The sequence below is a fragment of the Dendrobates tinctorius genome, unplaced genomic scaffold (genome assembly GCF_039654945.1).
Source record: "Dendrobates tinctorius isolate UK_male_01 unplaced genomic scaffold, ASM3965494v1 ptg000139l, whole genome shotgun sequence".
Lineage (NCBI taxonomy): Eukaryota > Metazoa > Chordata > Amphibia > Anura > Dendrobatidae > Dendrobates > Dendrobates tinctorius.
This window is the reverse complement of record NW_027361807.1, coordinates 11,470,090-11,676,605: the sequence shown is the minus strand read 5'-3', so window position 1 is coordinate 11,676,605 and position 206,516 is coordinate 11,470,090. Positions and strand designations below refer to the sequence as shown.

The 206,516-nt window shown below is 44.3% G+C and overlaps 1 protein-coding gene across 1 annotated transcript; it reads right to left on the bottom strand.

The window, feature by feature from the left end:
- Positions 1–5,674: 5,674 nt before the first annotated feature.
- Positions 5,675–130,970, bottom strand: LOC141048955 (sodium-coupled monocarboxylate transporter 1-like). Its single transcript, XM_073545024.1, has 15 exons — positions 130,552–130,970; positions 126,665–126,730; positions 125,995–126,046; positions 124,797–124,864; positions 118,878–119,032; positions 111,745–111,885; positions 110,648–110,777; positions 102,824–102,912; positions 93,362–93,471; positions 85,132–85,199; positions 42,826–42,912; positions 42,441–42,649; positions 42,162–42,265; positions 17,204–17,286; positions 5,675–12,956 (listed from the first exon to the last, which is right to left on the bottom strand). Exons 1-15 carry the CDS (start codon positions 130,900–130,902, stop codon positions 12,855–12,857), a joined length of 1,815 nt encoding a protein of 604 aa, XP_073401125.1. The 5' UTR covers positions 130,903–130,970; the 3' UTR covers positions 5,675–12,854.
- Between the last annotated feature and the right edge of the window lie 75,546 nt (positions 130,971–206,516).

The window sequence follows — 206,516 nt, the reverse complement described above, 5'->3', positions numbered from 1 at the left end:
AGAGACTCATTGCCAGAGAAAGTAAAAATAATCCCAAAATATTCTTTAACTACATAAATAGTAAGAAACTAAAAAATGATAGTGTTGGCCCCCTTAAAAATAGTCTGGGTGAAATGGTGGATGAGGATGAGGAAAAAGCCAATATGCTAAATGACTTTTTTTCAACAGTGTTTACACAAGAAAATCCCATGACGGATAACATGATCAGGGATAAAAATTCTCTGTTAAATGTCACGTGCTTAACCCAGCAGGAAGTACGGCGGCGTCTAGAAATCACTAAAATTGACAAATCCCCAGGCCCGGATGGGATACACCCCCGAGTACTGCAGGAATTAAGCACAGTCATAGATAGACCATTATTTTTAATCTTTAAAGATTCCATAATAACAGGGTCTGTACCACAGGACTGGCGTATAGCAAATGTGGTGCCAATATTCAAAAAGGGGACAAAAACTGAACTTGGAAATTATAGGCCAGTAAGTTTAACCTCAACTGTGGGTAAAATCCTGGAGGGTTTTCTAAGAGATACTATACTGGAGTATCTGGAGAAGAATAACCTCATGACCCAATATCAACATGAGTTTACAAGGGACCGTTCCTGTCAGACTAATCTGATAAGCTTTTATGAAGAGGTAAGTTCCAGACTGGACCAAGGGAATGCAGTAGACGTGGTGTACATGGACTTTTCAAAAGCTTTTGATACGGTGCCACACAAAAGGTTGATACATAAAATGAGAACAATGGGGATAGGGGAAAATATGTGTAGGTGGGTTAAGAGCTGGCTCAGGGATAGGAAACAAAGGGTGGTTATAAATGGAGCACACTCAGACTGGGTCACGGTTAGCAGTGGGGTACCACAGGGGTCAGTTTTGGGCCCGCTTCTTTTTAACATATTTATTAATGACCTTGTAGGGGGCATAGAGAGTGGAATTTCAATATTTGCAGATGACACTAAACTCTGCAGGGTAATCAATACAGAGGAGGACAATTTTATATTACAGGAGGATTTATGTAAACTAGAAACTTGGGCTGATAATTGGCAAATGAGCTTTAATGGGGATAAATGTAAGGTCATGCACTTGGGTAGAACGAACAAGATGTATAATTATGTGCTTAATTGTAAAACACTGGGCAAAACAGTCACTGAAAAAGACCTGGGTGTATGGGTGGAAGACAAACTCACATTTAGCGGCCAGTGTCAGGCAGCTGCTGCAAATGCAAATAAAATAATGGGATACATTAAAAGAGGCATAGATGCTCATGAGGAGAACATAATTTTACCTCTATATAAGTCACTAGTGCGACCACACTTAGAATACTGTGTACAGTTCTGGTCTCCGGTGTATAAGAAAGACATAGCTGAACTGGAGCGGGTGCAGAGAAGAGCGACCAAGGTTATTAGGGAACTAGGGGGTCTGCAATACCAAGACAGGTTATTACATTTGAGGTTATTTAGTTTGGAGAATCGAAGGCTTAGGGGTGATCTTATTACAATGTATAAATATATGCGGGGACAATACCAAGAGCTTTCTAATGATCTTTTTACTCTTAGACCTGTGACGGGGACAAGGGGGCATCCTCTACGTCTGGAGGAAAGAAGGTTTAAGCATACTCACAGACGCCGATTCTTTACTGTAAGAGCAGTGAGACTATGGAACTCTCTGCCATATGATGTTGTAATGAGTGATTCCCTACTAAAATTTAAGAAGGGACTGGATGCCTTTCTTGAAAAGTATAATATTACAGGGTATATACACTAGTTTCCTTAATATTGCGTTGATCCAGGGAGCAAGTCTGATTGCCGTATGTGGAGTCAGGAAGGAATTTTTTTCCCCAATGTGAAGCTTACTGTTTGCCACATGGGTTTTTTTTGCCTTCCTCTGGATCAACATGTTAGGGCAAGTTAGGATAGGATATGGGTTGAACTAGATGGACTTAAATTCTCCCTTCAACCTTAATAACTATGTTACTATGTAGAAGTGTAGCATGGGAGATGCGCAGGGCTGAGGCTGGTCAGATCCAGCAATTCTGCCTGCTACAGAACGGCACGAGCATGCTCTAAATCATAGAGTTTGCTAGTGACCAGTCATTCTGATACTGCATGGTAACGTAGACAACAACCTTTACACTATAGATTCATAATTCCATCCATTCTTGAGAATGGAATAGATTTTTAATAGAAGAGAAATAAAAATACATTTGTTAACGTTGTTTATTTTTAGAAGCATTTTACAATTTTACTTATTTAAGCACTTGTGACAAACCCTTTAAAGAGAGTCTGTCAGAAGGATTTCATCCCCCAAACTAAATCCAGCAATGCCTTTTTATGACAAACCCGTTCCTCCGTTACTGAGAAATCAGCTTTTGACATGATATGCAAATAAAACAGTAGATCTGAAACCTCTGTCACTCCAGCTCTATTCCCAGCCCAGCGCTATCTCCTCCTTCTTTTTCCTTTGCCTGAATCACCCAGAAAAGAAGCTGTCAGTTAATCAGGGCGAGTCAGCTCTAGATGGGGAATAGGGCTAGTGTTCCACAGGCTTTAGATTTACAAACAGATCTTCAGCTTGATTAACATAAACATATCAATTAAAACACTGATTTCTCAGTAACTAAAGGCCCCGTCACACTAAACGATGTCCCAGCGATCCCACCAACGATCCGACATGATGGGATCGCTGGGACATCGTTAGGCTGATCGCTGGTGAGCTGTTACATAGACAGCCCCAGCGATCAGGACCAGCGGCGCTGGACGCTGGTTTCTAATGTAAACGTCGGGTATCCAGGAGCCGCGCGACTCCTGGATACCCGCTGTTTACCTTGGAAACCGGCGTACATGCTGGTTTCCAAGGTAAACATCGGGTATCTAGGAGCCGTGCGACTCCTGGGTAGGCCTGTTTCACACTTCCATTTTTGACCATCAGTCAAAATCCGCCGGTTTTTGAAAAAAACGGATCCGCCATTTTTTTTGGCGGATCCGTTTTTTCCCCCATTGAGTTGCATTACTGGCGGATCTTGACGGATGGCCATCCGTTGTATCCGTTTTTTTGCGGATCCGCCAAAAAAAATTTCAGCCGCCGACATGCCTGGACGGACCCTGCAACGTTTTTTTTTGCTGCAGGATCCGCAGTTTACATTGCGCATGCTCAGAGAAAGGAAGTCAGCTGGGAATTTAACCCTGAAATCCTTTCTGGCGGACGAAAAAAATTCTCTCTCTCTCCTTCCCGGGCAGCGGTTCCTTTAAAATTCTTCATTCGGCGGATCCGTCAAAAAAACGGATCCGGTGGCATCCGTTCACATCAGTTAGGAACAGATCCGCTTTCCGCCTTTTTGGCTTATTTTGACTGACACAAAAAACTGAATTGTGAAACAGGCTATACCCGACGTTTACCATGGAAACCAGCGTGTACGCCAGTTTCCAAGGAAAACAGCGGGTATCCAGGAGCCGCGGCTCCTGGATACCCGACGTTTACATTAGCAACCAGCGTCCAGCGTCGCTGATCGCTGGTCTCTCGCTGCCACACGCAGCGATGCACGCTGGGCAGCGGGAGACCAGCGATCGAAAAACGGCCCAGGCTGCACGAGCACGATCAGCGATAACCGGCAGGGGGGCCGGTCGCCGATCCTCGTCACACACAGCAATCTCGTTGGCGAGATCACTGATGTGTCACAAAATCAGCGATCTCGCTAGCGAGATCGCTTAGTGTCACAGGGCCTTAAGAGGAATGGACTGGCAATGTGAAGGTGTTGCTGGTCTTGTTTTTGCAAGAGCTACACAAACATGTAAACAGTTTGAGCAGTGAAATCATGTTGATTGATTTCCGTGCAATTTACAGAATCACTACGGTATAAAATATTGTACAAAAATTGACGTAAAAGAAATGTATGTAAGAATATTTTTGCTTTTCTATATCTTTAAATATTTTTGTTCTTTTTATTTTAATTTAAAACAGGTTTACAAATTGCAACTATAGATTGTGTGATGTAATAACTGAAAACGCCATCTAAATCTATTTCTGAAATATGACAAATTTGTAAAACAAGCTAGAACAAGTTGTACTTCTGTTATTACGTCAGCAGGTGGCACAGTCAGACTAGAGCACCCAACTTGCTTTCATTTCTTCATGCACGCATAAATATCACTGAACACTTAGGATATGTGCACATGTTGAATACTTTCCGCAGATTTTTCTTAACCAAAAACTAGTGCGTTGGCAGTAGAAATATTGCATGAAATACACATCCATTTTTACCTGCGTTTTTTTTCCCATTTATTTGACTAGGTGAAAAATATTACAAAAATGATGAAAGAATTGACATGTTGCACGGCTAACTCCAAGCCTGGAATCCCAGAGGGTAAGAAAATTTGCATAAGTTAGAGAAAGACTATGTTATGGGAGCACACTGCTCATCTGCCTTCTAACTTCCTGTGGAGCATCGTGTTCCTGAAGGTTGATCAGTTGGGCTGACAGCATAGCAGAAACACTGTCCAGAGCTGTGGAGCATGGCAGAAGCGCAGAGACACTGAACCTGAAATCCTGCCAGCCTTATACGGACTGTCCACTAGTAGGACAACCCCTTCTTTATCAATATGTTTGGTCCCAATAAAACGTATACTCACCTTCTGTGCAGGTGTCATTACATATACAATTGTTATGTCACATGAGCCCAGCGCCCAATTAGCACTGGTGTCACTGTCCCCACCTTCATACAGTTAAGTAGCTAACAGGAAGTGAGAGCTGCCGCTGCTGCTCACTTTCTGTTAATTACTTGACCATCTGAAGTCACTGGGCTCTTATTTCATAACAACCACACATGATCACCGGGAACGTGAGTGCCAACACCGCTCGAACGGGAGGTTAGTATAGGATTTTCTATTTTATCGAGGGACAAACATTTAGGTCAAGAAGGTGTTGTCCTAGTAGTGAACAAACCCTTTAATTAAAGCGGCAATTGCAAGTTGTTTAGCAAACAGTTTGCAAGCAAGTGCTCCTTGCCTAGGAAACCGGCCACCTCGGAGATGACTGGTAAGCTAGGCAGCATATTGTACACTACTGAATTAAAATCCATCCATTTGTGAGAAAAGAGAGGACTTTTAATTAGAATGAAATTGCAATCTTGCTTGTTTTTACAAGGTCTTTTCAGTTTTTCTTTTTTAATAAGATGACAGAGTGTGAGACTGAGGCACTAAGGCCCCACCATTAACACTGACTCTGGAGGGCCCACTGTTCAGTTACATGGAAATATTACTTTACCCTCAATGAAAAATGGAATTTTGCTTTTATATAAAGATACACTCATTACTTTGGTAAATGAATGATAATATGTAGCCTTTGTCTGTACAAAGTGAAGCAAGTGTATTGTTCCAATTACTACCTCATATAAGATGAAGAGGGCCCACTCCTGCATAATGGCCCACCGGGGGAGTCATCTTTTCCCCATGGGCCAAACCAAAACTGGATAGAACCCATTTCACATTATGACATTATCCATATTATTGCATTAAGTATTTCTGTTTATTTTGCCAGCCTCATTAATTCATTACAAGAGCAGACAATGGTACAATATCATCAGAGGAGTAAAGCTCACTGTTCTGTCATCACTAAATGAAGCAGAAATCATGCTATACAGGCAGCTAAACTGCTATACCGGGGTCCAAAAAGGAGACTGTAGGTTGAGTCTGTGCTTTTATTGAACTTGCTATATTGGCGCGGTGAAACTATAATACAAACATAATATATACAATCAGTACAGGGGTATAACAGAAATACATATTATACATAGTACACTGTGAATGAACATCTGCACACTAATAGCTGACCAGGGTGCAAGACTGATTAAACCAGGCTAAATAAGACAGAAATTAGCTACAGAAAGCATGAGTACATACCGGCGATGCAATCGCAAGGGGAGAGGAAAGATGAGATGCTTCCTGGATGCAGGCTGAAGGAAAATGGAGGAAAGTGGAGGGAAGCTACCATAATGCTTTGCAAAAGCTACCATAATGCATTGCAAAAGGAGGGAAGAGATTCAGACATTGGAATGGAAAACAGAAAACGATGAATATAAGACTGCGAATATGACACTGGTCACTAGAGGGAGCCAAAACACTGCAAACAGAGTCTATGAAAAAATGTAGATGTCTCTATATTCTACCAGTAAATTACTGCAAATATTAGCAAACAGATAATCAGAGATTACAAATTAGATGTCGGAGACAGAACACTCCCCGTCTGGCATCAACGGATGTCACTATCCTTTTTTCTGAAGACAACAATAGGACCAGTTCAGTTACCGATCTGAAGAATGTCTTAAGTTCATTTCCTTTGGCCATTCTTAGTTCAACTTTACGAACATTATCATCCTTGCTCAGGAATGTTGCGGTAACTAGACCAAGTGGCCACTGGTTCCGGTGGACTTGGCAGTCTTTCATAAGGACGAGGTCACCAATGCCCAGATTAGGCCTAGTAGATTGCCACTTCATCCGTGGCTGCAGGGTAGACAAATACTGTTTGCGCCACCTATACCAGAATGTGTTTGCAAGACTTTGTATCTGTCTCCATTGGCGCTTGTAGAGATCCTTAGCGTTGAATCCTCCTGGAGGGGCACTGGACAGTCTCGTTTTCTGGGTAAGGAGAATAGCTGGAGTCAATAAAAAGGGTTCCTCGGGGTCATTAGGGACTGGAACCAAGGGTCTTGTGTTGATTATAGCTGCGGCTTCTACCATGAAGGTGATTAGGCTTTCGTGGGCAAGCCTCGCTGCTCCTTCTTGAAGAAGAGTGGAGTCAAGAATTCTCCATACTAGACCAATCATTCTTTCCCAAGATCCACCCATGTGTGAAGAGTGAGGTGGGTTGGTTGAACAACCATGTGCAAATTTGGTCACTGAGGAACCTCTCGAGAATCTTATAGTCTAGATTTGAAGGTATTCCTAATTCTTTTGCTGCACCAAAGAAGTTAGTACCTCTGTCTGAACGTATATACTTGATAGGACCACGGATGGCAATAAAACGTCTTAAAGCATTGATGAAGCTTGAAGTGTCAAGTGGCTCAGTGAGCTCTATGTGGACAGCTCTGATTGACATACAGGTAACATGACAGTCCAACGTTTACTATTGGCTTGACCGCCCTTTGTATGTCGTGTAACAACTGACAAGGGCCCAAACACATCGAGACTAACGCTGGTAAAAAGAGGGTCTGGGCTAAGTCTATCTCCTGGTAGATCAGCCATCTTTTGGGTTTGAGTAGAACCATGAAGCTTACGGCAGGTAATGCAGTTCTGATGGCTCCTTCTGTAAATAGTCTTCCTTGGTGCTTGACCAGATTGTGGTAGTGATGTATGATTAAGTAGGCAACATGACATTTTCCAGGAAGTATAAGGCTACTTTCACACATCAGGTTTTCGGCGTCAGGCGCGATCCGGCGTCGTGCCGGAATGCCGGATCCGGCAAATGTTTTGTAAAACCTGATGTGCCGGATCCGGTTTTCTGCCGGATCCGTCTTGTTCTTGACCGACAAAACCGGATCCGTCTCATCCGGTTCATCCGTTTTTCTATCCGTTTTTCGACGGATTACGCCGGATCTGGTTTTTAAAATTGACCCTTGTGGCCTTCCGAACGGGATTGGCTACTGGAAAACTATATATAGCATGTTCCTACAGCCCTTCTTTGACAGGTTGTAGTGGGCAGAGCTACTGAGCATGCTCAGACCAAAAAAAACGGATCCGGCCACCGGATCCGGCTTTCGCCGGATCAGGCGCATTGCGGCGCTCATAGGCTTTCATTGTGTGAAAAAGACGGACGCGCCGGATCCGGCGTGTCCGGCTTTTTCGCCGGAGACAAAAAACGTTACAGTAGCCGTTTTTTCCAGACGCCGGATCGCGACACATTGCCGGATCCGGCGAAAACCGGATGAAACGCATGGCCATCCGGCGCGATCCGGCGCAAATGCAAGTCAATGGGGGGGAAACCGGATTCGGCATTGCATTTCGCCGGATCCGGTTTCTGTCAAAAGCGCCGGATCGCGCCTGACGGCGAAAACCTGATGTGTGAAAGAGGCCTAAGAGGGAATTTCTCCTCAAACTCCATTTTAGCTTCTTTAAGTCGACCTCCTACTCTCATCAGGCTGTTGTTGTCAATGAATGGGTCGAGTTTTCTCAATGCGCTGCTCACTGGTATTGGAGCTTTGATAGTAAGACATTGGATTTCCACAAAGTAGGTTTCTTTTTAAAAAGTGAAGATGAAGTGGTGTCTGGAAAATTCTAAGTCGGCGGTAACATAGGTATTTTTACAAAGATGCTGACCTTTACATTTTTCTGTGTCACAAGCTCTGGTGGTCCTGAAGGAGTGAGCTATATGAGTCAGGCAGGTAATGGCTCGAATAAGTGACTTCCAACTTGAAAATTTGTCGAATCTGTGAGATCCAAGCTGGAGAGTAGAGGTCGTTGTATGAAGTGTAGACACCTGAGAGCGGATTTCAGCATCTGAGTCCTCTCCTAATAGTTCAAAGGTGTCTGGACAACATTCCTCAGTGTACAATAGTTTTGGTCCTGAGAGCCATGTTGTGCTTCCTAGTCGACTTGCGTCAACTGCTCTAGTTGCGTGATCTGCAGGATTTTGGTCTGTGAGTATGTAATGCCACTGTTGTGGATGAACTGATCTCCTAATCCGTAGCACTCTGTTGACATAAACGTAGAATCATCTAGTTTCATTATAGATATATCCCTGGACTACTTTGCTGTCTGAGTAGAACTTGGCTTTTGTCAGGTTGATATCCATCTCGGATGCGATGAAATCTGCTAACTCAACTGCTAAGACTGCAGCACAAAGCTCGAACCTGGGTATAGTGTGCTCTGGTTGTGGAGCATGTTTCGCCTAACAAACCCAATGTGGCTCTGACATTTGGAGTCTACAGTTTTGAGATAGGCAACAGCGGCAATTGCTTTGACAAAAGCATCTGCAAATACGTACAGTTTTTGGCTTTGTATTTCTATAGACAGCACAGGGGTGTATGTTCTTGGCACGTTCAGGTTGCAGAGGACTGCTAAAGAGTTCTTCCATCCTTCCCACTGGATTCTCTTATCAAGTGGCAGAGGTGCATCCCAGTCAGATTTTTCTTTAGTTAATTCTCTCAGTAAGGCTTTGCCTTGTATAGTAACAGGAGCTGCGAAAACCAAGGGATCGTACAAACTGTTGATGGTAGACAGGACACCTCTATGTGTGAAAGGCTTTTCTTCCTGGCTGACCTGAAAGGTGAAAGTGTCTGACTGTAGATTCCAGAGAAGCCCGAGGCTGCGTTGCATTGGTGTGGGGTCTGACCCCAAGTCCAGGTCTCTGAGACCGTTACATAAGTCTTGTGAAGGGAATGCTTCCATGAGTTCTTGGCTGTTTGAGGATATTTTGTGAAGCCTGAGGTTCGAGCAAGCAAGCATCTCTTGGGCTCTCCTGAGAAGACTGATGGCAGTCTCATTTGAAGGCATGGCTTTCAGACAGTCGTCAACATAAAAGTCTTTTTCTATGAATTGTCTGACATCTGATCGATATTCTGTTTCTCCTTCTTGAAATGACCTTTTGAAATGGTGACTGCAGGTGACTGCAGGTGAAGGACTGTTGCCAAAGATGTGCACTCTCATGCGATACTCTGTGACTTCTTTAGTAGAATCATTGTCTCTGTACCAGAAGAATCTTAGGAAGTTCCTGTCTCTCTCTCACAAGGAAACAATAGAACATTTGCTGGATATCAGCGATGAAGGCAATAGAATCCTTACGGAAACACATAGGTACTCCCAGCAGTTTGTTATTGAGGTCTGGTTCTGTCAGTAGAACATCATTCAGGTAGATATCATCAAACTTAGCACTGGAGTCAAACACCACTGTAATCTGGCCCGGTTTCTTAGGGTGGTATACTCCAAACATGGGTAGGAACCAGCATTCTTCAGAGTCTTTGAGAGTGGGAGCTACCTCTGCATGGCGGTTTTCAAAAATCTTTGACATGAAGGAGAAAAAGTGATCTTTCATCTCTGGTTTCTTTTGCAGATTATGTTTGAGAGAGGAGAAACGTTTTAATGCCTGATTCCTGCTGTTTGGCATAAGTGGTCTGTGGGTTCTGAAGGGAAAAGGTGCGACCCAGCTGTTGGTCTCATCTTTAACAAGTCCCTTGTCCATTACCTCTAAGAACAACTTGTCCTCTACTGACATTGCCACTTGGTTGTCTTGCTTAGTTCTCTGGAAGACTGTGCAACCCAACTGATCATCATAGCTTCCTGACACTATACTGCTGACCTTTGTTAGATATTTTAGGAAAGTCGTCGATTCTTTTGAACAAGGCTCTCTCTATTACCTCTGCTGAGCCGTAACACTCATCCAGCCTCTTCCAGATCTCTTTGAGGGCAGTCTCAGGGCAGTTTATATTAATGTCTCTGATCCTTACTGTGTGTTTGACTGACTCTTCTCCCAGGTATTTTGACTAAGAGGTCTATCTCTTCCCTGTTTTGTAACCCAAGTCTCTAGTGACATTTTGGAAGGAAGCTTTCCAAGCTCTGTAACCTTCAGCTTGGTCAGTGAATTTCATGAGTCCCTTGGCAACCATTTCACGTCGTGTGAAGAACTTAGCAAATTCTGTTGTGAACCGGTTGTCAGCAGAGTATACTGGTGATGGGCCACCCTGATAGTGATGTGAGGTGCGTTCGTACCTGTTGGTATCTTCACGGTGGCGCCAGCCGGTGTCATATTGCTTCGGTCTGACCTGCGATGTGTCAGCAAGGTGATTCACATTGATTGCCTGGTGAGGGGCAAGGTAGTCATTAGCAGAGTTGTTTTGCTCCATGCTTCCCTGGAGCTGAGCCTCATGATGACTCTTGCTCGCTTCACTGGAGATGTCGTGTTCTTGTTCCGATGCAGATTCAGGGTTGTAGTTTGGATCAGGAAGTTCATTAACATACCAAGTTGTCCATTGTGGTGAATCTTGCAGTGGAAACTCCAGACTTGACATACTGCTTCGGCTATGAAGCTCAGGGTTTTGCGCAGCTTCTAGCGATTCTGCTTCGGCTAGGGCTGCAGCAGCTTCTCTTTTTGCTGCTAGGCTCTCTATGGCGGCATCCACGCGTGCCTTCTCTAACTGTGTCTTTCTCTCTTGCTCATCTCTTTCTAAGCATAACCTCTCTTGCTCATCTCTCTCTAAGCATAACCTTCTCTCTTGGTCATCTCTTTCTGAGCGTAACATTCTCTCTTGATCTTCTCTCTCTATGCGTGACCTTCTCTATTGGTCTTCTCTCTCTATGCATGACCTTCTCTCTTGGTCTGCTAGGCCTGCTTTCTCTAATTTAAGTTCCATCTCTTCTACAGCAAAGCTTGCTCACATTTTGGTGGCTTCAGTATTTGCACGGGCAATGGCGTCCGTGCTGCTGATGGATATAGTCTTTGAGGAGATGGAAGTAACAGATTTTGTCCAGTGTGATTTGTGGGACATGGTGTCTTGGGAGAATGCTTTGGCTGTGCAGAGATTGCTGTAACTGTATTAAGTCTCTGTGTAGCCGGTGACTTGAATCTCATTAGGTAGATGGCTGCAGTTTCACAAGTTCCTGCAAGCTGGTTGGCCGCCGTTTCACTGTTCTGTCTTCACTAAATGAAGCAGAATTCATGTAGCTATACAGGCAGCTAAACCGCTATACCGGGGTCCAAAAAGGAGACTGTAGGTTGAGTCTGTGCTTTTATTGAACTTGATATATTGGCGCGGTGAAACTATAATACAAACATAATATATATACAATCAGTACAGGGTTATAACAGAAATACATATTATACATAGTACATTGTGAATGAACATCTGCACACTAGTAGCTGACCAGGGCGCAGGACTGATTAAGCCAGACAAAATAAGACAGAAAATAGCTGCAGAAAGCATGAGTACATCCGGCAATGCAATCGCAAGGGGAGAGGAAAAGATGATGCTTCCTGGATGCAGGCTGAAGGAAAATGGAGGAAAGTGGAGGGAAGCTACTATAATGCTTTGCAAAAGCTACCATAATGCATTGAAAAGCTACCATAATGCATTGCAAAAGGAGGGAAGAGTTTCAGACATTGGAATGGAAAACAGAAAACGCAATGAAGATAAGACTGCGAATATGACACTGGTCACTAGAGGGAGCCAAAACACTGCAAACAAATAGAGTCTATGAAAAAATGTAGATTTCTCTATATTCTACCAGTAAATCACTGCAAATATTAACAAACAGATGATCAGAGATTACAAATTCGATGTCGGAGATAGAACACTCACATTACCAAACCTCTGCTGCTCCTGTACCCACATTTACATAGTGTTAGTGTGTTTGTGGAGTAGGGAGGATATTTCAGTGAAGTGTCATCAAGGGAGTGGCAGATCTTAGGTAATTTGACTATTACTTTTAATAATAATCTTTATTTTTATATAGCGCTAACATATTCCGCAGCGCTTTACAGTTTGCACACATTTTCATCACTGTGCCCGATGGTGCTCACAATCTAAATTCCCTATCTGTATGTCTTTGGAGTGTGGGAGGAAACCGGAGTGCCGGAGGAAACACATGCAAACTCCTTGCAACGCTAACCACTGAGCCACCGTGCTGCCCACGGTATATCTGAAGATCAACTCCTATCAGATATCATGAGCCTGGGAAATCACTAAGAAGTTGTTTATGATTGATTACATACATATACAAGACTCAACTTGTCCAAGTTCACAAGCACCAAAAGTACAAAAAAAATGTTCAATGTTACATAACAAGTTCTAGGAATGTGTCCAGAGGATTAACCTATATGTGCATTCAGTGAGTAATACAATATGCAGAAATATGGCCGTCCTCCAGATTTTGGTCCTCAAGTCATTTGAGATAGCGTGATATCGTCCTGCTGGAAAGTAGGATTATCATGTCCTTCTCTGGGGTTGGGTTTCCAGGACAAATCTTTAATTTTGTCACCCTATACAATAAGGAAACAAATATGGTTATACATGATGACTATATATAATTACATTTAATTCAGACGGAACCTGAAAACCCACATCTTCAGGAAAGCCTACAGCCTGCAGTGATCCCTGCTGCCTCCTCACCACTACTGGAGCTACCGCCTCACCATCACTGGAACCGCTGTAACCCTCCAACCTACTGTCTCCTTCCCCACCATCCTGTAGCATGTAAGCCCGAAAGGGCAGGGTCCTCTCTCCCCTCTATATCAGTCTGTGATTGTTAATTTGTTTGCTGTAAGTGATATCTGTAATCTGTATGTAACCCCTTCTCATGTACAGCACCATGGAACCAATGGTGCTATATAAATAAATAATAATAATAATAATAATAATAATTTAATACAATTTAATGGTTTCTAAGGATGAGTTAATCAGAAAATTTGTGTGTGAGATCACCATAGATCCATTTTAAACCACTTATCAATTTTGTTTACGTAATAGTCCTACCAAGATTAGATTCATATCTATGAAGTGGCCCATCTTACCTGGTATTAACAACTCTGGCATTTGCCTGTAACATCAGTGATTAGAGATAGCCCAGATTGCTGCTGTTTAACCATTTAAATGTCATTCAATAACTAACATTCAAATGGTATTGCTAATATTGTATATGCCTCCCCGTGATTGCAGGGCACCGTTGTATTGCCATGGTAGCTGAGGACCTGCTGAAGGGCTACAGGAACACCGTCATCTTAGTTTTCTTATGCAGCCCACAGGATGGGGCTTGGCTTAGTATCAGAGCATAATTTTCTTAATATACAGTGGGTACAGATAGTATTCAGATTCCTTTAAATTTTTCACTTTTTGTTTCATTGCAGCCATTTGGAAAATACAAAAAAACTTCATTTTTTTTCTCATTAATGTACACTCTGCATGCCATCTTGACTGAAAAGAAACAGAAATGTAGAAATATTTGCAAAATTATCAAAAAAGAAAAACTGAAATATCACATGGTCATAAGTATTCAGACCCTTTGCTCAATATTGAGTAGAAGCACCTTTTTGAGATAGTACAGCCATGAGTCTCCTTGAGAATGATGGCACAAGTTTTTCACACCTGGATTAGGGGATCCTCTGCCATTCTTCCTTGCAGATCCTCTCCAGTTCCGTCAGGTTGGATGGTGAACATTGGTGGACAGCCATTTTCAGGTCTCTCCAGAGATACTCAATTGCGTTGAAGTTAGAGCTCTGGCTGGGCAAGTCAAGAATGGTCACAGAGTTGTTCTGAAGCCACTCCTTTGTTATTTTAGCTGTGTGTTTAGGGTCATTGTCTTGTTGGAAGGTGAACCTTCGGCCAAGTCTGAGGTCCAGAGCACTCTGGAAGAGGTTTTCATCAGGATATCTCTGTACTTGGCCGCATTCATGTTTCCTTCAATTGCAACCAGTTGTCCTGTCCCTGCAGCTGAATAACACCCCCATAGCATGATGCTGCCACCACCATGTTTCACTGTTGGGATTGTATTGGGCAGGTGATGAGCAGTGCCTGGTTTTCTCCACACATACCGCTTAGAATTATCACCAAAATGTTCTATCTTCATCTCATCAGACCAGAGAATCTTATTTCTCATAGTCTGGGAGTCCTTCATGTATTTTTTTTAGCAAACTCTACGTGGGCTTTCACATGTCTGGCACTGAGGAGAGGTTTCTGTTGGGCCACTCTGCCATAAAGGCCTGACTGGTGGAGGGCTGCAGTGATAGTTGACTTTGTGGAACTTTCTCCCATCTCCCTACTGCATCTGTGGAGCTCAGCCACAGTGATCTTGGGGTTCTTCTTTACCTCTCTCACCAAGGCTCTTCTCCCACGATTGTTCAGTTTGGCTGGACGGCCAGGTCTAGAAAGACTTCTGGTGGTCCTAAACTTCTTCCATCTAAGGATTATGGAGGCCACTGTGCACTTAGGAACCTTGAGTACTGCAGAAATTTTTTTGTAACCTAGACTAGAAGTATGCCTTGCCATAATTCTGTCTCAGCTCCTTGGCCAGTTCCTTTGACCTCATCATTCTCATTTGGTCTGACATGCACTGTGAGCTGTGAGGTCTTATATAGACAGGTGTGTGCCTTTACAAATCAAGTCCTATAAGTTTAATTAAACACAGCTGGACTCCAATGAAGGTGTAGAACCATCTCAAGGAGGATCACAAGCAAATCGACTGGATGTGACTTAAATATGAGTGTCTGAGCACTTACGACCATGTGATATTTGAGTTTTTCTTTTTTAATAAATTTGCTTGAGGGGTCTAGTTTCCAAAATGGTGTAACTTGTGGGTGGGTTTCCACTGTTTAGGCTCATCAAGGACTCTCCAAATTTGACATGACGTCCGCTAATGATTCCAGGAAATTTTACATTCAAAAAGTCAAATGACGCTCTTTCCCTTCTGAGCTCTGGCGTGCGGCCAAACAGTAGTTTTCTCCTTCATATGGGGTATTGTTGTACTCAGGAGAAATTGCACTATAAATTGTATGGTGCAATTTCTCCTGTTACCCTTATGAAAATGCAAAATTTGGGGCTAAAATAAAATTTTTGTGAGGAAAATGTGATATTTTTAGGGCTCAACGTTATAAACTTCTGTAAAGCACCTAAGGGCTCAATGTGCTCACCACACATCTAGATCAGTTCCCTGAGGGGTCTAGTTTCCAAAGTGGTGTCACTTGTGGGGGATTTTCACATGAGAAGATCTCCAAACGTGATTTGGCGTCTGCCAATTGTTCTAGCAAATTTTGCATTCAAAAAGGCAAATGGCGCTCCTTCCCTTACGAACTCTACTGTGCGCCCAAACAGTGGTTTTCTCCCTCATATGGGGTATCGTCATGCTCAGGAGAAATTGCACAACAAATTTTGGAGTCCATTTTGTTCTGTTATCCTTGTCAAAATAAAAAAATTGGATCTGAAGTATATTTTTGTGAAAAAAAGTTAAATGTCCATTTTTTTTCCACATTCTAAAAATTCCCATGAAGCACCTGAAGGGTTAATAAACTTCTTGAGTATGGTTTTGAGCGCCTTGAGGGGTGCAGTTTTTAGAATGGTGTTACTTTTGGGTATCTTCTATCATATAGACCCCTCACATGCTTCAAATGTGATGTGGTCCCTAAAAAAATGGTTTTGTAAATTTTGTTGTAAAAATGCTAAATTGCTGGTCAACTTTTAACCCTTATAACTTCCTAACAAAAAAAAATTTTGGTTCCAAAATTGTGCTGATGCGAAGTAGACATGTGGGAAATGTTACTTATTAAGTATTTTGTGTGATTTAAGGGCGTGAAAATTCAAACTTAGAAAATTGTGAAATATTAGCCAAATTTCCGTTTTTTTCACAAATAAACGCAAGTCATTTCAAAGAAATTTTACCACTATCATGAAGAATAGTATGTCTCGAAAAAAATTTCTGAGAATCACCAGGATCTGTTGAAGCGTTTTGGAGTTATTACCTCATAAAGTGACAGTGGTCAGAATTGCAAAAATTGGTCATTAACATGCAAACCACCTTCAGGGGTAAAGGGATTAAAATAGTTGTCCACTACTAGGACAACCCCTTCTTAAACTAATTATTTGGCCCCGATAATATAATAAAGTCTACGCTCTCCTCCTGTGCCGACTCTGTTCCCACGGTGTCAGCACTTGCTTTCACCAGGGCTGTGATGCAGTTGTTGTAACACGTGGCAAATCAGTGCTGGCATCACTGTCTCCGCCTTCGTACAAACTGAACATGAAGAGGAAGCCAGGGCTGCAGCTGATCCCAGATTTCCTCTTCATGTTCAGTTTGTCAGAAGGTGGAGACAGTGACGCCTCACTGTCACGTGTCATTCCACCACATCACACCCTTGCAACTGCGAGTGCAGACACCGCTGGAATGGAGTCGGCATGACAGTTAAGTAAAAGCTTTATTATTTTATCGGGGCCAAACATTTAGTTTTGAAGGGGTTGTCTTAGTAGTGGACAAGCCCTTTAAGTAATATATAAAAATTGTTTAAACTACTAGGGATATACTTGGGGAATTAGAATGTCAAATCTTATTTAAAAAAAATGGAGATGATTCATTGTCATATTTATTGGAGTGATTTGAAAGTGTTGATATTACTTTAAAACATTTAAGAAATATCTGTTTTCAAGTCTTTTGGGGACTGTATACTCACTTGTTACAGCAAGTATTAAATTATGTACAGTATCTACTGTACATAGACTGTAAAATGCGTGAATTTCTACTTACCCTGTCGGTCTTGCATAACATGCCAAGTACACTATCTTTTATTCCATAGAGACAGTCACGGTTTATATTCTGTTTCCATCCCCCTATAACATATATGCAGAGATTTTAGGGAGGTGGACAACAATATTGCAAAGGTCCATTCATCAAAAGCCTCTGGTATCAACCATTACCTTATATTTAATCTCTGTATTTTAAGTTATACTACTAACCCCTTTGAATCATATGTAACATGATCACTTCTGTCATCGTTGTGTCCCTTATGCTCAATGTGGGTAAATATTGTGCAAGACATTGATGCAAGTAGTAGAGTCTTGGCAAGAAGTTAAGAAAACTTGGTCAGAACTTTGTGGTGTCAACTAACGATAATAAAATGCTTACCAAACTAATATTTATTGGTAATGGAATTGTTGACACATTGCGACAGCCTGCTCTAATTAATCAGATTTCCGGCTAATTCCTTGCTTTACTATATTACTTATTCCCAAAGTAGGAGGAATTAAATCATTTGAGAGTTCTCTTCTTTTATTAAGTAATTCAGAGAGTGTAATTGGTGCCAATTAGAATAAAAAAGACTAAAAAATGATTAAGGCTGGAGACACTAGCGATTTAAAAATCAGTCCGATTTTGATGCATGAGAGTAGGACAAGTGTAATGCAATTGCCACGTGAGTGTCATGCGTTTTTTATGTGAGTACAATACGATTTTTCACATCTAGCATCCAATTTACATCAGAATGCAGTGCTATTGCTATCTGATTGCAATGTGATTTTAACAAGAGCAATACATGTACACAGCGTCGGACTGGAACACCTTGGGCCCACCAGAGAAAATCATTCTTGGGGCCCACTATGTAGCTGCATAGAGTTAAATACCAGACCACCAATTATGCGGTAAAACACGCTAATATCCGGGTATAATATAAGGTTGTACATGTCTTAATTATGTAGCAGGAGTTGGGGTAGCCCCCTCATAGAATATAAAGCAGCCCCCTCACATAGTATAATGCAGCCATCTCATAGAATATAATGCAGCCATCTCATAGAATATAATACTGCCCCCCTCATAGGGTATAATACTGCCCCCCTCATAGGAAATAATGCACCCCCTCATAGGGTATAATGCACCCCCTCATAGGGTATAATGCACCCCCTCATAGGGTATAATACTGCCCCCCTCATAGGGTATAATACTGCCCCCCTCATAGGGAATAATGCACCCCCTCATAGGGAATAATGCACCCCCTCATAGGGTATAATGCTGCCCCCTCATAGGGTATAATACTGCCCCCCTCATAGGGAATAATGCACCCCCTCATAGGGTATAATGCTGCCTCCTCATAGGGTATAATACTGCCCCCCTCATAGGGAATAATGCATCCCCTCAAAGGGAATAATGCTGCCCCCTCATAGGGTATAATACTGCCCCCCTCATAGGGTATAATGCACCCCCTCATAGGGTATAATGCACCCCCTCATAGGGAATAATGCTGCCCTCCTCATAGGGTATAATGCTGCCCCCTCATAGGGTATAATACTGCCCCCCTCATAGGGAATAATGCACCCCCTCATAGGGTATAATGCTGCCTCCTCATAGGGTATAATACTGCCCCCCTCATAGGGTATAACGCTGCCCCCTCATAGGGTATAATGCTGCCCCCTCATAGGTTATAATACTGCCCCCCTCATAGGGAATAATGCTGCCCCCCTCATAGGGTATAATACTGCCTCCTCATAGGGTATAATACTGCCCCCCTCATAGGGAATAATGCATCCCCTCATAGGGTATAATGCACCCCCTCATAGGGTATAATACTGCCCCCCTCATAGGGTATAATACTGCCCCCCTCATAGGGAATAATGCACCACCTCATAGGGTATAATGCTGCCTCCTCATAGGGTATAATACTGCCCCCCTCATAGGGAATAATGCATCCCCTCATAGGGAATAATGCTGCCCCCTCATAGGGTATAATGCTGCCCCCCTCATAGGGTATAATACTGCCCCCCCTCATAGGGTATAATACTGCCCCCCCTCATAGGGTATAATACTGCCCCCCTCATAGGGAATAATGCATCCCCTCATAGGGAATAATGCTGCCCTCCTCATAGGGTATAATGCTGCCTCCTCATAGGGTATAATGCTGCCTCCTCATAGAGTATAATGCTGCCCCCTCATAGGGAATAATGCACCCCCTCATAGGGTATAATGCTATATAGATATATAGATATAGAGTTAGATAGAAATAGATTGAAAGATAGATGTAGAAATAGATAGATATAGAGATAGATAGTAGATAATGGATAGAAAGTAGATAATGGATAGATATAGTTAGAAAGATTCATAGAGATAGAGATAGATATAAAGATAGATATAGAAAGAAATATAGATAGATAGATCGATAGGTAGATAGATATAGAGATAGATAGAAAATAGATAATGGATGGATGGATAGATAGATAGATAGATAGATAGATAGATAGATAGCTATAGATAGAAAGATATAGAGATAGATAGATATATAGATAGAGAAAGATAATAGATAGAGATAGATAATAGATAGAGATATACAGATATAATAATAATAATAATATAGACATATATAGATAGATATAGAGATAAATATATATAGATAGATGGCTATAAATAAAAATAGATATAGAGATATATAGAGATAGATATAGAGATAGATAGATATAGAGACAGATAGATATAGAAAGATAGATATAGAGATAGATATAGAGATAATAGCTAGATATAGAGATAGATAGATATAGAGTTAGAAAGATAGATATAGAGAGATATAGAGATAGCTAGATAGATGGATAGATAGATATAGATAATAGAGATAATAGATAGATATAGATATAGAGATAGATGGATAGATCAATAGATAGATAGATAAAGAGAGAGAGATAGAGATTGATACATAATGAGATATAGAGATAGATATAGAGATATAGTGTTAGATAGAAAGATAGATATAGAGATAGATATGGATATAGAGATAGATAGATATAGAGATAGATAGATATAGAGATAATATATAGATAGATATAGAGATAATATATAGATAGCTATAGAGAGAGAGATATAGAGATAGATATAGAGAGAAACAGATATATATATAGAGATAGATATAGAGATAGATAGGTAGATAGATATAGAGATAATAGATATAGATATAGATAGATATAAAGAGAGATAGAGAGAGCGGTAGATAGAGAGATAGATACAGAGATCGATAAATAGAGAGATAGAGATAGATAGATAAAGATAGATAATAAATATAGAGATAACAGATAGATATAGAGATAGAGTAAGATAGAAAGATATAGAGATAGGTAGATATAGATAATAGAGATAGCTAGATAGACATAATAGATAGATATAGATAGAAAGATAGATATAGAGATAGATGTAGAGATAGAAAGATAGATATAGAGATAGATATAGATAATAGATAGAGATAAATAGATAGATAGAGATAGAAAGATAGATATACAGAGAGATCGATATAGAGATAAATAGATAGATAGATATAGAGAGAGATATAGAGAGAAATAGATATAGATATAGAGATAATAGATATATATAGAGATAGATAGATATAGATATAGAGAGATAGATACAGAGAAAAGATATAGAGATAAATAGATAAAGATAGATAGATATAGAGATAGAAAGATAGATATAGAGATAGAGAGATAGATAGAGATATATAGATAGATAGCTATAGAGATATAGAGATAGATATAGAGAGAAATAGAGATAGATATAGAGATAGATAGAGATAGATATATAGATATAGATATAAAGATAGATATAGAGATAGAGCGATAGATAGCGAGAGATATAGATATAGAGATAGATAGATACAGAGAAAAGATATAGAGATAGATAACGGATAGATAAATAGATAGGTATAGAGATAGATAGATATAGATATTAGATAGAGATATATATAGATAAAGATAGATATAGATGGTAGCTAGATAGATAATAAATATAGAGATAATAGATATAGAGATAGATAGAGTAAGATAGATAGATATAGAGATAGATAGATAGACATAATAGATAGATATAGAGATATATATAGAAAGATATAGAGATAGATAGATATAGAGATAGATGTAGAGATAGAAAGATAGATATAAAGATAGAGCGATAGAGATAGATATAGATAATAGATAGAGATAGATATAGAGAGATAGATATAGATAATAGATAGAGATAGAAAGATAGATATAAGAGAGATAGAGAGAGAGATATATTGAGAAATAGAGATCGATAGAGAGAGACAGATAGAGAGAGCGAGAGATATAAAAAAAAAAACAAAACAATACTCACCTCTCCTCCTCGCTCCCACGCTGATCCCGGCTTCAGTGTCAGGAGCTGCCCCCTCTGCCAGACACACAGCGGGTGCGCGATGTAGTGACGTCATCGCGCACTGGCTGTGAGCCAGGAGCAGAGAGGACTGAGGGCGGCGCCGGCCCTGATGCAGAGCGGCTTACTGGGCTGGGGGCGGGGCCTCTGGGGGTGGAGACCTGAAATGATATTCACTGCTTCGCAGTGAATATTCATTTCTCTTTAGCAGCGGGGACAGGGGCTCCTGCCTCCTGACACCCGCTGCTGCTCTGCTGGCAGGGGCCCCCATAGCAGCTGCATGGTGTGCGACACACCACTGGCTGGGGGCCCCTGGAGCAGCGGGGGCCCTAGGCAACTGCTGGCCCTGTATGCCTGCAGGTGCCAGGGCCCACCAGATGCCAGGGCCCACCGGAGAATCCTCCGGTTCCCCGGTGGGCCAGTCCGACGCTGCATGTACATACAGCAATTCTCTGTCATTTACACATCATTTTCAAACTAAATATTCTTCAAAACATATATATATATATTTATACACACACACACAGAGGCGTTCAGGGGGGGGCGAAACTTCTGAGTGTGCCCCTAACCAGTTAACCTTGATTACAACTGGGTGACGCACAATAATAGTGGAGGAGAACCTCAGCAGATGATCGTGCTGTTGCTGAATATAATTTCTAAATAAAGACCAATATTGATATTACCACCATATGGTGAGTGGTAGATATCAGTCCTAGAGAATATACTGTATAAGAGATCACAGTACAGTTACAGATGACGTTCTTTCTGATGGAATCGTTCACTTTTCCTGTCTTTTCCATCTGACCCAGACCGACATGACAACTTCTTCCAGCCAGGACTCGTCTTCAGAGATTACAACAAAGACACATTTCACTTCTCATATTTTCAGCACTGTCACCAATGGGACTGTTCCCAACCTGCACAAACTCCTTATCCTGCTGATACCCCAATACTGAGTCGCTGCTGCCGTATGTGTCCCTATTACTGCACCTATTGTGTGACTCTGTGTGACCTCTAAATTCTAAAGCAACCCTCTAGAAAATAGTAATGCCGGGTGCCAGTGCCCTAGAAAACAGTGCCCACATTTTGTCCCATAGAAAGTAATATTGCCATTTTTGCCCCTTTGACAGTCACGGTAACCTGTGTTTCCCTATAACAATAAGTGCCCACTTTACATTTAATAATGTCCTGAGTCTCCTCCCTGTACAGCTCCCCTATACACTGTATGATGCTCCCCTATACACAGTATGATGCTCTCTTATACACAGTATGATCCCCCCTCACTGTATATATACTGACCGCTTAGTATTCCCCAAATTGTTTGATAGCTCCAACACTAATCTCCACACTGTATGATGGCCCCCTAGATAGCCTCCATATAGTATAATGCACCAGACAAGTCTTACTATAGTCCTCAATATAGTATAATGCACTCCCCATAGGCAAACTATAGTATAATGCACTCCCCATAGGCAGACCTTATAGAATAATGCAGTCTTTTATATAGTGCACCCCACAGGCAGCCTCTATAGTGTAATGCAGCCCCATAGGGAGCCTCTATAGTATAATGCAGCCCCATAAAAAAATAAATCCAATACTCACCTTTCCTCCTGGTTCCTTCACTGCTGTGAGCTCCCGCACACCTCCTTACTGCAGGCTCTGAGTAGTGACGTCCTCGTGACCCCCTGTCAGTGTCGGCGTTAGTGACAGCAGAAGCTGATGAGGGGGGGACGATGGGAGAGAGCGCGTAATGCTCCTTCTCTCATCAAAAACATACAAAACACAAGCCGCGGAGACACCATCACATGTTTCTCAACGCAAGCAATGACTAGCCAGGTCTTTCCCCGGGAAGGAACAACCACGGGAAGGGCAGTCTCCAATGAAGGAAACCACCTATGCCAAAACATGGTATCCATCCACAGACAGCTGTTTCGGGGTATTGCCCCTCATCAGTGTGGAGTAGGAAACTGGCTAGTAGGAGCAATGCCTAGTAAAAGACTGTGAAAAATGAGGATGAATGAACTCATGGAGATCAACATCCAACACTGCGGAGACACCATCACATGTTTCTCTCACTGCGTTGAGAAACGTGATGGTGTCTCCGCAGTGTTGGATGTTGATCTCCATGAGTTCATTCATCCTCATTTTTCACCTTCTCTCATCAATGCGGTCAGTTGAATCGGCATCCAGCCGATACAGTTGATCTTGCAATGACGGGTGGGGGGCCCACTTCTGGCACAGGGCCCAACGCCTGCTCAGGGGCCCCATAGCGGCCGGGTGGCAGAGCAGGGAGATCGATTCTGCCTGATCTGCCGCAGAATGTAACACTATCGGTGTGCTGCGGGTGGGTCCCCTCAGAGCGCTGGTCCGGGGGTGACCTCCTTCTCCCCTGTAGCTCACCACATTGTAGGATTCACTCCAACAATAAGTTACCTGCATTACTGATACTAATATATTATATCACACTAGTAACATGTCCATGACACTAACAATCACTGTATAGAAAAACACTATTCCATAGCTATTTGCCATCAAGCACTAACTGCTGCTGTGGCACTTCAAGACTTAAGTTCCCAGTAGGAGCACTCTGGGAGTAGCAAACACCAAATAATGCGGTAAAGGGGATTGCTGACTAAAAAGGTGCCGTCTTTTTAACATATTTATTAATGACCTTGTAGGGGGCATAGAGAGTAGACTTTCAATATTTGCAGATGACACTAAACTCTGCAGGGTAATCAATACAGAGGAGGACAATTTTATATTACAGGAGGATTTATGTAAACTAGAAGCTTGGGCTGATAAATGGCAAATGAGCTTTAATGGGGATAAATGTAAGGTCATGCACTTGGGTAGAACGAACAAGATGTATAATTATGCGCTTAATTGTAAAACACTGGACAAAACAGTCACTGAAAAAGACCTGGGTGTATGGGTGGACGACAAACTCACATTTAGTGGCCAGTGTCAGGCAGCTGCTGCAAAGGCAAATAAAATAATGGGATACATTAAAAGAGGCATAGATGCTCATGAGGAGAACATAATTTTACCTCTATATAAGTCACTAGTGCGACCACACTTAGAATACTGTGTACAGTTCTGGTCTCCGGTGTATAAGAAAGACATAGCTGAACTGGAGCGGGTGCAGAGAAGAGCGACCAAGGTTATTAGGGAACTGGGAGGTCTGCAACACCAAGACAGGTTATTACACTTGGGGTTATTTAGTTTGGAAAATCGAAGGCTTAGGGGTGATCTTATTACAATGTATAAATATATGCGGGGACAATACAAAGACCTTTCTAATGATCTTTTTACGCTTAGACCTGTGACGGGGACAAGGGGGCATCCTCTACGTCTGGAGGAAAGAAGGTTTAAGCATACTCACAGACGCAGATTCTTTACTGTAAGAGCAGTGAGACTATGGAACGCTCTGCCATATGATGTTGTAATGAGTGATTCCCTACTAAAATTTAAGAAGGGACTGGATGCCTTTCTTGAAAAGTATAATATTACAGGGTATATACACTAGTTTCCTTAATAATGCGTTGATCCAGGGAGCTAGTCTGATTGCCGTATGTGGAGTCGGGAAGGAATGTGAAGCTTACTGGTTGCCACATGGGGTTTTTTTTGCCTTCCTCGGGATCAACATATTAGGGCAAGTTAGGATAGGATATGGGTTGAACTAGATGGACTTAAAGTCTCCCTTCAACCTTAATAACTATGTTACTATGTTCTAGGAAAAATATCCAACAATAATAGAGAAAACCATGAGGCACTAACTTCATGCAAGAAGTGACAGTTTATTAGATTGTTTGCATATATTTGGCTTCATATATCAAAAAATACGCTTGGCACATCTCTTTGAAACGCTGGCGATGCATGGACAGACCCTGGTGACTAAGGCTGGGTTCATATTGCTGGGTTCATATTGCGTCTCGGCAGTCCGTTAGACGGACAGAGTTACACCACGGTATAACGCGGTGTAACGCAGTCCGTTAGCGCTGCCATTGCCCTCCATTGTTGGGCGCATCGCAACACATGCCGTAGAGCGGCACGCGTTCGCAAATGTGTCGTCATTCACTGACAGAGCCTCGGATGTGGGCTGCAGCATCTGAGGCTCCGTCACCGCTAGCGCAGATGAAGCATCTGCGCTAGCGGTATAGCATAACGCATATCATTTGTTGAATGGGCTGTGTTAACGCAATGTGAACCTGGCCTTAGTTTTTTCACCCTCCATACGTTTCACATTAAGATAAACCGTGAACAAGGCTAATAAAGCCGAAACGTCGTTTTTTTCGTTACATGAGCCAACTGTATTTTTTTTATATATGAAGCCGAATATATGTGAACAATCTAATAAACTGTCACTTCTTGCATGAAGTTAGTGCCTCATGGTTTTCTCTATTATAGTAGCAAACACCAGTTAGGGTATGTGCACACGTTGTGGATTCTGCTGCGGTGTACAGTACCATTAAAGTCTATGAGAAATGAAAAATGCAGTGCACATGCTGCGGATTTTTCCATGCGGATTTTCTGCGGATTTAAATCCGCTGCATGTCAATTCTTTGTGCGGATCCGCGTTTTGACACCTGCTCCATTATAGGAATCCGCAGGTGTCAAAACGCAGGGGAAATCCGCAGGTAAAACGCAGGTCATTTGACCTGTGGATTTAGCTAAATCCGCAGGGTAAGCCGCAATGTGTGCACATACCCCAAACCTCCAGCACTCGCTGTCAGCCTGGTAAAGGGTAGGTTAATACAGTAATTACACACCAGCACAAACAGCCAAGATAAGGTGATCAATACATTGGTCAGTCAAAGAAAAAAGAAACATCCGGCACTGTCCCTGAGAAAGAAATACCCGCAAAGTCACTTATAACCGCGATCAGTGTGACACCTGTAACCCTTGCTGAACGGGTGCTCTATCCATGTGAAGAAAAAACATGAATTATCGTAGTAGAAAAAGACAGCAGGATGGCACTCACCGTTCTCTTGAAATGATTCACTTTATTTCATGTTAATAAAGCATTGACGTTGGCACGGGAGAAATGCAAAAAGACGGACGACAGCCGTTTCGTGCACAATGCAATTCAACAGGTCCCATGCTCAGGCTCAAGGAAACACTAATTTATACCACATGTGTGAACAAAAGAAACTCCACCCTTTACCTGAACGTGTCTTAAAAAAAAAACCAAAATAAAAAAATTAAAACAAGCATAATTTACATACACCATATGCAATAAAACGTAGCAATCATAACCGCTTCAGAGAAATACGGACATATCCACTTTTTCATTTAGACCCAACCCACGGAGCCCCTATCCCAGTACATAGACTGGCTTCTGCGTCCTCTCCTCAAGGAGATTCCTTCGTACATAAAAGATTCGAAAGATTTTGTGACAGTTCTAAAAGAAATTGATTGGCAGGATAATCTCCAGACGACATCCATAGATGTGGAAAATCTATACACTAGAATTCCACATGAGGGTGGAGTAGACGCAATTAGACAAGTGCTTTTGAGTTCTGATAGAGATCTGGGAACCATCAATTTCATCATGGATGGTCTTGATTTTATTCTTACGCATAACGCGTTCCAATTTGACAATGTCTGGTATAGGCAAACGGAGGGTACAGCGATGGGTACGCCCGTCGCGTGCACCCTCGCTAACCTGTTTTTGGCAGTTTTGGAGGAGAAAGTAGTTTATGCGGTCACCAATCCCTTTTTGAAGTATATAAAATTATTTATTCGCTATGTGGATGACATTTTCATTGTGTGGGACGGGTCAAAAGAGGATTTCAATTCATTTGTGGAGTTTCTTAATTAACATAATAATATGAATATGAAGTTTACTTCGCAATTTGGAGGCTCAGAAATAGATTTTTTGGATGTCAGATTAAAGTTAACCAATGGAGTTTTGTATACAGAAATTTTTCGTAAATCTTCATCCACAAACTCCCTCTTACATTATAATAGTGCACACCCCCATTATGTAAAGAATTCCTTGCCTTATGGCCAATATTTGAGATTAAAGAAATTTAATAGTCATAATGAAGGTTTTCAGAGACAAGCGAATGAATTGCGTAGCAGATTCAAAAAAAGAGGATATCCTGATTCTGTTCTAGATTCCGCCTTACAGAGGGTTAATAGTGAACCAGTTATTAACGGGCAGATCAAAAAAGGAAAAGATAAACGGTTTGTTTTTAGTTTTACATATAATTCTATGGATAGACACATTAGAACAGTCATCAGACAGAATTGGCACCTACTCGAAAGTGACAGAGACCTCACGGATGTGGTCAGTAGGGGTCCTTTATTTGCGAGTAAAAGAAGTACTAACCTTCGAGATTTATTAGTCAAGAACAGATTTCAAAACAAACGAAATAATTGGTTGGAATCTAGTGCCCCAAAGGGAATTATATATGTAAAACCTGTTCTTGGTGTCCATTTAAATTAAGTGGCAAAACTGTAAAAATGGGACCTATAGTTCACGAAGTCACGGAATTCATTACTTGCAGGACCTCCTTTGTAGTGTATGCATTGTTTTGCCCATGTGGTTTTTTTCTACATTGGGAAAACGATCCGGCCTCTCTGTGTAAGATTCAGGGAACATTTCAATTCCATCAGCACAGGAAAGGGTGTCCCTAGACTTATAGAACACATGAGGAAGGTACAAGGGGGAATGCGGAAGCATTACGGTTTACTGGCATTGAAAGGGTGTCTGCACCGCAGTATGGAGGGAGTCATAAAAAACATCTTTTACAAATAGAGGCTAAATGGATCCTCCATACAAAAGCCACAGGTCCTTTGGGTCTAAATGAAAAAGTGGATATGTCCGTATTTCTCTGAAGCGGTTATGATTGCTAGTTTTATTGCATATGGTGTATGTAAATTATGCTTGTTTTAATTTTTTTATTTTGGGTTTTCTTTTAAGACACGTTCAGGTAAAGGGTGGAGTTTCTTTTGTTCACACATGTGGTATAAATTAGTGTTTCCTTGAGCCTGAGCATGGGACCTGTTGAAGTGCATTGTGCACGAAACGGCTGTCGTCCGTCTTTTTGCATTTCTCCCGTGCCATTGCCTGTGCTTTATTAACATGAAATAAAGTGAATCATTTCAAGAGAACAGAGAGTGCCATCCTGCTGTCTTTTTCTACTATGATCAATACATTGGTTTAACCCTCCCTCTGCCTGCCAGGGAGGATGCGCCGCTTTCTCTGCACAGCTCAATGACTGCAGCCAGCAGTGCGATCTCTAGTTTGCACTTTTCCTGGTTTTCTCTCAGTCCTAAAGTGCAGTAAATTCCCAGGCCAAGACAATGCATCGCCATATAGTGCATCAGTGACGGCTGCAAAGTGCCTGGAAACTACGTAACATGTAAGGAGAGCATCATGCAATGAACATTACACCCCAATAGCAGTAAGTTGCATGTATATCTTCAAAGCAACAGATTAGACATATCAAACAGTAAATAACATGTGCTAAGATACTCATCAGTCCCCATGCTGTGTGCAGTGTCCACTTGTCCTGGCTGTTGCTCCTCGGCTGTCAGGCTCCTCTCAGGCAGAAGCAATCAAGTGCAGACACAGTCAGAGTCAGAGTCCCCCTGTGTCCCCCTCTCCTCCACAGACTGCAGAAGAGCGGTCACATGGCTCACTCCCTGCTGCAGAATGTAATTGTATTGGCGCGATCTGCATGCTGATATAGTTACATAGCGTAGCTCCGAGTGGGCCCCCTCAGAGCACGGGGTCCAGGGCCACCGCCCCCTCTGCCCCCCTGGTAGCTACGCTACTGTATATATGTATATACATATACTGCTCAAAAAATAAAAGGAATACTTTAACAACCAAATGTAACTCCAAGTCAGTCACACTTCTGTGAAATCAACACTGATTGTGATTCAAATTCACCTGCTGTTGTGCCAATGGAATAAACAACAGGTAGAAATGATAGGAAGGTCACTAACATCCATGTGTCTGCTCAGTAAGAGTGCCTAGTGTTCCCTTTATTTTTTTGGGCAGTGTATATATATAAATATATATACAGCTCTGGCAAAAATTAAGAGACCACCACATCAAAACCCTGTTATGGGCAGCCCATTATAATTCATCTGCCAGGTTCTATAAAATCACAGCAGGAGCCGACAGGATAGAAGAGATGGATTACGTACAGTAAATACAAATGGAACAGATAGATATATAGATGCCAGTGACAAATACAATTAGTACAGAGTGTGTGCAAACTACAGAACATGTACTTAATTAACCAAACATATTGATCCTATAGTCACTAGAATACTCACACGATCAAGAAGTGTCTACTCAAAAAAAAGATAAAATGACAATTTTATTATGATGACTCAAGTTAAAACACAAAACATATGAATGAATAAATGTCGGTGCCTCAAACCAAACAGCATAAACATGGAGAGGTCAGCAAAAGCGGAACACACAAAAATGCCCAGAAAAATATCAATCAGATACCAAGGAAGAAGCTCTTGCGAAATGCGCATTGGGGTTTGGATGGTCAGCGTGTCACTGGACACGGCATACATGTGGGGAACACGAGCTCAGGTAATATGTATTGATTATGTACTATTTATTTGCCTGATCATGTGAAGTCTTATTGGAAACATGGTTCCTGGAAATGGAGCATACTATGATCTGCATTTATGATTGGATTCATACTTTTGGTATAATCTGTGTTTCCCTGTGTTGATTGGCACGAACGCTGCGCTTTTACTATGCACATGCACTCTAACTATATATGAATTGCATTTAGGACAGGAAATGTATTCCTGCCCAATATATGTGCTTGCCTAGTACCATATCACAGTGTATCCACAGTAGTTAGAATTACACAGTGATTAGAATCATATAATCTGTTTGAGTATTATAGTGCAGTAATAATTTTCCCTGGTGCCTGATTGATATTTTTCTGGGCATTTTTGTGTGTTCCGCTTTTGCTGAACTCTCCATGTTTATGCTGTTTGATTTGAGGCAACAACATTTATTCATTCATATGTTTTGTGTTTTAACTTGAGTCATCTTAATAAAATTGTCATTTTATCTTTTTTTGAGTAAACACTTCTTGATCGTGTGAGTAGTCTAGTGACTATAGGATCAATATGTTTGGCTATTATGTGGAGTGTAGCCCATCCTGTGCATAGGGAAATGGGTATGGGCAGTGTGTTTATCATGTATTTAATTAATAAAGGATTATTTTTTGGAAAAATATGGAGTGGGCTCCCGCGCAATTTTCATAACCAGCAGAGGGAAAGCCAAAGGCTGGGGGCAGATGTTTATAGCTTGGGAAAGGGGTAATACCCATGGGGCTTCCCAGGCTATTAATATAAGCTCAAAACTGCATACTTAACTTTTACTGGCTATTAAAATGGTGGACCCTAAAAAACAAATGACGTAGGGTCCCCCTATAATTGATAACCAGCAAAGCCTATGCAGACAGCTGTGGGCTGATATTAATAGCCTAGGAAGGAGCCATGGATACTGGCTCCCCCAGGCTAAAAACATCAGCTCTCAACCACCCCAGAAGAGGCGCATCTCTAAGATCTGCCAATTCTGGAACTTAACTTTGCTCTTCCCACTTTCCCTGTAGCAGTGGCAAGTGGGGTAATAGTTGGTGTGGTTCATATCACCGTCAGGTGACATCAAGCCCCGAGGTTAGTAATGGAGAGTTGTCAATAAGACGCCTTCATTACAAACCCCATAGTGACATTTTAAGAAAACACAGACACCCACAATAAAGTCCATTATTGGAAACAATGACACAGACTCCTTTAATATTCTTAATTAAACCATACTTATAACCTCGCCTAATTCCTGAGAAGCCCTTGATCTCCTGTAGTAAAAGCAAAATAAAAAAACAACAATATACCATACCTGTACATCGATCTATCTCACGTCATAATCTATGTCTGGGGGATAAACAGTTTTCAACCTGGACAGTGCCAAGATGCATCTGTCCTGGCTGAAAACCACTAGTGAATGAGATGCTGTGAGCGTAGCCTCAGTGACTAGCTGTGATGTCACTGAGGCTGCATTCCCAGCCGGCCTGAACTGTGGTGACCTCTGGACCGTGGGAAAATGCCAGTGATGAGGTGACCGCAGTTCAAGTTCATTATCTTCACAGCAGATCACTGTGCAAAATTGTCACTGTGATCTGCTGTGAAGACAAATCTTATTTTTTTCACAAAAATAATCTTTTCGCCCCCATTTTTTTATTTTCCCAAGGGTAACAGGAGAAATTGGACCCCAAAAGTTGTTGTGCAATTTGTCCTGAGTATGCTGATACCCATATGTGGGGGTAAACCACTGTTTAGGTGCATGGCAGAGCTCGGAAGGGAAGGAGCACGGTTTGACTTTTTCAACGAAGAATTGGCTGGAATTGAGATCAGACGCATGTTGCATTTGGAGAGCACCTGATGTGCCTAAACAGTGGAAACCCCCCAATTCTAACTCCAACCCTAACCCCAACACACCCCTAACCCTAATCCCAACCTTAACCCTAACCACAAGCCTAACCCTAATACACCACTAGCCATAATCCCAACCCAAACCCTAATCCCAACCCTAACCCTAATCCTAACTTTAGCCCCAACCCTAACCCTAATTTTAGTCCCAACCCTAACGTTAGCCCTAACCCTAACTTTAGCCCCAACCCTAACCCTAACTTTAACCCCAACCCTAACCCTATCTATAGCCCCAACTGTTGTGAGTTCATTTTCCCCTTCACTACTGAGGCCCGATGAACTCCCTCTTCTGGTAAAGAAAGGTAGTGAGCCTGATTATCAAACATCTGAGGCCAATGATGATGACTGGCTGAGTGGAGTTACTGACTGGATATAAGGCCGCCGACGCCCTTCTGCCCTGCGGGTGATTTCTCTGTGGGATCCTTGGAGACCAGTCTGAATTCCTGCTCATCTAAAGCTAAGTTTTCTGCTCTGCCTTTTGCATATTTGCTTTGCCTTTGTTTTGCTTTGTTTTTCTGGATTTCTGCCATTCCCTGCTGGGGTGAGCTGAATTCCTTTAGCTCTGTCTTCAGAAAGTACCTGAGTGCTGATATAGCTTTTGAAGCCTAGCTGCTTCAGGGTCTTTTTTCCATATCAGCTTGTTGGCTTATGTCTTTTATAGGGTTTTTGCAGATTGCAGACAGCAACCTTCCTTTCCTGTCCTGTTTAGTTAGTTTTGGGCCCCATCGTTTGCTCAGCCTATCTTTCTGTCTGTGTGAGTGTTTTTTCATCTTGCTTCACCGTCATTATATGTTGGGGGCTGCCTTTTGCTTTGGGGTCTGCTCTGGGGCAGTTTAGATTTCCTTTTCCATCTTTAGGCTATCTAGCTCTCCGGCTGTGATCGAGGGGTCTAGGGCTCCGTAGGAACCCCCACGGCTACTGCTAGTTGTGTTGATAGGTTCAGAGGTCTGCAATCTGATAGTTGCCAACTTCTCTGGTTTTCTGGACGTAGCTTCTATTTTTGTGTCTGCCTCCTATGGTGACTCATTCATAACAGAATCACCCGCCATACCGCAGATCCTAGGGTACTCAGTAGCAGGAAAGAATTGTAAAAAAAAAAAAAAAAGTGTATATTTTTTCCTCTATATCTCTGAGGCCGTAGGGGGAATTTTTTTTTCTCTCAATGGAGATAAAGCAATTGTCTGATTGTGTGGAGCAGCTCGCTGCAGAAGTGCGGGGAATTTCCGCCTACCTTGCTCATTCACATGCTGCTGAACCAAAGATTCCTACACCTGATGTATTTTTTGGGGATCGGTCTAAATTTTTGAATTTCAAAAATAATTGTAAATTATTTTTTGCCTTGAAGCCTAACTCATCAGGGAGCTCCGCGCAGCAGGTTAAAATTGTCATCTCTTTGCTGCGTGGCGATCCCCAGGATTGGGCGTTTTCTTTGAAACCAGATGATCCTATTCTGACTAATGTGAATGCATTTTTTCAAGCCTTAGGGTTGTTGTATGACGAACCTAATGCCATTGATCAGGCTGAAAAGACCCTGCTGGCATTGAACCAGGGTCAAGATTCTGCAGAATTGTACTGTCAAAAATTCCGAAAGTGGGCGGTACTTACTACCTGGAATGATAATGCCTTGGCTGCTCTCTTTCGGAAGGGTTTTTCAGAAGCCGTAAAAGATACTATGGTGGGATTTCCTGTTCCCTCTGGTCTTGACGATTCTATGTCATTAGCCATTCAGGTTGATCGGCGTTTGCGCGAACGCAAAACTGCACGAGAGGTGTTGCCACCTGTTGAACAAATGTCTGAACCTATGCAATGTGATAGAGTTTTGTCCAGAGAGCAGCGTCAGGAGTTCAGAAGGCGTAATAAGTTGTGTTTTTTCTGTGGAGATGCCTCACATATTATTTCTGCCTGTCCTAAACGAGAGAAACGCTTTGCACACACGTTTTCTGTTGGTGGTGTTCAACCTAAGTTTCTTCTGGCTATTACTCTGATCTGCTCCCTGTCCACATTTTCCGCCAAGGCTTTTGTGGATTCGGGAGCAGCCCTAAACCTAATGGACTTGGATTTTGCTAAACGTTGTGGATTTCCGATGACACCTCTGCAGACGCCTATCCCTTTGAGGGGGATTGATGCTACTCCTTTGGCGAAAAATAAACCTCAGTTTTGGACCCAGGTGGTAATGCGGGTTGCCCCAGACCATCAAGAAAATTGCAGATTTTTGGTGTTGCATAATCTGCATGATACCATTGTTCTGGGGTTTCCCTGGTTACAAATTCATAATCCAGTTTCGGATTGGAAATCTGTGTCTGTGGTGAGCTGGGGTTGTCGGTGTGCCTTTAGTGAGGCTCCGGTGTTTTCCACCTCTCCTCAGTCGCATGATGTTCCTGATTATTTGGCGGACTTTTATGATGTATTTAGTGAGAATGAGTCTGCGTCTCTGCCTCCTCATAGGAGTTATGACTGTGCAATTGAACTGAGCCCGGGGTGTAAATTTCCCAAGGGTCGGCTCTTCAATTTATCTGTACCCGAGCACGAAGCTATGCGATCCTATATTAAGGAGGCGTTGGAGAAGGGTCACATTAGACCATCCTCGTCACCCTTAGGTGCCGTTTTTTTTTTGTAGCCAAAAAGGATGGTTCATTAAGGCCTTGTATTGACTATCGTGCCCTCAACAAAATTACTGTTAAATATCAGTATCCGTTACCCCTGATTTCGGATCTATTTTCTAGAGTTAAAGGTGCTTGCTGGTTTACCAAGCTTGACCTCAGGGGGGCGTATAATCTTATTCGCATTAAGCATGGGGATGAGTGGAAGACGGCGTTTAATACTCCGGAGGGACATTTTGAGTACCTGGTGATGCCTTTTGGGCTCACTAATGCCCCTTCTGTCTTCCAGTGCTTCATGAACGATATTTTCCGAGATTTTGTGGATAAATTTTTGATTATCTATCTGGATGATATTTTGATCTTCTCCAAGGATTGGGATTCTCATGTGGAACATGTTCGGACTGTGTTCCGGATCTTGAGGGAGAATTCCCTGTATGTCAAAGGATCGAAATGCCTTTTTGGAGTACAGAGGATTTCTTTTTTGGGATTTATTTTGTCTCCGTCAACTATTGAAATGGACCCGGCCAAGGTACAGGCCATTTATGATTGGGTTCAGCCCACTTCTTTGAAGGCCCTCCAGAAGTTTTTGGGTTTTGCTAATTTTTATCGGAAATTTATAGCAAAATTTTCTAGTATTGCCAAACCATTGACTGATTTGACTAAGAAGGGTGCTGATGTGTTAAATTGGTCTCCGGAGGCTGTTTCTTCCTTTCAGGAGTTGAAGCGAAGATTCACCTCCGCCCCGGTTTTGCGGCAACCTGATGTCTCACTTCCGTTCCAGGTAGAGGTGGATGCTTCTGAGATTGGTGCAGGAGCTGTTTTGTCCCAAAAGGATCCTGTAACATCTAAAATGAATCCCTGTGCCTTCTTTTCCCGAAAGTTCTCTCCATCTGAACGTAACTATGATGTGGGGAATCGAGAACTGTTGGCCATGAAATGGGCATTTGAGGAGTGGAGACATTGGTTGGAGGGAGCTAAACATCAAGTCATGGTCCTCACTGAACACAAGAATTTGATTTACCTAGAGTCGGCTAAGTGCTTGAACCCTAGACAGGCTAGGTGGGCCTTGTTTTTTACACGTTTTGATTTTGTGGTTTCTTTTCTTCCTGGAACTAAGAATATCAAGGCAAACGCCCTCTCTAGGAGCTTCTTTGCTGATTCTCCTGTGGTGACCAAGCCTGCTACCATCTTAGGCGAAGGGGTAGTTCTTTCTGCCATCTCGCCCGATTTGAGACGTGCTCTGGAGGAGTTCCAGGAGGACAAACCTGAGCATTGTCCCAGTGGAAAGTTGTATGTTCCTGACCAGTGGAAGAAGAGAGTGATGTCTGAAGTTCATTGCTCTGCTTTGGCTGGTCATCCAAGTATTTTTGGTACTAGAGATCTGGTGAGTCGGTCTTTTTGGTGGCCCTCCTTGTCTCGTGATGTCAGGAATTTTGTGCAGTCCTGTGGGACTTGCTCCCGATCTAAATCGTGTTCTCGCTCTAGTGGGTTGTTGATGCCTTTGCCTGTCCCCAAGAGGCCATGGACCCATAATTCAATAGATTTCATCTCTGATATGCCTGTCTCTCAAAGGATGACTGCTATTTAGGTGATTTGTGATAGGTTCTCTAAGATGGTTCATCTTGTACCACTCCCTAAGTTGCCGTCCAACTCTGAGTTGGTGCCCCTGTTTTTGCAACAGGTGGTTCGCTTGCACGGGATTCCTGAGAACATTGTATCTGACAGAGGAGCTCAGTTTGCGTCTAGATTTTGCAGAACTTTCTGTTCCAAGCTGGGAATTCAGTTGTCCTTCTCCTCTGCTTTTCACCCTCAGACCAATGGGCAGACAGAGAGAACAAACCAGACCTTGGAGTCATATTTGATATGTTTTATTTCCGCTGATCAGGATGATTGGGTTTCATTTTTGCCCTTGGCCGAATTTGCTTTAAATAATAGAGCTAGTTCTGCCACTTTGATGTCACCTTTTTTTTGTAACTTTGGGTTTCATCCTCGATTTTCTTCAGGGCAGGTGGAGCCCTCTGCCTGCCCAGGTGTTGACACTGTGGTGGAGAGAATGCACCAGATCTGGGACCAAGTGGTGGATAAGTTATCTCTCTCCCAGGAAAAGGCCCAGAGGTTTTCCAACCGACATAGGACCATCGGTCCCCAGTTTAAGGTTGGTGATATGGTGTGGTTATCATCAAAAAATATTGCTATGAAGGTGGCTTCTCCTAAGTTTAAGCCTAGATTTATTGGACCTTACAAGATTTTGGAGATTATTAATCCGGTCTCTTTTCATTTGGCTCTTCCTGTTACTTTTAAAATCCATAATGTGTTCCATAAGTCTTTGTTGAAGAGGTTTGTTGAACCTGTTGTTCCGGGGGTGGCACCTCCAGACCCTGTATTGGTCGAAGGTAACATGGAATATGAGGTAGAGAAAATACTGGATTCCCATCTGGCTAGACGGAGACTCCAGTATTTGGTTAAGTGGAAGGGTTATGGTCAGGAGGATAATTCCTGGGTCTCTGCCTCTGATATTCATGCCAAAAGATTGGTGCGTGCCTTTCATCGGGCTCGCCCTGATCGCCCTGGTGGCGTGGTTGAGGGTTCGGTGACCCCTCCTCAAGGGGGAGGTACTGTTGTGAGTTCATTTTCCCCTTCACTACTGAGGCCCGATGAACTCCCTCTTCTGGTAAAGAAAGGTAGTGAGCCTGATTATCAAACATCTGAGGCCAATGATGATGACTGGCTGAGTGGAGTTACTGACTGGATATAAGGCCGCCGACGCCCTTCTGCCCTGCGGGTGATTTCTCTGTGGGATCCTTGGAGACCAGTCTGAATTCCTGCTCATCTAAAGCTAAGTTTTCTGCTCTGCCTTTTGCATTTTTGCTTTGCCTTTGTTTTGCTTTGTTTTTCTGGATTTCTGCCATTCCCTGCTGGGGTGAGCTGAATTCCTTTAGCTCTGTCTTCAGAAAGTACCTGAGTGCTGATATAGCTTTTGAAGCCTAGCTGCTTCAGGGTCTTTTTTCCATATCAGCTTGTTGGCTTATGTCTTTTATAGGGTTTTTGCAGATTGCAGACAGCAACCTTCCTTTCCTGTCCTGTTTAGTTAGTTTTGGGCCCCATCGTTTGCTCAGCCTATCTTTCTGTCTGTGTGAGTGTTTTTTCATCTTGCTTCACCGTCATTATATGTTGGGGGCTGCCTTTTGCTTTGGGGTCTGCTCTGGGGCAGTTTAGATTTCCTTTTCTGTCTTTAGGCTATCTAGCTCTCCGGCTGTGATCGAGGGGTCTAGGGCTCCGTAGGAACCCCCCACGGCTACTGCTAGTTGTGTTGATAGGTTCAGGGGTCTGAAATCTGATAGTTGCCAACTTCTCTGGTTTTCTGGACGTAGCTTCTATTTTTGTGTCTGCCTCCTACGGTGACTCATTCATAACACCCAACCCTAACCCTAATCCTAACACTAATGGGAAAATGGAAATAAATACTTTTTTTAAATTATTTTTCCTTAACTAAGGAGGTGATAAAGGGGGTTTGATTTACTATTTATAGCGGGTTTTTATGCTTGGCAGCTGTCACACACTAAAAGATGCTTTTTATTGCAAAAAATAGTTTTTGCGTCACCACATTTTGAGAGGTATCATTTTTCTTTATTTTGGCCCACAGAGTCATATGAGGTCTTGTTTTTTGCGGGACGAGTTGACATTTTTATTGGTATTTTCAGGCACATGACATTTTTTTAGCACTTTTTATTCTGATTTTTGAGATGCAGAATGAACTGCAATTCATGAATTTCTTTTAGGGGGGTGTTTATACCGTTCCGCGTGTGGTAAAATTGATAAAGCAGTTTTATTTTTTGGGTCAGTATGATGACAGCAATACCACATTTATATCAATTTTTTATGTTTTGGCGCTTTTATACAATAAAAACTATTTTATAGAAAAAATAATTATTTTTGTATCGCTTTATTCAGAGTGCTATAATTTTTTTATTTTTCCGGTGATGGAACTATGTGGCAGCTTCTTTATTTATATCTGTCTTTTTGATTGCGTGTTATTCCACTCTTTGTTCGGCAATATGATGATAAAACATTATTTTTTGCCTTGTTTTTTTTTTAATGGTGTTCACTAAGGGGTTAACTAGTGGGACAGTTTTATAGGTCGGGTGATTATGGACGTGGTGATATTAAATATGTGTACTTTTATTGTTTAGATTTTTTTATTCAAATATTGATATAATGATGGAATAAATATACATAGTAACATAATTGTTTAGGTTGAAGGGAGACTTTAAGTCCAGCTAGTTCAACCCATATCCTATCCTAACTTGCCCTAACATGTTGATCCAGAGGAAGGCAAAAAAAAACCCATGTGGCAAACAGTAAGCTTCACATTGGGGAAAAAATTTCCTTCCCGACTCCACATACGGCAATCAGACTAGCTCCCTGGATCAACGCAATATTAAGGAAACTAGTGTATATACCCTGTAATATTATACTTTTCAAGAAAGGCATCCAGTCCCTTCTTAAATTTTAGTAGGGAATCACTCATTACAACATCATATGGCAGAGAGTTCCATAGTCTCACTGCTCTTACAGTAAAGAATCCGCGTCTGTGATTATGCTTAAACCTTCTCTCCTCCAGACGTAGAGGATGCCCCCTTGTCCCCGTCACAGGTCTAAGAGTAAAAAGATTTTTTAAGTATAATTTTTTATTACATTTTTACAATGATTTAAAAAGCATTTTTTTATTTCATTCTTTTACATTTTGTCCCACTATGGGACACTCATTTTTGCAGGCTTATTGCTTATATGGCATGCAGATCTGCATGCCATATAAGCTGTCAGCGCTGCAGCTTCTATGCACTAACCTCAGAGACTTCCTGACATGCACTGCGCATGGCAGGAAGTCTCTGAGCTCTAGTAACCCGATGTCGTCATGACGACATCGGGTTACCATGGGAGCGATTGGGACCCATGTCACAGCTGACAGCCCCTCTGCCTGCTCCCGGAATGCTGCGGTCATGTTTGGCTGATCGGGTATGACGTACTATCCCATCCATGGGCATTAATGCCCAGGGCACATGGACGGGATAGTACGTCATATGTCAGAAAGGGGTTAAGGGCATAAAAATTTGAGTTTGAAAATTTCGAGATTTTTGCCATATTTCCATTTTTTACACAAATAAACATATATATCGAAGAAATTTTACCACTATTATAAGAACATGCCTCCATCACACCTATCTTCAAAAAGCCCTCTCTTGATCCATCCTCTGTATCTAGCTATCGCCCTATATCACTTCTCCCCTATGCCTCCAAGCTACTGGAACAACACGTCTACCTTAAACTGTCCTCCCATCTCTCTTCTTGCTCCCTCTTCGACCGCTTACAATCTGGCTTCCGGTCACACCACTCCACTGAAACTGCCCTTACTAAGGTCACCAATGACCTGTTAACCGCCAAGAGCAAGCGACACTACTCTGTCCTCCTCCTCCTGGACCTGTCGGCTGCCTTTGACACAGTGGACCATTCCCTATTATTACAGACCCTCTCATCCCTTGGCATCACAGACTTGGCTATATCCTGGATCTCATCATACCTAACAGACCGGACATTCAGCGTCTCCCACTCACACACCACCTCCTCACTTCGCCCCCTATCTGTCGGAGTCCCCCATGTTCAGTCCTAGGACCCCTGCTCTTCTCCATTTACACCTTTGGCCTGGGACAGCTCATAGAATCTCATGGATTTCAGTATCATCTCTATGCTGATGACACACAGATCTACATCTCTGGACCAGATATCACCTCCCTACTAACCAGAATCCCTCAATGTCTGTCCACTATTTCATCCTTCTTCTCTGCTAGATTTCTGAAACTTAACGTGGACAAAACAGAATTCATCATCTTTCTCCCATCTCACGTGACCCCCCCAACAAACCTATCCCAGTCCCCACCCCCACCCACTCCCACCCCCCGACCCCACTCTCCCCAGTCTCACAAGCTCACTGCCTCGGGGTAATCCATGACGCTGATCTCTCCTTCAAACCACATATCCAAGCCCTTTCCACTTCCTGCCGACTTCAACTCAAAAATATTTCACGAATCCGTTCATTCCTCAACCAAAAATCTGCAAAAACCCTAGTCCATGCCCTCATAATCTCTCGCCTTGACTACTGCAACCTCCTGCTCTGTGGCCTCCCCTCGAACACTCTCGTACCCCTCCAATCTATTCTAAACTCTGCTGACCGACTAGTCCACCTGTCCCCCCGCTATTCCCCAGCTTCTCCCCTCTGTCAATCCCTTCACTGGCTCCCCATTGCCCAGAGACTCCAGTACATAACCCTAACCATGACATACAAAGCCACCCACAACCTGAGTCCTCCGTACATCTGTGACCTCGTCTCCCGGTACTTTCCTGCACGCAACTTCCGATCCTCACAAGATCTCCTTCTCTACTCCCCTCTTATCTCCTCTTCCCACAATCGCATACAAGATTTCTCTCGCGCATCACCCCTGCTCTGGAACTCTCTACCACAACATATCAGACTCTCACCTACCATCGAAACCTTCAAAAAGAGCCCGAAGACCCACCTCTTCCGACAAGCCTATAACTTGCAGTAACCACCGATCGACCAAACCGCTGCATCACCAGCTCTACCCTCGCCTACTGTATTTTTACCCATCCCTTGTAGATTGTGAGCCTTCGCGGGCAGGGTCCTCTCTCCTCCTGTACCAGTTATGACTTGTATTGTTTAGCATTATTGTACTTGTTTTTATGTATAACCCTCCTTACATGTAAAGCGCCATGGAATAAATGGCGCTATAACAATAAATAATAATAATGTACAATATGTCACAAAAAACATTCTCAGAATCAGTGGGATCCGTTGAAGTGTTCCAGAGTTATTACCTCATAAAGGGACAGTGGTCAGAATTGTAACAATTGGCCTGGTCATTAACGTGCAAACCAATTAGGGGTGTAAAGGGGTTAATTTGTACTGTAAGTACACTTTTAGCTATCCTGTGTGTACATGAGCAGTATCAATATTTCTGGCCATCAAATGACTTGTGTGCAGCCTTCTAAAGCAGTTTTCTCCATGCACTAGAAGCCAGCTTCAAACCCTTTCTCCATAGAGTTTTATACAGCAGTTATAATTTGATTCATCACTGCAGACAGATTTGTAGACAGATTTCAGCAGTTTTTGAGAGTGAATGATAAGAATTATTACAGTCACAAAAGATTTAGAAAATCTGCTGTGCGAACAAACTACTTACAAATAAGATGCAGTAGATAGTTTCACCTGGAGAGAAATGCTTAGAGAAATCTCTGGTAGCCACTTATCTCTACCTACCCATTTGAAAATTGTATATTTGGGGCACTGAGAATAATCCAATACTTGACATTTATAGTATACATGTAGCAAGCTTTAACCTGTTGTAGGATCACATACTTGTTTTATTTTGTATCCAGCATCATAATATTACCAATACTACCAATTTAATTCATACCTGACAAAAGACTAACAATTATACCAACAAATACAGTCACAAGGGTCCCCAAAATGCTGAAGTATAAATACGATAACGAATACCAATAGTCAGCAAGCACTGGCCTAAAAAGAAAAAGAAAGAACAGAGGAAATTAACATTATACTGTATACTGTATAATCATTTTCAGTGGTGGTCGTACCACTAATAAAATCATTCTGATTCATTAGAAGCAAAGTCATTGATAATTATAAAAATCAAAGCAAATTCAAGAATCTACGAGTTCTATATCTGTCTCACCTCTCACTGGCTTGATCTTGTGCTGCTGAGACAACCATTGTTACTGGCATTTCCGTAATAGTCGTAATGTTCAAGATATCAGTGAAATTACAAAAGGCAGTGGACAATGGTAGAGGTCTACTTCTTTCAGGCAGTGGGGGGTAGATCTGAGCCCCTATTCCAGCCCATAAAGACATAGAGAACCCAAAAAGCAGCCCCACAATGGCTCCCTGTACATGAAAATTTTGTATTAAATTAGTGTGACAGGTCTATGTGAATAGTAAGCTCTTCCTTCTCACCTTTTCTTAGCTACTGGAGAAGTAAAGCAGATCTATAAACTTGAGTCGAATAACATTTGCTACTCTTGAAAATTTAGAAAACAGAATTTTCTTTAAAGAATACTCACCAATGGATTGCAGAAAGGTACAAACATTCCTAAGGAAAATAATCCAAGAAGAGGGCCTCCAACCATAGCAAATATAGACAATGCCGCCTGTTACAAAGAAAACACACTATTATTCTAATTGCACAGATTATTACTGTAATATTACCTTGCTGTGGTTTTAAGATCTGCTTATCCTAATAACTGAATGGATTTCAATATTTCAATTTTATGTAATAAAGTAATCATCAACACTACCTTCATGACGACATCAGACGAGATACGGACAGTCCTAATAACAGGCTTGTAGTGTTTGGCTGATAGTGCTCAAGTATTAAAGTATAGTGAATAAGCCCAATGTTTAAACTGAACAGACACAGCAGTCACCAGATGGATCTTTAGGGAGTAAAATCACTTTATTATGTGCACATACAAGAATAGGTAAAAGAAAATATGGAACAGATAGCCTACCGGTGTTTCACTCCATCAGCGCTTTCTCAAGGCATGACTTTGTGAGGATATGGACTGTCTTACCCCATCCCTACTCTGTGTGCATTAGTGTAATGTGAGTAATTTAATGTGTATGTATATAATCACTATGTAATATGTTAAGGTAATGTGTAGAATAGTGGGTCAAATGCAGAAACCCCATGATAGTGTATAAAGATAAGTGTTTTATAGATAAAAGGAAACAAGGATTATTAGTAATATACTGTAGAGATAGGAAATAGATAAGGAATAGTTAATGTTAGGTGAAGGCCCACAGATAGGAGGGGAATAGTGTTAATAAAAGGAGAGATACTCCCTGGTTATGTGTGGTTAGTAGTGGAAAATTTAAGCAAGTTCTTCATGGAGTTCAAGTGCAGTGGTCTGCTAGGGCCAACATAGGCCTATCACTCAGGGCAGTGGATTGTCATAAAACTTCTCCATGCAGATCCATTTGTTGGGCCCGGGACCTCGAGATTGGCACCAGGGCCATAGGCACATCTCACTTGCAGGCCTGCGGGAGAAGGTGGACACGGATCCTCAAAGTCAGAGGATTATGGAATCTGGATGCACTGCCATCGGTAGAGAGGGAACCCTAGAGGTAGTGGAGACAACAGGAAAAGGGATGCTCTATCGGGAATGAGTGCTAGGGCTGAACTTATGTCCGGTACCTGAGGAAAAGACTGTAACCTGTTGTGCTATATCACACATTCTCCACGGTAAGGACTCTGAACTGTTCAGAAAAAAGTTTGACTGTTTGTAAAGCACTTGGTGTCACCTGAGTTGTGTGCAGCGGTTCCTGAAGATGGAAGCCTGGAGTCAGTAGAGGCCTATAGCCCACTAGTGAATGTGAAGCACCGCACACGTAACAGCACACTGGAATGGGACACAGTTCTCTTGTAGGGTGCCAGAGCGTGCAGGAGCTACAGCTCAGCCACGTCTACCCCACTCAGTCATCTTACAACTGGATAGCATATACACCAGATAATCAAGGCTTGATCAATATATTTTCCAAAATATAATATATTTAATAAATATTTTATAAATTAGTAATGATATTATTAATATACTTTTCCTCCCATCCTGCAAAAAGCAGATTGGCAAGTAGGTGCTACTGGAGTGTCCATTGGAACACCAGTGCTTTGGGCATACCAGTGGCCACCAAACTGAAAGACGTTATTGAACAAAACAAAATTCAGCGTTTCGCATATAAACTCAAAGTATGTATTCTCCTACAGTCTGTGCTCCTCAGGAAAGCGCTGATTGCATGAAACGGCTGTAGGAGATCTGCTCTATACCTCTTTTCACCAGTACAGGCATTGAATAAAGTGACTTTTTTCTGATGAGTGTCGTATCCATCTATTCATTATGTTGAACATTTCAATATTATCATCCTGCTGCAGTGCACACTGTGAAGTCCTCAATATTCATAAACTTTGACCCCTCCAACAATCCTACTGCCACTAGCTAAAAGGTTATTTCTATTTACAGTATTAATTTATTGATTTATTGTGCTTGGCATTATAATCTAATTATTTCAAACATTGTTATTGGATTTTAGTAAATAATAAGGGTTGGGAAAAGGGGAGGGAAAGAAGGGAAAGAAAGGGAATTAACAAAGGGAAAAGGGTGGGAAAGAGGATTAAGGGAATAAAAAGTAGAGAACTCAAGTCTTTTTAACAATGCCTTACAAGTACATGAATATACATAAGTAATGTATCAAAACCCATACAATGTACATATATATGAATCCAAGTTAGCGAATTCAAACCGCACCAAGTATAATTAAGTGTTACAGAATTTAGTGTTCCAAACCTTCCATTTGTTGGAATATCTGATTAATCCATGATTAACGGTTGCAAATCTCTTTTCTATGGAACTATGCTGATGAAGTCTGTCCAAAATTTCACAAAATAATGGTGGGTCAGATTTTTTCCACAAGTAAGCAATTGCATTCTTTACTACTAGAAAGATATGCATGATAACAAATTTAACTGACGGGTCAACAAGTTCCAAGTCTAGAGACAGCAAAGCTCTTTGCGGAGTGATTTTGAAATTTTGGAAATAGGAATTGATATGCAGTGACACTCTGTTCCAAAGATCTTTAATCTTCGGGCAGCCCCAGAACAGGTGAAAAAGGTTTCCTTGTTGACCACAGTTCCTCCAACAAAGGGGAGAATGCTCCTGGTTTATATGCGATAATCTAATAGGGGTGAAATACCACCTGGTTAGAATCTTGAAATATGATTCATGAAGAGTCATTGAAATATTAGACTGGTAGGTGTATTTGATGGCACTATCCCATTGCTTGTCTTCTATGGCCACATTCAATTCAGACTCCTGCCTCCTCATGTATGCATTTTTGGAGCTAACCACATCACCATTGAAGTAGTTATATACATTTTTTAAATTCCAAATATTTTGTTATTAGCGTTGCACAGCAATGATACCAATATCTCCAGGTTAATGTTATTGATTTTTTTAAGTTTCTGAATGTACTCCTTTAGGATTAAAAAGGGCACTAATTCGGAAGATGTCAAGTTATATTTAGATTTAACATTACTAAAGGTGAGAAATCCGTCTCCCTCGTAGAGGCTTCCAACTCTTTTAATATCTGAACTAAGCCAAGACTCCGACAGAGGAATGTTGTATACAGAGACAAGTAGTTGTAAAGGGAATTTCCTGAATTGGACCCGATTGTTGTACATTTTTGAAGGCTTTAAGAATATTCTCCATGCAAGTATGATTGGCTTAAAAATTGGGTGGGATGAGATCAGCCTCGGGTAATGGAATATAAAATTAAAGAAATGCTCTTTTGCTGATACATGTCTACCCACATTATCTTCCAAGTCAGTCCAGTCAGGTTGAATCTTGTCACAAAACCAGAACCAGCTTTGTTTGATCAAGAGCGCCTGATAGTACACATGTATATTTGGCAAACCTGAGCCTCCATTACGTTTGTTTTTATACAGAAAGTCTCTCGAGATTCTAGCCTTTTTCCCTCCCCTAATAAAAGAATTAATCAAATTTTGAATCTTATTGATGAATTTATGAGGGATAGTCAAAGGCAAAGCCCTAAAGAAGTAGAGAATCTTCGGCAAAGTAATAGTTTTAATAGTCAATATTCTTCCAAATAAAGAAAGAGCTAGTCGAGCATGGAAAGAAGTGTCGAGAGAGACAATCCTGAGGATCTCATTCAAGTTTGTTTTAATAATATTCGGTAGATTACTAGTTATAGTTATCCCCAGGTATTTTACCCCTTTTTCCTCCCAGGTGAACTCATTCTCCTTCCTAAGCTCTTCAATTTCCAGGTTGTCCAAATTAAAAGTCAGATAATTAGATTTATTTTTGTTGACCTTAAAATAGGAGGCCCTAGTAAAGAGCTCCAATTCCAAAGTCAATGCAGTGATGGATTTTCTAGGATCGAGTAGAGTCAAAAACAGGTCATCTGCAAATAGACCAATTTTATACTCGCGATGTTGGGTTCTAAAACCCTGAATATCAGTATTAGATCTGATTCTCTCAGCAAGGGGTTCAATGGCCAGGACGAACAGAAGAGGTGACAAAGGGCAGCCCTGCCTTGTGCCGTTGGAAATGGTAAATTTAACAGACAGGAAATTATTGGCGTATATTCTTGCACTGGGCGCCGAATAAAGTGCAAAAATTGAAGACAGAAACCTATGGTCGAAACCGAATTTTTCAAGGGTGGCTTTGAGATATGACCAATTCAGCCTGTCAAATGCTTTTTCGGCGTCCAGTGTTAAAAAAAAAATGCTTGAGAGCCAGATAACTCAATTTTATTTATCAGATTTATCACTCTCCTTGTCCCGTCCGAAGCCTGACGCCCCTTTATGAAGCCGATCTGATCATCTGAAAGTAGAGATGGTAAGATATTCTTTAAACGGTCTGCTAAAATTTTAGAGTAAATTTTGACATCGCTATTGATCAATGATATTGGCCTATAACTCCGAAACCTCTCAGGATCCCCCCCCCCTTGGGAATCATGATAATTGTCGCTTCCAACATTTCTTTTGGGAACGAGCCCCGAGAGGATGCAGCTTCAAAGACCGACACCAAATGGAGAGCGAGAAGACCTGAAAATGACCTAAATATTCATTAGAAAAACCATCTGGTCCTGGAGCTTTCTGGGTCCTGAGTCTGTTAATGGTGTCAATCACTTCTTTTTCATTAAAAGAGCCATTACCAAAGTCAAGATCTGCCGAAGATATCTTGGGCAAATTAATGCTAGAAAGAAAAGCATTAATAGATCCTGTGTCCACACTGGGAGTACTAGGGTCTTCCTTTAAGTTGTACAAATTATGAAAGAACTCTGCAAAGGAGTTGACTATATCCTTAGGGTGTATTAGGGTTTTACCTGCAGGTGTAATAATTTTGTTAATTCTCCTATTGATTCTCTCCTTCTTTAATCTAGCCATCATGAATTTAGTAGGTCTATTAAAGGATGTGTAAAACTTGAATTTAGAGGCCCTATTCATAGCGTCGTACTCCAGTGTAATTTCAGACCTCAGTTTTTGCCTAAGTCCCAAAATCTCCGCTTAGATAGTGGAGGAAGGAGTTTGTAAACTGATCTGTTGTTGTTCTTTCTTACTGATTTGGGCCTGAAGATTAATGATATTTTCTCTACTTTTCTTCTTATATACGGACGCAATCTGAATAAGGCCGCCTCTGATAACTGCCTTAGGTGCGTTCCATAAAGTGAAAGCGTCTATTTCGGGGGAAGCATTCTCTCTAAAATAATTAGTAATTAGGTCCTCAATTTCCTGCCTGTATTTTGAAGTCTTAAGTAAAGTTGGATTATATTTCCAAAGGTATGTATTTTCAGAAATCGGGCCTAAAGAGAAATCTGCCAAAACAGGGCAATGATCTGATGTCAAAAAAGCTCATTTTGCTTTAGCCATTTATTCAGCACTGGAGCTTTGTAACGGACTGTAGAGGATGAGTCAATTGTACTGTCAGGAATTATGTTAAAATCACCCAACAAAATGACGTCTCCTGATTTAACCTCATTAACTTTTTTTAGTAACTTATTCAGAATGGAGATGTGGTTTTTGTTTGGAGCATAAATGTTCACTAATGTGCAAGGTGAATTATTTAATACACAGATGAGAATATGAAATCTGCCCAATGGGTCTGCTACCTCATTGACAAATTGAAATGGGACAGCGCCACCGATCATTGTAATCACTCCTGCCTTCTTTGATGGAGAAATTGCTTTAAACAAGTGTGGAAAAGATTTGTGTTTAAAAGTCAGTTGGTTATCCTTCGCCAGCTTGACTTCTTGCAGACATATCAATTCAGCATGTGTACCGGAAATTTCTTTCAGTAAAGCATATCTTTTATTGGGACTGTTAAGACCCCTAACATTGTATGATAGAATATTCATTAAGTACAATGAAAGGGAAAGAAAACAAGTAAAAAAAGTAATCAAGTAGTCAAGCAACAATTGGCCTAACAAGGCCTATTAAACAAAAGTGAAGACTGTAAGAGTCCTCCTGGCGGACTTCCAAAATTGGAGTCTCACCTATTTGCGGGGTAAAAAAATTAAAAAATTGTGGCAAAGTTCCCCCACGGATCCCCACTAGTTTAAGTATGTAAGCAAACATACATAGATTATAAACAATTGTTTCAATCTCTGTCCTTAATCTCAGGTTCCTCTAGAAGGAATTTTAGAAATCTGGAACCTTCCTGAGCTGTATTAATTACGTGGTTTCTATTAGTGTACCAAACTAACAGCTTTGTTGGAAAACCCCAATGGTGAGGCACTTTAAGGTCTCTTAGTTTGGCAGTAACATCTCTAAAAGCTCTCCTGGCATCCATCGTCTCCTTCGAAAAATCCAAGAAGATTTTGATGTCTCTGTAAGGTTCTGGAAAAGAGCCTTTTTCGATGATATTTTGTACAATCCTCTCTTTGGCATCAAAAAAGTGAATGCGTAGTATTGTGTCCCTAGGTTTATCTTTAGATAAACCCTTGGGACGAGGAAGACGATGAATCCTATCAATATTTAACTCCAAATTTGAAAGTGACGGTACTGCCTTTTTAAACATATCTTTTGCGTATCCAGAAAGTTAATTCTGGGATACATTTTCAGGGATCCCCCTAATCTTCAGGTTATTTCTCCTGTTGCGGTCCTCTAAATCGGTTAACTTTGATTTAAGAGTGCTGATTTCTGCCTGTAGTAACGAGTTTTGTTTAGAAAGAAATCCTGTATCTTTTTCCATTGCCTCTACCCTATTCTCAACTTTATCAAGTCTCCTGTTTATTGCATCACACGTATCTTTAAAGGTACTGTCACACTTAGCGATGTACCAGCGATCCTGACCAGCGATATGACGCGGTCAGGATCGCTGGTACATCGCTAAGTGGTCACTAGTGAGCTGCCACACAGGCAGATCTCACCAGCGACATCGCAGGGGACGGGGGTCGCTACTTACCTGTCACACTAGGCGATCCTGACGTCCTCCCGCCCGGCTCCACGCTCGTCGCTCGTCTCTCCACAGGAAGCGCTGCAGGAAGCTGACGACGAGAAACGGTCCAGGACGTTCTCGCGCGATCAGCGATAACCAGCAGGGGAGCGGGTTGTAGGTAAGCATCACACACAGCGATATCGCTAGCAATATCGCTTTAACGTCACAAGTTATAGCGATATTGCTAGTGATATCGCTTAGTGTGACAGTACCTTAAGGGTTTTGTTCTGTGCCTCGAAACCTAATCTGATGGAATCGTTGAAAGCTTTAAAAAGGTTGGCCATAAAACCCTCCGTGGTCTGCTTAGAGGAACCCACAAATTCCTCATAATTAATAGCAGGGTGTGGAGTTACTGTTGGAAGAGAGAGTTTTGTATGTATTCTTTTAGCTCTCTGCCTATCTGGACTTACATTAGGGGAATAGTCATCAGAAGGGCAGTCCGAGTCTTCTGCGGTCGAATGTGTCCTATTATCTCCATTTTCCGCCCCCCCCCCCCTTAGCTGATTTTGTTGTGTCCATTTCTTCAGTCACAGCGAAATTTTCCCCAAGAGCTGTGCTGGGGGTCTCCCTCCCTCCCTCTTACCACCAGCTAACTGAGATGAGGAGGGGGTCACCCTGGAAATGGCCCCCCCTTTAGCAACATTGCTATAAGTTGTGGAGAGGGATTTTTTTGCAGGGTCACTTTCGGGAGGGTCTTTCTTTAAAGGGGACCTTGACTTCACTGAACTTACCAAATTAGCAACATCCCCCCCCCCCCAAGATTTTGAGCTGTATTGGGATGTGTCTACCCTTCTGTGATTTATAGCTTGATTTCCCTTCTGTGGACATGATTTAACTTTTGTGAGGTATAAAAGATGCCAGCAAACAAAATCTATGTGAAATGCAGAATATAGCCACTCCTCTGAGAAGGAAGAGGTATATAAACTAATACTAGTAACAAATTACACACACTATTTATAACTGTAGTAATATTGCACCCTGGACCCCTATCAGTTCAGCAGGTTTTGTAAAAATAAGACAGGTTCAACAGAAATATCTAGTTGTCAGGTTGACACATGTTTTGAAGACCAAGTTCAATAAAAAAGTTGCATAATTAGAAAGGAGTCACATCTCCCAGGAAGCATTGTACAAGGGAAATTTTCAAGTTTTAAAGTGTTGCTTATGAATGTAGTTTGTAAATACAGCAGCACCGCACTTAACAAACCAATCTCTTGAAGACTGTAAGTGATAGCCGTCAGTCACCACCTATGTCCCTTTGTATTATAAACTGCAGCACTAGTAACAACGTGTCTGACCCACCAGAGATTCCCTTAAACTGGGTACCCTGCTACAACACAGGAACAATGCAGGTGCTTCTGATGTGGCTGGGGATGTATAATCTCAGACAGTTCCGGGTAACCCCCCGTCACTCTCCAGATGTATGTCAGCCCTCACTATTCTGCTCTGTAAGATGAGCGCAGTCTCAGTAGTACAGGAGCAGGTAGGAGCAGGCACGGCACCAGGGGTTTCCCTCAGACTGACTTCACAGCTGAGGCTGGGTGGCAATAGAAAGCAGAGATAGGCCGGGACTACTTTCAACAATCAGCTGGTATGTACGTCTCTCCAGCCCACTCTCAGTCCACGTCAGCACCGGATGTCACGCTTCCTCATGCAGACCGCAGGTTAAACAATGCAGGAGCCGGTGTAGCTCCCCAGAGAGTTCCTCCCAGACCAAGTCACAGCAATCTTAAGGTGTCAATCAGCTGTAGCAGGGAAGCTAGTGAGGGGCTACGAGAGCAGCGTGGTCAACTTTTGCCAGTCAGCTAACATACACTTCACTTCAGCCTGCTCTCAGAGCTAGACAACGCACAGTGTCACTGTTCATAAAGCGGGCCACATCAAGTACAGTATAGTGACCAGCTCATCTCCCTTGGGGACTCCCTCAAGCCGGAACCTAGCAGTCTCAGAACAACTGTCCTCCAGGCTCACGTCTCAGGGGCAAAGCAGTCAGGATATCGGCGATGCTGGAGTCTCCATGGTGCCCAGTTACTCTCCTGAGACCAGGGCCACCACTGTAATAGTATAACAGTGCAAAGCAGGGTGGACGGCTGGAACTTCTTTTCCCAAACAGCTGATTGAAGTGTAGCTATGACCTTCTCTGCACCGCCAGCCCCTGCCAGCAAATCTTCAGTGTGTCTCACCTCCAAGCAGCAGCACAGGCGCCAAATCAATCTGGGGGGGGCACTTCTTGGTAATCCAGAGGTATTTCAAAGTGGTCTTCTAGGTAAAAATCCTGTATCAGGCTCTCAAGCCAGGGCAGTGAGAGGACAAAGAAAGCAAGAGATCCCTCCACCTCCTCTCCACTCCTTCCCAAGTCACAGCATGTAAAAGGCTGAAAAAATGGGTTTCCCTCACCCAAAATGAGCAATCCTGGTGTCAAAATGTTGAGACCAGCTTCAGAAAGGTGATCCAATAAGATTTGGACAGGAACAAAATTCCTCTAATAAGCTTAGTGTCGCTTTGTGTGGATACATGCAGGAGCTCTGAGCTCTTGCTGCTCACATGGGCAGAGCTCAAGCCACACCCCCTATTATAATCTAATTATAACCTAATCTAAGGTCCTTGCCCCTAGTCTTATACTAAGGCTGGTTTCACACTTGCGTTTTTTTTGCGCTGTTTTTTAGCGCAAAAAAAGCATGCGTTTTTTCCCCTATCTTTTACATGGGTGCGCATAGGTGCGCATACACATGCGTTTGTATGCGCATTCATTTTTTTGTAGTGTGCGCTCGGGCGCACAAGATGCATCCTGTGGCATTTTTTGTGCGTCTGACATGCCCCCCCCAAAAAACGCATGCGCACGCAATGCGTTTTTTACAGCAAAACACCCATTATAGTCTATGGGTGCGCATTGTAATGCGCATGTATGCGCAAAAAAATGCATGCTTTTTTTTAAAAAATGCAGACAAACTCATGATGCGTTTTTTCATGCTTTTGTGTGCGCAAAAAACGCACCGCAAAAAAACCCTAGTGTGAAAGTAGCCTTAGCTGTCGGCCACTTCATCTTTTATCGGCACTGCTCCGGACCTGCAGCATCATCTTGTGACTGTGACTCCTGACTGGCCAAAAGTCGGAAGTAATAGTCACAAGTTCTCAATGCAATTGCATAGGAGACAGAACAAGGCTTTCATTGACTAGCATTGAAAAGTGGCCCCTGGCTCGTTCCAGCCAACACTTGAGCTATCCGCAGGTCACAAACTGCAGAAGACCGACGGGAGACAGCAGCTGGTAAGTATAAGGTAAGGGGCAAGGAACTTAAATTAGAAGCACCACTCCAGCGCTGCAATTAAAAAAACAGTGCCATGATGCTTTAATCAGCAGCTAAATGATGAAAGGAGCCACAGCTTATAAGCATAAGGACTCTAGCTAATAAACAGTGATTTTATGAAAAAGGCGACAATAAAAGTAAGTGCCCGAGCACAGGAAGCAGGGCAGATTACTTGTAAAGGCAAGCTGTCATAAAAAATGACCAATGCAATATCTGTTTATACATACCTCCCAACTTTTGAAGAAGGGAGAGAGGGACAAAGGCTGCTAATTTTAGGCCACGCCCCTGACCACAACCATTTCACAACTAGTCACACCCATGTCCATGCCCTGTCACACCCATTTAGCACTGCTGATCACACTGACTGCTATTAGGGGCATAGTGGCTGGCATTATGGGCACAGTAGCTAGTACTGTGGGCACACTGACTGGTACTAAGGAAAAGAAAGAAAGAAAACAGAGAGAAAAAAGAAAATAGACAGAAAGAAAGAAAAAAGGAGAGCAAGAGAGAAAAAAAGAATAGAGAGAGAACAGGGAAAGAAAGAAAGAACAGAGAGCGAAAGAAAGAACAGAGAGAGAGAAAGAAAGGGGAAAGAAAGAAAGAACAGAGAAAAATAAAGAGGGGAAATAAAGAAAGAACAGAGAAAAAGAAAGAAAGAGAAAGAAAGAAAAAGAAAGAAAGAACACAGAGAAAAAAAGCGGGGACAGAAAAAAAGAACAGAGAGAGAAAGAAAGAGGGGAAAGAAAAAAGAAAGAACAGAGAGAGAGAACAGAGAGAGAAAGAGAGAGAAAGAAAGAGGGGACAGAAAAAAAGAACAGAGGGAGAGCGAAAGAAAGAGGGGAAAGAAAGAATGAATAGATAGAGAGAGAAAGAGAAAGAAAGAGAACAGAGAGAAAAAGAAAGAGGGGAAAGAAAGAACAGAGTGATAGAGAGAAAGAAAGAGGGGAAGAAAGAACAGAGAGAAAGAAAGAGAGAAAGAAAGATAGAAAGATAGAAAGAAAGAGAAAAAAATGAAAGAAAGAACAGAGAAAGAAAGAGGGGAAAGAAAGAACAGAGAGATAGAGAGAAAGAAAGAACAGAGAGAGACAGAGAAAGAACAGAGAGAAAGAAAGAAGTAAAGAAAGAAAGAACAGAAAGAAAGAGAGGCTAGACAGAAAGAAAGAACGAAAGAGAGGAAAGAAAGAACAGAGAGAGAGAAAGAAAAAAAGAAAGATTAGAGAGAAAAAGAACAGAGAGAGAAAGAAAAAGAGAGGGAAAGACAGAACAGAGAATGAGAAAGAAACATAGAGAAAGAAAGAACAGAGAAAGAAAGAAACAGAGAGAGAGAAAGAAAGAAAGATTCTATATGGATACTATAGCAGCCCAGCTCCCAATGTAGGTCGGTGCAGGACATATCATGATCCGCTCACATGGTTGGCATCCCTGATTCCAAGGCGATCATGCTGTCCACGCTGTCGAAGGAGGACATGGTGATGGATCTGAAGCATTCCTGGTTCCGTCACAATCTCCTCATGAAATTACCTAATTTCCGGTCAGCTTCCAGCACATCACTTCCGGTGGAACGTCATGTGCGAGTTTTAAAGTGCTCCTTGGGGCTCCGCCTTGTACTTCTGTGTCCGTGGGAAACGCCCACTTTGTATGCCTCATACACACTTGGCTCCACTCTGTACATCCAGTACACATATGGCTCCACTCCGTACATACAAGGCTCTGCATACCCCATGCACACGCGGCTCTGCTCCGTACACCAAATACACACACGACTCCACTCAGTACACCTCGTACACGCACGTCTCCGCTCCGTACACCTCGTACACGCGCGGCTCCGCTCCGTACACACACGACTCTGCTCTGTACGCCCCGTACACACGCGGCTCCGCTCCGTACGCCCCATACACGCGCTGCTCCACTCTGTACACCTTGTACACATGCGGCTCCGCTCTGTACACCTTGTACACATGCGGCTCCACTCCGTACACCTCGTACACATGTGGCGCTGCTCCCCACACCTTGTACACACGTGACTCCGTACACCTTGTAAACACGCAGCTCCGCTCTGTACACCTCGTACACACGGGGCTCCGCTCCGTACACATCGTACACACGCGGCTCCGCTCTGTACACCTTGTACACACATGGCTCCGCTCCGTACACCTCATAGACACAGGGCTCTGCTCCGTACATCTCGTACACGCGCGGCTCCGCTCCGTACACCTCGTACACGCGCGGCTTTGCTCCGTACACCTCGTACACGCGCGGCTCCGCTCCGTACACCTCGTACACGTGCGGCTCCGCTCCGTACACCTCGTACACGCGCGGCTCCGCTCTGTACACCTCGTACACGCGCGGCTCTGCTCTGTACACCTCGTACACACGGGGCTCCGCTCCGTACACCTCGTACACACGCGGCTCCGCTCCGTACACCTTGTACACACATGGCTCTACTCCGTACACCTCATAGATACAGGGCTCCGCTCCGTACATCTCGTACACGCGCGGCTCCGCTCCGTACACCTCGTACACGCGCGGCTCCGCTCCGTACACCTCGTACACGCGCGGATCCGCTCCGTACACCTCGTACACGCGCGGCTCTGCTCTGTACACCTCGTACACGCGCGGCTCCTCTCCGTACACCTCGTACACGCGCGGCTCCGCTCTGTACACCTCGTACACGCGCGGCTCCGCTCCGTACACCTCGTACACGCGCGGCTCCGCTCCGTACACCTCGTACACGCGCGGCTCCGCTCTGTACACCTCTCCTGACCCCACACAGAAACTTTACCTCATCCAGCACCATGACAACCAGCACAGCAGAGTCCTGCAGAGTGCAGACAGACTGACTCCTCCCCTCTCGCAGGTCCTGTGCGCACAGAACACACACAGCCCAGCCACATAGACATGGAGGGCCTTGATCATGTGACCCCTGACTCCTCCCCTCTCACAGGTCCTCTGCGCACAGAACACATACAGCCCAGCCACATAATTGCAGGCTGCGGTGCGTCTATCTGGGACGGCGAGCATGGTGTCGGTGGATGGGGGGGCGTGGCATGGCGGCTCAGTGCAATGCAGGAAAAATAGTGTCCCGGGCGGGACATGGGAGGGGGGTGTCTAAAACGGGACTGTCCCGCGGGAATTGGGACGCTTGGGAGCTATGGTTTATATATATATTTGTTTATGCTTTTCTACTTATACACAAGAAAATCACTTCTTAAAATATCTTATTTTTGTGAGGACATGTTCTTTCTATAATGAGCTGGAGTTTATATTGGTACCATTTTGCAATGAAATTTAATCATTTTAATTACTTTTTATTTCATTTTTTTACAATGCAGGATGAACAAGAACAGCAATACTATGATAGTTTTTCATATTTTTTAACATTCACTCTGCAGAATAATTATTAAAATAGTTGTAAAGTGTGAGTCTCTACAGATACAGCGATACCAAATATTTGTTGATTTTTTATTGGGAGAATAGAGATTTCTTTTTTACTTCTTAAATTTAAACTTTAAAAAGAGGACCTGTCACAGGGTCAGAAGTGGCCAATGAAAAAATGTTCTCATTATAAGAAAGTGGGTCTCCCATAGTGTTTGCCTATGCATTGAATGCAAGGGCTGCCTTGCCCCAAAGTTACACGCACCCCAATAATCCTTGGAACAGATGTCCTGGATGGCGATATGAAGCTAAAGTTCCCATTATATTTCATTTGGTACTGCCATACTGTTAGCCTATGCACCAAATGCAAAGCCTGCCTTGCCACAAAGTTACACGTACCCCAATAAGCCCTTGAATCCACGTACTAGATGACCACGGGAAAACCAAGTTCACATCATTCTTTTGGTCCAGCCATTCTGTTAACCTATGCATTGAATGCAAGGCTGACTTGCCACAAACTTACTTGCACCCCAATAACCCTTGGAACAGACATCCTGGATGGCCACATGAAACAAAAGTTCCCATTATTTTTCATTTGGTGCTGCCATACTGTTAGCCTATGCATTGAATGCAAGGCCCAACATGCCACAAAGGTACATGCACCCCTATAAGCCTTTGAATCCACGGACTGGATGGACACAGGAAAACCAAGTTCACATTATTCTTTTGGTTCAGCCATACTGTTAACCTATGCATTGAATGCAAGGTCCGCCCTGCTCCAAAGTTACATGCACCCCAATAAGCCTTTGAATCCACAGACTGGATGGGCACAGGGAAACCAAGTTCACATTATTCATTTGGTACTGCCATACTGTTAGCCTATGCATTGAATGCAAGGCCAGCCTTGCCACAAAGTTACACGCACCCCAATAAGCCTTTGAATCCACGTACTGGATGGCCACAGGAAAACCAAGTTCCCATTATTCTTTTGGTCCAGCCATACTGTTAAACTATGCATTGAATGCAAGGCCCGCCTTGCCACAAAGTTACACACACCCCAATAAGCCTTTAAATCCACGGACTGGATGGACACCGGAAAACCAAGTTCACATTATTCATTTGGTACTGCCATACTTTTAGCCTATGCATTGAATGCAAGGCCCGCCCTGCACCAAAGATACATGCATCACAATAACCCTTGGAACAGATGTAGAGGTGGGCCTCCTGAAAACAATGTTCACATTATTAGGAAGTGGGTCTCCCATAGTGTTTGTTTGCCCATTCATTGAATGCAAGGCCTGCCAAAAATTAGAAGGCACGTGTAGGAAGGCCTCTTAAAGTTTTTTTCCCATTATAAAGGGGCGGGTCTCCTTTACTTGAAATGCCCATACACTAAGTGTATGGGCTGATAAACATTTCCCCCTGGAGGGTACATATTTTAAAAAAAATTTTGACGAGCATCTTAAAGACCCTTTCAACAAACTAGAGTGGCTGTAGCAGCACTGAATACTATCACACTTGTGTTCTGGTGCTGGTGGTCTGGTGAATGATGAGAATTAGGAGGAGGATGACACCAAATAGCCAAGATCAGGAAGCGTATACCCATGTGTGGGTGTCAAGAGGTGCATGGGAATACACCTCCCAAAAAAAGAAACTGTATTGGAGGTTATGTTTCGCTATTATCATTCAGTGGTGTAGAGAAGTCTGGCCCAATCCAGCCCTTGTTCATTTTTATAAGAGTCAGCCTGTCTGCATTTTCAGTTGACAGGCGAATGCGCTTAGCAGTTATAATTCCACCAGGGGCACTAAAAACCCACTATGACAAAACGCCAGCAGAAGGGCCGGCCAGGACCTCCAAGGCGAAGAGAGCCAGTTCATGCCATGTGTCCAGCTTGGATACCCAATAATTAAAAGGCACAGAGGAATCACGGAGGACGTTGGTACGGTCAGCAAAGTACTCCCTCAGCATCTTCCAAAACATTCCATTCCTTGTGACATTACCCTGCGCTTCTGGGCAAGGGCGATGGGAGGGTCTGAGAAAACTCTCCCAGAACTTGGCCAGTATTCCCCTGCCTCTGTTGGATTGGAGTTGTCTCTCTTGCCTGTACTGCTTGGTTGTCCAATGAACTGTGACGTCTTCCGCCTGCATTTTCAGGTGGGATTTTTTTTTTAATAATTCTGCAACAAGGGCCCTCTTGTATTGCACAATTTTAATAGACCTGTCTGCCTCTGGAAGAAGAGATTGAAAGTTATCCTTGTAGGGTGGGTCTAGAAGTGTCACCAACCAGAAATGAGTGTCACCGTAAATCTTCATAATGCGAGGGTCTCGGGAAAGGCAGCGCAAAATAAAGTCAGCCATGCATGCCAGACTGCTAACAGGCAAGCCTTCCGTGTCCTCACCAACAGGACAACTGACCATGATGTCCTCCTCCTCCTCCCTGTCCTCAGGCCATCCACGCTGAACAGACGGTATGACAGTTGTGCTTGTAGTACCGTCTATAGCGCATAAAAATAGCTCCTGTTCTTCCTCCTCCTTCTCTTCCTCATTGTCAACCAATACATGTTGGGATGACATGAGGCTGGGTTGTGTGTAATTACCCTGTGTGCTTCACTGCTCCATGTCCTCATGCTCCGCCTGCAATACATCCTCTTTCATTGTGAGCAGAGAGCTTTTCAGAATGCAGAGAAGCAGGATTGTGATGCTAATTATGGCGTCATCGCCACTCACCATCTTGGTGGCTTCCTCAAAGTTTTGGAGGATGGCACATATGTCTGACATCCTTGTTCACTCCTGAGGTCTTATGTGTTGAGTCTGACCTGAATAACAATGGCATTGTTGATGCTGGTGGTCAACAACTACCCTCTTCTCCTCAGAAAACCATTCCAACATATGCAGTGTAGAGTTCCAACCCGTGGGGACATCACACACCAGTCGGTGTGAAGCACGGCAAGAGCGGCGGAAGCAGGAGCTGACTTTCGAAAATGGGCACACAGGCGGCGTACTTTCATAAGCAGATCCAGCAGCTCTGGGTAGCTTTTGAGAAAACGTTCAACGAAGTTATGCACAGGGGTCAGGCATGGTACGTGTGTGAGCTTGCCTCAGAGCTGCGACCAGGTTCCGGCCACGACCAGGCCTGGCTGGAGGGTCAGCATTGTCAGCCACACATCTTCCTGCTCTTTCAGAGCTGTCCACAACTCTTCAGCATTGTGCGGTTTGTCACCTAAGCATATTAGCTTCAGTACAGCCTGTTGATGCTTGGCTGAGGCAGTGCTGCAATGCTTTCAGCTTGTGACTGATGTGCTCATTTCGGAGATCGAGGCTATAGAAGAGGAGGAGGTGCAGAAGCTGTAGACTGTGGGGACAACCCTGATTGACGCAAGGCCCTCAACTCTCGGCGTCGAGAGGACGTATTCCATTCCAAGGTCCGTCTGGGTCCTGGCTTCCACTATGTTAACCCAGTGTGCCATCAGCGAGATGTAGCATCCTTGCCCACAAGCACATGTGCACGTGTCCGTGGTTAGGTGGACTTTCCCAGTAACAGCATTGTTCAGGGCACAGGTAATGTTGAGGGACACGTGCTTGTGTAATGCCGGGACGGCACACCGTGAGAAAAAGTGGCGGCTGGAGACAGATAACCTTGGGACGGCCGCCGCCGCCATCAGGTTGCGGAAAGCTTCCATCTCCACAAGCCTAAAAGGCAACATTTCGACCACAAGCAGATGTGAAATGTGTGAATTTAGTACTGTGGCCTGTGGGGCGCTGACTGCGTATTTACGCTTGCATTCGAATGACAGGGATATGGACAACTGAAGGCTGTGACAAATACGTGGACGTGCTTGATGATGGTGGTAGTTGAGAGTGGGCAACGAGAGGTGCAGGGCAGGAGGCATGTTCGCATGCACCGTGGACAGGGGATTTGCTTGCACGCACAACAGTGGAAGAAACAGTGTTTTCACCCACATCCAATGTTCCTGGAGCATGGGGTTTAGCCCCAAAAGTTGGGTGCTTTGCTGCCATGTGCCTGATAATGCTGATGGTGGTCAGGCTGCTAGTTTTGCTACCCCTGCTGATGCGGGCATGGCAGGTGGTGCAAATGGCCTGTTTGGGGTTATCAGCAGAGTCTTTTGAAAAACAACCAGTGTTGTGAGTTCATTTTCCCCTTCACCGTCGATGTCTGATGAACTCCCTCTTCTGGTGAAGGAAGGTAGTGAGGCTGATTACCAAACACCTGATCTTGTAGATGATGACTGGGTAACAGGAACTTCTGACTGGATATAAGGCAGCCGACGCCCTTCTGAGTCGCTGGTGATTTCTCTGCTGGATTCTTGGAGACCAGTCTGATTCCTGCTTCCCAAAGATAAGTTTTTGCGCTGCTATTGAACTTATTAGTTTTGTTTTGTTTACCTTGTTTTTTGGAGTTCAGCCATCCCCGGTCGGGGGGGGTGCTGAGTTCCATTTTTGTCTCTGATCAGTTTTTTCTCTTTGCTCTGTCTTCAGAATTTACCTGAGTGCTGATATAGTCATTTTGAAGTCCTAGCGACTTCAGGGCCTGTTTTTCCTATCAGTCGGTTGGGACATTTTTTGGTAGGGTTTTTTACGGATTGCAGACAGCAGCTTTTCTATCCTGTCCTTTTTAGTTAGCTTGGGCCCCATCATTTGCTCAACCTATCTTTCTATCTGTGTTAGTGTTTTCATCTTGCTTCACCGTCATTATATGTTGGGGGCTGCCTATTGCTTTGGGGTCTGTTCTGGGGCAGTTTAGATTTCCCCTTTCTTTCTTTAGGCCTATTTAGTTCTCCGGCTGTGATCGAGGGGTCTAGGGCATCGTAGGAACCCCCCACGGCTACTGTTAGTTGTTGTGGATCAGATCAGGGGTCTGCAATCCGAAAGCTACCAACCTCTCCGGTTTTCTGGACTTAGCTTGTATTTTTGTTTTTTCCTCCTTCGGTGACTCATTCATAACAGAATCACCAGCCATACCGCAGATCCTAGGGTACTCAATAGCAGGAAAGAATTGTAAAAAAAAACAAAAAAACAAAAAGAGTTTGTCAGAATTTTTTTTTTTTTGTGCATGTTTTTTCCTCTATGTCTCTGAGGCCGTAGGGGGAATTTTTTTTTCTTTCTCAATGGAGATGAAGCAATTGTCTGATCGTGTGGAGCAGCTCACTGCTGAAGTGTGGGGAATTTCCGCCTATCTTGCTCATTTACATGCTGCTGAACCAAAGATCCCTACTCAAGATGTGTTTTTTGGGGATCGGTTTAAATTTTTGAATTTTAAGAATAATTGTAAATTATTTTTTGCCTTGAAGCCTAACTCATCGGGGAGCTCCGCGCAGCAGGTTAAAATTGTCATCTCTTTGCTGCGTGGTGATCCCCAGGATTGGGCGTTTTCTTTGAAACCTGATGATCCTATTCTTACTAATGTGAATGCATTTTTTCAAGCCTTGGGGTTGTTGTATGATTAACCTAATGTTATTGATTAGGCTGAAAAGGCCCTGTTGGCATTGAGCCAGGGTCGGGATTCTGCAGAGTTGTACTGTCAAAAATTCTGAAAGTGGGCGGTCCTTACTACCTGGAATGATGGTGCCTTGGCAGCTCTCTTTCGGAAGGGTTTGTCAGAAACCGTAAAAGATACTATGGTGGGATTTCCTGTTCCCTCTGGTCTTGACGATTCTATGTCATTAGCCATTCAGGTTCATCGGCGTTTGCGTGAACGCAAAACCGCACGAGAGGTGTTGCCACCTGTTGAACAAATGTCTGAACCTATGCAATGTGATAGAGTTTTGTCTAGGGCGCAACGTCAGGAGTTCAGAAGGTGTAATAAGCTGTGTTTCTTCTGTGGTGATGCCTCGCATATTATGTCTGTCTGCCCTAAACGAGAGAAACATTTTGCACACACATTTGCTGTGGGTGGTGTTCAACCTAAGTTTCTTCTGGCAATTACGCTGATCTGCTCCCTGTCCACATTTTCCGCTAAGGCTATTGTGGATTCGGGAGCAGCTCTGAACCTGATGGACTTGGATTTTGCTAAACGTTGTGGATTTCCTATGACACCTCTGCGGACGCCTATCCCTTTGAGGGGTATTGATGCTACCCCTTTGGCGAAGAATAAACCTCAGTTTTGGACCCAGGTGGTAATGCGGGTCGCCCCAGACCATCAAGAGAATTGCAGATTTTTGGTGTTGCATAATTTGCATGATACCATTGTTCTGGGGTTTCCCTGGTTGCAAATCCATAATCCAGTTTTGGATTGGAAATCTGTGTCTGTGGTGAGTTGGGGTTGTCGGTGTGCCCTTGGTGATGCTCCTGTTTTCTCCACCTCTCCCCAGTCGCATGATGTTCCTGACTATTTGGCTGATTTTTATGATGTATTTAGTGAGAATGAGTCTGTGTCTTTGCCTCCTCATAGGAGTTATGACTGTGCAATTGAGCTGAGCCCTGGGTGTAAATTTCCCAAGGGTCGACTTTTCAATTTATCTGTACCCAAGCACGAGGCTATGCGATCCTATATTAAGGAGTCGTTGGAGAAGGGTAATATTAGACCATCCTCTTCACCCTTAGGTGCTGGGTTTTTTTTTCGTGGCTAAGAAAGATGGGTCATTAAGGCCTTGTATTGACTATCGTTCCCTCAACAAAATTACTATTAAATATCAGTATCCGTTACCCCTGATTTCTGATCTATTCTCCAGAGTTAAAGGTGCTTGCTGGTTTACAAAGCTTGACCTCAGGGGGCGTATAATCTTATTCGCATTAAGCATGGGGATGAATGGAAGACGGCGTTTAATACTCCGGAGGGACATTTTGAGTACCTGGTGATGCCTTTTGGGCTCACTAATGCCCCTTCTGTCTTCCAGTGCTTCATGAATGATATTTTCCGAGACTTGGTGGATAAATTTTTGATCATCTATCTGGATGATATTTTGATCTTTTCCAAGGATTGGGACTCTCATGTGGAACATGTTCGGACTGTGTTCCGGATTTTGATGGAGAATTCCCTGTACGTCAAGGGATCAAAATGCCTTTTTGGTGTACAGAGGATTTCATTTTTGGGATTTATTTTGTCTCCGTCAACTATTGAAAAGGACCCGGCCAAGGTACAGGCCATTTATGATTGGGTTCAGCCCACTTCTTTGAAGGCCCTCCAGAAGTTTTTGGGTTTTGCTAATTTTTATCGTAAATTTATAGCTAATTTTTCTGGTATTGCCAAACCACTGACTGATTTGACTAAGAAGGGTGCTGATGTGCTGAATTGGTCTCCGGAGGCTGTTTCTTCCTTTCAGGAGCTGAAGCGAAGATTCACTTCTGCTCCTGTTTTGCGGCAACCTTATGTCTCACTCCCGTTTCAGGTAGAGGTGGACGCTTCTGAGATTGGTGCAGGAGCTGTTTTGTCCCAAAAAGATCCTGTAACATCTAAAATGAATCCCTGTGCTTTCTTTTCCCGAAAGTTCTCCCCATCCGAACGTAACTATGATGTGGGGAATCGGGAACTGTTAGCCATGAAATGGGCATTTGAGGAGTGGAGACATTGGTTGGAGGGAGCTAAACATCAAGTCATGGTCCTTACTGACCACAAGAATTTGATTTACCTGGAGTCGGCCAAACGCTTGAATCCTAGACAGGCTAGGTGGGCCTTATTTTTCACACGTTTTGATTTTGTGGTCTCTTTTCTTCCGGGCACTAAGAATGTCAAGGCAGACGCCCTCTCTAGGAGTTTCTTTGCTGATTCTCCTGTTGTGACCAAGCCTGCTACCATCTTAGGTGAGGGGGTAGTTCTTTCTGCCATCTCTCCCAATTTGAGACGTGCTCTGGAAGAGTTTCAGGAGGACAAACCTGAGCGTTGTCCCATTGGAAAATTGTATGTTCCTGACCAGTGGAGGAAGTGAGTGATGTCTGAAGTTCATTGCTCTGCATTGGCTGGTCATCCAGGTATTTTTGGTACTAGAGATTTGGTGAGTCGGTCTTTTTGGTGGCCCGCCTTGTCTCGTGATGTCAGGAATTTTGTGCAGTCCTGTGGGACTTGCTCTCGGTCTAAACCTTGTTCTCGCTCTAGTGGGTTGTTGATGCCTTTGCCGGTGCCCAGGAGGCCATGGACCCATATTTCAATGGATTTTATCTCTGATATGCCTGTCTCTCAGAGAATGACTGTTATTTTGGTGATTTGTGATAGATTCTCTAAGATGGTCCATCTTGTACCACTTCCTAAGTTGCCATCTTCCTCAGAGTTGGTGCCCTTGTTTTTGCAACAGGTGGTTCGCTTGCACGGGATTCCTGAGAACATTGTATCTGACAGAGGAGTTCAGTTTGTGTCTAGATTTTGGAGGACTTTCTGTTCCAAGCTGGGAATTCAGTTGTCCTTCTCCTCTGCGTTTCACCCTCAGACCAATGGGCAGACGGAGAGAACAAACCAGACTTTGCAGTCGTATTTGAGATGTTTTATTTCTGCTGATCAGGATGATTGGGTTTCATTTTTGCCCTTGGCCGAATTTGCTTTAAATAATAGAGCTAGTTCTGCCACTTTGATGTCACCTTTTTTTTCGTAACTTTGGGTTTCATCCTCGATTCTCTTCATGGCAGGTGGAGCCTTCTGCCTGCCCAGGTGTTGACACTGTGGTGGAGAGAATGCACCAGATCTGGGACCAAGTGGTGGATAAGTTGTGTCTCTCCCAGGAAAAGGCCCAGCAGTTTTCCAACCGGCATAGGACCATTGGTCATCAGTTTAAGGTGGGTGATATGGTTTGGTTGTCATCAAAGAATATCGCTATGAAGGTGGCCTCTCCAAAGTTTAAACCTAGATTTATTGGACCTTACAAGATTTTGGAGATTCTTCATCCAGTCTCTTTTTGATTGGCTCTTCCTGTTACATTTAAGATCCATAACATGTTTCATAAGTCTCTGTTAAAGAGGTTTGTTGAGCCAGTAGTTCCTGTGGTGGCACCTCCTGACCCGGTATTGGTTGAAGGTATTGTGGAATATGAGGTTGAGAAGATACTGGATTCTCGCCTGGCTAGACGGAGACTCCAGTATTTGGTTAAATGGAAGGGTTATGGCCAGGAGGATAATTCTTGGGTCCCTGCATCCAATATTCATACCGAAAGATTGGTTCGTGTCTTTCATCGGGCCCATCCTGATCGCCCTGGTGGCGTGGATGAGGGTTCGGTGACCCCTCCTCAAGGGGGAGGTACTGTTGTGAGTTCATTTCCCCCTTCACCGTCGATGTCTGATGAACTCCCTCTTCTGGTGAAGGAAGGTAGTGAGGCTGATTACCAAACACCTGATCTTGTAGATGATGACCGGGTAACAGGAACTTCTGACTGGATATAAGGCAGCCGACACCCTTCTGAGTCGCTGGTGATTTCTCTGCTGGATTCTTGGAGACCAGTCTGATTCCTGCTTCCCAAAGATAAGTTTTTGCGCTGCTATTGAACTTATTAGTTTTGTTTTGTTTACCTTGTTTTTTGGAGTTCAGCCATCCCCGGTCGGGGGGGTGCTGAGTTCCATTTTTGGCTCTGATCAGTTTTTTCTCTTTGCTCTGTCTTCAGAATTTACCTGAGTGCTGATATAGTCATTTTGAAGTCCTAGAGAATTCAGGGCCTGTTTTTCCTATCAGTCGGTTGGGACATTTTTTGGTAGGGTTTTTTACGGATTGCAGACAGCAGCTTTTCTATCCTGTCCTTTTTAGTTAGCTTGGGCCCCTTCGTTTGCTCAACCTATCTTTCTATCTGTGTTAGTGTTTTCATCTTGCTTCACCGTCATTATATGTTGGGGGCTGCCTATTGCTTTGGGTCTGTTCTGAGGCAGTTTAGATTTCCCCTTTCTTTCTTTAGGCCTATTTAGTTCTCCGGCTGTGATCGAGGGGTCTAGGGCATCGTAGGAACCCCCCACGGCTACTGTTAGTTGTTGTGGATCGGATCAGGGGTCTGCAATCCGATAGCTACCAACCTCTCCGGTTTTCTGGACTTAGCTTGTATTTTTGTTTTTTCCTCCTTCGGTGACTCATTCATAACAAACCAGACTCTGGAAGACCTAACAGTTGTACTGCCAACTTCCTTCGTGCTGGTGTTACAAGGAACAGTTGCCTGCCTTCTGTCTGCGGCCAACACACCGCTTCTCCCTGCCTGTTGGGGTGCTACGCCTCCCTCCCCTGTGTGCTGCTGTCCTCACTCTGCATGTCCTCCTGCCAGGTTGGGTTAGTTACTATATCATCCACCACCTCAGATTCCACTTCAGCACCCTGGTCCTCCTCCCGACTTGCTAGTTATTGTGTCTCATCATCGTCCACCTCTTGTGACACGTTCCCACCGTTGCCTTTGTGTAACTGTGGCTGCTCAAATATTTGGGCATCGCTACATAAGATCCCATCTTGCCCAGCTTCAAATGCACAGGATGAGAGGCCCAAATCTATAAATGGAAAAGTGAGCAGCTCTTTGGAGTGTCCAAGTGTGGAATCAGTTGTCTCCGGGCATTCGGAATGGTGGGAGGAAGGAGGATCAGGGTGATGAATATGTGGTCCAGACTCACGGATACTCAGACTTGAATGTGTGGAAGACATGATGCTGTTGGTGGTGGAAAAGTGAGTGGAAAAATTATCCGCAATCCAACCAACAACCTTTTGACACTAGTGGTGTTCGGACAGGAAGGTCATTCTTGAAGATGTCCGTGTTTCTTGTGGCACAATTTCAGCTTGCCCACGGCCTCGGCCTCTGCATGCACCATCACCATCACGTCCACTTCCCTGTCCCTTGCCATGCACCTTGCCCATTTTAAATGGACTTGTTTATTTTCCACGTTCACTACAAATGGCTGAATTGGTAGCGAACTTGTATGTGATCCGTGTGCGGGAAAACCACACTTTAAAATATCTGGACAGTAGGTAAAAATTTATTTTTGGTTATCAAACTGGTGTCAATAACTAGGGCAAGACACAGCAAAAAAGGAGAAGGGAGGCCTGAAATGCCAAAATTTGTTGCCCACAGATAGATCTGGCGTCTGACGGAAATACCAGACTCTTCAATATGTGACCAGTATTTTTACAATTTGTACCCCAAAATAGTGTATAGAAATAGGGTCACAGACAGCAAATACAGTGGAATGTAGCCCTGAAATGGCACAATATGTAGGCCACAGATAGATCTGGTGTTTGACTGAGATACCAGATGTGCCACCCCAGGAGTCCAATTGCCACTGTGGCATTACCTCCCTCACAGGGGGTGATGTCATGCCTGGAAGCAAGGAGGAGTTCCCTGGTCAGGTAACATCAGCATTCAACAATTTTCCTGGCTCCACACCAGGAGGGGTAGCTCAAAACCCAGTTTTAGGGGGAGCTTCCCTAATAGTTCTGGCCTGGAGGCGTGATTAGGCAATCAGTGGTGGGGACTGGAAGAGTGAGGAGCTCATCCCCAGATGAGAGTTGCAGTCTGAGTCAGAGAAGAGCTAGAGGAAGAGAGAAGTCTAGGAAAAGCTGGGGAGTGGAGCTGTGACCAAGCTCACCCCAGAACAGAGCGCTAGAACCGGACGCTGGATTCTGTGGCTGCATGGGTACAACAGTCCTAGCAGCTATATCTGGAGGGCAGGGAGCTGCAGGTCACCTGGCCCATCAGACACTCTGGGCACAGCAGCATATCAGAGCCCAGAGCCGCCACAAAGGAGCGACACCTGCAATAGGCTCAAGCTGCCTGCCATACGGGCAAGTACAGTGACCATAAAGAACAGAGGCTCGGGCACAGCTTTAAACAGCAAGGACCTCAGAGAACAGCGCAGCAAGGAGGCCTCCAACTCCATCTGGCTTAAGGGACCCTAGATTGCTTCCAGGCTGTCTGGAACTCCATTTCCATCTGTTAGCAGTGCTCTGGTCTGCATTCCAAACCATCAAGTAAAGGTAAAGGAAACTACAGTTCATGTGTCTGTTGTTAATCATTATTTCCTCAGTACTGCACCCCAACGTGTCACTATCCCTTATAAGAGCTATAACTGCCCTGAGGCCTAGCTCTACCCGTGGAGAGCTGTAACAGCTCTGCTGCATCACTAACGGCCCCAGCGGTCTCCTTAGGCAGCATTGGCCATCCCCTTATTGCCTAACACCATGGGTGGCATCACAAACTAATCCCCTATAAACATTCCCCAAAATCATTTTATTGCATGCCCCAGGGCCACGGACCAGGTCACTGCTGCCGTTACATCCCCTGAAGAACCGACCGGCCCGGACCGAGTACCCAAGGCCCTAGCGAGCGTCGCATCAGACTCTTCAATATGTGGCCTGTATTTTTACAATTTTCACCCCAAAATAATGTATAGAAATAGGTTCACAGACAGCAAATACAGTGGAATGTAGCCCTAAAATGGCACAATATGTAGGCCACAGATAGATCTAACATTTGACTGAGATACCAGACTCTTCAATATGTGGCCTGTATTTTTACAATTTGTACCCCAAAATAGTGTATAGAAATAGGTTCACAGACAGCAAATACAGTGGAATGTAGCCCTGAAATGGCAGAGTATGTAGGTCACAGATAGATCCAGCGTGTGACTGAGCTACCAGACTCTTCAATATGTGACCTCGTTTTTTTGGGTCACAAAAGTTGTGTCAATAATTAGGCTATGACACTACAAAAAAAAGTCTTTGGAGGACTAAAATTGTAAAATATTTAGCACAATGATATGCGCTGCGTGTGGCGGACAAAACACAGTGTTAAATATATGAACTCTAGCTAAATATTTTTTTGGGGCAGATAAATATTTTTTTTGCCAGCTAAATTTTTTTGGGCAGATAAATATTTTTTTGGCAGCTAAAAAAGTTTTTGGCAGAAAAATGGAGTAAAAAAATTGAATAAGACACTCCAAAAATACTACAGTACCACAAAAAATGCCAGAATTTTCTGCGCACTCAGATGTGATGCCTGGGACGAGCAAAGGCGTTTAAAATTGCTGGATTTTCATGCTGTAGTATTATAAGGATCTGGCAGTAGTCTGCAGGGTCAAGAAGCAAATGGAGAAAAAAAAGGGCCCTGGATTGCATTGGAATAAAACAATCAGAATTGTGGTGCAAAAAAAAAAAAAATATTCCTAGCCACTGATATCTGGAGCTAGTTATATATGTAATAGGCAGAGTAAACAGTAAGCAAAAAACACAAATATCATGAACTAAAAAGTAAAAAAATAAACTGCAAATAATGCATAAAGGTAATAATGATAATAAGGGTATTTATTTTTTTTATTTTTTTTATATATGTAATAGGCAGCAGCAGCAGACAGTAATGGACCCTTTTGATGTATGCAATGATATCTACATACCCACACACAGTGCTTGCATGCCTTGCACTGATGTGTATATACGCACATACACTCCCTGCCTACCTAGCACTGCAATCTATGTGCCCTGTAATTAGTCCTTAGAAGGACTGTTTGTTTAGCTGGATTTGTGGATTCTGTGATGGTATACCCACACTAACTAATAAAAGCACAAATCTGTCCCTATCTCAGCAGCAGCTCTACCTATACTGACTGATTCACGACCTGACTGTGACGAGCAGGGCGGTGTCAGGTCTCTTATAGACCTGATGATGCTGTGCGGCCAGCCAATCACTGTAATGCCACAACAAAGATGGCTGTGACATTACATTGCGTGCCAGACAATCCCTGTGTAGTACGTGTGCCGACTGAGGGGGTGGTCCCTTTCCGCCACGAACAGACTGAAGACAGAAACCAACGTGCATTCAAACAGGTCCTCTTTATTGGCCGTCCTCTAGACGACCAAAGCAGCACGACAGCTTTCACGCACAGGCCCGGGTACCTTTCACCTCCTACCTTCTCTTATAGCGACATCCCTCGCGGTTCTTTCACTGTGACTGTGGCTGCCTTAGGCCCAGCACCACAGCGCTTCCCCTGGCTGAGTCCGTCTGTCTGGAACCCCTGGGCATCCTCTGTCCTGCGGCTATCCTGTCAGGGCCTCCCCCCTGACTGTCTCTCCTTCCAGTCCCTTCCGGAGCTCTTCCTTCTTCAGTCTCTTCCTGTGCTGAACTCCTCCTCCTGGACTGGCTTCCCTGGGGCTTTCTCTCCCTTTTTATTCCCCTGCCTGGGATTTCCCCTCTCGAGTCCCTGTAACTCCACCCACAATGACTATTCGGTTTCTTAAGTATTAGCTGCTGTTATGTCGTTTCCCTGCTTTCTTTGTCTCCTTCTAGTGGCCAAACTTCAGTACTGCACCGTCTCCTTTTCCTGCTGTTCTTTGTCTCCCCCTAGTGGCCAGAACCAGGTCCTACACCATCTCTTCCTGATTCCAGCTGTTTCCCCACACGTATATACAAATTCCCGTCAAGTATATTTACTGCCCGTCTTTACATTCACTTTCCTACTTCAGACAGGTCCATAGGTCAGTCCACTTCCCTACACCTGCATGTTGATTGGCGCTCTAAAGAGTGCCAAAATTGCAGGGCGGAGACCCGAGCTCCAGCCGAATAATCCCAGAAATACTCTGTGCTCGCCAAGTACCGCAAGTATAGCGATACTCGGGCCAGTAACGACTAGTAGTGAGCATGTTCGCTCATCACTAGAAGTTAAGTGAATATGTCATGGCACTGTGTACTTACAATTGCTCATTTTGCCTTTCTACCCAACTAATGTATCTGTTTTCCATTAGGTATATGAAATCACGTAATTAAAGAGAACCTGTCACCAGAAAAAAGCTATTAACCTGCAGATATGATGTTAATCTTCAGGTTTAATGCAGAGCCAGCGTCAGTCAAGGCCAGAGGTGTAAATTTTGCCTATATGACTCTTTATTCACAGCAAAAGTCAATGGCAGCTAGGAGGAGCAGAGTAGCTGGGTCTGGAGTTGAAGAAAGGAGTAATTTCTGCAGGGACAAGAGACTTTCTGATTCTAAAAATAGCAAAGAAAGCAGAAGAATTTCCTGGGTAGAAAGGCAAAATGAGCAATTGTAAGTGCACAGTTTTATGTAATGTGATGACTGCAGTATATTAAGAGGATAAAAACTTGGGAGGAGGAGTGTTTTTTAAGATAGGGCCGTAAATCTTAAAATGTAGGCCCAGACATGACAGACTTTGGAAGGAGGGAGGCTGGAAAATGGTTAACTTAATACTGTTTTTGGCACAATCAAGGAAGTAAAATAAGGGATGGAGTGGGTGAATCATAGGTCACATAGGTATGGACTAAGCTAGGATTGGGCAAGAAATTTCTCTAAATGGGTAGAGGATTCTGGGTACCTTAAGTAGAAGAGGAACAGCCAAGGAGCATCATCTTTCACTTCAGATCAAGACCTACCCAACCACCCTTTATACTTTGGCAGTGGATTGACAGTTTTGATTGTCTTTTTCTTCTATATCTATGTCTATATCTATGCCATAGTAGCTGGAGGTGAGGAGGTCAGGGATGTTCTTGATTAATGGGGTTGTTTTTGAGTTGTGGTTTACAGTAGCACTTCCTCTGAATGCTTCCCAGGCAACAGGTTGAAATGGTAGAGTGGACAGCACCGTGACATTTCTTACCCTGAGTAGGAGTGGTACAATGGGATTCTTTAGCCTCGTGCTGCCTGGTAGGGTGCCATTCAGGATCACCTCATCTGTAGAATTGTTAGTCATTTTGGCATTATGTGTTTAGTATTATATTTTGTAATTAATAAGGCTGTTGCGGCCATATGTTTCCACGTCACTCAGTGTTATGACAGGATCTAATTGGCATTTGTGTATGGTAGACTTGGAGAACATTGCTAGTCCTCCGCTTGCCACAGTAACCCATCAGCACCCCTCTAATGGCATTGTAGGGCCCCTGACAGGCTTAGAGAGGGAGGACTCTCCATATGTCAAACTCTTGAGATGCCGGGTTGCTATAGCTGCACTTGGAATCATGATGTTTAATAACAGTCCTTTGTTTCTCTTTTTTATTCAGTGACAAGAAACTGAACTTTTTCAGTTCCATGTTATAGTATAGTAGTTGGATGTCTGTGACTGCCTTATCCTGCCAAAGGCATTGCAGTACCATAAAAGACACCACACACATTACTGGACTATGGGCATGGAGGTCAGTGGTAAAGACCAAATTATAAAATTGGTAAATATGTTTGAAGACATGAGATTATTTGGCCTCACCAACCTTTGCTGCTCTTTTTTCAGGATCAGATCCAACAGGAAATAACTGTATAAAGCTTTTATTTATTCTTTCCTTCCTTGTTAGAAGCAATACATAATGAAACATATTGTGCTGGAACTGAAATTTGTGACCGTGGCCTGATATAACTTACAGAGGTGCCAAGTATTCCAGTGTATAAACACAAGTGTTGCTTCCTGAAGCTGAATACAGAGATTGATTATTATAAACTTACATATAAAATATATTTTCTACAAGAATACAGACTTTGATCATACCATTTTCCTTGGGGCATACACTAAATGTTTATTGGTCCATGCATAATTATAATGATTCATTACAAGAGCACCTTATAATTATATCAATTACAAGGAAAATTAGTGCTTTAAAGCCAATTTCCTGCCCTTTTAGTTCATGTATACACATGTACGAGTATATGCAGTCAATTTTCCATGTGAATTTTCCAGACATAAAGGTGTTGTCCACTACTTGGACAACCCCTTCTTAATCCTTATGTTCCCCCCCAGTAAAATAATAACACCTATACTCACTTCCGATGAGGAGTCAGCACTGGCTCTCCCGGGGCTTGTGTGACATAATTATGTCATCCCTGGAGCCAATCAGCGCTGGCTACACTCTTCTCTCCTTCGGACAAACCCTTCTGAATCCATATGTTTACTCCCAATAAAATAATAACATATACAGTGCCTTGCGAAAGTATTTGGCCCCCTGGAACTTTTAAACCTTTTCGCACATATCATGCTTCTAACATAAAGATACCAAATGTAAATTTTTGGTGAAGAATCAACAACAAGTGAAACACAATTGTGAAATTGAATGAAATTTATTGGTTATTTTAAATTTTTGTGGAAATTCAAAAACTGAAAAGTGGGGCATGCAATATTATTCGGCCCCTTTACTTTCAGTGCAGCAAACTCACTCTAGAAGTTCATTGTGGATCTCTGAATGATCAAATGTTGCCCTAAATGACTAATGATGATAAATATAATCCACCTGAGTGTAATCAAATCTCCCTATAAATGTACCTGCTCCGTGATAGTCTCAGGGTTCTGTTTGAACCACAGAGAGCATCATGAAGACCAAGGAACACAACTGTCAGGTCCGTGATACTGTTGTGGAGAAGTTTAAAGCTGGATTTGGATACAAAATGATTTCCAAAACTTTATACATCCCAAGGAGCACTGTGCAAGCGATCATATTGAAATGGAAGGCGTATCATACCATTGCAAATCTATCAAGACCCGGCCGTCCCTCTAAACTTTCATCTGAAACAAGGAGAAGACTGATCAGAGATTCAGCCAAGAGGCTCATGATCACTCTGGATGAACTGCAGAGATCTACAGCTGAGGTGGGTCAGTCTGTCCAAAGGACAGCAATCAGTCATACACTGCACAAATCTGGCCTTTATGGAAGAGTGGCAAGAAGAAAAGAAAGCAATTTCTCAAAGATATCCATAAAAAATGTTGCTTAAAGTTTGCAACAAGCCACCTGGGAGACACACCAAACATGTGGAAGAAGGTGCTCTGGTCAGATGAAACCAAAATCGAACTTTTTGGCAACAATGCCAAACGATATGTTTGGCTTAAAGGCAACACAGCTTCATCACCCTGAACACACCATCCCCACTGTCAAACATGGTGGTGGCAGCATCATGGTTTGGGCCTGCTTTTCTTCAGCAGGGATGGGGAAGATGGTTAAAATTGATGGGAAGATGGATGGAGCCAAATACAGGACCATTCTTGAAGAAAACCTGATGGAGTCTGCAAAAGACCTGAGACTGGGACGGAGATTTGTCTTCCAACAAGATAATGATCCCAAACATAAAGCAAAATCTACAATGGAATGGTTCACAAGTAAACGTATCTAGGTATTAGAATGGCCAAGTCAAAGTCCAGACCTGAATCCAATTGAGAATCTGTGGAAAGAGCTGAAAACTGCTGTTCACAAACTATCTCCATCAAACCTCACTGAGCTCGAGCTGTTTGCCAAGGAAGAATGGACAAGAATTTCAGTCTCACGATGTACAAAACTGATAGAGACATATCCCAAGTGACTTTCAACTTTAATCGCAGCAAATGGTGGTGCAACAAAGTATTAAGTTAAAGGGGCCGAATAATATTGCACGCCCCACTTTTCAGTTTTTGACTTTCCACAAAAATTTAAAATAACCAATAAATTTCGTTCAACTTCCCAATTATGTCCCGCTTCTTCTTGATTCTTCACCAAAAATTTACATTTGGTATCTTTATGTTTGAAGCATGATATGTGGGAAAAGGTTGAAAAGTTCCAGGGGGCCGAATACTTTCTCAAGGCACTGTATACTCACTAATGATGGGCGAGCACTAAAATGCTCGGGTGCTCGTTGCTCGGGCCGAGCAAACTGGAATGAGCCCAATGTAAGTCTATGGGAAACTCGAGCATTTTTCCGGCAGCCCCCCGGCGGTCTGCAGAGGGACTAGATATTGCCTAAATCGATGGGAACAGTGCTCAAATGACATGGGAACAGCATGGGGAAGACCTCTGGAAGCATTTCTGACTCCCAGGTCACTGATATGAACAATGTCGTCAGAGTCTTACGCCACTTTTACAGACTCACAATAAAACAAACAGAAACAAAGCCAAAATGGGTTTTCCTGGGGGGGTATGCATGAGCATACTGTATAACAAATTTTTTCTCCTTGTAGCGTGGGTCTAGAAATGTCACCAACCAGTAATGACTGTCACCCAAAATTTTGAGAATGCGAGAGTCATGGGAAAGGCAGAGTAACATAAACTCAGCCATGTGTGCCAGACTGCTAACAGGTAAGACTTCCGTGTCCTCACCAAGAGGACAACTGACCATACTCTCCTCCCCCGCCTCCTCCTCCCTGTCCTCAGGCCATCCACGCTGAACAGACGGTATGACAGTTGTGCAGTTAGTACCGTCTATAGCCCATTAATCTAGCCCCTGTTCTTCCTCCTCCTCCTTATTGTCACCCAATCCACGTTGGGATGAGATGATGCTGGGCTGTGTGAAGTCACTCTGTATGGTTCCTTGCTCCATCTCATCGTGCTCCGCCTGCAATGCATCCTCTTTGATTGTGAGCAGAGAGCATTTCAGAACACAGAGAAGCGGGATGGTGATGCTAATTATGGCATCATCGCTGCTCACCATCTTCGTGGATTCCTCAAAGTTTTGGAGGATGGTACATATGTCTGACATCCATGTCCACTCCTGAGGTCTTATGTGTGGAGTCTGAACTGAATACTGACGGCCTTGTTGATACTGGTAGTCAACAACTGCCCTCTTCTGCTCACAAATCCTTCCCAATATCTGCAGTGTAGCGTTCCAACGTGTGGGGACATCACACACCAGTCGGTGAGCAGGAAGCTGCAAATGCTGCTTAAGCACGGCAAGGGCGTCAGAAGCTGTAGCTGACTTTCTAAAATGGGCACACAGGTGGCGTACTTTGACAAGCAGAACCGGCAGCTCCGGGTAGGTTTTTAAGAAACTGCTGAACCACGAGGTTAAGCTCATGGGCCAGGCATGGTACATGTGTGAGCTCACCTTGCCTCAGAGCCAACAACAGGTTCTGGCCATTGTCACACATGACCATGCCTGGCTGGTGTCAGCCACAGATCTGCCTACTTTTTCAGAGCTGTCCACAACTCTTCAGAATTGTGTGGTTTGTCACCTAAGCATATTAGCTTCAGCACAGCCTGTTGCCGCTTGGCTGAGGCAGTGCTGCAATGCTTTCAGCTTGTGACTGATGTAGTCATTTTGGAGATGGAGGCTGAAGAGGAGGAGAAGGATGAGGTGCAGGAGCTGTAGACTGGAGGCAACCCTGATTGACCCAGGACTCGCAATCCTCAGCATTGCGAGGCCGTGCTCCATCCCAAGGTCCGACTGGGTCTTGGCTTATACTATGTTAACCCAGTGTGCCATCAGCGAGATGTAGCGTCCCTGCCCACAAGCATTTGTCCACGTGTCCATGGTTAGATGGACTTTCCCAGTAACTGCATTGTTGAGGGCATGGCTAATGTTGTGGGACACGTGCTTGTGTAATGCGGGGACTGCACACCGGGAGAAATAGTGGCGGCTGGGGACCGAGTACTGAGGGACGGCCGCCACCATCAGGTTGCAGAAAGCTTCTGTCTCCACAAGCCTTAAAGGCAACAATTCGAGTGCAAGCAGTTATGAAATGTGGGAATTTAGTAGTGTGGCCTGTGGGGTGTTGGCTGCATATTTGTGCTTGTGTTCCAAGGACTGTAGTATGGACAACTGAATGCTGTGCTGGGAGAAGGATGTGGACGTGCTTGCTGATCATGCTAGTTGAGTGTGTGCAACGACAGGTGCAAGGCAGGAGGCATCTTTGCATGCCCCATGGATAGGGGATTGGCTTGCACGCACAACAGCAGAAGAAGCAGTGGTGTCACCCGCAGACACAGTTCCTGGACCATGGGGTTTGGCCCACAAAGTCGGGTGCTTTGCTGTTATGTGCCTGATCATGCTGGAGGTGGTCAGGATGGTAGTTTTGCTACCCCTGCTGATGCTGGCCTGGCAGGTGGTGCAAATGGCCTTTTGGGGTTATCGGCAGAGTCTTTAAAAATCAACCAGGCTCGGGAACACCTAACAGTTGCACTGCCAACTTTCGTCGAGTTGGTGTTACGGGGAACGGTTGCCAGCCCTTTGCCTGTGGCCAACACACTGATTCTTCCTGCTTGTTGGGGTGCTATGCCTCCCTCCCCTTGTGTGCTGCTGTCCTTACTCTGCATGTCCTCTTGACAGCTTCAGTCAGTTACTGTATCATCCACCACCACGTCTTCCACTTCCGCACCCTCATCCTCCTCCTGACTTTCTGGCAATTGTGTCTCATCATCGTCCACCTCTTGTGACACTTTCCCACCGTCGCCTTCGTGTGACCATGGCTGCTCAAATATTTGGGTATCGCTACATGCGATCTCCTCTTGCCCCGCTTCAAGTGGACTGGGCGAGAGGCCCGAATCTATAAATGGAAAAGTGAACAGCTCTTTGGAGTGTCCAAGTGTGAGATCAGTTGTCTCTAGGCACTCGACATGGTGAGAGGAAAGAGGATCAGGGTGAGGTATATGTGGCCCAGACTCATGGCTACTGAGACTTGACCGTGTGGAAGACAGGGTGTTGGTGGTGGCAAAGTGACTGGAAGCATTATCTGCTATCCAACCAACAACCTTTTGACACTGCTCTGAGTTCAATAGTGGTATTCTGCAGTCCCCTAGTACGTAATTGGGACAGGACGGTCGGGCGAGAAGAAGTGGGTGACTGTTGTTGCACAATTTCAGCTTTACCCACGGCCTCGGCCTTGCCCATCACCATCATCATTACATCCAATTCCCCATCCCTTGCCATCAGCCTTGCCCATTTTAAATGGAGGACAATATTTTCCACGTTCACTACAAATGGTAGAATTTTGAGCGAACTTATATGTGATCGGTGTGACGGACAAACCACAGTTTTAAATAGCTGGTCTGTAGGTAACTATTTTTAACAGCAAACTTGTGTCAATAACTTCGCTAGCACACTACAACAAAATTTAAATGGAGGCCAGAAATGGCAGAATTTTGAGCGCGCTTATATATAATCCCTGTGACGGACAAACAACTTTTTTAAATAGATGGATTTTTAGCACTGTAATATGGAAAGGATGTGGTTGTATTCTGCAGTGCCAACAAGCAAATGGAGCAGAAAAAAGGTGTTTTCTGGATTGCTTTATAAGCAAATAATCCGGATTAAGATCCAAACAAAATTATTCCTGGCCTCTGATACCTGGGGCTATGTCTAGAAATATCTGTAAAAGCAGCAGCAGCAGACAGAACTGGAATGGATCCTCTGATATCTATGCCGCTGGATTAGTCCTCATAAGGACGATTAGTTGAGATGGATATGTGTATAATATATTGTGGTATACCTACACTAACTAAGAAACAAGCAAATCTCTCCCTAGCTCAGCAGAACCTCTCCCTACATTGCCTGATTCCGGAGTAGACTGTGACGAGCATGTGGGTGCCAGGTCTGATATAGACTTGATGACGCTGTGCGGCCTGCCAATCACTGTAATGCCACAACCAACAAGGCTGCGCATTACAGTGTGTGACAGACAATCCCTACATATTCATTGGCTTTCTAAAGTGAGATGCTTGAGCGAGTACCGAGTAGTGGAGAGCATGGTCGCTCATCACTAATACTCACCTCTGGTGCCAGCGCGGTGCCAGCGATCCCTGGAGCCAATTAGCCCTGGCTACACTCTTCTGTCCAAATCAAGACATCTGGAGGAAGTGTGAGAGCAGCCGCAGTTCTCACTTCCTCTGGATGTCATTTCCATCCGTAGGAGAGGAGTGAAGGTAACGTTGATTGGCAGCAGGGATTGCTCTCACCGCGCTAGCACCAGAGGTGAGTATAGGTGTTATTATTTTACTGGGGGTAAAATTTCGGATTCAGAAGGGTTTACTTGAGTAGTGGATAGCCCCTTTAAATTTTGATGTCTGTAGTAGCACCGTAGATTTGATTTCACTAAATGTACAGTATTCATACTCTGCAGAGAAAATACACAACATAAATTTGCTAATGTGAATCCAGCATGTCAATTTATGGTGTAGATTTCACCCTGTTCAATGCAAAGGGGGAAATGTTCAGCACATCCACAGCATTTCCAAAATTAAGTCTGCAGTGGCTTTTGCTTTTGTGGATTTCGATGTGTATAATCCATAGCAGATAAGTTCTGTAGCATTTGCCAACACCTCCACATGGTTCCCTTCCTCCCATCATTTGGGGACGCCGGCTTACTCACTGCTTCCGTTGCAGCAACGTTCTCCTCCTCTGTACGCACTGCACTGTGTTTTAGCAGCATGCCTAGTTACGTGCGTGTTCCCTGCTCTTAAAGGGACAGCACGCGCACATGACAAGGTGTCTCCCATTCAATAGATGGTAGGCATCTTGTATATAAACCCAATAGGGTGGTGCCTGAGCAACCCCTTTAGTTTAGTCTTAATAGTCTTGGTTTATGCAACTGTATGTTGCCATGTCCCCCATCCTTAGTCTGTTAAAGTTGTTCCTGTATCCTGTGTTCCTGTTTACCTTGTAGTTTGTCCGTGCTCATGTGACCACTTTGGCGGTATCCTTCCTGAAACCAAGTCTGCGGTACCTATACTCTGTCTCCTGTTCCAGTTGTCCTATTGCGGCCAGATCCAGAACTGTTTCTTGATATCTACGAGTGTGAACAAGAACCTATCTTCAACATCCAAGCTCTCGGTACAGTGCGTCTCCGTATCCTGCTAGTCAGTGACCTCGGTCATGTCTCCCTGTGTCCGTGTAGAAGGGAGGACTGGGCTGCTGAAGTATCGGGTCCGTAACTGCTGGGGCCACACCTCCTGTTGCTGGAGGGAATGCAATTGCAGCTGGAGCGAGCTGGTAACCTGGGTGAAGGGGGCATGGCCAGGGACAGTAAACAAAAAGGTGAAAAGGTGCTGAGCGGGAACAGAGAGGGGCTTCCCACAAAAACACTGAGCAGGTACAGATCGCAGCCTCAGCGAGGGGTACATTAGGCCGCAGCGTGCAGAGACGGGGCAGCTGCATGAGAGACTTACTGATATCGTCGGGGAGCATGTTAACGCGCGCCAAGCAGAGCATTGCAGTGTGGACGTCCGGGTGTCGACTGGAACACAGAGGATTGCACGTTGACCGGAGTCGTGCAGAGCAGCCATTCAGGTGACGGTGGCTGCTCAGAGAGACACACCCCGAGTGGAATCTTGCGGAGAGCTCTATCCTTTCGCTCCGCAGTTACATGGATCAGGGGCTCAGCGGGCAAAACCGGAGACAGCCCGCTGCTGCCAGAAGCAGGACCGTGTGTTGGGCAGGGACATCTGAAAATGCTACACCGACCACCATCGGCATTCTACTGCCCGCGGAACATTCAGAGAGTGATGGGCTGCAGAGCCATGATAAGTGAAACTGTTATCAAAGGACTAAAAAGGGAAAAAAAAACTATAAAAACTCGCGCTAAAGTGTATACCTGAGGGGTTGAATCGTATAGGACAATTTTATATGCCTAAAAATGTCTATAGATAGAACTGAAATGGCATATAGATTCCCTTTTATGCAAACATTAAAGTACTGACGCCAGGAATCAAATAGTTCTTCTCATGGAGATTTAAAAGCTCACAGCAAAATGTATACCTAAAGGGTTAAGTCCTGTAAGACAATTTATATGCCAAAAATAATGCCTAAAAACAGGGCTAAAGTAGCAGATGTAATACCTTTTATGCAAGCATTGGCATACTGACACTGAGATCCCAAGAGCGGTGCTTGACATCCAGGGAGTCAGAGAGTCCTTCTCATAAAAGTTCCCCGGTGAGATAAAGTCCAAAAATCTTAAGCCAGAAAATGAGCAGGGTATTAAGAAGAGACGTAGTCCCGGCCGGTGACTAACGTCTATTTATAGATCTGTATCGGCCGTCTGTATGAAGTACAGGAGCCGCACTGGGAAAGCCTGCAAGGTGCAGAGACACTGCAGGACCTTGCGTGACATCACAGTCACGTGGGTTATCACGTGACAGGCTAAGGAGAGCAACTGAGCGCTCAGGGGGCTTGAATGCCAATCCTACGCGTTTCAGAATCTCGGTTTCCTTCCTCAGGGATAGCCCCATGTAGCACAGATCCTTCTTATATAGCCTGCATCACTTTGAAAAAACACTCATACATTAAAAGCAAATAGTTCGATCTCACTATTCAGACCGTTTGGAATCAAAGTATCCAGTTCAAATATCCATCGGGTTTCCTCTCTGGACATCTGGTGTATAAAATTGCCTTTCCTCAAACTTTTGTTGACTACTTTAAGCCCGGTGAATTTAATATTCCTTATGGAGCCTCCATGGTGTAGCAAGAAATGATTGGAAAGGGGGTGTCCTGTATGCTTCTTGCAGATATTCCGCAAATGTTCTCCAATCCTAACATGTAGCGGACGTTTAGTATGCCCTATATAGAGTTTTTCACAAGGGCACATAATGCAATATATCACCCCCTTTGTGTCACACGTAATAAAATCCTTAATCGCGACTTCTTTGGATTTATAAGAAAGGGCAAACTGTTTTCTCACCCCTAATTTCTTACAAGGGGAGCATTTTCTGCAGGGAAAAAAACCATGTGGATGTTGTTGTGAATGGAGGCTTGAGGTCATTGTGGAATTTAAAATAGAGGGAGCTACTATATTGCCCAAATTATTAGCTCTTCTAAAAATGAACCTAGGACGTTTCTTCTTCAATGCCCTTGCTGATAGAAGGAGGTTTGCACTCAAAAGCTCATGATACATGGCCCCATTCATTCTTTCATGTACATGGATCAGTCATCCTGGTCCCTTTGCAGAGAAACAGCACCAAAGCTTGATATTGCCATCCCCATGCTTCACAGTAGGTATGGCGTTCTTTGGATGCAACTCAGCATTCTGTCTCCTTCAAACACGATGAGTTTTGCTTCTACCAAATAGTTCTCAAACTTTTTCTGTAAGTCTTCACAAGATTGGCACACGCTGTTGATGGAATGTTGGCCCATTCCTCCCTGCAGATCTCCTCTAGAGCAGTGATGTTTTGGGCCTGTCGCTGGGCAACACAGACTTTCAAATCCCTCCAAAGGTTTTCAATGGGGTCTGGCTAGGCCACTCCAGGACCTTCATATGCTTCTTACGAAGCCACTCCTTCATTGACCTGGTGGTGTGCTTGGGATCATTATCATGCTGAAAGACCCATCCATGTTTCATTTTCAATGCCCTTGCAGATTGAAGGAGATTTGCACTCAAAATCTCAGGATACATGGCCCCATTCATTCTTTCATGTACACTGAGCAATTGTCCTGGTCCCTTTGCAGAGAAACAGCCCCAAAGCATGATGTTGCCAACCCCATGCTTCACATTAGGTAGGTGGCAACTCAACATTCTGTCTCCTCCAAACACAACAAGTTTTGTTTCTACCAAACAGTTCTACTTTGATTTCATCAGACCATATGACATTCTCCCAATACTCTTCAGGATAATCCAAATGCTCTCTAGCAAACTTCAGACGGGCCCGGACATGTACTGGCTTCAGCAGGGGGACATATCTTGCACTGCAGGATCTGAGTCCCTGTCGGCGTAGTGTGTTACTTATGGTAGCCTTTGTTAGGGTGGTCCCAGTTCTATGCAGGTCGTTCACTAGGTCCCCCCATGTGGTTGTTGGATTTTTGCTCACCGTTCTTGTGATCATTTAGATCCCACGGGGTGAGATCTTGCCTGGAGCCCCAGATCGAGAGAGATTATCAGTCATAGAATCATAGAATCGGAGAGTTGGAAGGGACCTCCTGGGCCATCTGGTCCAACCCCCTGCTCAAAGCAGGATTCGCTAAATCATCCCAGTCAGATGTCTGTCCAGCCTCTGTTTGAAGACTTCCATTGAAGGAGAACTCACCACTTCTCGTGGCAGCTTGTTCCACTCATTGATCACTCTAACTGTCAAAAAGTTTTTTCTAATATCTAATCTGTGTCTCCTCCCATTCAGTTTTATCCCATTGCTTCTAGTCTTTCCTTGTGCAAATGAGAATAAAGTTGATCCTTCTACAATGTGACAGCCCTTTAGATAATTGTAGACAGCTATTAAGTCTCCTCTCAGTCTTCTCTTTTGCAAACTAAACATTCCCAAATCCTGCAACCTCAGTGGTCTTGTATGTCTTCCATTTTCGTATTATTGCTCCCACAGTTGATTTCATTACACCAAGCTGCTTGCCTATTGCAGATTAAGTCTTCCCAGCCTGGTGCAGAGCTACAATTTTGCTTCTAGTGTCCTTCAACAGCTCTTAGGTCTTCTCAATAGTGGCGTTTGGAGTGTGACTGCTTGAGGTTGTGGACAGGTGTCTTTTATACTGATAACAAGTTCAAACAGATGCAATTACTACAGGTAATGAGTGGAAGACAGAGGAGCCTCTTAAGGAAGAAGTTACAGGTCTGTGACAGACAGAAATCTTGCATGTTTTTAGGTGACCAAATACTTATTTTCCACCATAATTTGAAAAATAAATCTTGCCAAATCAGACAAGGTGATTTTCTGGATTTGTATTCTCATTTTTACTCTCATAGTTGTGGTCTACCGATGATGTCAATTACAGGCCTCACTCATCTTTTTAAGTGGGAGAACTTGACTAAATACTTTTTTCCCCACTGTAGTTAATCTCTGCTCTGCAACATTTGATACTGCATCCCAGCACCTGCTTATTACATCCGCGAACCCGACCTCTAGAATCAGCAGCTGCAGTACCTGCACCTGCCTAGGAGTGGTACCTGGTGGCTACCTGCAGCCCAGTCTGTCTCCACCATCAGGAGCTCCAGTGAACACAAGGTAGTCACTTAGCTATGCCCCTTCCTAGGCAGGTCCATTCCTGTGACACAGTGGGTCTACAAACCACGTGCGCCACCTGCGGGTGTGACAAGTTCCTTGTGCATATACCCTTCAGGGCCAATTGATTAAGAATAGTGTGTGTGAGAGGCTCATGGGAGTACGATGCACCAAATTCATTAAGAGTCACATCTTCTCAGCCATATGTACCTTGCCAGAAATAATATCCCAGTCAAGAACTGGAGTAGAATTTTTGGAGTCAGAAATACCAACACTTTTGATGAATTTGATGGGTGAATTTAGTCATGCCCTGTCCCACCCAAATCTGCCCATCTTAGAGGAACTGCTGCCAACTTGCATGAAAAAGTCACAAAATATTTGGCATTGCACAAAAATTTGATGACTTTATAAAGCATTTTACACCAGCTTTCTCATGAAAACACTTTGATGAATCACACCCTTTAAGTCCAATATATTAAAAGGACAGGTCTACTGCACAATCACCTAAAATAGCACAAAATATGCAACTGGCTTGCAATTATGACTCCACATACAGGTGCAGGTAAATGGCATTGGCAGACATCAGTCACTTGCAAGTGATTTGGGGGAGGTGGTAAGAGTCAGGGGCGCCATTCTCCTCATGCATACATTATAGTAGATTACGAATCAAACTTTGATCTCACATAGATCATGGTAATTGTTTACTCCCAACTTAGGATATCTATATCACACAATGTCAAGGCGTTAATGTTAAATGCAAATGTAAAATCATTTTAAATCCAGTGGTTGCAAATATAGCTGTGTGAATAGGCAGTAGCACTATGCAGAATGGCCATGTGGTGCGAGAAACACCGCCGAATCATGCATGTTAATACCCAGCACTACTGCCGGCACTCGGGATCGGAACGTGCAGCTCCATGTATTGCTATGCGGCCGTATGCTCCGATCCGAGTGCCGGCGGCAGTGGCAGGTATTAACATGGGAGACTCGGCCGTGTTTCTCATATGTGTGATCCCGGCCTAATACTGGGTACTATCCACACTATTAGGATTCCACATATTAGAATTTCTTGCTATTTTTTTGTATGGCTCAAAAGAACCCCTTTTACAGTGTTTCTCGTCTTAAAAAAATATGTCCATAAAAATGTATTTTTCTTTGATAGTTTGATGTTTTAATAGGTTACTTTACCTGAATCACACTTCCCATATAGGAGGCAATTGCTGACATTGCTATACATACTATTCCATAAAAGGCACCTAAAAAAAAAAACAGATAAAAAAAGCCGTTGGTGAAAAGAACATTCACTGTGCGTTGATGGGTGAATCCCCTTATATTATTGGGTATTCTAATTTTTTGTGTTTGGTTTGTAACTTTTATACAATCTTTTGATTAAGATTCTGGATTTTGACGAATTCTTAGTCTTTGACATTTATTGACTACGACATAATATACTTTCATATACTGTACGTCTCTCACCAATTTTCCGTATAATCCTGCCAATTACCAGTATAGAATTTTTTTTTCACCACTTAGATGAAAAAGAACCTAGACATGTCTGGTGTCTATGAACTTGTAATGACCTGGAGAATCATAATGGCAGGTCAGTTTTAGTATTTAGTGAACATAGTAAAAAAGCAAAACAAAAAACTGAGGGATTGCACTTTTTTGCAATTTCACCGAACTTTGAATTTTTTTCCCGTTTTAGTACATGATATGTTAAAACCAATGGTGTCGCTCAAAAGTACAACTTGTCCCGCAAAAAAAAAGCCCTCACACGACCATATTGACAGAAAAATAAAAACGTTATGGCTCTGGGAAGAAGGGGAGCAATAAGCGAAAATGCAAAACCGAAAATACCTCTGCTCATGAAGGGGTTAAGAACTTGTGGTCAGTTCTCAAAATGTGAATGGACAAGCAAAAACATAGAAATTGTGATAAACTTCAGTGATTAAGTAAAAATGGTTTGCCAGAAGTCTGGATTTGGACCAGAAGTTGATATCCAGCGTGTCAGGGTAAATTACAGAAGTCATGAAAAATAAGGGACAACACTGTAAATATTGAGTTTTTGCAAAAGCTTGATGTATTCGTCAATAAAGTGTAAAAACTTATGAAATGCTGATATTTATACTTCAGTGACCATAGAAACATTTGACTAAAGATCTAAGATCACTGAAGTGGCAAATTGAGAAAAATGAAATTTGTGTCAGTCTAAAAACTTTTGGCCACAGCTGTATATTGATCCCACCTCACTGCAGCTCGGCCTCTTATCTGCTTCTGATCAGACTTCATGTCAAATTGTATGAAAAAGTTTCTATGCAGGTGGAGCAGGAAATTATGACATCATCTGCAAACAACTATTACTGTACTACAAAATGTAAAAAGTTTTTGTAATGGAGGCATGATTACGCAATTTCACATAATTGTGTGGTGCTGGGCACGAAAATTACATTGAAATTAGTTCTTGTTTGAAAGTTACAGAGAAAAAAGTTAAAAAAATTCTGACAAAATGGAAAATTGGGGTGTTTTTGCCCAGCGATTTATGAGAGAGCGACTGGATTATCACTGAGAGAGTACAAGGATTGGAGATCCGAATTTGGACATGCCGGACTCTTAACTCCCATGACAATCAATTGTCCAGTGCCCCCAAACACACTAGACTGTAGGCTCAACCTGTCAATTTTGCAGGGTTTGGCCGATAATACTTTGGTATATGCGGGGCTTAACAATGGCATTGATATTATTGCCATTTTGGGCATCACATGCAATCACAATTAATTGGGTTTGTCCAAGGGTCAGTATATAATCAGTGCATTTGCAAAAGGGCAACGTGCTGAGTTCAAATCCACATATGAAACCAAAACAAAAAAAACCTGTACGGTCAAGGAAAACCTTCTTACACACTACAATAATAAATGAGTGGCAAATTCTGTTGTTATCTTCGTGAATGACCCAGTAGTGACAGATGAAATCATTACAAGAAGGATTGGCCTTGTTGATCATCATTTACACCAGGACAGTAGAGTGTAGTCTATCTGCCGCTTATCTCCCTGGATAAAGTATTCACTCCACCCCTACATATTAAAAGTAATTAAATATATTAGTATGGTCGTTTAAAGCGACTGAGACTCATTAATTCAAGTCAGTGGGCGAGAAAAGAAATATTGCACGGCACATGGGCCAGGCATGTGCCATCCGATTTTTATGCACCCATCTCATAGGAAACACGACATTTCATCAGCCGAGTACAGTATATTCACAGCCCGAGCCATCAGCATAGATAGAAAGATGTCAGTGAGATATATAATTATTGCAGCGTTTGTAGTTTATTGTACTTGTACTTAACTAAAAAATAAAGAAATAAAAGAAAAAAATAGGATAAAAACAAAGACAGCTGTTAGCTGTAATTATCCCCTTAAGGACCAAGCCACTTTGTAGGTTAATGACCAGGCCTTAATTTTAAAATCGGACCACTGTCACTTTATGTGGTAATAACTCTGGAACGCTTCAACGGATCCCGCTGATTCTGAGAATATTTTTTCGTGACATATTTTGCTTCACGTTAGTGGTAAAATTTCTTTGATATGACTTGCGTTAATTTGTGAAAAAAACGGAAATATGGTGAAAATTTTGAAAATTTTGCAATTTCCAAACTTTTAATTTTTGTACCCTTAAATCAGAGAGTGATGTCCCACAAAATAGTTAATAAATAACGTTTCCCACATGTCAACTTTACATCAGCACAATTATGGAAACATATTTTTTTTTTGTTAGGAAGTTATAAGGGTTAAAAGTTGACCAGCAATTTCTCATTTTTCCCAACAAAATTTAGAAAGCCATTTTTTTAAGGACCACCTCACATTTGAAGTGAGTTTGGGGGTTCAATATAACAGAAGATACCCAAAAGTGACACCATTCTAAAAACTGCTCCCCTCAAGGTGTTCAAAACCACATTCAAGAAGTTTAATTAACCCTTTAGGTACTTCACAAGAATTGAAGCAATGTGGAAGGAAAAAATTAACATTTAACTTTTCTTCGGAGACCATTTTTTTTTGTTTTATCAAGGGTATTAGGAGAAAATGAACCACAATATTTGTTGTGCAATTTCTCCTGAGTACATCGATACTCTATGTGTGGAGGAAGACCAATCTTTAGGCGCATGGCAGTGCTCAGAAGAGAAGGAGCATCATTTGAGATTTTGAATTTCAAATTGGCTGGAATCGAGAGCGGACGCCATGTCGTATTTGGAGAGCCCCTGATGTACCTAAACAGTGGAAACCCCCACAAGTGACCCCATTTTGGAAACTAGACCCCCCCAAGGAACTTATTTAGAAGTGTGGTGAGAGCTCTGAACCCCTAAGGGCTTCACAGAAGTTGATATCATAGAGCCGTAAAAAAAAAAAATCATATTTTTTCCACAAAAATGATCTTTTTGCCCCAAAATTTTTATTTTCATAATGGTAACAGGAGAAATAGGACCCCAAAAGTTGTTTTGCAATTTGTCCTGAGTACGCTGATACCCCATATGTGGGGGGAACCACTGTGATCGCCTTACTGCGATCTTTGGGATGCAGAATGAACAAATCCACAAAAGGTGAAGAATTGATTTTATTTTTTACGCCGTTCCTCGTGCGGTATTAGTGATTAGGCGACTTTATTGTTCAGGTTGGTACGATTACAGTGATACCAGATTTATATCCTTTTTTCATGTTTAGCTTCTGTCGCACACTAAAAGACGCTTTTTTTGAAAGAATTTTTTTTGTAAGAAATTTTTGCATCACCGTGTTTTGAGAGCTATAATTTTTCCATATTTCGGCCGACAGTCATGTGCAGGCTTGTTTTTTGCGGGACGAGCTGACGTTTCTATTGGTACAATTTTCGGGCACATAACGTTTTTTGATCGCTTTCTATTCCAATTATTGTGGCGGCAGAATGAACAAAAACCAACAATTCAGGAATTTTTTTTTCTCCGTTCCGTGTGTGGTAAAATTGGTAAGGCAGCGTTATTCTTCGGATCAGTACAATTACAGCGATACATCATTTATATCTTTATGTTTTGGCGTTTTTTACACAATAAAAACTTTTATAGAAAAAATATTTGTTTTTGCATCACTTTATTCTGAGAGCTATAAGTTTTTTATTTTTCCACTGATGGAGCTGTATGGTGGCTTGTTTTTTGCAGGAAAAGATGGCACTTTCAGTGATACTATATTTATTACCATTTCTTTTTTATTACTTTTTCCAAGCGGTATGATGATACCGCTTGGAAAAAGTATAATTTGCTACTTTTTTGTGGGTTTTTTTCATGGCGTTCACTGAAGGGGTTAACTAGGGTGAAACTTGTATAGATGGGATTTTTACGGACGCGGTGATACCAAACATGTGTATTGTTCTTGTTTATTTTAATTTTTTTTACATAAAAACGTGTATTTTTTAGGGGATTTTTAAATTATTTTTATTATTTTTTAATATTTTTTTTACATATTTCTTTTTTAATTTTTACCTTGTCCCTTTATGGGACTTTCACTTTTTTACTTTGATTGCAGGTATAATACATTGCAATGCTCCAGCATTGCAATGCATTATACCTATGGAGAAAGCTGCTGAGACCATGCTGTGACCCAGGTCATCATGGGTTAGATCGGGCCCCACGATTATATCGCGGGGAAGCCGATCTGAGGCAGAGGGAGCCACCGACCCTCTGCCTCCCCCTTGAACGCTGCGATCGCAGCAATCAGGGGGTTAACAGCCAGAGGCAGCACGGACGCTGCTCCTGTCTGTAAGTGCAGGAAGCTCAGCCACTGGAAGCACTGAGCTCCTGCATTTACCGGGCAGGAGATGCTGAAATTTCAGCATCTCCTGCTCGCTCATGCTGTGATCGGTCTGTCAGATTGACTGATCGATCGCAGCGTTCTGGGTGTGGGGACCGACTGCAAGGGTCCCTGCACCCCTTGCCATACCTCTCAGCTGTCATAGACAGCTGTCGGCACTGAACTACCACTGCGTGTTTACACCCAGTGGTAGTTCAAAGGCATGACGGGCATAGCCCATCATGATGCGGGAACTGACATCCTGCCATGACGGGCTATGCCTGTCAATGGACGTTAAGGGGTTAATAGGCTGGGAAGCTTCATGGATATTGGCCTCTTTCCAGAATAATAACATTGTCCCCCAGCTGTCTGCTTTACCTCAGCTGGGTATTAAAAATAAGGGGGACCCCATGCATTTTTTTCATTTAATTTTATATTCATTAGCTAAGTATAAGTACAGTAAACTACACACCCACTGAACTAATTATATATCTCATTGACATATTTATTACTATTATCTATTTATCATCTATCATCTATCTATATCTCTATAGAAGATTGTTTTATTAGCTCGAAAACCAGCTTGCAATGACAGACAATTACTGTATGTAAAAACTGATGTTAAAAATGCATTGCATACAGACTGCATACACATGATATATGGATGATAGGTGAGAAAAAAAAATTGCATGACACTCTCTTGACACTCTCCAACTTTTCTGGCTAAGAATCTCTGCTACTTTAAGTGCGCAAAAGTGTGCAAACGCTTTCACCAGCATCTGCATCTTCAGGATCTGCAGCTACTAGTGAATATAATAGTGGAGTAGAGCGATGTTTCTACCTCTATTACCATTCAGCTTGTGATCAAGAGACTCACTGCAGCTGATGAAATGAAGTAACTAGATTGCACCTGCTGTGAGGAAAAGACTGGAGTAGCGTGTCACGGAATGGGAGTGAGGTGAGTAGCATTTGTTTTGTTTTTTATTGTATTTTTTAAATTAGCATTCACTAACATGTGGACACTTTATACTGTGCTTGGGGAGTTGTGGGGCCATAATCGTGTGTGTAAGGACCTGTGGGGCCATCATACTGTGTGGGTGATTGTATGGGTCCATCATAATGGTGTGGGGGCTCTGGGGCAAACATTTTGTGTGGGAGGTTGTGGAGGTTTATACTGTGTGGGTATTCTTTGGGATCCATCACAATTTATGTGGGGGGGCTGTGGGGGCATCATATTCAGTTTGATTAACCCCACACTACCCTACACAGTGTGGGGAAGCTGTTGGACCACCTGTGGGGATTCATACTTTGTGGAGACATCATAATGTTTGTGGGGGGTCCTGTGAGCTATCATGCTGTAAGGGATAATACTGTGTGGAGGGTATTATACTGTGTTCATTGAAAATGTAAGGGGGTGAACAGGAATAACGTCATTGGACAGAGATATGCTCTGGGGCCAGAACTGCCGGGGCCGCCACCGCTGTTGCAGGAGGATGACTGGTCTGACGTGCCTAACTTGACTGGGCGGGGAAAGCTCGAGCGCCTGACTGAAGGGGGCATGGGGGACTTAAAAGGAATGGAGCGTGGGAACGAAAGGGACTTGGTGGGAAGGCGACTACAGAGCAGGACGAAGGTTGACTCTCTCTCCTCAACTACCGCCACTGACGCTATCCTTTCTCAGACTGTTCCCCTCTCGAGCACTCCATCCAGTGCCTTCCCATGTATAATAATAATAATAATCTTTATTTTTATATAGCGCTAACATATTCCGCAGCGCTTCACAGTTTGCACACATTATCATCACTGTCCCCGATGAGGCTCACAATCTAAATTCCCTATCAGTATGTCTTTAAAGTGTGGGAGGAAACCGGAGTACCCGGAGGAAACCCACGCAAACACGGGGAGAACATACAAACTCCTTGCAGATGTTGACCTTGGTGGGATTCGAACCCAGGACCCCAGCGCTGCAAGGCTGCAGCGCTAACCACTGAGCCACCGTGCTGCCCATAATGAAACCTGTATGAAACCTGTAATGGGTAGTGCAGCTGATTTACCAACTTTCCCTGGATGCTGTGACTCTGCACAATGCCTAGTCATACCTGCGGCCTGTACGACATCGTGCTCCCGGCAAGACGTGTCACACTTCCACAACCCACCGCAGGAACTTCACCCCAAGTTCAACGGACCCAAATTCAATGGACCCAAGTTCAACAACCCCAGGACCAACAGATTGGAATACTTCGTCACAGTCAGGAGGCAGTGCATCTTGTTCTTACGCCACAGAGCCAAGGACTTTGTTCACGGACTGCGACGCCGTCGGGAACCGTTCCAACCTTTCTACAATAAGATCTTCAAGCGATAAGTCCTTATCTTCACTTTTTACTTCTTGTTGTGTTTTCTTGTAAATTTCACTGCTTGTCTCAACACCTCCCTGCGCAGAATGTTTCCTTCAATATATATATTCGAAAATTACTTTAGTAAATTTTGTTAACCCCTTCTCTGGCTCCGGCTGTTCACTGCATCCGACGAACCTATACAAATGTAGGGGATCATACTGTGTTTGGGAAAGCTAAAACTATCACATTTTGTTGGGAACTGTTCATGCATCATACTTTGTGTGTAGGAGGTTGTGGGGACATTGTAATGTTTGGAGGACTGTGGGGATGGATATTGCACTGTGTGAGGAGGTAGGGGGACATGAGAATGTGTGTGGGAAGCTGTGGGAAAATCTATAGTGTGTGGGCGTGACTGAGGGCATAATTTAATGTGTGGCGGGCTGAGGTGTCATCTTCTGTATGGGACAAGCTGTTGATCATAGTACAAGTCTGAATAACAGAAGTAATAGGGTTCTCTACTTTTAGAAACTTTATAAAGAATAGTAAATTATATGGTGTTGATAAGCTGCTACTCATAAGAATACATGTTACGATATGTCCTATTGTAACATGTATTATCAGTAACAGCTGGTCAACAAAATTAATTCTGCTCAATATTAAGCAATAAAGTTAATATGAATATATAATAATAATTTGTTAATATTAAATCAAAGTAATTTCAGCCTATTGGGTTTGCCCTCTACAACAGGCATGGCATTTCATGTGACACCTATGGAAAATAATTCCTGTTCTCTTCCTCGTTTCACCTCTTCTCCATTAATTGCATTTAGTGATGAATATGAGGAGCGTTTTCATCAGGATATTGCAGTCACTGAAAAGTACAAGAGAAATGGAGTACAAGAGAAATACAAAAAGAAATGAAGGATAAACGTGCAATTTCTTTGTAATAAAAGAAAATCTCATTAAACTTCATGTTCTCTCCTTTTTCCCCCACTGTCCAGTCCAAATATGAACCAATCTTACATTTTCAATGTCATTTCCGTGTTCAGCATCCAAAAAGTACGAGAGATTAGTCAGTCATGTCAAAATACAAAACCTGGAGGAACAATGTAATCAAGAGAGGACACTGACCTCCACTATCACCGCATCTAACGATTTACTCTACTGTCCATTTTTACTGGTCCAGATCCACTTACAAAACAAGGTGCATTATCTCCAGACACAAACCATAAATTTACAGCAAATGTATCATATAATAAAACTTTAGAGACTCACTCATTCCTTTTGACATCCATGACAGCTTTCTATCAGAAAGATTAGTGTATGGTTTTATTAGGTCTTCTACAGTGACTGCAGCCAGCGCATTGATGCTTGATGACACTGTGCTAAAGAAAGCAACATTAACATTAAAGACCACAATAAAAGAGATCATCAGGAGTAGCTCCGTGCGGTGATACAGCGCCGTAATCTTCATTATGTGTGAGCATATTCTTATTGTTCTTTGACATACAGTCATATGTTAAAGTTTGGGCACCCCTATTAACCCCTTCACCCCCAAGGGTGGTTTGCACGTTCATGACCGGGCCAATTTTTACAATTCTGACCACTGTACCTTTATGAGGTCATAACTCTCGAACGCTTCCATGGATACCGGTGATTCTGACATTGTTTTCTCATGACATATTGTACTTCATGTTTGTGGTAACATTTCGTTCAAATAACTTGCGTTTATTTGTGAGAAAAACGGAAATTTGGCGAAAATTTTGAAAATTTCGCAATTTTCCAACTTTGAATTTTTATGCCCTTAAATCACAGAGATACGGCACACAAAAAACTTGATAACTAACATTTCCCACATGTTTACTTTACATCAGCACAATTTTGGAACCAAAATTTTTTTTTGTTAGGAAGTTATAAGGGTTAAAAGTTGACCAGCGATTTCTCATTTTTACAACACCATTTTATTTTTAGGACCACATCACATTTGAAGCCACTTTGAGGGGTCTATATGATAGAAAATACCCAAAAGTGACACCATTCTAAAAACTGCACCCCTTAAGGTGCTCAAAACCACATTCAAGAAGTTTATTAACCCTTTAGGTGCGTCACAGGAATTTTTTTGAATATTTAAAAAAAAATGAACATCTAACTTTTTTTCATAAAAAAAATACTTCAGGTTCAATTTTTTTTATTTTACCAAGGGTAACAGGAGAAATTGAACTGCAAAAGTTATTGTGCAATTTGTCCTGAGTACGCAGATACCTGATATGTGGGGGGAACGACTGTTTCGGCGCATGGCAGAGCTCAGAATGGAAGGAGCGCCGTTTGACTTTTTCAATGCAAAATTGGCTGGAATTCAGATTGGACGCCATGTCACGTTTGGAGAGTCCCTGATGTACCTAAACAGTGGAAACCCCCAACAAGTGACCCCATTTTGGAAACTAGACCCCCCAAGGAACTTATCTAGATATGTGGTGAGAACTTTGAACCCACAAGGGCTTTACAGAAGTTTATAACGTACAGCGGTACAATTAAAAAATCATATTTTTTCCACAAAAATGATCTTTTCACCCCAATTTTTATTTTCCCAAGGGTAGCAGGACCCTAAAAGTTATTGTGCAATTTGTCCTGAGTACGCTGATACCCCACATGTGGGGGTAAACCACTATTTGGGCGCATGGCAGAGCTCGGAAGGGAAGCAGCGCCATTTGACGTTTTTGGCTGGAATTGAGATCGGACACCATGTCGCGTTTGGAAAACCCCTGATGTACCAAAACAGTGGAAACCCCCCACAAATGACACCATTTTGGAAAATAGACCCCCTAAGGAACTTATCTAGATGTGTGGTGAGAACTTTGAACCCCCATGGGCTTCACAGAAGTTTATAACATAAAGCCATACAATTAAAAAATCATATTTTTTCAACAAAAATGATCTTTTCACCCTCAATTCTTATTTTTCCAAGGGTAACAGGACCCTAAAAGTTATTGTGCAATTTGTCCTGAGTACGCTGATACCCCACATGTGGGGGTAAACCACTATTTGGGCGCATGGCAGAGCTCGGAAGGGAAGCAGCGCCATTTGACGTTTTTGGCTGGAATTGAGATCGGACACCATGTCGCGTTTGGAAAACCCCTGATGTACCAAAACAGTGGAAACCCCCCACAAATGACACCATTTTGGAAACTAGACCCCCTAAGGAACTTATCTAGATGTGTGGTGAGAACTTTGAACCCCCATGGGCTTCACAGAAGTTTATAACATAAAGCCATACAATTAAAAAATCATATTTTTTCCACAAAAATGATCTTTTCACCCTCAATTCTTATTTTTCCAAGGGTAACAGGACCCTAAAAGTTATTGTGCAATTTGTCCTGAGTACGCTGATACCCCACATGTGGGGGTAAACCACTATTTGGGCGCATGGCAGAGCTCGGAAGGGAAGCAGCGCCATTTGACGTTTTTGGCTGGAATTGAGATCGGACACCATGTCGCGTTTGGAAAACTCCTGATGTACCAAAACAGTGGAACCCCCCCACAAATGACACCATTTTGGAAACTAAACCCCCTAAGGAACTTATCTAGATGTGTGGTGAGCACTTTGACCCCCCAGTGCTTCACAGAAGTTTACAACGCCCGGGCGTGAAAATAAAAAATTCGTATTTTTTCCACAAACATGATCTTTTAGTCACCATTTTTTTATTTTCCCAAGGGTACCAGGAGAAATTGGACCCCAAAAGTTGTTGTCCAATTTGTCCTGAGTATGCTGATACCCCATATGTGGGAGAAAACTACTGTATGGGCACACGTCAGGGCTCGGAAGGGAAGTAGTGACGTTTTGGAATGCAGACTTTGATGGAATGGTCTGCGGGTGTCATGTTGCCTTTGGAGAGCCCCTAATGTACCTAAACAGTGGAAACCCCCCACAAATGACACCATTTTGTAAACTAGACCCCCCAAGGAACTTATCTAGATGTGTGGTGAGCACTTTGACCCCCCCAGTGCTTCACAGAAGTTTACAACGCCCGGGCGTGAAAATAAAAAATTCGTATTTTTTCCACAAACATGATCTTTTAGTCACCATTTTTTTATTTTCCCAAGGGTACCAGGAGAAATTGGACCCCAAAAGTTGTTGTCCAATTTGTCCTGAGTACGCTGCTACCCCATATGTGGGAGAAAACTACTGTATGGGCACACGTCGGGGCTCGGAAGGGAAGTAGTGACGTTTTGGAATGCAGACTTTGATGGAATGGTCTGCGGGTGTCATGTTGCCTTTGGAGAGCCCCTAATGTACCTAAACAGTGGAAACCCCCCACAAATGACACCATTTTGTAAACTAGACCCCCTAAGGAACTTATCTATATGTGAGGTGAGCACTTTGACCCCCCAGTGCTTCACAGAAGTTTACAACGCCCGGGCGTGAAAATAAAAAATTCGTATTTTTTCCACAAACATGATCTTTTAGTCACCATTTTTTTATTTTCCCAAGGGTACCAGGAGAAATTGGACCCCAAAAGTTGTTGTCCAATTTGTCCTGAGTACGCTGACACCCCATATTTGGGAGAAAACTACTGTATGGACACACGTCGGGGCTCGGAAGGGAAGCAGTGACGTTTTGGAATGCAGACTTTGATGGAATGGTCTGCGGGTGTCATGTGCGTTTGGAGAGCCCCTGATGTACCTAAACTATTGAAACTCCCCACAAGTGACCCCATTTTGGACACTAGACCCCCCACGGAACTTATCTAGATGTGTGGTGAGCACTTTGAACCCCCAAGTGCTTCACAGAAGTTTATAACACTCGGATGTGAAAATAAAAAAATCATTTTTTTCCACAAAAATGATATTTTTGCCCCCAATTTTTTATTTTCCTAAGGGTAACAGGAGAAATTGGACCCCAAAAATTGTTTTGCAATTTGTCCTGAGTAGGCTGCTACCCTACATGTGGGGGTAAAACACTGTTTGGGCGCATAGCAGAGCTTGGAAGGGAAGGAGCACCATTTGACTTTTTCAACTCAGAATTGGCTGGAATTGAGATCAGACGCCATGTTGCATTTGGAGAGCCCCTGATGTGCCCAAACAGTGGAAACCCCCAATTCTAACTCCAACCCGAACCCCAACACGCCCCTAACCCTAGCCCTAGCCCTAGCCCTAACCCTAGCCCTAACCCTAGCCCTAACCCTAGCCCTAACCCTACCCCAACCCTACCCCAACACACCCCTAGCCCTAACCCTAGCCCTAACCCTAATGGAAAAATGGAAATAAATACATTTTTTTTATTTTATTATTTTTCCCTAACTAAGGGGGTGATAACGGGGGGTTTGATTTACTATTTATGGCGGTTTTTATGTTTGGCGGCTGTCGCACGCTAAAAGACGCTTTTTATTGTAAAAATAGTTTTTGCATCACCACATATTGAGAGCTATAATTTTTCCGTATTTTGACCCACCGAGTCATGTGAGGTCTTATTTTTTGCGGGACGATTTGACGTTTTTATTGGTACCATTTTCGGGCACGTGAAATTTTTTGATTGCTTTTTATTCCGATTTTTGGGACGCAGAATGAACAAAAACCAGCGTTTCATGAATTTCTTTTGGGGGGGGTGCGTTTACACCGTTCCGCGTGCGGTAAAATTGATAAAGCGGTTTTATTCTTCGGGTCAGTACGGTTACAGCGATACCTCATTTAGGTCGTTTTTTTATGTTTTTGTCGGTTTTATGCAATGAAAACTATTTTATATAAAAAATAATTATTTTTGCATCGCTTTATTCTGCGAGTTATAACTTTTTTATTTTTTCGCTGATGATGCTGTGTGGCGGCTTGTTTTTTGCGGGACAAGATGACGTTTTCAGCGGTATCATGGATATTTATATGCGTCTTTTTGATCGCGCGTTATTGCACTTTTTGTTTGGCGGTATGATAATAAATCATTATTTTTTGCTTCGTTTTTTATTTTTATTTTTTAAGGGGTTCGCTAAAGGGGTTAACTAATGGGACAGTTTTATAGGGCAGGTCGTTACGGACGCGGCGATACCTAATATGTGTACTTTTATTGTTTTTTTTTTTTATTATTTTCAAAAAATGAATTTATTGGGGAATATTTTTTTTTTTTTTTACTAATTTATTTGGCGATTTTTTTAAATTTATTTTTACACTTTTTTTTAATTTTTTTTTTACTTTATTACATAGTCCCAGGTGGGACATCACTGTCCTGTGACAGATCGCTGATCTGTGACATCACAGATCACTGTGACAGATCAGCAATCTGTCACAGGCAGTGCACAAGGCTTCCTCATGCCTGCGCTTTGCAGGCACTGAGGAAGCCAGCTTCCCCAGGCCCCCGAAGGCCCCCGTCGCCATCTTGGATTCCTCCTGGAGGAAAGGAGCCCCCCGCAGCAGCGCTGCACATTGCGCTGCCGTGGGGGGCTCAGGGAAGCACGGAGGGAGCCCCCTCCCTGCCGATGCTTCCCTTTAACCCCCGGTACACCGCGATCATGTTTGATCGCGGTGTGCAAGGGGTTAACGTGTCGGGGGCGGTCCGTGACCGCCCCTGACACGTAGTGCCGGGTGTCAGCTGTGATAATCAGCTGACACCCGGCCGCGATCAGCGGCGCTCACCACGTGGGCGCCGCTGATCGCGGTAGACGTACTATCCCGTCCCCGGTCATACGGGCCCGGGTACCGTGGACGGGATAGTACGTCTCATGTCAGGAAGGGGTTAATGTTAACCTTTTTTCTTTATAACAATTTTGGTTTTTGCAACAGCTATTTCAGTTTCATATATCTAATAACTGATGGACTCAGTTATATTTCTGGATTCAAATGAAGTTTATTGTACTAACAGAAAATGTGCAATCTGCATTTAAACAAAATTTGACCGGTGCAAAAGTATGGGCACCTCAACATAAAAGTGACATTAATATTTCGTAGATCCTCCTTTTGCAAAAATAACAGCCTCTAGTCGCTTCCTGTAGCTATAAATGAGTTGAACGTCACCCGGTGTGCGCTGGGCAGACTCTGTTAATTCACAGAGACGCCAAAGGGTTAAACACAAATGCTGATCATGTTGAACTCACAGGTCTCAGCGGAAAGCACGCACGGTATATGGTAACAGGACTCGGGCCCAAGGCACAGGGTCAGCGTCCCTCTAGACCTATCGTACGTGCAGCGTCGCAACGGCGGACGCCAATAGGTACTGCTGACTGCAGCGCGACAAAGGACACTGCCGCAGGATGACAATGACTGGTAGCTAGTACCGTGTATGACATGCACTGTGGCCTGTAGCTTGCCACTGACTGGCACTGACTCTAACACTAGTTCCCTATCCTCCCACGTAATATCAAAGGGAGGGGAATCTTAATGAGTCATTTGCAAGTCCATGCATCCGTCATCATTCACACAGGTAGCAACTAGAGTCTATACTAGCGCATGGCTGAGCGGCCATGCGATCCTTTTATAGCCGGGACCTTCTGGAAGCTTCCAGATCCCTGAGATGGACCAATCAGATCTGGAGAAGGACCTGGGCATGTGACTCCCGATCTCCAATGAAAGATCGTCTTGTGAGCATGCTCAGTGGAGCGACAGAGGACATAGCCTCTGGAGTGGCTTGCTGCTGAGCAGCCTGCATTGCTATTGCTGGCCCAGAGGTGGCAGCAACAGCCAGACCCACAGAGCTGGTCTGAGCAGAGCATCGGGAACGATGGGATTGCTGAGCAGGCTCTTCTGCAGTCGATGGAAAATGGGAGACCGCTGAATGCAACCTCTGGATCCCTGCTGTGCAGTTGCAGGAACCTGACGCCTAACACACTCCATTGGATAACTTGACTATATTTACATACAAGAAAGAGGGCGGCCATATCACAGGAATGAAGAAGGGCAGGAACAAGAAACAGCAGTGACGGATTCTGCGCAGCAGCAATTCTTTTTTAATGGCAAGTGACAGGTCCTGTTTAAAGAACAACCATTAGTAATACTTCTCTTATACAACCCAAATCCCAAATTCATGTTTTAGCTTCGTACCTAAAAATTTTCTCATTTGTGAAAAATTATAGACATCAGCAAGAGGTAAAATTAGTTATTTTCTATAAAATCATGGAAAGAAATTTATTAGGCCACGTTCATACATTCAGTATTTGGTCAGTATTTTATCTGTAAGTCAAAACCAGGAGTGGGACATTCAGAGGAAAAGTATAATAGAAACACATCACCGCTTCTGGATTTATCACCCACTCCTGGTTGTGACTCACAAATACTGATGTGAAATACTGACCAAATAGTGAATCTTTGAATGTGGCCTAACACCGATTTATTACACTGTGGCAGATTTTTTTTTCCAGAAATTTCTGTTCCATTTATCTGAATAGGTTGTTTCAGTGAAATTATAAAAATGTGACAGTCACTGAAATCTATGCAACAAATCTGTTGTGTGTGAATATACCTATATGCTTCCAGTTTGGCAGATCTCAATGCTATAGAGTAGGATTGTAATATTAACCCCTGAAATTCCTTTGCAATTCTACAATATCCATTACCAGATGAATGTGAATATAGCATTCCTGGACTTTTACATTCCTTGAGATTTGACTTCTATTGAGAACCCCTAGAACAATTACATTTTCCATACATAATGGAGTGCACTTTCCCTACCTGGCAATAGTGTGCAATAGTCATGTAGCCCTAGCTTATATTTTGCTGCAAAAAAGGACTGCAGTGTCTGCTTTGTATAATAAATTCCCCATTCTTTAGAAAACAATGCAATTAATTTAATTTACACTGAACATAATCCATCCAACATATAAAACCCTAGAGTAGATATACTGTATACATGATATGTTGATAATTTGGTCCCGTGATAAAATTAATTCATGGATTTTGTTAATCACCTTAACAATAATTCTTGGAATATGCCATTTGTGGCTAAATATGGAGAAATTCAAATTAATATTTTGGTTGTTACGATTTGGTTAGGAAGGAGTACTTTAGTGATGAACGAGCATGCTCAGAAAATGTATTGGTCAAGAATGCTTGGATGTTATCCGAGAATCTTGGGCGTGCTCATATATTATGTTCAAGTCCCTGCGGCTGCATGATTTATGGCTGTTAGACAGCCTGAACATTACTGTTTGATGACCTTGGTTTAAAAGATAGAGCCTCTATCCCATCTATGGTATTTTAGTGGGTGCCGTAATCTGAAGTAGAAACTAGTACAAGGATGTTTTTTTGAAGAAAAAAGATAATGGTGATTGGCTGCAAAATGGAAATGATAAATGTTGCCACTGTTCATTTTGTTCCCAATTTGTTCCTAAAAAATACCTTAATGCAGGTGGAGAGGAGTTTTTTTGTAAGAGATTTTATTACCTGTGAAATCCTTTTTGTTGTGTATGTGATTTTTTTAACCATGCTCTCAACTTTATATCAGAAAAACAATTAAATTCTTCCATGTCTGTTTTAGGCCACTTTCACACTTCAGGCTTTCGGTATCCGGCATGGTGCGGCGAAAAACCGGACTGCCGGATCCGGCGCCTGTTATGACCAGATCCGGCTTTTTCCCCTTGCTGTTTCATTGGTGCCGCATTGCGCCGGATGGCAATGTGGCGCATCCGGTTTTTTCCGGATCCGGAGAAAATAGCCGGTCCGGCATCTGGAAAAAACATTGTATGCAACGTTTTTTCCCAACACCGGACCGGTTTTTCGCACTGCGCATGCCCGGAAACCTTCTCTGCCAGGAATATATCCGGCAGAAAGAAGGATCCAGTGTCTGCATTTACGGCTGAATCCGGTAGTCCGGTTTTTCGCCGCACCATGCCGGATACCGAAAGCCTGAAGTGTGAAAGCGGCCTTAGGGAACATGTTCGCTCTGTTTTCACTGGAAAAGGATGTGCCAAATTAAATAACCATGTTTGTCATGGATCTGAGAGTAAAATCTTATTTTTTGCTGGGTTGAGAAAGGTGGATCACTTAGCTGATGGCTCACAGAGACATAGTAAATTGCTGCAGATGGAGAATAGAACTATTAGTAGATGTAATGCACTTGGGACCTTTGGGTGTAAAAGAAAAAAAATGATTTTGCAGTATTACTGTAAATAGGGTTTATACTTTGGTATATACTTTATATTTTTATGGGTTTGATTATTCCTAGATGATTTTGTGATGTTAATGTTTCTGGGTGATTTTTATAATTGAGAAACGTGTTTCTCCCATGGGGCCTTGATAAATTATGTGTTCATGCAAAACAGCATTGGACAACAGAGGTGCCATCTGCCCGACACAGCTAATTCTTGTTTCAAATAAATAAACCCATTATTTAAGTGCCGCTACATTTTTCTTTAAGTTAATTGACATTTGGGCAGCACGGTGGCTCAGTGGTTAGCACTGCAGCGCTGGAGTCCTGGGTTCAAATCCCACCAAGGACAACATCTACAAGGAGTTTGTATGTTCTCTCCGTGTTTACGTGGGTTTCCTCCCATGTTCCAAAAACATACTGGTAGGGAATTTAGATTGTGCTCCCCATTGGGGACAGCGATGATAATGTGTGCAAACTGAAAAGCGCTGCGGAATATATTAGTGCTATATAAAAAAAAAATCTACATTTTGGCTGGGAGGATTACATGGAGGTTGTGGCTGTGGTTGTCCTGAGTAGTTGTCTGCACATAAACTATGCAGTACCGGTGAGAATATAATTCTCTAGCTGTTAATAAATCAGAAGGAATATAATATTTGGAATAATGACTTGCTCACCTTAAAGTACCACTATATGCACAAGCCACAAAAAGTCCTGGCACTCCGGGATAGTCTCGAAGAATGTCAAGCACTAAATAGGGCATAAGCTGCAAGAAAAAAACAGATAGAGTGATGGTATAACAGTATACTAAAAACATGACAAGAACTTCACACCATCTTAATATATACTTACCTTGTAATGTCTTCACATCCTGTTCCATCCAAATGTGTCTGGATCCCAGAATACCAAGTGGCGGAAGTTCACCGACCGCCATATTGGGACACCCAAGTGATGGGTGTCTCAATATGGAAACTGCTGGTGGTACCAGCCTATTGTGCGGTACCACCAGCAGAACACCGTCGCACCACACACACACACACACACATACTGTATACGTCGTACGCAACCTCTTGTGCTGTACCAGCAGCGGAACACTGTCGCAAACACGCCGCCGCCGGGATCAGCCGAATGATTCACTGACCGCTGCCATTTTTGCACAGGAGGAGCGCATGCACAGATTTAATATGACCACCACTATCTGTCTGCACAAAGATGGCGGCGGTCTGATTTACTGCGCCTGCGCGAATTCCACGTAGGCGCAGTAAATCATTCGGTTGATCCCGGTGGCAAATGCGCGACATGTCTACAGGCAGAAGAAGCTGGTCATATTGAAGGGGTTTTTCCACGAATAAAAGTTCATTTTATAAATTGTCTGTGTCTGACCGTGTACGGAGTATACCACATCTCCTGGGCAGGGGAGAAAGCAAAAGACAACACTGACATTATAGCAGGGGATCACAGAGAATTCATTTTGTCAGATAAAATATTTCACTGACTGTCTTTAAACAATACTTTACCACACAAAATGAAACCTCTGCGATCTCCTGCTGTAATGTCAGTATTGTCTTTTATTTCCTCCCCTGCCCAGGAGCTGTGTTATGTTCTGTACATGGTCACACACAGACAATTTTTAAAATGAACTTTCGTTCATGGGAAAACCCCTTTAAAAAGCAAATATCAATGCCAACATGGCTCCTTCTAAAAAGTACGCCAATGACAATGAAAGGAAAGTAGCAAAGGCACAACATTGAAGACGACAACGGACAAATGAGACTAGAGATGAATTGAGAGGAGAAGACCACAGATGAGGGAGAGAGAAAGCGCTCAGGGGTGAGAGAGGCAGAGCACAGGGGGGAGACAGCTCAAACGGGACAGCACATGAGAGGAGAACACAGCACAGGAAGGAGAGAGACAGCAGACAAGGGGGATAGCACATGGAGTAGACAGGTCAAAGAAGAGAGCACAGACGGGATAAAGGTGCTGTCACACTTAGCGATGCACCAGCGATCCCGACCAGCGATATGACGCGGTCGCTAGTCGCTAGTGAGCTGCCACACAGGCAGATCTCACCAGTGACATAGCAGGGGTCGGGGGTCGCTACTTACCTGTCAGACGAGGCAATCCTGACGTCCTCTCGCCCGCGGCCACGCGTCGCTCGTCGGCGCCACAGAAAGCCCAGCAGGAAGCTGATGATGAGAAACGGCCCAGGACGTTCTCGCGCGATCAGCGATAACCAGCGTGGGAGCTGGTCGGAGGTAAGTATCAGACATAGCGATATCACTAGCAATATCGCTGCTACGTCACAAAAAACAGTGACGTTACAGCGATATTGCTAGCGATATCGCTTAGTGTGACAGGCCCTTAAGTCAGCACATGGGGAAAGAGAGAGAGGATAGGTGGGTGAGCACATGGGGGGAGAGATTCTCAACGCTGCAAAGCCTGCCTCCATCGTGACATTAGTGCCCTCCGGATCCTCCATCTAGTTTTCTTTATAAATAACATGAAATAAACCAAAAGATTTCCTATGGGAAATAGCAAATTGTTAAAATTAACAGTATGAGTCACACAAGTGTCCTACCTTAACCAGACCATAAAATATCTTTTGCAATGCTGAACCAGTGCCAAGATAAGCCTGAAGCTGAGCATTGAGTAATCACTTCAGTCATACATTAAAAGGTGAATGAAATTAATAAATGGCAGTATAATCTTTGTATTTAGGCTCTTCCTGAGTTAGGACGGACATACTAGCCATATTTTCATTGTTCATATTAGGCTATGATCACTCAAAGATTTTTGAGAAAATTATGAGTTTTTCACATTTCAAGAAACTCTTTTTGGGGGAAGTTTATGTAGAAGTTTTTCTTTCCCTAAAGTGTTTCTTGAAGCAGTTTTGAATTTGGAATGCATAAAAAACTGGTGGGAAAGAAAGGAGTTTGTATGTTCTCCCCATGTTTCCGTGGGTTTCCTCCGGGTACACCGGTTTCCTCCCACACTCCAAAGACATACTGATAGGGAATTTAGATTGTGAGCCCCATCGGGGACAGTGATTATAATGTGTGCAAACTGTAAAGCGCTGCGGAATATGTTAGCGCTATATAAAAATAAAGATTATTATTAATATTATTAAAGAACAAAAGGTAGTACTCACCAAATCCTTGAAATAAAAGTCTTTTAATTCAAATTTTAGGACTTTCTCAATGGCATGCAGGTGAGCGAAGGAGGTGTGTGGGGGAAAGAGGTGAAACCTTTTTTCACTTTTGCCCCGCACACCTCCCTCGCTCACCTGCATGCCGATGAGAAAGTACTAAAGTTTGGATTAAAGGACTTTTCCTTCAAGGATTTGGTGAGTACTGCCTTTCGTTCATTTCCACCAGTTTAAAATGCATTCAAGTCTTGGCACATGCACCATCATAATAAATCGTGAAAAGTTGCTTTATATGGTTGTAAGAGACATAAATTGGAAATTGAAGCGAGCGTGAAAAGACTGTTGCCTGTAGACTTCTAGCTTCTAATTCCTTCATTGAATTTGGAATAGTTTTTTTCCATTAACTATTTTTTATTTTTACACCCTTTTGATTTGAGTGCCTTTTTGGAACATGATATTCTTCAAAGGACTTATATGCACTTTTTATTTTTCAACGAATTTTTTTTTAAAACATCTTCAGGAAAGAAAAATCTCTCAAAAGCCTTCTCAAATGAACAACAAATTGGATTTCCTAAAGAAATGAATAGAAAAAGTCTTCAAACATTTTAACTTTTTGAGGGGAATTTTGGAACAGATACACTAAAAAAGTACTAAAAAAAACCTGAGTTAGAATGTAGCCTAAAGAATGTAATCCCTGGGACACCAGTATTCGCTGAGACTCTGTGACCCACAGGAGAAGCCTGTGAACATCTGGGCTGGTATGCCAAGCAAAGACAACTAAGTTAAAGGGAACCTGTCACTTACCAAAAAGCTATTCACCTGCAGTGGCAATCTGCAGGTAAATAGCATTTAAATTATGCTTGTCAGGTTTACTGAAAATGCTGCTACAGAGAGAAAATGAAGTTAAATTCTCCCTGCATCAGGGTCCTGCAGCGGGCTGTTACAGTCACCGCTCACTATACAGTGAATGTCCTGTTAACGCCCCAATGACTGGAAGCAAGCGGCTGAAGAAAGAATATTTCTTCATTTTTCTACCTGTCCTCTTCTTCCTTTTTCTTTTCCAATAAACCAGCTTCATGTGATTAAAACGCTATGTACATGCAGATTATCAGTATTTCTTCAGATATATAGCATTAACTATAAACTGCATTGTGACATATTACAAACATATTAGGGGATTTGATAAGTGCAAATATGTAATCCCGTATGTCACCAATTCACGGAAATGAGTGAAGGCTAAGCACCCAGATAAACACTTGTTCCTATGCAAAAAAAAAGAACAGATTTCCATAAAGAGAAATAAAAGCATCAATCTTTATTAAATTATAGCATTACATGTAGCCATGGTGGAAAAAAAATAAAAAGTGAGTCATTGAAATGGAATTGGGACATGAATACCCAATGAGGTCAAGTAGTTAATAATATAACGTATTAATGGTCACATATGGTGGGACGATTAAAGGATTATCTTATAATAAGTTCTCAAAAAATATATATAGCCCAGAAGCACTAATGAATGCATCAGTGGAATAAACAGTATAGGTAAAATGAGAAGTGAAAGCTATGTGCATCTATAGAAAGAGATACCCATCACTGGGATGATGATAAAAGTATAGTACCTACAGAGAGTCCTCCTATGGGTGTGGCTCCCACCCCAATGCCCGTTTCACACTTGCCTTCTCTATAGGTACCATCCTTTTATTATCATCCCAGTGATGAATATTTCTTGCTATAGATACACACAGCCTTCACTGCTCCTTTTACCTACACTGTTTATTCCATTGATACATTCATTAGCGCTTCTGGGCTATATATATTTTTTGAGAACAAGCCGATTATGTGACCATTAATACATTATATTATTAACTACTTAACCTCCTGTGGCATGTGTGTCCCCATTCCATTTTAGTGATTCACTTTTTATTTTTTTCTACGATGCCTACATGTAATGCTGTCATTGAAAGCACAACTCCAGCTGTTTTCTTTTATTTCACTGCAGGATTGGTGCCACTAATGTAAGTTCCCTGCTCTTAAGATTATACTCACCAGCTGCCATCTTCAGCTGTTCCCGCTCCTGCCACTGTCCCGATATGCAATCTTGTGACCGCAGCTTCTGAATGACTGCAAGTCAGAGGTAACGGTCACAAGCTCTCAGTGTAAAGGGTCTGTCACACTAAGAGATATCGCTAGCAATATCACTATAACTAGTGACGTTATAGCGATATTGCTAGCGATATCGCTGTGTCTGATACTTACCTACGACCCGCTCCTCCGCTGGTTATCGCTGATCGCGCGAGAACAGGCTGGACTGGACTGCTGTGACGACGAGTGATGCGTGGAGCCGGGTGGGAGGGCGCAGGATCGCCTGGTGTGACAGGTAAGTAGCGACCCCCGTCCCCAGCGATGTCGCTAGTGAGATCTGCCTGTGTGGCAGCTCACTATCGACCACTTAGCGATGTACCAGCGATCCTGACCGCGTCATATCGCTGGTCGGGATCGCTGGTGCATCGCTAAGTGTGACAGTACCTTAAGTCTATGAGAGCCTTATTGTCACCCACAGTGTGGGAAAGGCTAAAAGTGCAACATGAAGGGATGAGGTAAAGGAAACACAGAAACTAGGGAAAGGATGAGTGGAGACCCCTAGGCAGATCTAAGAACACCCTACCTGCCCTCCCATCCCTAAATTGGTTTCTCACCAATTGCTGAGCAGGAAACCTAAGCCCTGAATCTCCCTAGAGCTAAGCCCTGGATAGGGAGAGAGTGGGATGAGCACTGGTCAGTCCCCACTGTTAACTAAAGGCAAAAAGGTAAATATACAATTAATTTGAATGAACTTAGCTTGAGCAGACTCAGAGAGGTAACACCAAACGTCCTCAAACAGCACCAGAGGAGAGGTTAGCTGACTGCTATAGCTCCAAGCCTTCACAAGGGAAAAATGTGAATATCACCGGCGACTCTCTGCAGCAGACTGGGGATTTATAAACACCCAGGTCCAAGTGTGTCAACTAGAGCCAAAAGAGGTTGCCGCTGGGTCCAAGATTCAGGAGGATTAAGGGGCGTCTGTAATGCCAGACACAGTTCTTCTACAGCCAGAGGCAGAGTGACAGTCTGTTTCATCTGACACACCTGTGACACTTATTTTGGCCTCGTTCGGGCTCTCGTAGTCTAACATTGAGTAGTGACTTCCGGCTCACCCAGCAAACACTGCTGTTATCCCGCAGGTCACAACTAACAGAAGACCAAACAGAACAGCACCAATAAAGCAGAAAATAGCAGCTGGTAAGTATTATACTAGGCGCAGGGACCTTAGATTTGTGGCACCGCTACAGTGGTAAAATTGAAAAATTTGCAGGAGTAGCACTTTAATAAAAATTGATGTTTTTACTTCTCTCTATGGTTAGTTGTACACTTTTTCTATATATGAGCTAGGTAAATAGCATTCTATGGCAGAAAACACGTTCCCATTAAATATTGTTATTCAATTATTATCAAGTCGCTTCACTTAAAACTTTTGCTAGATTGTTAAATTTATGTTATTTATTATTGAATTATTGAATTCAGGACTGATCAATTAACCAATTATATGTGTACTAGATGGTGGCCCGATTCTAACCCATCAGGTATTCTAGAATATGGCCAGCGGGAGAACGACGTTCAAAAGATGGTCCAGGACGATCCACCACGATCGGCGATCAAACAGCGGGGGCCTGGTCACTGCTGCATGTCACTCTGAGGCTAAGTACCCATGCTGCAGAAATGCTGGGGAAATGTCCGCAACTCCCGCCACGGGAAAAACGCATGAGAATTTTCACGAGTGCATTCCAAGCGATTTGAAGCATTGACAGGTTGGTCTCACTTGTCAGGCATAGTGTTTTGACAATTGTGATCAACTTTTTACTATTGATGCTGCCTATGCAGCATCAATAGTAAAGATAGAATGTAAAAAATAATAGAAAAATAGATAAAAAAAAGGTTATTCTCACCTTCTGACGGCCCCCGATCTCCTCTCCATGCTCCCGGCATCTTCCGGTCCCAGTAATGCTTAACGAGAAGGACCGGAGATGACGTCACTCTGTCAAGAGCGCGACGTTATCAGCGCAAAGGATTACTGGGACTGGAAGATGCCTGGCGTGTGGTGAGAGGAGGGCAGTCGGAAGGTGAGTATATCACTATTTTTTATTTTAATTCTATTTTTTACAGGTTTATGGTACCCAGGGACTGGGGGAGAGTCTCTTCTCCTCCGGACCCTGGGTAACATCCGCACATTGAGCGCTGTGCCGGTCATCTCCCGGCTGCGTCGCCGCTGACCTCCGTGCGGCAGGAGATGACCCACGGCTAGCGCCGCAGATCTCCCGGCGGTGGCGTGCGTCGTTCGAATTCAGCACCAATTCGTGGCCGGACTGTGCCTGTCGCTGATTGGTTGTGGCCGGCTGGGCGCGACCAATCAGCGACGTGGGATTTCCGATACAAACAGACAAACAGACAGAATTAGATGATTATATAGTAGATGAGGTCCCACCATCTCTAAACTTTACGGATGATATTTAGGGAAAGAATGATTGTAAATTTTAAATTTCTACAACCAATTCTTTTATATTTACCAATGATGTATTGAATTTTCCTACTACCCTTTCATCAGAGAAATTGTGTGCATATGTGTGTGAGGGTAGATGGGGATAAGAATTTATCCATTAGCCAATAAAGGGTTCATGTCCACTGCAGAGCCACGTGCACAAGCCAGTATGGCAGTACACAGTGGCTCCTTAGTATGGACCCGCACCACCTGTGCATGCTATTCTGCCACCCTACTGGTGTTGTGTGACTTAATGAACCCTAGGAGGACACATTAAGTCTTATAGTATCTGATGTAACATCCATGCAAAATATAGTATAAAATTTTGTCTAAAATTTGAGACATACGACACAGTGGAAGCCCCAGGCACTGTTGAAGGGAGTCCTATTACAGCTGAGAAGAAGATTGCGAATCCTTGGAAACCCCATTGTGAATTTGATTAAAAAGCATCTGAGCTATATTTTTTGTATTAATGGTGTATAAGACATACAGTATGTCTGAAAACAATTTGCTTCATAATTTGTGTACTTAGCCCTAACACATGCCATAGAATCTACAAATATCATTTTATGTTTAGCTATTGTTCTGTACTCCTATCTGATCCTAAATAACTGGACTATAGCCTGCAAGTTAATGGACTATTCAAGTGCTTGAGCCATTTTTCATGCCTTTGTTCTTTGTGCCTAATATTTCCTTGCATCTCTTGACATGGAAGATGAGATGATTAACCATTGTCTGTGAAGAAGCCAGTTGAAAAAACCGTGACAGAAGTAATAACTATACCTGGTCAGGTCCTGAGACACGGTTTGCGCTCCATGGGTCACAATCTCTGTATACTGAAAAGAGAATGAGGCCTGAAAGCACTGCACAGGCAAGAATGACCCATAATCCTAACAGGTTAATGTACAGGGACCTAGAAGAATCAAATAAGAAAGTTTTAGTTTTAGGACAACTGCTACAGTGGAGATAAGGGAGGGGGTTAATAGTCAAGTGAAGACTTTGAACTTGAACTTCAACATAAGGAATAATAAAAATAATAATCTTTATTTATATAGCGCCAACATATTCCGCAGCGCTTTACAGTTGAACAGTTTCAAACACAACAGTCATAAGTAATAACGTTAACAATACAATAATTAAAGCGAAATAAGACGACCCTGCTCGTGGGAGCTTACAATCTACAATGAGGTGGGGGGGATACAAAGCACAGGTTTGTATTTACAATGATGCATTTACAATGTTGGTCCAGCCATCTTCAGGGGGTGGGGGATAGATGGAGATAGTGAATGGGCAACACACACACACAAGCATAAAATGACTTTGATTACTGAATGTAATAGGCCGCTCTGAACAAATGTGTTTTGAGCGAGCGCCTAAAACTATGCAAACTGTGGATGGTCCTAATATCTTGGGGTAGGGCATTCCAGAGGATTGGCGCAGCACGGGAGAAGTCTTGGAGTCGGGAGTGGGAGGTACGGATTAGGGCAGAGGTTAGTCGAAAGTCATTTGCAGAGCGCAGTGGTCGGTTAGGCCGATAGACAGAAATGAGGGAGGAGATGTAAGGGGGTGCCGCACTGTGGATAGCTTTGTGGGTGAGAATAAGTACTTTGAATTGTATCGGAATTTGTAAAGGAACATGAATAATGTGAGAGACTTCAAAAATAATCCTGAACGTCTGGATTAATACAGTCCCATATTATCTAGATATAAAATCTCTCCACCTTATTAAGCAAGTAATCCCTTAACATAACAAAGATGACTTGGCACAGACAAACAACTTGTTCTTGTTCTGATGAGAAATGAATTAAACGGTTGCACACTGTGAATCATTGTCAGGTCAATTTGCACAATCTGGGAATTAAGACCACAAAATAACTTACAGTTTTGCTTGAAATCTGCTCTTGCAAGCAATGTATCTTTGCACTTGAGACTGATTAACCCCGTAGATTCCAGTCCACAAAAATGTTCCACCAATTACTATTGTCCAAAATGTGTGCCTCCGAAGTGGGTGTGGATCAAAGCTGTGAAAACAAAAGAACATGAATGTGAACACTTTATTGGCTGACTGACAGGTATTTGCAATAATTAATAGACATGAAATCATATCCCTTCTCTTTTTCAGTAGCTAGAGAAGGAAGTTGTTCCAAAGCAATTGATCTTGGTTTCTTTAGGTTCTGGAAATGCTGGAAATTAATAATTATATTATTGCCATAAGAGCTATGGGGGAAGCTTAATGTGTTTCATGGTTCTGATTGTGTAACCTTCTGTCTGACAAACAAAGCTAGACATTATGTCAAATACTATGGCCCCAATTCATCAAAATGGGGGAGGAGGAGTGAGCAGCAGGGAAATGAACAAACACAATAACATTGTGCAGAGCTCTGTAACAAATCAACACAGCTCAGCATTGCTGTGTAATAGCCACCATGTTGCTGCAGCTTGTCTGTGAGCTAAAATGTGAATGAAGAGCAGACATTCCCCTCTGCTGTGCTGTGCTACCCATGGGAGAAATCACTTCAGATCGCCTCCCCTCAGCAGACAGTCGACTGCAAGACACAGATAGAGCATGCACAGGGGAAAAGTGGTGGTGATAAGTCATGAGATTAATCTTCTTCAGATACTCCAGTATAGTAAAGGCCAAGAAAGCAAAAATTCTTCAGGGTTTGTAAACTTTTGAGCGCATCTATAGATATATATATATATATATATATATTCAGTGGGTAAAAAAGTATTTAGTCAGCTACCATATGTGCAAGTTCTCCCACTTAAAAAGATGAGAGAGGCCTATAATTGGCATCATAGGTAGACCACAACTATGAGAGTCAAAGTGAGAAAACAAATCCAGAAGGTCTCCTTGACTGATTTGGCAAGATTTATTTAGCAAATTATGGTGGAAAATAAGTATTTGGTCACCTAAATCATGCAAGATTTCTGGCTCTCACAGACCTGTAACTTCTTCTTTATGAGGCTCCTCCATCCTACACTCATCACCTGTTTGAACTTGTTATCAGTATAAAAAACACTTGTCCACAACCTCAAACAGTCACACTACAAACCCCACTATGGTGAAGACCAAAGAGCTGTTGAAGGAGACCAGAAAAAAAATTGTAGCCCTGCACCAGGCTGGGAAGACTGAATCTGCAATAGGCAAGCAGCTTGGTGTGATGAAATCAATTGTGGGAGCAATAATAAGAAATTGGAAGACATACAAGACCACTGATAATCTCCCTCGATCTGAAGCTCCACACAAGATCTCACCCTGTGGGGTCGAAATGATCAAAAGAACGGTGAGCAAATATTCCAAAACCACACGGGGGGACCTAGTGAATGACTTGCATAGAGCTGGGACCACCATAACAAAGGCTACCATCAATAATCCCCCCAAAAAAGCTAAGTAGACAATGGTTCATCCATAATATTACAACAGAAACCCGAAAGAAATAGGACCAAGGAGCAATATAAAAATGTAAATTTTATTATTTTTTCAAATGAGGAGTAAAATTAGTATGTAGTGTAAGGGGGTGAAGTGCAAGAAGAGCCGGGAGAGGGCTGCCTCCTTTGCTCCATGCCTCGAACAGTTAAACAGGGCAGCAGGTTCCCCAGGAGACAGAGGAGGGGCTGAGCACAGGGGGCCAGGAGAGGAGAGCAGAGAGCGGAAATCTTCCCAGGCTTTCTCTCAGTGCAGCATGGGGAGCTGAAGGGAAAGGACGCTGATAGAGACTGCAGAAGAGACAGAGCCTTCAGTCACAGAGAGAGTCTGGGGTAACGTGCAAAGGGACAGCAGAATGTTAGTACGTGAGTCTGCGTACTGTGGAGACAGTGGAGCTGCGCCCTGACCCCGTGGACAGACTGAGACCTGCAGAGAAGCAGAGACCGTATCCTGTGACTACGAAGTTGGAGTCTGCAGTGACAGATAAGTTGTGTCCTGATCCCCATGTGAAGTCTGTGTGTGCAGAGCAAGGGCTGTATGCTGTGATTAGAGACTTCCCTGTGAATCTCCTTAGAGAGACTGTGATAGTAGCAAGATGCTTCCTTGCAGACAGGCTGAATTCAGTGGCTGAGATGCTTCCCTGCGACCAAGGAACAGACTGTAATGCGACACTGACCTGCCAATAGAGACTGGCACAGGCAGATCCCCTGACAATGGTGAGGGAACGCCGCTTCCGCAGCAGAGGGAAGAACCTTGCATACAGGGGGGTACCGCCATCCGCATACCCCTTGAGCACTCACGTTAACCCCCCATACGCCAGTTGGACTATACCCAGGACCCCAGAGGCAGACGACATCAAGCACCCCTGGTGCCTGGGTGCCTACGTGGTAGAAGAGTGATCTCTACAAGCAAGATCTCCAGGAACTGATAAGTTTCTTCCCCATAAGAGAATAACTGTCTGTTGTTTTGCACTTCTGTTATTTCTTCAATCTCTGATATTACCTGTTACAGCTTTTACTCTGTTATATTATATGTTCACCAGATATTCTCCCTGTAAATAATCCTCCCCTTTTACTGTTGGTCTGCCTGCTCCGTGGTGACATATATTCCTCCTGCACGTTATTACACTAGTATAACAGTTATAAATAAGGGAATCAGCGACACCTGAATGCCACACAGAAACCGGGTGGGTATAAATTAGTTAGTGAAATCCATATATATCATATATGACCATGACAATAATGCAAATAATAGTAAACCATACATGAAACACCAATATAAGAGTAAAAATACCAGCCAGATATAAGGTGCAATACAGAGTATATATATATGCATATATTTAAATATATGTGTATGAATAGTGAATGTGGTCAAAAAAGACGTACATAAAGTATATACATATATATATATACACACATATAAGTAAGCAAATATCGCTCAAAAAAGAATAAATGACGAATATAAAGTACAATAGTTTAATAAAGGAGGAGCAAAAAACCGGACCTGCTGAAAAATATATAGAGAGATATATAAACTGGCAGCAAAGTTTACAGATGAAATACAGTGACTCAGCAGTTCAAAACAACATATATACTGGCCATAATAGTAATTATGTCAAACATTGCAAATATATTGGAAACCAACCTGGCTAAAGTGTGGGCATAGATATATATGATATATATGGATTTCACTAATTAACTAATTTATGTCGACCCGGCTTCAGTGTGGCATTCAGGTGTCGCTGATTCCCTTATAACTGTTGTACTGCATACTAATTTTACTCCTCATTTGAAAAAATAATAGAATTTAAATTTTTTTTATATTGCTCCTTGGTCTTGAAGGCTACCATCAGTAACACACTACACCGCCAGGGACCCAGATCCTACAGTGCCAGACATGTCCCCCTGCTTAAGCCAGTACATGTCCGGGCCCATCTGAAGTCTGCTAGAGAGCATTTGGATTATCCTGAGGAGTATTGGGAGAATGTCATATGGTCTGATGAAATCAAAGTAGAACTGTTTGGTAGAAACAAAACTTGTCGCGTTTGGAGGAGACAGAATGTTGAGTTGCCACCTACCTAATGAGAAGCATGGGGTTGGCAACATCATGCTTTGGGGCTGTTTCTCTGCAAAGGGACCAGGACAATTGCTCAGTGTACATGAAAGAACGAGTGGGGCCATGTATCGTGAGATTTTGAGTGCAAATCTCCTTCAATCTGCAAGGGCATTGAAAATGAAACGTGGATGGGTTGTTCAGCATGATAATGATCCCAAGCACACCACCAGGTCAACGAAGGAGTGGCTTCATTAGAAGCATATGAAGGTCCTGGAGTGGCCTAGCCAGACCCCATTGAAAACCTTTGGAGGGATTTGAAAGTCTGTGTTGCCCAGCGACAGGCCCAAAATATCACTGCTCTAGAGGAGATCTGCAGGGAGGAATGGGCCAACATTCCATCAACAGCGTGTGCCAATCTTGTGAAGACTTACAGGAAAAGTTTGAGCTCTTTGATTGCCATCAAAGGATATATAACACAATATTGAGATGAACTTTTGTTAATGACAAATACCGTATATACTCATGTATAAGCCGACCTGTGCGAATGGAGCACCCGCCAGGGCTATCGGGGCACTCGGCACCGGGCCCACCGATCTCAATGGGAGCTGTCACGGAAGCTGTGACCCGGTCCGTGGCCCTGGGGCTCCATGTCAAAAGGGGGTGAAAGAACAATTAAATAGAATTGATGAATAGTTCGTGACGCCACCTGTGGTGTTCGGCAAGGGAGATGTTAAGCCAACGCTGCATGCAGATCCTCTGGGACTGGTGGTGTGTTGCAGCCAAGATGGTGAAGCCCCCCACAGGTAGAGCTGTAGTCCCAGGGCAGTGTAGATGTAGGGGTAGCTGAGAGGCGCATGCAGTGTAGAAGCTAGTACCCAGATGTATCGGTACCAGGTGTGTTGGCGCAGGAATGACTGGAGGACACCAGGGCTTGTAGTTCCAAAGCTTTACTCACAGTCTGTAGTACACACAGGTGCCTGCCTCCGTGCTGTGTCCTCCGGGTCAGGGACTCAGTCGACCTCCAGGCAAGATAGGACGCTCCCTTCCAACACTCCGCCAACATATGCCTTTCTGAACGTCTCCTTTATAGCGCCTTTAAGTGTGAAAATCTCCTAGTACTGAGTTACACTGGAGTTCCTCCTGACAGATGTTCCCAAGAACTCTACTTGTACGGCAAACAGCTGTAGCCTGCTTCGGGGAGTCCTTACTCCTGAGTCCTGGCTTACTATCAATGTTGCTGTTGTGCCCCCAAGTCTTAGATGGGAGTAGTGAATTTACAGCCCACTACTCCACCAGTGTCTGGTGTAGAACCATTAGTGTCCATACAACCTCGGAGACCGGGCCCCGGCCTTGCACTTAGAACTTCTAGGCAGGGTTCTTCCTCTAACCCACGTCCTCTGTTCCCTTTTACTCCTACGTTCCGTACTCGTCTTTCCTTCTTATGGAAGATCAGATTTCGGTTCAATGTCTTTCTCCTTCTTTCCTTTCCCGTGCCAGCAGACCCAGGTCACTGAGATCTGCTGCAGCACCTCCTTCCTCCATCCCTCTCCCAGGGATCTTCTTTCCTCACCCCACTCTTTTATGTATTCTAAACTCCACCCGCCTCCCAGCACGTTTCGTGCTCCAAGCAGGGAGCCACCAAAGGTGCTCTGCTACACTCTAAGCAGGGAGCCTCAATGTGGCTTTGCTGAACTACTGTGTTGTGTGGGATGCGAGTGTTGGAGCGTGGTTAGGAGTCTCCAACTCACCTGGATGGTGGGGCACCACACCTCAGGATGAGGTGCAGTACCTCTGTGGCAACTGAACCCTCAGGGGTGCCACATATAAGCCGACCCCCCTAATTTTGCCACAAAAAACTGAGAAAACTTATTGACTCGTGTATAAGCCGAGGGTGGAATCCACAGACTATGCCCCCATATGCTGCTCCATAGTTTATGCCCCCATATGCTGCTCCATAGTTTAGCCCCCATATGCTGCTCCATAGAATATGCCCCCATATGCTGCTCCATAGAATATGCCCCCTTATGCTGCTCCATAGAATATGCCCCCATATGCTGCTCCATAGATTATGCCCCCATTTGCTTCTCCATAGTTTATGCCCCCCATATGCTGCCCATATACTGCTCCATAGACTATGCCCTCATATACTGCTCCATAGACTATATCCCCATATGCTGCCCCATAAAAAAGGCCCCCATATGCTGCCCCATAGAATATGCCCAATATGCTGCTCCATAGACTATGCCCCCATATACTGCTCCATAGACTATGCCCCCATATACTGCTCCATAGACTATGGCCCCGTATGCTGCTCCATAGACTATGCCTCCATATGCTGCTCCATAGAATATGCCCCTATATGCTGCAAAAAAAAAAAAGCCATACTCACCTCTCCTGGGTTCATCGCCACTGTCTGCCGCTTCTTGTGTCAGTGACTGTTCAGCCAGCAGAGGGGCGGCGCGCACTAACCATGTCACTGCGCCCCCTGCTGCCTAAACGTCACTGACACAGGATGCAGCAGAGACAGCGGTGAGCAGCGATGGACCGAGGGACAGGTGAATATCGCTATACTCACCCATCCTGCCGCGGTCTCTGCAGCCTCGCTCACTTCTCCACTGTCTCCCTTCCCTTCCTGTCTTAAGCAGTCACGTGGTACCGGTCATTACACTCATGAATATGCGCATAAGCGGCACCACGTGACCGCTGAAAACAGGAAGGGAGACAGTGGAGAAGCGAGCGAGGCTGTAGAGATCGCGGCAGGACAGGTAAGTATGATCTCTGACACCCCCGCTCCCCCTCCCCCGCTGACCCCCAGGTATATGATCCATGTATAAGCCGAGAGGGGGACTTTCAGCCCAAAAAAATGGGCTGAAAATCTCAGCTTATACGCGAGTATATATGGTACTTATTTTCCACCATAATTTGCTAAATCAATCTTGCCAAGTCAGACATGGTTACTTTCTGGATTTGTTTTCTCATTTTGACTCTCATAGTTGTGGTCTACCTCTGATGTCAATTACAGGCCTCTCTCATCTTTTTAAGTGGGCGTACTTGCACAAATGGTGGCTGACTAAATACTTTTTTTCCTGACTGTATATATATATATATATATATATACAGCATATCTATCTATCTATCTATCTATCATGAGAAAGATTCAGAATATAATGTGATTTAATCTACTACTTTTGCTGGTATTTTCAGTCCAGTGGGCGGTCATATCAGTGACTGACAGCCTTCTTTGTATAAATGTGCACACATAGATAGCTGTCAGTCACTGATAGGACCACCACCGGACCAAAAATCCTAGAAAAACCAGAAGTTTAACTGATTAAAAAACAGATTATAGCGAATATTTTCTCACCAAACTATATGTCAGTCTATATATCTCCTCCTGCTCGATAACGTGATGTCTGCAGATTTGACTGCATTGGTGACAGGTTCCATTTAAGGCCACATGTTGCTTCTATGGAAACTACATCATGCTATCCTGTGTAAGCCTGGCCGGTAAAAGAAATCAGTACTTACTCCCAGAAGTTTAGCCTCCCGCCATAGTAAGAATCATTGATGATTGTCTGTATTCCACCTTGCACTACCACACCTCTTATGATGACAGCTATAAAACCGGCCAACATAATCACAATCTGGAATGCATCTGTCCAGATTACAGCTTTTAGACCACCCTAGAAAAAACAACATTATAAGGTTAGGTTTTTATTATTGTTTTACATTTGAAACTGATTCTCTGTCTTTTAGTTAAACTGCCCCTCAAAAATTATTTTAGCCTAAAGAGAGTTTAGTTAGTTATCAGGGAGAAAAGGTCACCTGCTTTATATCCCCAGAAACAGCTCTACCTTTGTCTATAGCTTTTTTTTTTTAGTATTGTGGCTCAATGGAAAGTGAATATTGCTGAGTTACAATATACAATACCAAGATTGATTTTTTTTAAATATTGTGAAGAAAAATAATATGAAGTTCAAGCATTTTTACGGAGTTTCTTTACAAACTTTTTTGTTTGGGGTATGTTATTCTGTATGTTTTCAACACAATGCTATCACAGAAAAAAAGTCAATGCCATTATGAATGCCAGTAATTTGTTAGAATTAGGCCTCTTTCACACATCAGGTTTTCGCCGTCAGGCGCGATCCGGCGCTTTTGACAGAAACCGGATCCGGCGAAATGCAATGCCGGATCCGGTTTCCCCCCCATTGACTTGCATTTGCGCCGGATCGCGCCGGATGGCCATGCGTTTCATCCGGTTTTCGCCGGATCCGGCAATGTGTCGCGATCCGGCGTCTGGAAAAAACGGCTACTGTAACGATTTTTGTCTCCGGCGAAAAAGCCGGACACGCCGGATCCGGCGCGTCCGGCTTTTTCACACAATGAAAGCCTATGAGCGCCGCAATGCGCCTGATCCGGCGAAAGCCGGATCCGGTGGCCGGATCCGGTTTTTTTGGTCTGAGCATGCTCAGTAGCTCTGCCCACAAGACATATATAAAAGCAAGACAGTGGGACCCACAGCCACACCCAACATGCCACCCAAGAAAGCAACCAAGCGCAGCAGGAGAAGGCAGGAGACCACTGCAGCACCATCAGCACCACCACCACCCCAAATGGAGCAGCAAATGGAACATGCTGAGGAGGGGAGGCCAGCAGCAGATGAGAGACGGTAATTATCAAATCCCCCATTCCTCCAAACTAGGGCCATGGAATATCAAGATATTCATTGGCCCTTTGTTTCTCTTTATTCAACAGCCGCCAAAGAAATGCAGCAGCAGCAGCAGCAGCAGCAGAAATGGCATCACTGGCAGCAGCAACAGCAGCAGCAATACCCACAGCCATGGAGTCTGGCCATCAACAGGACAGCACATCTTCTTCTGGGAGCCCTCCCTCGCATCGTCAGCGTTTGACGGTAAGTTTTTATTTCCAAAATCCATCATCTCTGTAATATATGTCTATTCATTGCCTTTTATTTCAAAACAGGAATCACAAGATGAAGAGGAGCTCCCAGAAGAAGAAGGAAGGGGTGGACAGACACCTGGAGTGGGCTCACAATTGGTAAGTTTTTTGCATCAAACGCAGAAACACAACATCACACTACACACAACACATAGAAAACAATGTTCTGCAGACCACACACAGCAAACAAATGCCTACATCCAAAGACATAACATTTTTTGTTTTCTTCTCTAGTCTTCCCAATCTGGTGCTCGGCCAAGAGGTCCTCGCAGTGCCTCCCAGGGTCGTCGGCGACAGCAACGCGGCGGTCACCAGCGTGTAAGTATAAATATTTTTGCTTTGTTTTTTTGCACTTTTTATTTCATTTCTTTTGTGGAGGCTAATTATGTTATTTTTGTCTTTTTCTTTAACAGCCTTCACAGCGTGCTCCCGACTCTGACGGTGAGGATGGAGGACTCGATGTGGACCACCTCATCGATCTCGTCAGAGAAAGGGAGCCGCTCTGGAATATGGCTGACCGCCGCCACGCTGACCTGATCATTACCCGACGACTCTGGGAGGAAATCTGTTCGCTCCTTGTGGGCCGCTGGGAGGACCTCGAAGCTCGGGCCCAGATTAAAGAGCGTAAGTATATACAGTACCGGTTGCTTGATGTAAACCAGTGTTTCCCGAACTCCAGTCCTCGTGGTCCCCACGGATCATGTGTTCAAGATTTCTATTTACTATGGAAATCCTGAAAACATGACCCCTGGGGACCATGACGACTGGAGTTTGTGAAACACTGATGTTGTATACTAACCACTCCTTTCTCGTTTCAGGGAACAGAATTGTGAATCGGTGGCGGTCTGTGAGGGATCGTTTCAAGAAGGAGTTCAATAAAGAGATGCGGGCCCCCGAGTGGATCTGGAGGACGCAGGAGCAAGTACAAGTACGCACAAGCCCTGTCGTTCCTCCGGGAGACAATGCTCACCAGAAGGTAAATATTACACACCACATGTGACAAAAAAATGTTTAGATGTAACTTTTTTTTTTCAGCCAGGGCCATACCATGTCACTATTTTAATTGTTTTTTTTTCTCTTTATTCCACAGCACGGTGAGCAGCACTCGGGAGCCTGCACGATTGGACCCTTCTGAGGCGATCCCTGAGGAGACCGGCACCGAGGGACACTTCGACCGCCCCGGTACATCTGCACCTTCCCAGCCTTCCCACACATTCGACCCATCTGTCCCATCCACCAGCACAGGAGCATCGTGGCCGCCTACATTACATGAAGCTGCTGGTGAGGAGATCGCTTTCCCTTTACCCCACCCTTCTGCCCCTGCCACCTCTAGTACACCTGCGGGTACTGGGCGACAGCGGCAGAGGGGTCAGGAAAAGAGTTATGCGCAAGAGTTCTTGCATCTGAATGCATCTTTCCAGAACTGTCTAAAAGTCTTGTCAGAGCAAATCTCCGCAGGCTTTCAGCAGATCAACTCCAGCATTCTGGAGGTGAAGACACTTCTGCAAACCATGCATTCAGAAGCAAGATCTTCACCAAACCACACCTTTTTCAGGTCTGTTGTGGAGCGCATGGCAACACTATCTCCAACCCAGCAGATGCATGTAATGCATTCGTGCCACGGTGCTCTACAGCAGGTTACCTCCCAACCTCCACCTCCCACCACTGTAGTTCCTCCACCTGCACCCCCTCCAGCCACTTTCCATCCTCCCCCTCCTATTACATCTGCACCCCCTCCAGCCACTTTCCATCCTCCCCCTCCTATTACATCTGCACCCCCTCCAGCCACTTTCCATCCTCCCCCTCCTATTACATACCAGCAACCTCCCCAGTACCAGACATCTCCCCACTTCCAGCAACCTGCCCCGTACCAAACTCCTTCCCCGTACCAAACTCCTTCCCCGTACCAAACTCCTTCCCCATACAACTTTCCATCAACATCATCTGCTCCTACAGTCCCTGCCCAACCCTCCACTCCACCGCCCACCACCTCTTCTGCCTCCCACATGTCCACCCATTCTGTAGCTTTTTCCACACCTTCACCTCTAACTGTTCCTTCCCCACCACGATCCCAGTCCTCTCTCCACACACCCAGTGTCGAAGTGTCCCGCAGCCCCTCCAGCAGTATTTCCACCCCACACTACACAGATTTGTAATGTGTGTTTTTTAATAAAAATGCCCATTGGGTTTAAAACCTTTATTAAAAAAGTTTTTTGCACTTTAAAAACATTTTACAAAAAAAAAAAAATTTTAAATAAAAGTTAAATTATCGTTTCACAATGGTTGTCTGTCATTTCTTTCTGCGGCGAACTATGTTTAAAAAAAAGGTTAAATACAGGGTATTTCAAAGGTAAAAAGGTATTCAAAACCAGGTATATAACTGTGGGTAAATTTTAGCTTTTTGCCACAGTTGTGTTCCTGGTTGTGTTTGAAGCAAAGTATTTCACCTAAAAAGTTGTGTTTATTGTTGGTGATTTCCTAACAATGTACACAACTTTTGGTAAAAGGTGAAATACTTTGCATAAAACACAACCAGGTACACACCTGTGGCCTAAAGCTAAAAATAGTAAGACCATGACAAGATAGCCAACTTTGGTTGGCAAAGGTATATACTGTTGGTCCAGAAGGTACACAAGTTTGGTTAGGGCACAAATCTTTCACACTCTGTCATCCTGCCAGTGTACTCTGCCTTGAGGTGACATAAAGTATAGTGCAAAATTGTCCCTCATTACTGAAACCGTCACAGAACTTCTAGTGGTAATGTCATGGTAATCTTGCAAGGTGGTTTCTTCAGAGGTGTCCTCAATGGAAATGGGTTCCTTGCAGATAACAAAATTGTGGAGTACCACGCGCGCTTTGATCACCTCATCCACAGTTTCTGTCTTGAGGTTGATCGCAGTCAATAGGACCCGCCATTTGGCTGTCAGAATACCAAAGGTACATTCAACCATTCTTCTTGCTCTTGTGAGGCGGTAATTAAAAATGCGTTTTGGTCTTGTCAATCCTCTGCTAGAGTACGGTTTCAAAAGGTGTTCTGACAGCTGGAAGGCTTCATCCCCTACACAGACAAATGGCATAGGTGGACCAGATGTTTGCGGCAGCGGTCTAGGTGGTGGGAACTGGAAGGTGTTTCCATACAGTTTACGCCCCATGGCAGACAGTTTGAAAACTTGAGAGTCATTGGAGCGGCCATAGGCCCCAATATCAACCGCAATAAATTTGTATTCCGCGTCAGCGATGGCCATGAGGACAATTGAAAAATATTTCTTGTAATTGAAATATTCCGATCCCGATCCAGCTGGCTTTACAATGCGGATATGTTTCCCGTCCACAGCGCCCAAGCAGTTTGGAAACTGACATATCTGTTGAAACTTGTCAGCAATTTCAATCCACCTCTCTGTTGTGGGCTCTGGTAAAAACTCTTCAGCTAAGGAGTCCCACAGTGCATGGCATGTGTACTTCACAATTCCAGATATGGTGGAAATCCCGAGTCTGTACTGGAAATGCAGTGACGAAAGGGATTCTCCAGTTGCAAGAAATCTGTGGGGAATTAAAAACAATAAATTAGTTTTAAATCACAGCATTACATACCAAAACTGACCTATAACACTTGGAGATACAAACTACCACCAACAAGATTGCAGTGAAAGTGTGCTCTGATGCGAGCATATCCAATAAATGTGGCTTACCTTAAAGTCACCATCAGACGCTCTGCGGGTGAAACAGAGAAGCGGCAATAGGTGTCCGCTTTTCTTATGAGGTGTGCAATGCGCTCCACCAAGTAATCAAAATTCTCCATTTTCATCCTAACACATCCAAAAAATGTATCCGGGTTTCGTCGAAGGTCCATGCAGAGTGTAGAATAGACCCCACGCGTCATTCTCTTGGCTGTGATGGGGTGGATCCACAAACGTCGTCTACGATGCCTGATGCGCTGCTGTCTCGCTCTCTCCTTCTCCAGAACAATCACCCTCAAACGATTCGCCTCCGCTATAAAATCCGCCAAATTCTTCAAAATATTTCCAATGACAACATCCATCTTCCCCAGTAACTTGCTCTTCTCTCCAACCTGCACTTTCTCCTCTACAACCTGTCAAAGAAGGGCTGTAGGAACATGCTATATATAGTTTTCCAGTAGCCAATCCCGTTCGGAAGGCCACAAGGGTCAATTTTAAAAACCGGATCCGGCGTAATCCGTCGAAAAACGGATAGAAAAACGGATGTACCGGATGAGACGGATCCGGTTTTGTCTGTCAAGAAAAAGACGGATCCGGCAGAAAACCGGATCCGTCACATCCGGTTTTACGAAACATTTGCCGGATCCGGCGTTCCGGCACGACGCCGGATCACGCCTGACGCCGAAAACCTGATGTGTGAAAGTAGCCTTACAAGAAAACATAGCAAACTATATAAAGTATTAATGTAGCATTTATTACTGCGGTGCTGTGGAATATTTTGTGATAGTTGTAAGCAATACTGTTGACATACCAGTGTGCAGTAGAAAGTACACACTAATCCGGTTGCAATCATTGCTCCCCAAAGATTAAATCCAGAAACTAAAAAAAATAAAATAAAACATTGATCAGCTCTGCACATTGTTATAAAATTAAATGAGAGAGTACATCTATTTTCTGGTTGTCTATCCCTTAGTTAAACCTGAGGAGATGCCAGGGCTCAATGGGTTGGAATATCTGAGAAGGGTATACATACCCTTATATACTACTGATCTATATCTGTTTCCTTAAAGGGGTTGTCCTGGACCTAAACATTGATGACCTCTCCAAAGGAGAGGTCATCAATGTCTGATTGGTGAGGTTGCGACACCCAGGTCCCCTGCCAATCAGCTCTTGGCAGTGACCGGAACTGCTCAGTTATGGAGCTGCACAGCTCAGCTCAGCTCCGTCAACTGTAGTGGTCGCAGCCGGGTACTGTACATCCGCCCCCTTTTCAAATCAATAGGAAGCTGATGTGCAATATCTAATCGTGGCCATATGTAGCTACGGAACTAAGCAGTTCCAGTCGCTTCTGACACCAAGAAGACTTGATTGGCAGGGGAGAAGGGTGTTGCACCCCCACTGATCAGATGATGACCTATGCTAAGGATAGCCCATCAATGTTAAAGTCCAGGACAAACTATTTATAAGTTTTTAAGTTTCATAAGCTTGTGCTCCTTGAAGATAAAATAGTGTTACTCACTCTCCCTTCCCCTCCTTCATTGCTCCAGCCATTATTGACAAGCTGCAAGCCTGCAAAGGTGATGTGAAAAATACAGTGTACTTTACTGATGCAGTGATTGGCTGCAGCAGTAGTCAATTACTGCATTAGCAAAGTTGCTGGGGCTAATGATTGGTGGCAGCAGCTACATGCCCTGTAGTCCTGACGACACCACTGTAGCCTGTCAATAAAGAATAAAGTAGCAGTGGAAAAGCAATTCTGGGGCGTCGCAAGGTGAGTAATTGCTCAGTTTGTTATATTCAATTATTACAAACTGACAGACCTGAAAAAAATATTAACTGAAAACTCATTTATCAGACTATGAACCTCATAGTCCAAGTTTGTTTTGCTTTTTTACAAGACATCTTTCATATTTTGCTTTGAAAATTTTAATACCGTAATTAAGCTGGCTGGACTAGTATCCTGAAGTAGGGCTAGGATTGCCAAAAAGGCTTATGCATGTTATACCAACCTTGATTCAATGCCAGGGCAGGCGCATAGATTACAATCCCTGTATATAGTATCTGAAATGAAAAACACAATTATTTACACCTTTTGTTATGTTTTGTGTGATCCCTTGTAAAAGACCACTAATGTTGTCACTCTGAAGGACAACTCCATCTCAATCAATATGTTTCCCCCTAGTAAAATATTAAGGCTGGGATCACACACAGCGAGATACGGCCGAGTCTCGCTGGTTAAAACCAAGCTCTGGCGCCGGCACTCCGGAGCGGAGCGTGCGGCTGCATAGAAATAAATGGAGCCGCACGCTCTGCTCCTGTGTGCTGACAGCAGTGCCGGGTATTACCAGTGCGAGACTCGGCCATATTCCTCACATGTGTGATCCCGGCCTTACACTTATCCTCACCTTCAGTGCCAGCACCATTTCAGTGGTGTCAGGACTGGTTCTCCCAGGGCTTGTGTGACATTGTTATGTCACGTGAACCCTGAGACCAATCAGCAGCTACTTCACTGACCCCCTCTTTTGGACAAATCAGATAACCATAGGAAGTCAGAGCTGTGGCTGTTCTCTCACTTCTTCCAGATGTCAATTATGTCCAAAGGGGCTGTGAGTGAAGCAGCATCTATACTGCATCTGAAATAAGCCTTGCTCTATATAAAAAAAATATTTTTTTACTAACCATCTCTATGATGAAAATGACTGTTCCGAGTATCCGCACGGTTCTGTTAAATCGGAGTTCCAGATACTGTAAGAAACTTTTCATTAGTCACTTCCAGGACAGTTAAAGAAAATTGGTCAAACGGTGATAAAAGACATTATTTAGCACTTTAACCTGAATTATTACAGACATATAGAAAATACTGTTACTGTCGCATCATAGAGAAACGTCAGAAGAGCTTTTTATTAAAGAAAATATCGGAAATTGCCACTATTCGCTAGCAGTAAGTAGCTAGTAATGTAAATGCATGCTAGTGTGACGATTGCTTTGTAATTTGCATGGCAATTTAGGAAGGAATAGAGGAAGGAAGAAAGGAAATCAATAAGGAAGGACGGATGGAATGTTCAGATTATTTCAGATTATTCCGTTTTTTGGGTAAATTGAGTCTGCCACTCATCACAGTGTGGTGTGATCAAATGATATTACACCTCATTGAACTTGTAGAATGTCAAAGCTAGCCTAACTAAATAGACAGGGTGTTCTCTGCCTGCCACTGTCTGGACTGCACGTGATTTATGTATACAATGCCATAGCCCACAGTAACCACATGTGATTGAAGCAGTAATTTTGGCATTAGAAGAACTGGGCCAGTCTGGAGGTAAGTACGGTCTATGTTTATTTTCTTTTTATGTGGGATACTTTAGCTCAGAAAAAAAGGTTGTCCAGTAGTGGACCTCCCACTATAAAGGGTTTGTTGTCTTTTCTAAAATGTTCTTTCAATCACACTGATATAATTATAAAAAAAAATGTTGCGTCTCTGCCCACGTAGACGGCACAAGTCACTAAGTTCAGGAATTGGCTGCAGCACTTTATGATCTATGCTTTTAGGTTACGTTCCCACAATCAATTTTTGGAGAATTCTTAACCTTGTATATTTTCACAGTCTAAAAAAATGCAGCATCTAAGGTTATGTTCCCACGGGCAGAAATTGGCAGCGTTTTGGACGCAGAACATGTCCGCTCCGTCCAAAGCGCTGCCGGCTTTTGAACGCTGGTGATTCCGCATGTGTTCATTGAACCGTGTGGAATCACTGTCTCCTATACATTGAACAGTGATATTTATCTTGCGGAGATGGAGCGTCTCCGCAAGATAAATAGACATGCTGCGGTCTGGAAAGACACGCCCACATGTGCGCCTCCGCAGGGTAGCCGGAGGCATCCCTGCATGCATAGTGGACATGGGATTTCATGACATCCCATCCACTATGCTGTAACATCTGACCGCTGTGGGTTGGATGCTGCGGATGTATGCAGCGTCCAGCCCGCAGCGTTTGCTGACCGTGGGAACATACCCTTAGGCTGGGATCACACATGTGAGTAACTCGGACGGCACTCGGGAGCGGAGCATGCAGCTGCATAGAAATACAAGGAGCCGCACGCTCCGCTCCTGAGTGCCTGTGGCAGTGCCGGGTATTAAGATGTAAGACTTGTCCAAGTTTCTCGCATGTGTGATCCCGGCCTTACAGTTCCAGCAAAGTGAATGGGATTTACAAAAATCTCATGCCCACTGTGCTATTTTTTTTACAATGGAAAATTTATCAACTCACTACCATAACAAAAAATGCCTGAAAAAAATCTTGTGGAGCATTGGTCGGTATCCTCGAATAATAATATAAAAAATGCAATGTACCGGAAGAAAAATAAAAACTTTGGTGCCAATTCATTAAATCTTTCAGATGTCTGGTGTAAAAGATTTGAATAGTCGAAAAATGTGGAAATAACTTGGAGTTGTGACTACATTTTGTAAATTTTGGCGTCTTCCATGGAAAAAGGCGGAGCTGGCAAGAGACGGAGGCGTGACAGGGCAGAACACCACAGCTTGTCTAATTCATGACAGGCTGTGGCATTCCCTATTCCAGTACCTGACTGGAGTGAGATTTCTGATGTAGCGCATGGAGGTGCACACCACTCGCCAGAAGTTCCAGACTGATGAACTGGCATGCACCTCTTCATGAATGAGGAATGTCTGATCTAGCATGCTCTCTTATTGAGATGAATGACGGAGTTATTGATGAATCGGACCCTATGTCTTGATTTAATAATCATCTTTGTGTATGGATTTTCCCAAACAAATCGGATTAGATGCAGAAAATCCACAGATAAAAAGCAAATATGTATTTTTAGTGCATTTCTGCTGCAAAAATGTACCAAAACACATATAATCTGCACATGTCTGTATACGTTGATTAAAATCAAATACCAGGAAGCATCAAAAACAAAAATCAGTAACAGCTCACCAAATACTCATGATGGGAACATAGCCTTAATGATTTAGGGAAGTTTTTCCTTAAATAGTAAAATTAGAAAATGTAATTGCTTTGCATAAACTTAATTATAAAAACTCTTACAACAAAAAAATTGTAGCGATGCAGATGTACATACTTCAAGAATTCAATCCCTGTTTATTACAAAACAAGTCCTGAATTTGACCCACTGGCATACATACTTTGGATCAGTTTGGTATTTTAAGCCCTTAAAGAGATTGACCACTACTTAGGATAGAACAACAGAGCAGCATAATATACAAAGGGTTTGATCACTACCTATATATTGATGACCTATCATTAAGATAGGCCATAAACATCTGATCGGTGGGTGTGAAACACTCGACACCCCCACCAATGAGCTGTTAGAAGTGTCGGTGGTGGTTGAAAGTTCTAAGATGCTGTCAGAACAGAGCAGCTCAATCAAAACTATAATGGTCGCAGCTGGGTATTACTGATCCATCCCCCATTCATTTGCGTGCCAAATTAGAAATGACAGAGCTGATGTGTTCCAGCAGGATCCAAAAACATCCTGACACTGCCATTGGTAACAGGTGATCAGCTGGGTACCGTGTGTTGCACCCCTACCGATCAGATATTGATGTCTTATCTCAAGGATAGGTCATCAAAAAAAAGTAATGGCCAAACCCTTTAACATTATATATAATGCTACACTAATGTCCATGAAGACCGCTATAGAATGTATTTGTTATTATAAAATGTATTAAGTTTGTAAATAATTAGTTAGAACTATAGAAATAGGTTTCTCGGAAAATCTTAAGGCCGCCATAAACATGAAATTAAAGTTGCCCAGCTAATATGTATGGGGGCTTCTGACTCTTCCCAACAAATTATGTCAGCGAAACAAAGGATTGGACTCTTTGAATAAAAACTTTGCATTCTTTTGTTCTTATTTGAGTTTCTGGTAGAGGCTTACTCCCCTCTCTCCATACACATGTGCCCTTTGCCATGATGAGCATGCGTGTTTTTGGCAGCTTTGCAGTTCTGTACATTTATAACTTCAGCTTTTCATAGCTTCTCTTAAGCCTTCATGACATTGTTCAGCTCAGTGTCACTATACCCATCATTACGTATTTATTCTCTTATTGAATGGTTACTTAATTTAGTGCCCCACCATGTTAATTGACCTATCACCATGTATGAATGGTCACTGGAACGTGTGCGAGGACACAGAATACCGTCCAGAAATGTATGGAAACATTAAAAGAACATAAAAAGCTCATATCTTAGGTTGGGCTTAAATAAATAGGGCTAAAAAATGATGCAGTGCTTTATATATCCTAACACATACTGTGACAAAATCATCCATCAGGTACTAATTTCATGGACTCCTTGGCTGTCCCATATGCACAGAGCATGAGTGTCTTCCAACATGCTGTGTGGTACCCATTCATTTTTAAAGATACACTTCCCATGTATACCACCATTACCACTTATGTGCTTTCTTTTTTAGCCATTCTTACATATCTTCTTCACTCCATCATGCCACGCTCATTTTTTACTAACGCATCCTTGATAATTATAATGATACTTATTATAGTGAGATGATCCAGGCTAGACATACCTCATAAGTGCTGGCTATGTTAAGCCTGTAAAACACAGGGAGGAAGACTTCTGCCGAAATAATCACTACCAGTGCATATGATATAGCAAAGATGCTGTACATTGCTCCATAGCGATACACATCAGCTGGAGTTCCAAGGATGGTGACAGCGGACATGAAGCTGGCAGTGAGGGACAGAGCCACTGGCACCGCTGTCATACTTCTTCCTCCTGTGAGAAATTCTTTGGATGTTGTCTTCCCTCTTCCAGCGAAGGCATAATAGATCCCAATACCTGCTGATATTACCAATACTGCAGCAAACACAACATAATCCCAAGGAGAGAAACGTCCAATTTCTGTAGAAGAACCCATGGTGTCTGCACATAGACAGCTTATTGCTATGTCCTAAAGCCGTATGACTTAAGTATACTGAAGAACAGGTTTATACATTAACAATGCACCAGTAGGCTGGATTACATCTATTTTAGGTGCCAGCTTGATGCAATAGCCAGAGGGATAGTGACAACACAGGACTAATAAGTGTGACGTTATAAAATGGGTGGAGTAGTTCAGATAAGTTGACAATGAGATCAATTAAAGAGTTTACATTAGCTGAAAAAAAAACAACTCCTCTTGCACAAAACTTCTTACACAATTCATGTGCAATGTAGCTGTATAAATTCTATTCATTCTGAATCACATAGTGCTAAGGGAACATTCTGTGAGTGTGACCTCTGCAAGTTTCAAAAAATAAAGGTTTAGAAAATGAACAATATAATACACAGTGTCCTGATGTACAGGAGCGATTTCTGGTTTTACCCAATATAAATAACTTATCTTAATATATAATATATATTTTATAATTATACCCTATATAATAACTTAATATCCTTTGTTCTGCTCTCAGCTAGGAAGCAAATACAATTATATCCATCAAAAATAGACAAAGTGTCAATTTAGCTTGACATTTATTTGTTAGGGTGCTTTCACACAATGCGCCTAAGTTTGTTGGCCCCATCTGGGCTTACGTTCATACACCCCCACAAAACGGGATTCCAACGTATGCACCGACGGGACCATAGACTATAATGGTGCCGATAGAATCAACCGATTTTTTAGTGCATAATTTTCAGATGTATATGCCTGCTGGAGGCATACAATCAAATCACTCTAATGTGTCTGAGCCTCCAGTAGGCGCATACGCCCAAAAATGATGCACACTAGAGTACAATTTACTCTGTGAACATCATTATAGTCTACGGCCCCATTGCCGCATACGTCCAACTCCATTTTGCTGGGGAGTTCGGATGTAAGGCACAATGACACCAACGAACGTGGGCACAAACGCTGTTGTAAAAGTAACCTTAGAAATAAGTATCCCAGGAGCCTAGAGTAGACAGTCTGTGCTCTGGGTGTGGTGCATGAAGTATGCACTGGTCTGGCTTCCAGGTCAAATAGCTCATAGTCATGATTAAAGACTATTCTACCCAAAACACATGAGCATTATGGGTTTTCTTTTGTAATATGTGCACCTTCTCCTATTTATTTCCTGTATGATTGAAGGCTAAGTTTTAACTGCTTTCCATCAATGCTGGAAAACATTCACAATTTTATCCAGTCAAGTCTAGGCAATGCTTTGTGAGAAAATGTCAATATTTCAATCTGGATAATTAGCTCTATAATAACATTGATTTGGAAGAGAGGAACAGTAAGTGTTATAATTAGGGCATAAAGTGCAAACCCTTTCATCAGGTGCCAGATTATGGCAGGTGTTCGGATGCTGCAAGTTAGCTAAAAGTTACTCAACAAGTAGCTTTCTCTAGTTGTTTTAAACGGGAACCTGTCTGACAGTGATCCCTATCGTCAACTTTGTTTAAGTAACATAATCATCCTAGGGAGTCAGTCACACCAAAATCAGTATTTGAAGAGCTTAGACAGGACTTAGGGTTTTTTTTTCCCTATCTGGCTAAGAACTTACCAACAGGCAGTGGCTAACTACCTACATCTTCTTGTCACACAGTGTCTTGGGACTGTGGATGCTAACCAGGTCCCTAGAACTAGCGGGTGACTTGATCTATCCCTGTCCAAGGGATTACACTTGAAGGTGGAGACGCCGGATTCACGTGCCTTGCTATGATCCTAACTAGAGAAACAAGGAAAGACAGACAAAATAACAATCAAACAAAATACACTCACCAAACATCAGAGTGGAACACAAGGGAGTTAATGGAAGGAGAAACCTAATAGGAGAGGATGAGGATGTGCACACAAACAATACTCCAAGCAACACTCTTCTGAACAAATCTCCAAACGCCAACTCCAACTCCAACCATGAACAACACCTCCAACTCCAAATGAGGCAGTAAGAACTAGCACTGGCAATCTCTAAGTGCCAGAGGAAAGCATATATAGTAGAGGGAAGTTGCCAACACTGAACAGCTAAGACAATCCAGGTAGGAATGCTCCAAGAGTTTCAACTGAGCAGATTAACCTTTGCACTGACAGCAAGGTAAAAACCTGTACTGTTTAATAAAATGGTGAAAAACACCTAGCCAGTGCAGGAGTTCGTGAAACCAGACACAGCGATCTTCTGGCACCTCTCAGAGAGTGGAGGATGGGGTAAAACCAAAGTAGGAGAAGGAGGGGAGTTCTAAACAGTACAGGAGTAGTGGAAATCAGACCCTGCGGTCTTCTGTCTACTCTCTATCACAGTAAACCCGTTACAGTACCCCCCTTCTAAGAGGGAACTCCGTAGCCTCAGGGTTGGGTTTAGCTGGGTGTACTGCGTGAAAAGACTGGACCAACCAAATTGCAGGGAAGTCAGATGTTGGTGTCCACATTCTCTCTTCAGGACCGTAACCCTTCCAGTGTACCAGATACTGAAGAGAGCAAAGTTCCAATTGCTCATTTTATTTATCTGAAATTCCAGATTACCAATAATGTCTTGAGAAGGTGGTGGTGTAGATAGTTTAGAGTAAGCAATTTTTTTTTTTTGGTTTAGTAGAGATTGCTGAAGCACATTATGAATCTTAAAAGTTGGTGGCAAAGCAAGGCGAAATGCTACTAGATTGATGACGGCCACAATCTTATAGGGACCAATAAATCTGGGTCCCAAGTTCCAAGATGGAATCATCAACTTAATGTTCCTCCAAAACCTACCAAAAGTCTCCGATCAGCAACACTCTTATATTTGTTGCACAGCTTGTTGTACAGCTCCTGGATACCCACAGTTGCAGTAGAAAACTTCACAGAGCAGATTACATTACATAACAAGTTTTTACTTGTCAGAACATGAGGTAAAGAAAAAATGCACATTCATACAATGTTGCATCATTAGGAAGTAGGAAAACAAAACTGAAAGTAACAAGAGAGACTTTTTCTCTTGCAATACATTAAGCAAGGAAACTTTACACAACATCGCCATCTATTGCAAGATCAGTATACAGTACTCCTTTACATAAAGATGAAGTCCACAACTGTTGCATATGCCAACAATATTTGGATCCCATTCTCTTCTAATTATCAAGAATCCCTATCCACACTGATGTGATAGAAGAAAAAAAATCATTCCTCCTCAGGTACTCCTGAAGAACGATTCCTATTGAAAGAGCAGAATTGAGGATGAAATCCGTATGCCCCAAAGAAAGGGGATTTGCTAGCAGGGCCGGCCCGAGAGATTACGGCGCCCTAGGCGAAACTATTTTGTTGCGCCCCTACTATTCTTGACAGTAGATGAAAACTTGGGATATAAATTTAGGAGCAAAATAAACCACAACAACAATGATTAATTAACTCTCTTCTAACTCTTTAATCTTCTGAGAAGTTGTATAGGACAAATATATACAAAGTAATCAATAACACAAAACAAAAACGACCATAGGTAATTAAAATTTTTGTTTCCTTGCCTTTTTTTTTTTAAAAGGATGACACTAAGTCACCGAGATTAATTTGTTTAGCAACTTCAGATTCTATCGAAATTGTTGCCAACACAACCAACCTCTCTTGCGTCATATTTGCCCTTAAATATGTACACTTTTCTTTCCATCCCTAAAACTTTTTGCCTTTTGAAAAGATTTTTTATAATTTTTTCTATTTTTTCTCTGGCGCCCCCAGGGATGAGGGGAGTAGTGGTGTACTATAATACACCAACCAGACTAACAAGGTAATACAAAACCTACCAATAATCTCGGATAAATCCACCAAACACCTTCTCAAGCAACAACTACAAACCACCATCTCCTTGCCATGCAGAATAAGCTACTCTGGCAAAGAGTGCTTGCCAGGGTCCAGAATACAGTTAGGTCCATATATATTTGGACAGAGACAACATTTTTCTAATTTTGGTTCTAGACATTACCACAATGAATTTTAAACAAAACAATTCAGATGCAGTTGAAGTTCAGACTTTCAGCTTTCATTTGAGGGTATCCACATTAAAATTGGATGAAGGGTTTAGGAGTTAACATGTAACTGTATTTAACAGTGATTTTGTTAAGGGAACGATAGTCAATACATGGCCTTAATGAGCCATCTTTTTGGCCACAAAAAAAAAGCCAGCACCCAAAGGTGAAGAGGATGGTCTGATATGCCCCTTCTCCAATGATTCCTTGATATAAGATTGCATAGCATCATGTTCAGGTACAGATAAGTTGAAAAGCCGACCCTTGGGAAATTTACAACCGGGCATTAACTCAATTGCGCAGTTATAACTCCTATGAGGCAGCAAAGACGCGGACTTACTCTCACTAAATACATTAGAAAAATGTTGTCTCTGTCCAAATATATATGGACCTAACTGTATATACAAGAGGGGACTGGCAAACAGTGAGCAAGGGGTTGGACCAGATGGCCCAGGAGGTCCCTTCCAACTCTACGATTCTATGATTCTATGATTCTAAACAGCTGAGAGTCTTAATGCAGGAAAGCTTCCAAGAGCTCTCAACTGCTAAAATAAATTGGCACTTATAATATGAAGGTGAATTGCTTCTAAACAGTGCAGAAGTAGGAGAAATCAGACACTGTGGTCTTCTGGCTGCTGTTTGCTGAGGTAAACCCGTGATACTAACCCCTTTTACCAGGGACCTCCGGAACCTCAGAACTGGATTTATCAGGGTGTGCCACATGAAAGACCCGACCAACCTAATCGCATATACATCAGATGCTAGTACCCACATCCCTTCCAGTGTATCAGATACTGAAGCAACCGATTACCTAAATGAGAAATAACGATCTTAGCTATTTGAAATTTCAAATCTCCATCCACAATGACTGGAGATAGTGGTAGAAAGCTACAGGATTGACGATTGTCACAATCTTATAAGGACCGATGAATCTGGGATCCAGTTTCCAAGAGGGAACCTTCAACTTAATGTTCCTTGAGGACAACCACACCAAGTCACCATTACACAGGTCCGAAGCTACAAAACGTCTCCGATCAGCCACACTTTTATATTTGGACACCATCTTCCTCAAATTATCAAGAACCTCTTGAAACACAGATGTAATTGATCATGAAAGCCATTCGCTCATGGTCTGCGGATGATCAATACCTACCATAATAAATGGTTTAAATTTAGGGAAATTTTTGAAAAACACTGCAGTGTTTTACAAACTGATTCGGTTCTCAGAAAGATTATGCCTGAAAAACCATTTTGGTGGCAAGGAGATCGAAAAACCTGCGTGACCTCTTGGTGCATAGTCTATATAATCCATCCAAATCCAATAGTAACATGGATAACCTGGATAACTCCGGTTTTTATCCATGTGGCCTATGTAAGGCATGCCTGAACTTGGTTAAATCTAAAAATTTCAGTAATTTTGGCAACAGCAAAATTTACACCATCAGAAGGCATATTACATGTGCATCTCCTGGTGTAATCTATCATGCCACATGTCCGTGCAACAAAATCTATATTGGTATGACGACAAGAGAGTTAAAAATACAGACATGGGAGCATTGTAGAGATATTTAAAATGCCAGAAAAATCGAAGATGTGTCTACATGAAAAACCCTTCCTAGGCATTTTTGGAAATACCATTCATGTAGTTCCAAGGTCCTTAAGATAAAAGGTATTGATTTGGTATCACTCGGGGTGCGAGGTGGTAACATTGGCAGGGTTTTGGCACAAATAGAATCTCGTTGGATTTACCGTTTAGGCACTTTGGCACCGCAGGGTCTGAATGAGTCTTTTGATTTTGGGGCCTTTCTGTAAACTTTAATGGTACAATCAATATAGTGGAAGCTTTTATCATTGGGGGGGTTAAGTTTTTTTAATGTTTTTAGTTGTACGTGTCTAATTATGGTGCATTATTATGTATATCTATGCCTTTTTCATCCAATCGGTTTCTATGCTCTGATTCTTCAAGCAAGATCTGTATCAGACACATTATATTGGCTTTGATGCTTCCTATCTACATTCAAGGTGAAGAAATATCATGCCTTTGAAGAGGATTTTTTTTTTTTTTAAAAGAATTGTGGCAGCTGACATTAATTGGATTTTTGACGTATGGTCCTATGTGGTTGATATATGATTTTGGGTTTGACTGAATTGGGACTGGGTTCAGTCTGCCCAAATAATACAAGGGGTTTATTTGTCCTAGTATTTAGTTTAAATACTTGTCCTAGTAAAAAATATTTGTCCTAGAATTTAATAAAAAAGTTTTGATGTCATTATTGCACCTTTTGTATTAAAATTTATGTAGATATTAACATAGGAAAGGGGACGATATAATGTGGGGTTGTATAATGTATTTCATATTGGTATCATTATGATATAATTATTGTATATTATTTAATAACTTTACTTATTCACTTATTAATATTGTGACATTTGCTGTACAGTGGTGGATTATCAACACTTCATGTATTCAATAATTATATTGATATTATTATGAATGTAATTGATACAGTAAGGGGTTTGCACTTAGCACTTTATTCATGTTCACATAATTATTGGTACTATATCACTATGATTCATACACACATTATTATTGATTATTATGACATTTGCTGCCTATGCGGTAGATTTATATTCATACACTTTCTGCACAGCACTTTATACAGTGGGGCAAAAAAGTATTTAGTCAGTCAGCAATAGTGCAAGTTCCACCACTTAAAAAGATGAGAGGCGTCTGTAATTTACATCATAGGTAGACCTCAACTATGGGAGACAAACTGAGAAAAAAAAATTCAGAAAATCACATTTTCTTTTTTATTTTCATTTTATTTGCATATTATGGTGGAAATTAAGTATTTGGTCAAACAAAATTTCATCTCAATACTTTGTGATATATCCTTTGTTGGCAATGACAGAGGTCAAACGTTTTCTGTAAGTCTGCACAAGGTTGCCACACACTGTTGTTGGTATGTTGGCCCATTCCTCCATGCAGATCTCCTCTAGAGCAGTGATGTTTTTGACATTTCGCTTGGCAACACGGACTTTCAACTCCCTCCAAAGGTTTTCTATAGGGTTGAGATCTGGAGACTGGCTAGGCCACTCCAGGACCTTGAAATGCTTCTTACGAAGCCACTCCTTCGTTGCCCTGGCGGTGTGCTTTGGATCATTGTCATGTTGAAAGACCCAGCCACGTTTCATCTTCAATGCCCTTGCTGATGGAAGGAGGTTTGCACTCAAAATCTCACGATACATGGCCCCATTCATTCTTTCATGTACCCGGATCAGTCGTCCTGGCCCCTTTGCAGAGAAACAGCCCCAAAGCATGATGTTTCCACCACCATGCTTTACAGTAGGTATGGTGTTTGATGGATGCAACTCAGTATTCTTTTTCCTCCAAACACGACAAGTTGTGTTTCTACCAAACAGTTCCAGTTTGGTTTCATCAGACCATAGGACATTCTCCCAAAACTCCTCTGGATCATCCAAATGCTCTCTAGCAAACTTCAGACGGGCCCGGACATGTACAGGCTTAAACAGTGGGACACGTCTGGCACTGCAGGATCTGAGTCCATGGTGGCGTAGTGTGTTACTTATGGTAGGCCTTGTTACATTGGTCCCAGCTCTCTGCAGTTCATTCACTAGGTCCCCCCGCGTGGTTCTGGGATTTTTGCTCACCGTTCTTGTGATCATTCTGACCCCACGGGGTGGGATTTTGCGTGGAGCACCAGATCGAGGGAGATTATCAGTGGTCTTGTATGCCTTCCATTTTCTAATTATTGCTCCCACAGTTGATTTCTTCACTCCAAGCTGGTTGGCTATTGCAGATTCAGTCTTCCCAGCCTGGTGCAGGGCTACAATTTTGTTTCTGGTGTCCTTTGACAGCTCTTTGGTCTTCACCATAGTGGAGTTTGGAGTCAGACTGTTTGAGGGTGTGCATAGGTGTCTTTTTATACTGATAAGTTTAAACAGGTGCCATTACTACAGGTAATGAGTGGAGGAAAGAGGAGACTCTTAAAGAAGAAGTTACAGGTCTGTGAGAGCCAGAAATCTTGATTGCTTGTTTCTGACCAAATACTTATTTTCCACCATAATATGCAAATAAAATGAAAAAAAAACAGACAATGTGATTTTCTGGATTTTTTTTTCTCAGTTTGTCTCCCATAGTTGAGGTCTACCTATGATGTAAATTACAGACGCCTCTCATCTTTTTAAGTGGTGGAACTTGCACTATTGCTGACTGACTAAATACTTTTTTGCCCCACTGTATATTCGGGATGTGCGCATGCGCCCTTGGAGTCTCTCCAGGTCTCCCATGTCTGGCATCACACATGAGTGCCTGTCTTCAGCCCGGTCTTTCCGGAGTGGAACGCAGTGCGCTCCGTCAGCCGGAGGTGGGCGGTCTATTTTAGGAGCTGACGACATAGCCGCATGCGCCGTTAGATCCTGGTTTCACGCGAACAGCGGTCACATAGCGAGGGTACCATGTGATTTAGGAGTTGAAACTGATTGGATGGAGGGAATTTATAAACAGGGAAATCCCCTGGCTTAAAACACACCCCTTTTGAAAAAGGAACGCCGAACCACGCATCAGGGGATGCGGTGTGGGTCCCGATACAACATCTCAGGTAACTTTACATACTTAGCACATTTATGGTGGGAGATTATCTCATGTTTCACTGAGTACTCTGATTCTCATAGTAACATTAACATGGCTCTCGGTCTGCACATAGACACTTTATCATTTATGCAGCGGTCAGGCGCCATGATGCAATTTGTTGGCTGCATTTAGACATTTGGTCATTAGCAGTGGTCAGGGGTCTTGTTAATTGTTTTTCAGCATACTTTTAATGATTTAGCTGCTTTCTATTGAATTTGTCACGCTATTTGTGCAATATTTAGAAAATGGAAAACCATGAGCATTTACTGATAAGAGATATATATGAGTTTTTATACCATCAAGTGCCATATATATTAATATTTCTTGATATGCATGACTGTGTTTGTTCCCAACCATTTCTGATTGATCTGTGAGCACTCATAATATGTATTGTTTTAATATTGACCAATAAGTTGAGTTTTAAGATATAATTAATTGTCATACATTCTTGATATCCCGTTAGGATATAGTTGTTTTGATATTTATGTGGAATGTGACCCTTTGATGAGGTCAAGGACTATTATGTTTAGATGAAAATTGGGAACCTGGGTTTTCTGGCTGGGAGCATATAATTGAGCAGACTGCCTTCTCCCTCAGATGCAGCCCTGTCATCACCGGGCCCAGAAGGCGCCACCTCGCTACAGGCGGCAGGAGAGGCCCCCATCCGGTTTGCTAAGGGGCCCCAAGCAGAGGTTGGTGAACAGTTATATTTAGAGACTGCGTCATAACTCCGCGGTGGGACGAGAGCCGCAAGGAGACGCCTGTTGTGCCCCACCGGCATCGTTTCTTCAGGGCCTGTTGTGCCCCACCGGCACCGTTTCTTCAGGGCCTGTTGTGCCCCACCGGCATCGTTTCTTCAGGGCCTGTTGCGCCCCACCGGCATCGTTTCTCCAGGGCCTGTTGTGCCCCGCCGGCATCGTTTCTTCAGGGCCTGTTGCGCCCCACCGGCATTGTTTCTTCAGGGCCTGTTGCGCCCCACCAGCATCGTCTCTTCAGGGCCTGTTGCGCCCCACCGGCCCAGTTTCTTCAGGGCCTGGTGTGCCCCACCGGCATCGTCTCTTCAGGGCCTGTTGCACCCCACCGGCACCATTCCTTCAGGGCCTGTTGCGCCCCACCAGCATTGTTTCTTCAGGACCTATTGCGCCCCACCGGTATCGTCTCTTCAGGGCCTATTGCGCCCCACCGGTATCGTCTCTTCAGGGCCTGTCGAGCCCAGTTCCGTCCCGGAAGATCGAGGCATCAAGGCAGCCGCATCAGCGACCCCTACGCGGTCACGTTTGTGATCCTAACAGACCCCCTGACAGGATAACTTTAATATAGGAGATAAGGACCCGTAGTTTGGTCATACGTGGCCTATAGCACCCGGGCAAACCGGGTTAATCGCATTACAATAAGGAAGTGTTGCTAGGATTGTTGAGTCCCTGCGTGGACTAGTTTGTTGTTAACACTTTTGGTTTGCTCAATATAGCCCCAGCGGCTACAGTTTATAAAAGTTTATTCCACAAACCACACTCAGTCTCGTGTCTCGTCACTGCATCCTGCGAACCTGCTGAACCCTACAGCTGGACCATCATTGTAAATACATCAATGTAAATACACACCTGTACTTTGTATCTCCCCACCTCATTGTAGATTGTAAGCTCTCACGAGCAGGGTCGTCTTATTTTACTTTAATTACTGTATTGTTAACGTTGTAACTTATGACTTGTGTTTTGAAACTGTTAAACTGTAAAGCGCTGTGGAATATGTTGGCGCTATATAAAGAAAGATTATTATTATTATTATATTATTACAAGCCTCTCTCATCTTTTTAAGTGGGAGAACTTGCACAATTGGTGGCTGACTAGCTACTTTTTTTCCCCACTGTACCTGGGAATCTGGGAGACCTCCTTGGCCATCATCAGATGTTCTCCCGATGGTTCGATAGCTTGCGGACGAATTGGGCAATTCTTACAAAAATGTCCAAAGAGACCACAGTATAGACAGAGTTCAAGATCTTGTCTCCGTCTTCTCTCTGCATCGCGAAGACTGGCAACTTTGACCTCGGGTAAATGGACCTGCTTCAGGAAATATAACCTGCGGCCTGCTGTTCACTATATCTCTCACGGATTCTGCGGTCCATTCGTATAGCCTGAGTCATGGCCTCCATCAGAGAACATGGGCGTCATGGAGGACCAGAGCATCCTTGAGTGTCTCGGAAAGGCCTCTTTGGAACTGGCACCTGAGAGCAACATCGTTCCAAAGAACTTTGGTGGACCATTGCCGAAACTCAGTACAGTAGTCCTCAGCTATGCGACCCCCCCTCTGTGTCAGGTTCATGATCTTAGCCTCAGAGACATGAATTCTGTCAGGTTCGTCATATATCAGACCTAAACTGTCAAAAAAGGCATCAACAGAAATCCGTTCTGGGGCTTGTGGTGACAAAGAAAATGCCCCAGTCTGAGGACCCCCTCACAGTAGGGACATGATTATTCCCACCTGCTGGAACTCCTCCCCTGACGACCGGGGGCACAAGGTAAAAAATAACTTTCAGTTCTCCCTGAATACCCTAAGCTGGTCTTTCTCTCCCAAAAATTTATCAGGGAGGGATATCACAGGTTTGGGAGAGACCAATTGTGCATCAGAGGGTACTGACGTCACAGCCACTGCTGGCAGTGGGGCGCTATGGGAAGTCATCATCAAGTTATTTATCTGACCCTGCAACTGACTCCAGACTCTGGCAATCCTTCGCCAGATCCTGAGTCATCTGCATCAAATTCGCCACCTGGTCACAAAGCATGCGAACAGGATCCATACTGGCAAAAAAGAAAACTGTATGGGCCAGATGTAATGTGACGCTAGTCACTTCTCACAGCCAAGCCGTGAGTCAGAGTTGTCAAGGAGTCCAAGGTCAGAAGCCAGGAGGGTACGTCATACACAGAACGAAGAGACAAAGCGTAGTCATGTAGTCAGGTAATGTTCCGAGGTCATAGTACCGGAAGGATAACGGATCAGAGCTGAAGGGGTAAAACAGGCAGCTGGTCAGAACGAAGTTCAAGGTCAGGCAACAGATTAAGCATATATTACTCAAGGCACAGGAAGCACAAACCTCACAGGCTGAATATATGTCTGGCAGAGTTCTGGGTGCCACAGCTCAGTTACTATTCATTTAAGACTTTTAGTTAAGGAGTGATTCTGAAGTGACAGATTCCCTTTGAGAAAATACAGTGTATGTAATTGACTTTAGAAATCACAACTGCCTTCTTAATGAATAATTCCATAGCTAGAATTATCATAATCAAATACATATCAACCCACTGACCTGTAATGATATTATAGAATGCAGAATGCAAATTTCCACTCCTTGAATGTGAAAGCATGCAAAAAATGATCTTTGTATTATTATTTAATTAGAGACAAACATGGACATTTTTCTGACAGGTAACCTTGTGTAATCGGTTCTAAAGTTCAAACAAACAAAATGATCCAGCTCACCCTTTCCAAAATTAAGCCAGTCAGTGGGGGAGCCCAGAAAGCACTCCACTGCATGGCGTTTTAGGCACAGTAGATATGTCCAAGAAAGGTAAAGGATCCAGGTTACATTATATATAAAAACATCACATTGTATTTAATCCATTACAAAATTTATTATATATTATTTTTCTATTGACTATTTTTATCATTTAATCCATTAAAAAATGAAAAAATATACATACTTTCCAAAAAGTTGAAGGGAATACCTTCCATAAACAACCAACATGTTTAGAACGTTTACTCCTGGTGAGTAAACTAAGTTTGGAGGTTTTATACGTCCACTTGCTCGCAAGTGGGCAGTTCAGCACAAGTTGGAACATGTAACTACTGTGAACCACCTGTTAACCACTCAGCATAGTTAACATAATCTAAGAAAATAACTTAGATAACAACATCACGACCTCGCAATTTTAAATTTTTTAAATCTTGTTTTCGATCTTCTTCCCAGAGCCATAACGTCATATTTTCCCATCAATATGGTCGTGTGAGGGCTTGCTTTATGACGGACGATTTGTACTTTTGAATGACACCATTGATTTTACCATATAGTCTACTCGGAAATGGGAAGCAAATTCCAAGTGCGGTGAAATTGCAAAAAAAGTGCAATTCCACAATAGCTTTTTTTTACCATATTCATTAAATGCTAAAATTGCCAGTATTAGTTTTCAGGACATTACAAGTTCACAGATACCAAACATGTACAGTATATGTTCTTCATTATTTAAGTGCTGAAAAAAAAAAATCCAAAGTTTGTGAGAAAGAAAAAATGGGCCGAGACCCGTAGCGCTTTTCGGAATCTGGTACTGGTTTAAGGCTTATTTTTTGCACCCTGAGCTGATGTTTTTATTGATACCATTTTGAGGTAGATCCAATGTTCTGATAACCTGTTATTGCCTTTTAATGCAATGTTGCAGTGACCAAATATACATAATTCTGGCCTTTCTATTTTTTTCTCATCACTCCGCTTACCTATCCGATTAATTTATTTTATATTTTGATAAATAGGACATTTTTGAACACAGCGATACTAAATATGTGTATTTATTTTTATTAATTTATTTTGAATATGTAGTAGAAATCATCATCTCCAATGAATGCCAGCCAGTGGCCAGCGTTCATAGAGGGTGTGCAATGACAAGCACAGGGGTCTTCTGCATATCCCTGGCTGTCATGAGAACACATCAGCGCCTCGCGATCATGTGACAGGGCGCCGATGGGCGTGTCTTATGATGCGCTTCTGCAGAGTGCAAGTTAAATTCCGCTGTTATGTAGAAATACTTGTCACTCATATAGGTGCGTTCAAGAACTTATTTATTGTATGAAGAAATTCCCCTAAAATGAGACGTTTCGGTCAATACCTGACCTTCATCAGTCATCTGGATAGAGGAGATCTGTGTGGAAGAGCGCTGTGTGAGAGTCTGAAGTGTCCACTTCTAAGACAGGAAGTGCTCAGTCACTGATTGTTAGCGGCATTTAACATTTTAACAGTCGCAGGAGGTTAGCGATTCTACCATGGGCTATTAAAGGCACATGACAGCTGATCAAATCAGCTGTCATGTGCTGGGAAAGATGCAGGCTCAGTGCTGGAGCCTGTATCAAAGAGAGGGATACGACCTTGGACGTACCTGTACGTCCTAGGTCGTGTAAGGTTTAATAACAAATTTAAAACAACAAAGAAAACAATATATATAAATAGAAAGTACTAACAAACAGGGAATAAAGAATCAATTTTTTATTGGATTAAATAAAATCTGATGTTTTTATATAAACTGGAAGCTGGAACCTTTACCTTTTTGGTAATCAGTTATAGATATTACTACAAGAAAGATTCATCTGAATAATAATATACAACTATCAGAGGGTAAAATTCACATAAAATATGGATTTATTTTTTAAATCGTTGGCTCTACTTATCTGGAACAGAATTACAAGTTTCCTCAAGGAGCGTATTGATTTTAGTGATACAGTAAAAGGTTTACCCACTCTCAAGTGTGATGTTAAGTGGTAATTAGTGCTCACTGATGGATCTCAGCATAATAATTGGCAGATCACAGGATGTCATGGTGCATAAGTATGCCAAAGAGGCTCATCATCAATTTTTTGGATTGCCAGAGTTTGGCAATAGGCTCTGGTTAACCAGGATGTGATATTTAATTAAAATAACAGCAATTAGTTTAGTCCACATGTTGTCACATGACAGCAACACTAACATAACAGCATTGTTGTAATGTGACCCAGGCGGTCCTGCAGCCTTCATGTTACTATCCCAGTGCCTCCTTCTGATTCACTGCCATCTAGCTTTAGCAACCGTGCCACACATGATCTTAACCTATGCTAAAGCCAACATTTTCAAATCAATTTAATGAGATCAGTCAACACAGGTTATGCTAGATGGCATGATATACATAAAATATACTTTTCCAGATGACAGAATTCACTCAGTAGGCCTGATCCAGACCTGGTTTTGAATCCTGTTTTCCCTTTTTCCTGGTCGGATCATGTCAAGAGTTAACCTTTCCCAGCCTCAGTCTGGGTTCAGGTTGGCTATTTATCGCCGCTACTTCCTGCAGGCGATGTCAGTTATAGTTTTTACCTAAGGCTGTTGTAGCTGACTCTGATGGCTCTGATTTGTCCTGCTGCATTTGCTGGCTGAGCCCGTGTCTCTATTTTCCCCTATTACGTCTTAACTCAGTGTTTCCCTTTAGTGTGCTGACTTCCTGGTTTTGACTTGGCTTGTATCCTGACCTGCTTCTGTCTTTTGTCTTTTGACTTATCCGCTCCTGACCGTTACTGATTCCCTGGCTTGTCTCTGACCGTGAGTTTTGCTTACTCCTTTGGTACTGTGCTACAGTCTAGGATTTGACTCAGCTTGTTTGACTATTCTGCTGCCACCAGTGGTAGAACATGTGAGAAACACAGTGACATGGAAAATCCAAGTCTGCTTGTGCATGCAGAGAAAACACCAAAGGACACACATATGTCAGGAAGGGGAAGGAAGAAGTATAAAGCACATATATAGTGCCTGTCAGCAAAGATAAATGTAATTATACTTGCTCGTAGCAAAATTGCACATCCCACAATGAGCCTCATGAAATCCACATCACCAGGCATGTATCCATAATGGATAGTAAAATGTAATAAGAATGTAAGGTGTTAGAGTCATACCTGGTAAGGATAGGAGGCAACCCGACTGGTGTGTGTCCCCCCCGACGTGCGTTTCGGCGTGAAATGCCTTTCTCAAGGGGTGGTGGGAAAGGGGAAGTGAAGGGATTAAAAACGCTATGTCCACCAATCACAGGCAAGTATGCCAATCATGTGACCCATATAACCAATCAGGGCCGCTCAGTAGCGGCTATGTGATTAGAAATCCCGGTTACCATAGAGACACACATGTGCCTCAATGCCTCCACGTCATAGCCAGGCCGCCTCTGATGACGCATGCGCCACCGTGGCAACCGAGGACGCCAGGCGGCGTCGGCCGACCAGCGACGTCACAGGAGGCGTGACTAATCGCCAGATCAACAAAGACGCCGAGAGCCACCGGGCACCGCGGAAGCAGCAGGGCGCATGCGTGTCGGCGGTCAGTATGAGATGGCGTGATGGATAGTGCTGGCTCAGAAACGGGAAAACAATTATTGATGGCAGATATTGGGTACATTATCCATTAGATATATATATATATATATATGCAAATGACACTTAGTAAGTGTAAGCTGACAGAAAAGCCCTATATCAAATGTGATAAAACACTCCGGGATCGCCTTTGCTGGGGTCAAAGGTCACGTGCGTTCCGCATGAAACTCAGGCGCAGAGCTGGGATTCGGGTATAACTGACACTGGGTCAGGTTTATTAATGGTGAAAGCAATGCATAAAGAAATAAAACATATCCTTGCCTGTCCGGCACTAACTAAACAATGGACAACCTAACTACCAACTGGCGGGCTTCTCCCGTCCAGCCAAACCACAGTTGCAGTGGGCACTGCTTCCACTCACGTGTGTCTCTCACACAGACAGGCTCTCTGTGTTCCCAGGCTGAGACACTCACACAACCACCTTGCATCCTTTTATATCCACCTCCCATTATTCATTAGCAAGCAGGTGCGATACTGACCAGACTAGGCCACATAGGAAAGGAATCTGGGCGAGATATACCTGCCCTCATCCACTATTCCCACATGATTCTCACACAAGGGATAAGGGTACATAATCAAGGATAATAGCAATAAGGCACGCAAGATAAAAATGTACATGCAGTACTCGCGACAAAATAATCATAATGCTATTCAAGATGATAATATTAATTACAATGGAATAAAATAGAATAAACATCATTATAAATAAATGTACATGTATACACAAAATTAATAATGGATCATAGTATAATATATACACAATTATTAAAGGACTATATATAAAATACTACAATAATAGATGCCATTATTTGCCACCATGGACATAATTGTCCTAATATCAAGCACGAACAGTTCCCATATGTATAGATAATACAATATGTTCATAAATGTATTTAGTGAGATAGAAATAGAATGCCACTTGCATAAGATGTTGTATAACATAGGATAATACAAAACAAAGAGGGAATGAATCACATAGCATGGCAAGAGTCTTGATATCAAGTGGCATATCCCAATCCACCGACGATTCATGCCTCATGGATTTACAATTGGTGAACAAAGCTAAGTAATAAAAAATTAAAATGTAATATTAGCACAATATTAAAAACAACAACGCATAACTGCAATATAACAAGGAGACTATACAGCCAGTCCGAGATGTTATAAAAATGGAACAAAGCTATTTGATTCATTTAGGCCCTTAGGGTGAACGGTGTCTAATGCCCAGATCCATCTTGTCTCGCAGTGAGACAATTTTTGGCTGATTTTACCCCCCCGGATATTTGGCTCAATGATATCAATACCTCTGACCTTGAGTAATGAGCCATCACACCCGTGGTGCAATTTGAAGTGCCGGGGAAGCGTCCTAAGTGTGGTCGGATCATCATGGTCGGCTGCCGCCTGAATACCCAGAATATGTTCACGGGTACGTACTTTTAATTGACGAGTCGTCATACCTACATAGATTAAGTTACATGGGCACAGAGCAAAATAAATCACATAGCGTGAAGTACAGGAGATATGTCCCCTGATATCATATGTCCTGGTGCCACTAGAATTAAAGAAGGAATCAGTACGTTCAATATTTGGAGAGGCGACACACCGACCACAAGGAAAACAAGCACACCTAGGACCACCACTTCCAAAAATATTGGGCTTCAGTTCACCATGATAATGACTGTGTACTAGATGATCTCTGAGGTTTTTAGACCTCCTAATGGTTATACTGGGTACCTCAGGAAGAATTTGCTTCAAAACCGAATCGGTTTGGAGGATGGGCCAGGCCTTCTGAATACAATGTCTCATTCGTGCAAATTGAGAATGGTAGCTAGTAATGAATCTAATTTTCTGAGATGATCTTTTGACTTTTTGGCCATATAGTAGGGAATGTCTTGTGGAATGTTTTGCTCTATTATAAGCACACTTTATGGATCGTCTACTGTAACCCCTCTCACATAATCGGACTGAAAGAATCCAGAGCCTGTTTCTCAAAATCACAATCATCAGAACAGATTCTGCGTAAACGCAGGAACTGTCCAGTGGGAATGGAATTGATGAGTGACCTTGGGTGTGCAGAAGACGCATGAAGTAACATATTAGTTGATGTTTGCTTCCTAAAGATGGTAGTCTGAAGGACATCATCAGAATTGCGCCATACTGTAACATCCAAGAAGTCAATTCTACTGGTGTGTACTTGATAAGTGATATGGATGTTGCGATCGTTAGAATTGATGCCATCCATAAATTCACTTAACTGCAAAGAGTTTCCCTGCCATATATTTTGATTATTATATTTCTTTGTGAGATTCTTGGTCGTTTGTTTTTCCTCCATATTTAGTTTCCAGTGCGACTTTCTCAATATTGTCCTATTTCACATATATTTCCTTGCTCTAGCTTTACAATGTCATCTAGTGATTGTACCTTTATTCCAGCTGTATTTATCTGAGCAAGTGATTTATCCATGAAGTGTATATGCCACCAGTGGTAGCCTCACTGCTGCACTGCAGGCCTACTCTGTTTAGGTGCAGTCCTGCCTCCACTCTACTGCCATCTAGTGGAGCCTGCACCTACGTGTATTGCAGCAGCATGACACCTTTATTTCAGCAAGTTTGCAGTTACCTATAAAGGGAAGGTGTTGCTATTCTTTTTAACTCAAAATTAAATTCACTGTACTAATGTCATGCTGTGACAGTCTATGGCAAGGTGAGGGGGCCTTGGAACTGGGACCCTAACTATCCCTGTCCCGGGGATACTCTTAAAGGTATAGAGGCCCGGGTCTCCGACCTTTCTATGTTCCTGTTAAACTGTGCTCTGTTCCTTCCTTCATCTTATGAGGCATGGGATAGAGAGGTAGACAAGACACAAAGGCAAAACAGGGATAACAGAAAACCTATATCATACAAAAGCACTAAATGGGAACAGGTACCAGGAGATAAACACACACGTACTACAGCAAACCACAGATCACTACTGCAGCAACTCCACTCCAACCACTTATCTTTAGCACTCAGAAGAAGACAAATCTTTCACCGGCAGGGACACAGGGACAAGAAGGTCTTTCCAGTTTTCATAGGGAGAGGTAATGACCATATCAGAAGCAGATGAAATGTTTCTGACAGCATCGAAACGGTTGTTAACCTTTTCAGCACCAGAGTAAATGAAGTCCATTTAATATGGGACAAAAATCACACCATCTCTAATGAAGACCTGCGATTCATTACCCGATGTGACTGTCTAACGCCAGCTCTTCCAGCGGGACATGACACTCTTGTGACATTTACCTATTTTTTATTATTTTTTTCTGCACTGAGAGCTTCCATTTGCATTTGATGGTGTGTAACGACACTTACATACATCAAACATGGCTGTCCCTGTACATACGAGTCTGCAAACACTGTCTGACCGCATCTCCTGCATTGTGACTGCCTCCTGCTCTGACTCGGGCCACCCACTGGGCTATTCAGGTCACAATTGAGGGAGGAGTTCTGCGCCATTCTTGTGAAGCCTGCAGCATGTGCTGCAGGTAATGTTTTCCCTCTGTCGCCGCTCAGCGCAAGCCGAGTGGTAACAGGACCTGCCGGCCGGGGAGTGATGACAGGAGATGCTGGTAATGGTGACTGCAACCTGACATCAGTAGTACAATATCAGGCTGCTGATCACCACTCACTGCCGCAGTGTTCAGAGCACAGCAGAGAAATCATCACGCTGCTGTGCTCTGAACACACTGACTCAGCTCTGCTATGTCACTGTAAACTGACATAGCAGAGATGTATATGTAATGCCCAGCATGGTGCACTATGTGGGGCCATTATACTGTATGATGCACTATGTGGTGGGGGCATTATACTGCATTGAGCACTATGTGGGGCCATTACACTGCATTGAGCACTACGTGTGGCCATTATATTGTAATGAGCACTATGTGGGATCATTATACTGTATGGTGCACTATATGGGTCCATTATACTTTATTGAGCATTATGTGGGTGCATTATTCTGTATGGCATACTATGTGGGGTCATTATCCTTTATTGAGCACTATGTGGGTGCATTATTCTGTATAGTACACTATGTGGGGCCATTATACTGTATGGTGTACAATGTGGGGTCATTATACTGTATAGACTGTGGGGCTGGGGGAACGCTCACCTTCCCAGGCGCCGTGGGGCACATTTTACTGTATTGAGCACTATGAGGGGCGCATTATACTGTCAGGTACACTAGGTGGGGCTACATGTACTATATGAAGGACTATATGAGGAATCTAGGGAGTTCAATAGGATGAAGGACTGCAAAGTAAGGAAATATGCTCACCGTGGCCCTGCTGAATGTTTATTTATTTTTTTTATTTTTTGGTGGGAAGCAATTAGAACTTTTGCAATGGGGTCCCATGATTTCTATGTATGCCCCTGATGATACTCCCCAGAGTGTGTATCTAATGCCCACCATGGTGATACCCCCCAGAGCCATGTATGAAATTCCCATCATGCTGATACCACCCCAGAGCTGTGTATCTAATGCCCATTGCATTACACCATTGCCTCCTTACTGGTGTACCACCAATAACAGCAAGCCACACCACTGCTATGGTCCCATGAGACAGGGAGGCCCAAGATCAGCACCCCCACTGGGCCCCCCTGCCCCATTCAGCGCCTGCACAGAATAATGGGGGTGGGAGCATCTTCTGACATTCCCTCCTCCATCATCATTGCTGATGCAAGCAATTATACAGTGTGAAGGTTTATGTGGGGCCATTATACTGTATTATCTGGAGGGCTAGTGTGAGCCATTATAGAGTGTGGGGCTATTATACTGTATGTAGGCACATTATACTGTGCATGGAGTGCTGTGTGGGAGTCACAGGTGTGGATCATACTGTGTTGAGGTCACTATACTTTGCCATGGAGGTTGAGGTGGAGAACAGTAAGGTAATTATACTGTCCACGTGAAGTATCATACTGTGTTTGAGGTGCACTTTTTTTGGCCTTATGTGGGGAAGGTGACCTGATGGACGGACTTGTCAGTAGGGAAATTGGACGGTTTGTGCACTTTAGACAGCTGTTTGTAATGACAGAAGGGAAACAGCTGGGGAAAAGTGTAGAATGGGTGCAGTACCTTAGTTTGACCACAAGATGGCAGGGGGAGCGTGAGTACAGGACTTGACAGCAGCTTATAGCTTTAGAAACCATTAGTCATGATGAGGGGCGGGGAGACAGGAGCCCAGGAAGGTTATAAATAGGACAGGAGAGGGTTCCAGATAGTTCCAGTCCAGGGAGGAGCTCGACAGGAGAGGAGACAGTGAAGGAGTATGAACAGTAGTGGAGAGCTCAACTAGGGGAATAAGGAGAAAAGAAGTCAGGGGGGGTGGCCCCAACACGAAGAACCGCAGAACAGACGAGGCCCCGGGGGTACCAAATTGACGACGATCTCGGACCGGTGAAATGCTGGCGGTAGATAGGCCTAGGGCAGCCCTAGTGAAAGAGCCGTGAGGAACGTCACTATGACAAAAGGAAGGTGCAGGTACCCGGGCCTGAATACGGAGAGTTGTGGAAGTGCTGCGGTGTATTACTGCGGTCGTCAGGAGGACGGCCAATGAACTCGGACCTGTTGTACCCGAAAACTGCCTCAGTCTTGTGTCTGTGTCGTCTGTTCGCGGTAAACAGGGGACCACCCCCCAAGCTGGGCCACCTTCCTACATTTTGCGTAGTCGGCAGGATCACTGCCGCCAATACTTCAACTTCAGCGACAAGCCTGCGACAGAAGAAATCAAATGGACTTGAATTGCTTTACTTGTGGATTACCAATTTGGGACTTGTTTCTGTCACCAGAGGAACCGGAGAGGTACAAGAACTAAAAAAAATGGCTGTGGCGATTTGGTGCCAAAAAGAGACACAGACATTACTAATTGGACTGGACGATACGGGGCTATATAAAATCCGCCCCTGGGGGGAGCAGTGTACATCTAGAGACAACCGCCCCCTCATGCTAGACCCTGAAAGATGGGTGGAGAAGCCGACCACCGCCCCACCCAAAAATGGGAGTGGTCCGGGTGGAGAGACCTGCTGCGGATGTTTGGCGCCATTCAGCTACTGGACACCGGACGGAATGAGACGCTGCAGCTGTCGTGGCCTCGGACACCTGGAATGGAGATCGAGTCTCGTTGGGAGACCTGCCCAGGGGGCCTCCCAGCGGAACCATTGAGCCTGGAGGCTGGCCCTGCCGGATGGCGGGGTGAAAACCAACGGCTGGGGAAGGAGCGGTGGGAAAGCCTGCTGGGAACCACGGCGCCTGGGAAGGTGAGCGTTCCCCCAGCCCCACCGGCGGCACCCCAGGCAGATCCCGTCCCCATGCACCGTGCTCCGGACAGCGCTCGGGGCCCCGACACCGGCCCTCGGCCTCCCCGCCCGACTTCTCACTCTTCGGTGACCCCGGCTCTGGACGACTACATGGTCCCCGCCAGGCCGACCGTCACCACTTACAATGACCCCGAGCCACCCCGCCCGGCGGCACCTCGTACTGTGTTGCTGGTGTGGAACCAACCCGCGGCCGCCCCTGCCGCGCTCCATCTTCCAGCGGCAGCCTATCCACCGGGGCCTGTCGCCACGTCGGCCCCACTCCCGGTCACTGCTGTAATTGGGCAACCAGCTGTCGCGGTTGACTCACAGGCATCTGCGGTCGCTGTTCCATCTGCGGCCTTGACTGCGGTCGACTTGCCGGTGCCCGCGGCCGCCTTGGTTCCAGCTGCAGCCTCCCACACGGCCACTCCGACTCCACTCCCAGAGCCGGCTGCGGCCTACTCATTGGAATCTGCGGCCGCCTCTGCTCCACTCTCGACCACGACCGCGACCTGCCCACCGGACTCTGCGGCCTACACCGGACCCTCCGTTTGGGTTGAGGAAGTCATTGAGAAAAAGAAGGCCAGAGAGCGCTAGATCTGGGGGCTGCTCCATGAGAAAGGAGAGGCTGGCACAGCGGCTTCATGGTCCACCTGGCGGCTGGTATGCACAAATGTGGAGAAGGGCTATGGGTTCATCCGGGACCTCGCCACTGGTCAAAAGGTGTACCTGAATGTGACTTCCATCCGTCACGGCCAGGCTCTGCAGGAGGGAGACTTGGTCTCCTACTATAAGGAGTACTGCCTCTGTGGCTACCACGCTGTTGCAGTGATCGCCTACCCCGAAGACTATGAGCCCCCGTAAAAGGACTCACAGAGACACCTCAAGTATCCTGGGGACTTCACGGCTGTGGAGTTCCCTGCTGAACTGGCAGAACATCGGCCATCAGGAGATGGCCCGGACTACCGGGATTGTCGTGCACCGTTGTGCAGCCTATAGGACAGTTTTACGTCCACGATAAGGGAAATGTTTTTTTTTTTGTTATGTTTGTTATTTTCTCCTGACACAGCGGGGATGCATACAGGAAAGTGCTCATGTTAAAGGAAGGGGGAGTATTCCTGTTTTGTTTTTTGAAATGTTGGTTTAAAGAAAAAAAGTAAAAAAAAGGGGTTACTTATGCTATTAGTAAAATCTGGTTATACAAAAGTTGGTTTAATGTATAATATGCATAAGAAATATGCAACAGGTCCCGGGTACGAGGTATGTGTGACGAAGACGCCGACCATGACTTTTTTTAATTGAAGGACAAAGAGACGAAAGATATGGAATCAGACAGTGGTCCCAAGCCAAGTCCCTGACACCATGGACATCCCAGAAGAATAGGCGGACGCTGACGATGACCTGGTAGGCGTAAGGCCTCGGTCATGGCGTTCTGGACAGTTGAGGGTGACAGAAGGGGAGAGTAGTGGAAGGTACACGCCGTAGAGTAGTCCAGGTGGACCTAGCCAACCTGAAAGAAGTTGTCATGTGGCGTGGCGCCGGCAAGTAGCAGTAGGCTGCTCGGAGCATGGAGCTCCCATTTTGGTTTGGCCCCCGCATATGGCGGGTTTGGCCCAACAACCGGTCCGACAACAAACTGTGGGAAAGCTTCAGGACGACAAAGGTAGGGAATACGATTGTCGGGGATGACAATAGACAAAGGAAGGGGGAGTGTGGGGAAGGTGACCTGATGGACGGACTTGTCAGTAGGGAAAAGGGACGGTTTGTGCACTTTAGACAGATGTTTGTAATGACAGAAGGGAAACAGCTGGGGAAAAGTGTAGAATGAGTGCAGTACCTTAGTTTGACCACAAGATGGCAGGGGGGAGCATGAGTACAGGACTTGACAGCAGCTTATGGCTTTAGAAACCGTTAGTCATGGGGGGCGGGGAGACAGGAGCCCAGGAAGGTTATAAATAGGACAGGAGAGGGTTCCAGAAAGTTCCAGTCCCGGGAGGAGCTTGACAGGAGAGGAGACAGTGAAGGAATACGAACAGTAGTGGAGAGCTCAACTAGGGGACTGAGGAGAAAAGAAGTCAGGGGGGGTGGCCCCGACACGAAGAACCGCAGAACAGATGAGGCCCCGGGGGTAACAAATTGACGACGATCTCGGACCGGTGAAACGCTGGCGGTAGATAGGCCTAGGGCAGCCTCAGTGAAAGAGCCGTGAGGAATGTCACTACAACAAAAGGAAGGTGCAGGTACCCGTGCCTGAATACGGAGAGTTGTGGAAGTGCTGCGGTGTATTACTACGGTCGTCAGGAGGACGGCCAATTAACTCGGAGATGTTGTACCCGAAAACTGCCTCAGTCTCGTGTCTGTGTCGTCTGTTCGCAGTAAACAGGGGACCACCCCCCAAGCTGGGCCACCTTCCTACACTTATACTTTATGGAGGCAATGAAAGAGGAATCTAGGACTTCAGCAGGAGGAAAATGACTATGTAAAGGCTGGAAAGTTGTAAGATATGCTCTTCTTAGACCGAAACATTTTTTTTTATTTTCAAGAGGGCCCAATTAGAACTTCTGCCTCTGGCTGACAGACGTCTTTAGTGTCACTGTCTACTTCTCAATATCACTTTGCAACCACCAACAAAATGGTTCCTCACTGTGATCCTAAACTTCACCCATTCTTATCCTTTTGCAAACACTCAGAAGGGGTGGAGAGGAGTGACATCTTACACATGTAACCAGACTCCGCCCACATTTACTGAAGTCATAAAGTGAGCTAGCAGTACACTAGGTTTCCATGGAAAATTTCCGCAGTTGCTCCCCCTAGTTTTTAAAAGTAGAAAATATCAAACCTTTTAAAATTATTTTTCATATTTTACTCCATTTAAAACAAATGATATATGTTTTTAAATTAAAACATTAATGCTTTACATTTACTTCAATTCTTGAATTTTTATCCTTTTTTTATGGCACCTTCCTTTTAATATTAAACCAAAATTCGGACTTATATCACTGTTTGCCGAAAGAAGAGAACCATTAAATGATAAAAACCATAATATTTTATTTGAATTATTTAAAATAATATAAACTAGTATACAAAATCTCACAGAGTGCCCAGTAGGGGGAACCCTAATCCAGTCCTGTCCAGGAATATATAAGGTGTTATTCAATATAATTATAAAAAAAAATGCAGATGAGTATAAGTGGGATCTATAGGAGTGAATCAGGTCCAGTAACCATAAATAAGAAATTAATATAATAATCAGATCAATACCTTAAAGGTATAACAGCCTAGAAATCCCACCCATACATAAAGGTATAACCTAGCCACTCTAGTATGGGTGGAGAAGTACAATCACTATATAGCAATTGCTAGTGAAATAAGATAGACTCCCACCATCACTGGTCCCATAGGGAGTAGTAGTACAAGATTCCAATGATGATTTATATACTAAACATATATAGTTTGTGAGAGGTTGTCACTAGAGTTGAGCGAAACGGGTCGAAAAAATTCAAAAGTCGCCGACTTTTGGCAAAGTCGGGTTTCATGAAACGAAACCCGACCCTAGGATGAGGTCGGCCACGAGGTCGGCGACTTACGCTCCAAAGTCGCGTTTCAAAAGTTTGTTTTGCGCTCTTTTTCAGCCAATCAGGATCCACGGACACTGTGGGCAACGTGATGACATAGGCACGGGTCACCACCATCTTTCAGAAGGGCATGCAAGTGATTGGCTTGCTTTGGTGGGCGTCACAGGGGATATAAAAGGGCGTGCACGCCGACCGCCATCTTACTTCTGCCGATCTTAGTATAGGGAGAGGTTGCTGCTGATTCTGTAGGGAGAGCGTAAGGCAGGGAAGAAGACAAAAAAACTGCTTCTGCTGCTAGCGATTTGGCCTGCACAACACACCAGTCACTGTGTGTGCAGTGCAAGGGGAGGCTATAAAGTGGTGTATCAGTGGTGTTGGTTGTTGGGCTGCCTTCTAAGGCTTCCTGACATTCCTGCATTGCTGTTTACCCACTGCTCCGCAAACTGCTTTTTTAAAAGCAATCCAATCTCCCTTATCCTCTAGTCACTTTTGTCACAGCTGTGCCATCGAGCCTGTCACATAGCGCTCAGATATCAGTGGGCCTCACACAATCCAAAAGTGTCCACTGTCCACAAGTGTGTGCAGAAATTCAAAATCTCCCTTATCCTCTAGTCACTTTTGTCACAGCTGTGCCATCGAGCCTGTCACATAGCGCTCAGATATTCATTGGGCCTCACACAATCCAAAAGTGTCCAGTGTCCAAAAGTGTGTGCAGAGATTCAAAATCTCCCTTATCCTCTAGTCACTTTTGTCACAGCTGTGCCATCGAGCCTGTCACATAGCGCTCAGATATCAGTGGGCCTCACACAATCCAAAAGTGTCCAGTGTCCAAAAGTGTGTGCAGAGATTCAAAATCTCCCTTATCCTCTAGTCACTTTTGTCACAGCTGTGCCATCGAGCCTGTCACATAGCGCTCAGATATCAGTGGGCCTCACACAATCCAAAAGTGTCCACTGTCCACAAGTGTGTGCAGAAATTCAAAATCTCCCTTATCCTCTAGTCACTTTTGTCACAGCTGTGCCATCGAGCCTGTCACATAGCGCTCAGATATTCATTGGGCCTCACACAATCCAAAAGTGTCCAGTGTCCAAAAGTGTGTGCAGAGATTCAAAATCTCCCTTATCCTCTAGTCACTTTTGTCACAGCTGTGCCATCGAGCCTGTCACATAGCGCTCAGATATTCATTGGGCCTCACACAATCCAAAAGTGTCCAGTGTCCAAAAGTGTGTGCAGAGATTCAAAATCTCCCTTATCCTCTAGTCACTTTTGTCACAGCTGTGCCATCGAGCCTGTCACATAGCGCTCAGATATCAGTGGGCCTCACACAATCCAAAAGTGTCCAGTGTCCAAAAGTGTGTGCAGAGATTCAAAATCTCCCTTATCCTCTAGTCACTTTTGTCACAGCTGTGCCATCGAGCCTGTCACATAGCGCTCAGATATCAGTGGGCCTCACACAATCCAAAAGTGTCCAGTGTCCAAAAGTGTGTGCAGAGATTCAAAATCTCCCTTATCCTCTAGTCACTTTTGTCACAGCTGTGCCATCGAGCCTGTCACATAGCGCTCAGATATCAGTGGGCCTCACACAATCCAAAAGTGTCCAGTGTCCAAAAGTGTGTGCAGAGATTCAAAATCTCCCTTATCCTCTAGTCACTTTTGTCACAGCTGTGCCATCGAGCCTGTCACATAGCGCTCAGATATCAGTGGGCCTCACACAATCCAAAAGTGTCCACTGTCCACAAGTGTGTGCAGAAATTCAAAATCTCCCTTATCCTCTAGTCACTTTTGTCACAGCTGTGCAATCGAGCCTGTCACATAGCGCTCAGATATTCATTGGGCCTCACACAATCCAAAAGTGTCCAGTGTCCAAAAGTGTGTGCAGAGATTCAAAATCTCCCTTATCCTCTAGTCACTTTTGTCACAGCTGTGCCATCGAGCCTGTCACATAGCGCTCAGATATTCATTGGGCCTCACACAATCCAAAAGTGTCCAGTGTCCAAAAGTGTGTGCAGAGATTCAAAATCTCCCTTATCCTCTAGTCACTTTTGTCACAGCTGTGCCATCGAGCCTGTCACATAGCGCTCAGATATTCATTGGGCCTCACACAATCCAAAAGTGTCCAGTGTCCAAAAGTGTGTGCAGAGATTCAAAATCTCCCTTATCCTCTAGTCACTTTTGTCACAGCTGTGCCATCGAGCCTGTCACATAGCGCTCAGATATCAGTGGGCCTCACACAATCCAAAAGTGTCCAGTGTCCAAAAGTGTGTGCAGAGATTCAAAATCTCCCTTATCCTCTAGTCACTTTTGTCACAGCTGTGCCATCGAGCCTGTCACATAGCGCTCAGATATCAGTGGGCCTCACTCAATCCAAAAGTGTCCAGTGTCCAAAAGTGTGTGCAGAGATTCAAAATCTCCCTTATCCTCTAGTCACTTTTGTCACAGCTGTGCCATCGAGCCTGTCACATAGCGCTCAGATATCAGTGGGCATCACACAATCCAAAAGTGTCCACTGTCCACAAGTGTGTGCAGAAATTCAAAATCTCCCTTATCCTCTAGTCACTTTTGTCACAGCTGTGCAATCGAGCCTGTCACATAGCGCTCAGATATTCATTGGGCCTCACACAATCCAAAAGTGTCCAGTGTCCAAAAGTGTGTGCAGAGATTCAAAATCTCCCTTATCCTCTAGTCACTTTTGTCACAGCTGTGCCATCGAGCCTGTCACATAGCGCTCAGATATTCATTGGGCCTCACACAATCCAAAAGTGTCCAGTGTCCAAAAGTGTGTGCAGAGATTCAAAATCTCCCTTATCCTCTAGTCACTTTTGTCACAGCTGTGCCATTGAGCCTGTCACATAGCGCTCAGATATCAGTGGGCCTCACAAAATCCAAAAGTGTCCAGTGTCCAAAAGTGTGTGCAGAGATTCAAAATCTCCCTTATCCTCTAGTCATTTTTGTCACAGCTGTGCCATCGAGCCTGTCACATAGCGCTCAGATATCAGTAGGCCTCACACAATCCAAAAGTGTCCAGTGTCCAAAAGTGTGTGCAGAGATTCAAAATCTCCCTTATCCTCTAGTCACTTTTGTCACAGCTGTGCCATCGAGCCTGTCACATAGCGCTCAGATATTCATTGGGCCTCACACAATCCAAAAGTGTCCAGTGTCCAAAAGTGTGTGGAGAGATTCAAAATCTCCCTTATCCTCTAGTCACTTTTGTCACAGCTGTGCCATCGAGCCTGTCACATAGCGCTCAGATATTCATTGGGCCTCACACAATCCAAAAGTGTCCAGTGTCCAAAAGTGTGTGCAGAGATTCAAAATCTCCCTTATCCTCTAGTCACTTTTGTCACAGCTGTGCCATCGAGCCTGTCACATAGCGCTCAGATATCAGTGGGCCTCACACAATCCAAAAGTGTCCAGTGTCCAAAAGTGTGTGCAGAGATTCAAAATCTCCCTTATCCTCTAGTCACTTTTGTTACAGCTGTGCCATCGAGCCTGTCACATAGCGCTCAGATATCAGTGGGCCTCACACAATCCAAAAGTGTCCACTGTCCACAAGTGTGTGCAGAAATTCAAAATCTCCCTTATCCTCTAGTCACTTTTGTCACAGCTGTGCCATCGAGCCTGTCACATAGCGCTCAGATATTCATTGGGCCTCACACAATCCAAAAGTGTCCAGTGTCCAAAAGTGTGTGCAGAGATTCAAAATCTCCCTTATCCTCTAGTCACTTTTGTCACAGCTGTGCCATCGAGCCTGTCACATAGCGCTCAGATATTCATTGGGCCTCACACAATCCAAAAGTGTCCAGTGTCCAAAAGTGTGTGCAGAGATTCAAAATCTCCCTTATCCTCTAGTCACTTTTGTCACAGCTGTGCCATCGAGCCTGTCACATAGCGCTCAGATATCAGTGGGCCTCACACAATCCAAAAGTGTCCAGTGTCCAAAAGTGTGCAGAGATTCAAAATCTCCCTTATCCTCTAGTCACTTTTGTCACAGCTGTGCCATCGAGCCTGTCACATAGCGCTCAGATATCAGTGGGCCTCACACAATCCAAAAGTGTCCACTGTCCACAAGTGTGTGCAGAAATTCAAAATCTCCCTTATCCTCTAGTCACTTTTGTCACAGCTGTGCCATCGAGCCTGTCACATAGCGCTCAGATATTCATTGGGCCTCACACAATCCAAAAGTGTCCAGTGTCCAAAAGTGTGTGCAGAGATTCAAAATCTCCCTTATCCTCTAGTCACTTTTGTCACAGCTGTGCCATCGAGCCTGTCACATAGCGCTCAGATATTCATTGGGCCTCACACAATCCAAAAGTGTCCAGTGTCCAAAAGTGTGTGCAGAGATTCAAAATCTCCCTTATCCTCTAGTCACTTTTGTCACAGCTGTGCCATCGAGCCTGTCACATAGCGCTCAGATATCAGTGGGCCTCACACAATCCAAAAGTGTCCAGTGTCCAAAAGTGTGTGCAGAAATTCAAAATCTCCCCTGTCCTATAGACACCTTGTACCTTGTTTTACATTACTATATAGTTTGTTGGATTTTGTCTACATTTCTACCAAAAATGAGGAAGGCTGGTGGAAGAGGCCGTGGAATTGGGCGGGGGTTGGCAGCTGGTAATGATGGTGTTGGTGGTGGATCTGATGGTAGTGGCAAGAGCAAAATAGGACCGAATGCAGGAGGTGCTGACCCTGCGTCATCGTCTGGCTACATAAGGCCTCGAACGCTTAGTTTTCTAGGAGTTGGCAAACCGCTTTTAAAGCCAGAGCATCAGGAAAAAGTTTTGTCTTACATTGCTGACTCAGCCTCCAGCTCTATCGCCTCCTCTTCTGAAGTTGTAAAAAGTAAAAGCACTGAGTCGTCATTGGAGGCTCATGTTCATGAACCACACCTTTCCTTGTGTCCTTCACCACAACCAAGATTGAAGGATGACGCAGGCCATACTACTGATTACTCCATGGAGCTGTTTTCACATACCATGACTGGATTATCAAGTCAAATGGTGAATTACCCAGGCCAAGATGAATCTGACATGGAGTGCACTGATGCACAGCCGCTGATGGATGATTCTGCTGGTACATTCACTCAGAGCACTACATTGTCCTCGCAGTGTACAGAGCCAGATTCTGACCCTGATGAGACTCAGGTGCCCCTTCCCGCACACTATACCACCATACACGGTGACACAGAGGAAGGTGCACATGACATAGAAGAGGAGGTGATGGATGACCCAGTTGTTGACCCAGATTGGCATCCATTGGGGGAAGAGGGTGCTGCTTCCAATAGCTCAGATGAGGAGCATCCACAGCAGACATCGACATCGCAACAGCTGTTATCTGGCAGGCCCGGAGCACTCCAAAGACAGGTTCCAAACATCAAAAGAGTCGCTGGACAGCTTGTCCAGAGGGTCAAAAGATCACAGCGTGCTAGGCCGCAAAATGTCTGCCAAAGTAGGAAGAGTGCAGTGTGGCACTTTTTTGAACAAAATCCTCATGATCAGGCCAAGGTTATCTGTAAGAAGTGCGCAAAGACCTTTAGACGAGGGAAAAATCTGAAAAATTTGAATACCAGTTGCATGCTTAGACATTTAACCAGCATGCACTTGCAAGCGTGGACACAACACCAAACCTCAAGTGCCACATGTGCAACTGATCACAACGAAGGTAGTCAGCAACGCTACATTGTTTCCCCCACTGTAAGCCCACCGGTTAGCACAGCAGCAAATTTTGAGGTGTCGTTGCAAGACCACAGCAGTCAGGGAATCCCACTGTTATATCAACGAAAGACTGATTCTAGGCCATCAGAAAGAACACCAACTCCATCACCATCATCAACCCTCTCTCAGTCCGCCCTGTCCACCGCTACTTCCACCATATGCAGCTCTCAAGTCCAGCTCACCCTCCCAGACACTATGAGTAGGTCAAGAAAGTACTCAGTCTCTCATCCGCGTACACTGGGTTTGAACGCCCACATTGCCAAACTAATCTCGTTTGAGATGATGCCCTTTCGGTTGGTGGAAAGCACAGCTTTCCGCGAACTCATGGCCTATGCAGTACCACGCTATGACCTACCCAGTCGCCACTTCTTCTCTCGCAAAGCCATCCCAGCCCTCCACCATCATGTGAAAGACCGCATTGTCCATGCACTCAAGCAGTCAGTGAGCGGAAAGGTGCACTTCACAACTGATGCATGGTCCAGTCGGCATGGCCAGGGCCGTTACGTGTCCATCACTGCGCACTGGGTTAATGTGGTGGATGCAGGGTCCACAGGGGACAGCGGTGGTGGGACAGTGCTGCCTAGCCCACGGTATAGGAAACAGTTGGCTGTAGGCGTTCGACCCTCCTCCTCCTCCTCCTCCAGAAGCGAAAGCTCGTCCACAGAGCGCAGTCGTACGAGCACTCCATCTGCAGCTGCCACTGTTGCACACGATGTGTCCCCCTATCGAGCAGCTAATGGAAAGCGTCAGCAGGCTGTGTTGCAGATGATGTGTTTGGGCGACAGACACACCGCCGAGGTGCTGGCCGAGTACTTGAAGCGACAAACTGAGTCATGGCTGGGCAGTGTACATCTTGAGGCAGGCAAGGTAGTTAGTGATAACGGCCGTAATTTTGTGGCAGCCATAGCCCTTTCAAAACTCAGCCACATACCTTGCTTGGCTCACACCTTGAACCTGGTGGTGCAGTGCTTCCTCAAAAATTATCCGGAGTTAACAGCCCTGCTCCAGAAGGTGCGAAGACTGTGCGCGCACATCCGCCGGTCGCCTGTACACTCCGTTCGTATGCAGAAGCTGCAGCGATTGCTCCACCTTCCCAACCACCGCCTCATTATCGACATTGCAACAAGGTGGAACTCCACCCTGCACATGGTGGAGCGGCTGTGCGAGCAGAGGCAGGCCATAATGCATTTGTGGGAGGATACACGGCCAGGCACTTTGAGAGCAGACATGGAGTTGACAGGTGTGCAGTGGTCGAAGCTGAAAGACCTTTGTAAAGTCCTTCAGTGTTTTGAGGAATGCACACGGCTGGTAAGCGCAGACGACGCCATCCTAAGCATGAGCATCCCACTTATGCTTCTGCTCATGCAAACTTTGACGCACCTTAAGGAGCAGGCGTCTGCAGCCAATGTTGATGAGGAGGAAGAGGAGGAGGGAATCCTTGATGACATTCAGCCATTGTCTGCTCAGGGACCTCTCCTGGACGAGGTGGAGGAAGAAGAGGAGGAGGATGATGGGGATGATTACTTAGGGGAGGCGGATGCATCTCGTGGGGCAAGTGAAAATGTTGGCGTGGCAAGGTCTGGTACAGGGTTTGTGCGTGACTGGAGGGATGTGGATTTGCCAGAAAGTGCTCCTCCAACCAGCACTCGCAGTGCATCATTGACACCGGGAACATTGGCCCACATGTCAGATTATGCCTTGCGGATCCTAAAAAGGGACCCCCGCATTGCCAAAATGATGAACGATGACGACTACTGGTTGGCCAGCATCCTGGATCCACGCTATAAAGGCAAATTACAAAACATCATGCCACAGGAGAACCTTGACCTAATATTGGCTAATAAACAAGCAACTCTGGTAAATCGGTTGCTTGAGGCATTCCCAGCACACAGCAGCGGTGATGGTTCTCACACGAGCCGTACGGGCCGGGGGCAGCTTGGCAGAGGTGTTCGTGGTGCACACAGCAGAAGTGGCGTTGGAGACAGGGGTTTCATGACAATGTTGTGGACTGATTTTTCAAATACCGCTCACACAACTGGTAATACTGCATCGATGGAAAGTGACAGGAGACAGCAGTTGTCAACTATGGTTACAAACTACTTTTCCTCCCATATCGATGTTCTCCCACACAGGTCATTCCCCTTTGACTATTGGGCCGCTAAACTGGACACCTGGCCTGAATTGGCCCAATATGCCTTACAGGAGCTCACTTGCCCAGCTGCAAGTGTGCTATCGGAAAGAGTCTTCAGTGCAGCTGGATCAATCCTGACAGAAAAAAGGACCCGTCTGTCAACCCAAAATGTGGATGATCTAACCTTCATTAAAATGAACCACGCATGGGTTTCCAAGGATTTTGTCCCACCTTCCCCTGATGACACATAGGGTGACAGAAAAATGGCTTGCTTTGGTCCACCTCTTCCTGGTACTTCACCTATTTCGCCTTTTGCATCAGCTGAATGTCCAACATCAACATATGCCACTTTCTAAAACTCCCTAACTGTGCTGCCTCCCCCCCCATGGCCGGGGTCACCACCTAGCGCACGACACCGTGCGAGTGCCGTTGCCCTGGACAGGTGGGTAGGCCGACTCTTGGGCGCGGGCACTGGCACAGGGTCCCTCATAGTGCAATCAAGTGTCTCTGACGGTGGTGGTGCACACCCGCCGTCAGACACACCGCTGTACTATGAGGGGCCCAGTGCCAGTACCGACGCCCACGAGTGGGCCCCCCTTGCTTGGGCAGGGCCCCAGCATTTGCAATCTTTACCTCTCCCTGCTCCTCCGCTGTGTAATCTGGGCCGTCAAATCCATACTGTGCCTGACACCGTCTGAGCCTGCCTCCTGAGACATATATTTTGAATGTGTACGCTATCCATACATGTTATCCAGGGATACGGTACCCTTTCTAACCTTTGTGCAATCACGTGCAATCCATACTGGGCCTAACACCGTCTGAGCCTGCCTCATGCTGTATAGACATATATTTTGAATGTGTACGCTATCCATACATGTTATCCAGGGATACGGTACCCTTTCTAACCTTTGTGCAATCACGTGCAATCCATACTGGGCCTAACACCGTCTGAGCCTGCCTCCTGAGACATATATTTTGAATGTGTACGCTATCCATACATGTTATCCAGGGATACAGTACCCTTTCTAACCTTTGTGCAATCACGTGCAATCCATACTGGGCCTAACACCGTCTGAGCCTGCCTCATGCTGTATAGACATATATTTTGAATGTGTACGCTATCCATACATGTTATCCAGGGATACGGTACCCTTTCTAACCTTTGTGCAATCACGTGCAATCCATACTGGGCCTAACACCGTCTGAGCCTGCCTCCTGAGACATATATTTTGAATGTGTACGCTATCCATACATGTTATCTGGGGATACGGTACCCTTTCTCACCTTTGTGCAATCACGTGTAATCCATACTGGGCGTGAGAACGGCTGGCGAGCTGTTAAGCAAGCTACAGCCCCTTTCCAGACAAGTACAGGGATTCCCTAGCGAGGAGACTTATTTGATTGTTTTCAATGTTGGGACAGCAATTTTTGGGGAGCACTATACTCTGGAGAATGATAGATGGGGCCCACCATACACTGGAACATTCCAAAGGTGGACATCAGCCACTGGAGCAGCATTTACAGGGCCCATTATACACTAGAGCATTAGAAATGGGGCCCATTATGTTTGGAGCATTATTTGGGCCCATAAGACAGTGGAGCTTCATCCATGGGGACCAACATATACTGTAGCATTATGTGGAGCTCATCATATACTGTTTCAAACATTATATGGGACCAATGATTCTCTATGGAGAAATAGATGGGCCTCGTCATGAGATGTAAAAAGTGAGGTATTTTTCATTGTACCATACCGCTATTTCTCTGCCGTATCGGAGCATGATGAGTTGTGGTATGTGTTAAAGGGACGCTCTTTCGCCCAGGGCACATGAAAACCTGCAGCCAGCCCTCCCCCCCCCACAACTTTAGCCAAATAACCCCCATTTTTCAGTGCGTAACTTGTATTATGAAGTTAATTAAGGTTGACAAGCTTAAGAAAGAAGAATTGATGCTTTTGGCATTCAAATGGGTACTGTAGGTGTGTTTTCTGTCCTCCTCTCACTGCCGACTTTTATTCCCCATTGACTTACATTGGGTTTCGTGTTTCGGGACGACCCCGACTTTTCCCTATAATCGGACGATCTTGCTCGACCCGACTTTTGGAAAAGTCGGGTTTCACGAAACGAAACGCGACCCTAAAAAACCAAAAGTCGCTCAACTCTAGTTGTCACGCTTGGTAGAAGCCTTCAGGTAGACTCAGGAGCACGTGCACATAAAACACCAGTAGGTTTATTATATGCAGCATAAGCCACGGTGTTGGGAACAAAACACAGCCCTCTAGGCACGACAGAAAAAACAAAACAAAAATTATAGCATACAGTTCAGTCCCCCTTGGTGCGGGGTCCTCCCACACACTGTTAGGGAAAACTACTCTCAGTCCTCACTTCTGTGGGAAGTACAGCCTCTCCCCACAGCACCACACACAGCCTGAACCACAGGTTCAGGTATATCATCACATGTGCTGGTCATGACATCACTGCAGGTTCTCAAACACCTGCAGGTCCTGCAGAGAAAAGGGTACGGTGACCACCCTCCCTCCCGCATTGCAGTGCTCACATGAAACCGGCCCATTAAACTCTGTACAAGGCCTCTTGGCACATAGTATGCTGGAATCTGAAAAACACTCCGGATTCACATCACTGACCACTGCATGCGCAGTGACACGTACCTCCCTTCCGCTACAAAATCAGGGACTCTGTCACATATTCCCCCCTCTGCCCAAAGTCAGGGGTCTTGGCATCATCAGACACTAGACAGGGAATTCGGGAGAGGGCATCCACATTGCCATGTAACTTCCCTGGCCTGTTGTCATGGCTAGGACATGGTTAATGTCGTGTTCTCACAGGGTTAACTTTTGCCGGCCTCTCTTTGTATCTGGGAGGGGTATTTATACTCACTCCGTTTAGGATTCCCTGTCAGCTATACTGTTATTCTGTCTGTGTGTCTGACCCCCCTGCTGTGTGTGTATACAGCATTGCTTGTTTGATTCCCGTGTATGACCCAATCTGTCCCCTCACTCTGTACTCCGTCTCTCGTTTTGGTACTATTGTCTTCTCCGGTTCTGACCTCCTGGCTTGGCTATTGTTACTCCGTTACAGTTTGTCCCTATTGTACCATCCATTGTCTGTTCTGGTTTTCTGATCTATTGCTACGTCCTGACTATTCACTCTGTCTAACCCTTTGGTACTGTCCTGCTATCTCCTGCTTTGACCCGGCTTGATCTGGTTTACGTCCCTGTCTGTGCCCCTTGGTAACTTGTCCCGTAGTAACCTTTCTAGGAGTTTCCCTACAGCTTCTAGCTCTGTGGAGCTTAGGTCACACCCCCAGCAGTCACGTGCTTCAGGTCCTGATAGTCTGAAGCACGCATCGTCACCGCTGCTGCCCCGCTCCACAGGTATCTTTGAGCACTGTTTTTGTACTCAGGACACGCGCACTGGCTCAGTGAGCAAGTGCAGTGCGGTGTTCCTGTCACTTGTGTTCTACATGAAATGATAAGTCCTGGAAAGCTAAAAACCACCTAGTTACCCTGGCGTTCTTACCCTTTTTCTCACTCAAACATCTCAGCGGTGCATGGTCTGACACTAAGTTGAATCTACAGCCCAGAAGGTAGTACTTTAGTGCATCTATGGCCCACTTTATGGCCAAGCACTCCTCCACAACTGCATAATTCTCGCAAGGAGAGAGTTGTAGTCTCAGATACAGGATGAGATGCTGTTCTCCATTTATTTCCTGTGAGAGTACCGCTCCTAATCCAGCCTCTGAAGTATTGGTCTGTAACTCAAATTCTTTCATAAAGTCTGTGTCATGGTTGTGGACAGGGTTCCTTCCGTGTCCTCTCAGGGCTAATTTTGTATGGCCTTCTTTTGGCTTGGGAAGGGCTATATTTACCCGCCTTCGTCTGGGGATCCTTGTCAGTGATACATCTGTTCTGGCTGTGTGTCTGACCCCCTGGTATGCTTGCATACCGTGTAGTCCGTTTGCATTCTCGTGTATGATCCGGTCTGTTTTATTGTTCTGTGCATTGCTTTGTGATTCTGTGCTTACTGTCTGTTTTTGGCTCTGACCTTCGGCTTGCTACTCTTACTAATCTCCTGTCTACTCCGTTTGTACTACACTGCTATCTTCGGCTACCTGTCCTTCTGCTACGTCCTGACCACTCTCAGCATCTCACTCTTTGGTGCATCATCGACCTCCTGGCTTGACTTAGGAGCGTTCAGACAACTCTCCGGTTTCTCCGGTCACCGCTGCTATTCGGCGTCTTGCTCCGCCTCCGGCCACTCCCCTGGTGGTCACATGTTTCAGGTCCTGTGGTCCGGCAGGTAAGCTCACCGCAGCGCTCCCCTCTCAACCCCTGTCCTTCTATATCTTGTGCACAGATTCCGGCTGTAAGTCTGCAGCAGGGTTCTTGATAGCCTGGTGCGACCAGAACCGGATGCTTACACAGAGCCCGTTTGAATTCCTTAAAATGCCCTCGCTGTGTCAGGAGTCCATTTTACCACATTCGGCCTGGTGCCCCCGAGAAGGTCTGTTAACGGTGCGGCAATCATGGCGAAGTTCAGGATAAACCTCCGGTAATACCTCACAATCCCAAGAAATGCCCTCACTTGCTTCTTCGAAAGCGGTTGCTTCTATTTTATTCAAATGGGGCTTGATTGCACCTCTCCTGATGATGTAGCCCAAGTACCTGGCCTCCTCCTTCCCTATGGCACACTTCTTCGGATTTATTGTAAAACCTGCTTTCCTCAAGGCATCGAGGACCGCCTGTACTTTTGGGAGATGCGAAATCCAGTCATGGCTGAAGATGATGATGTCATCCAAGTAGGCTGCAGCATACTTCCTATGTGGCACTAAGATCCGATCCACTGCCCTCTGGAAGGTAGCTGGGGCCCCCTGCAGACCGAATGGCATCTTGGTGTAATAGAAGCAGCCATCCGGCTTCGAGAAGGCCGTCTTCTCTTTGGTGCTCTGCGACATGGGGACCTGCCAGTATCCCTTTGTTAGGTCAGGGGTTGTGATATACCTTGCGGGCCCCAGTTGCTCAAGAAGTTCATCCATGTGGGGCATCGGGTACGCATCAACACTGGACACCTCACTGAGCTTGTGGTAGTCATTAAAAAACCGCGATTCGCCACTGGGCTTTGGTACGAGGATGACGGGACTGGACCTGCCACTTTTTGATTCCTCTATTACCCCGAGGTCCAGCATCCTCTTCACCTTTTGTGAGATTATCTCCCAGCGTGCTTCAGGGATTCTGTAGGGCTTTAGGTTCACCCTTGCATGTGCCTCCGTTAGTATGTCGTGTTCAACGACCTGTGTGCGTCCTGGCAATTCTGAGAGCAGATCACAGATCTACTGCAGCAGTTCTCAACATTGCTGCTTCTGGGCCGGCATTAACATCTCTGCAATCATGACTTCCTCTAACTTGGCTTTGAGACGGGCCCCCAAGCAAGAAGCTTCCCGCGGTTCATGGTCCCACCAGGGTTTGAGCAGGTTCACATGGTACACCTGGTACGGTTTCCTGCATCCAGGCTGGTGTACTTTATAATTCACGTCCCCGAGTTTCTCAGTGACCTCATATGGGCCTTGCCACTTGGCCTGAAACTTGCTCTCCTCTGTTGGTACGAGTATTAGCATGTGGTCCCTGGCTGGAACTACCTCAGCCTCGCTGATCGGTTGTACACCCTTGCTTGGGCCTCCTGCGCCTGGAGAAGATGTTCCTTCACAATAGCCATTACGTGAGCCATCCTCTCCTGCAGCTGGTTAACATGCTCTATCACACTTCATTGTCAAATATAGCGTGGCACAACCGCAGGGTGCGCAAGTAGGTTACCCAGACCAAAGTGAATAATAAAGTAACTTGGCACTCAACTGAATAATCCTTTGCAAATTAGATTTATTTTAAAATTTATTGCAGTCCTGGAAACGTTTCGGCCATTATCGGCCTTCCTCAGTCTGCCGACTGCTATCGCGAAATACTAATCCGGTACCCAAGTACGGATTCCTATGGAGATTTCAGAATGTCATGTTGATCTAAATGGTATCTCCTATTATTATAAGAGTGGATATACTGATTTAAATGCCTTCTTTAGATATGGAGGTGGCATACACAGGTGGGACGCGGTATTCCCCCACTCGTCAGCTGGCCGATAATAGGCCGAAACGTTTCCAGGACTGCAATAAATTATAAAATAAATCTAATTTGCAAAGGATTATTCAGTTGAGTGCCAAGTTACTTTATTATTTACTATCACACTTCATTGTGACGTGAATTCGGCTTCCCAGGTTTCCTTGGCGATGTCCAGGAGCCTGGATGTCGGCAGTACAGAAGCTCAAGCTGCGAGAACCTTGTGGATGCCTGTGGAACTTCTCTAATGGAAAAGAACAAGACCAGGAGCAGATAGTCCCAGTCTCGACCATTCTTCCCAACGACCCTCTTGAGCATGGCCTTCAAGGTCTTGTTGAAGCGCTCCACCAGGCCATCGGTCTGCGGATGGTACATGGAGGTTCGCAGCTGGCCAATCTGGAGGACTCTGCACAGCTCCAGCATCACTTTACTAATAAACGGAGTCCCCTGGACCATCAAAATCTCTTTGGGCAAACCAGTCCTGACAAAGGTGTGTACCAGATCCTGAGCAATACTCTTAGCTGAAGAGTTCCCCAGCTGCACTTCTTTTGGGTATCGGGTCGCGTAATCCATGACAACCAAGATGTATTGATGGCCGCATGCTGACTTAATAAGAGGACCCACCAAGTCCATAGCAAATCTCTCAAAGGGAATTTCTATCACTGGCAATGGAACTAAGGGGCTTCTGAAGTGAGACACAGGGGCAGTTATCTGGCAGGTAGGGCAAGACCTACAATAATCTAGAATCTCACGGTAACAACTTGGCCAATAAAATCTCTACAGTAGTTTCTCCTGAGTTTTCTCTACCCCTAGATGACCATCTACTATACAGTGGGGGAAAAAAGTATTTACTCAGCCACCAATTGTGTAAGTGTTCCCACTTAAAAAGATGAGAGAGACCTGTGATTGACATCATAGGTAGACCACAACCATGAGAGTCAAAATGAGAAAACATATCCAAAAAATCACCTTGTCTGATTTGGCAAGATTTATTTTTCAGATTATGGTGGAAAATAAGTATTTGGTCACCTAAAAACATGCAAGATTTCTGGCTCTCACAGACCCGTAACTTCTTCTTTAAGAGGCTCCTCTGTCCTCCACTCATTACCTGTAGTAATGGCACCTGTTTGAACTTGTTATCAGTGCAAAAGATACCTGTCCACAATGTCAAACAGTCACACTACAAACTCCACTATGGTGAAGACCAAAGAGCGGTCAAAGGATACCAGAAACAAAATTGTAGCCCTGCTCCAGGCTGGGAAGACTAAATCTGCAATAGGCAAGCAGCTTGGTGTGATGAAATAAACTGTGAGAGCAATAATAAGAAAATGGAAGACATGCAAAGACGACTGATAATCTCCTTCGATCTGGGGCTCCACGCAAGATCTCACCCCGTGGGGTCAAAATGATCACAAGAATGGTGAGCAAAAATCCCACAACCACACGGGGGGACCTATTGAATGTCCTGCATAGAGCTGGGACAACTGTTACAAAAGCTACCATTAGTAACACACACTACGCTGCCAGGGACTCAGATCCTGCAGTGCCAGATGTGTCCCCCTGCTTAAGCCAGTACATGTCCGGGTCCTTCTGAAGTATGTTAGAGAGCATTTGGATTATCCAGAAGAGTATTGGGAGAATGTCATATGGTCTGATGAAACCAATGTAGAACTGTTTGGTAGAAACAAAACTCGTCGTGTTTGGAGGAGACAGAATGCTGAGTTGCATCCAAAGAACACCATACCTACAGTGAAGCATGGGGGTGGCAACAACATGATTTGGGGCTGTTTCTCTGCAAAAGGACCAGGATGACTCATCCGTGTACATGAAAGAATGAATGGGGCCATGTATCGTAAGATTTTGAGTGCAAACCTCCTTCCATCAACAAGGGCATTGAAGCTGAAATGTGGATGAGTCTTTCAGCATGATAATGATCCCAAGCACACCGCCAGTGCAATGAAGGAGTGGCATCATAAGAAGCATATGAAGGTCCTGGAGTGGCCTAGCCAGTCTCCAGATCTCAACCCCATAGAATACCTTTGAAGAGATTTCAAAGTCCGTGCTGACCAGCGACAGGCCCAAAACATCTCTGCTCTACAGAAGATCTGCAAGGAGAAATGGGCCAACATGCCACCAACATTGAGTGCCAACCTTGTGAAGACTTACAGAAAACATTTGATCTTTGTCATTGCCAACAAAGGATATATAACAAAATATTGAGATGAACTTTTGTTAATGACCAAATACTTATTTTCCACCATAATTTGCAAAATAAATCTTGCCAAATCAGACAAGGTGATTTTCTGGATTTGTTTTCTCATTTTGACTCTCATAGTTGTGGTCTACCTACAATGTGAATTACAGGCCTCTCTCATCTTTTTAAGTGGGAGAACTTGCACAATTGGTGGCTGACTAAATACTTTTTTTTCCCCACTGTACAGTTAGGTCCATATATATTTGGACAGAGACAACATTTTTCTAATTTTGGTTCTAGACATTACCACAATGAATTTTAAACAAAACAATTCAGATGCAGTTGAAGTTCAAACTTTCAGCTTTCATTTGAGGGTGTCCACATTAAAATTGGAGTTTCAGCTCCTTAACATGCGCCACACTGTATTTAAAGGGACCCAAAGTAACTGGACAGATTAAATAATTTAAATAAAATGTTCATTTCTGTACTTGGTTGAAAACCTTTTGTTGGCAATGACTGCCTGAAGTCTTGAACTCATGGACATCACCAGACGCTGTGTTTCCTCCTTTTTGATGCACTGCCAGGCCTTCACTGCCGTGGTTTTCAGTTGCTGTTCGTTTGTGGGCCTTTCTGTCTGAAGTTTAGTCTTTAACAAGTGAAATGCATGCTCAATTGAGTTGAGATCAGGTGACTGACTTGGCCATTCAAGAATATTCCACTTCTTTGCTTTAATAAACTCCTGGGTTGCTTTGGCTTTATGTTCTGGGTCATTGTCCATCTGTAGTATGAAACGACGACCAATCAGTTTGGCTGCATTTGGCTGGATCTGAGCACACAGTATGGCTCTGAATACCTCAGAATTAATTCGGCTGCTTCTGTCCTGTGTCACATCATCAATAAACACTAGTGACCCAGTGCCACTGGCAGCCATGCATGCCCAAGCCATCACACTGCCTCCGCCGTGTTTTACAGATGATGTGGTATGCTTTGGATCATGAGCTGTACCACGCCTTCGCCATACTTTTCTCTTTCCATCATTCTGGTAGAGGTTGATCTTGGTTTCATCTGTCCAAAGAATGTTCACCCAGAACTGTGCTGGCTTTTTTAGATGGTTTTTAGCAAAGTCCAGTCTAGCCTTTTTATTCTTGATGCTTATGAGTGGCTTGCACCATGCAGTGAACCCTCTGTATTTACTTTCATGCAGTCTTCTCTTTATGGTAGATTTGGATGGTTCCATGACAATTGTGTACAAGATAATTGTGTACGGACAATTGTGTACAGAAAATTGTGTACAGGCCAATTGTGTCCAAGGACAATTGTGTACAAGGACAATTGTGTACAGGGCAATCGCCTTGTACACAATTGCCTTGTACACAATTGTCATTGTACACAATTGGCAATTATCTTGTACACAATTGTCCTGTCACCGATTTGGATATTGATACGCCTACCTCCTGGAGAGTGTTGTTCACTTGGTTGGCTGTTGTGAAGGGGTTTCTCTTCACCATGGAGACTATTCTGCGATCATCCACCACTGTTGTTTTCCGTAGGCGCCCAGGTCTTTTTGCATTGAAGAGTTCACCAGTGCTCTTTCTTTCTTTCTCAGGATGTACCAAACTGTAGATTTTGCCACTCCTAATGTTGTAGCAATCGGATGGGTTTTTTCTGTTTTTGCAGCTTAAGGATGGCTTGTTTCACCTACATGGAAAGCTCATTTGACCGCATGTTTCCTTCACAGCAAAACCTTCAAATGCAAGCACCACACCTCAAATCAACTCCAGGCCTTTTATCTGCTTAATTGAGAATGACATAACGAAGGGATTGCCCACACCTGTCCATGAAATAGCCTTGGAGTCAATTGTCCAATTACTTTTGGTCCCTTTAAAAACAGGGTGGCACATGCTAAGGAACTGAAACTCCTAAACTCTTCATCCAATTTTAATGTGGATACCCTCAAATGAAAGCTGAACGTCTGAACTTCAACTGCATCTGAATTGTTTTGTTTAAAATTCATTGTGGTAATGTCTAGAACCAAAATTAGAAAAATGTTGTCTCTGTCCAAATATATATGGACCTAACTGTATGTGCATGGGCCATATCTAGAACCCTCCGCTGATACGATGTTGGAACAGCTGTTCCACAATTTCTCCACCCCTCAATTTGGTCACCCAATACAGCAGCTCACTAGTCACTGCAAAATGAGGGAACCTGGTGTCAGCCCCCGGCTCTTGAGCAACCCCATTACATACAGTGATATTTTCAAAGGCATATTTCAACGTGAGGTCTCGAAGCTGAGAAGTCTCAAAGTTCTCCGAGCACCTCTAAATCAGGGAAGCTGGGCTCCTCAGATACAGTGTCGTCCTCCTTTCCAGTGAGGACACAAAGGGGAAACTCCTTCACTTCTGCTCCTGACGGAGTTACCTTCAGAGGGGCCTGACTTTTAACCGGGACACTCAGTACAGCCCCTTTCTGCCACAAGTCCCAAAATAGAGAGAAATCACCAACCAGTATGAAGGCATGGATCAAGTCTCTCACTACCCCAACCTCATGGGTCTTATCACCACTGTCTCTCCCCATGGTTACTCTGGCTACAAGGTAGTCCTTGGCATCTTCATGTATGCAGAGGACACCCACCAACTTATTGGGGATTAACTGGTGAGGCAGTGCAGCGTTGATTAGCGTCACCAGATTTCCAGAGTCCAGCAGCCCGAGGAGCTTCACCCTATTGACGGAGACAGCACACGACTGGGGACCGTCATCGTATTTACAGTCCACACCGCATGTCGGGTGAGCATAATACGAGCACCTTTTGCTGAGACTGCAGTCCGTAGGTTCAGGGGGCATATTAGATCGGGCGGCTACGTGCCCAGGATTGTGACACCGCCCACAGACCACATCCTTCATCCCAGTCTTAGAGGTCCCCTCAGCAGGATTGGGTCGTCCCCCAGTTATGGGCCTAGCCCCTCTTTGATGAGCCCGTCCCCTTTTGGGTATCCCAGTACAGGGACGTAGTAATATCTGGTCTCCCCAGGGATTTCTCCACCACCTGGTGCCTCTCAACCAGTCCAACCAAACATCTGCATTCCGGCGGTAGCCCTGTCAAATCCAGGTCTGTATTGACCTGGGTAGGGAATGGATGAATTTGTCCATCACCAAACGCTCGACCATCTGGGCCAGAGTGGATGACCCTGGCTGCAGCCATTTTTTGGACCAAATATCTGTGAGCGAGGTGAATTATCGCCAGCATATGTCCAACGATGGACTCGCTGAGCCCTTTCAGACATTGTCACTCCCAGGCGTGCCAGTATCTCAGTTTTTAACTTACCATACACCTTGGCATCCTGGAGGGCTAAGTCATAATATGCCTTCTGGGGATTCCCAGTCAGATATGGCACCAGTACCTCTGCCCACTGCTCCAGTGGAAGTCTCTCCCGTTCAGCCAACTGCTCAAAAAACTGTCAGGAAGGCTTCCACATCATTCTCCAAGGTCATTTTCTGCACAGCTCGCCTTGCCGTTTTCTGGGCGTATGCATCACTTTCCGGAGATGAGGAGGAGATCGCCTTACCCTAACCACCTCAGCGAGGAGCTCAATTTGTTGCGTTAGCGACTCCTGCTGCTGTCGCTACTGCTGCTGAGATTGCTGAAGCTGCTGTATCAACAGCTTATGTGTCTCCTGTTGCACTAGTTGTGTCTGCTGACTAGCAAGTTTGTTTTGTCGATGCGCCATTGCGCCTGGACAAGATGTTTCACCAGCTACTCCATGTTGCCGGACATCTCGTGCTGGATGGCGGATTTCACCCAGGACATGTAGTTGTCCGCAGCGCCTATCCGGATTCCTGGATCGCTGCCCACACTCGAAACATGTGTGAGGGGTTGTGTAACGCTGTTGTGTTTATACTCTGTTTACCCGGCATTACTCTTAACCCTCCACTCCTTTCCCTCTAATGAGCTGGAATGCTGTTGTCAGTTACCTGTGTGGATGCTGCTCAGTTCCCAGCTCCGCTACATAGCTGTACATGCATGTGTGGCTCTGCCGCGCTGCATGACCACCCACTTGTGCGATCCCTGGCTGCCGCTGTGGAGGGCTGTCCACGGGTTGCAAGGTCCTCTGCAGTTGTGCATGACTTACTACGTGTGTTCAGGCTTACAGCCACTGCCAGGTGTGCTTTGCAATGCTGATTTGTGTCTGGCTTTGCTTAGGGTGCGCGCAGCCACACCTCCCCTGTTTTTATGAGGAATGGGTGTGTGCTAGAATTGCTGCTCCAGCCTATTGCTGTGAGGCAGCTCCTATATAAAGTTTCCCTGCCTTGTGGGGCGTTGCCAGAGCTTCGCATCAAGTTTCTGAGTCTTGCTATGTCTGTTTGGTGTTCAGCACCTGTCCTGCCTGTCTGCAGTTCTAGGTGAGCTGATGCCTGTCTTCCACCTGCTCTGGTGGCAAAGTACCCAGATCCGTTTCTGTTCAGGCTGTTATCAGCTTTGGGACAGCTGATGTCTAAGTTCCTGGACTTATCCTGTTTATGTGTTGGTACCAAAGTCCTTGTCCTGATTCCTGCTGTGTTATGAAGTCTTCTCCTGATTCCTGCTGTGTTACATTCCTGAAGTCCTTCTGTGTCTTGAACCCTGTGCCCAGTGACTGTGACTCTTTGCTAACTGACTTTCTGTGATCTAACCTGGGTTCATCTTGAAAGTAGGAGTCCAGTGTGTCTGCTGAGTTTCTTCTACTATGTGCTCAGCTTGTTATTCGGTGCAATCCCCAGACTTGAGTTTCTTTTTAGGTCGCTGCCATATGTCCGGAGCCTGATGACCGTGGCCTCTTGTCCGGAGCCTGATGACCGCGGCCTGATGTCCGGTGCCTGACGTCCTCTGCCAGATGTCCGGATCCTATCCTTCCCTGCCCGATGCCTTGAGCCTGCCAATCGCTGCTAGATGTCCGGAGACTGATGACTGTGGCCTCATGTCCGGAGCCTGATGTCCGCAGCCTGATGTCAGATATCTGGAGTCCGATGCCAGTGTTCTGATGTTCTATCTATGATCTGAGTCCTGATGTCCTGCCTGAGATCTGATGCCCTGATTTCCGCCTGGTGCCTTGATGTCCTGATGTCTAGATGTACTTCCTGATGCCCGGTTTGTGCCCTGATGTCCAGTACGTGTTCTGATGTCCAGTCCGTGTTCCGATGTTCAGTTCGTGTTACAATGTCCAGTCTGTGTTCCGATGTCCTGCCTGTGTCAGGATGTCTGTCCGTGTTCCGATCTCCAGCCTGTGTCCAGATGTCCAGTCTGTGATTCTCGTGGTCCAAGTTGTGCTCTTGAGCTGGTCCCGCTAGTGCTCCTGGATGGATTCCTCCTCCGTGGTTTCCGGGAGTCTCCAGCTCTGTTTCCCCGGTGACGGTCCTGCCAGCGAGTCCTGGACCTGACCCGCCGATGCCCGGTGCTGTAGTGCCAACGTTCCTGGACCTGTGCTATCCATGTCTTGCTTATGTTCTGATGTCCTGCTGGTTCCCTGGGGTCTTACCCGTGATGGCTCCTGCTGTTGTCTGAAGGCTGCCTGAGGTCAGTGTCTGATGTTCTCCTGCTGTGCCGGTGCTACGCCTGAGGCCTGAGAGAGAGGCCATCCTAGTATGCCAAAGCCAGATAACCCTGGAATGCATCAACTTGTGATGACCCTTTCCATCATCTGAAGCTAGTCCGAGGTCGGTGTCTGATGTTCTCCTGCTGTACCTGTGCTACGCCTGAGGCCTGAGAGAGAGGCCATCCTAGTATGCCCGTGCCAGATGACCCTGGACTGCGTCAACCCGGGATTACCTCTTGCTTCGCCTGTCAACCTGACATGTGTTTCCTTCAAGATGTGCATATTCCGGAACCTGGTGTTTACATCTCTTTTGTTTTATTTCAGTAAACTTTATGTTTCTTCATACCTGAAGTTGTGCAGTGTCTTTTAGTCCTGCATATGGCCATCTTGTCCACAAGCTCAGCTGCCACAGACCCAGGTCTCTACCCTTCCAGAGTACGGGTAGGCCCGGGTCCCCCTTGTGGTCCAGTGGGCTGTGAGGTAGCGCTGTCATTTTGTCATTTACTTAGGGGATTCTCGCTTGCAGCGAACAAAAACCAGTTCCGGCACAGGATTTTCCATCAAATCATACAGTCCTTGCGGTTTATTCACACCTCATAAACCACAGCAGCAACAGAAAGTTCACTTAACAGCATTACCAGCATAGCGTCCATTCTAATGCTTCACTCTGGTTATCAATGTCCAGTATGCAGGCTCTCTTAGCCTCACAACTATCTCACCCAAGTCAGGGCTCCTCATGCGGCTTCAGCATTCCGCACACGTTCGTTCCCTCCAGGGAACTCTCAGGCACACATCGCCATTGCTCCCAGCCACTTCACACGTGCTGCCAGGCAGGAAGTTCCATGTCTGCAGGACCTTCCACACTGGACCAACCAGGTCCCAGCATTCCTCCCACGTGACCTACCCTGGCCACATTATATGGTCCATAGCCACGGCCACCGGGTCACGTGACTATGACCTCATCACAGGTCCTTCAGGCATTCACATAGCCTTTTACAACAGGCGTTTTCAGACACACCCCTGGGTGGGTTTGTAGGTAACTGGCCCACCCAACTCCCAAGTTACCTAGAGACTTCTCCCTTACCTTGAAATAACACCTCAGCAATACCATTGCTGATCAATACGCATAACTAAGTCTCCATCTCAAAGCCAACCCCTTTGAGATACACAACCATCCCTCAGGATTCTGCCACTTATCCTTTCCATTGGAACCTTCACACAACGCCCCCTAGCGGACATAGTGGTTACTACACCACATACCTCACCCCTCTGTTCAAACTTGTGGGGTTGAACACACAACACTACATCAGGCTCTCGAGACCGGGCACTCACCACACCTTGCCCCACAGGTCGAGAGAACCTTTTCCACCTGTCATACGGCCTCCTCTCTACATTAGGCCTCCCCCGCCCCCAGCGGTCAGAATATCGGTCTTGCTCTTTGACCCTCCAGTTACAGTGCGTCATCAGACACGGTCCAGTCACCACCTTCCTCTCTCTGTTTGTTCCGTTCCCCGACCAGCTCCCCCGGTTGGTACGGTCATCAGTCCTAATCAGGCCTACTGTCTGGCCTGAGTCGGATTCATTCAGGGTCTCACAGGAACTACGGTCTCTTAACGTCATCCTGCCAGATGAGCTACCACTTGCTGACATTCTTCGGCCATCTGCCCTGTCACTTCTTGGCGGAACTCTTCGAGTTCTTACATCTGGTTGGGTTGCAGGCGGCCGCCATCTGGTATTCCGTACTTCTTTATTAATTCGCCGGTGGTCCTGCCTCAACTGCTCAATCTCTTGCAGGTACCTCACTCGATACTCCAATAGCATCTGAAAGTCTCTCAGGCTCTCCCCGGAGCCAACCACTAGGATGGGAATCCTACCCACTTCACTGGATACTTGGTCTTCATCATCAGGAGGGATCCTCACTCTCACCACACCGGAGATATTCACAAGGTCTTGCATTACCTTCCCGGATCTTCCAATGATTCTCCCAATCAGAGCTTTGGGTACCGGCACCACATCTTTCCGCAAACCCAGCTGATCCATAGCCTACCTTGCTAATTCTAGGCGTCGAGCAGCCTTCACATTACTCTGCCTGACCCGCTGTTTGGTGTGGAGACATTATAGATGCATCTCTTTTAGGACAGCTACTCGGTTCGATGTATCTTCTCTGTCCAATACTATCACCAACTGCCGAGTCTCAGGTGCCCAGTGCACCTCACACGCCTTGACCGCTTCTTTGAAAGCCTCATGCACACCTTCCTCCGCACAGGCTTCTTGCATGTCTTCTGGTACGTCAATCACCAACTGGAAGGTTGTGGTCTTGCTCTCTTCCTGGACCACAGGCTCTAGCTTTACCACGGACACTTCCCTCACTGCCATTGACCCGAGCGGGTGACTGTCTTCTTCTGCTCTTAACTCCTCAACTTCACATGACTTGGTCCCTTCATGACCCTTTGCCCCGAGGGCTACTGGCCGTTCTGTCCTGTTATCACTTGCGCTCACCCGCGGTAAGTCTTCGTCCAATTTCTCACGCAGAAGACTTTTAACTACTCCTCTGAGTTCTTTCATTTCTTCCCTAAGGGTCTTGTTCACATTTTGCCACATTGACAGGTGACCACTGAGCTTCAAGACTTTTTTGTCAAGCCCTACCACATCCTCTCTTAAGGTGTTGTTTACGCTGTTCCACGTTGACAGGTGACCTCTGAGCTTAAGGACTTCTTTCTCAAGCTCCTCCACTCTGTGCTCGGCCGTTTGTCTCATCACACTTTCTCGTTCGATCTGTTCCTTCACTGTCTCTTTTATTAACTGTATCTCCTGCTCTAGTTCTCTTTTGGCCAGTATGTGTTGCACCACTACTTCTTTAATCATATCGTCAAAGGGCACCCCTGGATCAGTCCCATCAGTCGAGCCCCCATTACCCTCTGACTGTGTCTCTACTCCCGTTATCTTCTCGACCAGGTTACCATCCATCCTGTCACAACTTTCAGTCAGCACAGCACTAGACTCTGTCCCAGGGGTGGCTACTGGTAATAACACGTCACAGTCACACCACACTGTCCGGTGAACCCTCAAGGCACTCTCTGTCCGTGTATCAGCTCTGCTCTTTCTGTTTTTCACACCCTTCTCACTCACACCGTTGTACCCTTCAGGTGACGTCTGGTCTGTAAGTTCGTCCGACGTCGTACTTTCTCCGGTCGCCCCTACGTCTGGCCTGTCCACGATAGGAGGCGTCCGCGTCTCAGTGTCTGCTAGGCCTACAGTAGACACGTCTCTATCCATCTGGGATTGGTCATCAAACCGGACCCAGTCCCGGCCCCACTCCCAGGCATACACTAAGTCTGGTGGTATACTGCCCCCTTGGCACTCACGGCCTCCATTCCCCTCAAACCTTACTCTGTCTACCGCATAGTTCACTGTGACCCCATGTGCACAGCGAACCTGGACCATTTTCTCGGTTAGACAGAGAGTAAGAGGAGTTCCTACCAGAGTAACCTGACTCTTTGAGTCCAACCATCCCGATATCCCTTCCCGGTGTAGCAACACGATACACACTTGCGGCCCGTCACTATTCGGAAAGAATATCCCACATTCTGGAAATGACATACACACTCCAGACATACCCACTGAGTCACCCAGTGCTGTCATTCCTTCAAACTTGGCCCCTTTCTGGGCCACCACCACACTTTGGGTTGCCGCCCCCTCCCGGGACTCCACCCCTTTTTGGGTTACCATCCCGCTTTGGGTCACTGCCCCCTTCTGTGACTCCACCCCCTTTCGGGATCTCCCCATGTCCGTTATACCGGTCTTCTGAGACCACAGTTCACACAACACAGTTTATGTCTTAATGATACCACACAAGTCCTTGTTGGCACCACCACAGCTCCTGCTGTCACCGATCACCGACACCTACTGGCTGCTGTTCACACACACACACAGTGGCTGGTGTCCGTGCAGCACCTGCTGCGCCGTCTTCGTGGACCCGCTGATCCACCGGAAGCCGCTTGTCACCTTCGTGACCCCACTGAGCCACATCAAACCGCTTGTCACCTTCTTGACTCCCACTGAGCCACTGCCGGCTGAGTTGAGAAAAGAAGAAAAGAAAAACACCACACAAAAAACTCAAAAACTCACGTGTCCTTTCTGTGTGCTATTCAGGACGTACCGTCTCTGCCTGAGACCGTACAACACACTGGGCGCACCGGGTGCTATTCAGGGAGCGACCCTCCTCCCAGGGTTTCACAACACGCCGGCCTCACCAACACAAAACTTACGTGTCCTGTCTGTGTGCTATTCAGGATGCACCGTCTCCACCTGAGACTGTCCAAAACATAGGGCGCACCGGGTGCTATTCAGGGAGCCGACCCTCTTTCCAGGGTTTCCCAACACACCGGCCTCACCAGGTCCAGGGGCTTAGCAGGTGCTATTCAGGACTTCCGTCTCGGCCTGAGACTGCCCAACACTTATGCCTCACCAGGTCCAAGGTCATACCACGTGCTCCAGGGCTCTTCCCAACACTGACCCTCCAGGACCTTGCTCACTGAACCCTCCAGGAACACAGTCTTTACCACTGACCCAGGACAGTACACCACGAACACCAGTCCGTTGCCTGTGTCTGCCACACAGGTCCTGGATACCTCTTCTCCTCAGAGGCACCCAATAGCAATCACCAGTCTCTTGCTCACTGAGCCCGGTCAGTAAAACACTTTTTTTTTCTTTCACGACCGTCACCTGCTGGCCACGCAGGTTCTCGGACCCCTCTACCGCAGAGGTGTCCTATCAGTTTCTTTCTCCTGGGGAAACGTCCTTTCTGTATGCTATTCAGGACGTACCATCTCTGCCTGAGACCGTCCAACACACTGGGCGCACCGGGAGCTATTCAGGGAGCGACCCTCCTCCCAGGGTTTCCCAACACGCCGGCCTCACCAACACAAAACTTACGTGTCCTGTCTGTGTGCTATTCAGGATGCACCGTCTCCACCTGAGACCGTCCAAAACATAGGGCGCACCGGGTGCTATTCAGGGAGCCGACCCTCTTTCCAGGGTTTCCCAACACGCCGGCCTCACCAGGTCCAGGGGCTTAGCAGGTGCTATTCAGGACTTCCGTCTCGGCCTGAGACTGCCCAACACTTATGCCTCACCAGGTCCAAGGTCATACCACGTGCTCCAGGGCTCTTCCCAACACTGACCTTCCAGGACCTTGCTCACTGAACCCTCCAGGAACACAGTCTTTACCACTGACCCAGGACAGTACACCACGAACACCAGTCCATTGCCTGTGTCTGCCACACAGGTCCTCAGATACCTCTTCTCCTCAGAGGCACCCAATAGCAATCACCAGTCTCTTGCTCACTGAGCCCGGTCAGTAAAACACTTTTTTTTTTCTTTCACGACCGTCACCTGCTGGCCACGCAGGTTCTCAGACCCCTCTACCGCAGAGGTGTCCTATCAGTCTCTTTCTCCTGGGGAAACGGCCGCACTGGGCTCACCGATCCGGACAGTGCCTTACTCACTAGGCCGCCCCACAGTTCCAGAACCACAGCCGGGCAGTGGCTTCCCCAACTGTCAGCCTTCCTGGCTCAGCGTTGCCAGCACTGCAACCTGCACTTTTTGGAAACCGTTGCCCTTAGCAACCGAAACTTTGCAGTCCTCTTCTGTTGCTCCCAGCAACAAGGCTACAACCATGCCTATAGCTTTCTCCACCAAATGTGAGGTAGCGCTGTCATTTAATTAGGGGATTCTCGCTTGCAGCGAACAAAAACCAGTTCCGGCACAGGATTTTCCATCAAATCATACAGTCCTTGCGGTTTATTCACGCCTCATAAACCACAGCAGCAACAGAAAGTTCACTTAACAGCATTTCCAAGCATAGCGTTCATTATAATGCTTCTCTCTGGTTATCAATGTCCAGTACGCAGGCTCTCTTAGCCTCACAACTATCTCACCCAATTCAGGGCTCCTCATGCGGCTTCAGCATTCCGCACACGTTTGTTCCCTCCAGGGAACTCTCAGGCACACATCGCCATTGCTCCCAGCCACTTCACACGTGCTGCCAGGCAGGAATTTCCATGTCTGCAGGACCTTCCACACTGGACCAACCAGGTCCCAGCATTCCTCTCATGGGACCTACCCTGGCCACATTATATGGTCCATAGCCACGCCCACCGGGTCACGTGACTATGACCTCATCACAGATCCTTCAGGCATTCACATAGCCTTTTACAACAGGCATTTTCAGACACACCCCTGGGTGGGTTTGTAGGTAACTGGCCCACCCAACTCCCAAGTTACCTAGAGACTTCCCCCTTACCTTGAAATAACACCTCAGCAATACCATTGCTGATCAATACGCATAACTAAGTCTCCATCTCAAAGCCACCCCCTTTGAGATACACAACCATCCCTCAGGATTCTGCCACTCATTCTTTCCCTTGGAACCTCCACACAGCTCCCCCTAGCGGACATAGTGGTTACTTCACCACAGGGCCCACATTCCACAATCACCTGGGACGCATACCCCGTCGTTATTATGGTTCGACGACATGGGAGCATTGGCTGGGTAAGCCACGCTGCGTTCGAGATCGTAAAAGGTTGTCATGCTTGGTAGAAGCCTTCAGGTAGACTCAGGAGCACGTGCACATAAAACAGCAGTGGGTTTATTATATGCAGCATAAGTCAGTGTTGAGAACAAAACACAGCCCTCAGGGCATGACACAAAAATATAAAACAAAAATGATAGCATACAGTTCAGTCCTTCGCTGTGCGGGGTCCTCCTACACACTTAGGAAAAACCACTCTCAGTCCTCACTTCTGTGGGAAGTACAGCCTCTCCCCACAGCACCACACACATACTGAACCACAGGTCCAGATATATCATCACATGTGCTGGTCACGTGATCATGACATCACTGCAGGTCCTCAAACACCTGCAGGGAAAATGTTACAGTGAGCATCCTCCCTCCCGCATTGCTGGTGCTCACATGAAACCAGCCCATTAAACTCTGTGTAACAACCCTGCCAGCATCACTGCATGGCTTCCCATCTCCCATCTTACCCACCACTCCAGGCCATGCTGTGAGTTCTGTCCTCTGCTGGCTCCTTGCTGTGAACCTCTTGTCCTTGCTTGCTGCATACTTCCTGCCTGTGTGCTTAGGGCGGTGGCCCCGGAACTTCCAGGTTCTTATAGAGACAGTGTGCACCTTCCTAAGGTGTCCACAGCCAATTGCCAAGAAGCCTTAGGTACTTAAGGCATCCCCACCCATAGAAGGATGCCTGAGCAACAAACTCTTTCAGTCTGCACTTTGCTACTGAGCTGCCAGGTCCTGTCCTGCTATTTCTCTTGTTGCACCTTCCAGGGGGCTGCATTCCCTGGCCTGTACATGTATCCTGTGTCTTGTTTTGTGCCTCCCTGGGGGCTGCATACTCAGACCTGAATCCTCTGTCCTGTACTTGTCGTGTGTCTGTCCTTGTCTGATCTGGGTCCTATACCTGTGATTATTTGTATCCTTATCTGTAGCCTACCCTACCTTGTTGTGTGTATCCTTGTGTTTTCTCTTGCTACTCTGCTCTGCACTCTGCGACTTTGCTCCGCACTCTGCCCTGCAACCTGCAATTCTGTTCCGTTCTCCGCTCCGCAACCTTGCAGTTCCGCTCTGCACCTTGCAGTTCTGCTCTGCTCTTCGCTCTGCACCTTACGGTGCTGCTCTGCTCTTCGCTCTGCACCTCACGGTGCTGCTCTGCTCTTTGCTTTGCACCTTGCAGTTTTGCTCTGCTTTTTTCAGAACCTTGTGGTTCTGCTCTTGATCCGCATACTGCAGGTCTTGTTCCTTCTAGTCTGAACTGGTTCCTAACGATTCCTGTCTATCCCGTCTGAACTCTCTCCTACCTGCACTCTTGTCCTATTCGTACCTGTCTGTCTGCCAGATTGTCAGCCGTGCCCGCCTGCCTCTCAAAGTGCCAGCCGTGCCCATCTGTATTTGCCCGCACCTGTTATTTGTGTTCAGTCCCTCAGTGGGATCAGCTGCCACAGCCAGACACCGCCCTGGACAGGACTGGATTAGGGTTCCCCCTACTGGGAACTCTGTGAGATTTTTTATACTGTTTTATATCATTTTAAATAATTGAAATAAAATATTATGGTTTTAATCATTTACTAGTTCACTTTTTTCGGCAAACAGTAAGGTAAGTCCGAATCTTGATTTAATATGTTCACTTGAAGTGCCATTGCCTCTTAGTATGGAACATTAGTATACTGTTAACCTTCCTTTTATTGTAACAATTTACACAATATCTTTTCAATCTAATTAACTGAACAGTATATGATGAATAATCTGAAATTATGTGGAGCTGTGCTGTTGCTGTTATAGGGGTTGTCTACTTTAGTTATATTTTATCATGTGTGCTGGGGACATGATTTTGCAGGTCTTACATACAGTTTGACATGTTCTCCTCCTGTATTTGTCAAGGCAGCTTTCCTCATAGACTGTACAGCTCACTTGTCCAAAAAATGACAACTGATAAAGGAAAATGTGACCTGTCCAGTATCCACTAATAAAAAAAATGGAAAAACACCTCACATGGGCAAGTTCCCTTCTGATTGGAGGAGACTGATAGATAGTTCTGGTCATATGATCGTCCATCAGTAGCCATTGTATAGACAGGAGAGCGGTGAGGAAAGGAGTGCTAAAAAGTGCAGAAGAATAATCGGTAATACAAATATATTTGTAAGTGCCGCACAGTCATTTCCCCAACATATCTGTTAAGGTTATGATAAAATGGCCAACCCCTTTAATTTTATTTCCTCTCGTTGTATATTATGACATCTTCAATTCTTCATTTCTAATTTTCATCAATAATTCAGTTTGACAGATTTATTTTAAACTTGTCCTCTGTGTTCAAAAACTTCTAGGTACTAACCAAATTTTACCATATCAGCTCAATTCCTGTCAATTTCTGAAGAGACGTTCAACACAACGTTCTTATGTCAGCCCCTCCCCCTAATTTAGCGCAGCATAGAAATCAGTTATGTTGCAGATTACACCACTTAACTTAAAGGGGTTCTCTGGTGAAAAAAAATAACACCTATCTCTAGGATAGGTGCTAACTTATTGCTTGTGGGCGTCCAACCATTGGGATCAACACTGATCTGAAGATCTTGTATCCTCCAATAAAATGGAGCAGCAGTGGACATGCTCACCCGCCACGCCAATGACTTACTATGATGCTATCGAACATTTGACTTTGGCTGGCAGTCTCATATGGAATTAATGGAGTATCCACTTCATTGAGATATGAGCGTCTTGAGTCACAAACCGTTTTAAACGCTATTGCTATGATGTATGATGTTTCTAAACAACTCTTCATCCTTTCTTTAGAATCACAGAACAGAGATTACACAATAGCTAAAGCAGCAAAGGAACAATCTGTTCCACGATACTCGTGATGAAACTTGGTGAACAGGAAGGTGAAATTGATGAAATTAAGTTTCAGTATGATTCTGAAATTCCTCATCCAGAAACATGGCCAAAAGATGCGGAAAATTGATGAGCAGATCAGCAACAATTACAAAGCTGAGGAATACGTTGGCACGTGACCCTATAAATGAATAGGTAAAGAAATAACGGCTTAAAGGGAGCCTGACGGGTTATACATGCTGTCCGATCCACGGGCATCATGTATCAGATACTGGCTGCATGATTTCAATCCAGTATGTTTGACTCTAAAACGGCGCTGATTCTAAAAAATCACTGGTGACTTGCTTGCATTACTACTCTCCTGTGCAGCTCTTAACCCCTTTCTGACATTGGTCATAATAATATGATTGAACGCGATCACAGCATTCAGGGAGCCAAAAGAGGGCTGACAGCCCCTCTGCTCTTGGATCAGAGACCTGCACGTCGTGACACAGGGTCCCAATCGTTGCCATGGTGACCCGATGTCATGATTACATTATGTTATCTTCACACAGAAAAGTTCCAATTCACACAATTGCATATAACTTCAGTGCATATTATCAGTGTTCAATTCACACCGGTTCATAGCACTACATAGTGCATGGCTTTTAATCACAGTCCCTAAACATGCCAGACTTCACCTTGTCCAGTTTCCATGGGCGACTGCACGCCGTGCCAATGTCTCTCACTTACAGCCTCCTTTAGTCTGTTGACTCACACACACAGCCGTACACAGTACTTGATATATTCTCCAGATCGCAGCCGTTACACATGCCAGTCTTTCTTCAGCACAGGAACGGTCTGCCTCCGGTTCACCTCCGAGCACAAGACATCCACATCCGATACCAGTCACTGTGGATGGCAGCACCACAGTGTACCCTGTGGGTTGCCAGGCCTCACTCTGGCCCTGACACACCTGACACTCCTCAGACTCACTCACACCTCACTAACCTTTTCCTGCAGGTCTTTTATCACACAAACCTGTGGCTTTCAGCCACATGGAATACCTTGGTCTGGAATGGAACAGACTGCAACACTACCACACTGCAGTCTGTTTCAAACACATCATCCAGTGCAGGTTTTCCGTACCTCTGCCTTGGACACTAACATGTCCAAGGCTATCACTTTCTTTTATTATCAGTCTGCATTGCAGTCACAGCTACGCCCGTGACTGCCATTCACACCTATGTCCTTCATACACCTCCATGCATTTCCTGGGGAGACTACACAGTGATTCCTACCTGTGACATTGGTCATGGCTTCACCAATGCAATCTCAGCTACACCTGTGACCGCAATGCATTCCCATAGCCTCAATACGCCTCCATGCATATCCTGGGGAGAACACATAGCGCCCCCTAGCTGTAATAGGGGTGACTGCCTCAAATAAGCCACCAATTGTGCAAGTTCTCCCACTTAAAAAGATGAGAGAGGCCTGTAATTGACATCATAGTTAGACCACAACTATGAGAGTCAAAATGAGAAATCAAATCCAGAAAATCACCTTGTCTGATATGGCAAGATTTATTTTTCAAATTATGGTGGAAAATACATATTTGATCATCTAAAAACATGCAAGATTTCTGGCTCTCACACACCTGTAACTTCTTCTTTAAGAAGCTCCTCTGTCCTCCACTCATTACCTGTACTAATGGCATCTGTTTGAACTTGTTATCAGTATAAAAGACACCTGTCCACAACCTCAAACACACTCCGAATTCAACTATGGTGAAGACCAAAACACTGTCAAAGGACACTAGAAACAAAATTATAGCCCTGCACCAGGCTGAGAAGACTGAATCTGCAATAGGCAAGCAGCTTGCTGTGATGAAATCAACTGTGGGAGCAATAATAAGAAAATTGAAGATATACAAGACCACTGAAAATCTCCCTCGATCTGGGGCTCCAAGCAAGATCTCACCCCATGGGGTCAAAATGATCACAAGAACAGTGAGCAAAAATCCCAGAACCACACAGGAGACCTAGTGAATGATCTGCATTGAGGAGGGACCACCGTAACCAAGGCTACCATCATTAACACACTACGCCGACAGGAACTCAGATCAGTGCCAGACTTGTCCTCCTGCTTAAGCCAGTACATGTCCAGGCCCGTCTGAAGTTTGCTAGAGAGCATTACGATTATCCAGAAGAGTAACTCGTCGTGTTTGGAGGAGACCGAATGCTGAGTTGCATGCAAAGAACACCATACTTACTGTGAAGCATGGGGGTGTGTTGTGAACTCTCTTGATCTGGCTTTTGAGGCAGGGCTCCTTCTGGTAGATACTGCTGGTAGTGGAGCTGGTCAACATGATGTTAATCCAACAGCTGCAGAGGATGATTGGAGGAGTGGGGGTAGTGACTGGGAGTACATAAGCGAGTAGGCTTCTCTCAGTGGCTGCTGGTGAGGCTCCTTTCTGTGCTTTTTGAGGATATCTGTCTCCTGCCTGATCCTGCATTTTTTCAGCTAAGTGTCATTTGCTAAATCCTTTGCATTTGATTTTGCCTTGCTGTCAGGGGTCAGCTTGCTCCCCCTGGGGCTGCTGGCTCCTGCCCTGTATTTTGCATCTTGTGTTTGTTTGCTCAGTCCCCTGCTGTATTAGCCTGTCACTAGCCGCCAGTTCACACCTGAGTGCTGATATAGTGGGGGCGAGGTTGTGCAAACCTCAGTATTTTTGTACATCAGTCATGTTGGAATTTTTTTAGGGTTTTTGCGTGATTGCAGACAGTGCCTTTTCCGTCCTGTCCTATCTAGTCAGTGTGGGCCCCATCATTTGCTCAGTCTATTTTCTGTCTGTGTCTGTGCTTCATCTTGTCTCACCGACAATATATGTTTGGGGGCTGTCTATTCCTTTGGGGATCTGCTCCGGGGCAGTTTAGATTTCACCTTTCTGTCTGTAGGCTTAGTTAGTCCTCCGGCTGTGACGAAGCGTCTAGGGAATCGTAGGAACGCTCCAAGGCTACTGCTAGTTGTGTTGTTAAGATCAAGGGTCTGCAATCCACTGAGTGACCAACCTCTCTGGTGTTCTGGTGGCATAGCCTTTTGCGCTCTCCTCCTCGGTGACCCATTCATAACAGGGGTGGCAACATCATGCTTTGGGGCTGTTTCTCTGCAAAGGAACAAGAACGACTGATCTGTGAACATGAAAGAATGAATGGGGCCATGTATCGTGAGATTTTTGAGTGCAAACCTCCTTCCATCACCAAGGGCATTGAAGATGAAACGTGGATGGGTCTTTCAGCATGATAATGATCCCAAGCACACCACCAGGGCAACAAAGTAGTGGCTTCGTAAGAAACCTATGAAGGTCTTGGAGTGGCCTAGCCAGTCTCCAGATCTCAACCCCATAGAAAACCTTCGGAGGGATTTGAATGTCCATGTTGCCCAGCGACAGGCCCAAAACGTCACTGCTCTAGGGAAGATCTGCACGGAGGAATGGGCCAACATACCATCAACAGCGTGTGCCAACCTTGTGAAGACTTACAGAAAACGTTTGACCTCTGTCATTGCCAAGAAAGGATATATAACAAAATATTGAGATAAACTTTTGTTAATGACCAAATACTTATTTTCCACCATAATTTGAAAAATAAATGTTGCCAAATCAAACAAGGCAATTTTCTGGATTTGTTTTCTCATTTTGACTCTCATGGTTCTGGTCTACTTATGATGTCAATTACAGGCCTCTCTCATGTTTTTAAGTGGGAGAACTTGCACAATTGGTGGCTGACTAAATACTTTTTTCCCCACTGTATAGTTGTCATAATGTCACGGTCACGTGTGTCTGGACGCAGCGAGTACCGCAAGGCGAACCCATATGACACACGTGACCCTGGATACACCGCCTCCAGTGGGGCGAATTTAAATAATAAGACGTGCAGCTGGATACACCGCATCCAACTGGCGAATTTCGGTATTACATGTATTTATACAATAGTCTGGAAACCCCGCCTCCAGTAAGGCGAATTTAAATAATAAAGGGGAACCTGGGTAACATTAACAATGGTGGGCCCTGCGATAGGGAATAGGGACGTGGAGACCTCCTGCACTCCCCTGAGCCAGTGTCCCTGCACTCTTAACGTTCCCTATGCCGGTTCCGCACCGTTCACCGCACAGGAACCTTAAAACCCTGACTCGTCCTGCACTTAAACCCTCACTAGGGAATTGGTCGGTGCGGAAACTAATCCCACCACTGCACTAAACACACATGAGGAAAAATGACAATACAGGGGAAACACCACTTAGCTTTGCTCTGTTGCATACGCTCCTAGCAACAGAGCCCACCACCTGCGTGCATCTTCTCCTCCACCCGGATCCATCACCATAACCGGATCCATCACCATAGTGCAGCCTTGGAGCAGAGTCCACCACCAGTTGCAGCTGCCCAGTAAACAGAGTCCCAAAGATAAGTCCAGCTTCTGCCAAAAAGTCCAGCATGCTTGAGTCCAACTTTTCTGCCAATAAGTCCAGCATGCTTGAGTCCAGTTTTCAGCAACCAAGTCCAGCATGCTGAGTGCAACTCTCACCAAAGTCGCCACTCCACCAAGCCATGCAAGCACTTCCTGCTGACACCATAAACTGCGACTCCACCAAGCCATGCCAGCCCTTCTTGCAGACCACATCATAGAACTCCACCAATCCATGCCAGCACTCCCTGCAGACTCCATAGCTGACTCAACCCCTCTGGCTGGGCTGCCCAGGACTCTTATTCAGCTCCTTCATCACCCAGGCTTGCTTCCCAAATGACAAACTCACAATTTCACCAACAGTGATTGAACACACCTGACTCTCTTTTATAGAGCCTCACACCTGATTTACAATTACGTGCACATTAAACCAAAGCAGATAAAGTGCACTACCGCTCACCAGCACCGGGACAACTTAGGATGAACGACACCACGTGTAATAATTCTAATGGCCACCGGGGGCAATCACACTACTTTGGCACCAAGCCAAAGGAAAAAAAGTTCACTTTGTCCATGACAATAGTGTCCACATATTTGGCATTTCTGAAGCGATAAGAGTCCGCCTCACTTATGGGTGCATGTCTCCAAAAGCACCGTCTGGGCATAATGTACTGGTGATTGTTACATACTAGTGACTGCAACGTACTGGTCACTACAGCGTACTTGTCGCAAGGGCAGTTGGCAATTTTCACTCGGCAACATTCAATGCTGCTTGTTTCTGGAAAGCACCCATGGATTTAAAATCATCACTACACCTGAAGATAAATTCCCCAAGGGGTATGATTTCCTAAAATGGGGTCACTTGAGGGGGATTCTGCTCTTTTAGAAATTAGGGGTTCTATATATGGAGTCCGCCAACTGTTGTGGGAAAATCTGCGCTCCAGGAGGCAAACAGCAATCTATTCCTCCCGAGTCTCTCCGTAGGGCTAAGTAGTACTGTACAGCCACATATGGGGTATTGCCACGTTCAGCAGAAATTGTGGGACAAATTATGGTGCCATTTTTACCCACTTCTTGTGTGAAAATGTAAAATCTGGGGCTAAAACAAAATTTTGGTGGTAAAAATGTAGTTATTTTTTCTTCACTGCCCAATGGTATAAAATTCTGTGACACACCTGTGGTGTCAATATGATCACTGCACCCATAGATTAATTCATTGAGAGGTATTTTTTGTAAAAGGGGTCACTTATGGAGGGTTCTGCTGTACTGGCACCTCATTGGCTCTCCCAGTGGGTCATGGCACCTGGAAACCATAAGAGTAAAATCTGGCGCTCTTTGGCTTATGAGATTTGCACTGTGCCTGAAAAATATTTCCCAATTACAAGAAGGGTATTGGCGCACTCAGGAAAAAATGAACCTCAGTTTGTTATAGAAAAATTTACTATTAGCTCTAGGGCCAAAACTACATTTTAGTGGTAAAAATGTAATTTATTCCTTCTTCACCGCTCAATTGTACAAAAATCTGTGAGGCATATGTGGTGTCAATATGATCACTGCACCCCTAGATGAATTCATTGGGGGTTGCAATTTGTAAAATAAATTAACTTATAGGGGGTTTCAGTTGTTCTGGCACCACAGGGGCTCTGCCAATGTGACATGGCACCCTCAAACCATTCCAGTAAAATCTGAACTCCAATATGGCCCTTATTCCCTTCAGAGCTTTACAGTGTGCCTCAAAAGTAGTATTCCCCCACATATGGCGTACTGGCATACTCAGGAAAAATTGCACTACAAATTATATGGTGCAATTTCTCCTGTTACCCTTATGAAAATGCAAAATTTGCGGCTAAAATAACATTTTTGTGGGGAAAATGTGATTTTATTATTTTTACGGCTCAACATTATAAACTTCTGTGAAGTACATGGGGATTCAAGGTGCTCATCACAAATCTAAATGCATTCCTTGAAGAGTCTAGTTTCCAAAATAGGGTGACTTGTGGGGGGTTTCTACTGTTTAGGCACATCAAGGGATCTCCAAATGGGACATGACATCAACTAATGATTCCAGGAAATGTTACATTCAAAAAGTCAAATTGCACTCCTTCCTTCCTTTCTCCCTCATATAGGGTTATCGGTGTACTCAGGAGAAATTACACAACAAATTTTGGGGCCCATTTTTTCCTGTTACCCTTGGCAAAATAAAAAAAATTGGATCTGAAGTAAATTTTCTGTGAAAAAAGTTAAATGTTCATTTTTTTTCCACATTGAAAAAATTCCTGTGAAGCACCTGAAGGGTTAATAAACTTCTTGAATGTGGTTTTGAGCACCTTGAGAATAGTGTTCCTTTTGGGTATGTTCTGCAATATAGACCCCTCAAAGTGACTTCAAATGTGATGTGGTCCCTAAAAAAATTAGTATTGTAAATTTTGTTGGAAAAATGAAAAATCGCTGGTCAACTTTTAACCCTTATAACTTCCTGACAAAAAAAAATTTTCGTTACAAAATTGTGCTGATGTAAAGTAGACATGTGAGAAATGTTATTTAATAACTATTTTGTGTGACATATCCCCGTGATTTAAGGGCATGAAAATTCAAAGTTTGAAAATTGCAAAATTTTCAGAATTTTTGCCAAATTTCCGCTTTTTAGGTTTTTTTTTTACAAATAAGTGCAAGTCATACTGAAGAAATTATACCACTCTCATGAAGTACAATATGCCACACAAAAAGAGTCTCAGCATCACTGGGATTTGGAGCGTTCCAGAGTTATTACCTCATAAAGTGACAGTGGTCAGAATAGTAAAAATTGGCCTGGTCATTAACATGCAAACTACCTTCAAGGTAAGGGGATTAAACTATGTTTTTTCTCCAACACAACACAGTGTTTCAGAAACAAACATATGTAGCTCAAATCATACAGCTAGTGTGAAATTTTAATTTTTGCAGCGATTACCACAAAAAATCTTGAGGTTTTGCAAGTATTTTCATAATCAAGTTTTTTGTTGTGTTTTTTTTGCTATTTCTACCAAACCATTGCAAATGTAGCTTTCCTAAAATTTTTTGTGCTCAGTGATAATCAATTCTGGCAATGAATCCATGAGAGCTTGTTGCACTAATGAGTAAAGGAGAGAATGCAGACTGATGAATACACTCTGAGTCCCAGTTAGCATAATTTTCAGATGTGCTGCAGGTCATAGCAGTGAAGGCAGTAAACCCCCTCCCAGTCCAGATACATTGTGACTTGTGCATGCTCTACAAAGAGCGCTTTTCACAGCTATTACAGTTCCACCATCATGTATGTGCCAGTGACACTGTCACAGAGAAAAAATAAAATCAATAAGATATCTCCAGAAGAAGAAAAACTGACACTTAAACCTCTTTGAAGTAAAGGGCCCGTCACACTAAGCGAGATCACTAGCAATATCGCTATAATGTCACCGATTTTGTGACGTTATAGCGATATTGCTAGCGATATCGCTATGTGTGATACTTACCTCCGACCACCTCCCCCGCTGGTTATCGCTGATTGCGCGAGAACGTCCTGGGCCGTTTCTCGTCGGCCGCTTCCTGCTGGGCTTCCTGCTGGCGCCGACGAGCGACGCATGGACGCGGGCGGGAGGACTTCATCATCGCCGTGTCTGACAGGTAAGTAATGACCGCCGACTGCTGCTATGTCGCTGGTGAGATCTGCCTGTTTGGCAGCTCACTAGCGACCATTTAGCGATGCACCAGCGATCCTGACCGGGTCGTATCGTTGTCGGGATCGCTGGTGCATCACTAAATGTGACGATACCTTAAGACTACACATTGAACATATATAACTAATTATAGCTAAAGAGAGAGAAATTAGTTAAAACATGGGGAATGAGACAGAGAGGTAACACCTCAGCTCTATTGAAGCAGCGACCAGCTACATTGTTCAGGTAATTAAATAGGATATTCTATAGGAAACAGACAACCTGGCTGAGATTTGTTTATGAGGAGAAGAATGGTTCCCCAGGTAAGAGCTTCCTAAATTCTAAGGATCTCTCACAGCCTGTGACAGTAGTCCAATATGAATATTGGGGTTTCAATAATGTTAGGAAATACATTTTAGGCATGGTAGCGAAGGGAACAACAGAACTCATTCCCTCACATCAATTTAAGGCCAGCAGAACCCCTCCAACTCAATAACTCTCTTGTAGATGATGTTATCCAGCTCATGTTTGATCTGTATGTAAAGGTAAAATCACGATAAAAAAATATGACAGCAATATCTACGAATGGTAACCTCCAGAAGCAAAATATCCTGTTAGTTGGGGATCTTATAAAATTCTGGCAGACCCAGCACATCCCACAATCAGTCTCCACATGAGCTCATCAATGGGAGATATGTGGGTATAACCTTGAGCAAATATTTGCAGTATTTGGGTTTGGGTCCTTATTAATTCTGGGCAGACATATTTTACTGTGACAGTGTTCCATTTTCCTAATCAGAGAGCTTCCCTCCGCTAATCTCTGAACAATTTCCATGATGTCAGGTTTAGTAATTTTCTTCAGTTATCCCTTTTATTTCATGTAATTGTATATATCATATTGTTTTGCTCACATTTTGTATGATCTTGTATATTCTTTATAAGCACTGCTTATCTTTCTGGATTAAATCTATAAAATTTAATAGCTCTGTTGCTTTTGTTCTGTAAACCGCGCCCCTGAGGCCATATGCTACCTGTATTGAGTGTCCATTTGGCTTGTATAAATGATTGGTGGTGGCAGCTAGTAATTGTTTTTTTTTTATTATGGAGCTGGCAGTGACTGTACCAGGGTATATATTAATATATATATATATACACACAGTATATATATATTCCATGTGTTGGAATTGTAGGTGTGTATACCATACGCTCATTGGGAGCTACCCAATAACTGGCCTAGTAGTGGAAGCAGCCATGGCCTCGTCTAACACTCGTCACACAATTGCGTAATTGTACTGACGATTGTAGGCAGTGGAGTTGCATTCTCTTGTCAACTCATGGCAGTGGTGAGATCTGGGTAACCTCACTGGTGTCATCTGTGACAAAGTTGTAACAGCGGTAGGACAGCTTGACTCTGTATCCGTGACAAACACAATAATCAAATGCAATTATAAATGGCAGCACTTTGTAAAACACTAACAAAAAATTTAAGTACTTTTAAAAACATATATTTATCTGAACCCAAAATAAGAACAATTTTAAAAGTCATAGATTTCCTTTTAATGGTTTGTCTCACCCTTCCTTTTAAAGGGCGCACCTCTGCCAGGCTCTCAGCTTCCTGCTTCAATGATCATTCAGATCAGCAGCATGCATAAGCTTCTAGTACAAACTGTGCGCTGTCTGCCTCCGTAGCGCCTCAGCCCCGAGGTAACCCCCAGGATCTGGCGCTGTATCAGGAGCCCCTCCATGGACCCTCCAGCTGACAACGCGTGCCTCAGGCCGGGTGCGCAGGAGCCAAGACCTGGGAGGAATCCATCGGTGAGGCGGGATCTGCAGCGAGGGTGAGTTGTCGGCATCCCTTTCTACCCATGCGACAAGTCGGGAGAGGGGGCCTGGACCGGAAGCGGCTGCGGCGCAGGTTTCATCGCCTGGCCCAGCTCAGCGCAGGAGCGATCGGGCAAGGGGGCCTGCTGTGCAGGTGCCTCTGTCGGGTGCAAGGCAGGTGGATCCGCCCACTTAGCCGCGGTACAGAGTGACAGCGCTCCAAGCGCAGCGGCAGGAACAGCTCGAGTGGCCCACGCTGCATTGCAGAGGGAAGCATCATCGCGGTGGCGAGGACGGCCGTTGCAGGCAGGGGAGCGCCAGTCGACCAGTGAGAGCAGGTGCTGTAGTCCCACCCACTCACCGGTTACTGCGGGAGATGGAATGGATGACGGCCAGCGATATGCTGGGCCCAGCAGTGCGAGGGGTGATGGGGGACATGCGGGATTACTGTCATGATGACGAGGGCTTTGAGGGACGGTGGGAGGAGGGGGGACCCCATGATATAGATCAGCAGCCTGCACGTCCTGGGTTATTAGCAGGCCCATATGCAACACGCCAGCAACCTCATCTTACGGACTACGCAGCAGTCAGTTCAGGCCGGCTGCATGGGGTGATGGCATCAATGAATCAAGCAGGCAGAGGAGGACAGAATGCAGAGCGCATATGTCCAGATCCAGGACTGCCGACTGCTGGGCACACAGCACCCAGGCAGCGAGGTGAGGCAAAACCAATATCATTTTTACAAACGTCATTAGCTCCTCATGTACAGGTACAGGGGGAAGCGGCTGGGGGGGAGCTAGTGCCGGTATGGGGGTAGTCTTGCAGGGTTTGAAGGAGTTAGTCAGATTGTGGGAATCGGGGAGTGGGCAAAGCGAATCATCTCCAGTATCAGCTTGGTTAGGTAGCAGGGGAGATAGGTGGCTGCCAGGGGTTAATAGAACCACAGGTTCGTCCAGTACAGTACAGGGAACTGGGGCTGAGGGTTCAGCGTCTGCTAGGGATTTAGGGTCGGAAGGTGAGTTGGGGGGGCAGGCAGGGTCGGGAGATAGTGGTGAGAAGGATAAGGAAGAAACAGTACAGCTGGATGATTCAGCCAAAGGGGAAGTGTACATCTGCTTTGAGGGACCACTAGGGGCACATTTGAAGCAGGAGGTTAGAGAACAGATATGGAAAGGGGAATAAGTAGAAATTGTTTCCTTACTCCAGCTGGAGCGTTTTAATTTAGACAGGTTTAGAAGAGATGACTCAAAAAAGGAGGATGAAGACAAGAAGAGGTTTAGATTAATCCCCCGCACATTCAGCAACTGGCTACAAGTATTCGCCATATTAGCCAGCATGATAGGGGAAAAATCGCCAGAGAACTGTTCCCCTCTGTTCTGTTACATGGACATAATTGGCGAGGCGTATAGAGTTTATGGGGGACAAGGATGGTGAAGATATGATGAACAATTTCGTCAACGGAAAGCAGTGAGGCCTAGTATCCGCTGGGACCATAAAGATATTTCTTTATGGATGAGAGTAACAGCGCCAGCCAGGCCAGGGCAAGGTTATCAGCCTTTTCTTGAGGCCCCCCGGGGGGGTCGGGACAGTTAGGACACTCGGTGGCAGTACAAAAGGGATTGTGTTTCTCTTTCAATGAGGGAGCATGTAAATTCAGGACAAAGTGTAAATTTAAACACGGATGTTCATCATGTGGAGGTACTCATGGGTTTTCCAAATGTTTCAGGGCAGGAAAACAAAAAGGGACAGTGGGAACTGAAAAAAGGGGAGACCCCAGGTCAGCTAGCAGAGATGGAGTGTTTTCTAAATAGTTATCCAGATACGCTAATACGTGAAGGTTTCAGGGATGGTTTTAGTCCCTGTGCACACGGTGTGGATTCTGCCGCGGATCCGCAACGGTTTTGCCACTGCGGATCTGCAGTAGAACTGCAGGTGATGTACAGTACCATTAAACACTATGAAAAAAAAAAAAATGCTGTGCACATGCTGTGGATTTTTCCGCGTGGTTTTCGTGCAGAAAAAAAAAGCAGCATGTGACTTCTTTTGTGTGGTTTTCCTGCAGTTTTCCACCTACTCCACTATAGGAAGCCGCAGATGGAAAAATGCAGTGCAAAACCGCAAGAAAACCGCAAAGAAAAAGGAAGAAATCCGCAGGAAAAATGCAGGTCATTTGACCTGCGGATTTCGTGAATTCTGCACAGAAAATGCATGCACAGAATACGCACCGTGTGCACATAGCCTTAAAATTCCCTTTGTAGATGTTGAGGTGAAGTTGTCAACCAAAAATTTGAAATCTGCTAATCAGTTTCCAGAAGTGGTCACGGAAAAACTACACAAGGAGGTGGCCTTAGGTAGAATGGCGGGACCTTTTGACTCTGCTCCCATTAATAATTTGAGGGTATCTCCTTTGGGGGTTTGTGTCAAAAAAGGAGCCTGATAAATTCAGGTTGATACATCACCTTTCATTTCCAAATTGGTTATCGGTTAATGACGGCATAGATCCCCAGCTGTGTTCGGTTTTATACATGTCTTTTGATGCGGCCGTGAAGTTAGTTAGAGAGTGCGGTCAGGGGGCTCGTTTAGCTAAGATTGACATTGAGGCGACTTTTCGTTTGTTGCCAGTGCATCCTGACAGCATGCATTTGTTAGGTTGTTTTTGGGATGGGGTTTTTTTCATGGATCGTTGTTTACCGATGGGGTGCTCGCTGTCATGTGCTTATTTTGAAGCATTCAGCACATTTTTAGAATGGACGGTAAAAAAGGTGTCGGGGCTCAGGTATTGTATTCATTACCTGGATGACTTCTTGTTCGTTGAGTGGTGTAGTAACCACTGTGTCCGCTAGGGGGCACTGTGTGGAGGTCCCAGGAGAAGGGATGAATGGCAGAGTGTTGAGTGGCTGTTATGTATCTCAAAGTGGGTGGCTTTGAGATGGAGACTTATGTATGTGTGGTCAGCAAGGACGTTGCTGAGGTGCTGCGTTAATATGTGAGGGAGAAGTCTCCAGGTAACTAGAGAGTTGGGGGGGCCTGGTTACCTACAAACCCACCCAGGGGGTGTGTTTAAAGCACGGTTGTAAAGAGTGTGAAAATGCCTCAAGGACCTGTGATGAGGTCAGAGTCATGTGACCCAGTGGGCGTGGCTATGAACGATATAATGTGGCCAGGGTGAGTCACAAGTGGTGAATGCTGGGACCTGGTTGGTCCAGTGTGGAAGGTCCCGCTGCGATGGAGCTTCCTGCCTGACAGCACGTGTGGAGTGACTGTGTGTAAGGGCAGCACCTGTAGGGAATGAATGTCGGCTGCATGATAAAGGAACCATGAGGTTACCCGGACATGGGTGAGATAACTTGGGGTTAGGAAGCCTGCACATTGAATACTGCATAGCCTATATGACTATAGGACATTGCTAACAGAGGGAAACTCTGTAACGGACGCTATGCTGATTATGCTGTTAAGTGAACTGTCTGTTGCTGTGATGGTTTATGATGGTGAATAAACCGCAAGGACTGTATTGATTTGATGGAAAATCCATGCTGGATCTGGTTTTGTTCGCTGCCTAGCGAGAATCCCCTACTTAAATGACAGTGCTACCTCACAGTTGGTACGGCGCAGTATCCTTATTGTTCTGTGTTATTGCACACAATGGAGAGTGTGGCTAAAAAATTCAGGGTCCCTTTGGCGGCGGAAAAAACGGTAGGCACAGTGATGTCATTGAGTTTCCTAGGTATCGAAATTGACACGGTGGCAATGGAGTGTAGGATCCCGGACGAGAAAATATTAGACATGAGATCTGCAGTGAAGCGGGTTGGGGGTTTGAAGAAGGCTACGTTGCGGGGGGTCCAGTCATTACTAGGAAAATTAAACTTCGCGTGTCGATCATGCCGATGGGCAGGGCGTTTTGTCGGAGATGGTCTTTGGTGACGGCGGGGATTAAGGCACTATCACACTTCATTAGACTGAAGAAGGAGTTAAAAGATGATTTAAAGGTTTGGGTGCTTTTCCTGGATTCCTATAATGGGAAATCCATCTGGATGGCACCAAAGGTGCCGGCAGAGTCTCTGGGTTTTTTGATAGGATCAGCAGATGAACAAGGTTTCAGTTTGTTTTTTCATGGAGAGGGGTTGGCAGAACGGTGGCCGTGTTATTGGATCGAGAAGGGCTTTTCGGCCAATCAGGTATTACGCGAAGTGTTTCCCATAGTCGTAGCATTATCATTGTGGGGAAAGGAGGTGCAGAACAAATAATTTGCTTCAGCTGCAAGTCAGTAGGGGCACTGAAGGCAATCAATTCGCTATCTTCACCGGATCAAGCTGTTGGTGAGGGTTCTTCAGCATTTGTTTTGGGTAGGGTTGAGTTTTAACCTGTGGGTTACTGCAGAAGAGAGGCTTGAGGTAGACTACCTTAGTTTTGAAGTTCTTTCTTATTTACAGTAGGAGTGCGCTCGAGAGACGGGACTTCAAGCAGATTTCAAGAAGCTGGAATGTTCGGAGGAACTGTGGAATCTTCCCTCGGGGCAGTGGGGGTTTTATTATCCAGGTCCCTGTCAGCAGGAACTTGGTCTCATTATAAAAAAGCATGGGACAGTTGGGTAGATTGGGGGAAAAAATTAGGGGAGGAACTAGAGGATGAGTACAAGTTAGTATTGCTGATAGGCCACAATTGGGAATCTGGTTGGTCAGTTCCGAAAATAAATAATTTCCTAGCAGGTTTGGCGTTTTGTTTTAAGTTCAGGGGATTGCGAGATTTAACGAAGGCGTTTATGGTTCGTCAATTGGTAAGGGGGTGGAGGAAGGGCTGGAAGTTGTCGGACGGTAGACGTCGGGTGTCTTATGATGTGTTACTAATTTTGGGCGAGCGTTTGTGTGAGGTCTGTACTTCTCAGAGGGAAGTAGCGCTGTTTAAAGTGGCTTTCTCATTGGCGTTCTTCGGGGCTTTCCGTTTAGGGGAGCTGATTAGTCCATCTAAATCGCGCAAAGGAGGGTTACTCAGAGGCGATGTAGAGATGCATGGGGACAGGGTAACGATATTTTTGCATTCGTCAAAGACGGACACAGATGGAAGAGGTTGCAAGGTGGTACTTTTTGTGGTAAAAGGTTCCCCTCTATGCCCGGTATGGTGCTTGAAAAATTTTTTAAGAGAGGTAGGAAAGGAAAATGACCCATTGTTAGTACATGATGATGGCTCTTTTCTATCATGTTTTCAGTTCTTGATGGTATTTAGACATTGTTTAGAAAGAGGGCATTTCGGCGAAACATTATAGCGGACACTCCTTTCGCATCGGAGCAGCTACGGAGGCAGCGAGGAGGGGTCTGGGAGATGAGACAGGAAAGAGGATTGGGCGCTGGGAGTCAGCGAGATTCCGTTCATATGTTCGCTATCAATGGTGTAAAATGGTCTATATTCGTGTTTGTTATATTCTGTGGTTGTGTTACTTTCTGTTTTTCTGTTTTAGGTACAGGTCAGCTACTTACCTGGATTATGGGCCATTCTTTTGTATTTTGGGCAGCCCTGAGAGCAGACGTTCCCCCGAATGGGAGGCAGCTGGGCATGCCAAGGACACTAGCGTTGTTAAGGTGGATTGGAAAAAGAGGGATGGTATGGAAGTAAATGGTACCTGAGTTTCACAAGTTCGTTCGGCTTGACAGAGCACCGGATGTGTTAGTGATACACTTAGGGGGTAATGATTTGGCTAAGCGCACTTGCAGGGAATTAAGGATATTAAATTCGATATGTTGAGGCTTTGATCCATGTTTCCTAGTTTACTAGTAGTGTGGTCGGATATCATTCCCAGGAAGGTGTGGTACGGGGCTAGGTTGGTGCAAGACGTTAATAGAGCCAGGATTAAACTGAACAGAGCAGTGTCCCGATTCATGGTACGAAATGGAGCAATTGTAGTACGTCATACAGATTTGGAGTTGGGTGAAGGGGAAAAATGGTGGCTTGGAGGGGGAGGGATCGCAAAGGTCCTGGACTCCCCTTGGGTGGATCACGTGGAATGTAACGGTATGGTTATACCGACAAGTTAATATGGGAGCCGTGGGCAGTTACGGCAGAGTTTGACCGGGCGAGTCTCTCAAGGTCTCTGAGATGGTGCTTAACGGCTGGAGACAGGATTCAGCCTGGGGTGACAAGTTTTGTAGGATATTGATCCGAGGCTGATACAGTTTGGGGTCTTGAGGATAGCCCCTCCCCCTATTTTTGGTAATTGTTGTTAAATTGTTATACTATATATTAATAAAAGGCTGCTGTGGCCAATTTATCCAATACAGTGTCTGGTGAATAATTTATGGGATACGGTAATGGGTTTGGGGGCCGATCAGAGGTCGGACAATTGAGTTACAAGATGGGTGGGGAGCGAAAACACTGGGATCATGAATACCCACTTGTCAAGTGATGCCGTACTGGGGGGCCACGAGCCTTAGAAGGGAGGCCATCATGACAGGGTTGAGGGGACCATAGGTGGGGGAGCAAGTGTATAGGGCTGGTTCGGACAGGGTTAATTGTTCTGGGTATGTGCAAAGGGATAGGGATGTGGGGCAGTAGGAGGGATTAAGGAGGGAAGAAGGGAGGGTGCACTATATAAAGGATGGTCACATGGCTAGGGCAACCATTTTAGGTGCCCCATAGCAGAAATAACAAGCTTTCTCTTTCCATCATTCTGGTAGAGGTTGATCTTGGTTTCATCTGTCCAAAGAATGTTCCTCCAGAATTGTGCTGGCTTTTTTAGATGGATTTTTAGCAAAGTCCAGTCTAGCCTTTTGTTTCTTGATGCTTATGAGTGGCTTGCACCGTGCAGTGAACCCTCTGTATTTACTTTCATGCAGTCTTCTCTTTATGGTAGATTTGGATATGGATACGCCTACCTCCTGGAGAGTGTTGTTCACATGGTTGGCTGTTGTGAAGGGATTTCTCTCACCATGGAGATTATTCTGTGATCATCCACCACTGTTGTCTTCCGTGGGCGCCCAGGTCTTTTTGCATTGATGAGTTCACCAGTGCTTTCTTTCTTTCTCAGGATGTACCAAACTGTAGATTTTGCCACTCCTAATGTTGTAGCAATTTCTCTGATGGGTTTTTTCTGTTTTTGCAGCTTAAGGATGGCTTGTTTCACCTGCATGGAGAGCTCCTTTGACCACAGGTTTCCTTCACAGCCAAACCTTCCAAATGCAAGCACCACACCACAAATCAACTCCAGGCCTTTTATCTGCCTAATTGAGAATGACATAACAAAGGGATTGCCCACACCTGTCCATGAAATAGCCTTGGAGTCAATTGTCCAAAAACTCTTCATCCAAGTTTAATGTGGATACCCTCAAATGAAAGCTGAAAGTCTGAACTTCAACTGCATCTGAATTGTTCTGTTTAAAATTAATTGTGGTAATGTCTAGAACAAAATAAGAAAAATGTTGTCTCTGTCCAAATATATATGGACCTAACTGTACCTCATTTTTCCTATAAAAACCTTACCTTTCCATAGTGGATGTATATTTCTGCAGGTACACTTTAACCTTCATATGGAATAGCAGGCCAGCATGTACTATCATACTCAATGTTGAACTGTGTCTATTGTCTATTATTGTGCTATATATACTAGAACATCTGCAAGTTTTCTGGTTGGTTTCACAGCTTTTCTTCATTTTACTATGGATGTAGGTATTTTCCTTTAGCTCATTTGGATATGTGTACCTAAGGTGTCATTGACATATAGACCAGGTGGGCAGTATTTGGATATGTATCTTCTTTTAACATAGTTTTTTAATCTCTTTGTGTCACAATAAAGTTTGTTTATTTTATGGTATTCAGCTTCTGGTATCTCTTCTGATTCTGTCTAATATAGAAGTGCCATTATTTAGGCCTTACACATTTTTTGATTAGTAGTTAATGTATAACATTTAGCACAAGTTTACTTCACATAAGTTCAATTTTTGAAACATAATTTTTTTTTTTTAGGAAGTTATAAGAGTTAAAAGTTGACCAGCGATTTCTAATTTTTCCAACAAAACTAACAAATCCATTTTTTTAGGGACCACATCACATTTGCAGTCACTTTGATAGGTCTATATGACAGAAAATACCCAAAAGTGACACCATTCTAAAAACTGCACCCCTCAAGGTACTTAAAATCACATTCAAGAAGTTTATTAACCCTTCAGGTGCTTCACAGGAACTGATCCAATATGTAAGGAAAAATTAACATTTAATTTGTTTCACAAAAAATTTACTTTAGAGCCAAAATTTATTTTCACAAGGGTAACAGACGAAAATGGAACCCAAAATTTGTTGTGCAATTTCTCCTGAATACACTGATATCTTATTTGTGGGGGAAATCCACTGTTTGTGTGCATGGCAGGGCTCAGAAGGGAAGGAGCGCCATTTGACTTTTTGAGTGTAAAATTTGCTGGAATACTTAGCAGATGCCATTTCGCGTTTGGAGAGCCCCTGATGTGCCTAAACAGTGGAATCCCCAAACAAGTGACCCCATTTTGGAATTCACACTCATAAAAGGTTTTATCCAGGGGTATAGTAAGAGTTTTAAGCCCATAGGTACGACACAGAATTTGATAACTTTATGTCGTCATATTGAATATGTTGTTAATAGTTTACAGCACGAGTGCTCGCTACTCCGGTTTGCATCGGGTGCTTGGGTATGCACTAAATTTCGCAGGTGCTCAAGTCGCATGCTCAAGTCCCTGCCCCACATGTTTCGCGGATGTTAGACACCCCCCAAAAAAATGTGGGTATCTGCGATACTCTGTGCATATCCGAGCACCCGATACAAACTCGAGTAGCAAGCATTTGCAC

What these genes read in the sequence shown, in the direction of transcription:
- LOC141048955 (XM_073545024.1), bottom strand. Translation starts at nt 130,902, where the DNA reads ATGGGTTCTTCTACAGAAATTGGACGTTTCTCTCCTTGGGATTATGTT. An exon ending in AGCAGATTTCAAGCAAAACT is followed by an intron (nt 110,778 to 111,744) that starts GTAAGTTATTTT and finishes TGATTCTTCTAG; the next exon opens with GTCCCTGTACATTAACCTGT. An exon ending in ATATGGGAAGTGTGATTCAG is followed by an intron (nt 42,913 to 85,131) that starts GTAAAGTAACCT and finishes TCTTTGTAACAG; the next exon opens with GCGGCATTGTCTATATTTGC.